The following is a 281,369-nucleotide window of genomic DNA, read 5'->3' as shown; positions in this document are numbered from 1 at the left end:
GGTGAAAATTAGGCAGATGTCAATGATGCAATAATAAAAAAGAGTTCTTTTGGGAGGATACGAGCGATCCTATCAACCACGAGCCACTCTCTTGAATCACCACCTTGTTTTGTGATTACTTCTGATTGGTGGATAAGCTTAACGTAAAACATCCGTGCGTGCATCGTTGAGCGCCGCTGTGCCAAAAAAGCCAAACTACGTTTCCTCGTTAATTTTAACAAAATTTTTTTGGTATTACAGATTTCTAACAACCCCATAAGAGAAGTGTTTTATTTAATTGGCTACAACTGTACATAACACATGTATCAATTTAAAATGAAAGAATGCAATGGCTACCTGCTTCCACAAACGCCGGAGATATTTTTATTTGTAGCCAAGTAACGCCATCACTTCTGCGACATAGTGAAAGACAAATAGTCGAACAGTATGACGGTTCGACGTATTAATGTTGTGCCTGTTTAACGAACATGTCACAAACACTTTGTGTCTTATGAGCGGTACCCCTAACTTTAAAATATTATTTCATCAGTGGTATTTTGTAATTAAAGGAAACAATTGAAATAAACGTTTCAAATTTTATCATAGAACTTTCAAGTCATTCTACCAGAAATAACACACGTAAAAAACGGTATTCGAGATACCATGCATCTCCTTTGGCAAAAGAAGCTTTCAGAATTAAATAAATGCAACAACGGGAGGTTGTTGCTAGCTACTTCAATTGGTTTGAATGCTATTTTCAGTCGAAGTGAATTAATGCCACCAGGGCCACACTACACAACAGAGATTCGACAGATTATTGTGCCTCCCGCAACTCCATGGGGGCACTGCATATTTGTTTTATTATACGAAGAAAATAATGGATCCTGGTGTTTTAATTTGATTTCTAAAAACATTGAATTATCTATTCCCATTGAAAATCAAAGTATGACATTAATCCTACCTCCACTACAATGTGTGACATTCCATACCACACCTTGCAATGAACTGACCTGCTGAACTCTCCAGGGAGTTATTAAGGAAGTTGACGAACGTCTGATATGGCTGGTATTTCCTCCCTCCATGGTAACAACACGATTGATACCAGTAGTGCACACACACATTGCAATCAATTACACTGATGTCGAGGGCGTTATGTACAGTACAATAAATATTGTTCCGATATTACCAGTTCGCTTGCCTTTCCTTTTGCAATCTATCCCTTTGCAATGCTCTTACTTGTTTTGTTTAGGAGTGGAGCAGCGTGGTGGAAGCCACTAAGGGGCCCGTGACGTCCATGCTGGACAAGATAAGCACACTAATCCTACCTGGCAATTGTCATTCTAATTAGTTTCTGGGGCAGGAACCATTCGGTCAATCTAGCCTTTCTGCTGTTGACTCATGAGGGCGTACAATTGAACATGAACTGTCTTTTTAGCAGAAATACTGTTGTAGTAATTGAAAATACAAAACACTGTAGAAGGGCAAATTAGGAAAGCAAGGCTGGTTAGCCACTCTGCTAACTCAATGGGAATTCTGAACATACTGCCATTTTCTAGAGAAACCCAAATAGCTTTCTGATGAGTTGTATAATGTCCTTCAGAGTGGAGTAGTCCAATATTTTGGCAGTATTGCCGTACATCAAAGCTCTGCTTGGCATTAGTTTGTGACGGGTTTGACCCTTTCACACATGAAACAATGCCAAAGGAAATTAAAGTTTGTTAAATAATAACTAAGGGGAAACACCTAATCAGTCATTTTGTGTGATGTTGGGGCAACGGTGTTTCTTCAAACTTACAGATAAGGTATTAGAAGAGCTGAGTTTTTTCCACTTCCTGCTCCATCCATATTTAACAAACAATTATGAAACTAAATTACGAAAAAAATCATACAGGAAAACTGACTAGGTGCTTATGAATGATTGTAAAGATGAACAAAGAAATTGTTTGGAGCGGGATTTGAACCTGCAGCCTCTGGAATCTGGCCTCTTATATTCAAGAGGATCGATTGACAAAAGTGACGAAGACACCCTTCCTAGTTCTGGATCGGTTTAGGATCCAGACAAAAACGTCTTCACGAAGAGAGAGCAACCACGCTAAAAATCCTTTTTCAGCCATAACCAATGTAAAAAGTTGCTTTTCTAATAAAGAATTTCTTAATTTTGAGAAAATTAGATGAAAAATAAGAATTCCGATAAATTCAAAAGTAGAATTTGCGTAAAGTTTGACTCGACTTTTCAACTGAGCTATCAATGGTACCCTTCCCGTGCTGCACAGTTGACGAACCCATTACGTCACATATTTCTGCTGCACCCATGTAGTTGAGTTCGCAACGAATTTACGTGGCAACGCCGCGCGATCCAAGAGTAGGGGGAAAAGCTTTCAGTTTTCGGTCAATTAACAAAAAACAGAAACTCTAAAAGGTCATTTTGATCAAGCAGACATTAGATGCAAAGTGTAGCGGCGTAAAACTGTTATAGCGCCCTCTTTCGGGTGATTAGTGAAATGCACCGTTCGCTTCTTCGACTCGATGATCCACTACGTACATGAGCGACATCTTTCCTTTCGATTAAGTAAACCCCCAGGAATGCAACTGTTGGTAAGACAAAGGAATTCTCCCATATTATGTGTCATAAAGGGATATTAGAATAAGCTTAAGGGTGATCTGGGGAATAAGGGTTAATTTGGGAGGAATAATTGGACGTTGTAACGCTAGTAAATTATGAAGGGCCGTTATTACTGGGTTTATGTATTACCCTACTGCTCGGATTTACATGTACATGTACTTATATTATAAGTCACTTGGTCATTTGGCATTTACACAGTAAGACAGTTTATGGGGGCACATAGTAAGGGTAAATTTATTCATAGGGATGTGTAGTCAACCGTTTCTTTATTTCATCACAATGGATTTGACTAAGGTTTATGTACATGTATTGCTACATAAGGTGTACTTCTATTTCTCTATCCATTGTAGCGAACCGCTGACTTCGGACTTGGAATGGGCTGCCATCATTAAAGACAGCGAATAAACAATACAAGTTCAAGTTCTGGAGAGAGCTGTTTCCACGGGCCAAGTTTTTCATCAGTGTGTTCACACTTGCGTTTCTTGTGTAATTTAAAAGGTTACACAAAGGTCAATATAACTGGTCAGTCTAAAGAAGTATTTCAAATCACACTTAGTGAGTGACCTGTCGCTCGTAAATTTTAGTGTTTTTTCGCTCTTTTGAACTGGGAAAATTCGGGAACTAGGAGTGGATAACAAAAGTAAATGAACTGAAGTTTCATGAATGACCGCAGGATCGGGTTCTCAGCGGCACGGTGGGTTTTCAGGAAGTCTTCTCTTTAGTGAAAAAAAAATCACAGATGTTTTACACATGAATGTTTATTCCTAATTTATATTATTTTATGGGTACCCGACCCGGAAAATGGAACCGGGTTTTGATATCGACGGCGGGTACCAGGGTACCCGGCACAGGCCTATTCCCGCTATTATCTTTATAATCATATACGAAACTAATTTGAGACTATGAGCGAATGTTAGGTTTGTATTTTCATTTTAAGTTTGATCAAATGAGAGTGAAAAAAGGGTTAACGAAAATGTTTTCACTTTCAGAGGCAGATCAGATATCGGGGACAGGACGAAAAAATGGTCTTGGCTCCGCTTTCACTTACTTTTCACTATGCCACCTCAATATTCGCTTCAGAGTCAGAATATGGGGGGGTATTTAATCGTGTAACATCTTGCTGGTATCAACGCAACCACAACACTTCCTCTAGATTAACGAACCAGCAAAATGTAGTTGATGGAAAATTGCGCCCTCCATGGGTCGGTCACATCCCTGGAAAAAGTCCATTGTCATGTAGAGAAGATTCTTTAAAATATGGAAATATACATTCTTCACCTCTTGCACTTCAGACAACGGGCAAATCAGATCTACATTCTACTCATTAAAACATTCTACCCATCATTTCGGTGTAAGGATGGTATTTAATTGTCGCCCTTTTGGGGCAAAATGCACAAAATTATAAATAAAATTTGGCATCTGCAAGAACCCCTTTTCAGCTGTTTTCAGCAGCATTTCTTCCCGGCAACATGTCCTAAACACGCTGCAGTCCAAGAATGAAATATACTCCCATGAAATAACCTAGGCATTGTGAAACTGTCGCCTTTATTCAGAGTGCCTATTTAACAGCACATTGTACGAGTTGCATTTCAAAACTTTATTAAGGATGTAAGTCGTAGCTGGATATCAAGCACGATTTAAATAAATGGCTTTGTACTCAGCTGATCCCAACAACTTCCAGCGACGTTTCTTACTAAGCTGATCTTTTGTGGAAAATCGTGAAGGAAGGGGAGGGCATGTTTCTGTGGACAATACATATGTTGTTAAAATTTGAAATGAAAACCACCAGAATTTCAGAATCGGTGCAATCGCCTCATCTTAGTGGGAATGAGGATTTCTTTACAGATAAAGAAAAGCTGGAAAATACGTTTTTAGAAATGATTGTCCACATACTCCACAGCATAGACCTGAACATGCCATTGCTTTCTAACCATATCTTGCACTCTTGCACAAATTAGAAGGTGAAAGCGCAGCCACTATCTGTGGTGAAATGTAATGAGGCAGATTGATGATTGCGTACAACATGTATTCGATAGTCAAGACGAAAATACAGATACGGAAGCAAAATGTTGTGATGATAAAAGTTGTGACAAGCTTAAAAATTGTTAATGGGATGTTCCTGGATTAACCTGAGTCGGGTCCAAAATTGATAGAGGACGGTAAGCTAGGCTGACTCGGGGTACTGCACTGAGAATTGCATAACGCCCTTGAAGCGGCACCTCTAAGATTGGAACTGTTCCTTTTTAAAGGGGATGGGCCATGTATAGTAAAATTGACGTTACATTATTACATGACTGTCTTAAATACAGTAGGTTAGATTAACACTTCTTTTATGTCATTAAATCAGCAAAAACTCCGTTTTGTGTTTGTGTTATTTCAGTGTTAGCCTTTCGTCAATCGGCCAATGTGGGCAGCATACAGATCTTTCCAAATTGTCACGTTATGGGGCGGACTTTCAGACCAGAATGCCTAATCTCGGCAAAAAAGTTGATTGGCCGCGCAAGAAGAATACCATAAGCTCTGGTGCGTAATAGGGTGCGTAAATCGTACGTGTCCAGTCAACCACATTTGGTCTTGTTTCCTATGCCTTTCTCTTAACACGCGGCAGAGCAATTGGACAATTAACTTGACGCGTCGTGTTCATTTTGTTTCGCACAGCGTCTTACACGTGTGATACTTTCAATTTTGAATTGCGAATTTCGAAAGAATGACGATAAACTGTGTTGTCGGTAGCTGTTGTCGAAATCAAAACAATTCCCAAGAGAGCAGTTTTTATAGATTCCCAAGCGAATTTTCAAACCAGCAGCTGTAGGTTAGATTTGTAGACAACACACAATCAGATTTTGTGAGGACTCGAATTCCAGGTTGTGTAATGCAAACTTTGGACACGACGATTTCGAGTACTCGATACTGCATCACGTACATGTCGACGCGTCCGTGCGTAACAATAAACAGTCGACAGATAAAGGACTCCGACCTATGACGTCACGATTCTTGGAAATTTCTTCTGACCGCTTTTGGTAACCGACAGCTGTTGTTTTGCTTTTGCTCCGAGAAGAGAGTGAAATTTTGAAATTATGCAATTGCGTTTTCTCGTCATAATATGTTGTGTTTATGTGTTGATGCATGTTTTACAAGAACTCTTCTTTTAGATAGCAGGGCTATGTTTGGAAATTTTGTCTGCAGTAGACTCGTTTAAGTAGGTGTTTCATTTAATTTGTGTTTCTGAGGAAGACCCTGTTTTTATCAGAAAATGATAATAAATAGCATATTTCAATACCTAAATTAATTGTTTGTTCTTTGTATTTTTTATTTTGAATATTAAATTATACTAGAAATTACAGATGCTTTTTTAGATATCGGTGTAAAAGTGTTCCTTCCATAACACCTTTTTCTTATATACTACAGAAACATTCCCGTCAGCTTTTAATATTGGCAGAACTTTCCTGTTGAAGGCAGGGGTAGTTATAAGATCACAAAGATGTCTAGATGAGTCTTGAGACTTGAACTGACTTTGAACCCAATTTGGGTGAGGAAGAGAAGGAGAAACATAGTTCAAGAGCTTCGAACAGGTCCAAGACTATAATTAATGATCTTCAGAGACCTTTCTCCCTGTGTTGTTAAGAGAGGGCGATTGTTACCTAGCAAAGACTTTCTTTTACCTTCTTATTAACTGGCCATTTGCAGCCATTTCCATTTCTTCAGGACTAGGTACACCAAGCAACATGGGGGTTGCTACCAGGCTGGAAGTATCCCCTTTCCCCATGATGCCAACGTCAGCAGATTAATCTGACTACTCCTTCTTGTCCATTGTCATTCTAACTCTGTATTGAATTTCACATGCGGATTTAATCCGAGGTAAATTCTAGTGAAACAACTAGGCCTTGATCTACCCCTTTTTTTCCCTTCGGTTTGTGATAAATCGATGTGAATTACCTTGTTTTGGTTTTATCAACTTACTGACATGGTGAAAAGTTCACGAACCTTTGTTCCTACTTTTAAAACTGCGCACTAAGAGGTGAGTTTTTGAGTTGAAGATAACTGCTTACCAGCTGTAATTTTCTGATTGATTGGTGCAACCAGCAGAGGTTGCCATTTTCAGCATGGTTCTTATCTGTTAATTGTGTACACTTTAACGGATACTGAACAGGGGTACTAGTCTCAACACGGGAGCCTCCATTTCTCAGTTCTGTTGAACTTACGAAAATGAAGTGTACTGTTCACTCATGCCCACATGTAAGTAGCGTCAAGGGGAGAAGTAAAAAAATTCTCCCTATTTTCATGAAGCAGACTTTGTGATATTACTTATTCTTGGAGGGATTTGGATGGCTGGGAAGCAGTAATTTCGAAGAAAACGATTGACCTGTTTCGAGAGAAGGGTAAACTTACTTTGCTAGTCTTACTTTACTGTCTGGATAGCCTAAACCCTTGGCTAGTACTACTTTAGACATTTTAGAAATAAGTATTATCAGGAGCCATCTGAAATGTTACTTGAAGATGCGTTTAATTAAAGCATAAAAGACAATTGCCATGGTCAGGGGCGGATCCAGGATTTTCCAACAACTTTAGGTTCATGGCCTAAAATTACGGAGGCATAGTAACCAGAAGTACTGTTGTCTTGCATACCTTTGCCACATTTATGGGGCTGGGTCCCCAATTTTCTTTCGCCTCTGTCTTTTTCTTTTCATTTCCCGAATTTTCCCCTGATGATTATTAGTAAGCCCAATGGTTTTTTCAAAACATTAACGTTTGGTGACATGAAAAGAGAAAGTTACAAGTGGCTCTACACATGCGATTACAATATGGTGTAACCAAAAAGTAGTCTCTTTTAGTCTTAGCAACAAGAATCTATCGAAAACCAATGCCCTAGTTGTTTTACCTTCCCGTTATAAAAATACTGAAAATATTTTGATGATGCTTGACGATGAGTGAAGAAGACACCAAGTGCTAGTCCTTATTCTCTTCATTTAGGCCGTGAAATTAGGAGTTGTAGATTTGCATCAAAAATTTAAAGACACATTTTTCATTACTCATTATTATTATTTTATTTCAAACTCCAAGTGCAGACACTTTTCAAATAGAATACTGCAAAACTACAACCAATAACCAGGCTGAGGGAGGGGCTACATGTAGGCCCTTCATCAGTTCATGGTTCAAGTTTATATGGATCTGAAGTATTAGTGTCCAACTCTTTTCTGAAAGAACTGTCTACATGTAGATTCTTTTTGGAATATGGCTCAGGGCAATTCTCTCACTCGCGAGTAGTGAACATAACACCTCAGGACATACGAACATGACAAGTACATTCTATACTGTACTATCATTGTAACCTCTTAAATTACAAAAGGAACGCAAGTGTGAACACACTGATGAAAAACTTGGCCCGTGGAAACAGCTCTCTCCAGAACTTGAACTTGAACTGTTTATTTGCTACCCTTAATGATGGCAGCCCATTCCAAGTCCCAAGTCAGCGGTTCGCTACAATGGATAGAGAAAATAGAAGTACACCCTTAATGTAGCAATATATGTACATAAACCTTAGTCAAATCCATTATGATGAAATAAAGAAACGGTTGACAACACATCCCTATGAATAAATTTACCCTTACTATGTGCCCCCATAAACTTTCTTACTGTGTAAATGCCAAATGACCAAGTGACTTATGATATAAGTACATGTACATGTAAATCCGAGCAGTAGGGTTATACATGAACCCAGTAATAACGGCCCTTCATAATTTACTAGCGTTACAACGTCCTATTATTTCTCCCAAATAACCATTTTTCTCCAGATGACCCTTAAGCTTATTCTAATATCCCTTTATGACACATAATATGGGAGAATTCCTTTGTCTTACCGACAGTTGCATTCCTGGGGGTTTACTTAATCGAAAGGAAAGATGTCGGTCATGTACGTAGCAGATCATCGAGTGGAAGAAGCGAACGGTGCATTTCACTAATCACCCGAAAGAGGGCGCTATAACAGTTTTACGCCGCTACAATCATGTAAGGATAAAATGCATAAAATCTGGGTTTTTTTTACAACTGCTAGAAGATTCGGAACTCGAGTCTTTTCCTTACTATAATGACAATTTTGCAAATTATGTTTTGGGGGTCGATGGATGTAAGCTTACACTGTAAATGTACAACCTCTATTCTCATGGCCTTTAAGGTTTTAGGAAGAGCCAAGTTTTGAAATATATACGGCAAATCAATATCAAATGCTGACCAAACAGTCCTCAGAGGCTGCCCAGCATCAAATAGGCCTATACATGTATCTTCATCTTTTCGATATAGAGTTCACCGACCAAGAGACACAGGATCACAGAAATGGGGGTCAGGACAGGGGAGGGGGGCTGGGTCTGTTAGACCTCTTTTTATACTGTCACAAAGGACACATTGGTAATGCATTTAATTAAATTGCCCTTGGAATTATCAACTCTAGTTTTAATTTCAACTGTAATTTTTTTTTGTTCGTGCACAGGGCCGACCCCCCGCCAAAAAAAAAAAACCCTCAATGTGCACCTGGCTGGTCTTGTCAACAATGACATCGTGTACATGAAATTTACTTAAGCAAGAACTCAAAAGAGAATACTCCAGAAAAAGGGGGGAAAAATGCGGATAAATGAGAAAGTACGTGAATGTCCAACCTCACTTGGCATAATGACTGGTACACTTTGCAATGTGGATAGAGTAACCAGCCTAATTGCAGCCTTTCGTGCGCACCTGGGAATTGGGAACATTTATATTCGGATTAAGTGGGTTGCTTTTGATAGAAACAGCCACATTACTGTAATTCCAAACCATGTATCATGTATACTTCAGTGGTTGTCCTCTAGCCGCTACAGCTGATAAAAACCCGCAAAAAGTACACCACAGTACCGCCAGGGGAATAGTTTCCGAGGCTATTGCAATTCGGGGGGGGGGTCTTGCCACGTCCAGGCCAAGCCACAACTCCCTTCCTACACCAAAATAACACTTCACAGACAACCGAAACAGGCCTCTGACAAGTTCCTGACAGCTGTCACTGATAAAAAAATTCCACTGCCTGGCCAAGGCGTAAAAAATAAACACATGGGGCTGACGACCGGCTGGATTTTGTCTTTTTTTCTGGCTAAGGGAGGCCTTGACTTTAAATTAACTAAACCAGGTTTTTCAGCATGAACTGGGGTAGGGTATGGTGGGTAGTTTTTGCATTTGGACGTAATGTTTAACACCCGAAATAGTTGCGGTGGCCTCTCCAAAAGGGGCCATTCGCAATGGTGTTCGTTACATTTTGGGCAAAAAGCACACAATCAAAATTAAAAACTGAAAGCTGTACAGAAAGCCCCCTTTTTAGAGGTTTTCAGCGTCTTTTTCTCTGCATTACTTCATAGATCCACGTCTTCTCATTACTAGAACTAACAAGGTACGCTTTTTAGTAATAATTAACAACAATGAGTTAAACTATTCGACTAAACTACTCGTTGAAACATCGGTCTTTTACGATCTGCTTTTGGAAAGCCAATTAAAGATGCAAGTCTTCAATTGGTATCAAGCGAGAACTGTACAAACGTCTTTTTACAGACGCAATTAAAAACGGAAAGTGTCCTCTTCTCATATACTTGAATTATCTTAGTGACAGAAAGGATCCCAGACAAAAACAGCTGGCCAGCCATTTTATGGAAATAAAATTCGCAATGTCCACAGCCTGGACCTGGATATTCCACTGTTTCCAAGCACATTTTGCAATAAACACATGCGAATCTAAAGTACGTCTTCTGGCAGTTAGGGTTCTGAATTCTCAAACAAACTGCCGCCATTGAAATTAGTCCTCTCATTTCAGTCGGTCAACCAATGATTTTTCGAGAAATTCTTGACCAAGGTAGACCACCCTTAAAATGGAACAAGCTTCACTTCCCGGGAAAAGTAACCATTTTAAAAATGCACCTCTCTCCAAAACAACCACTTTTGGAACCAAATTGCATCCAAATTGTTTAGAATTGGAGGCCCTGGCTCCGGGCCAGAGGTTCAGTGCCACATTTCTTCAATCCCCCAATTCCAAATTCTAAGGACCCTCTAATATAGACCATTTTTAGTGTGAGCTTTGTGAACATATTCCGGGCCTCTTTACCAGAGTCCACCCTTATTCATGGGGCCTGCCATATTGAAAGCGAGGTAAGTTCTTTGGTTTTGAATGTTGACAGTGCAAATGAAGCAGTAAAACTAAATTTCATGAAAAAATCGAGCCAGTCTACTCTGATGAATATTTTCGAACTCATGACTAAACACACATAATTGTTCCTTCCTTCAGATTTCCGAAAGCATTTAAATTTGGGCTTGGAACGAATGGAAGTATTATATTAAACAGTCTGGTTTATTAAATTATTATTTTCAAGATGTATTTTGGCGTTGAGGAGATGTTAATTTATATAACGGGTTTTGCCCTTACCCAACGTATATATTAATAAACACTGTATGCTCAGTACTTGTCCGAGAGCTTGCGAAAAAGTCACAAGCTTACTCGGGTGGGACTCGAACCCACGACCTCCTGCTTACTAGTGCAGACGTCTTAACCACCGAGCTTGCCGGGGTCGGTTGGCCGGTCCGAGTCAGGTGAAGCAGCGGGTACCTCGAGTCCCACCCGAGTAAGCTTACGACTTTTTTCGCAAGCTCTCGGACAAGCACTGAGCATACAGTGTTAATTAATATATACGTTTTTACAAAACCCGTTATGTAAATTAAATTTTTATTCCTATTATTATTATTCAATTTTAGTTTATTCTTATTCAGATCAAACATATTTGTATTTGTTTTTAGAAGGGGAGTCACCCCCTCCCCGAACATGTGTTAAATGGTAAGCAGAAGCAGTGGGAGAACATCTAATGTTGACGACCATTGTTTGCACGAATGTTAATGTTTGCTGCACGATGCACTCCACTAGCGTTTTAATCACTTTTCTTGACACAGTAATGCTCTGTGCAGTAAGTTGTTATCTCCTTATGTAAACAAAAAAACCGGAAAATCTCTGATTTAGCTCACGGTTATCGGATCACCAGATGGTGGGGTTTAAATCCCAGGGTGGCTTTTTAAAAATTTTCCTAACACTGACTCTCTGCCAACAGCTATGAGACTCTAATTGACCCCGTTAACTACCAACAGTACCTCAGCCGACCGTGTAAGCTCTTTTGCTGGGACTGTCCATGAAGTCCAGGTGAACGGCCAGGGTTTTAGGGGCTTGTCTCGCTTTCTCCCTTGCATGGTCGCTAGAACCCTTTTGGGGGTTTAATGGACGGGCAGGGAGGAAGTGTGGTTGGCTGGGAACCCCGAGACCCCAGAAGAGTCCTATATAGAAGGCGGTAACTGTGATTCTTTGCGAAGTTCAGGATTCCGTGCGCCAGAATGCCTGGTCAACACCGCATAACGTTTGGATTTTTCCTTCATCACGCTTTTTTTGGTCCCTAGGCGCAGAGCCCGCAAGGCAATTTTATAGGTTTGAATACATTGAGCTAGAGGATTTAAGTTGATTTATATTCATTTATAACCTTAATTTCACTTGTCATCTTAATTTCCTTAATTTTTTACAATGTTTATTATTGATAACTCGACCGTACGGTAAGAAATCCAGGGACAGCAGAGCAAGGCGGCAATTGTCTTCCTCTGTTATTAATCAAAATACGTTAAAACAAAGATCATTAAAAATATTCGCTTTCAACCAGTGATATTTTGATATTTTCAAATAGAAACTCTTACAAAAGACACGGCCAATATCTTCTCGGATCTAACCAACATGGCAACAAATAATGCGTTGCAATTTGCCGCTCTTTCTTATGATTGGTTGATCCATTACTGGCCTAACAGGTCTGCCTGAAAAATACAAGCAGGGAATAATGAAATTAACTCCAAAGAAACGAACAACCATAGTTGCTGGAACTTCAACAACAGAAAATGACCTCAAGAATGCAATGGATGTCAAATAAGTGGAGCTTTTGGTTTTACACCATTGTTGCTGCAAAAGTTGAATAGCCCATTCAGTTTCCCCAGGTGTACCCCTAGTTACACCTAATGTTGATCTGAATGAAATTTTATGTTGATATTTTATATAATCCCTGCCTCGTTGGCCATTAAATTAAAATCTGGAATAGGGGTAACAAATCTATCTATCTATCTATCTATCTATCTATCTATCTGTCTGTCTGTCTGCCTGTCTGTCTGTGTATATATATATCACATATCCAACGTTTGTAAAAATCGTCATAATCGACACTGTGAGTCGTTTCTGTACTAAAATGGGCCCTTCACGTTAACGAAACACATCAATTTTGTGTATTTATGAGCAGAAATGAAATGGTGCATCTGCCACAATGTACTCATGCAAAGTGGTTGTGATGGTACACCCATACAAACTGGACAATCATCTTGCTTTTTCTTGTACAATTCGCCCGAAATATATATTTTGTCTAGACTTACAAGTCGGCTGTCATTTTGTTTTCAATTAACAACCCCACAAAGCACACCCTACGGCACGGTAGACATAATGTTCGGTATATGCACGCGGTCTGCGTGTCGTGATGTTTTTTCTTTTCTGCAAATACGGTATTTAATTGTCCTGTGTAAACCCACCCCCGGGTTTGATAATGGAACAGCCATATTAAGATTTTTCTATGGACCTCAAAGTAGTTTATTATGCAAATTTGAAATGCAAACTTGGGTATGCTCCACTAATTCAGATGGGGAGTGCAGTGTGTACTGCATGTATGTATGTATTGCGGGGCAGACACTACCAAGCTTTCTGTGTGAATAGACATGCATGCACATACTGTGTGTGACAGGTAATGCTTATAAAATACAGTGCATTCCAGATGTACATTTTCCAAGAATGATAGTTGCCAGTTGTAACCTTATTGTTATCCTTCAAATTATCTGCATTATTCATAAAAGCAAGTAGTTTGGAGTATTTTTGGGCACCTTACTTTGCCAGATTTTAGCGTGAGATATAAAATCAAGCATAGTTTACACTCATCTTATGATATCCATTCCCTTGAAATTAGGTTAGAGGCCGGATTGCTGTTTACATGTTCTTTGAAGAATTTGTACATAGAATATCTTTTCCCCCCTTTATTTAACGAAAGGGTTACCTGGTAGGGCCTGCATAGTGGTAGACACTTGGCCCCGCCCACAGGGAATACTGCCTGTAGGGCCATCTAAATGTATGCCAAGACTTTTGGAGGACAATTTGGTATTGAGCCCGTCTGCTCTGGGTGGAGGCCCCGTTCTGTGTGAACGCCATGCTTGGGTAGGATGCTGCGTTCTGTGTGAACGACATGCTTTGATGGACCCCTTGTTCTGTGTGAACGCCCAGCGCTGTGTTGGACCTATTGTTCTGTATGAACACCAGACTCTGGTTGGATGGTCGCTCTGTGTGAACGCCCCGCTCTGAGTGGACCCCCTGTTCTGTGGGAACGCCCAGGTATGTGTGGACCCCTGTTCTCTGTGATCAGCCTGAGATTGTGAACAACCCCAACTCTTGGAGGACTCTGGTCCTGTGTGAACGTTCACTGCACTGGGGGCACCCTTTCTAGAAGGGCCAGCAACATTTATCACCTGAGGGAAGTATAGGGTGTCAGCTTGACCATTGTAATAGCTGATACCTGTTCAGTGACGTTTATGTAAATTTAAGATTGGAAGTAATTGTAAATATATACATGTATCATATTTTGGATTGAATTAAAATGTTATATTTTGTTATTGTATTTGCAAACTTTCGGTATTATTTTGTGGCTTGACTTGTCCTTGTCTTGTGGCACCCCAGTTTCAACTATTTACTGTGACCTCACCCACAGGAAGCACAGACCCATGATGTCACACTGCGCTCCAGCTGGACAGGACAGCATTGACCGGGTGAGTGGGGTTGGGGGCTGCAGAGCCTATTGCTATTGCCTTGTCCCAACAATTTTGTCCAGAATTGCAGGTCTTGTCGCTAAAAGTATGATATGAAATCATGATGCATTCAAAAATGAAACACGAAATATGACCACATGAACAAATGTTGGCATTTCGTGAGACGGTCTTCTTAACTCAGAGTTCAGTTTAATAGTATTTTTTAATATGAGCAAATACACTGTTTCTTGATACATATTTTACGAGTTCATGTTTGAAAAACCTACTATGGATGCAAGTCATTGATTGATGTCAAGCAGGAAGTACGCAAATGTGGGTTTAAATAAACAGTTACACAAACTGAAAGTTTTGAGATAAGATACCTTACACATTTCTACCATGGTTTGATTTTGACTGATGTCCAGTGGTCAATTGTGAAGGAAAGGGGGCACGTTCCCAAGATATATATTATGGGATTTTTAAATAACAACAAACGAATTTTATAAGAGTACTACCACCTAATCTTCCAGGGGCAAAGGATTCCCTATAAAAACAACTGGACAATATTTTGGAAACAAAAAGCAAAATCCTTCACTTTAGCACAGCTCAGAAGCAGCTTTTAAGTACATTTCCGGCATTTTAAGTTTATGTTTTGAAACAACTACATCCAGTTCTTTGAAAACAAGTTCTCAACTATAAGCACATTCTTACAGTTTCCTTTTAACAATGATGACTAATTACTAGCAACTATATAACTTCTTACAACACCAGTTACAACTTAATTGTGATACATGGATATAAGCGGTAAATGTTTATCAATCAGGCAGAACCTACTTTTGTCTCTGAATATACGATAGAAAATTCAACGTTTGCTGTTGCCATAGAAATAGATAATTTAACAAACTTTATCTCCTTTCACTGATGTATTATTACCTCTTTTGAAAAAAATTCATAGGGTATGTAAGAAAAAGTGGTAAAGGATATCAACGTGTTTTTTTTCGCCCAATGTTGTATTGTTCGTTTAGAACTTGAACAGGGAGATAGTTAAGGAAATCAAAATCAGTGGTGTGGTTGTCATTTTTTTGGACATCAATATTAAAATGCCAAATTTCCATTATTGTAACGCACTTTAGTAGAAGAAACCCTTCAGATTACCTTTTTAATGTAATTCCATACGCGAGTCCAATTGCCAAACCCCAAACTCTACTTTTCCTAGCAACTCTACTTTTCCTAGCATTTTGCCTTTCAGTCAATATCTTTATCAAGTAGGGAATTATGCAATTGCAATTGTTTGCAAAAACTCCACAAGACTCCTTCCTAAGGATACCTTTGGGGGGAAGTGATATCCATTTCACCCACGGTGAAAGTGATTTAAAGAGGAGTCGCGTTCTTGTCATATCATTACAGCAGTGTGGTATTGGCCAATGCGGACAGAGAGGAGAACGGACGAGACATGTACAGTGGTGACAGTCTAAATATTAATTGACCGTTTATGTCTCCTGGCCTTACTGTCAATTGTAAACTTCAAGCGTATGTATCATTAATAATAACTTATGGTAATAACACCAATGATTCCTCGAAAGTGCCATGGGCACTCTAGCTCGCAAATGTGTTTTGTGAAAATTAAATTGAAAAATAGTATCAGAGATTTTTCTGAAAAGCTCTTTTTGTAAGCGGTAGCTTGTTTACGTTGTGATGTGAGTTTTGAAGACTCGAAACAAAGAATTCAGTTTTTGTGAAGTTTTAAAAAGTCGGCTGTGGTGAAGAAAGATGTGAATGTTTTAGATTTGGTGACGGTTTTGGGCTAGATTTTTTCTCTTCCCGACCAGATGTGTTTGCATATTGACATAACTCGGCACCAATTCCATTCATCCCGCAAAATCTTACGGCCTTGGGAGAGTAAAAATTCAGTGACTCGGGAACGAAAGACGATCTCAAAAGTATAGTAAGTTAACGTGAAGTTAACTATTGAAACGGAGGTCTATCTGTCATTACAAAATTGCAAGGAAAATGTTGAAATTCACGGTATATATCCCCAGTTTTTCATGTATTATACATGTATACACCACATAAACATAAACACCGGCTCCAACAGTTGAGAATTTCCATGCACTTGTACATACACGTGTACGTATGCCATGTATAACAAGCCGCAGTGTACTGTAAACGGTTCGTGGCTGGATCGGTTTTGTGCATGTAAAACACGTATAGATCACTTTGTGCAGAAGTATCAAGTATAACTAATGAAAGTCGGAGAAAAAAATCCAGCTTCATAGAACTGATTGTTTTGTTTAGTTGAGATTCTGACCCGTCGTATACAGTGACTCACTGGTCAGGGAAAACTTCTAAAATTGAGAAATTTAGTGGAAAAAAGATTAAGTCTCAAGTGGGACCCTTAATCTCATATTACAAGTCTCTGAAATGATTTGAGTCGAGTCAAAAATGGATGGGGAGGATTAAGTTGATGCAAGGAGGGACTTAAGGACAATACGCGCTTCCTAACAACTTTCAGCTTCCATCTACCCAAAGCCGCCATAACTGGTGCACTAACATTTAAAACGGTTTATTGCATCAATATTTTTGTCCGAGTGACCCCAATGTTTCTCGATGAACAACCAAGCAGTCTATTACAAATGTCTATTGTTATAAATGCCGCAAAGGCGAGCAACTGGAAGATGTTTCTGTCTCACGTTAAAAAATTCAAACTGCTGTTTCGGCCGTTGTGAAACAAACAAAATACAAGATCTATTAGTAATGATCCTGCGAAAAAGGATCTCAGAAGTCTGGGACATTTCCATATTCGCATTTAGGGCGGTTACTTTCCCGGAAGTTCTTTCGTAGAGTTTACATAATGTATAATGGATCTCTGAGACAGAAAAATATTGGTATGACAGGCACGAAACGTGAACTCCGATACAACTAGAGTTTTGTCAATCACTGTTAAGGGCTTTTTTCAGGACGAAATTCATGGTTGAAGTACGCTTTCATATATGCTCAAGCTCCACGTCATGTAAAAGAACAGGTTAATATCTCTTCCAGTGATGTATTTTCGTGATGACAAACCTCACAAAAGAGGAAAAAACACACTGGAATAATTACTTCCTGCATTCCGTTACGGTGTTTCCCCCGACCTGTGCAGCGCGGCCATACGTGATTTTAGATTGCAGCTTTTAAGGGAGTAAACGTAATGACCTAATATTACCCTCTAAGTATTGATAACTATCAAAGAAAATTGTTCCAAACAGACCAGCATCAATCGTAGAGTGCAGGACAATAACACACAATACGATGAAAAAAAAATACCCAGCATTTGACATATTTGTGTTTAATTACAGAAATCAATTTTTGTTCTTCTCTGAAACTATGAAAAAATGTCTTAAATTAAATATTTAGTAAGTGCATAAATATGCCCACAATGGTCAATATTTTTGCAAGCATCTTGTTCACGTTGACATTTCTTTGCTGTTTTCTTTAATTGTCAAGCCTACTATTATGGTATCGTGTTTAAAAATATCTGTTTATTTTTGATTGACTGAAATATGCAAGAGCAGTCGTGTAACAATACTGTTGGCTAATCTGCAAGTGTTAATTGCCAGAGCGTGTAGTACATTTGTTCATGGCGTAGTGTGCATGATTTGTATCGCACAGAGCGAAAAAATAGGTTTGTCAACACACTTTCAAGGGTGATGAAGAGCCAAAGGAACATTCCTCACCCTGAGACTTGGTATTTCCTCGGGAAAACTAATTTTCTTTAGTTTGAGGCCCATAAGAATTACCTTAAATTCGATCACAAAGCGTACGAAATGAATAGTGTGCCGAACCTCTTCAGTAAGCCGCTCACACAACAGGAAGTGTTCACATTGTCAAATTGACAACCATAAACAGAGAAGTAACTGTGAATATTCATGTAACTTCTCTTAATTTTATGCATTCTTTGACAAAAAGCCCTCTTCTTTTCTAAACGTTTTAGTTGTTTAGTGCATCAACAAAGGGCCAGGTTCAACGAAGAAAATGTTTCGAACGTGCACAACCGTATATCGTTTTGGAAACAGCTGAGGATACTAGCTGTGCGTTTAGCCCTCGACCTTTTTTTTAATTAATTGTGCGCCTGATAGCAGATTGGGGCTTAGGCTTTTGATTCCTAGATTGGGGGCTCAGGTTGATTTTGGGCAAACCGTGATCCGCCTCACAGGTGAACATAATTGCCATCCACTATTATTTGTCTTCAGCTAATTTTGAAATTCTTATTTAAACAACATATCTCAGGCCTTGGCATTGCTCTTTAAAGGATAAACGCTGACAGAAAATGTATTCAACTGCCCAGCATAAACTAGAAATTATTGTGATCAGGGATCATTCGATGTAAATTTTGGGCAATAAGACTGACTTCACAAATTAAGTAGGTTTCACGACATTTGAGTGCAAACTGATAATACGTATTAATTTCAACAGTAAAAGATTGTCAGAAAGAGGAAAGAAAGGTCAAAGAAGAGAAACAAATCAAATTCATTATTTTGACCTCAGCCTTATTGGTTACCAATTCCAAATGAATATTGGCTTGATTTATGTTTCTAAAACATCGACACCGTTCCTCATCTACCAAAACAACTTTCCAAACTTCTCTAATTATATTTCTGAAATTATATTTCATTGCTTTCAGGATGTCGCATTGTGTTTTCGGGCACAGCATTACATGTATTATTTGATATTAAATCGTACAGTGCAGACCTTAATGAACAACTGTTCGGCGTCATGATGCATTTTTATGTCTCTTTGATGATTGCATAGTTCGTTGCTGTGTTAGGATACAGGGGGGAGGAGTTCTCTGGTCCCCTGGTTTTGGCTAGAGCTTCCCAAACAAACACTGTAAAAATAAAAGCAAAGGTGGAATATAGGACTCGAAGTAGCACAATGAAAGGCAATATCACTTGAAAAGGGTCTAGCCCCACCCAAAAGAATTGGATTTGGTACGGAGATTTACTTTAAACAGTTTAAACACAAACAACAAGGGTGGCAAGTGCATTGAGAGGAACGTGAGTATCTGTAAACACAGAAAATAACTGGGCAGGAAAGGATACCGACACTCCAGGACTGTTTCCGACTCACACAAACGCCATTTTAATTTTCTAAACTTGGTACAAAAACTAATGGAAAATCAGGACAAGTAGCAATTAGATTTGGTGCAATCGACTAAGGGTTAAAATTCTGTGAGAGAGGCAAAATCATTGAAATTTGAGGGGGTGAGCGCTGTGTGCAATAAAATCGAAATTGTAACAAAAACTTCAAACACATGATTGTGAATATTTCATCCTTGTTGGTTCAGTTGCGTGTAAAGGAGAAAGCCGCTGAATGAAGCAGTGTGTTCCCTAGTATAGCTATTTGTCCTACCGGACATGGTCAAATACACTGAGTCCCCTTGATGCAGAATCAGCACTGCACTTCCGGACACCTGCACATTAACACTTGAAACACTGCTAAAGCCAGTGACAACAAAGTATTCGTTTTTCCGAAGATGAACCCAAAGGTTACCGCTGTGGTTATATTTGCACACAGAAAACGTGAACACGTAGGTTCCTGGCACATTACATGTGAAAGTACCCGTTGCAAGATCGAAGCTGGTACCCGACACAAGCGTCTCGATCTGGTCGAAGGGCAAACGGGTGTTGTGGCTAGTAAAAGGATCAGAGTGACTTGTCCGTGTCACGGTAAATGCCACCTGATGAAGTGATATATCCGCAGTATCCCCTGGCTGGCCCTTTTGACCTTTGACCCCCACTTCCCCAACGGCTCCAACTGAGCCAGGTGGACCTCTGGGACCTACCTTACCAGGCAGACCCATTCCATTGTCCCCTTTTTTGCCAGGATTTCCAACATCGCCAACTGGGCCACTCTCACCCTTCTGACCCTTGACCCCAGCATCGCCCTTTGCCCCTGCTGGTCCATACTGACCCTGATTTCCTGGTAGGCCCGGAATTCCAGGTGTTCCAGCAGGTCCCTGGCAGCACATTGGACACGCCCGAGACAAAGAACCATCACTGTCCGCAGGAGCTGAACCAATGATTGCAGCTTCAAGATGGACAGAGTTACCAAGAAGGACGGCAATCGATAGTGTGATCGAAAAACAGAGTTCCATCTGTAAAACAAAGGTTGAATTTGAAAAACCTAAACAAAGAGAGAGAGAAGTAGCAGGGATAGGAAGTTCTAGACCACCTCCCCTTTACATTCCCTTTCACCCTCTTTCCACCACCCGCGCCGGGGCTTCCCACTTCACTCACCTTGACCTTTCCACCCCGGCGCACTTTTTTTGTCAACAACTTGCGACGTGCGCCGGCCTGCATAGACCTCGCATAAACAACCTAGACCTTTAACCCCGTGACTCTCAAAAAAGGGGGATTCCTTCGCTTTCCCGATTGCTACATGTCTTGACTTGCCCGGCCTGAACTCGTGGCTTAAGTGAACTCGTGAGTTAATAGACGCAGCCGAATAAAAATGAAAAAAATCTATACCAAAGCCGGAAAATCATAACCATGTCAACCCAAGTATATATCGTTTCAGACAACCACGAGCGTCTCAATACCGACAACTGTGACCCCAACGTCACCTGTGGTCCTTTTGACCTGAGCAAATTAATCATTTTAAAACCTGTGTTTAAAAAAGGCACCCACGTGAGTCAATGCAGTTCGCCCATTTTTTTACCATCACAACGGTCAAAATAAACGCCTGTTGATAATGACGATAGAGCCCTGCTACGGCATAAACCTGCTTTACAAATACGGCACTCGAGATAAAATGCCAGAAAATTTAGTGGGTCGGCAAATTTGTTATCAAATACCACAACCGACGACAAACATACTCGATCACATCAATTTGGCCGTTTATAGGTGTATCGAATCTCAAGAGTCTAATCTCCCGTCTAATACCATAAACACCTGCAAAGCCAGTCGCGATATCGATGAATTGAACAAGATCGAATATGTAGTTAAACCATCTTATACGGCTAAAAACCAAACGTACGTTAAAAAAGATCCCTGTGCCTCCCTATTTGATCACCAAAAAGACCCAGTGACTCGTCAAATATCGATAAATTTATCAATAAGAGATGCGACGCGCAATCATTTATTTGTCCATAAGACGTATACTACGGTACCCACGGTTCACTGTCTTGCGGCGCTAGCGTTAGGTATAGAATGACAGCGGCAATGTTGAAAAGTGGAAACGACGGACTAATTTCAAATCAGTCGGCGTTGCAAGCATTTAGCATATCTGAATCTCCCGTGAAATTAGAGACCACGGTGTGAATTTGAATTTCTCGTATAATTAAAAGTCGATTGAACCTCGGTTCTTCGGAATAACCGGGTTGTTTTTATGTCATTCGTTCCTTAAATAAACAACATATAAATAAAAATGACATACGTAGAAATTTGCCACCTACTCGGTTATGAACCTGAATGGCCAACCCGCCATCACGACCAGAAAAAACGTGCGAGCACCAAATACTTGAAATGGACGAAAGATATGTCTGTAAAAAATGTAGGGTAATTTTTGGTGGGTTTCTTCATATACCCCTGAAGCGATGGGAGATAGATACTACCATCATCACGTTTGGAAAAAAATCACCACCAAGAAAATCAGAGAAAACTTTGAGAGAACTTAACATTGAGTTACCCAGTGACCAATCAGGCGGCATAGAACATGTGTTAAATCGAATTTTAGATGGTAAGATATCCAGAGGAAGACCGTTGACGGCTTTAATCGCGGTATGTTATCATCAAATGGCAAACTCAAGCGAGTGGAGCGAGCATCCCCGCAGAAAGAGCTCCCAATGGAGTTAGACCATCAATACAGGCTGACTCACCGATATCTGTTATTAACACGTATATTATAGAAACACTCGAACTGATAGTACTATTTTCAGAATTGCAGATGGCTACTTTGGTTCTGTTTTACGACGTAATAAGAGACTACATTCGAGGCGGGTACTTTAGAAGAATATATTGTCTCAATTAGTCAAAAAATAAATGACATTGAGAATCAAATCTGAACGTTTACGAATAAACCTTCGGGATCAGACAAAGAGGCAGAAAACGCGTTAATTTTTTTCTTTTGGTCACGGCTACTGGTTCAAACGCTCTGGTGATGCATCGATTGCACAAAAGAGAAACACCCACGGATTTTGTACAAGGTGGTGAAAAGTGAAATATAATTATTCCACTCGGGTTTTTATAACGTGGATTGGTTTAATTTTATTTTAAACACCATTCTGGGTGTGAGTTTTCATGAAAAGTTTATTACGATCGTGGAATCTTTAATTAATTCAGGCCCCGATCTCAAACAGTCGATTGACCAATTTCAAGATTCGTTGCAATACGCAAAAAACGCCTTTAAACTGTTGTTACCCCCAGGGTTATATTCAGTGCCTTCGGCCATGGACTTGCGCATCGGCACTTTTGACGGTTACAAAAATAATTTACAAATCGCGACTAAAGACCTGAGGACCGGTTACGTACCGAGTTTAAATTTGGGACCAGAGCAAACCAAAGCAACCAGAACTTTTACCCACTCAACCAAAGCAACTGGTACCAGATAAAAAACTGTTAGACATCCATAACGAATAAAAATTGTCTTTAACCGTCGGAGCCATTGCCGTGGGGGTAATAGGTTTTATGTTTTTAAAGTTTTGACTTGGAATAGACGAAAAAGTAAAAGGCATTAAAAACGCTTGTTTTTCACGTGGAAAACAAACGTTTAAATTTTTTTTGCCTATTTATAAAACGGATTTACGTTTTTTGTACAAAGTCAAAACTACACAACCCACCGCAAAAACATAGTGCACACGTGATCTGCTGTCCGTCCAACCGCTTTACTCGCCACGTTGAACAGCCAGCTCAAAACGCCACCGATGATTCTGGGCAAAGCGCCTAAAGCTTTCAACTCGAGTTTCTTCAATACATTTGCCAAATTTCGCAATTACCTTTTGATCTAATCGGTTACGCCACCTTTACTCCGAAGTTGAGGAGGTTTGGGCGCGGTCGGGCGTGATAGTTGGCGTTTCGGCGGCTCTCACAGTGGCCACGATACTACTAACATTGGTACTTACGGCCAATCCAAAAGCCGTTAAAATGCTTACGACCGTGACGCCTTGCTCTTTAAATATCGTTCGAATCTTATCACCTAGCATATTATCCGACGGTAAGCGTAATTAATTAAATCTTTAATTTGCGATATTTGGCTTTTGAGTTGACCGTTTAATATATCTCTTTGAGCTTGTAGTCCTTCGAGTTGATCTTGCAAGTCACGTACAGGAGTCTCAAGACGACTTATTTCTTCTTGAATTTCTGTAATTTTAGCTTGGTTTAGTCGTATCTATCCTCTGATCGTTTGCAAAAGTTTGTATAATCCTAAAAGCTCTCTATAATTTAAACCCTCGGTTTGCACTGTTTGGTTTTCGGTAAGCGAGGCCACAATGTCGCTAACTTGGTCTGATATTTGGGGAAGCATTTCAATGTCTTCAGTTTGGATGGCGTTTAATTTTGTTTGTGCTTGTTTATTTCTTTTCTGGTAATCCCAGAACCCGAGTTAATAGCGTTTTGCTATTGTGTCTAGCGATACAAACTTTCTCGGGTTTCGTTCGTCTGTAAGTAATATCTTCCTTGCTCCCTGTACATTTTTGTAATATAGACCTTCTAATTTGTTCACTGGGTCTCTTTGGCTTTTTGTGATATATTCGAAATTCTCGAAAGCAGGCGTTTGTGTATCTGATCGACCTTTATCTTTGTAAAAATCAATTACTATGGGTTAATTGATAAACATCGTTTCACCTCTTTCTAACGCATCACCCGTCACCTCACCTTCTATAAAGGACGTTTCTGGTTGATCGGGAAATAAGTTATCGTCGTCAAATTCTTGGTCGCGTTCGCTTTGCTCGCTTATTTCTTGATTTTGATCTCCCAAGAGAGGTATTTCCTCTGGATCTAATCCTTCTGCCATTTTACTTTAACTTTAAAATAAACGATTTAAAAACAACTCTACGTTTTTTTAAGCGGTTGTCAAACTCGCGGGCAATATGCTTTGTGACACGAGCCAACCCTGGGTAGCTAACGCACCGCTAGATAGCCCGGTCAATTCTAACGCGTCTTCAATTGTAAATTTATTGAAATCTGGCGATTTGATTTCAAAAGGTTTACTCGATAGCATACCGTAACCCATAGAAATTCCTGAAACTACGGCAACGTGGTAAAGCGTGTTTGCAATGCCATTTACGTCGATTGATTTAGCGTTACTCATTTTTATTATATAGTATTTTTAGATTTACTTCTTGTTTACTCCTCTGACTCCTCTCACTTTATTCCATATCTAAAACTATCTAAAAAATTCGGGTCGCTCGTTTCTCGCTGCACTCGCTTCGCTTTTTGGTTGAACAGTCGGCTTTGGTTGAATCAGTTCTTGTAATTCGGCAGGTTTTCTTTTCAAATAAAATGCGAGTAAGATTCCTCGTATCACCAATCCACCTACAATTAAATATTGGTGTCTTTTAAGTTGGCATAAACTTTATTTTCTGAGCTACATTCACTCGGTTTGCCTAATTTCATTTTAGCTTATTGCTGCTTCACCTTTTGTTATGTTCAGCTAATGTTTTACCTTGTTCCACTCGTCTAGGAATTTTGACTTTAGTTACCGTCTTTACTTGAGTTTTCACCGGACAGTTCGTCGGCGTTGGGCTCACTTCTTCTTTTGTTGACATCTCCTTTTATAATAAGAGAGCTATTGTTAAAGTCTAGATGCTTAGTGGTAATCAGAGTCATAACTAGAGGTGATAAAGACTCCAAATTTCACTAAGCAGGTGTCCCATAGTTTGACTAATGATAGGGTCGTCGTTTAAATCTTTTGTCAAATCTTCTTCGGGTTTCAAGTTGACGTTGAAACCTAAAAATTCAACCGAGGTGGCTATTTCGAGTAAACGCGCATACAATCTTAGAATCAAGTGACGGAGAGTTTTTACGATTTCCTTACCGAATTTAATTTTGTACAGATTGAAAAGCTTTTCTTGGTCTTTGGGGCTAAGCAACTCAATGTCTTTTACAGAAAATTCTTTACCCAGGTACTTTTTTGATTCTCAGGAGGCTACGATTGAACAAGGTAATTAACAAAAGTAATTAATTACTAGCTTATAAGTACTTAATCAGCAAATATAGTTTTATTACACTTCCTTTTACAATTGCGACTGTAGCAGCACAATACGCAATTAGAATTAATACGGCCAATAGAATTATTTAGCCGCTCTATAGGACCTAAGTCATCTTTATTTTCTAAGAATTGCAACTGGACCTGGCAATCCTCGTATGGGCAAAGTGGATAATCCTCAATTAAACCTTGGCAAAAGTCCGTATCGATGAAATGGTTTGCGTCAAAACGGTTATATTTCTTATCTTTACGACGACAACTATAAATCCATCTTTTAATCGTTACTTTTATGGGATCTGAACAAATTTTGCATTTTCTCCTTTCTCTAGCATGCTTGCAAATAGAGGAACCGTCAAATTGGGTGCATTGAGATCCTCCATAGTCGATACACATATGTTTTTGCCTCCCGTGTAAACATCTATTCATATCCTGATAAAATTTTAATTTTTTTGATACAATTGTCACATGTAATATTAATCGTCCCATTTTGTCGCGTTTTAAAATTAGAGAAATCTTTTTCTTGTTTACACTTAACCAATTTTTGGCCCCAGACATTTTTAATTTTTTACTGTTAATAATTTTATTTTTAATTTTTCCCACAATAATTACAAAGATACAGGCGACTCAGTATTTAAACTTAGTTTACTATGTTTCACGTCACGTAAACGTTTCTTAATTTCCTCTCGTTTTTCATCTGGAATTATATAGTTTTCGTCAAGACACTGATCAAACGAATTCCTATTCTTGCAATGAAAGAAAGCTGATAGAGGCCGTGTTTTCTCTAAAATCTTTCAACACTGAATTATATTTCTGCGTAAGTAACCAGCAACTATGGTTATAATGACGTCCTGAAAATGCCATTCTAGACAACGCACACGTATTTATTCCGTTGAATAATTTCTGATTGATCGCTTCCTGTAATTCTAAACCCTCTCGATCTAAATCACAAAGATACATTTCGTCGTCTGTGTATATCCATAAACGTTCGAAATACGTTTTATTTTTAAATAGCGTGGGACAAATGGTCACGATCGCTTCAAATATAAATTTATACTCGGTTTCTAATAAATTCAAAATCCAACTTGTTTTCCGCTACCCGTTTTACCAATAATTGAAGCGCAATGCAGACTTTTAAACATCTGACTCATTTAATTGAAACTCGAATTATTAAGCCAGACTCTTAAAATTTCCGTCTTCTACCGTCAATTGAGCGTCCATTACCAAAAATGCGTACATTGTTAACAGACCTGCAGTTTCAGCATGTCGTTCCATCTGTATCGATATATCTCCTCCACCCCCGAGAGGCCTATCCGACCCGTGAGCACTATTATCGTCAGAGCTCCTGAAATCGAGCCACAAGCCATACATATCTTTTAAATAATCAGCCATATCAACCCCCGTTAAATTTAAATCTTTTACAAACGCTATTGCCGACTCGGTGTCCGACTCCAAAATACTTACTAATTCCATTCCAATGTTAATATTCAAAAAGTCCCTTCGAATAAAGTTGATTTGGTTTGCCTTCCACCGTTACTACCGTCTTTGTAACGTGCAGGTTGTAAAATCGTTGAGGATTTTTGACAATTTTTGAAATTGGTGGAATTTGAAGGATAAACTTAGGGGTAAATTTGTCTAAGTTTTCAACCCACTGAAACTCACCCACGGGTAACGATTGACTCATGGCCCAACCATATAAATTATTTGCGTCTAAATACATGATATAAGACTCTGGTTGATTTGGGTCATAGTCTGGTAAACTCGTATTGTTTGACTTTGCATAGCGCTAGGCACCCACGCTCGAGATGCCCCCTCTTTTAGCCCTTTCAAAGAACAGGTGCTTATCAATGTCTGTTAGCAGTTACAGTTTAAAACCTGTGTGCTTTAACAAAGCGTCCCAGGATAAGCCAGGTGACGTGTAATAGTTAGCTGGGTCAAGGCCGTAGTTCTGTTTACAGACTTTACGAAAGTTCTCAAATACACCCACTAGTAGTAACACGTCCGTTTCCACGTATAGATCGCGGTAGTCGCTTACGTTTTTACAGTTAAACGTTTGCCACACTTTTTGTGCCCTGAGGTGTTCTTGCTCGGTCACTGTGGACTGCCTTAGAGAACTATAAAAAGTGTCTAGTGGTGGTAGGCTCGTCTCTTGGAACCGATCAAAGGAGTCTATGTATTCGTAAGGATAGATTCCCTTTTCCAACAATAAATTTTTATTTTTTGGAAATCTCTCCTAAAGTAAGTTAAAATCACCGGGTGAACAGTTTTTAACCAACCGGTATAGCGAGGCTGCCATAAAATGAAAAGAGTCTAAAAACCTGAGTCGGCCAAATGAAAATGAAATGTAGTCCTCGGTGTTTTAGCGATTAATTTGATTTCTTTCCCGTTAAAACTCGTGGGCTCCTTGCATAATCAGATGGGCGTCGTATTTCTCGAGATTATGTAAAATCACCGGAACGGGTGTTTGATTTGGGGCGACTTTTAACTTTAGATTACAACTGGGGCCTCGGTACTTACCCGTCACGTGACAGTGATCTCTAACTTTACGAAATTTATAAATTGGCTTTTCGCACGTCATGCATTTCAAGTCTCTATAGTTGCTTTTCTTGTTGGCTAAACTAAAGGCAGCTTTTTCGTCTTTTGTGTTCGGTTCATTTGGAACGGGACACTGACACTGAGATTCTTTTGTCTTGCCGATAAGCTTTTCACAGATCCAGCAGCGGTTACAGTTTAGTTAGATCTTTTGTAACTCACGTGTCCCTTTTAAGGGCTCTTTGTGTCTAAACACCTCGTTTATCTTTTCTACTTCCTCAGAAATAGACCTAACAAAATCGTTAGCAACGTCTTGACCTCTGTAAGTCTTTTGGCTAGTGCATTTACTGTTGCATCTGACAACCGCATAAGAATAGCTGCAAGGCTTATGGATTTGTGTCTTAACAGTGTTTAATTCTTTTGGCGGTAATTTTTCTAAAACAGACTCAAAATCAGCGTAAATGACAAAAGGTGCATCTTGTTTGTTTGCAAATTATAGAATGCTTTAGCCCCCGGCGGATAATTCGACTTTACAGGCAGCCGCATCTAACCCTTGGCTATCTTCTTTGTGCCTGGTTAACCTTTTTTCTCTTTGAAAGTGTGACATGCAGTTAAAGCACAGGTGTTTTTGACCGTCGTGTTTATTGATATCACCCGTCAACCGAGAAAAGTTTTTAATCCAACAATAGTGGCTTTTTTCACCTTGCGTAAAATAAAGTAAATTGATCAGTTCACCCAAGTGCTTACTTTTGTGAAGAATGTCAAGCCGTCTTTTTGTCGTAACCAAACACATTGATTGCTAAAATGTGTTGTGATTCGATACGTGGAATTTGTGAAATTTAAGTTGTCTGCTTCTGTGTAAGTCGAGGTTCGTTCGTAGTTTTATTATAAATTTTAGTTTTGTTTTCAATTGACTTTTGACGTAGTCTGAATAAATTTTTAAAGCTGCTCTCAGTGCCCATCTGATACACTGCTGGTCGTTGTTTTGGACGTTTATGATTGCTTTTTTTGTGCCCCAATTGCGCAGGTAATGGATGTAAGTTGCACCCACCGGGTTGTATTTAACCACGTTGATGTAAAAAGCGACAACTTTATCAAAGATCCATCCCAACCCAAGTTGTGTATGAGCCTCCACGTCCTCTATCTGTTTTTGCCTCTGTTCGGCGAGTGCCTTTTTCACGTCGGCTTTACTTACGACCAATTTGTTTTCGCTCGGAAAGGTAAAAACGCCAAAGTCAGTTTGTTCGGGTTTTTCCAATCTAAACTGCACTTTTAGAGCCGTTTGCAGTTTGTATGAACCGATCTCCCTTAACTCCTCCAACGCTTTCTTCTCGATGAAAGTCTTGTAAAAATAAAAAAAGTGCACGAAGTCATATTCAAAGAAACTGGGTATCAACTCCCAATTGCGTTAGTTACCCTGAAAGCGCCTCACGTTTCTTATGTCGAGTGGAAGCTTTAATCGCTTCAATAAAGTCTGGTTTAACATATCTGTCTTTGAGTGCAAAAGGAATATTGTGTTCTTGAACCGTTTTTAACAGCTGCCGGTATGACTGACGCGGGAGGTACCTAAATTGATTCTGGTCTGCCCGTATGGCTTCAATGAGCTCAGGTTTGGTGTGAAATTTACGCTTGGGTGCCGGTAAAGGATTGTTATAATGCTTGACAAAATCTTCTAAAAACTCTTCTTCTAAAAACGCCTTCTTAAATCGATTAAAGGTCGATTGTAGAGGTCTGTGTCTTGGGTTGCTCATTTCTCTATTTATATATAGGTTTTAAAAAAATTTCTCATTCTTTTCTATCGACTTGACTTGACATGTTTTTAATGTATTGTTATTTTTATTTACAGTTCATTTATTTAAGGCAGTTGTAAACTGTGAGAAGTCACGAGTTCAGGTCGGGCAAGTCGAGACTTGTAGCGACCAGGAAAGCGAGGAAAATCCCCTTTTGCCTTGTGTGAGAGCCAAAGTGTTTGTGCAGCAGAAGCGCCGGGTTGTTTTTGCAAATGTAAGGTCAAAGGTCAAGGTGAGTGAATTGGGAAACTCCGGCGTGAGTGAGTGAAAAGGGAGAAACGGGGTGAAAGGGGAGGTGCGCTATAACTGTCCTAGACAACAATTCGGTTTCCAAATAAAAAATGTAGGTCAGTACACATATAAAAATCTCAAGCAGAACTTTGAATTGATTTTTTTTTCAAATCAGCCAAGAAAGGTTATCCAGTTGGACACTAAAAATATCTGTAACATTTGTGTCACGAGGCAAACGGCTACCCTTCCTCAGAAAAAAAACCCAGAAGATATTAAAATGGTCATTTCATCCTATCCTTTACAATATGTCATTCTCGACCTACTTTTCAAATCAACAGTAGAAGCCGCCACCCTAGGGGGGACATTTTTTGTCTACCCATGTCCTTGTCAACACAAAGTCCGACTGTTAATCGAGTGAAAATTATTTTTTTTTGAAAATCTGAAGAGAAAATCCACACACGGTTGTCATTATGAATTTTTAAACATGGGGGGTCCCCCATGTTTAAAAATTGGGACAAAACGAAGACGCGCTTTCGGGCAAATTCAACTATTTTTCCCAATGCCGACGAAACCCTGGTGAAGTCAAACAAAAAGAGGATATTTAATTCAAGAAATCATTACCGGGTCTCCGCTGTCTAGGGATAAAGGCCTTCGTGAAATACGCAAAGACCTGTACCAGATGGAAACGTTACGGTGGCAATAAAATTAGAATCAACAAAGCGCAAACTAGCTTTGATTACTGTAGTGTGTTTCCGATAACAGCCACCTGGGGTAAAGCTTTATATGTTAAAAAAAACCCCAAAACTTGGTTTATTGGAATAAGACCTGTGTGTGGGAACATGTTAATCATGCTTAATTCACCTTTATCCATTAGTATCCGAGGTGGATTGGAGGTACTTCGACGATGAGATATAAGGGTTTAACAAGATAAAGTTTGATGGTTGTTTGACTATCTTTCTCTTTCACTGCGTCTCTGGGTCCAGACTATGAGGCAAGATGTGCTCGCCATCGAGATTGGTGACACTTTCAGAAAAGGCGACAGCACTAATGTTGTCGTTATTTCTTGACTGAAGGGAATTCAGAAGGAAACTTACCCTGGTGGCTCTGTTATTCTATTGAAGTCCGAAAAGAGGGGAAGACTGTATAAACTGAAACTAAAACACAAAACACACTGTTTAAATCCCCTTTCTGAAGTAAATAAAAATATTATATATATGGATTTGAGCGAGGCATTGGAACTGAGGAAGTATTTTTCCACTATAGTATTTAACGTCCCCCGACTGTGTTGGTGCGATTCCAACTAGCCAAATGAATGCTGCAATAGCAACTATAGAAATGTACATTTATATTACGTTTTATTTTTCTGAACTGAGAGAAACAAGAAAGAAAATAATAATGCAACCAAAAGTTAGGTTTAGGGATTTCACGCATTGCAGTTCAGACAATGTCTGAAGCCATGGATCACCATCAAAAACGTTAACTTTCAAAATGTTTTGCATTCAAATTAAAATGAAAAAAGAGCAGACAATTTCAATGCCGACATATTTCAGGATTAAACAAACCGAAGCGCACTTGCAGTTCTGTTTCAATCGCATCGTGACTTTAGGTTTTCATATTAATGTAAACCCGAGAATAATTATATTTGATTATTGGAATGGTAATGGAGTTTAATGAAACAAACTTTTCTGAGGACTGTGAAGAACCCATTATTGCCTTACACTAGGAACACTTGTAGTATTTAAACTCACCTTGATATATTTATTCGCAATCTGCCATCACTATCAACTGCTCTCTCGGTCAGTCATCTAAAAGTGGAAATGAATGGCTGTCGGTCTGAGGAGCGACTCGGCTGCTGGTGTCTTTAACTGATCAGTCATTTCCTGAGCAGTGACTGCTAAATGATTTGTGATTGGGCCCTCCGCGTTGTCACTCACACACATCACCGACTTACCTCGCACCGGTGTGTTATGTTCATAAAATGTTTGCAAAAGCTTTGACGCGACGATGCAGGCATAATTGAAAATTTGATCACCGGCACTAAAAAAAATATCCAGGTCTCACAGGAGGACTTAAGACAGATGTCTGTAATGCATTAATAAAACTTTTTTTTTCTTCATCGGTCACGGACCACTTTCTTGGATCACCAATGTCTTTGGTGATGATGTCTGAATGGTAAATACAATATGGCATAAGCTATTTACGCGTGATTAATTAGTGTTGTGCCAAATGGGACATTTATTAGTCATCTTTTGTTAATTTAAGCGATTGGAATTTGTACTGTGCATAACACATGCATCAAAGCGTAAGGCACGAAGCTTCCATGGCTTGTATTTCAGTTGTCCTTGTTGCCTAGTAATACCCTCACGGCTACTGCAACATGTAGGTACATTAGTTTTCGTTGCTTCAAGAAAACATGGTGTGCTGAGTTTCTAACAAAAGACTCTAAATATCTATGTCATTTGAAAAACAATAGCCATCACCCAAACTCCACGAATGTTCCATACTACATATTGCAATGAACTGGCTGTGAACTTTACAGGAAACGATTGAGAAAGTTGATGCACGTATGGTATGTCTGTACTTCCTCCTCCATGGTAACACAGTTGTAATCGGCCATTCGCACACAACAAATTCTTTTACGCTGTTCATAGGAGGAATATGCTAACGTTAATATGTACTGCATTTGTGCATTGTAAAAGTCCGGTTTTCAAGCCAACATAAGGGAGACCGTGCACGTGATTGTCCTGTATTATTCCAGAAAGTTCTGCCCACTATTGAAATCTGTCATGGAACACTTAAAGGTTAGCAGCTTTGTCAGGTCCCTCAGTGTTCAACTTGCAATTTTTCTGATCGTCAATCTGGTGCACTTGTGTGCTCGATATTCAGTTTATGTAAGGATATGGACTTGTCCGACGGCATTGAAAGTTATGAATCCTGAATATTTCAGGTTTGTGAAGTAGCTAAGGTTTACACTTCCAGCGGCTTTCTTTGGAACCTGACTGTGTTTGTCTATGGATGTTGTTAGCCTTGCTGCAATCAGAAAGAGAGAGAGAGAGAGAGAGAGAGAGAGAGAGAGAGAGAGAGAGAGAGAGAGAGAGAGAGAGAGAGAGAGAGAGAGAGAGAGAGAGAGAGAGAGAGAGAGAGAGAGAGAGAGAGAGAGAGAGAGAGAGAGAGAGAGAGAGAGACTGAACACAGTCTTGCTGTTAACACCCAAAGGTGTCTTTGACACTAAATTTTTAGAAGCAACAAAACGAACTTGTTTGAAAAATTAACCCCACAACCTGTTTTACTTTGAACCACTCAGACCACAACACGTTCATAAAGTGCTAGGTGGAAGGCGATTAAGAGGCATTAAAAAATAATAACCACTTGGTTTTACGGTGTATGACAAACTTAGTATAAGCTATACACTGTTTTCAACTTTTTTCCGTTTTCTCCGATCTGACCCCTAAAAGCAAGTGTGCAGCTCCAAGACTGAGATCTTGCCTAAATATTCATCTGCAGTTCAGTTCAGTTTGTTTCAGGAATATTGCTTCCATGGGTATGTTTCCATAGACTACCCGGGTAAGGGGGGAAAGTCCATGTTCAAAACAGTCGTTTCTTAAAATAAATCCATGCATGATCCTGTAAGGCTAGACGACAGTGAGGTAGACCACTTTATGAGACATCAGCTGTTTAAGCAACTCATTAGGCTTATCATCCACTGCCTTAGTTAGAGCATGACGCACGCCCAGGCACTAGAGGGCGTCGACAAGTCATGTATAAATATTTTGTTATGGGAAATTGCATGAGAAAACTGTAAGACGTATCTCATTTCTTTATTATAAGGAAAAGACTCGGTGCAAACACAAAGGGGGTATTAAAAAGTCGTCAACCAAGGATTGTCAATCGAATTCCCTTTGTTTAGACCTGGTCCACTTTTGGAATGCAAGGGACGAGTGAATCCTGAATATTCAGTGAATATAACAAATGTGTTTATATTGATTGATTAAAGTGAGTGTGGGAGAGACTTGCTACTTGTTACGGTAGAGGGAATATCGTATTCGTTTTCATGCTGGCATTGCCATCACAGTTAGCTTGTGCCGTGTCTTGACCAGCAGCACAGATAATTACGGCTCTGTGGAATCTTGGACATGACATGAATAAGTGTACATGGAGGTCAGCTTGACGACTGAGAATGGAATTTGCGACCGACTAATGTTTAAACAGTGTGTTGAATGGTATGAAACTGTGCGTAACCTTCTTAATGGGCTTTGAGAGGGCCAAGAGAGAGCGTGATTTGGCTATCAACGACGCATTATTTGGAGAAACGATGTGTGTCGCTACTGGCCAGCGTAGCTCATTGAAACTGCGTTGGAATAACATTGTTCGGTTTTCCATGACAGGTAAAATTAGGAATTTCACCTGTTAGATACCTCTGCACCAGTTTTGTATAGTTACACGTCTTTGAATGCACAGTTTATTGATGGACTGGTTTCACTTTTTTTCTCAACAATTCTCTGGTAATATGGTGATATTATTTTGGGTTGATTTCTGAATTTGTTCTAACCTTGATTTGCCTGGATATTGTGGTTTGTTTGAATTTTGGCTTATATGCTGCAGTGTTTTGCAACTAACTGCAGAGTGAGAAGATTGCATGCTGAATTATTCAGTAATGATCTACAGATCCTACGAATTGGTGATATTGTCGCCTTTTACAGCAATGTAGGGTTGAAAAGAATTTCTTTCCCGTTGAGGAGAACCCTTTGACACCTGTGCCAGAAATAGCCTTTGTTTTGGCGTTTGTCATCATTATGACATTAGATGCTGTATACAACCTCTCTTGTTTACTAGTACGTTTGCCAAAAACAAAACAAAACAAAACAAAACAAAACAAAACAAAACAAAACACAGCACAGCACAGCACAGCACAGCACAGCACAGCACAGCACAGCACAGCACAGCACAGCACAGCACAGAACAGAACAGAACAGAACAGAACGAACAACGAACTCACTCCATCGGCATCACGTTAATAAGCTGCTTTACTCAGACAAATGTCTTGGTGAAACCGTTTCAAAACATTTAGGGGGGTGCATCTTACGTTAATAAGTCGTTTTTTCATAGACTTCTGCACGACCTTACATGGCCATGGTATGATCGTGCTTACATTTGTATATTTATCTATTTCTCCTTCACTGTGCTTTTTGTACTCTACTATTCCTTCCCTTTAGTGAACAAGCAAAGTGCAGTTGCCAGAGGTTTATGTGGAGGGAGTAGCGCCAACTTCAGACTTTGGAACCAAGTGCTGTACAGCATAAAGCTATTGTTTGCTAGTTGTCCGCGTAGAGTTAACTTGCGCTGCAAAGGCCCTATTTTCTAAAATGCTGGGCCCTATGACGTCAATCACTGATCAACCCATTATTCTTGTATTGTAGACCCCACAATCCCTTCTAATGACATTTAGATTATAAAATTCAGAGAAAGCCTTTGATAAAGATTCTGCCGGGATCGAAACGTCAGGTCCTCCACATTTTGAGATCTGTATCTTAGGTCATTGTAGTCAGCAAACAGTTTGCAGCTGTTTTGTGTAACGTATCTTTGACATTGAACTTGAAAAGTGGGTGTCCTGCAGTCCCTGCAAATAAAAAAGGCGCAAAAAAAGGTAAGAGTTGAGTCAGGATAAAACATTGTTTTCGTGATTATAGATTATGTTGCCTTTAAATGTATGGAAAAGAACTGCATGAACAATCTATTCATTTCTGAGATAATCTTGTTTTCTCAGAGGTATCTTTAACAACTATGACATATTATCACAGCGACAATACTGCCTCTTAAAACAACGTTCTTTTAAGAGTCAGCGTTTGACCAGCCCATTGACCGATATCAAGCAAAATGTTAGAGATTAATTGTAATTTGAACGTTTCACGTTGTCAGTAACTTGAACAATCTCACAAAGTTCTGGCACAGTATGTTTATTGCAAGTGATCTCCTGTGGTATATCTTGGAGGGTAGGATCCAAGATTTTCCATGAGACATGTTGCCATTTTCTCACCAATTGGACAATTTGGGCAATCTGGACAACTTGTCCCAAACCTCACACCTGAAAATGTCCCTGTTTTACAATGTTGTTGAGTCGAGTCGCTGATTCGGACTCGAGTCGCTATTTTTCAGACTTGAGACTTGACTTGACTTGAAAAGAAATTACTCGAAACTTGACTTGACAAAAATTACTCAAGACTTGACTTGACTTGGAAAAATGACTGGAGACTTGACTTGACAAAAATGACTGGAGACTTGACTTGACTTGGAAAAATGACTGGAGACTTGACTTGACTTGGAAAAATGACTGGAGACTTGACTTGACTTGGAAAAATGACTGGAGACTTGACTTGAAAAAACCTAAACTTGACATTTGACTTGAAAAAAAAAAGACTCGTTATATGAAATCATTTATTTAAAAATATGCTCAAAAATCCCGAACCTCTGTGACCTGTGCGTTCATCCCATTCACGAAAACATCGTTCGTATTCACGGTATTCCTCACATGTGTATCGGAACTCGTGTTCATAATACACGCGTATGTACAGTACTATGTACATGCAAGTTTGTACATTCGTGCTTGTGAACGTGAGGCGCACTGCAAAGTCTGATTACCATTCGTTATTAGAGAGCGTTATTCGTTATTAGAGCCCACAGGCTGCATACTGTTGCAGGCTGCGGGCAAATTCAAATCACCCTAAATTCAACACTCAGGAATAAATCGAGTGGAATACAACTACTACCAAAAATCCCCCATTAGCAAAAAGGAATTCACACTGCATCAAGCAGAAACACTCTGTCAATTGCCGTTGGTATAATCACTTTGAAGGAAACGTTCATAATATTTGGTAAAAAATGTAGTTTTTTAATATTTAAGTGCCAAAGAAGAAATTGTAGCAATTTGTGTCACTTTCCTTTTAAAGTACACTCTTTTCGAAATTTGATTTCAGACTTGACTAGACTTGAAATAAAAATGGACTCGAGATTTGACTTGAAAGAATTGACTCGAAACTTGACTTGACTTGGAAAAAATGACTTGAGACTCTGCCTGACTTGCTAAAATTTGACTTGGGACTTGACTTGGAAAAAGTGATTTGGATACAACTCTGCTGTTTTCAACCACACTACAAAACTGCAACTGAACTCTAACAGAAATCAAAAGGCAGCTTTAAATCTTTTAGTGCTTGAGGTTCAGACGTTGGGAAATTATAAATCTAGGTTTAAGAAAAACGATTACTATTTTTCTTTCAAAATTGGTACTCTGTAACAGTTTCAGTTAAACAATCATGATTAAATACGAGCGAATGTACAACCCCTTAAAACATGAGCTGCAAATGAATTAATGTCTTGTAAATATATAAGTGCTATTTCTAGATTAATGTTAAGCATCTTGAACATACATTTGTTTTTTAAAGATGCCTTAAACATCTTTAGTAACTTTACTTTAATGAACTTGGATAATATCACAAACTTTATTCCCTACTCCTTTTCAAACAAAGTTCATGGTGATGATATAGAAACAGAAATACAAAGTAGGAAGAGATACTAAAATGTAGTGTCAATATGTAAAATACTTTTTCCCACGAATTATATTGATAATATGAATCTGGACAACAAGAAAGTGAAGGGAATCCAAATCAATTGTCTGACGCGAGTTCCATGGGGATCGAGTGAAAAAAGGCACTGAGGATTTTTTTGCGGAATGTAGGCATACCAGGTAAAACTGTGGACTACGTATTTGAAGGCCAAGCAAAAATTCATCACATTTAAGGAGGTGCTGTTTTTATCAATGTACAAATGTCATATCGTATGTCTTTGGACATTTCAAGGCTGTCCAAAATTGGAAGGGAATACATTCATCCAAATTACCCTCAAATCCGTCCATTTCCACTTACAGGTGCACTACCTTTTTGTAATGGGTATTTAGCAAACACGCAGTTGTTGTTCTCTTAATATCAAAATTTACTCAAACCACCCGAAAGTCCATCACTGCGGATAAATACCTCAAAAGAAGAAAATGCGTAATTCTGTCCATGTTTTGGAGAGAATCTCTGATATATAAAAACAATTGCTTTATGCCAAAACAGCTAACTACGGTGAAGGAAAAGGCTGCTGTTGCATTCAGTCACTATCACTTCCAGTGCTTCTTCAACACAGATGAGTGGTAATTGAATTCAATGAGACATTTATATGCTCCTGAAACTTGTTTAATTTAAAGAAAGCGACACTTTTTAGTTTTAAGGAAAACAAATCTTGCATAAACAAAAACTGGTGTTTTTGTGTTTTTGCTTGATTTTATCGTTCTAATCTAGGATTTTGACGAGATCACAAATTGCTTGTCAACAATCGTGCCATATAGAGGTAAACCACAAACTATTTTAGGAAAAAAATGTATGCGTGAGGATAGACGTTGTTACTTGTGAATAGGGCACAAATGAAAAGCTGAATGCACTGCTTGCTTTTATCCCCAAAACCATAAAACAGAATGTGGTGTAGGTGAAATTTTCATTGGAATGCCCAAGGCACACAATGCCGCGTGAATTGTTAACACTTTGCGACTGAAATCAATATCAGATCACGCCATAGTGCTACAAACAGGGTAATTAGATTTGATGCAAATCATGCAACTGCGGTTGACAGGAAATTGATATATTAAAACAAGAGGACTGCGGTTTTCTAAAAATCTAATCAAGTGATAGCAAACATGCATCCACTTCTTTTAATTCAGGTGAATCTCACCATAGTATTATTGTAATAGAAATGTTTTAGAGTATTAGATAACATTCACAGCGTGTTGCGAATATATGATGATTACAACGCGCATGACCAGTCTTTCAAGACTGGTTGTTGTCTATTTATTCGACGTAAAGGAGAAATCCACTGAATGACGTGTAGTGTCTGGGTGAAGAACTCCACGCCTTACCGTTCATGGTCAAATACACCAAGTCTCCTTGCTGCAGAACCAGTACCGCGCTGGAAGACACCTGCTCAAATTGATCTGAATCATAGCTGTTGCCCGAGACAACCCAGTCTTCGTTTTTCCTGAGACTAACAGTGAGAGAGCTGGAGCCATATTTGCCTACAGAAAACGTGAAAACGTAGGTACCTGCCACATTACAAGTGAATGTCCCCGTCGCAAGATCGAAACTGGTACCCGGCAGAAGCGTCTCAAACCTCTCAAAAGACAAACGGCTGTCGTAGCTCCCAGACATTTCGGAGTCGGTTCTCCGGGTCACGGTGAATGCCACCGTTTGGGCGGAGTTACCTGGAGTCTCCCACGGCTCTCCCTTTTGACCTTTGACCCCTGCTTCTCCTTGGGCTCCAACTAAACCGGGTGGGCCTCTGGGACCTACCTTACCAGGCAGGCCGATTCCGTCACCCCCTTTGGGGCCAACAATTCCAACAGCACCAGTTGGACCAATGTCACCCTTTTGACCCTTTACCCCTACATCGCCCTTTGACCCCGCGGGTCCAAGCTGACCCTGATTTCCTGGTAGGCCTTGAATTCCGGGTGTTCCAGCAGGTCCCTGACAGCATATTGGACACACCTGAGAGCTAGGGCCTTCACCACCCGCAGGATCCGACCCGGTAAAAGTAGCTCGGAGCTTGACAGAGTTCCCCAGAAGGATGGCAATTGAAAAGGTAATTGCATACCAGCGTTGCATCTATAAAAATGTAATGGAATCGAAAAACTATTAAAAAGGAGACATAATTCGGTACGGTTTCTGAAAATAAAAGGAGAAGTCAATGAAATTGTAATTGTCACAAGTCAGTGATATTTTACGCCAAGTGTTTGATTAATTTAAAGACACAAACTGTATGTTGCCAAGTTGGCCAAATTTCCTTATATGCCCTTTTATGCAAAGTAAGGTGGGGTCCTGTATGGTTCACACCTGCATGGGTACACACCAGGCATGGGGACCTGAATAGTGTTTTATAGTGCCTGCTCACTGAGGCGTTGTCCAGCAGTGATAGCCTTAAATACTGGGGTGTGGTTCTGTGTGACACACACTGACAGGCCTGTGGTGCGATAGCACAAGTTTGAGCGATAGCTCTGAAGCCCAAATTGTATTAAGCTTTTTAACCTTGTTAATGTGGATTGAAAATCCAGTGTTGGCGGTAGCCATAAGTTGGGAGAGCGATTTGCTGCCCCAAATTTTCAGGAGAAAAGTTTAAAGAGGAAGGGCAGGCTGTGACAATTTTCAGTGTGCTGTAAGACCTCAGGAGCCAGTATATACTGTAAGTGTTCTTTTTAAGTATTTTCTAATATGCAGCCATTATGTTTTGTCTAGTATATGTAAGTGCTATTACTTTATATATCTGTGACAATGGGGAGGTCAAAAGCCAATTTTAGTGACCGATGGTCAAATGGTGCACAAATGTTTGCCGTAAGATGTACATGTGTATTAGCAAACATGGGTATGATTATTCAATATTTCAGGGCTCCTTATTACGGAGTCGGAGCTCCCGTAAGTGGACCTCATTGAGTACCGAGACACGACCAAGCCAGGTCCTCCATTGGCTGGATAGGAACAGCGAGTCTGCCGCAGGGGGACACGGCTACCTACCTGCCTGTTGGTCTGCTAAGTCCAGCCCTGACTCACCTGCATCATCCTCGCTGAGGATCGGCCGAGAGTCATGTAACAGCGGCGCATCGGACAAATGACCAACTCTCCCTTTGAACTGTCCGAATTTGGGCTAGTGGTAACTATTAACCAGCCCACCAGCCTTCTAGTTTCTATGAAACCCATTTTGTTTTTAAACTGTTGATTTTCTGCATTTTGCTCCCCCTTCAGTGTATTGTTTTTGTAGTTTGTATATTTATAAATAAATTAGTTTTCATTGAATTTTGAAGTTAAATTATCTGTTTGAGTGTACTGCATGTTATATATAATTAACATCTCCCCAACGCAAAAATACATCTTGAAAATAGTTCGTGGTACCCGCTGCTTCATTTGACTCGGACCGGCCAGCCGACCCCGGCAAGCTCGGTGGTCGAGTGGTTAAAACATCTGAACTAGTAAGCAGGAGGTCGTGGGTTCGAGTCCAACCCGAGTAAGCTTGTGAGGTTTTTTTTTCGCAAGCTCTCGGACAAGCACTGAGCATACAGTGCTTATTAATATACGTTGGGTAAGGCAAACCCGTTATATATAATCGAGATCTCCCCAACGCAAAAATACATCTTGAAAAGAGTTCGCGGTACCCGCTTCTTCATTTGGCTCGCACCGGCCAGCCGACCCCGGCAAGCTCGGTGGTCGAGTGGTTAAGACATCTGCACAAGTAAGCAGGTGGTCGTGCGTTCGAGTCCCACCCGAGTAAGCTTGTGAGGTTTTTTTCGCAAGCTCTCGGACAAGCACTGAGCATACAGTGCTTATTAATATACGTTGGGTAAGGGCAAACCCGTTATATATAATGATACAGATATTCTATTTTGTCCTCTCAATTTCATCTTGAAATCCAGAAATACTAGACGTGCTGTGGATAACAAACTGTTTATTAAATGTATTGTTAAGGGGCAATTACCACTTGGTTTAAGTTTCAGAAAATATGACGTGTTGGTTTTTATGGGTGTGTATGCCATGGTGGATAGACTAAAGAGAACAGATTGTCCAGCACTCTAGCATTATTTATGGGGCTAACAAGTAATGTTACTGTTTAAAAGACTTCTGTGAGCCAACCTGCAAATAAAGTCATGTCTATTTTGGAGTATACAGCAGATTTCATCATAGGTTTACCCGCCCTCAAAATAATGTTGAATCAGTTCGTCTCTTGTGAAAACTATTGGGAATCAAACATTGTAAATAATCTATTATTTACATTCCGTTCTGTGGGATATCGTGCATGGACAGACAGAAATATCATATAGGCTATAGACCTAAAGTCTGGCTGTTAACAAGTAAAGTTACGTTCAGAGTAACTAAGTTATCGAGAAAAACAATCTACCCTAACAAAAAGTTCATTTTGTAGATTTATTTATGTAACCAAAATGGTATTATTTCATATAAACGTTACTTATAGTCGATGTCGGGATATTATTTCTTCTTTCAATTGGAGTTTCGCGCAACTGCAAAAACGAATACATGTACATCTTCTAGTTCTATTGCTAAAATGAGAGTCAGGCATGGTGGATCGATCGAACAAGGACATGTACATGGAAACGATCAAGGGTCAAAGTTTAAAATACCACGGCGTAATCGTGACAAAAAAACCACGGCGACGGGCGACGCACGACGGACGACAGGCGACGCACGACGGACGACGGGCGACGCACGACGGGCAACGCACGACGGGCGACACACGACGGACGACGCACGACGGGCGACGCACGACGGCAGATATGGAATTCCATAGTTCTTCGGCCTCAGCAGAGCAAAATTTAATGAACATTATGTTTACCACGCGCGCTACATTGGTGAGCAGCTAAGTTAGACGACCAAATGGTGGCAGAAGAGATTATAAGTTATCGAATCTTGTTCCCTGGCTCAAATCCCTTGTACTCGTCAAGAACCGCCTAGAAAACTCCCATTAGTTCCTGCCTTGCACTTGGGACCATTTCCTCTGCCGTCGAGTTACATTATAAAGTGCCCTCGTTTGATCCTTGACTGCCTGCAGTTACTAGTGTTTAACAAATAAGTCATCATAATTTCTGCAATTCAAGCATTTATCTGTTTATTTAGTGTCACTTCCTGGTCACGTATTTAACCATTGGACCAGTCAGGTCAGAGATTTTGTCGCTTAATTCACAAATCACCCATTTGTCTCTTCCCAACCCTGAGAAGGAGTTTGCACTTGATCAGCTATCAACACCAGAAGAGGCGGAAAATTACAATCCTGATCCTTTGTGAGAACCTGAGAACTGTACAAGAGAGGTTCAATGAAGCTGTGATCGCTCTCTTTATAGAAATTTTAAATATTTATGTTTGTTACTAAAGCTGTATACAGAGTGAATCTTCTTCCATTAGACACGTTGTGACAAGGCTCGATGCGCTACTTCAGAAATGCGTACAAGTTAAAAACTGGGTCCGACATGAATGTTGTCTGAAAACAGCTTGTGAGGTGTGGCGTTACAAACTGGCAAACCTTTAATGTCTTCTAATGAAAATAATGTATGTTGTGGCTCTAGTGATATTTCGAAACATCTTTCAATATATTTTTTCATACATTTATGTTGATCCTATACATGGGCAGCTCCTTATCGGACAACTTCTTTGATGAAACAATGACATGTGACATGCTCATGTGATAGTTGTATACTGATTTGGAGAGTGAACGTGCTGGCCCAGGCCAGGCAGGCACAGCGGCGTTTTTATTTTTTGTAATTATTTTTCAAAAACTATAACGATTGGTCCTGTCGTTCGATAGATGCATTCCACCATTGTACGAAAGTCAAACCATCGAATTGGTATGTGTTCCAAACCATGTTCAAATTACATCTAGTTTTAGTCTGACCTGCATGTGTGTTGGGCGTACTCGTTCTATAAAGCGATTTGGTTTTGTAACAGAAATGCAAGATCTGCAATCGAATGATGATATTAAATTAAATTTGGTCAATGAAAGTGACGTCTGATGATATTCATACACGGTGTTGAAAGTCAAATGAGATTTGGTTGAGCTATAATAACCACTGTCTCTTTATATTCATACATTGAGTACAATTTGATTAAGTCTCACTAAATATAAGGTAAAATTGAAATAGATCCTCATCATCCTTGGGTACAAATATCTAGAGACGGAAATATCTCATTTTAGCTATTGGGACCTTCTTGCCAGTTATGTGTGTAGCCCACACAATCCAAACAACCAGGACAAGTATTTCTCAGATTAAACTTCACACTTTAATTCAACCTTGATTTCCTCTGGCAACAGTAAATCACTTATAATTATGCAGATTTGGAATTAACACTTGTAAATGTATAACAATACAAAGCAAAGGTCAAACAGTAGTAAAACCGATGACAATGATAACAATGACAACAAGATAACAATGAGCGCTCGATACACACACACAAGATATAGAATATGTAGATCTACACAGTTTTCCCCATGATCTTGGATTTCAACCACAAATGGTCAGTTCTCTTAAATTCAAAAGGATCCTGGCTGGTCCAACACCAGCACTGCAACTGTTCAGTTCCCTGATCAGGTAGGGCCAGTATGCAGAGCACAGATGTCTGAAGCCTACGTTCAGAGTTGAAGATGCAATAGACGTCTTTGGAGGAAGAAGTCCACACTGGGCTGATCACGGAACTCTCCAATCAGGTCAAAAACTCCCGAGTGCACAATCCCACGGTACTGTCTGGCACACCTGGGCTCAGGAAGAGGAGCTGAATGTGGGAGTTGTCCAATACTTCTCTCGGGTCAGCGCACTGGGCCTGAGAGTAAACAAATTTGAACCTAATATACATGTAACATTTATACATGTAACATTTTCTGCTGCCTCAATTACATATCCTGTCACATGCAACATGTGAAGCTTGTTCACAAACACTAGACACTTCTAGATTCCACTGGTAATCATATTTACTTTAATAGTAAATCAGCTTGGGAATTATTACCTCTTGGCATTTTCCACAAATTTCCAAAGAGATATGTTCCTCACAACATTCTTAATTTGAGAAACAAGTATTACGTTATGCAAATTATAGATCTTGCCGGTATGGTATCCCCTTTAATGCACAATATTCACCCATGAGTTACGTATGTCCCCATGTATATGCCAAAATATCCCCCACAAACATTATTGGTTTTCTCATCCAGATAGTTAAGTCCCATAAGTAGGCTTACAAATATTAAATTTCCCCCCTGTTACAGACCTATATTGTTCGCAAATATGATGGTTTTACTTTCAGATTTCAATTACAGGCTTATTGACAAAATCCCCCTAGGTTGAGTAATGTATGCATAGCACTGAACTGTTATGGTACAAGCACATGGCTCCCAAACGACTATTTTTCTATCATCAAAGTTTGGCCTTACCTGAGAGCCAGTAGCTACTTGCAGTATCCCTGGAAGCAATGATTATTAAACTCAGGAATGCGTAATATAGGAAGTGATTTTGGCCATTAAATTACAATTTTAGGCCCCTTTTGTTTTCCTGCCGGTCGCTTTCCGAAGGAAAAAGATGGCTGCATCCATGAGCTTTTTCTGCCTCTCTCTCAGTGGTCGCTTGAGGGCGCTATGTATATTTTGGCTGCGCCACACCCTCCCCTTCTAGACATGCTGGATCGTCCCGATCCTGTCCCTTCTCCCAGTTCCAAAAATAGTGTCATAAAGTGTTGGGACTAGATTCCCAAAGGTAGAAGATGTCACTACATAAGTTCGGGTAGGTTGACCCAGTGTATCATATGTGAACCTCTGTGGTGGTTTTCGCTCTCTAGATGGACGTGCACTTTCCATATTCTCACGACTCAAAGGATGTGTATCTGTGTTAGGGCTAGGCCCTGATACAACAGGCATATTGCCAACATCATTTTCGGTTGAGCCACTCTCTGTGTTGAGCAAAGAGAGCCATCCGCATTAGAGGCCACACCAGAGCCAACCACAGGTCTGAGAGAACAAAGATCATGCTCAGCAGGTTGAGCTGAGGCATCTGGTTTTGCACTACCATCGTCTGAGATGTCATCTTTGTTAGACAAGCTTTCCTCTACCACAGGACCTAACTGTTCTGACTCCTGACGTTGACCATCAGATGACAGCTCATTCTCCTGTGTAGCCTCCTTGTGGACTTCATCACAAGGGTTTTGTTCAGCTTCTGACATAGGACTCGTTCCTGGGAACGTGTCTGAAGGAACAACATTAACACATGGTTTGTCTCCACTCTCCTGGTCACAGGAAACCCCAGACTGCTCGACAAACTCTTGGTCAGATTTACCCTGCTGTTCACTTGGCTCTGCCTCAGACTCCGAGGACTCTCTCACTAGCGGAGCACTACAGGGTTGATCATCTGGTGATGGCAAGGCAGATCCCATCAAGTCACATGCATTCTCATTAAGGTCCAAAGAAAAGGTTTGAGGAACAAACTCCTCAGCATACGGACTCAGAGCTGAATCAGAAGTAGTCTCCTGAGTGCCTTGCTCTCTGGGTGTGTCTGGTTCAACACCTATCAGATCTTCTCCCAAGTTGGTAAGTGGCTGAGGCTGGTGAACAATTGTGGTTGCCTCATCCTCCTTTGGCCAAACAGTAATTACTTCAGGCTCGTCAGACTCAGAGTCAGACGGGTCGGCCCCCTGGAAGAAATCAGAGATGGTTCATTCATTCCCAACTGCCGTGTGCGTGGCCGGTCTGCCTTCCTTGGAACAGGGGTGGGACTCATCTCTCCCGTAAGCAGGCCAATAGGAAGAATCATGTTTCTGTGGAGTGTCTTGATTGGTCCAGAACCAATCTCTGGTTTAAGCTGATAGACTGGGATACTGTCATTGTGACGACCAACAACAACATAAACCTGCTTACCCCATTTGTCAGCAAGCTTGTGAGTGCCCTTAAGGCCAACATTCCGTATGAGAGCTCTATCTCCCTTGTGGAGCTCATTACCTCTCACTTTTGCATCATATCGACGCTTGTTGGCTGCTGCTGTCTTAGCAGACTCCTCGGATACTAGTCTATAGGCACTCTCCAAATTTTGTCGCAACTGTTGTACATACTTGGAGTGATCGCTATTAGCAACACCATCAGGGGATGTGCCAAAACAAAGGTCTATGGGGAGGCGAGCCTCCCTGCCAAACATAATGTAGTACGGGGAAAATCCTGTACTATAATTGCGGGTACAGTTATAGGCATGTACCAGAGAGCTTACATACCTACTCCAGTTTGGCTTGTCCTCAGTTGGCAGCAGTACCCAACATGCTAAGTAAGGTACGGTTAAATCTTTCTGGTTGGGGGTCCCCTTGCGGGTGGTAAGGTGTCGTTCTTGATTTCTGCACACCAAGGAGGCTTGTGAGCTCTTTAATGAGTCTATTATCGAACTCACGTCCTGGTCTGAATGAAGTCGTGTTGGCAGGCCATAATGTAGGAAGTACTTCTCCCACAGCAATTTTGCCACAGTTCGGGAAGACTTATCCCGAGTTGGGAATGCTTGCGCATAGCGCGAAAAGTGGTCAGTTATGACCAGGATGTATTCAGCTCCACTGCGATCCTTCTCAAGCTTGAGGAAATCCAAACACACCAACTCTAACGGGTAAGTAGTTGAGATATTCACAAGAGGAGCTGAAACCTTGGGAGCAGTTTTGTGCGCTACACACCTGGCACAACACCGAATCCACTCCTCTAGGTGGGATGCCATCCTGGGCCAATAGAATCTGGGTCTTGCCAGAGCAACTGCTCTCTCCATCCCCAAGTGACCTACATCATTGTGGACCCCTCTCATAGCCTGTTCTCGGAATTCTGCGGCACCACTAACTGAAACAATCTAGATCCAGATGGGCCAACACAGCTTCGGTACAATACACCATCTTTCAGCACAAACCTGCTGAACTGTCCACACATGGCTTTCAACTCTTTGGAAAAGTTGGTTGACACCTTGGGTTTGGATTTCTGCTTGACAAACTGGATGACTTGACTAATGTCCTCATCAGCTGTTTGTGCTTCTCTCCAGTCAACGGATTCCAACCCACACACTTTCAAGTCAGCGCCCGGGCTGGAATAGTCATTTGGGACTGCATCTGCACTCATTGCCATGCAATACACCAAAGACTCACCATTGGTAGGGTCAGAGATAGAAGACCGCTGTCTGGCCTCTGAGTTAGTCAGATGTTGGGCTGAAATGGCATTGATTTCCTCACGATTGCAGGTCTGATCAATGTCCTTGCTTTCTCCTCGCAGGCGTGCTTCAAGATCCCGAATTTTCTCCTGCTGATCAAATTCTTTGGTCCCACCACCACCTACAGCTGGTCTTCGAGACAAAGCATCAGCATCTTGGTTCGCACGTCCGGGTCTGTAGTGTATGGTGAAATCAAGGTAGTAAGGGCAGCTAACCACCTGTGACCTGTTGCGTCAAGTTTTGCTGAGGTCAATATGTATGTCAATGGGTTGTTATCTGTGAACACTTGGGTACCCCTCTGCCGCATATAAATAGTCTCGTAATTTTTCCGTTATAGACCACTTCAGGGCAAGGTACTCCAGCTTATGAGCTGGGTAGTTTTTCTCAGCCCGGCTCAGGCTCCGACTTGCATAAGCGATGGGACGAAGTCTTCCATCAGCCTCTTGGCAGAGCACGGCCCCCAGTCCTTCACGGCATGCGTCAACATGAAGAACAAAAGGGCGAGACATGTCGGCAAAGGCTAACACTGGAGCTGTGCAGAGTCTTACTTTCAATGTCTGAAATGCCTTTTCACAATCAGGCGTCCATCTGGTCTCAAAGGGGGTTCTGTGATCAACAAACCCATCGCCCTTCCCAGCCACTGCTGTTTTCTTTCGAGCACCTCCAGTCAGTTGGAACAGTGGTTTGGCTATGGCAGAAAACCCTTCAATAAATCTGCGATAATAGCTTGAAAATCCTAAAAAGGATCGAAGCTGACTGACGTTTTCGGGGCGGGGCCAAGTTTTCAGTGCCTCCAACTTGGCAGGGTCTGTCTGAACTCCCTCCTTCGAGACAATATGGCCAAGGTATTTTACGGATGTACAACAAAGTTGGCACTTCTCCGGGGATACCTTTAGGCCGTACTGGGCAAGACGGTCAAAAACTTTGCCAAGTCGTTCTTTCCATCTGGACCAAACTTGAGGAGAACACAATTATGTCGTCCATATAGACCAACACTTCCGCCATGTTGAGGCCAGCCATGCACCGCTCCATTAATCTCTGGAACGTCGCTGGTGCACCTTTTACACCCTGTGGCATCCTCTCGAATTGGTAAAAACCGACTGGGCAAGTGAAAGCCGTCTTGTCCTTGTCACTGGGATGCATGGGTATTTGATAGTATCCCGACTTAAGATCTATTACGGAAAACCAGCTGCATCCATGTAAGGAGTCAAGAGCCTCCTGTACCAACGGCACAGTATACTGGTCAGGTATGGTTCTGGCATTTAACGTGCGGTAGTCAATACAGAGTCTTATCTGGCCGTTCTTCTTTCTTACTATCACAATTGGTGAAGCGTATTTGCTCTTGGACTCTGTGATTACTCCGATGTCCATCAAGTGCTGAAGGTGTTCCCGTAGATCCCTCAGATCCCCAGGGGCAACTCGACGTGATCTTTCACGAAATGGCTCATCGTTTGTCAGGCGGATCTCATGGTAGATCTCTTTCGTAGAGCCAATGTCCCATTCATGCAGAGAAAAGATTTCTGATCTCTGGTAGGCAATTTTGAGGACTCGCTCTTTCTCTTCTGCGCTGACTGGGCCCCCAAACAAATGGCAATTTGTAAAATTCCTTCTCTGAAAGTGAAGGTCTCTGGTCTCCCCTCACCTCAGTGGAGCTTGTCGCTGCAACCCTTAGGAACTCAGCGGAGGTGCAAGGTTTGTCTTCCACTTTGCCAGTCCTTCCAGCCACCCATGAGGTAAGGTAGGCCCCTGCCAGAACGCATTTCTTGGGCAGGAATATGTCACGGTCAGTTTGATTCAAAAGACACACTTTGACCTTCCCAAAGCCTTGAGCGATGTTGATAAGGGTACATGAAACTGTTAACCCTCCTGGCAGTCGACTGGGGACAGTGGAGTCCAGTAACCCGTTCACGGCTCTTCCAAGCCTGTTCCTTATCTGCCCAACAACATACTGTGTAGATCCTGCTGGGACAATCATGCGTGCAGCAGCTCTGGATTTCACATAGCCTATCAACCCCTCCGATCCAATCCTCTGCAGACCACGGATTTCTTTATAAATACCTTCGCAGACTCTGTCTATTGGTACCCTTTGCGGCCCACCCTGAAGGGAGGAATAGCACTCGCGAAATACTCCACTGTTTGTCCCCACAATCAACTTGTAGTTGGCTGTATTCTTGCTATTTGGGACAACCAAGGCCAAGGTAGGGAAGGCCCGGTCCGTCCCACAAAAAGTGGCATCAATCCAAGGTTAATCTCTGTCCACCCAAGATAGGGCATTTTTTCCATCACCAGCATGCAGCAACACAAGATCCTGCAGTGGACGGAGTGGCAGACCAAGACTTTCAAAGAAGTCTCGATATATGAGGGTCACCTGTGAACCACTATCCAGTAGTGCCTCGGTCCTCATGCCATCCACGTAGCAGGGTCTTGTATGGAGATCCCCCACCAACCCCTCTGGGAATGTCTGTGTTGGGTTGATAGATGACGGGTCGACTGTTAGGTGGCCTCAATTTTTGGGCGCCGAATCGGCCTTCTTCTGACGCCCCCGTTCGTTTCCCTGCAGGTAGAAGCTAACAAACCTCTCGTTCACTTTCTCTGGGTCAGGTTGGTTATCACATCTGGTGCGATAGTGACCGTCCTGGCCACACTTAAAGCAGAAATTTGGGCGTTGGTGCGTTGATTCTTTGGTGTTTGTTCTTTTCGACTCTCCCTGACTCAGTTTTCCATGCTTGGCCGTCTTGATAGGCTGAGGCACCGGCTTAGGCTCTCGCCGGGACACCTTTTCTGCCTGCTCAGCCTCCTCTCGTCGGACCATCTTGAGTAGTGCCAGGTAAGTAGGTGGAGTCTCAATCTTGTCTTTCAGCTGAAGATTAACCAAGAGCATCTCGTTGTACAGTGTCCCCTTCATGAACTGGGTAAGTAGCATTTTATTTGTCTTGTCAGCCGGGGCACCACCTTTTCGTGTAAGTTTCCGAAGGATGCCCTGCAAACGTGTCAGAAACTCGGAGGGTTTCTCTCCCTGCTTCTGATGGAGAGAATGGAACTTGATACTCAACTCATCTGCAGTGTGAGTGTCTCCAAATGCTAGCTCAAGTGCCTGGAGATAATCCTCTGATGTGGCTTGGGGATTTTCACGCCTCAGGTCTGTGATGATGTTGGCCGCAGGGGCCCGGAGGGCCTCCCGGATACGCCTCTTCTTCTCAGCCTCCTCATCCTCTTCATCCAATTGTCCCTGTGCCACTTCCACCCAAGCATCAAAGGTTTCCCCTGTAGCAACACCTGAAAATGGAGCAAGTCTCCTTGAACTGGCTATCTTGCACTTGGAGAGAGCTGCTTGTAATGCCACAGTGGGTCCTTCCACTCCTGCAGGCTGTAAACTCTCATCCTTATCAGTAGACGACAGCAAACCTCTGGCCTTGAGGTCTGCTACTGTGACTTTGTCACTTCGAACTCTGGTAAGTCGATGAACAGCAAACACAACTTCTCGCCCAGACAATGCCACCTTCAATTCACCACTTGGCGGAAGAACCACATCTGACGTATTTTGGTCAAACTCAAGAAGAAGGAGAGTCTTACCCGATTCTTCGCGTCGGGAGACACCAGTTAGATGTTGGATGACATCACAGAGTGCAACCAATATGGAGTCAGTTGAGATAGCGATGGGATTTGAAACTAGCAGAAGGGAATGGGAGGGACGTACATCGTCTTTCTTGCACCATGCAAGTCCGATCGGTTGAAACTCCCTGCCGGCCGCCATCGCTGAACGCTTGTCCAAAGTTAATGAAAGTCGCGCTACCAACTATCTCAAATATCACATGGGAGAGGAAAATTTAGTACATGTTTGGTAGTGTGGATACGGCAATTACATAACTACTGGCTCTCAAGAAAAACTTTACGATGAATGACAAAAAGCAACTTCACTCCAAATTACATGGATCCAATTTGGAGGAATCTGATGTGTGAAATTGTGGGAAGAATCAAAGTCAAGTTCAATCTGCTAGTCTGAATTTGGAAATGTGGTTTGGTTTAATAGGTCCTGGCAAGGTCGCCAAAAATGTAGCCCACACAATCCAAACAACCAGGACAAGTATTTCTCAGATTAAACTTCACACTTTAATTCAACCTTGATTTCCTCTGGCAACAGTAAATCACTTATAATTATGCAGATTTGGAATTAACACTTGTAAATGTATAACAATACAAAGCAAAGGTCAAACAGTAGTAAAACCGATGACAATGATAACAATGACAACAAGATAACAATGAGCGCTCGATACACACACACAAGATATAGAATATGTAGATCTACACAGTTTTCACCAAGATCTTGGATTTCAACCACAAATGGTCAGTTCTCTTAAATTCAAAAGGATCCTGGCTGGTCCAACACCAGCACTGCAACTGTTCAGTTCCCTGATCAGGTAGGGCCAGTATGCAGAGCACAGATGTCTGAAGCCTACGTTCAGAGTTGAAGATGCAATAGACGTCTTTGGAGGAAGAAGTCCACACTGGGCTGATCACGGAACTCTCCAATCAGGTCAAAAACTCCCGAGTGCACAATCCCACGGTACTGTCTGGCACACCTGGGCTCAGGAAGAGGAGCTGAATGTGGGAGTTGTCCAATACTTCTCTCGGGTCAAATTTGAACCTAATATACATGTAACATTTATACATGTAACATTTTCTGGTGGCTCAATTACATATCCTGTCACATGCAACATGTGAAGCTTGTTCACAAACACTAGACACTTCTAGATTCCACTGGTAATCATATTTACTTTAATAGTAAATCAGCTTGGGAATTATTACCTCTTGGCATTTTCCACAAATTTCCAAAGAGATATGTTCCTCACAACATTCTTAATTTGAGAAACAAGTATTACGTTATGCAAATTATAGATCTTGCCGGTATGGTATCCCTTTAATGCACAATATTCACCCATGAGTTACGTATGTCCCCATGTATATGCAAAATATCCCCCACAAACATTATTGGTTTTCTCATCCAGATAGTTAAGTCCCATAAGTAGGCTTACAAATATTAAATTTCCCCCTGTTACAGGACCTATATTGTTGGCAAATATGCTCGTTTTACTTTGAGATTTCAATTACAGGCTTATTGACAAAATCCCCCTAGGTTGAGTAATGTATGCATATCACTGAACTGTACTGGTTCAAGCACATGGCTCCCAAACGACTATTTTTCTATCATCAAAGTTTGGCCTTACCTGAGAGCCAGTAGCTACTTGCAGTATCCCTGGAAGCAATGATTATTAAACTCAGGAATGCGTAATATAGGAAGTGATTTTGGCCATTAAATTACAATTTTAGGCCCCTTTTGTTTTCCTGCCGGTCGCTTTCCGAAGGAAAAAGATGGCTGCATCCATGAGCTTTTTCTGCCTCTCTCTCAGTGGTCGCTTGAGGGCGCTATGTATATTTTGGGCTGGGCTACACCTGGAACGAAACGCTATTCCACAAGGCCTCACAGACGTCGTGGCTAATTTTAACACGTTGTTACTTAGTTGGGAACACCAATTTGTTTGTGCATCACGTTGTTTTGTGAGCCACGCTTCCCAAGCTTTATTCAGCCGGCATTCCTTTAAGTGCTCAGTTCCGTTTCTGTGGGAGCTACACGTGTTGAGTGTGGGAACTCCGTACCGAATATCATGGATTTACTGTGTACAACCGTCTCTGAGAAAAGACACAAAGAAAATGGTTTTAATAAGCCGTTTGCCAGTTACATTTGAATAAAAGTGTAACAACACTGAGTCATTTGATTGCACATAAACATAAAGATTTGTATTCCCAAGACTGAAGACACCTCGTGATTTGGGGCAAGCTTTCACAAAGCGACCACCATCTTTGGAATGGACTGGTTCCTTTGTGCCCCTCTTATCCATTGAGAGCAGTGTATTGTTGCAAGGCGTCTCTTGTGTTACTAAGCACAAGTTTGCCCCAAATCACGATGTATTGCAATACTGTTATTAGTATCGAGAATTCAAATTGTTTTGTTCATGTGAATTTAAAGAACTCAGTGTACCAGATTTGTGCGTATCGTACAGATTACACCCTAGCATCGCAGTTGTTTACCTACTTTAATACCAAGGACCACAAATACGAATAGAAAAAGTGCTATGTGGAAAATGAAATGCTTAAAGAAAGCGTGTTGGGTTTATTTGCTGGTATGTTGAATTTAATTGTGACCCTCTTTTCTCAAGTCAATCATGTCTCCAAAATTCAATAAAATATTGCCCAGTGTTTCAGCAATGGAAACAAAGTGTTTCACCTATGGGAATCCAACACATCGTCCATCATACCATACTGAACGACCAATCAAAACAAAAACTTCAAAGTCTTCAATTTAGTACCTCTAATATAAAACTTGAGACTCACTGTTTTTTCAGAGTGGGGCACAATTATTACTTAAATTATTTCCACGTTTCCAACAAGTATTAATAGTTTACCATACAGCGCATCACCGAGAGATTACCTCAGACAGGCCACTTTTCTAAGTTTACGGTCGCCATTAAACGAACGTCACACGTCATATTTGACTGAGGCGTTCCCAGCACCACACAAAAACATTGTTTTGACAAGATAACATCCAGACTGTAAGTTCACCTGTGTTTTTTTCATGTTTGAGAAAAGGTACCCATAATTATTTGATATCACTGTGTATTCATTTACACCTTTTCTTATGTGACTTGGGAAACTTATTGCAATACTGTCGTGTATATTTCTTCGTAATTTGAGTCGATATTTGGAAAATATATCGTCGTAGTTTGCATGGGCGTATGCACCTTTACAAAATTGTATGTGTATATATACATGTACATGTATTTTCCAGTTGTGATATGTCATTTGCAACGTTAATTTTCTCATAGTTGCTCGGGTTATTTTGTTATTTTCAGCACCAGAATACCGCTGTAAACCCTGAAACCTCCTGCTGCGCGCTGGCCCGTTTATTACAGTAACCACCTTGAATACCCTTCACTGCGTGTATTCCAGAGGTGTCGATCCCGCATAAGATTTGTGTGTAATTGAAGCATACTGTAACAAACGCCTCCGGTGCCTGAGGACTCCGTTTGAGCATGCACCGCTGGAGCCCCCTATTGACTGTGAATCACGAACTCTGTGAACTCTATTGCATTTTGGGGTCGCGCTTTGGCTCCGCAAACACGCCGGTAATTGGACACCTATTTTGCGGTTGCGGCCGGGTGCAGAACAATAAGGATTGGCGCACCCGGGAAAAATCAATTGGGCCACTGCCAAAAATCGAGTGAATGTAATTGTGCTGATGACGAATGTACTGTACATATAGAGTAGTCTGGGAAAAGTCGTGAAGAAGGAAGGCCTAATAAATGTGTTGTGTTCTGAAAAGAAAAACCCACGAAGGTCTACGCTACAATACGTTGTTATGATACATGTAATGATGTGTGTGGACAACTGAAAGAGCGATTAATTTATTAGATATTAAAGATGTTGTAAATTCATTTGAAAGTACATCTGCTGGCGACAATATCCTGTTTTAGTAAAGCGTCAAAATCCCTGAATTTTTGATAGAAAAGTGTATGTGCGGTTAATGTTTATAGCTAATGCTTATTATTAACTTTTAATCTATTTAATTGTATTGATGTTTATTTATTTCAGTTTCAGCAATTCCTCATGGAAATGTGCCATTAAATTAAGAGATTGGCATCTTCTGTCACTGTATTCCGTTCTTTAGTGTTTTCGCGTGCACGGCAATGACAAATGTGTTGAACATTTTGGCGTAGAGCTCAGCAAACGCGACTTTGTTCATAATTATATCGCACAATGCACTGCAAACGGCCTCTTCATAGCAGCCTCTTGGCAAATATATTCATATTCAAATCAACACATTTCACGAGATCGAATCACACCGTTTTCCAATTGTATTTTCTAAGTTTGAATTCCTTAACAAGTCTTGAGGCTTTAGCTCGTTCTGCATCACATATTAAGCACCCATTGATGCCCTCTTACCCATTGATGCCCTCTTAACAATCAGAAAAGAAATCATGCTCGTCAAAGTTCTCAAATTGAGGATAACTCAGAGTTGTTCGCTAATGGGGCTGTATTTATAACGTAAATTTAAACAGTCTGTTGTGTTTTTATGAATAGGAATAAATGGGGAGATCACAAAGAATCTTACCATGATGTCTCTGTTAATCTGTGTAAATTTTGTTTATGATAAATTCTATTGAGAGAAATAAAGTTTAAATTCACGTAGATATTATTTTCAATCAAAATGTAAAGAATTGGGTAAAGGGACGCCTAGACAATAATAATGTGGTGGTAATATTTGAAACGTCTATTTTTCGGGGGGGTGGTGATAATACTAACGTTTCAATAATAACGTTTCATGTCTGCTTTTAATCATAAAGTGGGAGGGAAATTGTTTGGGTACCTACTAAACGTCTTAACGTGAGCTTTGTATTCGATTTATCATTTCAATATCAATACCGGAAATTGAAATACAATTTTATACAAGTTGGGTATGGTCTCAGTTTTGTAACCAAAATATTTCCTGTCAGCCACATTCGAGATATTTTCACATTCAGATTATTGATTTCTTCTGACTTACAGAGTGTTTTCTGATAAAAGTGTGATTAGGGAATAAGGTATAAAATAACGCCGACAAAGCAAAATACTCGGAAGAAAAGTTTGTGTTGAATGCAGTTAGGAAACGATAACATTGTCTAACTGTTAGTACAAACATTATAGAATTATAGCGAGAAAAGTAGGATGACAAGATTAAAATCTTATGGTTTACTATTTATGACACATTTCTCCCTCTCTTTAGCCTCCGCCAAGGCGACACAACTACACGACGCGACGGCGCAACGTTTCCTTTGCGTCGTGTGTTGTGTCGTGCTTTGGCCGATGTAATAGGCGACGCGCCGCACAAGACATGCAACACGACGAACCACAATGCAAAGTGACAGGAGACGGAACGTAGCAATGTTTAGGCAGAAAAAAATGTAACATGGTAAGGATGTAAGCACGACGCGACTGGTGAGGACACAACGCCACGCTACATGTGTGTACAAACTTAAAACGGCAAGAAGACGACGGTGCGACGCAGTGGCACAAGGGAGCTGTCGTGCCGTTGAGTCGTTGATTTGCGTCGCCTTGGAAGAGGCTAGCGAGAGGCGGAAATGTCTGCCGTAAATAATACACCATACAGTCCATCTGTCTTGATGAGACTCGAACTAATTTAAAGAAATAGTGTACATACAAAAGCTCTGGATAGGAATTTGACACCCTGCAGTTCAGAGAACCTTTGCCACTATAGATCAGGATCACAAACGTATAGTTTCAGGATGTTTCGCATTCGAGTTCAATGAGAAAATCTTAAAATACCCAAGAGACTGCTGTCGTTACCATATTTCAGAGCCACACAACAAACCTAACAGGAAACTTGCTTTCTCACTTGTTTTGGCAATATTCACACAGAATTTTAATCCAACGATGATTCCAACTCTCGGCTTAGATCATCCATTGAATTAACTTCAGTCTTTTGTAGATGTAACAGTAACAGAATAGATTAATTTGATCGAATCAATTCAAATTGTGTAGGTTCAAAGAACTCGTTCTTGCAATAATCTGAGCAACCCATTAACACTTACCTTGTGATGGCACTCTCCTTTCAAAGTTGTTTAAATCTGCTCTGTCAGTCAACCTTGAGAACTGGAGATAGAAGGTGGCCGTTCTGAGGAGCTAGGTGGCCGCTCTTGTCTTTAAACCGGCCTGCCATTTCCTGAGCAGTGACTGCTGAGCTTGGCCTGGTTTGTGATTGGCCCCTGCACGCTGTCATTCACACACATCGCCGACTCACAACATACTGATGAGTTGCGCTCACGCAATCTTGGGGAAGTCACCGTTGAAGCTGTGATCACTGACACTCTCGAATGACCAAGTCTCATTAGTGGATATTAGTTAAACGCCTGTTCATTAATTTAAAAAAAAAAGTGTTTAAGATGGACGCCAGCAAACCTTTGAGATCACAGACTACTCTTTTCGATCACCGACTTCTTTGTTGATTACATCTGATTGGTGGGGAAAAAACACGTATAGCACCCGTGTGCTATTCATTGAGTACGGTGCAAAGTGGAACATTCACGTTGTCTCAAGTATATTTGAGGATATAAGTATAAGTATATTCTCAAGTATATTCGTTTGCCAGATTACTGACATATACTTTGACATTTTGTTTTTTTAATTAATTGGCTACAAATGTACATACTGCATGCATAAACGGGAACTCCACTGCTTGCATGGGCGTGTTACATTTTTATTTGTTGCCAAGAAATGCCTTCACGACTAGATTATGCATTCTGAGGGAGAAAAAGAGAAATAGTACGACATTTTGACAAAGTAATTTAACCCCTGTAGTAACGAACACGATGCAAACGATTGGTTTCTTCTAAATTGTGCACTCACTCTCTATATTATTTTTCTTTAGATAAAAACGAAGTTATTATACTGTGTCGGTTTGAATCCTAAAAAAAGAATTTAAATTCTTGATTGAAACAAAATGGTAATGACCCCAACTACACTGTTAACATTCCATGTCACACACTGCAATGAACTGACCTATTGAATTTCCCAGGAAATGATTGAGGAAGTTGATGCACGTATTACATGGCTGGTACTTCCTCCCTCCATTATAACAGCACATTGGATATCAGTAGTGCACATGCAACGCAACATATCAGAAGGATTAATGTTGACTTTGGAGAACACAAAATGCATAGAACTGACGTATTGCCTATATATTAATACGGGGCTTGAGGTTGCCTCGGCGTCAATGTTACTCGATTTCTTCAGAAGTGGAGCAGAGTGAGTGTCAGCGAGAATGTTTCCCCTAGTGGGGGCATCTCATGACACCTTGGCCGGGCAAGGCCAGCATGCTACTCCTAACCCCTCACTTATTTCACTCTCTTTTTGAGGCAGGAACCAGGCTGTCGATCACGCATATCTGTACCTTGTTTACTCGCCCCTAATTTCTGCAGCCAGGAAATTTGGGGAGGCAGAGCAAGGGAACCTTAAGGTTGTCAACAAACTGAGAGGACTTGTGAGTTTGTGTGGTGGCAGGGGGCGTGTTTTTTTCTAACTGACAGCTACGATGCTGAAAGAACTTACCTGTCACTGTGTGTTGGAAAAAAGAAGACCAAAGGTCTGACAAATCTTTTCCCCCTATTAAACATTTAAACTTACAGAAATATAAAATATTCACAGTTTGGCATTATAGTCGGAACAGCAGCTTATAACATTTAGTTTACCAGCAATTCTCGATATAATAAAAAAAATCATTTAACATGAACAGAGACCATACAATTACAATCGTTTCCGGGGGTAAAATCAACAGCACACAGTGATATATGCGGATATGATTTGGGGCGTACGGGTGGTATTCTGGTGAGAAGGTGCTGTACGAACACGAACAAATAAAAACTGTACACAGCATGCAATAATGGTGTAGACTAAAGGACATTTCACAAAACACAATCCTGTAATAAACTGAAATCAAAGATATAGATGTACACTGTGAATTGATTCTTGAAAAAAAAATAGAACCAAACTTAAAATAAAAAGGTGGCTACAGAATTGTATAAAGAAGTGAGTCGGTCAGGAGCGTGAACACAACTGAGCACAAACCTCCTCGTATCAATGCTACACAGGGAGGGTAAGGGCGTTACGTAACTACATAACTGAAATGCAAATAATCGGATGGGATTTATGCAAATAATCGTTCGAACAATAGCTAAACACATAGCGGTGACGATAACACTGTTGTATGTACCCATTGTCAAATAGTATTATGTTAACAAAGAATGCTATAATTTCATCGATTATCCAACCAAATCCGTTGTGGACATGTTTATCAATTTATCTAAAGCTTCTGTTTTTGTTCTTCCAACTCGTTTTTAACATCTGATTCAAAATACACCGCTGTGGTGTTTGACCAAAAGTAAAAACAGCTTTAAAAAATCTTTTTGTTCTGGCCGTTCCTTTTTAAATCGGACTTTAATCGCCGTTTGTAATCTATAGCCCAAGTACCTATTTCAATTAATTGTTTCAATGCCAATTTTTCGACGTCTTTCTTGCGCGTTATAGAAACTGAACTGCATCGTCATTAAAAATGCGCGGTGTTAATTCCATATTTCGGTATTTGCCTTTTCATCTTTTATCGTTCTGTATGTCTTATTGTCGAAATAATTCTGGATTAATAAAAGCTGTAATTGCGGCAATGAAACTTTTTTCAAGATTCGCCCTTGCGTACCTGTGACAACTGGACGATATAAATTTTGAAATGTTTTGTATAATTTCTCACTGCTTGAATTAAGTCCTTGCGCTTGTTTAGCCGCAAAGGGCGGTGTGGTTGAGGCAACGTAATATTGTGATTAGCGATGTACTTCAATTATGATTTGTTCCATTTTAGAAATTTTAGAAAGGGGAATTTGGGAATTTTTCAGAATATTTCAAAATATTTCAGAATTTTTTACCCAGCGAAGGGCCTTGGGTAGGGAACCGACGGAAATTTTGTGTTAAACCGGCACTTATCTGTTACTCAATTAGCAGTAGTTCTCTTGCCCCAAATACACAAATTGCTGAGTATAAGTAAAGTGTTGATAGATGCACAAGCAGCAAAGCTTAAAACCCCTCTAGGTAAGTTGTAAATTAGTGATTTCCATGCATGGTCCAGTGATTGAAAGTATATTAGTTTGAGCAAGTTACCTTGCTGAACAAGGGGGCTGGTGTAATTACACCAAAATTTGAGTTGCTCGTCATAAAAGAAATTTTTAATCTCAGTCTTAATCCTTGACCATGTCGATTGCTCGAATCTGGAGGAGGCATCGGTGTAGATTTGGTGCAACTGCCTCGATCCAAATTTACCCATTTTTCAGGTCCACTGGGGTTCTTGTTCCAATTCCCAGGCTAGTACAATGGTGACCCAAGGATCTGCATTTACCAAGCACCTTGCATCGTGAATGAGTTTCTAGATAAATATCACACAGCCTGGGCAAGGAGTTTCTGGATAAATGTCACACAGCCTGGGCAAGGCAAGTCCATCTGGACTATGAATAAAGACAGGGGCAACACCTCGGGTTGCAAGGCCTAGCCAATGTTAATGGCGTTTATGTGAACCCAGTCAAGCATTTCAAGTTTTTATCTGATGAGTGACGTTGTGCTTAATCAAACATTGTTTCTAATTGATCTTGTTGTTTCTGGATTCTGACTAAGCAAGGAAGTGTACGCATCGTCACTGTTAGGCATAGCAAATAATGGGCTTGGTGAGCTTACAAATATTACATTGCCGTGAACAGCGATTTCAGTCTGTGAATCTATCAATCTGCGGGTTTTAATTAACATCTACCACTACAGAAAAATGCCTGAGAAAATCGGCGCCAATAATCGGCACAGGTACAGCTGCGAAAACAAAAAATCCATTTGAAATCGCGCCTTAATCCGATATTCAGTGTCATAGATATCTCCCTGTAAGTGGTTATGTGGGTCTTATTAACCGCTCACACTGGATACTGACCACCGCGCTTATCGTTATTAGCTGGTGGAATGACACTAACTTCAGCGCCAGTATCAATAAAAATGTAGTACCAGTAGTTCTGTCTGTAATAAAAAAATAAACAACTTTTCGTTTTGCCAGTCAAACCAGTTGTCCCTAGTTGCTTTCTTTCTAGTTTTCCTGGTTTGCCGCCTTCGCTTTAGTCTCTGTATAAGAACAAGATTTGACATATTTGGCTGCTTTGTCCACAAGTTGCCAATGGTACAATCAATCCCAGCCAGCATGCAGTACGTTTTTGGACTTGGAAGGACTTCTATGTTTTTCAGTAATCTTATTTTTAGTGCGTTCTCTACCACACCCACGGCTAAAGTCACGGTTACCTTTACTTGCATCATTTACGACCAGTTCACGATGTAAAGTCGTTAGTTTGCTAACCTGACTTTGCAGTTCATCTATGCGTTTTTCTAGTGATCTTGATGAAAAAATTGCATTTACTTCTGTAGATGTTGCTACTGTGGGTGGAGATGCAACTGCCAACATTTTATCGGGAATAATTGCCAACTGCTCTAGGTCTCCAGTTTCGCTTGAGGATGCCAAGATAAGTTGCACATTTTGAGGCAACCGCTGGAGAAATAATTGTCTTAAGATTCTCTCTTCAAGTTTATTTTCTCCTAACAGTTGCTTCATACGGCAAAGAAGCTGTTATGGCTTTCTATCACCAAGTTCCTCGGAGATTAACAGTTGGTGGAGCTGTTTTTGCTCTGCATCTGATGTTCTTTTAATTAGCTCTGATTTTAATGTGTCGTACTGATCTACTGTAGGAGGGCTAATTAACAGATCCCTAACCTTTTGAGCGATCACCGGTTGAAGTGAAGACACTACATAAGCAAATTCTGTTGCTTGATTTGTAATTTGGCGAGTTTGGAACTGCATCTCAACTTGTGCAAACCATATGGTAGGGTTATGCGGCCAAAGGGTGGCAATTTAAGACTCACGACCGACAAGGGCTAAACTACCTCAGGTTCTTTGGCCATCATGAGAAAAAAAAGGATAATGTACACAAAGTATTTACAAGTTGCAGAAGATTTCTCTAATTCCTTATACTGAAGAATAATTTCTAAGTATCTGGAGGTCAGAAGCAAAAGATCTATACAAAGAACCAACGCTGTTTTAGTTTTGAATCACCATGTAGACCGTCATAGGGATGAACAAAATGGTTTCTTACAACTCTTGTGGTTTTGCCACGACGAGTTCTGTTTGTAGTCTTCCGAACAGAATTATGCCAAGACAATGTTCTGAGAGTAACTCTGTGTTGTTCGATGAGATTGTGATGGATGATTCCACTATTTACATCATCCAAGGTTGCATCGAGGTTGCGTTGAAACAATAAAGCTCAGTTTCAGACAAAATTGGATTTGAGAGTTTCTTGCTATTCTGGAACTTTGCAAACCAGATGGGTGGAATAGTTGCAAACGCCACGTACGTATCAGGTCGTGCAGTTAAAAATTGCCTCAGCTATGAAAACAAACTTTCTGCACTATGATGCGACGGCTCGAGAACGCGATTTTCACGATTTTAGTCGTAAACAAAAGTTGTAAGGTCGTTTATACCTGCGGCTATACATACGTACGGTGACTAGGTTCTCGTGCGGTTAAGTGTGAAGCTTACGTATGACAGGGCCAGTAAGGTTGTTAATTTTAGCACCACAGTGAGTGACACAATCACCTAGAAATTTAAATTCAGCTGGTTTAGAATATTTACTAAAATTATGTCAATGCAAATCTGAAGCGAAAAAAGCAATGAATCATCATTAGCTACAATGAACTAAAGAAATGTCTATTTGTGTAGAAATGTCAGGGTCACCAGTTTTACAGGTTTGGTCGATAATTAAAAATAGAAATAGTTACCCGTAAATGAAAAGCTTGAGTCTCGGTCTTCACCAGCCGTTTCTTGACTCGTCAAAATTGTTGTAGATATTTATAAAAATAAACACTAAGAAAATGTGGCCTTCCGCGGGGATATTCATCGTAAGGAGCAAACACTGCCTAGCCGGATCCTACCCCCACATCCAATTAAAAAAGAAATAGAATCATCAGGACTACCACTACGAGTAGATATGGTCTTACATTTTACTGGTTTGAGAGTCAACTTCATGGACCTTGTTAATTCCAAAACCTTTACCATCATTTTTTAGGGGGGGGTTCCTTTTATCAGTCGTCAGTAGGCAAAATCGTCAGCAAATGGCAACATTATGGAACGCTTTCCCTTAAGGCAATCACCATTAGTTTCTTCTTTCAACATGAGGTGTTGCATGATGGGATTGGAAACTGCTAGAAATATTATGGGTGATAGTGAATCACCTTGGAAGACTCCTCGATGAAAATTGCAAGAATCTGACCACCATCCAGGTCCCTTTACCTCACCCCGAAGCCTTGAGTTAAGATTTTGAATGTACAGGCAAACAGGGTCAGGGGTTTTGTTGCGTTTTATCTTAGTAGATAAGACTATGTTCGACCAACCCGAATGCATCGGCTAAATCAAGGGATATAACATACATGGATTTTTTTGTGGTATTTATGGCATTTGCCTTAAGTTTGTTCATTACGAAAGTATGTTCCATGCATTCGTTACTTCCTTTGAGAAAAGCTTTTCGTGTCTTTGGGTCGATCAGCTTCTATTGAAGCAAATAGTCAGTGACGCAATTGGACAAACTTTGCCAAAAGGTTTCCCTACAAAATTAAGTTGAAGTCAGAAGATATTTGGAAAAATTAACCTTTAAATGTAAAGAGATGAATTATCTTAAGCTCATTACTTGTTTCTTCTGCCGGGATTGCGAGAGCGCATTTTAATTATGGATATTTGGTAAACTCCTTTCTTTAATCAAACTTAATGAGACCATGATAAATGTGGTTACTCCTGCGACTAGTAAAGATACATACTCCAATTCCCGTTCTGTGGCGTTCTAGCAAGGTTGCAGAGTCAAGCGTAGTCTCCTTTCAAGGACAGCTTGACCAGGTGTTTACAGGTTTTCCAGAACTATTTTACGTTCAAGTATGAGTGGATGCAAGTGAAATTCTCTAAAGCGACAGGCTGCAGCCAATAGATTAAATATTATCATGTGAAAGTTTCATAGCAATTATTTCATGCCGGAAATTACTCAAACGTTTCCATTTCCCAATTGCATAAGTTACAAAATTTCATATTTAGTTAAACTGCCTTGTGTTTGAAACAGTATATCTGATATATATACGTTCACAATTGTCGAGCATCAACAAACTATCATACTGATCTGCAAATCATATCATTGTATTGTCATTATGTGTCAAATAATTTACACAGGGCAATCTCTTAGAAGCCAAAATATTTAAATTACGGCTAGTTCACGTAACGTAATTTGACGGCGTCTTGACTGAGTGTTGCAAATATCCCTAAACCGGGTTCTAAAGGATCTTATTGGCTCTGTTTTCGCTATATCTCACTTTCCGATCTTGCCAGGACAGGATTGTCTCCGGCTAATTGGCATTTGCTACTTCAGAGACCTCAAACAAGTTCGTACCGGTCACTAGCAAAAACATCTCAGTTTGCACACTCAATGATACCGCTTTGAAGATCAAAATCGGTCTCCGACAAACACACACTCAAGATCTACTCTATCCAAAACCCATGCATATAAACAAAGTGAATCAGGAACTAAAACGGCAGATGCAAATACAAATAAAAGGCACATTTATTTTAACAATAGGCATGACCGGGTGGAAGTTACGTAATCCCCTGGCAACTTCAGGTTGCTAGGAAAGCGCACCCTCCCTTAGTCACTCAAGCGGGAAAGTTCACTGTTCAACTCTTGTATAAACGCAAAACACTTGCCCTAATGTATTTTATTTTTTGTAAATTCAGACAATGGTTGAATCAGAGCTAAGTTCTGCTCATGCAACATGCTCCATAGCATTGTTGTATACGAATGGTGTTTGGTTGTTTCCTTTTGGGGCAAACTGCCCAAAGAAAAAGTAAATTTTGGATTTGGCAAAAAGCACCCCTTTCAACAGTTTCAGCAGTTTCCACAGCTTTGTCTCTGCAACACCCCATACAGGTTTTGTCATTAAAAACACGATGCTAAATTCATGGATACAAAATTCAATTTTCTGAACAAATCTAGCGATTTATGAACATGTCGTCGTTTGCAGAGTTCACCTAAACAGTGGTATTTTAACAAAATCAGAAACAATTTATTCTTTTCATTAATAACACAATATGAATTATGTTGCACTCAAAGATATTAAATAGAACTGCATGAGCAATCTAAGCATTTTTGGGACAATATTCTGTGCCCAGAGTACTTTTTAACTCTAAAAGTTTAACGATATTGACTGATTGTCAGAGCCATTAAATTGGATCTATCTTTTGCGAGGTGATGTTTTAAGAGGCCCCTATTAATTAAGAGTTTACGAGATCAGGCAAAGATACTAAAGATATCATAAATTGAATATTCAAGTTGTCATAAACTTGAAACATATTACTAAGTTTATGGCAATTTGAATATTCAATTCATACTACCTCCTGATTTTGGTGGGTGAGGATTCCTATACAGATAGAAACGACCAGACAGACATTAAAAAGAAAACCCCAAATTGTCTCCACCCTAGAAATAAACACGCATTCGTTGTCAGCCACATCTTTCACTTAACACAAATTAAAAGGCAACTATAAAGTACATCCTGTGGCCTTTAAGATTTTGACATTTGGCAAAAAAATAACTCAGGTCAACAAAAGTGAATTTAAAAAAATACAGAAGCAATCGTATACACGTAGAAGCAGTACATTTCAACAATCGTGATTACTTAAGTGTGATTATACAACATTGCCGTCTGTTACGCGTTAATGTTGTAAATATATAGGCAGTAGATTAATGTCAAACACGAAGAACTTACATTTGTATGCAACGATACGGTTAGTTGTCATCGATATGAATAACATTTCAAACGTGTTGTCCCTTCACTGTTACATTCTTACTGCTTATAAAATAAATTTCATTCGTGATACTGCATAAAACAAGTGAAGTAGCAAGGAATGTCAATACATGTGTGAGTACTTGCATTTAAAGCACTTGTTAACTCGTGTCTCTGGACAACAAGATAATTAAGAGAATCCAGAGCATGGGTGTGGAAAGTTCATTTTTAGGGGATCAGTATGAATGTAGGGGGACGAAAAACGATTAATTACTTCGTGTATCTGACATCCAATTAAGTAGGGACTTAAGGGCAAAGCTTTCGTCCGAACTACCTACAGTTTCCACCTGCCCACAGCCACCATAACAGGGGCACTAGTTTTCATAATGGGCTATTGCAAAGGCTTGCATTTTCCGTCCTCTTCATCCCAAAATTTCCCTCAAAACAAAACTGCCCGCCGTACTTTGATGCTTAACGTCAAAGTGCCTTCTGAAGGAAGGAAAGTCCAACAAACTAACGCCCATGACAAATTCGCCATCTTAGTTTGTTCTACGGTATTACTGGCTTTCCGTGCCATTGGGTTCTTCCGTTTCTATAGTCATCCATCATACATCGTTTCGTCATCATTCGTGAACACTTGTTAGTCAACATCGTCGCTGTCTTTCTTTGTAATTGAACTGTAAACTTGCTGCACACTATGGAGTCGTAGGCGCTTTTCTGCACTGGCATCAACGCCACTGCAGATCCCAGATCGTCGCCCCAGCGGGTGCTTCAGGAACCAGACCAACAGCCTTTTTTATCCCAGTGGTGAGTCCTAATTGAGAACGTTAAGCTCCTAAACAGGTAACTAACAGTGGAAATAAGCAGTTGATGGTCCATCCAACTGTTGTTGCGCTTTTTGATTCAGAAGAACATGCATTGGGTTACACAACCCTTTTATTCAAATCAAAATCAATCGTTGTAAAAATGATTATGACGTCAATGCCCTTTTACCTGTTAATTCTATTTCCAGCAGAGATTGTATTAACCCTAACAGTCCCAAATCCTCCAATTTCAATACCATTTTACATACCCCATAGGGGGTCAGGGTTAATAAATAATTAAATAAATAAAAAGTCTTCACTGACACAGTTTCGGTTCATATATTTTGCGTAATGCTATAAAGTTTATGCACTGGATGCTAGGAAGCATGAACTCATGGTAACGTATTCAAATAGTACACACGTGAAAAAAGATCTGAGTGACATGAACTAGATGAGAACTAGTCTTATTATTTATTTTGAGGTGCAATCATTGTAAGGCATCGTTTTTAGAAATTACATTTCGATGTAATTCTTTTCATATTAAATTTCATGAAGATCTGCTACAAGTGAACACCTGTTTTAAACTTCACAGATATTGACCCCTTCGTCTGTCCATTGGAATTACGTCACAACGACTTAAACACATACCATCCTTAACATCATTATTATTATTGAGCTCCAGGTAGGACAGGCCAGTGCAGGCTGAAACTTTCAATACAAAAACTATATAAAAGTGCACGCAATTACTCAAGTGCTACATCGGAGAATGATTACGATTATTTCTAACGACAATTATTTGGTTTTGTGTACTTTGTTGTTCAGAAGAAATGGAAAGTAAACAGCAAAAAATCATATGTTACCAACACGAAGACAGCAGGAGAAATTGGCAGACGCTCGATGAACGAAGTCTGTGGTACCGTATCTCATAATGTATACAACGCTGCATAAATTTGAAACACATTGCGACTGAAAGCACCTCCCGTGGAAATTGCAATTCTTGGAAATTGGTTACGGTCATAAATGTGTGGGAAAGGCTAGATGTTTAAAAATATTGGGACTGTAGTTTTGGTATTGAAAATAACAAATGAAATAAACATATTGCCCCCAGTGACCTTGACTTGTTTATACTCAGTGAATACCTCCTTATGTTTATTGGGCGTAAAGGAGAAATCCACTGAATGAAGTGGCGGGAAAGGTTGGCTCGGTGTACGCCCTACCGTACATGGCCAAATACACCAAGTCTCCTTGCTGCAGAACAAGCACCGCGCTCCCAGACACCTGCTCATAACGATTTACGTCGCTGCTACCGCCATAGACAATCGGGTCGTGGTTTTTCCTAAGAGAAACCCAGATTTCGCTAATGGAGTAATATTTACACACAGAAAACGAGAACACGTAGGTGCCCGGCACATTACACGTGAATGTCCCAGTCGGAAGATCGAAGTTGGTGCCCGGCAGAAGTGTCTCCGCCTGCTCGAAGGACAAACGAGTGCTGTAACTCTCAGAGGTACCCGAGTGGGTTCTCCGTGTCACGGTGAATGCCACCTGCTGGACAGAGCTATCTGGAGTCTCCCCCGGCTCGCCCTTTTGACCTTTGATCCCCGATTCCCCGGTGACTCCAACTAAACCAGATGGACCTCTTGGACCTACCTTACCGGGCAGGCCCATTCCATCATCCCCTTTGGGGCCAGGGTTGCCAACAGCGCCAATTGGACCAATCTCACCCTTCTGACCCTTGACTCCAGTATCACCCTTTACCCCTGGCGGTCCATACTGACCCTGGTTTCCTGGCAGGCCCGGAATTCCAGGTGTCCCAGCAGGTCCCTGGCAGCACATCGGACACACCTGAGACCAAGGACCATCACCACCCGCAGGTGTCGGCCCAGCAATGGAAGCTTGTGGTGTGATGGAGATACCCAGAAGGATAACAAACGATAAGGTGATGGCAAAACAGACAGGCATCTGTGGGAAAGCAGAGGAATTAGGAACAAAACCTGCCTGTGAAAAATTTAGAAAAATAGGAAAAGAGACGGAGACAAATGATTATGTGGGGCCACAAATAATGGTAATACATTATGTAATAAGATCGAAAAACCTTGATGTGTCTAGGAGACCTGTATCCAATGAAATCAGGAATTATTTAGCACCCAGTTTTGTCAGGACACAACGTGCCCAAACAGCCTCTACCAAATGAAAAACAACCAGCAAATGGAGAGAGAACAAATAGTGATATAAACGTCCTTTATTCATATTCAAATTGTCATTGGACATCTATAAATTAATGTTAAGAATGCAGCACTGAGACGCCACCTAGTAAGAGATGGTGTCCTTTGTGCTTTCGAAATGTTAAGTTCCTTACTTGTTTCAATTTTTTTTGGATTAGAAAACGATTAAGTAAAAAGGTTGACCTGTGCATGCAAAGGAAATAGTTTTGCATCACCCATACGCAAGAATCATCATTAGCATCAAGTATGCTGTTAACCCCCTACGAACCTGCTTATTTTGAGCAGTCAGGCTGCTAGATTCCATACTTTGTGTGCACTCTGCTGCCCCATCTGCGATTGCTTTAATGAACTTGGCGTGTCTGTGTATAAAAATGTCTAAACGTGTGCCAACCGCCATGCATTGAACCAGGTTGTGGAAAGCTTAGAGCTCTGGCTGACCTGCCTTTGAAACATAAACCAAATCAGATTGCGATGAATGATCACATCGCGTAAGGCTAGTCCGTGCTTGGAACTCCAACTGCATTGAACGGGTATGCATGACGTTGCATATTTCGTTTATTTCTACGCCAAAAAATACCACGCCTAGCACAGTGGGGAAAACCATATTTGACACAGACATCAGTCGATATCGAGACAATGAAGGGTCAAAATTCCTTAAAACTATACCAAGCATGTTGGAACATCATCTCAAAATACAGAAAACTGGATTGAAAATATTTAAACCGGAGAATTCACCGAAATGGTCAAAAACGGGAGCAAAATCTGAAAGAGGGCACTACTTATACATAGCGCCCTCTTCGGATTTGTTTGCATAAATGTTTGCACTGTTTGTTCTGCTGTACCGGTGCGGTATCCAAACAATTTTTGTTGTTGATTTAATGTTAATTAAATAAAGAATATATGAATGTGTCAGTGACTTGTTCAAGTATTTTTATGGTTGCTTTTTATTTTATGTAAATTGGTTTCGTACCCAAATTTAAAAGCCAGTCAAATTCTGAAATAAATTGTTGAGTTTACAGTTTGCCAAATACGTCTTCATGAAATAAATGGAATACCTGCCGGAGTTCATTTTGCCTTATCGAGGGGAGTAATTAAAAGGCTAGGTTTGATTTGATTTATTCTCTATTCCACAAAATATTATTACAAAATATAAATTAAAGTGAAGCCAGCTCAAAGATTCCCAAAAGTAGTAGGGATATCGCCAAAAAAGTTAAATTAACTTATTTCCATTACAGAAATCATCTGCAGAAAGACTCATGCCAACATCGACAGTTTTTCTCTTTATGTCATATAAAACAAAGTAACTGAATTTGGGATACTCCATTTTCCTCGGCTTCTACTCGCATCTCATCTAATATCGCGTTCGTTTGCGAGGTCCCACTTCATCTAGGGGATTAAATCTCGGATGAGTGAGAACATCAGCTTTTCCCTTTTTGGACAAGCGTCTGCAACAATAATTGATGATGTGTCACTTGTTTTTGAGATGGCTCTGTCCAAAAAATTAAAAATGATTCATCAAAGAAAAATTCTGGAATGAAAATGGGGCAGTGATTTGTTTAATTTCATACATTTCTCCCTCTCACAAGCCTGGGTCCCCCTACCCTCTGACACGAAATATATGCACAGTAAATTACCCAATACACTCAAACAAATAAGTTAACTTCAAAATTCAATGGAAACTAATGTATTTACAAATACACAAGCCACAAAAACAATCTGATGATGGGAGAGCAAAATACAGACGGTTAACAGTAAAAAAAAAATGGTTTCATAGAAACTAGAAGGCTGATGGGCTGGTTAATTATTACCAGTAGCTCAAATTCTGACAGTTCAAAGGGAGAGTTGGTCTCTTGTCCGATGCGCCAATGTTACATGACTCTCAGCCGATCCTTCGAGGATTATGCACGTGAGTCGGGTCTTGATTAAGTAACTGAATTTGGGATACTCCATTTTCCTCGGCTTTTACTTGCATCTCATCTAATATCGCGTTCGTTTGCGAGGTCCCACTCATCTAGGGGATTAACTCTCGGATGAGTGAGAACATCAGCTTTTCCCTTTTTGGACAAGCGTCCGCAACAGTAATTGATAATGTGTCACTTGTTTTGGAGATGGCTCTGTCCAAAAAATTAAAAATGATTCATCAAAGAAAAATTCTGGGATGAAAAGGGGGCAGTGATTTGTTTAATTTCATACATTTCTCCCTCGCACAAGCCTGGGTCCCCCTACCCTCTGACACGAAATATATGCACAGTAAATTACCCAATACACTCAAACAAATAAGTTAACTTCAAAATTCAATGGAAACTAATGTATTTACAAATACACAAGCCACAAAAACAATCTGATGATGGGAGAGCAAAATACAGACGGTTAACAGTAAAAACAAATGGTTTCATAGAAACTAGAAGGCTGATGGGCTGGTTAATAATTACCAGTAGCTCAATTTCTGACAGTTCAAAGGGAGAGTTGGTCTCTTCTCCGATGCACCAATGTTACATGACTCTCAGCCGATCCTTCGAGGATTATGCACGTGAGTCGGGTCTTGATTAAGTAGCTGAATTTGGGATACTCCATTTTCCTCGGCTTTTACTTGCATCTCATCTAATATCGCGTTCGTTTGCGAGGTCCCACTCATCTAGGGGATTAACTCTCGGATGAGTGAGAACATCAGCTTTTCCCTTTTTGGACAAGCGTCTGCAACAAGAATTGATAATGTGTCACTTGTTTTGGAGATGGCTCTGTCCAAAAAATTAAAAATGATTCATCAAAGAAAAATTCTGGGATGAAAAGGGGGCAGTGATTTGTTTAATTTCATACATTTCTCCCTCGCACAAGCCTGGGTCCCCCTACCCTCTGACACGAAATATATGCACAGTAAATTACCCAATACACTCAAACAAATAAGTTAACTTCAAAATTCAATGGAAACTAATGTATTTACAAATACACAAGCCACAAAAACAATCTGATGATGGGAGAGCAAAATACAGACGGTTAACAGTAAAAACAAATGGTTTCATAGAAACTAGAAGGCTGATGGGCTGGTTAATAATTACCAGTAGCTCAATTTCTGACAGTTCAAAGGGAGAGTTGGTCTCTTCCCCTGCGCCAATGTTACATGACTCTCAGCCGATCCTTCGAGGATTATGCACGTGAGTCGGGTCTTGATTAAGTAGCTGAATTTGGGATACTCCATTTTCCTCGGCTTTTACTTGCATCTCATCTAATATCGCGTTCGTTTGCGAGGTCCCACTCATCTAGGGGATTAACTCTCGGATGAGTGAGAACATCAGCTTTTCCCTTTTTGGACAAGCGTCTGCAACAAGAATTGATAATGTGTCACTTGTTTTGGAGATGGCTCTGTCCAAAAAATTAAAAATGATTCATCAAAGAAAAATTCTGGGATGAAAAGGGGGGCAGTGATTTGTTTAATTTCATACATTTCTCCCTCGCACAAGCCTGGGTCCCCCCTACCCTCTGACACGAAATATATGCACAGTAAATTACCCAATACACTCAAACAAATAAGTTAACTTCAAAATTCAATGGAAACTAATGTATTTACAAATACACAAGCCACAAAAACAATCTGATGATGGGAGAGCAAAATACAGACGGTTAACAGTAAAAACAAATGGTTTCATAGAAACTAGAAGGCTGATGGGCTGGTTAATAATTACCAGTAGCTCAATTTCTGACAGTTCAAAGGGAGAGTTGGTCTCTTCTCCGATGCGCCAATGTTACATGACTCTCAGCCGATCCTTCGAGGATTATGCACGTGAGTCGGGTCTTGATTAAGTAGCTGAATTTGGGATACTCCATTTTCCTCGGCTTTTACTTGCATCTCATCTAATATCGCGTTCGTTTGCGAGGTCCCACTCATCTAGGGGATTAACTCTCGGATGAGTGAGAACATCAGCTTTTCCCTTTTTGGACAAGCGTCTGCAACAAGAATTGATAATGTGTCACTTGTTTTGGAGATGGCTCTGTCCAAAAAATTAAAAATGATTCATCAAAGAAAAATTCTGGGATGAAAAGGGGGCAGTGATTTGTTTAATTTCATACATTTCTCCCTCGCACAAGCCTGGGTCCCCCTACCCTCTGACACGAAATATATGCACAGTAAATTACCCAATACACTCAAACAAATAAGTTAACTTCAAAATTCAATGGAAACTAATGTATTTACAAATACACAAGCCACAAAAACAATCTGATGATGGGAGAGCAAAATACAGACGGTTAACAGTAAAAAAAAAATGGTTTCATAGAAACTAGAAGGCTGATGGGCTGGTTAATTATTACCAGTAGCTCAAATTCTGACAGTTCAAAGGGAGAGTTGGTCTCTTGTCCGATGCGCCAATGTTACATGACTCTCAGCCGATCCTTCGAGGATTATGCACGTGAGTCGGGTCTTGATTAAGTAGACCAAGAGGCAGGTAGGTAGCCGTGTCCCCCTCCAGCAGACTTGCTGTCCCTATCTGGCCAATATAGGACCTGGGTTGATCGTGTCACGGTACTCAACGAGGTCCAATTATGGGAGTTCCGACTCCGTAATTAGGAGCCCTGAAATATTTAATAATCATACATGTGTTCGCTAGTACACATGTGCATCTTACGGCAAACATTTGTGTACCATTCAACCATATTGCTAATTTTCATTCCCAAATGGAGAAACTTCATTATTAAAACGGTCACTAAAATTGGCTTTGGAACTCCGCATTGTCAAAGATATATAAAGTAACAGCACTAACATATACCAGACCAAAAACTAATGGATAAATATTAGAAAAAAAATTAAAAAGAACACTTTCAGTAGGTCTTACAGCACACTGCAAATTACCGCAGCCTGCCTGTTCTCTTCAAACTTTTCTCCTCAAACTTTGGGGTAGCAAATCAAGGCAACAAGGTTGAAGGCTTCATAAAATTCTGGCTTAAGAGCAATCGCTCAAACGTTTGCTATCTCACCACAGGCCTGTGTCACAGCGTGTGTCACACATAACCACACCCCAGTTTTTAAGGCTACCACTGCTGGACAATGCCTCAGTGAGCAGGCACAACAAAACACTACTCAAGTCCCCATGCCTGTTGTGTACCCATGTGGGTGTGCCCGAACCACCCTGTCTTTTAGGTATTTACTCCAGATGTCACCGTAAGAGAGTTCCGTCTTCCTGGTCATTGAAGACAGAAAAATGTGAAATATGTTGCTTTGCAGATTGAGGGGTTCTTATAAGGAGTCTGATGGATACCTTTGGCTTTGTTTTAGGTTGGAAAAGTTCCAGGAAATAAAGCTCTACTGTGTTTAGATAAAGGCCTTTAATGCCTGCTCTACACCACAATGACAGTTCAATAACCCTTTGTCTGTTTGTTTTTAGTTTTTTTTTTTACTGGATCAGTCCAAGTGATTTGTCAGGCTTCCTCTGAGAAAACACGTCTGGTTGGCTAAAACAGTGTTTACCATTTTCTCTCTGCTCGCATACTGTGCTCCATCCCGGTCAAGTTTACAAAACAATAACACTTTGTTCGTTTGTAATTTTTTGGGCATTGTTTTTCCTCAACAATGCATCTCACATCCCATGCACTTAGTGGCAAGATGATATTATTTCATCGTAGATGGGCGAATCAAGCACAACTAAAGAGATTTACCTTCGTCGAAAATGTAACTGGCTTCGGCACTTAGGTATTCAATGCAATGACATCGTACAAATCATGTGGGATCGGAGAGAAAAATGTACGGGCACATGTTGCTGAATTTCGTGGACTATTCATGTCAACAGAGGGCGTGGAAATTCGTCTGTTACAGGTATAAGGGGCATTTTACCTTGACAAGGGATATTAATTCCCTTGATATGTTACAAATTTATGGCATTCTACCAAGGGTACTAGAAGGTAGTCTTCAAAATGTCTTATAGTGAATATTTTTAAAAAGAGGTATTTTAGTTGACTTTTTTCAATTTTAGGTTACCGTATCACTGAAGAATCGACCCATATGATACTCTACACCATTCAAAGAGGTACATCTAGGCAACATAAAAAAGCAATATTTTATATTTAAACGAAGTTTTATTTACCTTGGCAGATGTTTTACATTGGAACAAAATTTGAATCTTTTTTTATTTTCTACTTGTGTTAGCCTATACATTAAAACTCTAATATCACAAAAACAGAACTTTTAAAACTTTTCACTTAAAATTTGATTTTCAGACTCTAATGAAAGGGTTTTTGTTCAAAATTGAAAAACATAAATCAGGCCGAATGTCTGGGTCTTAAACCACTGCGCCGTGTTCCATCAAGACCAATAATGTTAAAGTTAAAAAGGTGAACCACCATGCTTTGAGCCGGCCTGTGATAAGTGAACTGCTCTGGCTTATGGCGTTTTTTAGCCGTCAAAATTGCGTCGCGTCGTCCTATAGCCAAGACGTCACGACGTGACATCACATCGCAACAATACAACGGCTCCGTGGCGTCATTCCGTGGTGTCGCAGCAAGGCTTCCTTTCTCATTACTTTTTGTAGTCTTGAATACATTACGTCGTGTCATTGTGCCGTTGCAACTAGCTGTCGCCCTGTTTCGTTGCGACGTCAACCTGTGCCGTCCTGGCCTCCATCCGTCGCGTCGTGCACTCGCCTCGTTGAATTGTGCGGTTGCGTTGTGCCGTTGCATCTTGTTCTCGTCGTCACCTTAATACTTGTGCAAATAAAAGTGCCCTTACGGAGGGAGTTGAAGTTCCATCCCAATTATGTATAATCAAATCTTGTAGGACCTATGCACGCTTATCATTTGTTCCAGGACTTGTGACATACGCCCTCTATTAGCATTGGTAATCAGCAGCCATTTTGTAAACAGAATGGCATGACGGCACGATGCGACGCAGCTGCCTGACTGGAGGTGCAACGACACAAGCGACAGCAAGAAACCAGGACGCCACAGCATGACGGTAGGACACTGTTAAAAAACCGTACAATGACATTCATCGTAACAGCATGACGGTAGGACACTGTATAAAAACCAGACAATGACAGGCGACGCGATGGTGCGTCGGCACGACGTGACGCCACGATGGTACGATACGCACGATACGACCGCAAGACTAGCCGGCACGACGCAATAGCATCAAGCAACGGCAAGATACAACGCAAAAAAGCAATGAATTTTTCAGCTGCTAAAAGATAAATTTAATTGCTCAGATTGACAGCTTTTCGGTGCGAGATGACCAACTTATGTTTTCATTGAAGTAAGTTAACAGTTTAAAATAAAGGAAAAGTAATTGAATCTGATCAATGTTAATTTTAATCCACTGAAATGGATTTTCCTAACGCAAAAATAAAGCTATTTTACTGTCATCCTGAAAACATAATGCAATGGTACAATCCGTAAAATGGTGGCTGCTCCAACGCCCAGTGAACAGCAAGAGGATTACAAAAACATGATATCTAGTTTAAAACTCCAATATTTCCAGATATAATGCCACTTGCGAATAGGTCTTAGACATCCACTGGCGCACAGACTGACGCTAAAAGGGGCTCATGAAGCATTATTGTGCTCACATATATTATAGTATCCGCCCAAAGTTGTAAACCCAAGGGCAAAAGAACGATAGATACTGGTAAATTTCCAAGAGCGTTCTTGCATGTTCTTGAACATACATACCATCCATTCTGGAACAGGTTTGTTACGCATATTCAGCGTGCTTCGCGTCAAATGGACTTTTGCTCTCCATGATAAACGCGCGCCTCGGTGGTGAGTACCAACAAAGCTGCTGTCTTTTGTACCGCTCAGAGCAGATATGGTACTTAAACTCTGCATGTTGCGTCATAGACAAGAGTCAACTGCAAGAACCTACTCAGTTACGTTTAACATAATCGAAAAGGCATATTAAATCAATTTCAAATCATTAATTATTCATGCACCTGGAAAATGTTTTGAAAAGGAGAGAGCACCTCTCTCGTCCCTGCTCATACCCTGCGAGAACTTTGTTTGCTCATTTGAAACTTAGCATGCTAAAGAAACGCACTATCTCCAGAGTAACAGTTGGAAAAAAATTAAGGTGCTTTTTCTCGAATTGCTCAAAGTACTCAGTGCTAAGATGAAGAAGCCCAATTGAACGAAAACTACAGTTAATTTTATATCCCTAATTAGTAAAATTCATTATTCAATTACAATTACATTTGGCGCTAATAACATATTGCATTTGTAAACAACAGGAATGTGGATATCACAAAGACTCTTACCATGATATCGCAGTGAATCTTTTGAAGTCAAAAACGAAAAGGACCACTGTATGTTCTGAAATTAACACACAGTTAAACATGAAGAGAGATGGCTTCTTATTGATGAATCTTGCTCAGCAAATATAAAAGAATAACATTAAAGCCTTCCAATGAAAGGTGGAAGTACTAAGTGTAAAGGTGCATATTTACCCACTTTGGTCCATGTCACGGACGTAAATCCCAGTAGAGGATGGTTTATTGAATATCCCCTAATTTTTGAGGCGAGCAAAAGCTTAAGACGGATTGGAAAGAATATTTCAAACTCTCAATGACGAAAATGAACCCATTTTCTCTAAAAATGGATACGGCTATCATGAACATTGACCTCACGTTATGCGGTGTCACTCCCGATTTCACATATTCATGGCTGGGCAAGTCATTTTCCAACTTTCCCCTTAACTCTCCCCACCGTTTTGGACAAAAGAAGGGCAATGGTCCAAGCAAATGGATTTGCCTTTAATTTGTTTGGGAACATAATAGAAATTGGAGCCATAACATCTAATTAAATTAATGTGTATGGCAAACTAATAGAAGAAAAATGCCTATATAAGTCCAGGTAAAAAATTTTAAAGGGTTACACTCTTTTGTTATGAATGTGAAGTTGAAACAACCTTTTTAAGGTATTTATTCACCCTGCATACATGTATTACTGCGTGATTCTCTTATTTAACTTTATTTTCCCAAAATCAAACAAAAATCAAAAACACATTTAACTAAAATTTGAAACAAGATATTATTTCAAATATGAAAATGACTGGACCACTTACCGTGCAGCTGCTGCGGAACAGCCTAATTTTGTTATAAAATGGGTCTTACAGGAGTTTAGGAAGCGAAAGAATACAATTGATATCAGCAAATCAAAGTACTCAGGGGAATAGTTCGTGTTATACACAATGCAGTTCATAGAGACAATTTCCATGTTTTGATCGCTAAATTGGTTGAAATAATCCGTGAGCAGATTGGCATTATTCTCCCCTTCGGCGAAATTACTCCTCACGCTAATGCCTAAATGTTGGTGTGTTCTTCCAAAGTCGAAGCAAAGCACATTTGACTTTATTAGACACTTAATGAGATAAGGAACCTGTAGGTAATATGTTCATTTGTATGCCCTTGACTAAGCATGAGAAAAATAGTTTTAATACCTTGAGTGCAAAGCTATTCTGCTGACAAAAGTACAAGAACCAGACTAGTGTTTAGTTTAAGTGCAGAATGCTGTTGATGTGTTTCAACATTACTTTGCTAGATACATAAAAAAGTTAGACACACCATGCAGCCTTACTAAATCTCCATACTTTTGGGACTGAAACAAGCAATTGTACAAAGACAATGATCAGAATTTATCGAATTTCAGTTCAGAGACCTTCAGTAATTATATATCATGACAACAAAAGCCATATTTCAGAATGTTCGGCATTCATGTTCAACGGAATTTTAATCCGCGAAGCGTTACATAATCCCCTGATCAGAAAGAGACAACCAAACCAAGTGCACTGGTACGTTGCTGCTTGGTTTCAGCCATGTGTGTATTAACTAAGAGAATCACAATCACAAAGTGAATTCAACCAATGTCATCTAAGAGTTACAGATAGGATGTGTTGTACAGGGAACAGTAAAGCAATCGGATAATTTGAACAAATACCAGATTGCGGATATTCAAAGCACTGGTTATTGTATCGTCCTGAGCAAACTTGCGTTATTAAACACTCACCTTGCTATAGTAAAGGCACTCTACTCTCTCTCAGGCTACCATTCAGAACTAAAGATAGACGGCTGTTGTTCTAAGGAGCGACGCGGCCACTTGTGCCTTTAAACTGGCCAGCCATTTCCTGAGCAGTGACTGGTGAGCTTCGCCTGCTTTGTGATTGGCCCCTGTGCGTTGTCACTCACACATCACGCGTTTCTATTCTACTACTGATTTTTTAGTTGTATTGACACACACATCGGGCTTACAGGCACAATATAAGCTTTAATCACTGACACAGTGAAATGACCAATAACTTGGCCTGGTTTGTGATTGGCCCCTGCACGTTGTCACTTACAAACATCACCGACTCACATATACTGATGACTTATGTTTAGATGATGGTGGCACACACATTGACGTGAAAGTCAATGACAATGTCTCATTGGTGGGAAAAAGGCAGATGCCCGTGATGCATTGATAGAATATTTTCTTTTTGGATGAACATCAGCGGTCCTATCAGCTACGAGCCACTCTCTTGGATCACTGTTTTCTTTGACGATTACCTCTGATCGGTGAATGAAGTATGACAAAGACCAGCTGTGCATGGTTCGTTGAGCGCGGTGCAGAACGGTGTATATGGTCGTTTTTTTCTGTACATCTAGGAACATTTACACTGACGAAAAAATATTTTATTTTTTAATTGGCTACAACTGATCATAACACATGCATCAATTGGAAATGAAGGAAGCCAGTGGCCAACTGCTTCCACAGACACGCAAGTAATGTTTCTTCGTTGCCATGTGATGACATCAAGGCTGCAACACCGTGAAATATATCAGCAGTTCGACGAGTCCATAGATTACTGTGATGCGTGTATTAACAAAAAATGTAACAAACACCCAGTGTCCTGTAAACGGTACACTCACCCGAAAGTTTGCTTCACTGGTGTTTCTTTTGGTTTTGTTTTGTTTTTGTAATTTGATGAAAATTTGGACAAAAATACTTGCCTGTTATTACAGAGAATATTTTAATGAGCTTTCGTGCTATTCAGAATTGAATGACTGTAGCAACTGTAGGTTGTTGCTAGCTGCTTCCAAAGGCTCGTATATTATTTTCAGTGGTAGTGAAGTAGTCCTGTCATGGCTACTTCATGTATTAATTACTGAATTAGCACTAAACGAGGACACAGATTGATGTGACGCCTGCAACGCCATCGAAAGAACATTGTTGTCAATCGTTTTGCGCACACTACATGTTTGTTTCATTGTGCCAAGGAAGCAACGCAACATGGTGTGTTAATTGATTTTCTAAACAGTTGAAATATCCATTCCCATTGGAAATCAATGTGTGACAATAATCCTACCTCCCTCACAACGCATGACATTTCACACTACACACTGCAATGAACTAACCTGTTGAACTCTTCCGGAAGAGATTGAGGAAGTTGATACATGTCTGCAGTGCATACACACCGAATTCAATTACACTGGATCAGGATCAATGTAGACTGTCGAGGTTGTACAATTTATGTACTGCATTGGCATATTGTCCCAGTTTTATCAGGTGACTTGCATTTCACTTGGCAATGTTCTTACTTGTTTCCCTAATGAGTTGAGCAGCGTGGTGGTCACCGTGTAGGGAGAGTACCCTATGACGTCTTCGCAGGGTAGGACGTGCAGACTATAGTTACCTTGCTTAGTAATTGTAACTGTCATAGAGAGATTTCACATTAGCGCCGTCTGCACATATCCACATCGAAACATTTGCGGCCTGAAATGCCCAAATTAAAATACCTTTATGTATTTTGCGTCTTGACTCCTTACTTTCAATCGTCTGATCGTATTAAGAATGGAAGCGGACACATACAGCCACGTTTTCAAACGCAGTAGTGCGCAGATCAACGCTAAAAGCGTCATATTGAGATCCCCCGTTAGTTTCTCGGCCAACCTAGAATTTCGATTGTTCCCTCACAAGGATGTAAAGTTGAACACAAACTGGCGTGGTAGCAGAAATGCTGTTTGAGAAATTGCAGATTAAAGCACTATGAGAGGGTAAATTATGGAGCACGGGCGTTTCGCTGCTGTGCTAACCTAGTGGCAATCCTTACTATACTGTCATGTTCTAGAGTAACCACAAAGGCTTACCAATGTGTTGTCTGATGACCCTCGGAATGTAACAGTACAATATTGTGACAGGATTTCCACCCAAGGGAGGTTGAAGGTGGTTAACAAAGCAGGATACAAATCTAAGTAAGGATTGGTCAATTTGTGTGGTGATAGCATGGTAGTGCTTGTTCAAACTTATAGGTAGATTATTGTAAGTGGTCAGCTATTTCTTTTCTTTCGTTCCTGCTCCATCCAGACTTAACATATAGGCCTATGGCCCTAATATGACGAGTTTTGAAAATGTTAACTTTCACATGAACATTCCTGAAACCATCTCAGTTCCCTCGGGATAATATTAGCCTGACGCTGCCATTTTGGAGAAAACAGCTAAACATAACCGTGTCTACCCTCACAGGTACCCATTTACTCCTGGGTGGAGAGAGGCACATGATGTGGGTGAAGTGACTTGCCCATGATCACAACAGGCTGAATTCGGACCCGTGATTCCAAAACTCCAAAATTAATTTCGATCTCCCCAGCGCAAATCCATCCTTGAAAAATATTTTATTGCTTGAAATGCATGGGATGAAATGCATTATTAACCACAACCCACGTCATTCAGTCTTTAAAACACTCTGGGTCAGCTGACTTATGTCATGGTGAACAAGGCACTACTGTCTCACCCATCGCTGTCTTGCATATCTGGCTGAATGGGTTCTGCAAAGTGGCTTACATCAATCAGCACAGGCCTCACAGGGTCGAGAGAATGTAGTAATTCTCCCGGGCCCAGACACCTGAAAATGTCTCGAGGGGAACAATGTGTGACGCCATAAGGCCACAAGGAAATAACTGTTGAACCTCAGCAACACACAAATTAAAATTCTGCTGGTTTGATTGCTGCTTTTATACAACGGTTATTCCTTAACCGTCGAGCTGTTTCAGTCATTTTGGCCAAGGGAGTGGTTCCCTGGATCTTTGTCCGGCCTTTCCATCACACATGGAAGAGGCAACCCTAATGGATTGCTGAAGTTTACAATAGCTCTCCCCCCATCGGCGAGCTGTTTCGGTAGCAGTACGTTACCATTGGAATTTACAGGCGTTTGCTTGCAGATTGGTTTCATGGGACTGCATGCGACAAGTTTTCGACATTTCGTGTACACGGAAGAGCCGCTGAGATTGCAAACAACTTTTCCCAGCTGGGTTTGCCGAGCAGCGGTCACATCACAGTATGCCCTGACAACAATAGCAGCGGAAGCGCCGTGCCCAACGGTCGGCTCCCACGTATTCCCCCGTAGTTCCCGCAGTCGGCCCCGCAAGTCCTCAGCTGGTGAGTCCAGATCAGCACCTACGAGTTCTGCAGCCTTCACCATTATGGTCGACACGGATCAGGCCACCACATTAGTGGGCAGATCGATGGTGGAGGATACCGGCGTGGAGACGTCCCACGAGTGACGAGTGGGCAGGCCGGGAGTCTCAGCGCAAGTTTCGCCGGAAGCCGATTGCCAGGAATACTCACCTCTTAAAGGTGGTGAGTCTAGTTCAGTTTCCTTAGGACTGTAACCTCAGGCAACAACAAACCAGGACAATGCGGGGAATTCCCCAGCTTGGCTTGTTCTAGACACGGCATTAGGCCCAGGCCAATCTCATGCAGTAGGAACCAATAACGTGACAATTACTTATGGCCCAGGCTCATCTAATTTCTTCTAGTGCAGGTATAAGCAACACCCCCTTTTCAACTTGGGCGATTGGCACCAATTCTCTTAACTCATAAGGTCAAAACTCACTCGGTATTCCTCAAAGTCAAACCGGTCAAGTAAACGAAGCGGGACATCTCTAGTAGCCCCGCCTGCTTTGCCTAGCGAATTCGAGAGCAATGGGGCGGTCCCGCTGCTTGTCATGGGAGAAAGAGGATCCCTTGATACATGTATTCACATTCCGCCATCAACGAAAGAGAAGATTTGGAACGGTAAATATGTGGACATGGCGTTGCTGTGTCGTGACAACGCTACTAAAGCTTTGGGGTCTGCTGGACACGGTTTTGAACTGACCTTAGCTGTCGAACAAGGCCGTGTAGTTTTTAAGCAAGCGTAAACTTGATTCCGTTGAGAAATGGCCTATTGCCGTTCATGTGTTTATGGCTATTTACGCTGGGCGTCACCCTAGCCGTATCTTCGATTTATTGAAGTATGCCGAGATTATCAGCACTGCAGCAGCGAAAATGCCCTCCTAGGCTGTCGCAGTTATGAAGAACAGTTCCGTTTGTGTATGGAATTAAACCCCTTCTCATTTGCTTTGAGCCAGCAGGACAATAAACGGGTTTGTTTTCCTTTCAACCCCCCCGCAGGTTGCTGGTGGGCCTCATACCGGTACGTCCACAGCTGCACTCGCTGTGGCCGTTCGGGACACGAAACGTCCGATTGCAGGGTAGGCATGGGGCTCGGGCCCGCATTTCCAGGCACCCCTGCGCACCAGCCGACTGGTCCAGGTCGCGCAACACGTGTATATGGGCTTCACGAAGTCCTGTTGGCGGCGTCAGGCGCACTGCCGGTGGCTCGGTCGGCTTTACTCATTAGAGTCACAAAGGTGGACACGCACAATGTGAGCTATAACAGCCGACAATCGGTGGGTATTGCCAGAGAGGACAGAAATACCACTTTTCGTCCCCCCACACCCATTAATATCGTAGTACTCAAGCAATGGTTGTCGGGTTATGCAGATAAATCGGCGGCTAACTTGCTGTGTAATGGTCTTGCAAAAGAATTTTCACTGAGCTATCATGGTCCAAGGGTACGTAAAGATTCTGATTGTCGTAAGTCCGCAATGGATAGGTCGGAAATTGTCCTCCAGAAATTTTGCAGTGAAATTGAATCAGGCAGGACCCTTCCCACACCAGTCGTTCTCAAATCTTCCGCGTTCACCTATTGTTCTTGTGCCGAAGCAACGACAGGGCTCGTTTTGCCTTATTCACCACCTCTCATATCCACTAGGTGAGTGTGTGAATGACTTTATTGTTAAGGAAGAGTGTGTAGTTCATTATGCATCTTCGATACTGCCGTTGAATTAGCGAGGTCCGCAGATTCGGCCATATCTCTTGCAAAAACAGACATTAATTCGGCTTTTGGTTGCTTCCTGTCTCCCCTTCATATTATGAATTGCTTGGCTTCAAGTTTCAAAATTAGTTTTATTATGATAAATGCTTACCCTTGCGCTTTTTGAGGCATTTAGCACTTCTCTGGAATGTTGTTTTAGAAAAGTTTTGACCACTCAAACTGTCAACCATTATTTAGACGATTTTTGTGTTTACTGGGACGTCCATGAACCACTTTCGAGTACTGTTTAATACCTTCAAGGACACGTGTGCCCAGTTGCAAGCGCCGCTTACTGCAGAAAAGGACTGAGGGCACTAGCCAGGTGATTACTTATCTTGGTCGAGGGATTGATACGGTTAAGGGCGCAATCCGAGTACCACACAACAAAGTGCTTGCCTTGCGGGGGAGATTCAGTTGTTTGGGGGAATCATAAACTGTCCCTGAAGGAAATCCAGTCCATGGTAGGTTCCCTTAATTTTTTATGCCGCACAATTGCTCCTGGCCGGGCGTTTACTCGTCGGCTGATCAGTATGTCCCGCGGGCTGCGGAAGCCCCATCACGAAGTCCGCCTATCTCATGGCCTGGAACTTGACTAACCTTCGTGGTTAAACTTCCTCAAACACTTCAACAGGGTTTCCCCATTCCGAGATCAGAACTGGCTTTAGAGTTGTTTATAGACGCTGCTGCAAACATTGGGTTTGATGGGTATTTCAGCGGTCGATTGTTTCAAGGGCGTTGTTCCCCTGAGTTTATGGCGCTATCCCCGTCGATAGCACACTGCGAGTTTTATCCACTAGTGATCGCAGTGCATTGTTTTGGCTCGGTGCAAAGTGCGTTTCTGCACAGACAACGAAGCAGTAATGCACATCATCAACAAACAGTTATCTACTTGCGACCAGATTATGCATTCAGTGTGATCTTTTGTTTGTCACTGTCTGCGGTTCAATATCACATTTAAGGCCGTGTATATCAGAGCTAAATTTTTACTCATAAAGCATACAATAAGAAGAGCGGTGTTTAGTTGCATTTGTGGGCAAATAGTCCCAAAATTGCAAAAAATGTTGTTTTGAACATTAAGCCGTATTTCAGTAGTTTATTTCTAGGAACACTTTTTTTAAAGAGCAACAAAGTGTGTGACCCTGCATTTGAAGATTTCATGAAAAATATTGGCATTTTTGAAAATACTCAGAGTACTCTTAAACAGTAATATTTTATCAAATGACTTATTAATATACTGCTTCTAAAAACGTCTTTTACGAGTATATATTTTAAAACGCATTTTAATGAAAGATGTCAGTTGTAAACTGATATCAATTATAAAACGTTTTGTTTATAGATGAAGTAATAGTTTTGTCACCATTTTGAGAAATCAGAAGGAAAGAACATCTTTTTGTCGTTTAAGGCTCTAAATTGCAAAATATAAAACATAAAAAAATGAATCCAAGCCGAGGATAAAACAATGTTTTTACCATGATTACACTTTGAGAGTCTGCTTTGAACAATTACGACTATTTACTAACGGTTATACTTTATACATACCAGTATCAAGTTGTATATTAAAATGAAGCAGGCATTACAAGCCATTAATCGAATGTTCGGTTTCTGTAGACTTGGATAACATTACAAACGTGTTAGTACATGTTCACCACTTTTTTTCAAAAGCACTGATGTTAATGAAAGGTTTGGAAACTATAGTGTCCGTGTGAACGTTATTATATTTTCCCAAGGGCTAATGTTTGTTTCAATCTGGACAAACAATGTGGTGTAGCAAGGTCATTTTCTGTGTGATCACGACTTGTAAAAACAAATACCAGGAGGAAAAAAAGATACCACAAAAGGCTAAACAAGTTCCATGACAACTCGTTATTTTGATAAAATCCACAATGGTTATGGCTTCGACGGAGTATTTCTTGTCTGTCAAAATTTTATCTCTTTACTGTGCTGCCAATAAAAACAAAAATATTTCATTTTTTGAGGACGCTCACACAGAATTTTAGAGCAAAGGCGAGTTACTATTACATGTTTTGTAAATGAAATTGCCCAATATACGTCTTTGCAAACATCTACCTTGTAAAATGTTCCAAATCAATTTCTTATATCAACTTGATGTGTATTTTACTTCAAACGCTTTACCCTCGGTAGAGGGAGCGGCCTCCTTTGGCGAGTCCATTGGAGCTAATTAACGTTATTTTTTCCGTCCAAATTCAACAACTATTTATCATATGCTACCCCTGTACATGCTGAAAAACCTGGTTTAGTCACTTTACAGCCAGGGCCTCCCCTAGCCAGAAAAATAAAGAAATCTAGCCCGCCTTCAGCCAGCCTCCAGCCAATTCCCATAGGACTGTGTGCTAGGTGGTACCTTGTGTACAATCTAATGGGTTGTTTACAAAACGGTGCCTGGGGCAGACAGTGAAATATTTTTTTTATCAGCGACAGCTGTCTGGAACTTGTCAGAGGCCTCTTTCAGCTGTCTTTGAAGTGTTATTTTGGTTGGGGGGTGTTGTGGTGGTGGCGTGGCTTGGCTGGTGCATGGCAAGGGCCCCCTCAAATCAGGATAGCCTGGTAACCCCCCTCGGTACTGCAATTCACTTTTGATGGTTTTTGGTGGTTTGTTAGAGCTGTAGAGGCTAGGGGACAGCCACTGAAGCATTAATATACCTTTAGGACGGACGCACGCTCTGCAACCCTGAAAAATGAAATGGACTCAACGAATAGTCCGCTCCCGAGACCGTGTGGGTAAAAATTCATACAGCGTCGCAGGGCGGGTGTCAAAAGCAAGAATAATCAGCATGGTTTTATTTTGTGAAGGAGTTCAGGGAACATTTGAAAATCACATAGCAAAGACAGCAAAAAGAAACAGGCCTTTAAGTGACGAACAGGGATAGTGACAGTGCCAAAGGCAAACCAAGATTTTTTTAACATCTAGTGACGGAATCAACAGAAAGTCAAGACCGACACAATTCACCAATAGAGTAATTTGATATGATTAAATTTGATTCGTTAAAATTGGCATTAAATTAGAGAGTGAACACATTTTCAACACTTTAAAAAGACTGCAGGTTTCTGTGTAATCCCACCAGTAATAAAAATAAATAAAAATATACATGGTGTACATTTTACGTTTGGTTGCTGTTTATTTAATCGGCGTAAAGAAGAAAGCCACTGAATGAGGTGTAGTGATATGAGGTACTCCACGCCCTACCAAGCATGGTCAAATACACTAAGTCTCCTTGCTGCAGAAGCAGCACCGCGCTCCCAGACACCTGCTCATTCGGACCTGAGTCAGTGCTAAGGCCAGAGACAACCCAGTCGTCGTTTTTCCTGAGATGAACGTTCAGCGAGTTGCCGCCATATTTTCCAACAGAAAACGTGAAAACGTAGGTACCTGGCACATCACAAGTGAATGTCCCAGTTGCAAGATCAAAGCTGGTACCCGGCAGAATTACCTCTGCGAGCTCGAATGGCAATTGGGTGTTGTGATTCGTAGAGGAATGCGAGCGGCTCATTCGCGTCACTGTGAATGCCACGCGGTTGGTGGATTTATCTGGAGTCTCCCCCGGCTCGCCCTTTTGACCTTTTGAGCCTACTTCCCCGTTGGCTCCAATTAAACCAGGTGGACCTCTGGGACCTACCTTGCCGGGCAGGCCCACTCCATCGTCCCCTCTTGGGCCAGGGTTCCCAACAGCACCGACTGGACCTATCTCACCCTTCTGACCGTTGACCCCAGCATCGCCCTTGACCCCTGCAGGTCCAAACTGACCCTGATTTCCTGGTAGGCCCGGAATTCCGGGTGTTCCAGCAGGTCCCTGGCAGCACATTGGACAAACCTGAGACCCAGGACCATCCCTGCCAGCAGGAGCCGGCCCAGTAATTGTAGCTCGGAGCTTGATGGAGTTACCCAGAAGGACGGCAATCGAAAGGGTAATCGAGAAACAGAGTTGCATCTGTACAAAAAGTAGTGAAATTGAAAAACCTAAGGCAGAGAGAAAAAACCAGATACCTGTCAAAGCGTAAATAAAAAGCTCAATCAGAACCGCGAGCAAACACTTCGCAGATTAAATTACGAAGCAAGTATCCAGATGGACACCTTTTCGGTAAAAGAGAACAGACCGCCGCATCCTTTCTTCAAAAATTGAGGTGTGACTGTCTGATTTATTGCAACTCTGGGTCCGGAACTCAATAATAATAATAATTCAATAAGCCTTTTGCGAGTGACATTTGAATAAAATGTGCTGCGCTCTGTAATCTTATCGCACATTAATATAACAATTAGAATTACCCTGACTAAAGAAACTGTTGCTTTATCTTGCGATTCAGGTCAAGCTTTCGCATATTAAAGCCGCATCTTTCCATTTGAAACACTGTATTGGTGCAACGCGTCCCCTATATTAAAACCTTGCAAAACGCTCTTTAAACCTATGCATAACGTATATCGAACTTATCTCCAACGCATATTGACGTACGGAGACGTATTTGACGACCACAGAACTTATTGAACGTGTTAATAACTTATAGCTACCTTATAAAATATATATATATATGTTACTTTGTTTTATTTTGGCGACTTTGTTGACTTTATCTTAATCCTCTACAAAAACGGCCTCTCCATAACAAACATTATTCATAACATTCGTTATGAATACGCTATGTACGTGCCCAAAATAAAAAAAAAATCGATAGTTCAGAGTATTTTCCATATTTTTGTACGCTGGCTAAATGGTCCAGGTGTAACAGAGACACTGTTACGAATGAAAGAAATGCGTTGACGGCGAGACAAAATTGAATAAGAGTGTTGAAATATGCTGATATGTTGAGTGTGATCGTGATCTTCTCTGCAAGAGTGAGTCATATCATTCCACAACCACCTTTGAGTTAAAAGCCTTTGAAAACAAATTGTTTAAACAGTATTTAAGCAAAGAGAGTCCCACATATCGTTCATTTCTGTGGCATATTTCGATACCAAACTTAGCGACATATCAAAACAGAGCTAAATTCAGCCGATGCATCTAACAGACGAGTTTTTCCAGAGCGGGTCCAAATTACTGACTAAATTGTGTCCAAGTTGCTAAAAAGACTGGAGATTTACAACACAGTGCTCCACCAAGAGTTTGCCTCAGAAATACCTCTTTTCACGACTACCGTCGATACGTTACTGCCATTATGTGCCATTCGTACGTAACTGTAATAATTTAAACTAAATAACACCCATGTGCATTCAGCAATTTCGATTTCTTAACCAAAATCCAGTAAAGACAAACTACTTGAAAACTGAATACTTTAGGGCGTAAAGCACAGTTAGCGAGCGACTTTGTTGACTTTATCTTAATCCTCTACAAAAACGGCCTCTCCATAACAAACTCTTGGTGGCGCCCCGCCCATTGTGTATTGTCTGTATTGGAATTAGCAAAGGACTGGAGTGCAGGATCATTTCTTTGTATGTGAATCGCCCCATATCAGGAGGCCGAATGAAACCATGTTCGAACGGTACGTTTTTAAATGTTTAATTCTTTCAATGATTTCATATTCTTTTTTTGTATCAATCATATATTAACCCTTGGGTCTTTAGCAACGGAGCAGGGAGACGGATCGACAAATATCACCAAGTATGGTAACAATTTTTCCCCAATATACCAACTTGGCAATTGTTTTTGATAATCCTCACCCCACGTATACACCACAAGCCTGTAAACTCCCATTGGCTTGATCCTAACCACTGTCAAGTTCAAGTTCTTGAAAAATCAGTGACCACAAAAAGCCCATATGATCGCTATCAGAAACCATATCTGTTTGTTGACAGACACGTGCCGCCTGACGGCTGTTTGTGTTGTAACTTATAGTTCCACAACAGAATAATAGAATGTAGTTAGAGGGGACCTTAGCAGTGCATTAGTGACCCAAAACAGTCGCACAGGCTCAGAACTGACACGGAGACAAAAAATACTGTAATGGTGTGATTTTGTACGGAAGCATATATAAGAAATGACTAAAAAACCCCACAAAAACAACAAACAAACAAATGTGCCTGCTATTTCGCCCCGGCGGATTAGTATTTCGCCTGGAGCTAATTAGTATCCCGGGAAACTGGGTGTTTGTATTTTGCTCACTTTTTGCAGGGATGGGTCTTCCCCACTTTTTCGTAAACAGAGACAAGGGATTTTGTGTGCTTTTTAAAATTCAAAATCAGTTCAATGTCAAAGTTTTGAAGAGTTTTCTTTCATAAGGGTTGGGATAGAGTGGGCAAAAATGAATGTTTGTCTGAAAATCGCAGTCCATTTTTCTTTGGTCTGTCCCCGCCCTCAAAGTAAGGTTGGGGCGGCTTCCGCCCCCTTCCCATTTTTCTCTCTAGCCTCACAGAGCATTTTTCACGTCTTCCAGACTTTTTTCAATATTTCCTTGCAGTCATTTTGTCACCTTTTTTGTGAGAATCGGACATGCTGTTCTCCTGCAGTGTTCAGTGTCCCGAAGCAGCCAAAAACCCATACTTTTTCCACGTGCACAGATTACTAGCACAAGCTGGCAAATGCGTGGCCCTAAATTAGCAACTTCTTCAATTGAGCCGAAATTGAATTGATCTATTGATCATGATTTTCTTAACATGCATGCAGAGCTTCATTCAAAATGCATACGGGATATGGCCGAGTTCTGCAGGGGGCGGAATTCGCCCCCTGGCTGTAAGTGGGCCCCGTACTTCTGACTTTTTGGGTTAAGAGTGAAGTAATGTTTGCACGAATTCCCTTTTTAAATTAAAAGGGGGGAAAAAGGCTTTAAACATCGTTACAAAATAGTGTGAGTTTGTTTCTGCATTTAACTGGGGACCCTGAACAACAGAGGACAATAAGGTCCCCGATTGACAGAGGGTCCCCGATTGACAACTGTGTACAAAACATATGGGTGGTCTTCTAAAAAAGTTAAAGTACAAACAAAAGAGGAACAATAGGGGGTCCCCAGTTGCAGGCAAATACACACTTGTGTGTGTGTGGGGGGTTGAATCTGTTCCCATGTTCCCAAGAGGGGAAAAAGGGTTTCCAGGAGGGTATGTAGCACTAAAGTACAAACAGATCCTGAATATCACGGGAATACAGTTGCTCATTCAACTGCACACTATTGAGGAAAACGGCTAAAAGGGGATGGGGTGAGAACAAAGGAGAAAACAGGAAAAAATAGCTTTAGTTTTGACAGTTAGGAACAATGCTTTTTACTTCCTTTGACATATTTTGTCATATCTGTAGCATTTTTTTCTTTGGGGAAGGCAAGTGCCCTCTTCCCCTCCCCCTTACGGTGCACATAAATTTACCCACGCGTTACGATGCTCAGTCACCAGTCTGGATTTTAAACTTTCTCTCTGTCTCGAGTAATTTCCTCTTTTTAGGAGAAACAAAAGGCTGACCCATAAACAATATCGTTTAAAGACTTGAAATCCAATAAATAGAGTCGTGGAGCTTTCAGAATTTACTCAGAAAACATCAACGCATACTTTTATAAAGAAAGGTAAACTTTAAAACAAAGTGGGTTGATGCATGCCTATTTCCTGGGGGCGCCATAAACTAAACAAGTTCATTACAAACAACCAACAAAATACTTATCCACCCGGGCGAAATACTAATCTGCCCAGGCGAAATAGTAATCCCCCTGCGAAGTACTAATCCGCCCAGGCGAAACAGCAGACCCATTTTTTCTGTTATGTCGTATATACGCTTCCGTAATTTTGTGGGCTTAGCTGCTCCTTTGTTTACAGACATGTGCGGACTAGTCACGGCTGTTGGGTTTGTGACCTCGTATTACTTATGCTTCCACAGCAGAACAATGAAATGTAGTTAGAGGGGACCTCGGAATTTATTAGCTACCAGTCGCAAAGATTCAGGCAAGACCGGTAACTCACGGGTGATTAGAATCTCCATGCGGAAACAACACCCTTCGTTTTTTGGCCTTGCTCCCCCGAGGGTAAAGCGCTCACTGATGCCTGGGAAGGGGATATTACATCCACCCCCACGAAATAAGAACAAAAAGTCTACTTGTTAAAGCTCTCAAATTAAGGATAACCTAGGGTCATCTAAGAATGGGATTAGACTTAAAATGTTCATTTGTATTTAGGTGATTGTTACAGATCTCTGGAAGTGCCATCCAACTTGTTGAGATCCTGAAATATTTTTCTCGGGACGACGACATAATAAAGGTAACATGTCGACATCCTGAGATAATTTATCACGGGTTGACAATACCATTAAAGTTGTACGATGCCATCCTTAGATAATTTATCATGGCATGAAGACTAAAAGTGGAATAAGGATATCCTGAGATAACGTATCATGGTATGATGACATTTTAAAAATTGGATGATCACATCCTCAGATAATGACGATAATCTTTATCTCAGGATGTCATCATCAAGAGACATCAAGTAAGTGTGATGTTCACCCTTTTACAATGTCGGCACTGCGAGGCAAATCAACTGTAGGCTGTGAACATCTTGCCTGTATCCTGTCGTTACCCGAAAAACAATATGCCAGGATGTCACCATGTCGGATGGTACTTCCAGAGTTCCGTAGATTGTTAAAGCGTACCCATGATCATGATTACCTTCGGCTTGTGAACAGATTTTGTCTTTTCCAAATTGAATTAAGTACGGATATCACAAACAAACTTTACTCTAGTTTCTCTTTTAGTGTCTGTTAGACCAAAAGAAAAGGAAGACGGTATGAACTGGGCTTGATACAAAAGTTGCGTTCGTTAAACCCATCTTGAAGTCAAAAATAAAAAAGGTCGACAGGTTAAATAACATAAAAATAAAAGAAATTTAATTAATACGAAAAAGGTAGTAAGGGTTATTGAACAGCGATGAAAAAAATTATTGCAAAGACACGGAATGTAAAAGAATATAGCCGAACGACGCAAATTTGCCTCCTTTGTCCATGTAATATGCATTTTGAAGAAAATATCTTTAAACGCATTAAAAAATATAAAATACGAGGAAGGTACCTTTTACAATCAATGAGTTTGGAATATAAAGTAAAGCCTAAATAAGTTGAGGTAGCTTTTCAAAGTTGAATTCACTGTTTTTAATCGTTTTGTTAGGTTATCTGTTTGAATTTCTGGTTTGTTTTAAAATCCCCAAGTGGGGAAAATGTTGGAGTACCAACTAATTATCATTACGTGATCTTTGTGTTCAAATGATTCTTTCGATATATATTTTATCTCTAAGAAATTAAAATAAGACTACAATAAAGTTGGTACGGTTTCGTTTTTGAAACCACAGTATTTTCTCTCTGTTTGACTAAGGACATTTCACTTTCATCGTTTCAATCTGTTTTCGCTGCAAAATATTTCTGATAAGTGTTTCGCTCAGCGGTAAGGTTAAAACTGACACTGAGAGATCAAATGACTTAGAGTAGAAGATTTGTGTTTAACCCAAGTATAAAGCAATAAAATTACCAAACTTGCAACAAGAATGGTGTACCAGTGGGTTGCATTTGGTGCATATATCAAGACTAATATCTTTCCTTTGAAATGCACAATGTAAGCAAAACCCTCCTGATGTGACTCAGAGGATTAGTTTTTAGCGTACGCAGTTATTAAACAAAAGGATTACTGGAAATCCACGGAAAACGCAGTGGCTTAAAAAAATCGTCTGTGGCTATTGCCCCAATAAAAGTACTCGCCGATCCGCAATTACGGATTTTTATTTTAGCCAAACGCCAAACCAAAGCAAATTTGATGTTTCCAAACATTTACAGCCTAACTTGCAGCACAAATATCTGATCTGTTGTCACAATTTGAAGTTTGTGTTCGCTTGGCTGTGCATGGGCAAAATTGCTTGAATGTATAAGCCTCAAGCAAATTGGAGAATTTTTCCTGATGAATTGAAGACAAAAAAGTACAATAATAACTCTAATCTTTTTGTGAATTCAACTGCACTATGTCAGACGAATATTCTTGCTGTGATTCATCCAAAACGCATAAAATTTTAGAGACATTACAAATCGTTCTGGGAATTTTTGAAATGCTCAAGGGAGTGGATACTTGACCATAATCTGAATCACAGAGAGAGACAAACCTACAAGAAACTAACTGCTTAGATTTGTTTTCAGCAATATTCAGGAGAATTGTAATTGCATGAGTCTGCCCGGGGACTAGCTGAAGTGTTTTGAAATGATATTATAACAATTACATGTATGATCAACTGATTTCCAGGATAGAATTCGTTCTTGCATTACACTGAGCGCACTACCAAGCACTCACCTTGTAATGTTGATAGCAGTCAGCTAACTCGTTTAATTAAATCTGCTCCGTCTTTCAACCATTTACAGCTAAAGATATTCGTCAGTCGTTCCCAGAAGCTGCTCGTGCCTTAAAATAAAGGGATGTGTAACAATGAGGAAGTGCAACTTCTGAATAACTCCAGATAACATTACAAAAATGACTCTTTTTTGAATCAACACCGAAATGTAATTTAAAACCACCAAGTGAATCGTTAACGTTTTCACGAAGAGGCAACAGTGCCAAAGATTTTTTTTAAATTTGTGTGGGTGGTTTTTTCTTCGTCCAATGTCAAACCTATTGTCTTAATGTGAACCAAACTATACGAACAATGAGAATAAGAGACATCACACAGTTTTAAAAACAAAGAAAAAAGTGCAAACAAAAGTTTTGGCGCAAGGAGTTCAGCGAAAGAATTTTGCTCACTGAGGATGAGCCGGCTTCTCTAAATATTTATAGATTACTATCTCAAATGTTCAGTTAACTGTATTTTAAAATACATTTGTGTGGTTGTCTACCTGAAGATTTCTGAATCACAAAAAGACAAAAAGTAGAACAATACTTGCTGTTCTAACTTATTCTCGACAATAAGCAACAGGCTTAAAATTGCAGGCGGACCCAAAGTCTTGACTGAAATCATCTCCAAAATTAGTTGGTTTTTGCAGGAGTAACAATACAGAGTAGAATAATTCTCATTGATAAGTGCTAGATTGTGTTTATTGTCCTATCCTTGCATACGCCTAAGTGATCTATGTAACACTTACCCAGCAATATAGGAGTGGTCTACTCCCTCAATTAAATCTGCTCTTTCTCGGTCAACCATTCATAACTGAAGATACACGGCTGTCGTTCTGAGGAGCAACGCGGTCGCTGGTGCCATTAAACCAGCCAGCCATTTCCTGAGAAGTGACTAGTGAGCTTGGCTTGGTTCCTGATTGGCCCGTGCGCGCTGTCACTCACCAACATCACCGACTCATTCCATATTGATGAGTCATGTTCATACGATGTTGACACACACAGTGGGGATAGAGGCACAATTGAGGCTTTGATCACCGACATTGTTAAATGGCCAGGTTTCATTGGTGGATTTCTGGCAGATGCAAATGAGGCAATAAAAATGTTCTTTTTGGATGGACGCAAGCAATCCTATCAGTCACCAGCCACTATCTTGAATCACCAACTTATTTGATAATTACTTTTGAGTGGTGGATGAAGGTCGACGTAGTCCATCCGTTCGTTGGTTCGCCTGGTTTGTTGCGAACTGTGCAAAAAAGCGGACTTGGCGGTTGTTGGTGTAGATCCTAACAACATTTTTTAGAGATATGTCTAACAACTACACTGTCAAAGAGTTATTTTTATTGGATATCAAAGTGTGCCATTAACCCTACCTCCATCACGATGTATGACATCCCACACTACACAATGCAATGAACTGACCTGTTGAACTATCCGGGAAGTGATTGAGGAAATTGATGTACGTATGGAATAACTGGTACCTCCCTCCATGGTAACAGCACGGTAATAGCAGATCGCCTGCATTTCTTCTTGCAGTGTTCTTACTTGTTGAGCAGCATGTTGGTCGACTTGAAGGGGCCCTTGACGCCTATGGCAAGATCAGCAGACTGCTGCTTGCCCGGCAATTGTCATTCTAATTAGTTTCTGAGGCGCGAACCATTTGGTCAATCTAGCTTGTCTATTGTTCATTTATGAGGGCATACAATTGAACACCAACTGTCTTTATAGAGGAAATACTTTTTGAATAACTGCAGATTCGAAGAACTGTGAAGGGCACTGTAGGGAAGCATGAGTTCTTAGGCACTGTGCTAACCTACTGGAAATTATAAACATAGCGCCATTTTTTAGAGCTTTCTAGTGAGTTATTTCATTGCTCTGAGAATAGAGCAGTCCGATATCTTGGCATTATTGATGTCCACTTCGTCCTAGGCTGTGCCCATGCATAGGTTTTGGACAGGTTAAAGCTGAGCCTTTAACACGTGCAGCCGTCCCAAGGAAACTTGAAGGTTGTTAGAACATAACTTATGGGAAAGTGTAACTGAGGATCGTCAATTTGTGTGATGATGGTGTGACAATTGTTTAAACTTACAGATAAGGTATTGGAGGAGCTCAGATGTTTCTTTTCCTTTTCAAGTCCCACTCAATGCAAATTTAGCATATGATAAAATAATTTGATACTATGAGTGAATGTTAATTCTATGTTTTCATTTAAAGTTACGTTTAGGTTAACAAAAATTTTTCACTCTCAAAGGCAGATCAGAGATCGGGGACTGGACGAAAAAAGTGGTGCTGGCTCCGCCTTGCTCACTTTTCACTGTACTACTTCATAACCTGCTTTGAGCAAAAGCACCCCCATCATCGGTTGAAGAAAACCAGAATAAGAAGTGGTTTATCTACCAAAACATCTTGTTGCTATCGACGCAACCACAACACCTGCTCTTAATTAGCGACTCAGCACAGTTGTTATAAAATGGCGCCCTCCATTGGTCAGTTCCGGTTAAAAAGTCCAAAAACAGGTAGAGTAGATTCCTCTCCCACTTGTATGTATTCCACGCCTTTTTCACTTTAGACAACGGTTTAGAAAGAGCTACATTCTACCCATAAAGCATTTGACACATCATTTCGGTATAAGGATGTAGTTAATCGTCGCCCTTCGGGGCAAAAATGCACAAAGTGAGAAGTAAAATATCGAGTCCGTAAGAGCCCCCTTTTCAGCAGTTTTCAGCAGCATTTTTTCCATCATCACTTCTTAAGCACCTTGCATTCAAAGATATGAAATAAACATTCACGAAAGAATCAAAGCATTGTGAAACTGCCCTCTTTACTCAGAGTGCCTTTCAGCAGTACCTTTTTACAACACATTGTTCGAGTAGTTATATCAGAACTTCACTAAAGATCAATTACAATTTAATGATGGAAAATTGTCATTGCAGAGGGAATTGTCATACCTTTGCCGTTTAATTACAGAGCCCAAACGTGACATCATCAAAACCAGAATCTCTGGGTTGCTACCGACGATTTTTTGCAGTGTGCATGATATGAAAGCGTATTTAAACTCCTGATTTTGATGCCACCATCATTCTTTACTTACTTTTTATAAATATTTTTTAACACAACGTAATTTCATGAAAAGAGAAAGAATGAATTCGTATAATGGTTGATCCTTAAGGCTGTGCGATTTATGTATATATAAATATATATTATAAACACAGTTAAATGTTAAGGCTGTCACAATGTTAAAAAATCACGACAACTGTAGACCTTATCTATTATCATTCAAAATTTGGCCTCCTTCTGGTAGTTGGAGCATTAGAGAGACATTGAAATGTCTCCCTAAGGTTGGAAAATTTACCACAAAGTGTCTCCCCAGTGACCTATTTGGAAGAATACTAATAAACATGAAGGAGGCTTTCGTTTCCTTTTATTTTTGCACTACTATCCTCAGTATTCTTTGAAAATGACTTCAATAAATTGCAAACAAATTGACATGAGAGAGGGCACTTGGCAGCACAACATTCTGGTGACGAGTGGCGCTCTGTTTAATGTGTTGTGTTTAAATTACAGATATACATGTTGACTGATAAAACACATTTGTAGCTGAACAGTCATCAAACTTTTCATGATTCATGCATTCAGATCTATTTCTGTTTGGTCATTTGTGGCGTCACGTCATTCAATACAAGGCCACTCAGTTTACAGCATGTGTTGCGGTATCATAGCCAAAGAACTTCTCACCCCTCTTGATTTGTCCCTGGTCATTATGGACCATTCCATACCGACGTCAGCGCCCTCAATAAGAACACTGCCATCCGAGTGGCTTGACCTCACAAAACGAAGAAAGGCACTTGCAGTTTACTTATTCATTATTAGTTAAATCGATCTATTTGACTTTTAAACTCTTCACGACAAGAACATGAGTGGCACTGTGGCTCAAAGTCAATTTTTCATTTTGAATTGTTTGATTACCAGGGTAGGGGAGCAACGTTTGCTCGTTATAGAAGTATCGATATACTTCTAAAAAAAACAATCTAAAGCCTACTCGTCAAAGGTTTGTGTTTTGAGGCAAAATTACATTTAGTTAATTTTTATACTTTGCAAGTAAACAAACATTTGGTTCAATATGTTCAATGTAAAAGGTGTATGTTTTAACAGGGAAAACGAGAGAAATAACCAAAGCCTATCCCAAGGATAATAAAAACATCCTATTGTTTTATCATCTCTAGGAGTCAAGAATGAATAAAGTACACGAGCTAAAAACATACTGTTTTACTAGAGTTACAAAGTATCTCTTAAGTTACATCTAAAAAAATGAAGTCTAAGAATGCAAATTTGATAACTTTTCGTTCGTGTAACATTTGTTCCTGTTTTATTGTTATTGAATTGATTGATCAGTATTGAAAATGTCTCACTACTTCCTGTCAGGCTGACAGTTCGGATATTTTCACTGCAGATTTTTAATATAATTTCACTGTTACAGGTTTCTGGCAAAACGTCATCCAAATAATGAGGATTGCATTGACGCCAGAAAATCAGAATCTTACAAAGTCCATGGATAACTCAAATGCTCCAATCATTGGTTTCTGCAGATTGCTAAAGCATCCCGCTTTATATTGACTCGCCAATACTTCAACCAAGGGCGAAAGTCAAGCAAATTTAAAAGACTTGCAGTCAAAGTCTTACAACAGAAATCTGACCTGTGGTCACAATTTGGCGTTTATGTTTGCTTGACTGTGCAAACACGAACAGATTCGAGTAATTTGAATGATACCTTTGGGGGATTGTCTACAGTCAAAGAACTCGTTCTTACATTTTTTCTTTAACGCACTGGTATTATTCAGCACTTACCTTGTAATGTTGATCACAGTTGTCTCCCGGTGTGTATTAAATCTGCTCCCTTGGTCAACCACCTAGAAATGAAAATGAGCGACGTTCGTACTGAGAAGCAACGCGGCCGCTGGTGCGTTTAAACTAGCTGGCAAGTTCCTGAAGGTGACTGCTGGACTTGACGTGGTTTGTGATTGACCAGTGTGCGCTGTCACTCACACACATCACTCACCTTTCCGTAATAAGTTATGTTCACGCAATATCGGTACACATTTGCGAGTACAGGCAAAAGTAAACTTAGATCACCGACACTGACAAACGACCAAGCCTTATTGGTGAATATGAAGCAGATGTACGTGATGCATCCACAAAGCATGTTCTTTAGGGTTTGACCAAGGGAGACATGTCAGTAACGGCAACTCTATTGGTCACTGATCCGATATGCATGATTCATTGGGGGCTTTGCAAAGTGAAACACTTACTAGTTCCCGTTTGGTAATGTGAATAATAAAAAAATTGGATTTCAGATTTTTAACATCTCCTTCGACAAAGTAGTTTTTTGGGTTATCTACGATTGTACATAATGTCTACATCATATGGAAGTCACAAAACCAGTTGCTAGGTGATTTTTAAGAGTCTTGTGTTTTACTTTAGTGCTGTCCCGGCTAGGTATTGTAGGCATAATGTAGGCATTTTAAGGAGTAGCACAGCAACAGTACGACGACTCAACAGATTAATATGACGCCTGTAGTATCAAACATGTGACGAACTATCGGCATCTTAAATTGCATAAAGTGCTCACTATGAATATTACATTTCGTTGCATCAAGCAGACGACGTAATCATGCCGTCTTGATTTTATTTCAAAAAAGACTAAACAACCTGTTTTAATTTGTAACTAAATTATGACATCGGTTTGAACTCCATGACTTTTAACAATCCAAACGACACTGCAATGAACTGACCAATTGAACTTCCAGGAAGTGATTGAGGAATTTGATGCACGTATGCTATGGCTGGTATTTCCTTCTTCCTTTGTAACAACACAATTGATACAGGTAGTGCATACGCAATGCATTCAGTTATCATGATCAGTTAGAACAATGTAGACTTTGGAGAGTGTACATGTTTTGTATAGTAATGTTTGGATACTAACCCGTCGCTGGCGTTTTTCTCTGCGTTGCTGTTACTCGGTTTCTATAGAGTTGGAGCAGCGTAGGGAATACCAAGATTTTTTTCCTGGGGGGAAGCACCCATGGCGGTCAAACAAACCTCCCGTTGTTCAATCATCCCTGTTTGTTGTGTAATAGGAAATTGGAGTAGTTGCGCAATGGAAGCCAAAGGTACCCAACAACCCAAGGTAACAATTCAAGTGGGTATCGTTCAGCCTGTGTGGTGGTGAGGTGATATTGTTTATTCAAAACTACAGGTATTTTTCGAAGAATATACCTGTTCCTTTTTGCTTTTCATTTTCTACTCCATACTAGTTCAACATACGTGGCACCTGTATTTGTGGTGCGAATATTTATCTCAGTTCAGCTTTAGGTAGGGGAAAATGGGGTTACACCATTTTTTCCCTGCTCGCTTTTCATTGCTAGCTCCTTATAGCCATTGAGTAGAAGCACCTCATGATCGGTCAAACAGAGTCAGGTACGGGGAGGATTAGAGTTTGGGGTGACACGACCACAATATTTGCCTTCCTTCATAGTTCATGAATCAGCTAAGTGTAGTTACTTGAAAGTTCATTAAAAGTTGGGGAAAAGTTCATTGTTACATATAGAAAACTCCAGTCTTGCTTAAAATTTCAGCAAGTTTTTTTCTTTACGTTTTGAACTTCAGACAAAGATTTAATCAAAGCTAAAACGTACTTGTACAACATTCTGCACGCAAGAATGGCGTTCATTTTTGTTGCTCATTTTGGAAGGAAGGCACAAAGTGAAAATTAATTATTAGGATCGGGCAGAAAACCTCTTTTCACAAGCTACTAGAGGTTCTTTCTCTGCAATACTCCATAGATTGTAGTCTAGTCAAAAATAGCATGCTATGTATGAGGAGCCAACAAAAAGATATAACATATAAACCCTACTTAAAATTGTATTTTCGAAAAGTATTTCTGTAAGTCGTCCCAGACATCCAGCTGTTATTTACATCCGTAATATTTGTTTACTGAATATTAACTCATGAAAGATGATGTAGGATTTAGTACTTTGACTCGTAACAAGTTCCCGTTCAAGGCATTCGTAGGAAAGCAGACAGTTTCACAATGCCTAAATTCATTCATGAAGTTATATTTCATGTATCTTATTGCTCCGTAGCTTTCACTCGTGACGTAGTGCAGACAAACAGTGCTGAAGATCAGGGACTCTCGCTGATTTGAATTTTATCTCTTCACTTGGGTACATATGCCCAAAAGAGCGAGTTAAAAATCATCCTTATTTTACAATATGTACCATGTTTAATGAATAGAATTTCACCCAAGACCCGACGCAGATTTTTAAAGTAGATACTGTCATGACTGACTTAATCGAAAGTTTGCTAATCCCACGGTTTGATAAATTGTGAAATATTGAGTAATATTTTATTATTTTATTTAATATTAGCGACCATAATATACAAATAATGAATATTAATGGTTACAGTAGTACGAACGAGAGCTTCGACATCTGTTTGCAACAGAACACAGGGCTCTTCTGCAATTTTAAGTTTGAGGAAAAACAATCAGCAAATATGCATGCTTACTGGTGGAGAGCTAAACGATATAAAAACGATGAGATATGCAGGAAAAATGTAAAATTCACATGATGATATCTTCATGGCGTCTTTATCAGTTTTACCTAGGCCTATGATACATTCCAGTCTACCTACATACAAAAACTAATGGAATGGGATTTACCTTTTATACAAACTTAACAATGTTCACCTTGAAGATGGCACTTTTAAAATGACGCCATATACTCCAATAACTATGACGTGACCTTTAATTCAAACCAAGAGAAATCATCATTACTACAAACATACCAAGTTTAGATCTTTTAGTTTTAGGACAATTAAAAGTATGCCCCTTTCAGATGATATCTATCGACCCATGGTGACCCTATCCAATCATTTCTTGAGTTTTCATCTATAACACACCCCAAGCTCATGTGCCTACACAAATTAATTTACATAAGCTCTATGGGGTTGGGGTTAAATCAAATCTGATTTACAATTCTCTAGTAATGTGACAAGAAGTTGTGTCCCTCTAAGATGTTACGGAAATTTGACTCAAACGTCCAGTACTTGAAACATCAGAAATATCAACAGTAAGATTACGCCTGTGGACTTGTGATGATGTCATTGTGACTGTTTTATAAATAGTGTAGTTTAATAATACATACGTGACGTAATGAATTCGCCATGATATCACTTCCCAGTCATCTAAACTGAAAGTTGAATCAACTTTATGAAATCCATTGTGACTGTTTGACGTTCAGATAATCTTCTTTGCTCAGAATATGTTTGAAAGAAAGGTTACACGTGACAGATTTATCTCGTGACATCAACTAAAATTTCATACAACACAGCGCTCGTTTAGTCCATTTGGAGATTGATTGTTTTGTAGATGCCGAACATTTATGTCAGAGGTACCTCAGATGACGTCTCAACTCATCCCTCTCAAATTCTCGTCTCTCAAGTTAAGACCTGGAAAACGCACTAAATGCCAGGCTGATCGAGTTGGTATACGGGTAGCCAATTCCCCGTCCAACAGTGATTGATATCAAATTATGGCTCTTGAATTGGGGTAATGGCTCTTAATCCCAGCATCAGATCAATTTGCAGGAGAGTGAACATTACACAACAGAAATTTATCTGAATGCCGTACCATACAACCCCTGTTCTTTGTTGGTGAGCCTCTGGATGTGACTGCAAACATTCTGCATTGCAAGTAATCACTCCCATGTACAGTTTATTCCTCAACAAGCTCTTTTTATAAGAAATAAAAAGAAAAAGGAGCAATGCAAAAACATCCCCATTTTTATGGCAAATATCTTCCAAACACTGCAGAAAAAAAGAGCAATTTAGAATTCAAGTAACACTTATTTTCTGTCATCACCCGCATAACATTGGAATTTCTGTACTCAACATAAAATGCACATAATTACTTTAAGTCACTTTAGTTATAATAACGGGATAAGAACAATTTATCTTTTGTCTTGGTTACTTGTGTAAAGAAAACACAGATCTCTGACATAAACATGATCAGTTACATATCAAAAAGAAGTGAACTTGTTTTTTGACAGAAATATTTTATATACATTATGTATATATTGGCTGTACTTTATGTTTGAATAGAGTGTTCCATATTGATCAAGCTCTTCCTAAATTGAATAGAAATTTGTACGCAAGTGAAAGTCCCTTCTGAAAAGTCCTGAAAAGAAGGGTAACATCAAATTCACAAGATGGAGCTTTCAGTTCCACAAACGTGACACTGGAATTACCAACATTCTGAAAACAACTCGAATGAAAGTTGACCACTGAGAATGTATAAAGAAACCTTTCTGGGAATATTTGTTGAGAACTTTTAAACGTTCCTGAACTCAAAGATGAAACCGTGCGATTGTTTTCATGCTGAAGTCGAACAAACAAGACTAAATTCAATTACAACCTTAAAAATGGAATGCGGTTGTCTTTCGCAAGCATCTTGAGGTTATTTAAGGTTATTTATTAAAATACCTAAATTAGTCGAGCAGGAAGGCATGCTTACAGTCATGGTAACTTTCGTTAGGGATCTATTGTATTTAATTCTTTTCTAACACACTCATTAAAACGCATGACCTACATTAGCTTCTCTGAATCACAGTGTAGGCTTTCAAATTCTATATTTCTTGCATTTATGTGTATTTTTGCCAACACAGTGTAAATAACAGTGTAATGCCACATTTTAAATACGATGGTGTTCCGTCATGCATGACAGGAGGGATTTTATCAAGGTATCATTAAAAAGAATACAGCTTCTACTTTTTCGCGATTCTCATTCATTTTAATCACATCTCATGGTTTGGGCATATTAACCCCTTTCCTCAGGGTTTGTTTTTTGGGACACCCTGTACAAGAACATATATACCAATGGCCAAATGAAACAAGGAGCACTGCACTTTCCACTTCCAACCGGAGTGGGGTCATCTGGAATGCTACAAAAAATGAAGGACAGGGAAGGAAAGCAGGAAAGCTTGCCGTTGTGGGCTCAGCATGCTTGCAATACATTTAACAAGGAGCCTAGAGATACCGACCTGGATTTTTAATTACCAAAATGGCACGTAATGCTGTTAGCCTTTTGAGAAAACACACGTACTCGTTTTTGACATACATAGATGGCCATTGAATTCATCCAAGCGTGTTCCTTTTAGTTACCAAAGCGATTTTAATACTTGGTAAAACTAAGTCCTTTGTCAGCTTTCAACGTACAGCAGACACCATGCCATACATTTTGCGAAACTCTGCTAAAAACGTGCCCAGCTATGCGTGAGTACATCACTTGTGGCTAGCTGCCGGGCCGATTACAACGACATGCATAGCGCGCAGTTGGTTTAGGGTAAAGGTCACCGTGCACAAACTCTCCAGCAAAATTATACAAATTCAAAACTAATAAGAAATCAATTGATTAAGCGTCGGCAACGTAACCTTTAGAGTTAAAATTAAACTTAAGAGCAAGATGTTTGTCTCTGTGCATAAGTAGTTTCCACGGGCCTATTCTCAAACTGCATCGTACAGACGAAACAAATCTGCCCACATTTCTCACCCCAAGTAATTATTTAACCACGCAATCTGCTCAATATGCCATGCAACGGTGCTTTTTCTTTCGACATGTTTGTTTCCTTTGATATTATTTTGCCACTTTCTGCCCACCAGATTTCTGAATAGAGGTCATACAATCTCCTCTTTGTGGGTGTTCCGTGCACTCACAATTCCCAGTACCAGCAGATTTCCCAACGGTTTCGATTATAACCATTTCTGAGTGTGTGTGTTTCAGAAGGGTTCGTAAAAATGTAAGCTAAAAAAATAGATGATATGTACACTGCACTTCTGGAACCATATTCGAGACTATCCATCCCTGGGATTTTGGGGCACCATTAACGAATGTTAACTATGAAGATTGATTAATAAAGTCATCAAAGGCGGTAGTTGTCCTTTTTCTAGCCAGTTTCTGCAGGTATGGCATAACGACTGTGTTAATTATTACCCTGCCTCAACTTTTATAGCGTCGTCTGTCTGTCTGTCTGTCTTTTCAAGTGTTGTTCATGGCTAAGCAGTGAAGACTACATCAGCGTTTTCCTGCAGTCTAAAAAAACCCTGTAACATCAACTAAAATAGAATATTTTTTTGTTTGTTTTAGTTCTGCTATTGAACCAGTCTTACTGTAAAAACAGTCAGAAAGTTTCTAAGGTTTGTAAGGTATATAAAGTCACTCTACAACGAGTTTTTCATTCACAGTGATTTTCTCTTCCGAGTACACCTGGCCATTTTTTCAATTTCCAGTCAGAGACTTCACTTCAAAGATTTGAGAATGACTACCATGTGGAAGCTGGTGGCTCTTGCAGCCGCGTTGGTGACGGTTTCATCTTCGGCCATAATGGTGAGTACCGACTTACAAAGCGTCTTAAACCACTGCTACATCTTTAAAATGGGTGGTGATGTTCTTACTTTGTTTCTAAGCATTGGTCCATTACTTCATAACTGCTGTTAGTGATATTCTACATCAGGTTGTCAATCATCTGTTTTCTCCGACAAATTGGAAGATGTGCACATGAATACTCTCAATCCAGTTAGGTACCTTTGCCATTACCCATTTGTTTAAAACTGGAATCAACCTATTACGCTAAATGTGCAGGGAATTTCGAGCCATAGTGTGTTTTAAAGGTACGGCAGGTCAAGCATAAGTATTCGTATGAGTATTAACAAAAGTTAACTTCTTTGAAAAATTCAATTAAATTGATATATGTTTCAATATTCATGATTATTTAGCTGAACCGGTACGTGTAGTCTTTTAAAGCATTGGTGAGGTGACAACTGGAAAAAAGAAAAAAAGAGAGAAAGAGAAAACAAGAGGTCATCTGTTTGTTGCCAACAGAACAGAGGGCTTTTGACACCCCTTTGTTAAGTTGAACAATCAATCTACTACACAAACCTGATGGCGCAGTTTTGAAAAGAGAGTGTGGATGAGTTTGTTTCTGCATTCAATTGGGGACCCTGAACAATAGCGGACAATAAAGTCCCCGATTGACACAGGGTCCCCGATTGACAACTGCGTACAAAACATATGGGTGGTCTTCTAAAAAAGTTATAGTACAAGCAAAAGAGGAACAATAGGGGGTCCCCAGTTGCAGGCAAATACACACTTGTTTGTGTGTGTGTGTGTTGTCCACGCTAGGCCTTTTATGGACGAGCTAAGCTTCAAGTGTTAAGGAGAATATGACAATGCTCTGCCTACTGTAGTCTTGCTTTTACTTACAACCATCTGGCTGCATTTTTGGGCCAAAGAAACTAGTTGAAGGAATTCCCTTCAATGTTCGACCTTGCATCGCAACAAATGAAACTGAAAACAAAAACACCAAAGAATAAACAGTTAAAGACGAATTTTTACCTTGTAAGATTGCACATTTGTTACAAGTCGCAAAAAAAGGTCAAACTGAAATCCCCATAAAGATTTTGTAATCCCTTAATTAAATGATGAATGACTGCAATGCACGATGCAAAAGACAGGCGGTGTTACTGCGAAAAAATATCACCCGGTTATGCGTCGTTTTCAAAATGTTCGCCAAATTCAATTTTTATTTTGCAAATTCAAAAGCACATTTTCTGAGAAAATCATTTACCGTTTTATTGGCCTGGTCTGTCTCACTTTAACGAATGCTTGATCAGTCAGCTACAAATTATTTTTCCCAATACACATTATGCCTTGTTTTGGTACTAGAGCGGGGTCAGAAGATCCATTATCCCGACTAGTCGACAGTTGCAAGACGGTATTAAAAAATTAACTATCCCCTGACGACAAAGTATTCCCCTCCCCCGTACTATGACATACATTTATTTCATGTGGCGACGGAAGACGTCCCAAATATATGAATTGCTTACATACAAGAAAATGTGTTATTACAATGAATGAGAACTGACGTATTATCAAATTCGGTAATTGTACATAGTTTGATTTATTATCAACAGTAAGGGGAAAAATGAAACAGTGTGCTTTTGGATTTCCCCATTACACCAACAGTAATTAAGACTAGACCAGAAACCTGCGATAGGAGATATGGGACAATACAATACGATACACTGCAAGGACGGACAACAGTAAGACAGATATGTTATCAGTTGAAACCAGACCACTTGAAGCATTGAAGCAGACTGACATGATTACATGTCAACATAGTTGTAAGTTTTATCAAACAACTATGTAGGTTTTTGGTTTCTGATGCATTTAGGGTTGAGAGACTGTCGTTTCCGTATTAAGGTTGGTCTAAAAGGACACAAATCTTGGGATAAGACTGTTTTATGGAAAACAAAATACAGTTATAATTAAAACTATAGTCATCCAAGGTCACTTCTAGTTGCAAAGGAATGCAACAAGGGGACGGTTATAAAACAGTCATTTAAATCGCGCACTTAAAGACCATGTTTGTATATACAAAAACATTTACCGAAGTTCAAGTTAAAAAAAAAAGTTAGTTTACAATTTGCATCCCTTACTCAACAAATGATGGAGTTGTGTGAGTAATCTGTTTTTTGATATTATTCGGAAAACTTTCTTCAGCAAAGTAAAACAGCTTTTGCACTGAGAGGCCGATTTAAGTAAGAAAGAACGGTATAATTTAAGGGAAGAACATTTATTTCATATCAGTTTATTCATTTACCGGGGAAAACAGGTTACGAAGACAATAACGTTTTAGTAAACAGCTCCAGAAGTATCGCCAAAAAGAAATAAATTCTGTCAAAGAGGCTATCCAGACTAATTGAAATACAAAACACATACTAACTGATACAATTAAAAATTTAAAGTTAAATTGGACAAAGTGTCCTAAATAAAGTATAGTTTTCATCGGAACATTTTGTTTCAGATAACCCCGGTACACGAGACGTCAGTACTTTTACTCAAAGAGAGGCACTGATCCAGCTAAACACCCAGGACCCTTTACCTAGTTTTAATGTAGTACTACGCCAACTGATAAAAAAGAATTTCGTGTTTAAGTGTGTAATTATTTTGAAGAGAGCTAACAAATATGCAATTTGTTTTGAGTAATTTAACTGAGCGTTCTTTTCAACAAGAGCCATTCATTCCCCGTACAAGTTCTGAATTCAGATTGCCAGTGGTTGTATTTACAATTTGATGGTTATGTGAAAGACTCATTTCATCAACATAAAGACGACAGGAAATTTCATTCAAATATATGGCAATAAGGGACCCTAAACAGAGTCCTATGGAACACCATCGGCAATAGTGTGTGGTTGAAATAGCAGAGTTAACTGAAACAGAACTGCTTCCTATTCTAAAAGTAATTAGGACGGATTTTGACTGACACTTGTTTCACCAAGCAAAGAATCGATAATCTTCTTTGTGCCATTGAAATATTTCCCCTATTTTCTTTACCATAAGCACAATATGTTAACATGTTTTTTCTAACTTTATGTAGACAAATTTACCATTAACTGTTTGATTGTGAAGATATTTTTGTACAGATTATGTTCTCTGATTGAATCATAGATTCATTTCTCTATCCACGATGATTTTGATATTGTACAACTGTAAGGTCGCAGGCGACGCCCGGTGCGTTCCGTGTGTAGGAAGAAACCGTACGGTTCCATCAGGGTGGAGGACGTGCATCCTCCGGTAAGGAGATCCACAAAATCAAGAACAGACACCAACGTCTAGCTTCCCTGTTTCTATGTTGGCCGGTTACAAAAATCCCAAGATGAAATTAAATCCCTGTAAATTAATTGCACATAACACTACATAAATAAATGAGAACATTTCACGTGTATACTGTTATACACATGTCAAAGTGTGTTTCCCAACTATTGGACATCACACCAACTGGGTATCACTCAAAAGTACGCATGGGCTTGACTCCAGACTCACCCAACATCCGTGGGCTTGGTGCCTCAATATTCTTGTTGCATCAGATATTAGAGGCCTGAATCATCCTGTACAAAATAAGACAAATTTTTGAAAAAAATAATGTACGAGCATGAAACCCATACTACACTCGTGCTCTCATAAAGTTTATACAAGTATGTTATAGTAACCACTGCAAAAGCAAGTATGAATCAGTGTACACCATGCACACGTGCACGAAACTCGGTTGCTATGGATGTGTGTCAAAGGTCACTGAAAATTGCCACACGTTCACCCGCGCACACCGCACGCGTGATGCATGTCCCCGTGTACAAATACGTTGTGCACAAAGCTGTCGCTCGTGAGTCCAGAGAAACCCAGCCAAAACGGGAAGATATACTCCGCCAAAGCCTCATGATCCATTCGATTTAGCGGATGTCATATATCCCAGCCAACTCTCTGATTATTCACGATGCCGATAAACAACTAATTCTACCAGATTACGGTTCCAAAGTTAGAAGAAAAGAGCTGATAACCCGATAATTTCGGCCAGGGTGCGCCTCGTCTCCGTGGCAATGCAAAGAGGCTGATTGACAAAGGGCACCGTCTAGGGCGCAACATTTGGAAATTACTCTTGTGAAAAATTAGGATCCCCACAGAAATGTTGAGCTCACACTGTGGAAAACCTCTATCAAAACGATGCCGCAGACGATTTAAGAAATTCTCACAGGTCTCATCAACATTGTCTTGCGCAAGTAATTTTTGCAAACACGCTTAACGGTTTTGAAGTTTTCCAATTTTTCATTGTACGTTTGTCTATTGCTTTGAAGGCAAATAAATGATCACTCATATCAGTCATGGGTATACCATTAGGAAAACATTTGTAAAAATCTCATCTGTCCAAGTATAATTCTTACACTGGATGAGAAGAGTGCTCTGAAAGCGTGTTTGCAAAAACTTGAAAATTTATCCGTGCCATATTGTAGCAATAAAACCACTCATAAATAACACAGTTTGTTCTCATCATCCACTCTCCTTGAACTAATTATAACAATAGAAGTATTTTTTATGCAGTGGTTTTATAAATCACATGCCTAGGTGTAAATCGCCATTATAGGGGTATATCCGCCCTCAAGCTCTTTGACACAGGGGTTGGCTATTGAATCAATTCCGCCTTAGTTTTTCGAGCTACACTAAAGTTAATAGCCGAATGTAAACATTTTTGTGAGAATTTTGAGAACCAAAGTACATTGAATAGCACTCAAAACATTTTTAAATGTCTAAAACATCATACTGACATAAGGATCTGCAGTGTGAAACACAACTTCAACTGTACATCGGTTTAATCAAGATTGCTTTTCAGCGATTTTAATTAAAAGGGTATCCCGCAAACGTCTCAGATTTTCATCGCTGGGCAAGTCATAACCTTACTATATTTCACCCCATCCTTATTCTCCCTGTTCCCATTACAAATATGTTATGACCATGTGCACTTTTTGTGAATCAGGAGTCCGATCTCGAAGTCCTGCCATCGAAGGAGGAGCAGCTGCTGCAACTGTACAGTGCGGACTTGGCTGACATGACCCCAGAAGAAATCGCCAAGACTCTCCTTGTCGGCTTTAATTCCGGTGAAGTTATTTTGACCTAGTTCCCTTTTTTAATCCTGAATGATTTGAGACTCTTCTAGCTACAGAAGCTAGTTTCTGTTACGCTCCAAGAATGCCCAGTTCCACCTAGAGTCACCTACTGTTGCTCAGTACCCGCACTTTGAACTTTGCAAACGAAGCTTAATTTTATTGCAGTCTCTATCAACAATAATTGCCTGTAAACAATCTTTTAGCTGAACACGCCTCTTTCACAATGATCCGTGTCGAAAGACGGACCCGTAACGGTTGTCGCACACTGTACCTAATAATACATTTCACAAGGGCTTGACTGACTGCCAGTAAAACTTTCATTTCTCTAATAAATCATGGTTACAAGGGGTTATGATTTCTGGAGGTATTATGCAAAAAAGTTCAAGAGTGCAGATTCCGAAGCAGAGGTGTATAACCCAGGAGAAGGGTTGAACATTTTTCATTTAACTGGTTAAAGGCAGGATATACGTAGTGGGGTCTACAGTTCAACTCCAGTTACGGGTGCAATGCATTTATACATGCTTCGTAGCCGTCCCTTTCAGTCCATGGGCCAGCCAATTTGTCGGCACCATCTTGAGGGTCTAATTCTCATATGAGTTTGATGAAAAAAATACAAAACAATATAAGGACAAAACAATATGATAGACCTTCTAAACTGGTAGCCTATTACCAGTTTTTGACAGGTTTTAGCGGTAAATTTCAAAGCTTTCAGAGTCCTCTTCAGCGTACGCAACAGGCGGCTGTTTAAAGAATTCATCAAAATTTGCATCTCAATTTCATATACGATAAGGAAATGTGTTCAGCTGACAGGAAACAGCCGAAGTTCATCACGTGGAAGACTACCCGTGCTGTGCCCATGTTTACATTAAGCAGATTCACAATATTTATTGGTTTTCATGAAAGAGTGACTTGCTAACAGTAGCAGGTCAGTTTATGTGTTTAGAATTATTCAGGGCTTAATTTAATCGGCTTTTAGTGCAAGAAAATAGGATATATACCGGCTAGCTCTACTAGGTGGAGCGTAAGTATTCCTCTTTTACATAGAGTAAGGCGAAAACGGTTCTCAAAATTTCTTGCTAATAGTGGCCTGCGCGTGCAACGCATTTGACACCACGAAATAGTCGTTGGAAAGGACCACAAAGATCACGATCAACAAGTCTTGTGTTCAGACCACGTAAAGCACATTGACACGTACACCTTTGAGGGGTCATGTTCGCTTGTAGAGTTTTTGGCCGGAAAAAAATACACGCCCCTATTTGAATGCAAGGAGGCAGAGAAAAGTGTAAGTGTTGTGCATTAGTATGACAATCCTGTGCAATATCGTTAAAAGAAGAATACAATCAGCTAAATGACCATCACTTGAAGTTTAGCATTGTCATGGCCCCTGTGGCTTCACTTGCTTACGAGGTCGCTATAAGCACAAAATTCTGATACTGTCAGTTTTCCCCCGGTTGAAAGCAACTTGGCTTGTAGCCTTCATGAATTGTACCTTGCCGATCTTGCACTGATTGTGAGTCTCTGGTGAGTGTGATTTACCATTAAGTTACCATGCCGTTGTAGTGTACATGTTAAGCCCATTGCACCACCCTGTTGTGTAAACGGTCTGGACTACTGATGGAGTGATTAGGCCTACATGTGCAGGATTAGGTATTACATGCTCTCCTTAATCCATACTCTAGGCTATTCTATTGCTGCTTGATACATTTTTCATGTTTAAACTGTCATTCCTGCTTTATCATGCTGTCAATTTTGCATAAACTATAAAGCCTAGTTTTTGATGCGTTCTTGAGGCAATCTTCCTACCTACCCTTAGCTTGCTGTCTTTGGGGGCAATTATTATTTCTTTCTGACATTCTGAAATATTTTCTCAGAGTGTCCCAAATAGAATGTGACAACGAAAAACATAGGCCATAATGCCCTGTACCCTCGAAGAAACCTCGAGCATGTCATTCCCAATCCAAAGGTACACAGATTTGTATTATATGTTTGACAGAAGACAACATTGCATATCTTATATGCCCCAAAGATCCGTCTTCGAGGGTGACCCTGCTCAATGCGGCAAAATTTCGTGCCTTTGAGCTTATACTACAAGTTTCTTCATCAGCTATCAGCGACAGCTATTCCAGACATATATTACCACAGAAATTGTTGGAGTACATTTGGACATTATAAAAAGTCTTTGCGCTGCTCTGTCCAAAGTGGAGAGCGATGATGGTTTCACGGGTGCAGGTTGTAGTACATACCAGAGGAGGTCACCAAGGGAACAACGTACTACCAAATCACGTGTTTATCAGAAGGTGTTCATTTTTGTGACAAAAGCAACAAATACATGAGGCGTAGCCGGACAAAAGAACCTCTTTTTCAAGCACGTGAAATTTGCGCTGACAATAAAGTTCGTCAAGTGGCCACTTTGAAGGTAGATTATAAGATTTTAGCCACCACCTCACCTGAATTGGTAGCTGTCAAAGCACATTACAATAAGACCTGTTGTCGTGATTACACAAGAGATTACAAGTGTGATGATACAGGAAATCTTTGTCCTGATGACAAAAATACTTGTGCGATTACTGTTAAACCTTTGCCATATGGAAATGCTGAAGATGCTGCCTACAAAAAGTTATTCCAGCATATCAGGTCAGAACTGTTCCCCAAATCTCATGTTCTTTCCATGATAGAAATGACTGAACAACTTGTTGCGTTCATGAAATCACTAAGAATTGAAGAAATTGAAACACACACAAAGAACCCACCCGTCGTGAGGGAGAGTTCTTAAAATATTATTATATTATATATCCCCAATAAGCAGGGCGAACCGCTTGTCACTCCTGACAATTTATCAATTACCGAACTGGCAAATGATTTAATTGAGGTAAAACAGGAGTTACGGTCATGTCTATTCTTCAGATCGTGGCCAAGTTGTCAGTAAAGTAGCAGTGTATCTGAGAGCTGGCATACAGACATCACAGAAACATATAAACCAAGGATTGCTGCCACAACATGATGAGCTGAATACCGAGTACGTGTCTCTCCCCTTGTCACTTTCTTCTTTCTTTCACATTCTTTTGTCTGTTGAGAAGGTCAGCACACCAACATTACGGGAAAAGGGACTCGTACATTCACTTGCACAGGATTGTGTGTTCGCAGTCGGTAGGGGCTCTTTTTTAACAGCTAAGCATATTCTGCTCCCTTGGGCTATCAAAACATTGACTGGAAATGTTAAGTTAATACTCTGAATCGTCTAGGGCATGCAATATCTTATTCCAAGCTAGAATAAATTGAGACACAGCTCTTTGCCTTCAAAAACTAGAGAGGGGAGAAGATTTCAGTTTCTCTGTTCCTTCAAACATTTACCAAGACGTCCCAGTCACATTAGCCTACGACAATATTGATCGTTTTGAAGAGACCCTAACCGGTGGTGGAACATCTCATCGCGTCAATGGTATAGTAGTTAAACCCAAAGTATACACAGCTGACTTCCCATAGAGGCATCGTCTGCACCAATGTGAAAAAAGCGCAGTATCTTACTCCCACCCAGCGATATTATGCTACAATCTTACATAGCTGGAGAACGTCCGAATGCTGCCGAACCCACAGCGTTGTTGAAAGATTTGGTTTGGTCTTTGATCCGCCAAATCAGTGGGTGGAATGGTTTCAATGTTTTGACTAGGGATAAGGTCACTATTGCTCAAGACACAATAAGTTACCTTCCAACAATAAATGCTACAGCAAGTGACCTGCCCACAGTCTATGAACTCCTAAGCCAGACAAAAACGATCAAAGATGCTGTTGGTTTGCAGTATGTATCTGTGTCTTTGATGAAGCGCTGTACGCAAAGGCAGCTGAAATCAAATGGAAACACCCATAAGCTCTTGGCCAAATGCTGCTAATTTCAACGGGTAGAACTCTTCGGATGGAAAAAGCACTAGAGCATCCACTAGGGCCAATACCATCGTCTTCAGCCAACTTTGATGGAACCCTGAAGAAGACTAACAGGACAGCGTTGGCAAGAAATCTTGAGAAGAAAGCAACACCAGCAAAATCAATACCTCGTCCATCAACTTGCATTATTGATGAAATGAGCCTGTTCAGCAATATTGCTGATGGTCACAAGATCAAACGGTGGAGACCTCTTTTGTCCTCTTCCAAAGGCAAGACAAATCTCATCAACTATCGTGTAAGGGACTGGCAAAACCTCCAATTAAGGGGAAAACTTGGCTAAAAAACACTGTATGTCGCATGTAAAAGCAAATACTATAAGCTCATATCCGAAGTATCAACTGAAGTTGCAGACAGGAGGAAGCAGACACCTGCATGTTCTTAGGTGCTTAGCATGCTGCTGCAGAATCTGTTTCTTTGATCACGGTTGCAGAAGATACTGGTGTTCTTGTCATGACCCTTGCTTTGGAAAGTAACATACAGTCTCATTTGTATATCAAATGTGGAATAAGAAATGGCCAAAGATTAACTGATGTCTCCAGAGCTGCTCTCACTCTGGGTCAAAGTGCCTGTAGGTCAATGCCAGGTACACATCCTTCACTGGCTGTGGCACAGTGAGTGCCTTTGGAGGCAAGGGGAAATTGAATGCCCTGAAACTAATTGTGAAAAACACAAACTATCCAGAGGCCTTCACTCAGCTACGAGCAGAATGGGAACTGTCCAAAAGCTTATTTAGTGTTCTTCAAGATGTCACCTGTGACGTATGTTCCTGGGTGTAACACAACTGATGTTAACCAAATGAGACATAAGTTGTTCGGGGCAAAGAAAGGGAAAATTGACTCTAGTCAGCTTCCTCCCTGTGCAGATTTTTTACACAAGCACGCTTCAAGGGCAAACTACCAGTCGGCAATATGGCGTTGTAGCTTGGAATCTTCTCCCAGCATTCCAAGTCCCACCGATGGCCATGGTTGGAGTGACAAAAATGAAAGCCTTGCAATCTGCTTGATGATGGGATCCCCATCCCCTGACGTTGTCCTTGAAGGCGTTTCTTGCAACTGCAAACGAGTCTGTAAACTTACAGACTGCGAGTGTCTTGTCAACGGGCTGAGATGCACTGCAATGTGCAGGCTCCAAACTTGTGACAACATACAATATGATACTGAGAAAGACTATGACGATAACACATTAGACACAGAATCCAATTTGGAATAATCAGTCAATAAAAATACCAAAAAAATAATGGTAGCCAATAGTACAGGGAAAGATCCACTAGGTCGCCATCAAATATAGCCCCCTTGGCCTTTTAGCCTCTAACCCTGAGTGGCTTCTTAGTTTGTTACAGGGAAGCCTAAATGAATCAAAAATAATATATATTGTTAATCAAGATTACTAATTTGACAGCTTCATGGAATTGAATCTACATGTATTTTATGTTCATGCATTGGCCAATACAATGTATCGTGTAGCCTTTGACAATTTAATTTAAAGGCATATCGAGCAACTGCACCAGGTATTTGATGTAAGAAGACCAGCCCTAACTCAATCAGTGACGTCATAGAAAACGTCCCAAATTCCGCATTAAGCTACTTACAAAAGTCCCTCACACTTTTCTGACATTTATACATATCTAGCAAAGAAAAATTACAATGAGAATTAGTCCCACGAGATGGTACCGATTTGTGAAATTTCAGCCCTTGGCTCAAGGACTATTTTTGTATGCATGATCTGACTCTGCATGATGAATTGCATGGAAGCGCCAACAGACGTGTTATAAACAATGCCAGGCATTGTTATTATCTTTAAGTTTCCGTTCCCACATCACATATTTGACAGCAGTCCAACTTTCACCGGTATTTTCCCTTTTTATGATTTCTAGTTAGTGCATCAGAAGTCACAGGTGAAGGGGTTTCAGGTAAATGCACAACATCTAGTCAAGATCTCTCAGCTGAGTGCTGTGCCACATTGTCTTTCAAGATCATCAAACGCCGTAGCTTCTCAGGTAAGGATCGGTTTGAATATTCTACCCAATTTACCAAGGTAACTTGGTGGTATACATAAAACATCACGTTTGAAGACCAGGTGTTTCCGTGCTAAGCAATCCGTCTCAGATGTCGAAAAGCCCTTTCCGTGGAAATGAACATCGTGGTGCACATTTGGCTTGGTTTGCTGTTTTACATACAAAAATGCTCGGCCAATTCCAATTCTTACACTACGAATGTCAATCGCGTCAATTTGAGCAGATTTCGTTGGAAGCGATACTTATTTCTATTGGTCAAAAGTTGATGTGCATTATTCTTTATAAATTTAGTGCTTCACATTCTGTGGTGTATGTATTTCGTTACGATTACTACTCTTATATTGCAAAGACATGTAACATGAAACTGCTGCAAACTGCTTGCTGACTACATACAATGACCTAAAATACAAATCTCAAAATATGGATGTTTAGATCCTAGTAGAATCTTAATCCGACGCCAAAAAAGAACCAAAATCCCCACCCTTTTTGGGTGGGGGGCTTTGAAGAAAGATTCTGCTCTGATCGAAACGTCAGCCACTCCATATTTAGAGATTCATATTGAAAAATTTGACCTATTCAGTAGTACGAGCATGTTTCCATTTTAGCTCTAGTCAAAGTTTAGCCCCTTTTATAATACTGTACGATTGTGAATAAAATTTGTCCCCCTGAGTTGTTCATGTCTTGTTTTGTGGTTCATGGGGTGAAGATTTCTCTTTTATCTTTAATTTCATTGAAGCATGTGCTTCCGTCAAGGTTCTTAAGGAAGCATTCGGCGTTCACATCAAAATAACCGCCGTGGGTAAAACAATTTTCAACAAAGAGATATCAGGTAAGACATAGATAAAGCTTGAATTGTTAAATATCTTGTGCTGGATTTTTGTCCATGAAACAAAGTTTACGATTTAATGTCAGAGACGTCATTGATGTAGCTCTCACTATCAACACACACCCCAGAGTTCGAGCATGGGCTTATCAATGTAAAGTCATAACACTGACATTATTTCGTCAAAGTTAAGTGACAAGATTGCTAGAAGTTGCACATTTAGCTGGGAAAGTAACAGTTGTCATTCTTTGTCCAAAGCAATCAGTGCTCCTAAAATATACACATACATATTTTTCCCCGGGTTGCATTCATACCAGTGCTGGAAAGAATAGCCCCTTTCAAAAAAGTGAGACACATACAAAAGCATCAGAAGGCGAGTTTTTGACATTCTTATTTTCGTTATATAGTCACCAAACAATGTTTATGCAAACGAAAATGTATTTTTTATTCAAATTTGCTCATCTATTAACGAATAGCTGATTTTAGGTTTTGACAAACATATCTGGATTTCTTCCAGTTTTTATCATAAATATGTTTACCGGGTTCACTGATTTCTGGTTAAACTATACCATTTTGTCTTCAAATTGCAGCCCGTCAACCACCAGCGATTTGTGTAGGCATCCCGAAAATAAAACTGGCTAAAGTCTGCCTGGACTTCCGTAATGTCCAATGGACAAACGGCTTCCATGCATGTGTTGCATTTCAAATTCATGCCTTTTTCAAGACTTTGTTGGATAAACAAATTGGATGCATTAACATCTAAAATGGTTGGCCTAACTCACATCAAAACACTTTGATCGTAATTATGCTATCAAAATAATGTAAGACTAACCTGCATGTTTTGCTTCTCAAGGTTATTAGAGTATAACTGACACAAAGCGTGTATGCTGTATGATTAAAGTATTTTATGATTAAAGTATTTTCCGAAACGTTGCACAAAGCTAAATCTTTCAGAAGAAAACGGTCGGTATAGGCTGCCGTCTAGATGAATATTATCTTTATTGATTTTTAAAATTAATGATTCACAGCACAGCAAATAATATCTGGAGCAACTTTGCACATTGATGACAATTTAATTTTCAGCAAGGCTTTCCCGTTAAGGGTTCCCAAAAAACCTTTTATAGTTTCTTTAGTTAAGCTGCCTTGCAGCGACTAAGTATCAAAGAAACTACGTACAGATAAACCACCCCGTTACAAATTCACATCAGTGGCTGTTAAACAACAAAACATTTGGTAAATAAACCTTTTTTTGTCAAAGCAATATCTTCCAGTATGTATGGATGGTCAAAGTCATGAATGTCTCACCACTTTTTTTGGTCAAGAATGAAAAGTAAACATGAGCAGCAGCCGCATTTCAAAGGAGAAAATGCACAGATTTCTAATGGTGGAACTGGGGGTACATGCGTCTGCCCCCGGTAGCTGCACCACCGATTAAAGTCAGAGGATTAGACATTTTAATTGATGTTTAACGGCATTGGTTCTTTAGTGTAACGAATCTGACCTTAATTGGTTGACATATTACCACCATTACTATTTATTTTGAAGAAGACGGCGAGTAACAGTTTTTCAAGCAACTGGTAGGCACATATATCAAACTGGCAAGAAAGTCTCCAAGTCTATCCTAGTGTAACAGCAGTTAAAATTTTAATTTCTTTGCACTTCTTTAATTTTAATTCCTTTGCACTTTATCCCTTATCTCATTGCTAGAATCTCTACAAAAAGTGAACGAAAAAGGCATTTTGGACCCTTTTCGTGTGTTTTCATCATATCGCAAGTCAAAGATTGTTAACAGAAAAACAGGCTTATGTTTTGTTGTGGGAAATGAGCAATATTAGCTTGAAGTTAGTACAAACAAAACAAAGTATAACTTTAAGGTGTGCCTCATTGGCTGATTTAGTATACAAATACTGTTGAACTAGGTAAGATCATCAACTGCAAGAGTACAAGAAATTGTCAGGTGCAATATAAGAGACATCTTAGATCCTTTTGGGAGTAGATAAAGAATACAAATTATGAAATAAATAAAACGAGCTATCAAATGTCTTTGTTCCATATTGCTCCCATTTGGAATTCATCCACAATTGTTTTGCTGACTCTAGAGCAACACATCGCCGCGGTTTATTGGGGGGGACAGGAGAAATAGGTGTTGTGAAGGCTTGGATGACTATACCTCAAACTGTACATGGTCGAAACGCGAAGTCCCCTCGCTGTAGGACCAGAACTGCACTCCAAGATACCTGTTCAGTGTGGTCTGATGAATGAGAGCTACCAGAACAGACAATTTGGTTGTTTATTGTTGAGATGAACATAGAGTGCATGCATCCTGCAAAGGCGTCTCCGCTGTGAATGCTACCCAGATGCCCAAATGCGAAGAATCATCTGGAGTCGCACCTGGCTTGCCCTTTTGACCTGTCAATCATTTTTTTTTTCCTGTTATGATAGCGTCACAGACATTTTGACTTTCTTTATTTCAATGGAATTAAACACCCTCAGGTCCTCAGCTCGAGACCTAAACAGCACAACACGACCTTGACCATGTTAGCAAGCAACACTTTCACACGCCAACTGCATTTCCCCTGTGAACGGCTGTTGACTACTGTTAGCCTTGCACATCTTTTGCGAAGCCAACGCAAATCAAAGAAGTATGTTACAAGTAAAACAAATGTTCCCTCTGCTTTTCAGTGTTGGACGATCCCTTCACTTGGGCTACGTGTAGTGTTAAATGCCCCATTTCCTTTCTCTCGCTAGGGGAGAGTTAAGAAGTGTACATCTGTTTTAACGTTCAGAGAACTCCAAACTCTTGTGACGGTCGTGTGGATACAACCCCCAGGTCGTCCACGGCCGACATCAGCAAGCGGTCTAGTCTGAGGCAGCCAAGGGGGCAGGCCTGTTTTGGGGTAGTCTACCACCAGGTACAACAGGAGAGCAGCACAGGTGCGCACTGGGGTACAGGACAGGGTGGGACAATGGGGCACAACAGACACAAACGAAAGCGTCAGCCTAAGTTGACTCTGGTTTAATAATAGCTCACACCTCTCTAGGCACTACTAATGATGCGACCTCCATTGCCCCTGGCAATCTCCTAGACAGGTCTTGGCCCCTATACAGGTCGTGGTCCCTATAGAGTTGTAGGCTACGGGCACAGCTTGTTTTACCTCCACCAGATTCCCCGTAAGACTTCCGTCCCGTGGATGGAATTCCCCCGTGTAAACTCGTTCCCAGATGATGCATGTTATGTCTAAACATCCCCCGGTCCCTTTAGCACGGGTGCAGCTTAGTAGCTCTCCGCCACAGACTGTGTGGGAGCAGTACAAGAAAACTGTACAGCAACTGAAACTAACCAGGACAGCGCTGAAACTGCTATGGCACATGGGACTAACCGCGAAGGAACTGACCTGCTTGGTGTACCATCGCACTTATATATCTTGGGGACCACCAGCCTGGCGCCACCAGCCAGAGCGCACGACAGGACCCGCCAAGGCCAGGGGATAAGCCCTGCTTCTGACTACGATGGCTCCGAATAAACACGGGAACTGCTATTTCGCCACACTATTTATGAATAGTAATTATTCCAAGGCTTGAATTTTCTCCAATGCAACCAAGAAATCAAAAGGATTATACTGATATAAGGAACGACTACCAAGTGCCATTCAAAATGCCCAAACACAGCATAAGCTGTTTCCATTGCAACAGGATGGATTGGAAACGTCTATTTTGTGCCGAAGTCCTTTCATCATACGAAGTAAAAAACAAGAACAAAAAAACATGATTTTTGACCGTGGATACACATGTCTGGTGTTCATGTTAAGTGACTCTTAACATCCTGAGTCCAGCGTTATCTTTCAAAAATGTCTTATGGACCTCTTCCGTCCTTGAGTGAAAGACTCCTGATTTATAGATTAATTATTTCAAAAAATTTACTGATATCACATTTTACAGAAGTAACACTTTGTGACAATGCTTCCAATTCCAATCCTTCTGGGCAACTCTCAAGATCAGAGCTACCATTCTCGTACTTACTCCGTTGGTTGTTGATGATCTGCATTCGCACCTGGTGATCCCAAAAGATAGAATATCCAAATGGTTAGGTTGGCCCAATCGTGGAAGATGGCGTCAAATGCCAGAAGGTGTGATGTTAGTGAGCCAGGAGTGCCTGCGAACCCTGGACTTAAAGCAGACGACAGAATTAGTCTGATGGGTCAGAAGGGTCTTGCATGTTCGGCTTTTAATGGTTTACTTTTCCTCACTGGACAAGTGGGACTCAAGAGGCCAAAATATTAAGTAATAGTGGGAAAGTGCCGGTTCTGAATCATCTATCTTAAACTCACCCATAGCGCCTCCCTTTGCGCAGTCTCTACTTGTTGATGTGGTTGGTCTCTTGGCAAGGTCAAAGGTCGGGGAGTCCAAACTTGGGATATCACTAGACAAGCCCAAATTCACGCGCCCAGACTACATAAGGGCTATACCAGGAAATCAAAGTGAACTCGAACATTTAGCTCAAAAACATATGACAATTTATTAAAAATCACTCGACCCACTTGTGGGTCAACTTATGACCGGTTGCTACGGGAATAGACAAGGTTGGTATCTTAGGCAAGACTTCATTGACGTGACCAATGCCTACACGTCACTAAAAAATTGTAGAAGCTGACTTTCGAGAAGTCAGACAGTTTAAGGGAACTTCGGAAATAGGGAACTACGTACTTGACTCTTTAACACGAAAATGGGGAGGAATCAAACTACAAACCACAAGAAAATTCCACTTTATCAACGAAAGGCCGTCACAGAAACCTTTACGTTTCTTAGGGAAACTATCGTTGTGTTAAATAATCTAGAGGCAAAACAGACGTTCAGAGAGCAACGAGAAGAATTGTTGTAGAAACTCGACGAGTTGATATCGACCGATGAGAATGAGTTACAGCTTAAAAAAACCGATCGTGAACGTACAAAACAAAGATCCACAATGTATCGGCTGGTCTTTGAAAGCAGCCCTTAAAAAACTACAAACATAAGGTAACTCAATGTCAATTTTTTTAGGCCTGTATTTTATTTTTACAATGTCTTTGTGTTTCGTTATTTTACCTCGCACGGAGGCCAACAAATTTTTGCATTCTATTCGAGTCGTTACGTAACAGCTTCGGCGCCACGCCGTTCCCTTTAGCAAATCCTGTAGTTTCTTTTATCTGTCCATTTGACAATAAAATGTCTTTTGTATACAATGGTTATGGTAATTCACTCTTTTTTCGTGGTCATCGTTTGTTGGTTCCTTTTTGTGGTTGTAATGGAAGGTAAGTAATGCTCAAGTGTAAATACTTTTGGTTTCATTATAAATTGATCGTGTGGAGTGTAGAGTGTGTGAGAGGGGGAGCGAGTTAGCGTAGCTGTTCTTTCCTCGCTTTGCAACAATGAGGCCCGGGTTCGAGTCCCTGGTTGGCCCAGGCTTTTAGTGCATTTGGTTTCCAGTCCATACTCGCTCTCGCAGGTTTTCTCCGGGTACTCCGGTTCCTCCTGCCTCTAAAACTGGACCTTCTTCCTAACTCCGTAATGTGATGCAGATTAGTAAAGTGTATGAATAGACGTACAGTTATTTGCGCAAATAGTCTGAGTTGCTGAACGCGCCATTAAGAAAAAAACAACAACTAGAGTGTGTGGGAACCATTTGAGCGTTGAGAGTCGTCGTATGTCAGTGTGACAGAAGTCTTTGGGTCGCCGTTACCCTAGCCTCCAGGCGAGTAGAAGCAGCCACCGCAGGCAAGAGGCCGGCCATACGCAAGTTGTCGATCCCGCGAGCCACCGCAGTAGGGGTTAATTTAGGGTACAGTTGTACCGAACCCCTTTGTTTCATAATGCTCTCCTAATCTGACGAGAAATCACGAGCAGTTGGTCGATTGCCCGACTCCACGGTTTCCCCGAATCACTGTAAGCTTCATTTTGTCACGTTTAAAGCAAAACTGTTTGCCTTTAGCAATTAGTTTTAAGTGATTGTGTTACTTTACTTGAATTTTGAAGATAATGAAATTGTTTGTAATATTTATTGTCGGGAAACTTTCCATAGCATATGCCTCATAGAATAGAGATTTGTAGTTTGCCGGTTACTGTTAAATTTAACAGATAACCATTTTCCAAAGCCCATCTAACACCGTCAAAACACAAGCATATAGACCGTCTGGTTATCTTGTGCCATAGTGCGACGTGATGGTGCCTGCACTAACCAAGAGACCTATTGAGGCCCAGACGCTTCTTACAGATTCATAGAGTCTTTAATCTGAGAAAAAGACAAAATAAACCTCCGCTGTATTGGACTCCATAAGTAAAACAAACTATTTTATCAGGCCACTTCTTGTTGGATCTGTGAGAATCTCTTGTATTCCAACGATCCCTACAACTGTCAAATGATACGCGGAGTACCTTTGCATGTATTGTAAAAATCGCACAAACAAGTTACAAAAAGTCAAAGATCACTGTCACGTGACGAGCAGGTTCAGAGGTGCTGCCCACACCTTCTACAATTTTAAACTCTGAGACCCAAACAGACCCCTATTCCAGTCGTGTTACACAGTCTAGAAAACCCCCACGCCCTCCTAATAATGTAAGGCGCCTTTAGCTTTAATCCAGGTTCACTGTCTTGTATAGATAAAAACTTTGAAAAGTATATTAGTTTCTCTTTGGGCCAAAGTAAACAGCACGAGATATGGCAGAAGGTTTATTTTATCCCAATGAATTTGAATTAGTTGATGTTGGTCTATAGTCGTCAAAATCAGCAAGATCAAAACGATAAAAACCTTGCAGATAACCTTGAAACAACTTTACTACTCCAGCAGGAAACAACGACACATACAGATGGTGAAATACCAACCACGACAGACCCACACAACGACACTTTAGAAACAAGAAAAAAGTATTTATACATGATTCTAAAGTAGACGATTTTTAAAATATATCAAACCTGCCGGTAAAACTGACATACCAAGGCTATGAAATTTTGAATACATAAAAGGTAAAGGTCTATTTACAAAGCTCGTGGTAGTTACAGAGAAGTATTGGTAACCAGAAAAAAACGAATTATTTGTTGGTTTAAATACGATAACAAAGATTGCTAAATAAGCTGGTTACTCAAATGGAGCAGATTTTATGAGAAATGAACTGGGTTTCCGTGATTATCCCCACATGCACAGGACCAGAGAACTGAACTCAGGGACAGGTGGACACTCACATTCCAACTTTTGTGTCGATTGACCTGAGCAGCCGTTTGTTAAACTTGACACAGTTCAGGTTGTTCCCGCCCGAAGCTGGTGACGCGAAACTGCAAGCATATCTTACACTGCGTTTCAAGCAAAGTGTAGCTATTCAGCAAAAATTACAGAGATTGTTCCCGCCCGAGCCTGGTGACGCGGAACAGCAGCACATATCAGCAAAAGTACCAGTACTATGGCAATCAGCAAATGTCAGCAATTGTTCCCGCCCGAGCCTGGTGACGCGGAACAGCAACTCATATCAGCAAATACATATAGCTATCAGCAAAATGTATGAAAAGCAATTATCATATCAGCATTTGTTTCCGCCCAAAGCACATGGAGCGGTAAATTAATATTGGAATGTACCTGCTCGGTACAAAGCCTTCGATATGCAAATTCAAACAGAAATTACAACTGGCAGAATGCAAAAATACCCAACTTTCATGAACAAATTAGCAAGGATTTACTCCAGCATACAATAACTTTGGGCCAGCCATCAAACGCTGGGATCGGACACCAATTTCCAAGAGATGCGGCCCTACTTGGGCTTACACTGGGTTGCTGGAATAATGGGCAACTAATGAGCATTTTCAACAACCAGTTACAGCTATTTATGTCAAACGGCCCTTAATAATCTAGTGACTCCCCCGACAAAAGAAGGGATCAGGCCTTTCTTTTCGGCACATTCCCATAAGTGTCGTAAATAAGAATACAGTGCCTTCAAACCGAAGTCAATTTGCGGTCCCTGAATGAAATTCACGCCAAACGGGCTTGTTGCTGAATGATGTCGGCAACATGACCGCCGCCAAATAGACCTCAGGTGGTAGTATTAAGGGGAGATGCAACAGACAAACAATATGGCGCCAGGGCTTGGTAGAAGTTGTCGAGAATGAACGAACAACTATTATCAGTCAAATGAAATTCGTCCGCATGAAATAACGCCGTGGACGACCACTGGATCTGGGGGTGCCAAATAACACCCCCATGAGAGTTTCGAAATATTGAATGAACGTACGCGTTCAGCGAACGTCGTGTACGCTCGAGGAAACTTTGCTTTAGGGCGTGAGGGTAAGTTTGGCGGGGCAGTAACTCGGAATAAAAAATGACAGTATGCGGCAGTGCTTCTCTGGTCAAATTGATGCACTGCCGCGCTAAATGTTTGTGTACAAGCCCCAGGTCGTTGGCGCCAAACTGCAGGATGATGACGTCAGGTAAGATCGGAACTGCCGACCACGCTTCCAACAGGAAATCGGAGAACTGGAACATCTGGAGTCTTCGCCGTCCCATCCAGTGGATATAGGCCAGCCGATTAAGACGCTCTCCCCAAGGCGATGACCCCGCCATCCGAGCACACCAGTACACAGAGCCGTCCCCAATGACCCACAGAGTTGGCTTGGCAGGGGCCAATTCTCGCAAGAAAAATGAAAAGAAAATCGGAACAAAACACGAGCAAAGTACGTAAGCTAATACAACGTGTAGCGTTCAATGGAAAATAGCTGGGGGAATCCGAATCTAACGTCGGTGAGCCCCAGACTTCCAACGCCCCAAAATTTTAACATCATCCTCAGACACACCTGCCATAGCTGCAGACGTAGCTGCCCCTATGCGAAAAGAATGAGAGGTAAATTTGGCGACATAAAGCCCTATAAACTCAAGGGCACGACGGAGGACCGCGACAAACTGGTAACGCGTTACAGGACGCCCATCGAAATGTGACAAAAACGGGCCACGGGTGGATGTAGAGCAGTCAAGATGGGAAAAAGTCGCCCGGACGGGCACATAATGTTTTGCCAGCTATGCGCTGCTGGGATGGAAACTACATAACCATGGCCATATTAATCTGTTTTCGAATGACGTAGGATAAGTTCGACCCTTAAAGGGGAGTACGGTAACATCAGACCGACAGTAAATTCCCCAATGCGAAGGAACCCAAAAAACGCAAGTAAGAAAGCCACTCGGAAAAGCCGAGCCTCGAAATTACTCGAGGAAACGGCCTGCAAGGCTGGGACCATACGATATAAAATATCATAAGTGATAGGGCGCCGTCGCTAGCGACGAATACTACGCCTACGACATCCCTCCAGTAAACGTTTGACCAGAAAATGCCTAGTTAAATCAGGACAACTCATTAACTGCAAATTGGAGGAAACCCCCAAGACGTAAGAGGTAATCATTGTGGGGGCATACCCAAATACCGACAAAAATGCAATAAATCGAACTATCTGAAGCAGGGAGGGGGAGTGCGCGGCGTCGAAACCATGGGTTTGACTAAACCATTGAAAAAGATACCAAGCCCTCTGATAAGACAAGTTCGTGCGGGGGGCCACCGCGTCATGCAAAAGACTCTGGACCTCTAACTCAAGACACTCCACAGGGTGTCGGGCAAGGGGGTCATATCGCGTTCTGCAGCGGGTACAAAATGACGAAATCTGGTCATCTGAAAACGCGAAAGAGCATCAGCAATGCCATTATCCAGGCCTGGAACGTGCTGAGATCGAAACTGGATATTGTATGTGAGACATGTCACAACGAGGCGGCGCACCAGACGCATCATTAAGTGACATTTAGACGTTTGTCTGTTGATGACACTAACTACAGCCTGATTGTCACACCAAAATATCACACGTTTATTATGCAATGGGACAGCCCACTGCTGGACCGCTAGCACAATAGGGAATAACTCCAAGCAGGCAATAGAAAGGGACTGACTTTTTACATGTTCGGGCCACTTCCCTTGACACCGGTGCGCAGCAAAGTAAGCCCCAAAACCAATTTCAGCAGAAGCATCAGTGTACATGTGCAATTGGTCACTATTGTACCATACCGAATCCGGAAACATTATCGTTCCGCTGAAATGTAACAAAAACTGCTGCCACGCCAGCAAGTCTCCTCGTGCACCTGAAGTGATGCGAATTTTGTGATGAGGTTTGGAGATGCCCCTAGCTATATCATGCAAACGACGGAGAAAGGCCCTACCAGGTCTTACCGCCTTACAAACAAAAGTGAGACGACCTAGCAGGGACTGAAGATTGCGCAGCGTGATTTTCTTCTGATCGAGCACACTCACAATCGTATTTTGTAAAGCAACTTGCTTATCAGTCGGGATTTGGATCTGTCGTGCAACCGTATCGATCGCTAAACCCAGGAAAGTGAGGTTCGTAGCTGGACCTTCGGTTTTTTCTTCCGCGATAGGAACCCCAAATCACTGACAAACTACTCTGAAAGATGGGAGGGAACGTGCGCACTCGGCATAACTAGCCCCAACGAACAGGAAATCATCCAGATAATGCACAAAGTTAGGAGATTCGACCACCTTACGAGTACAGTACTCAAAGAAAGTACTGAACCGCTCGAACTTAACACAGGATATAGCACAACCCATAGGCATGCATTTATCAAAATAAAATTGGCCGTTATGGGAAAAACCAAGCAAATCGAAATCGCTTGGATGGACAGGAAGTAAACGAAAGGCCGATTTAATATCCGACGTAGCCATCAGGGCACGCGTGGTAAACCTGCGATCATAGTTATCGCCTCATCAAAACTCGTGTATGAAACGGTGGTGTCTGCGGGATCAATGAAATCATTCACCGATTTGCCGATAGGGGACGACAAATTATGGATTAACCGAAATTCACCAGGAGTCTGTTTGGGCACCAGGCCCATAGGCGAACAACGGAAATGAGGATGAGGCTGGGACAAAAACGGGCCAGCAACGCGAACCAAAGCAACTTCACTATCAATTTTTGACTGCAGAATGTTGGGATGTTTGCGAGCAAATGCTGAATTACGAGCAGAGGTACTAACCCTGGGACCTGAATAGCCTAACCGGAAACCGCACAAAAAAACCTTCTTGCAAAAAGTGGGAGTCCTGAGTATTAGGGTAAGCCCGTAAAACAGGAAGCATACTACTTATTTTTACTGGGGTTGATGCCAGCTGCCGGCACCCGTGCTGAGACGTGAGACTGTGAGTTTCCCCGACAACGGGTTGCGGGGTGGCCAAATGCCCTGCAGGTGGAGCAGCGATGCGCGAAGCGACACAACGGGCGATTGCACTGACCGTGGTTGAAGTCGTTACATGTAGGTTGACCAACCCCGGCGACTGGGCGCCGACCAGGCCCGAAACCAGACCAGGGGTTGGTGGCAATGGAGGGGGCACGCTCGCGTTGCTGGTACGGACGAAAATTATGCTGGTGCGAAACGGGCGCACCAAGCATCACCAGCCAAAGTTCGACATCAATAGCGAATAGTGTCTGCGTACCTCAGTAACGAACGCGCATGGGTAGGATGGCGCAACAAATACACAGATGCAAAAACTAGAAACGCTGACGTCCACTGCTCGATAGACGTAATACGCGGAGCCTGCTTATGGGGACGAATCTGCCAAAGTGGGGACTCATTGGACCCAAGTGTAAAAAGTGTCTCGTCAAAGGAATTATCCAAGCCGGTGCCGCGCGACGACTTCAACAAGGTTCCGAATTCTACGTACTCCCCCCTCCAAATTTTGTCTTTTAGATGTTGAGGAATCGCGGCCCCGAGATCGTCACAGACGCTAGTTAATGGCATATTCGAATCGGAAAAGGAGGTAATTGACAATGTGCTTGGAGCTGAAGTTCCCGACACCACGGGCGTGAAAATGGAAGGTTGCAGGGCTAATTCAAAAGGAGTAGCAACAGGGGACTTACCCGGCTCCAAAGTTTGCGCCGAGCTCCCCCTCCAGGCCGACTGATGGTAGCGGGCGCTGGCGTTGCATGGGTAGCCTCAACACTCGCACTGTCTGGAATCATTCCGACCGTAGCCAACGGTATAATAGTGGTATCCGGACCGGGCGATGCAAGCTGCGGTGCACTAGACCCTGCAAGGGCCGCAACCACCGACGCATCGTGACGGGAAGACTTGCGAGGCCACCCCCCAAGCACGCTTCGCTCCACTCGTCGGCCCAGAAGGAGCCCGCCGCTCGGATTTGGCGCGGGGCATAACTAACAAAATTGCTTTTGCAAAACAGACAGATTTTCTCTTTTCCAACCAAACGCCACGGCTGCTCAAGCAAAAATGACGAGGAGTAACTCTCTCCAGTGCTACTACCATTGTAAGGTCACGCCAGTAACTAGTTCGAGGCATTAAATCACCTTGCCAGCAACCGCAAGTAAACACTACTGACCCACTTAGTGACAAGAGCCTCCAATGTTCCGCGGTGATAAATTATTTGAAGCTGCAATTTATTTTGCCTCAAATTGATTATAAAAGAAACATTTTACAACATAAGTGACCATCTAAATCATTTTAATCGAAAACATCGAATTACAATAACTTCCCCTTTCGGCGATCAAACCAAGAAACGACACCGTTAAATCAATCGAGTGAACGAGGCGGTAGAAGATGTCATACAGTCCCAAGATGTGCAAACAGAAGGGTTGAACTACAGAGAATTCGTTCAATTAGACAAGAATCTGGCAAAATCCGGAATTGGCCAAACTGAGTAAACTAGACAAAGATAACAGAAACCCAGGGAGAAGAAGAAAGACAAAATCTAACCGAAAAAAATAAAAAAAATGAATGATGAAAGATCGGGGAGATTAATGACGGTAAACATTAACAATAGAGAAAACCAGAAGACAGTTTATACTTATCAAAGATACAATAAATAAAATACTGAGGGACGACACCGTTGACAGCACGTTGAAAGAAAAAAGTGGGAAACTGACAAAAGAAACAGTTGTCTTTGTTAACAACGATAGCTAAATGACTTAAGTTGGTCCCCATGATTCTTTGCTGTTTTTTTTAAATATAACCAATTTTAACGGGTTTTCACTTCAGCAATTTTGTCTCACTTTTTGTTCACTTTCTTCATATGTAGGAGTTGGGTGTTTCTTTCGCTTAAACAGTAGTTAACAGTCTTACTATAACTTAGTGTTAGCTCTTTCTTTTGGATTTTTCAAACTCACTCATTATTGCCTTATCTTTTTCTTTTACTTGACGGTCAAATTCAGCCATACCCATTGTTTTGGCATCTTGTAGTTTGGTACTAGATTTTGCCCAGATATTTTCTTTGAGATGTTTAAACTCGAGAGCCTTGAGATAAACAATACAATTTTACTAAAAACCCTTGAATTTTTTTCACAAGCCTTTGGGCATACACTGGGTATAGAGTGTTAGAATACACGTCGGGCAGGGCAAAAAATCCAAAGCTAACGGAACCATGTCGGACTGGTTTGTGCCCAAAAATTTCTAGATTTTTTTATCACTGGCATGGCAGATTTCATTTTCTTTGGCAATTTAAGTTTGTAAGTATTTGAACATGAAAACATGCAAACTGACCCATGTCTTCCTGGATTTACATTAAGGCAACAGCGCCCTCACCTATCCGGAAATGCTTGGTTAATTGTATCCTGGTTAAGGCGCACATCGTATAGGACTTACAACTAAAAACTTTTAGTTCAATCAAAACGTTGTTCACGAGGTTTCCCCTCTGGTCTCTAAAAGAAAAGGTCACCTCCCTAATGCGTTTGTCCTCTAGCGTTTTAAAAACCTTGCACAGAGCGCCCTCCGTCACATACTGAAGGCCCTTTTCGAAGTTTCGTAATTTATTTATGTTTTTTACGCCCAAATGCGAAGACCTTTCACCTAATCCTATCTCTCCCAATGCTAAATAACCTAGTTCAGTCAACTTAAAGGCAGGGACTTCCCCTTGGCTGGTGTCAGTTTCACAAGAGCCAGCCTCTTGCAAAGTCCCATGGGAATACGTACTAATCTCGCTGCCACGTGGCCCTTGTGGGATTATTTACACAAAGGCTGCCTTGGCCAGCCAGAGCCTGCCATATACATGTATATCAATTGTCTATCTCTGTGATAGGTCTCTATGCTGTCTAGACAGCTGTCTGGGTTGTTTCATGTTAGGAGTTGTCACATTTTTTTTGACTTGGTGGGCCCCTGCCTTTACTGGATAAAAGGTACTAGGACCCTATTACATTAAAGCACATTATTCTGACCTTTTGTTCTCGTTTTGTTATTGGTTGGCATTGGTAGACACCAAGGGACACCCTCAAATCAATTTAAATGCAATCAAAGGGTCTTTGGGGCTGGGGCATGATTTTAAGTGGCTTTCACTAATCGAAGGACTTGGGCCCATGATCAGTTATATATCAGGTCGGTGCATCAGATTAATTAAAAATGTTTCAGTTCTAGAAGAATTGTTTGTTGTAATGTTACAGCTTCGCACACTCCCTTCCCCCATAAGCTAAATCTTTTCTTTAATTCTTTCTTCCTAACCTCCTAACCAAGTACTAATGGAATTGTATTATGCCACCCAGTTCCCACTGTTGCATTCAAGGGATTGGTCAAGACAACGTCTGCTGTAGACTAGCCGAAATTGATTGGTTTAGCCGGTTAAAATGGGATTTTTGTTTTCATTAAGAAGAAAGTTTTGAAAGAATTTTAGTAACCTATATAGGAGTATTGGTTGATTATTAAATTGGGACCGGACTTCTTAGGTACGTGCTCTATCTGGTTAAGTATCAAGGTATTTCCCAAAAAGGTTCCATGTGAATGATACCCGTCTCCAATTGCGTCAGCCTGGTGGACTTCCTCCTGATGGAGCTAATACACAGCCAATCGCCGTCGGTCGAGGGTATATATTCCATGTGTTTGTCGACTTATGCCGCTACGTTGTTGTTGCCTTTGAGAAGCTATCGTATGAAAGCGTTGCGATTTTGTTTTATCAACGTTCAACTTTTACTTGTAATGCCAACCGTCCCGTTACTATGGGCAACTCCTCAACGTTTCTATATTTCAACACAAAGCACAAACACCATTGGCATGTGGTACTAATCATACTCAGCCTTTGCGGTACACAGGAGCAGTAATTATCGGTTGATGGCCCCTTTTCCGTGTCAAATGCTCAATATTTCAGGATGAATGTTTTCTCTTTAAAATTTTGAGGCTTTACATCCAGGCACAAAACCGGTGGAATATCAATACGACTATATTTTTTGCGCCAATAAAATTTGAAAAATTGTTATTTGTTATGGGTTTTCCGATTTGCTAAATTGGTTTTACTCATTATTCATTACTTTTTATCATGGCAAAAATAATACACAATGTGTACCTTTTCACATGCATAATACGTATTAGGCTCCGTCACTCGTGGTTGTGTGCCGGTCTGATGTTTGACTGTTGACTGTGGCCCACGGGGTTGTTGCGTCGGCTGAGGTGAAGTCTTGTTGCAAGACGCAGATTGTGACCGGATGGACAGGCACAGTTCGGACGTGGGCTTAAATTTGGCGGTGCCCGTTGGGAATGTTTTTACTTTCATTGACTATTGACTTAGTGTACCCGGCGAGGCTGACATAGTGCCCACGAGCATTTGGGCTCCAGATTAGTTGTGTTCAGATGACTGCGATTGCCGGAACGTAACGTTCGATGTTGGGAATTGTATGCTCTGTCAAGTTTCGTCATTTTTGTTCAGTTCAAAGATAATAAATACTGTGATGGATGCAAGTGCACCCTCACGTGTCAAGCGCATTTTCCCGCGCACATTAGCTACTCACACAGCCTAGCTGAACGGTTCCATTGTTCCATCATTTTATCTTGCATAATTAGAGCATTGTCAGAAAGACTTCGAAGAGCTTGTTAAGTGCCAGCTAGTGTAACTACCAGGACTTGGTGAGTGTAATTTAGTGTTTTTAATTTTTTTTTGCATGATGTTTTTGGGCCAAAAGCCTGACTCTGTTTGTTTGAAATTGAGGTCAACGTGCATTAAGCGCACACAGGCAATGTACATGTATTTTATATATGAACCGTATGTGTGAACCCAAGTGCACATGTTGGATTTTATCATACAGGGTGTTTATTTATAAATGATGAGTGAATAAACCGGATTGCTGTTTGCTGGTCAAGTTCGAGTTGTGTCTCATATTAGAAGTCGTCCAAACCGGGACCCACTTCCCATCTGTTGGGGTTTACACTCCAACAAAACCCTGGGGCTACGCAAGTAGCAACCATCACATACTAAAACCTTTCGATGCAGGACCCAAATCACATGTGGCCGCTGACGAGAAACTTTGAGTCTAATTTGATTAGCCTTGTATTCCTGACCTGAGGCACTGCAAAGTTCAAACAACAGTAAGAGAGTTAATCCGACACTCAATTCAGCGAGTAAAGAAACACCCTAAAGTAGAGAATGTCTCCAGTTTCTGGTCAGGAAAAGTCTACTCCAAAAGTAGAAAAAGTGTACTCCAAAAGTAGCGAGGTGACTAGTTTGTCCCCGTTTGCCTTAGAACACGTGTAGAAACTAGACTTGCCTTTATTGCTAATTGTAGGCCATTTTCCAATACTCAACTTCGGCTCTGTCTCAGGCTTCAACTTTAACTAGCTGACGTTGAAGCTGTAAGCGCAGTTATTAGTTTAATAGTGCCACTAAATATCAAAAAGATGCAAGAGAGCCTGAAATTACAGTAATCCAATTTCATTTAAACGCTTCAGGCCCACAATCGGGAATTGGTTTCGGGAACGAAGCCTGAGACGGAGCCCAAGTCAACTATTGGAAGAGGGCCAAAGTGTTTTCAGCTTGCAGATGTACATAGGACATGAGACCATTGTTTTATTTGGTTCCATAAATGACAAGGCCATTTTATAAGATGCCTCGTTAAATATATCACAATCTGTATGAGAACCAAAGGGCCTCTTCGTATTTTATTTAAGCGTACTTGCTCCAATTTAAAACAGATTAATAAAAATAATGAAGCAGCCAGTCAAGCACGTTGGGCACCTTTGGGGCATTGTACCGAATAACAAACATTTTCATATTGCCCATTCCTAACTCTGCGGCAGTACAATAATTGGAGAATTTTTTGCGTTTAAAATTAGAATTTTGTTCGCATTTTATATGAAGAATAGAAACTGACAGCAGGAAACAACCGAAAAACATTACATTTCAGCAAACAGCAGCACTGGCTTAGCGGATAGTTTCCAGTCTTAGCCCCGTTTGTTAGGCATATCTGTCAACAGAGGTCGCCTGGCTACGCAGACCCCGATACCTCTATGCAAAAACAAGCAACTTTCCATAGGGATCGACTTCTATTTAATTTATGCCACATAGTTTCCGTCGTATCATTTCGTCCCTGCCAGTTAGGTAGGCACCTTGGCCTGATGGTGTTGGTGTAAGATTCCTCGGTAATACTGTGAATTTGATCTCTCCAGTCTTGAGCAGAAACTTCGCCACGTCCGTCAGATCCGGTCGCCTTTCCCTGGCCTGGAAAACTGTCAATATAACTCCTATCTTAAAACCAGGGGATCATTATTAATTATCAGTCTGCTGCCTTAACGTCTACTCTATGTAAAATCATGGAAGAGTCATCTTTGATGATATTCTTGGGCAACTGGGTGATTATTGTTTAATTTCTGCCAATTAACATGGCTTTATGCCTAGTAGGTTCTGTGTAACTCAACTAACTACTGTGTTTACCATACGTGGGCAGCAGACTTGTATACCACCCTAGAATTGATGCTGCGTTTTTAGACATGAGCAAAGCCTTTTACCGTGCCGCATGACATACTACTCCATATGCTGCCTTCTGGGTGCAACATCAAAGGTGCTTTCTGGAGTTGGATAGAAGATTCCCTTGTTGGCGGTCTGTAAAGAGTGACTTTTCTCAGACAAGCCTCGGAGTAGTCTGTGGTGAAATCAAGTTTTCCTTAGGGTAGGGTTGTTGGGCCCCTACTATTTGATATCTTCATTAATGATATCTCTCATGATGTTAATTTCCAGTGCCTTATTTGATGATGATTGTGTTACTATGTTGCCCCATTTTATACACAACTTGATGTTTGTATTCTTCAGAAGGATCTTAAGGTAAACTCTGAATAACGAGGACAGTCTCCCAAAATGGCCGGGTTGATGCAGTTAAATTCCACACTTTCTTGTCAGAGCATCATTACATACGTAATTACTGCTTGGTATTGCAGAAACCAAAACTCTAGAGGCTGCTGAAAAGGAAATTCCTGTTCGTCCATCTAGTGTATTCTTGCAAGTGGTATGTTTTATGAGTAAACTTTAATTCGGATTGATCTTTGTCTCAAGTGCCGAAAATGCATGCAAAATTGCTTTAGTTTCATGTGAGACAGGTATTTGCTCTATGTTGCAATCAGCTTTCTAAGGACCTTTCAAAGGAGGGCATACTTTTACTAACCTGGTTAACAAACGATGAGGTAATGTGAATATTGCAGTGGCGTCACTACCAACAAGATGGCGCTTGATAGCTCTCGGCACCGTTCGACCAATTACAGAGTGTTTCTACTCGGTATGTTCAAGGACGTGGTCTCTGTTCTGAAAAGTTAGCAAAGGTTGCGCCAGAACCACTTTGTCCCTACCTAATCCCCCATCAGCCTTTAAAAGAGAAACAACTTTGTAGACTCATTTTCACCTACTTAAACCTGAACCGAAATAAATTTATGGCAAAAAAATATTGGTATCACATATTTTAAATTAGGATGGACGGGAAATGAAAAACAAAAAGCAATAAATGAGTTCTTCCAATACTCTACCTGTAGTTTTGAATTATTAATACCAACCTAACACTGTACAAATCGACCGATACCTACTTAGATTTGTCACGTGGGTTTGCGTAGCACTTTCAGGTTCCCTTGCGCTTCCTCTCAGCATTTTTCTTCATAGCACAAACTGGGATGAGTGAACAACAGCGGCTTGTTCGACCGCCTGGTTCCTGCCTCAAAAACTACTCGGAGTTAAAACGACAGATGGTGGTAAGGAACCTCGCCAGGCATAGGCCTCATTAATCCTCCCTCCCCTTCAGGGGAAAATCCGGGCATCGCCACGCTGCTCCACCTCTGAAGAGAACTGCTAACAAAAGTTGGTCATTTTGTGCTCAAAATTACTAGTATTGGTAGGTCAAGTCTTAATGACTTATTAAATCAAGACAGGACTAATATTTAGTCAACAGTGACTCACTTCGGTCAAATTTGACTAATATTTGACTTGTCTTTGACGAATAAATGTTAGTAATTGGCCTTTCTGGCTTAAGTAAAAATAGCCACGGGCCGGTCTCACCAATTTAAATTGCCAATTTTAGACATAGAGCTGGACTAAATTCTATTGGTCAAAATGACTAATGTTTGTTTACAGTGAAGGACAAATGCCAGCAACCGGTTAGGGCCTAATATCTCCACATACAATGCTATACATAACTTGTGCACTTTTCTAAGCCTATATTGTTCTAACATCGCAATATGTGAATGCATTGTGTATGCACTACCAACGTCAGCTGTGTTGTAACCATGCATCAATTTCCTCAATCACTTCCGGGAGAGTTCAACGGGTCAGTTCAATGCAGTGCCGTGTGGAATGCTAAGAGTCACGGAATTCGGGTTAGTGTCACAATATAGTTCCAAATGAGCATAGATTTATGCAGTTAAAGATAGTTTGTCAAATGTTTGTTACCCGAGGCGTCACATCAATCTGTTAAGTCATTGTCTACTCATTATAGCTGTGACAGCATTAAAATAAAACACAAGCCTGTTAAGAATTTGGCTTAGTAACTGGCCTTGTGCACTTCCCATTGATGCATGTATTATATACAATCGTTTAAGAAAACAAACCCTGGTTGTCAAAGGAGATGTTAAAAATCTAAAATTCAGAGCTTTTATTATTGAAATTTACAAACGGGAACCACTTTGTTCCACTTTGTTCCACTTTGTACAGCACTCAATGAATCATTCAAAGTTGGTCTGCGTCATGTTTTATTCACCAGTCAGACGTCAACACCAAACAAGTCAGTGATTCGATAGAGTTGCCGTTACTGATACTTCTCCCTTGGTCCATCAACAAAGAACATGTTTTATTATAAATGCATCACAGACATCTATTTTGTATCTACTAATAAGACCTGGTCATTTCAAAGTGTCGGTGATCCAAGTTTCAATGAGATCACTACCCGCAAAGTGCGTAACAACATTGCATGAACGTAACTCACCAGTGTAAGATGAGTCAGTGATGCGTGTGAGTGACAGTGCGCCGGGGCCAATCACAAACTAGGCCAATTTCAGCAGTCACTGCTCAGGAAATGGCCGGTCAGTTTAAAGGCACAAGCGGCTGCATTGCTCCCCAGAACAACCACCCTCAGCTTACGTTCGAAATGGCTGACTGAGGGAGCAGATTTAATTCCCCGAGGGAGACGATTGTGATCAACATAACAAGGTGAGTGTTGAATAATACAAGTGCGTTTGGAGAAATGTAAGAATGAGTTCTTTGGCAATAAACAATCCAGAAAAAAAAATCATTCAAATTATGTGATAGTGTTCGCGTGCCCCTTAGCAAAGGCTGAAGCTGACCTCTCTGCTAACATTAGTAAGAGTTGGAATAACCATGTGAAAGTGATTTTGGTGAATATTGCCAAAAGCAAGTCTGAACAGCATATGTTCGTGTACGTTTGTCTCTTTGTGATTGGGAAGAATGTTCACGTAGCCCATTACTTGAGCTTTTCAAAATATTGAGTTCAATTTGCAACGAAACATTCTGAAACTGAACGTTTGTGATCATGACCCATAATTACAGACGCCGTCTGGACTTCAGTGGGCCAAATTCCACTACCAAACTTTTGCTTGTCTTTTTTTCAAGCTGTGTGATGTCTCTGATATGTTTGTACGTTGGTTTGAGTCACGCCAAGACTGTCTGGCTGACATTGCGCGTTTACACAGTCAAGCGAAGACAAACACCAAATTTATTGTGACCACAGATCAGATATTAATGCTGGGAGTTGGGCTGAAAGACTTTCCTGACGTCAAATATGCTTGCTTTTCGGCTTAAAAGTAAAAAGGCGTCTCTGCGTATTGGCTAGTCATTACAGAGCGAGTGTGCAAAGTGTTCTGCAGACTCTAATGTCTTTAACATTTGAGTTATCAATGGACATCTAAATACTCTGCTTTTTGTAGTGTCAATCTATCCTCGTTATTTTAAGAAACTTTTGTAAAAAACCTCTTATAGTGAAATCATATCGAAAATCTAAAGTGAGAATGTCCCACATGTCAGCCTAACAGGAATTAGTTTGACAATTTCAATATAAAAACCATATCAAGCTTGTTTATCATTTATTCTATTTTATTGATGCTAATATGGATATTCGACAAATAATTTGAATAAGATGACGCTATACCCCAACAATTTCCCTTCGACATTAGATTAAAACCAAAAGAATACACCCTCTCATGTAATCTTAGACGGACGTATTAAAACATTTCTGTACAATTAATCTATTTCACAACCCTTTATTTAATATAGTATCTGTATCTAACTTAAACTTTTGTTTTCCCAACCAAGTAAATAACAATAAATCATTAATATATGTAACATGAACGAAAAGTTGTCAAATCTTCATCCTTACACTTCATTCATCTATAGTTCAGGCTTTGCAGTTATTCCTTCACCAATGTTCGGTAGCACTCGTAAAACAGTATAATGTTGATGTTGAGTTTTTGACTTTTTTTTCTTCAAATGACATTAATTTAATATGATTTTTTTATTAATTTCAGTTTTATAGTTTTTCTCGTCATTGCTGGCTTCGAGAAAGTAAGAAGGACATAAGAGTAAGCTGTTTCGATTTTTTTCTAGCTGTCCCCTTAAGACAAGACTAGATTTGTTTCTATTGAGCTACCTGTAATTTTGTTTATATGCAGATATAAATATTATATTTTGTTTATAAAAATCACCCAAATATAGTTTTAATTCCTAAATTGAACCTCTTAACGCATAGCGTTAACAACCAGGATTTTGACTAAATTTTTGGAGTTGCTTGGGGTGCAATAAAAGAAAGTGTAATTTACCCACCAGAAATCAATCTGTTCTTAAAAAACCTCGCAAATGCCAGGCGAGTCAGTAAATTAAAAATTACCGTTTGGACACTGCCACTCACTTTCGTGTCGTTGAGAGTCTTTAGTCATATACATTGATTGAAATGATAATAAATTAGTAACTAAACTCAACACAACTTTTTTTAATTTGTCTCTTTGGAATTGCAACCGCCCTTATTCGTGTTGTTGCGTAACGCCACTGCGATGGCAGTGCTCTGAACGAGGGTTCCCTCTTTCTCAGGATATTGCGGGGACATCAGTATGGGAGGGTCAAACACAAATACATTACGTAGAGCGCAACCCATCGCCCAAATGCTGTGCTGCTAAGGGCCCTCTCTCATGTCAATTTCTTTGCAATGTATTGAAGTCATTTTTTAACACAGAACGGAGGATAGAATGGAAAACAAAAAGGAAAGAAAAACCTTCATATAAGTTTGAAACCTTTCTTTTAATGCCGTTGGTTACCTTGATGCTTTTTCAAACTCCAAAATGGTCCCTTGGTAATAACAATTCTGTTACAAATTGGATACAAGCAAGGATGGTAAAAATTTGAAAAGCGAAAAGACACGGCCTGACAGTCTGTGGCGTCTTGGTGCAGCCATTTCAACTGTTCTTTTTTAAGTACACAGAGGCCTTTCAAGCTTTGGGTGTCTGGCGGGGGTTAATCCAAAATTGATTGGTGTTTTGGGCTTACCTAACATTAAGGTGGCATAGAATAAAGTCAAAAGCCCTACTCGCGGTGTTGTTGCCTTTATTTGCTGGTGTTATCTTATGCTTTTGTTGCTAATATTTAATAAAGAAATATACTAACAACTTTCTTTCCTACTCAGCTAAGTATCACTTGCAAGAAATCTGTGGGGGGGGGGCATTTTGCCCCTGCATCCCGCAGCATACGCCACCGGAAGTAGATTTCCATATCGTTATTGATATGGTTGGATGATCTTAGGATTTTAATTTTTTTTCATGGCTGTTTGGCGAGGGGGTTTTTAATTAAGCGGCCAGTTCCATTGTCATCAATATGGGAGGTCAATATTTTCAATGTTCAACTGGATACTTACCTCCTGGCCACCTGATGTACTGATAAATATTTTTTCAGCCCCAAAGAGTCATGTTTCTCTTTGTCATGTTCGTTCTTTTTAACCTTTTTTATTCTTCTCTAATTATATTCAAATTTCAATACATTTGTTTAGATGCAACTCTGTTTTGCAACCACCCTTACAATCGCCATCCTCCTGGGTAACTCTATCAAGCTCCGAGCTGCCATTACCGGGCCGGCTACCGCCGAGAGTGATGGTCCTGGGTCTCAGGTGTGTCCTATGTGCTGCCAGGGACCTGCTGGAACACCCGGAATTCCGGGCCTACCAGGAAATCAGGGTCAATTTGGACCGGCAGGGGCAAAGGGCGATGCTGGGGTCAAGGGTCAGAAGGGTGAGATAGGTCCAACTGGCGCTGTTGGGAACCCTGGCCCCAAAGGGGACGATGGACTGGGCCTGCCCGGTAAGGTAGGTCCTAGAGGTCCACCTGGTGTAGTTGGTGCCATTGGGGAGTTAGGGGCCAAAGGTCAAAAGGGCGAGCCAGGGGAGACTCCAGATACCTCAGTCCACCAGGTAGCATTTACCGTGATCCGGACAAGTCCCTCGGATATATCTACGAGTCATGCCACCCTTTTGCCCTTCCAGCAGGCTAAGAGGCTTTTGCCAGGTACCAGCTTTGATCTTGGGACCGGAACATTCACTTGTAACGTGCCGGGCACCTACGTATTTACGTTTTCTGTATACAAATATTCATCTAACCAACTCTTCGTTCATCTTAGGAAAAACGATGAATGGGTTGTCTCTGGCGGTAGCTATGATTCCAGACACAGTGAGCAGGTGTCTGCGAGCGCGGTGCTGGTTCTGCAGCGAGGGGACTCGGTGTATTTGACCATGTATGGTAGGGCAACAAGTGCTTCAACCTATGCCTACACCTCATTCACTGGCTTTCTACTTTACTCCCAGTGAACAAGAGAAAGTATGGACTAAAATACGCACGATTGCGTGAATGTGCTTTTGTGCTTTTTTGGATGCGAATGTTTGTACGAAAGCTTCAGTCTCTGCAGATCAATGTATTTGGAAACACGTAGCTTTTCCTGCAAAATTATTATCCTGAGCTAATCTTTATCAAATTCAATATTCATTGTTTGGGTACCTGGGACCTGATTTTGCTTTTGTTAAAGTTGAAACGTGTTTAAAATGAATGCAGCATTGTCTTTATTGAGGAAAAATGAACTAAATCATCTAAATTAACATGAAATTAATCAATCAAAAAATTCTCTAACGTAAAAGATGCCGCCATCATGACGACATCTCAGATATAAACAGGAGTAGTTCCGAGCTAATCCATGCCGACCAGAACTTGTTTAGTTGTGTATCAAAAAACGTGGTTTTGAAGATGTCATCGCAAGGTCATTATTTCCTAACTTCAATTGCACTTTTTTTACACATGTTTAAGATATTGTGCATGCAATTCCGAACAAAATTCGTGTCGGAAAATGTATCGCAAATAATGTCAAATGGCAGACTGTTATGTGTTTAATTAAAGATACATTGCAGTCATGTCAGCAAGGAAAACAGGAAAACCCAAGTTGATGGTAACAATGGACTTTTGTTTAAAGAAAAGCCTTAGCGAACCTTTGATGTCTCACGGATCAGGAACTCAAATGATATTCTTTTGTTTACACTGAAACGTTTTCCATGTTGATGAATTTGGTTACCTGAGGTGGGCCACGCTCCATTCTTGTCAAGTTCAACCTAATCCCTAATCTTGGACTCCAACCCATCCTAACTGTCAGACACACGACGAATCCAGACATGTTTAGGACGTGCTGAGTGCAGCAGCCGCTGAATGCAACTACAGCAAGCTGTTTATTTTCACCATAGTTAACTGTGTTGGATTAAAGTAATTATTTTATTTCTATCATATGAGCCTCTGAGATATCACATACTTTCTTCGATACAAGAACAGAGACACAACATAATACTTTTCATGGCAACATCTACAGCGATCAACTGCGATAGACTGCATGGTTTATTATCTTTATTCCTGATATTAACTGATAATAAATATATCTACTCTACCTGTTTGTAGCATCACGTGTGAACCCTATTGTAATGGAAGTAAAAATACAATGAAGGGACTTAATATTTGTAGAGTTATCCAAGACAACACAACATTTACATTGTGACTGTACGGTTAAAAATATATGTTTGTTATGTATTTATATTAATCTACCACTTACATCCTTACAACATACTCACTTGTAACTAATGCTATAAGAGGTTGCATAGTTGCCCGTACGTAGTCATGATTGTTAAAATGATACTGTAAGAATGTACCCATATTACAGAACCTGTTTCAAACACCTGGATGTAGTCGATTGGAGACAGAATTTTAAAATGTCATGATGTGTACTTTAAAGCCGCTTTCTGAGTGTGTGGTTTTTTAAAAATACTGTTCAGTTTTTATATACGGTAAATCCTTGTCCCAGGAAGATTAGGTGGTAGTACTTTTAGACATTTTTTTGTTTATATTCACAAATTCCACAAGTGTCCCCTTTCCTTCACAGTGGGCCACTGGACATCAGTTAAAATTAAAATATGGCAAAAATGTGTAAAGTATCTTGTGTGTGTATTAACACGAAACTTTCAATTTGTAACTTTTTTTTAGACCAAAACTTGTGTCATTACCTCTTATTATCTATAAGAGATTCTCATTCACCACTGTCAAAATACCAACAGTACCTTAGCCGACCGGGTAAGGTCTTCTGCTGGGACTGTCGGCGAAGTCCAGGTGAGCGCCTTAGTACAGGCTCGAGACGTATGGCCGACTTGACGACCAGGGCTTAGGGGCTTGTCTAGTTTTCTCCCTTGCGTGGTCGCTCGAACCCTTAAAGGATGGGCAAGGAGGGGGTGCGGTGGGCTGGAAACCCCAATACCCCAGATTAGTCCGATATGGATATGGAAGCCAGAAACCGCGATTCCTTGCGAATGTCAAGAGGCCGTGCGCCTGAATACTCTGTCACCACCATATAGGCTCTTTGAATGGGCAGAGGAAGCGGTGCTTGGTCCAATCAGTTTCTCCTTTTGGCAGGATTTCCTCGGGCGGCGTATTGCATATCTCTGGCTTGTTGATCTTGAAGCCTACAGTTTGATAACATTAGTGTTATACAGTAGGTTTTTCAACCCACCCCTCCACAGAGAGCCTATAAGGCCATTGAAATCGGAATGACACTTCTTTGCTGCTTTTAGCCCAAATGTGATGTCCTGCATGCATCATTTCTGAATTGTTAATTTACACATAGGACAGTTTTTACCTCAATATATATCTGAGAATAACATCTCTCACTCGCCGTCTCTGCTGCGTTCGCGTCCGAGTCATATAATGTTTATAAAGTGGATCGTTATCAGCATTTTGCATGACATACTGAAGAACACGTCCTGCGTTATTTCCGTGTGACTGATATCCTACCAAGATGAGGTGACGCTCCTCTACAGTAACACGAACTGCAGCACCCGTATGTTGCACGATTCCGCACAAGGGAAGGTTTCAAGCATATGTACATCAAATAAGTACGCTCTGATAGTTTATCTCAGTAAAGGCAAGTATCAGTGCGCATCGACAAGTATTTTGCATTTGAAAATACTGAACAAAGAGAACGGTCGCCTCTAAATAACAATGAACATCGACGGTTCACGAATTAAAAGGAATGGCGAGGAGAACGGTTGCATTTAATTAATTAAAACCCTGGGACGCGGTATGATTTTTTACACGGTCTCAGGATCGGCCTCGCCAGGCGAGTCTTTATCATTTCTCGGGGTGGCAGAGCCCTGAGTCCGTCCTAAAGGTATATAAATGCTTCAATGGTTATCCCCTAGCCTCTACAGCTCTTAAACACCACCAAAAGTACATCACAGTACCGTGGGGCCGTTTTCCGAGGCTATACCGATTGGGGGAGGGGGCTCGCCACGCGCCAGCCAAGTCACAACACCACCACAACACCCCCAACCAAAATAACACTTCAAAGTCAGTCGACAGAGACTTCTGATAAGTTCCAGACAGCTGTCACTGATAAGAAACACTCCACTCTCTGCGCCAGGCACTGTTTTGTAAATAATCCATTAGGTTGTACACAAGGGGCCACTTAGCACACACAATTGGCTGGAGGCCGCCTGGGTTTTAAATTTTTTTCCTGGCTATGGGAGGCTTTGGCTGTAAAGTGACCAAACCAGGTTTTTCAGCATGTACAGGGGTAGCATATGATAAATAGTTGTTGCATTTGGACGAAAAAAAAATGTTAAATAGCTCCAATGGACTCTGGACAATGGACAGTGCCGAAAGAGGCCATTCACTCTGCCCAGGGTTTTGAATATCAGTAAACATCGACGGTTCACAAACAAAGGGAAGACGAGGAGAACGGTCGTATCTAAATATCAATTGACATCGACGGTTTTAAAGTCTTTTGCATTCAAAAATATTGAACCATGAAAAGGAATTCACAACTTGAAAAAAGGGAAACAGACGATGCAATTGGCAAATTTTAAAACCTTTGAAAATGAGCCTCTCATTTTATTCTGCCAAATTTGAGGGATTTTTAAATGGCCTGAAATTAAACCAATAAAGTAAAATAGTGTTTCTTTGCATGTATAAATAGTTGGTGGTATGGTTACAACGGGTAGGAATGTATCATGATCAATGCCCTAGCGGTTTTTAGAGGGGGGTATGTTGCATTTTAGGGACAAAGGTTGACTAATATAACAGGAGGAAACATTTCCTGAGGCCCAAAAAACATGGAGGACAAGTCACTAATATGTGCTCCCTTCCCAATACATTTATTTATGAAGATTCATTATTTTGTTGGTATTTTCTCGAAAGCGGTTTCGTCACTGAGAATACAAGCAACATTAACACAAACACCAGCACGTCTAACTTCTGGTTATAAAGTCATAATAATTTACATAGAGAAGCTCAGAGTATTTCAGATTATCATCTTTATTTAACGGATTTCCTGAGGCAAAGTAATATGTCTTTTTGCCAAGAAGGCACAGAGTTCAGATAAATTACGCATCATCCAACGGGACGTCGGTACACATCCTTCACAGTTCAATATGATTTGAAGTATGCCATGACATGTTCAAAGTAAATTATACACCTGACGTGTTCCTCGTTAAATATGCGCATATGGCAACGCGTTCATCCTTAATGGGAACCTGCTGTACTTGCTCTGCTCAGAATTTCCTCCTAATGAGATAGCGATTATCACCAAGAAGATACGTTTCATGTGGAAACGGTAGATGCATCCCTGGCCCTATGTCAGGTGTGAACATGAACTGGCTGGCATCATTCAAATGACCAAGAATGCCACTCTGCACGAACCGTATTCCTTTCTCTGTGTCAATCACAACCTGTAGTTATTAAAACAAAGAAAATAAAGTAGAATATTGTTATAAGGCAAGAGATTTCATTCATGCTGGATAATGTATTGAAGGGGAATAAGGTGGGTAAATGCAACGCTGCAAAACCTGCATACCTTTAACGATGACAAAGAATCTAAGCTGCGATTTGTTAGGTGTTCAGGGAGGGTGTTCAGGTCTTCAGAATCAAATTCATTTTTTACCCGAGAAGGTGATTCAACAAACAACTGCAAATTACCTAGGATTTTTTTACCTGGATGCTCATACAGTGAAAACGAGAATATCCACTATAAAATTATTGTTGTGGCGCTGTTAATGGTCTCTGAATTTCGTGAAGAGTACCGTCGATTGCATCGACTGCTTCTGGAAAACTTTGCCACCGACCTCTAAATGACAGCCATTCCTCCAGCGTTACCCGGGCGATTTCTGAATTTAAAATGTACCAAAGTAAAGTTACAATAACGTTAATGTCTCTTGAAATTGCTGCCGTTGAAAGGTTGAAAAGATGTTAGGACGCCATAGGTCGGATATTGTCTTATCCAAATCAGAGTCATCAGGATTCTGTTACGTGATGAAAGGCACTGTTTATATCTCGGGCCTTGATTTGTGATAAATGGTTGAAGGTGTGTTGTGAGTTCCATAAGAGAGCTGGGTGTTTTGCCACTCACTCTGAAAAACCTTGCCGGATTTCTTTTCAGCTCGGAGAACACTTCTCTTTGTTGGGTATTGGCGTGCCCAGCAAAATCAGGGAAAAGAAGATTTTAGAGCCTGGGAACTGGCAAAGGATAAAATTGCAGCTGCACAGAAATACCTGGAACAAATCACCAAGCTTAATTAATGCGAATGCTAAAATGGGATTCATTACTGAAGGCCTACACTGAAAATCTACACCACTGTGAGCTGCAATATTCAACATCGATTGTTCAAGTCGCATGCTTTTGCCTTTCTCTTTTAAATATCCCGCGTCCTACGAACGATGACTTCAGTGACGCCCCTCTTAGCTCCTTCTACATTACTGTATGCTTCATTCCCTAATACTGAAGTTGCACGGAACACTCTGGACCGTTAGTCTAGGCTGCGACCTGAAAATGCTCAAGACTGGGTTGCACTACTATGAGGCTAAAATGTTATGCACTCTTGCGTAATTTCATCCTGGGATCAGGACTTTCTCAGTTCTAAAGAAATTCATTAAGTATTCAACATTCCAATTCGTGAATATTTACACCTGGTCAGTCGTAACGCATATACATGATTGGACACGTTCTGAATGGGAGGTCTCTGTCTTTCCTGAATTCTGCTTGGATAGTGATCGTCAACGATATAACACATAGTAACGGTATAAAACGAAATAACACTAATAGGACAAAGGTGCTTCATAATGCAGTAAGGAGACAGGAGGGGTAGGAGGTTACGTGAGCTCAAATACTCAAGTTGCATACTTAAGTATTACAAACTTAAACAAATACCAACAAGCGTTATTTATGTATAAGTTTAAACATAATTTGATGTCCGTAACAGATCCAAACATGTTTGTATTTAACTTCAGCTTGCATAAATATAACACTCGTTCGTCAACCAACCTTCATTTTCAGATACTGCAACACAGAACTTCTGCCTATAAATTTAACATTAAATACTCTGCTCCCAATTTTTGGAATACTCGACCCTCCTCAATAAGATTTTCAAGATCATATACCATCTTTAAGCGGCAACGTAAGATCTTTCTCATGTAAAGCAATATATTTTTCATTGTCAGAATTGCTAGTTCTTATTATATTTGCAGCCATGAAAATTAACTTAACGTTTTCATAGTCCATCTTCAATAATTACTCTATAAATGCTTAGAGCTGCAATTATTTGTTGTTTCTTATAGTAATATGTATGTATGTTTTGTTTAAGGGCATGCGTAACACAAGCTTTACTTTTAAGGTGTTGCCACCTCTACTGGCATATATATATGTCTTTTTGACTTGTCTTATTATTTCTGCTGGGGAGGAAATGATGTGTGTGTGAGAGGGTCCCGTTTTCTGGTACACTGTAACTAATGGGAATTCCTAGTCGGTTCTCTCGTGGCCCATCTCTATTTAACCCTGGTGTGAGCCTAGGTCCAAGATTCATCAATCCTCAAATCCCTACAGGAATAACTACCCCCCAGCGTCTCACATTTGCAGCGAACATCGAACGTTTTGTTGCTGCTCAATGCTTATATTTGCAAAAAGAGGTCTATGCGTTTATATATCTGTAATTTAAACAACAAATTACACAGAGCGCCAGCCATCATGCAAATGCTTCCACCCCCCCCTCGTGTTAATTCCTTTGCAATTTATTGAAGTCATTTTGGAAACATAACGGAGAATAGGAATGGAAGAATAAAAGAAGAAAAAAATACTTTACTATAAGTTTAAAACGTTTCCGTTTTTAAGCCGTTGGTTCCCTTTGGCTGATACTTCCTAAAAATATTTTTGTGTCAATACAATATAGACAGACTTTAGGAAACTTTACTGTACCTCTACTCACAGCCACACCAACAAATATATTGTATTGATTCGTTTTGAAATCACCAGTTTAGACTATATTGTACAAGCAACAGGATCATTATAATCGAACTTCCCAGATAAGCAGCTGGCTACAGAACAATCAGGCTGCTCCGTAAAAAATCCACACCTGCTCAAATAAGCCGACTAACATCTTAATTGAACACGCAAATTTTGAATAATGGTAGATGTTATCAAAAATGAAAAATCCACATAAATCATCCTGTTCTTTGGCATTTAAAAATATGATGCTAATGGTGACAACTGGGTATGAATACTGTTGAGCTGTCTTATTTCCCTTGCAATATGATAAAAATTTTTAAAACTATTACAAATTTGATACAAACAAGGAAAGTCAAAAAGCGGGAAGACGCAGTCTGACATTTTGCAGCTCCTTGTTCTGCCGTTCATTCTTTTTAAAGTAGACTCTGGATACCCAGCTTTTGTTGTCAGGCGGGGGTAAATTCAACAGTGAATGCAGCTTGGGGCTTAAAATCAGCAGGATATTGGGGCAGAAAAGAAAGTCAAAGCCTTACTCAAGGAGCCAAAACCCTGGCTTTTATTTGCCGGTGTTGTGTTTTGATGGCTTTGTTGCTAACATACATAACAAAATACCGATTTCTTCTAATCACCTGTGAAGTATCATTTGCCAAAAAAAAAAAAAAAAAAAAAAAAATGATGCAGATATACCATAACTATATCAATACGCGTCAAGAAGGTTGGGATTTCTTATTTTCTCTTTTTCATTGCCGTTTTAAGAGGGGCTGTTACGGCAAGTTTCACTGTCACCGAATATGTGTGGTAAATATTTTCAGTGTTGAACTGGATTCTCACCTTTTATGTTGACCCCCTTGTTTCTAGCACGTGTTCTGTTGAGCTTTTTATATGTATGTAATAACGTATATTTTTGTTTGTCTCACAGAGCCATATCTCTGTCTTTTTAATTTCGATACTCTTTTTATTTCTGATTTTCTAAAATTTATTCTCCAATTCCACTGCTTTTTTAGATGCAACTCCGTTTTGCTACCATCCTTTCAATCACCATCCTCTTGGATCACTCTACCAAGCTACAAGCTACCATTACCGGGACGGCTCCCGCAGGCAGTGAGGGTCCTGGGTCTCAGGTGTGTCCTATGTGCTGCCAGGGGCCTGCTGGAACACCCGGAATTCCGGGCCTACCAGGAAGTCAAGGTCAGTATGGACCGGCAGGGGCAAAGGGCATTGCTGGGGTCAAGGGTCAGAAGGGTGAGAGTGGTCCAATTGGTGCTGTTGGGAACCCTGGCCCCAAAGGGGACAACGGAATTGGCTTGCCTGGTAAGGTAGGTCCAAGGGGTCCACCTGGCGTAGTTGGAGCCATTGGGAAATTGGGGCTCAAGGGTCAAAAGGGTGAGCCAGCAGAGACTCTAGTTGATTCAGCTCACCGAGTAGCGTTCACTGTGACGCGGACAAGCTTCTCGGATATCTTTACGAGTGACAACACCCGTTTGCCCTTCGAGCAGGCCAAGACGCTTCTACCGGGTACCAACTTCGATCTTTCCACCGGAACATTCACATGTAATTTTCCTGGTACCTACGTGTTCACGTTCTCTGTATGCAAATTTTCCTCGGGCAGTCTCAACGTTCATCTTAGGAAGAACGATGACTGGGTTGTCTCTAGCCGTAGCAGTGATCAAAATAACTTAGAACAGGTGTCTGGAAGCGCAGTGCTGGTTCTGCAGGGAGGAGACTCAGTGTATCTGACCATGTATGGTAGGGCAGTCAGTTTTTCAACTATTCCCTACACCTCGTTCAGTGGCTTTCTAATTTACCCCCAATAAACAAGAGTATAGACTAACAATACACAACTTGCATGTTGTGTGTTAGTGTGGAAATGTTTGGAAATTGCAATCTTTGCAGATTTTGGAAACGTCTTTCTTTCGCTACAAAATTTATTAGCTTAGGCATTTTTTATTGAATACAATAACTTTAATACTTTGGGTCTGATTTTTCATTTGTCCCTGTCGCAATCTGTTTGAAATTTGTGCGTTGTTTTGCTTAGTTAAAACAAACAAAATAAGATATTTGAATAAACAGTTAATCAATCAATCAATCAATCAAGGAAAACCAATACATAAATGATGCTGCAACCACGAATGAGCCTCAAACAAGAGTAGTTCTGAGCTAATTCATGTCAGTAAGAAGTTGTTTGTTTAGCGTGTGTAATAAAAATTGTAATTGTACACCGTTTCGTCATTTTTTCCTTATTTAAATGCATTGCTGTCATAAAGGCAAAGGAAACAGAAAACCCAAATTGTTGGCAAATGGTTTTATTTTGAAGAGAAAAATTGAGCTACCCTATGTCTGTTTAAAGGAATCAAAATGACACTATGTTGTGTACACTGAATCCTTTACCATTTCTTAGCGACGTTTACATTGATCAGCACTAATAGGCAGCCGGATTGTTTTTGAGGAACCTTTGGGATTAATGAAACAATAAATGCAAAGTTGCGCTATTGTCAGCGAAAAATTGAGGTTCATTGGAATAAATGCATTGTCCTTTCTCCCCTGTTCACTTCAACTTCAAATCGCTACCCATCCACCTAGGACACAACTCCAGTCAAATCAAAGACTTCCATTGGCATTGCACTTCCCATTGAGCTACATCACGATTGATTTTTACATTGATGTGTAAAATATGAGGCACTTTTGTCTCGGCTATGAAAGGCAAGAGGTATTTAAATCATATACCAACCCTAACTACATCCCACCAAAGACACTAAGCGCCCTTTTTACAATCATCCCCCAAGAATTACCTGATTCGAATTATTTTAACGACCTTGTGGTCAGATTCAAAAGAACAATGGCATTTTTTGATAAAAATACTTCGATATACTGACATTACATTTTCTCCTCTCTTGCAAGTTTACATATTATGTGGTATTACCGATGAACTGTAGATTAACCGTAGGAAGAATGTAACGAAACGGGACAAGGACGTTAATTAGCCTCCTGATTTATGAAAATGCTGAAAGTTTTAATTTCTAATTGGATCTTTTAAAATAAATGTATGTTTTTCGCGCTTGATATTAATGTACCGCTTGTGTACTTCAACTTGTAACCGATCATTTAAGATTGATTGTTTAAAAATTGATTGCCTATATTATAACAATAAATTGCATTCCAAAGACGTAATAAGACTTGGGGGGGTTCTCTTCACAAGTCAGAATTTATACTGCTGGAAGACATACTTTAGAGCTCCATGCATAGGGTGAAAAATGTGGTTTTGAACATTGCAAATTTTATTCCACAAAGTGCCAGTTAGTTGTTTGTGTCTTAAAAACCGAGCCAATAATGCCCTCTATCTTTTATATGGTGATTTTACTAATTCATTGAGGAAATTTATCACCAAGATACTTCAAGTATGTGGACAAATTTAGTAAAATCTTTATAATTCTTGTATGATGCGATTGAATGCTTACATCCATAATAGCTTTTCCAAAAAGTAGCTCGTAAAAGATCTTCCTTTTTTAAAAGGGGCAATAATTAAAAGCTTTTTAAATAAGAAAGTATAGTTAAATGCTACTTTGAGTAACAGGAATGTCTCACGAATGTCTTTATAATAAATTATATTGCACCAAGTCGTGTAATAAACGATAAGACTTAGATCTTTGAAGTACTGCACAGGAAAAGCTGCCTAAATGGGCCTTTTGTTCAATCTTTAGTACTAATTTGATTTTGTGTATCATTTTCCCAAACTCTAACAAAACCATTCGTTTACATGGAAATGATGTATAGCATGTGGTATGAGTGGAATTCACCTCTATTTAACCCATATGTGATAACTGAAAGCTTACAAAACTCATGTGAGACAGAAGTGTTTTGTTGTGTTTGGTTTTTCCTTGCACAAGCAAGGTCCTTGGTATGCCTATGCCTATTTATCATGACACACAGGGATGGCTGTAGGTGTGAAAGGGACGAACCAGTCATAGTCCTAGGCAAGGCCGAGTTGAGAGAAACAAGATGGAAGAGAATAGTTCTGCATATTAAACTGTTGCAACTCATTAAAGAGCTCTTTTGATTTGCTCAGAAACATCCAGAATGTGAACAATACCCAAGTAGGTTAGCACAAGCGTTTTGCACTATTCAAGCGCCTTGTATCTTCCTTCCAGCAGTATTTCAGTTACTAAGACTGTCCCATATAATGCACGATATTGCACGAGGGAGACCCACTCTCTTTTGTGTTTTATTTTGTGTTGATGGAATCGTTGCAATTCCTTTTAGATTTTGGAGGGGTGCAGTTGGCACAATAGCCTCAGGGTATACAGCTTGTTCATCACATTGTATATTGTGCGGGGTTTGAGACAGTCCGTGATAACGTGTACGCCCCGTGAGTGAACATTGGAAAGCTTGGTCAACGGTCATGGTTCTTGCCAGGAACCACGTCGAATAACAACGGACGACGGTGATCAGTCTGCTTAATATGCTGACACAGGGAAAGGGGGTACATTCAGCTGCGGTTGTAGTGACCTCCAACGTTGATTGCCTTACCCCGTCTACAGTGCCAACAGTCCACAAAGTAGTGCTAGTTGCCATAAAAAAGTCTTTGCTAGGTAACAACTGCTCTCACTTGACAATGAAGGAAGGCCATAGTGGAGTCTATGAAGAAAACTAGTAACATTTTTGAATCCACTGCTCGAAGGTCGTGAAATGTCTCTCCTCCTTTATTTTAATCAAATTGAGTTCAGATGCAGGTCAACCCTTTAGGACTCCTCTACACATCGTGTGATCTTTAAACTACCCCTACCTTCAATAAGAAAAACCAGCCAATGGAAGGTGACGGCGATTTTGGTTTTTTCTTTTTTTGGGGGGGGTTAACAAATAAAAACAGTTTATTAAAGGAAGGATCTATTGGATAGAATTCTGAAATTGAACTGTAATTTCGGAATTAGTCTCAATGAAAAAAATAAATTAAATACGAAGAATTATCTGAGTTGTTCGAAACATTTTACTGTTTTTTCATCATTTTCTGTTTTAAAATACAAATTAACACCCGACTTGCTTGAACGATTCCACCGAAGACAGAAATTCTAAAATAAGCCTTGGTATTAAATGACACCAAAGACATGTTCTATGACCCTCGGTGAAGCGGCAACGGCCGTGTGGTCGGAAGTTTTATACAACGTATTATATAACCGGAACTGGGGCTGCGGAACGCGCGCTCAATTTAGCTCGATTGCAACTGATTCATTTTTGACCTAGCTTCGCTGAGTCAGTCGATGGCCTTCCTCCCTCCCCGGTGCGGCCACCTTTGCACTTGGCTTAGGATTGAGGCTGAGTAGCTGTGAGTGATGGAGAACATTTGTCGGGCTGCTTTATTCGGCAACTTGGATGACCCAGCCCCTCGAGGAGTGGTGGAATTGCTCATCTTGAGTGGATAAGTCCGGCACAAACGGACAAGCGATCTATCGCTTGGGGTGCTGATTCACGCCGACATTCGTGCTTTGTGGTTTAGATCAGAGCCATTCTCTCCTCCAGGGGCTCTTGTATTGTTCTTGTTGATCCAGTTGCGGCTAAATACATGTACAGCAGTTGTCATTATTTATTCAATCGTGTTGCTAGCATTACAGAAAGATGGTATCTTGCTAAAGCAAATTGAGAATAATTACATTACATAGTGTGACGGCACATAACTGGTTTTGGTGTCTATTTGTCATTGCATTTGTAAGCATGTGAACTATACATAGCATGACATTTGTTGGACCATGCTTGTCAGACTGACTCAAGCGAATAAATGCTCGCTAGTTGTAAACAACTACTTTCTCTCGGCTACGGCTCTTTTCACAATGCAGCCTTGCAGGGCACTTAAAAGACACAACTTACAGCTCTGAACTCGCAAGACATTAATGGCAATTGTCTGTCTAAGTCGAGGCAAATACCCACAGTTTTACTGTAACGCATGCACTGGGAAGTATAGAATCTTGTTATTTTCCAAGTGATTTTTTTCCTGAGTTTACCTTCCTAGCTCTAAGTAAGGGAAATTGATGAGCCAAAAAAAAAAAAAAAAAAAAAAAAAAGCAATCAGCCAGTGCTTACGTCTGCATACCCCCCTTGGCAGTCCCTTTTCTGGCGCCCGGGCGTGATGACGGCACGGAAGAGGCTGGAAAAAAGGTGCATTGAGGCCTATGCAAGCAAAATACCTGATCTATTCTGTCTCTTAAACTAGTCCTTGCAAAAGGTCTGTGCAATATTTATCCATTAAACTGTCCAAACGTGGGCTAATGAGAGCCACCATTACCCCCCCAAGCGACTACAGTCTGTCTTTTGCCCTCCCTCAGTTGCAGTTGATTCCGGAATCGATAGTGCACAAGCTGGAGGAAAATTAGAGCCTCAAAAAAGGTACATCTCGAGGAAAACGTCACTGGGAGCCCAACCCTTGCCCGTTTACCAGGGGAGCCCAACCCTTGCCCGTTTATCAGGGCGTTCAAAACCGGCCAGTGTCATCCTACGGTTATGTTTAAAGTTTTGTTTTGAAAAAACGGGACAATTTACGGGAGAATCAAGTGTAGTACCACCCAAATTATGACAAGGACCCCAGTCCATATTTGTGACTATCATTACTGCACACTGCTATAAAATGTAGTTTGAACACAGCGCATTCAAGTATCAGGTTAAGTAGGAACAATAGGCCCAGGAGAAAACCCGATTTTTTATACAATAGCACCGGTGTATCGTAGAAGCTGGTTGTACAACCTTAATAGGTTAAATAGGTACCACAACGGTGGTAAAAAATGGGAATACAGCTTCATACACTTACATAGTTTCTTAGTAATTAAGTTATATATTTGAAATGGAAATGTGACTTCTCAATAAAAATTAATAGTGCAATAAAAACATGGAACAATTCAGCGGGTTTTTCAAAAACTTTTCACTCACTTTACATTTAAGTTAACGTTTTATGATGGAGTACACGTAGGCGAGATGTGCAAATGCTTATAATAGAGAACCGCTTTTGGTTTAACCCCTGCCAGTAGACACACTTTAGAGCTGTATCTGTTAGGGTGCAAAGTGCGGCTGGAAACAGTGACATGTCCAGGACAGGTTGAATCAAACAACCAATTACCGACCAATTACGTTTAATTACGATCAAAGATGCTGTTGGTTTGCAGTATTTATCCGTGTCTTTGACGAAGCACTGTACGCGAAGGGCAGCTGAAATCAAATGAAAACACCCTGGAAAGTTCAGCAGTATTGTAATGAGAATGGGTGCATGTCATTCTATCTGCAACTTCCTTGGAATAATTGGTGAGAGATTCAAAGATGCAGGCCTACGTGATGTTGTGTTTGAGGTTGGTAGTTGCTGAGGGATCCATTGACAGTGTCTTAGACGGCCACAAATACAATCGATGTATTCAAATGCACAAATAGGTGTATAAAGCTCTTCTCAGGTTGATTTGGAAGGGATTTCAAGAATTCAATCTTGAAGGGCCAGCACTGTTGGGAGACACAAGGATAATGTTGGAGAAAATTTAGATGAGCCTTTGCACAATCTCTCGTTTGATCATTTGCTTCAACACCTCTGTGTATATCTTGACCACTTAACGTCTAATGCTGGTAAACTTGCACAGTTCTGGATGTCGTATGTTGACATGATACAACTATTTCTCAACCTTGTCAGAGTATCTCGAGAGGGTGACTAGACTCGCCATCTGTCCTCTGTCCGTGCATTACTCTCACGGTACTTTGCACCATGGGAGTAAAAAGTACAGCCAATATTTGTCTGTGTACTATACTGACATGTCTAGACTGCCAGAAGGTAATCCAGAAGTTCACACTCAGCTTGTAAATGGGGCATTATCTGTGCAGATAGCAGACAAGAACCCCTTTGGTAATGTTCCTGTTGATCAGGATTGAGAAAACTGCGAATAAAGACACACAAACTGCAGGAAAGACAAAAGGTTCCAATCTCAAGCCAGCTACTGTGAGCAGGTATTACCTCACAGCTGAGTTTAGAGTAACATGCTTGAAACAACTGCGTTTGATAATAGATACACAGGCATCAAGGTTTGGTCATCACGACCAAGAGAAAAACACGCATCCGCCAAGATGAATCTGATGTACAATGCCTTACTAACCTGATGGAAACTGGGTGGAATAATCCATTTGACACCAACCCTTCAGACCTGATCAATATTACCACGGGCACAACTGCTTCATCTCAGGTATCAAAAGATCTACAACGAGCCAGTGAAGTTAGAGAAATTGCATACCAACAGTTCCACGCAGAACGCACTTTGAAGCAGTAACAAAACTTCCACGACTGGCTCAAGAAGCAGCAATTAAAAACATTCAGTTATTTGAAGAAACAGAACAAGTAACAGCCTAAGACAAGGAGACTTTCCTCAAGGCAGACCACAAGCTCTTTGGCCAAATGCTGCTAATTTCAACGGGTAGAGGTCTTTGGATGGAAAAAGCATTGGGAGCATCCACTGGCGCCAATACCATGGTCTTCAGCCAACTGTGATGGAACCCTGAAGAAGACTAACAGGGCAGCGTTGGCAAGGAATCTTGAGAAGAATGCAACATCAGCAGAATCAATACCTCGTCCATTAACTTGCATTATTGGTGACATGAGCCTGTTCAGCAATATTGATCACAAGATCAAACAGTGGAGACCTCTTCTGTCCTCTTCCAAAGGCAAGACAAATCTCATCAACTATCTTGTAAGAGACTGGCAAAAACTCCAATTAAGGGGAAAACTTGGCAATAAAACACTGTATGTCGCATGTGAAAGCAAATAATATAAGCTCACATCCGAAGTATCGACTGAAGTTGCAGACAGGAGGAAGCAGACACCTGCATGTTCTTAGGTGCTTAGCATGCTGCTGCAGAATCTGTTTCTTTGATCACGGTTGTAGAAGATACTGGTGTTCTTGTCATGGCCCTTGCTTTGGAAAGTACGGTCCAAAAATAAACCCAATGGGTTGCGAATGCTGAGTAGCTGGGTGCGTGAATACTCCACTCTTGAAACACATACATCTGTCAAAGGGTAGTCGCCAACAGAAACTGATAAATTGCAGTCCAAAATCTCGAAGTGCACCTAATTAAGATGTCCATGCAGATGGTCAAGTCGACGGGTGGATCATGACTGGGCACGGTGTCACATCCCCGGTTACCCCCAACCCCGTGCAAATAACCTTTGGCAGTTATTTGCACTCTCACGTACAATAAGACAGCAGATACGAGATCTTCTGTTTACAGAAACTTTTTAACAAATTTATTATTGTTAGTTTAAAAAGATATTTACATTTTTGTTGATCTGACACGATATGAAATACGCCCAGGACTTTTGGGGTTTTGAACGCTGTAGATGCGCAATTTAAATTGAACGTAGAATTTCTAAAGGATCCTTTCTGTCACTGCAGCGATGACTGGCTTACGTTTTGGCCTGGAACTCTCGTACAGCGGTCTTGAGTTGACTGCTAGTCCAATTCCCCCAGTAAAACCCTACGTAAATGAAATGCAAACCTTTTCTGAACACCCATCTAGGACAAATGTTCGACCACGTCGAAGGGTGTAATTATACAGGATATTATTATAGCAGTTGCAATCATTATCACAACTATTTACAAAATAGTGACCACTCCATATCTTAAAACAGCTAATCTTTAAAGAGATCAATGCAACCATAAACCCAAGTTCTCTAATACATCTTCGTTACTCCAGTAATCACTTATCTTAATGTAAATACATGTAACCGCAAAATTTACTCTATTTCAAAATAAACTTACAGGTTGGGTAGACACCTGGTTCTTGGGAAATCTTGCGTCTCAAGTAGTTTTATTTTTCTGCTTTGCGTATCGGTCGGAGTTTATCTTCACTGACACACTAGCTCAAATCATTAAGTTCTTTAGCCCAACTGGCTGGATTCTAGCAATTTCAGACTCAATTACAGCAAAATCATCGAGGCTGGCTGGACTCTCCAACGCCAGTCCCCTTTACAGTCCTACTTTTTTTTTAAACCCGGCCAAATTTCTACCTGGGATTCCCTCAATCCTTTTGTTGTGTGACCCTGGTGACCTCATAAGAAAGGACTCACTTAAGCAAGAGTCAAGGTATCCAATGGAGTTTGCCCGGTCTTCCCACGAAACTATCTAATTTAAATAAAAATACCAAATGGAAACACTGACCACTGGCAACGCACACTCATGTTATTTCATATGTTTGGCCCCCATGCGTAAATAAAATAAGAGTTATTTCTCTTGAACAAATTAATCTCACTTTGTGACCAACGGCAATGCAGAAATGACCATGCCTGTTCGAAAGTACACCAGGTCTTCTAATTGGTCGGGCACTGAAAAAAGTTGATGCAAATATATCTCGCTGCTGAATATGACACGCTGTTAAAACTGTACCACCATGTATAATTAAATGGAAACAGGGGCAGTAGATAGATGACGATTCTTCCGTCCAACATGAAAACACTGTGTCATGTATAAGTCGTAAGCCTAGTACAGCGTACATATGTAATATCAATGTTCAGTATTGCCCAAAGTCACAACAGCAAATAATTGCAAGTCCATATTTCACAGCCACTCGCAAAAAAAACTATAAATGTTGATTAGAAATTGAGCTGAAATAAACAATCACAATGACGACGTCACGACAACACATGCACGGAGCACATACAATAAGTCACAAGGTAAAATGAAATTTCCACACGCCGATTTTCATTCAAAACGCGCAAATAAATTGTAAATCTTCAAGAATCACAGAAGCATCAGACAATACAAAGAACGATATAGTAGACACGGATGAAGCACCTGGAAATGGCGGAAAATCTGTACGGCAAAAACGTCAAATTAAAAACACAAAATAAACAAGGAAGACGTGAAAAACACCAAAAATATATATGTTCCCAGGTAATTGATAAAATGTAGCAGCAACCAGTCCGTAGATTAAGCAAAAAAAGAGGTATTAAAATAAGCTCCAGTTGACAGGTGGTAGCACTGAACGGGGTGGAGGAGGGTTGCTTTTGCGAAAACAGACAGATTTATCTCTTTTCATACCGATCGCCACGGCTGCTCAAGCAAAAGTGACCAGGAATTCTCTCCAGAGCTACAAACATCTTAAGGTCACGCCAGTATAAGATGTTTTCTGATCAAATATACTTAATTATATTCTACAATCCAGATTACACATCAGATTTAAGTATGTTTGAAGACTTGGAGGTGGACAAATCCCTGTAAATGGGTTTTTTGCGAAAAAGTTGAATCTTTTGGTTTTCTTCAGAACCTCTCCCGCTCAGTTTGCCGCCTCATCCCCTCTCTCATACACTCAACCACTCACGCGCCACCTCATTCACTCACTCACTCACAAGCACGTGTGCACTGCATGATTACAACTGGCAAACAGTTTATGACACTGTACACTCTAACGCCAAGATATTTTGTGCAAGGGCAAACACCATGCTAGTGTCGATGGATTTTCTGTTTTACGAGTAAAATTTGTTAATTATTTCGTCAATGAGCAATTTTATGAGTGAGACGGGGGCTATTCATGTTTATAAAAAAATAATCCGTTTAGTCTCAAAACCACTGCTTAGAATATAATTTGTAGAATATAATTAAGTATACTTGATCGGAAAACATCTACTTTTTATAGGGTATCTGATATTGTACCTTCTTTGCATATTTTACATGTTATTCGGCGTAATATTTAATATGAGACGTAGTTTTATTCGGAACATAACTTACGTTTGAATATTTAATTTCTAAATTTCAGATTTCGAATCCTGTTTTGAAGGCTGATCTTTCCATGAGACTTTTATGAAATAATGAACAAAACGTACTCCATGTGGCAAAAACAGCTGCAGAGCTTTTTAGTGATGTATCCATTCATAAGCAGTGCTGTCTGAACATCACAGAGTCACGATAATCAATTTGAGGCAAAATAAATTGCAGCTTCAAAAGATTTATCACTGTGGGACATTGAGGGATCCTTGTCACTAAGTGGGTCAGTAGTGGTCACTCGCAGTTGTGTGCACGGTGATTCAATGCCTTGAACAAGTTATGCTGGCGTGACCTTAAGAGGTTTGTAGCCCTGGAGAGAATTTTTGGTCATTTTTGCTTGAGCATTCGTGGCGTTTAACTGGAGAAGAGATAAATCTGTCCGTTTTCGCAAAAGCAACCCTCCTCCACCCCGTTCTGTGCCACCACTTGTCAGCTGTAGCTTATTTTAATGCCTCTTTTTTGCTTAAAAAAAGATGCGCATTCCGTTGGTAGTCCACTTTGCCGATTCCAGAGTAGTCGACAACGATCTGTTAATTACTGTACTCGGTTGCAAAATTTTAAGGAGCCAAAAGGATCCTCCCTTTTTTCCTTTATGGTTTTAGAGGGGTTTTGCCCCTCGTAAAATTGGCAAAGTCGGTGGATATTGGCGCCAATTTCATCCAGGGACTGCAAACTGATCTCAGTTTTTAAGTCACTATGTAATTGTTGTTTGAAGGGGCATATCGAAGGCTTTACACAGCACAGGTACATTCCAAATAGATTTAACTCTCCATCTGCTTTGGGCGGAAACAAATGCCGGTAATTGCTTTTTCATACATTTTGCTGATATTAGTTGCTGTTCCGCGTCACCACCTTTAGACAGGAACTGTCTTTGTAATTTTTGCTGAAAAGCTATACTTTCCCTGAATGCAACTTAAGATATTTGCAGTTCCACGTCACCAGCTTAAAAGATATGTACAGTTAAAGATATGTCTTAATTAAAGTAATTAATTAATATACCATCTTCATTTGCTACATTCCACTAGGAAATTCAGGCTGTTAACCCGTACGTTGTCGGAGGTTATAAAAAATATTTGAAGCCTTGTGGTCCTCGATAGAATTGCTAAAATACTATAAATTAAGTGCGTGGCAAATTAAAATAGTTTTGACTGTTAAGAATTTGTATTCTTTTTATTCATACATCATTACCAAGGCATACCAAATACATTCCAACAGCTTTTGATATCTGTAATTCTCTCTATATGCCAAAAAGGATGCTTTTTCGATTTAAGATGTTGTCTTGAGGATATCAGTTTTCCTAGTTGAATGAAAAGTGAAAAAAATCATTGACCCGCGTTTGGATGTGCGCCTGTTTTCCATTCATGTGCTTAAAATCCAGGGGGGCGGGGTATAACTCCACTTTTTGAGGGGGGTGGGTTATGAAATCGTTCCCCACTTTTTGCCAGGTGCACTTTAAAGAATTTTCCAGACTTCCAACGACTAAAATGCATTAAGTATCCCTAAAAAGTGGCAAAAACAATTTTAAAAGCAGTAAATTGCCATCGGCAATACATCATTACAGATGTGCATCATTATCATGGTGCTTTCAAATTTTCATGGCTGGCCAAGTCATCCTCCCACCTTTGCCCATCCTCCATCCTCCCAAATTTCAAGCACAAATTTTCACCACTGGTTGTTGGTTTACAAATGCTTAAACATGTATGAAACGATATTATTTTTGGATGGGTGGACATAATTGTAATATTTGTAGAATTTGAATTTTTCCAATATTTGAAAATTGTAGTTGCGGTAACTTTAAAAGACAATGAATACTATCACTCTTGTGTTTACCTTTCTGGAAAAAGGCAGCAACCAAGAAGTCCAGGAACCCTGAACGAATTTAATTTTTTTTATTGAAATACTGTAGCACGTATTTTGATCAACAGTTTATAAAAGCGTTCCTGTGCGCTGCCAGTGTGGGGAGGGGGCAAATAATCCCAGGAATCTCGCCCTCTCGGAGAAGAGCTTGGCTAATCAACCACAGTATTCCAACCCGAAACCATTTTTAATTGCATTGAACATTATAATTTAATCTGTTATTTGGTTATTGATGCTTTTAGCATCAGGATGAATACGAGGGGCAAACATTGTCATAGTTTTGAACGTAGATGACCTGCATTTCCGGATTTTTTTTTATGAAACTCATAAATATTTGCGCCGGCAGCAGTCGTGACATTTAAAAATAACTTGTAATCGTCACAGATGTTTGTTATTTTACGAACACTGTCCCTTTGTGTTTCATTTTTGTCTCTTTTGGCTGTTTTGGCTGATTGCATGAATATCTGATTGTGTCGATATCGATCTGCAATTGGATTTTTCTGGGCATCCGTTTCGCAGAATGTGGTTAAGCTTTTCCCTGTTTCACAATCCTAAGACATTATAATATGTATTTCTGCTGTTAAACGGCCATCTTCAATATGCACAATTAGCCTTATTCACAAATCGGCCATATTGATTTGAAAGCGGGGTTACCGTTTTGTTTGAGAATAGAAATGAGAACAATGAAGTGAAAGTTCATTAAAAATATTTTCATTTTGGCTTATGAATACATTAAAAATTCTGAATAACTACCTGCACATGCTGTACGCCACGTAAAAATGAGGCATGGAACCCAAGGGACTGGCACCACCCAATGTAATATGAATGCGCTATCACAGGATGAACATAGAATAGTATTATGCTTTACCGGTACTGTAAATAAATGGAGTGTATTTACTCAGTCCAAAATGGACACTGTAATCGGGAATCTGTACATAGATGCAATAATTATATTGAATGACTTAAAGAGAGATACAAGAATTGGCTATATGAACATTAACAAATTTGCATTATCTGCTTCATGTTTTATGGCCAACAAGGGTACGGGAGGGTATGCACTTTTTTCTGACAACCGAATAACCGTTAAATGGATATATAAGTACATAAAAACCTATTATGAAAACATGCTTTTTCAAAAAACAAGTTTCAGTGTTTATCAAAGTTGTCCCATGTACAAAGTGATTAACTACAAGTGAACTCAATAATTAAAAGACTTTGTATTTTACATTTATGCAGTGCTAGTTTTTGTTATGTAGATTTCAGTTTCAGAACAAAGCCGTATTGTTTCAGTGTACTGATTAACCAAGCATGGAAGTTTAATTAATATCTGTCCGTGTTTTTAATGTTTGTAATCGTGATGTAATACGAATGCAAATAACTTTTATGAGTAAGTTTTGCCACCTTACTAACGTTTTAGAACTTTAACTTACATTAGCTTCTAGCTTTTATCCAGGGGGCGCAATCCCTATTTTTCCGGGTTGGAGGGGATTTCCAGGGAGAAAGCACTCATCCGCAACAAACGTATAAACCATTAAAAGTTTAAAGGTTTAAAGGGCTGATTTCAATTTTTCCCCTAATCTGAGATATTTATACCTGTTCATCTCTTTTTCTCCTTTCTTCCATTGCTTTATTTTTTGGTGTAGTTGTTACAATAGCTTCCTGTGCATTCATCCATTAAACAAATATGTATTGTCGAATGCTTAGCAAATAAAAACATCTGATAATTAAAATGGTGTGAGTTGAAGTTTCTGCTATTGCTTTGCGAGTTAATTAAGCAATGTTACAAACATTCAAGTGGCATATATAGACAAAAATCTGGGTTTTCAGATTACGAAATTAATTTTATAGAGTTTTTGGTCCAAATTGTAAAATGTTTCAATATTAATGTGCAAATTCAACAAGAACGTTGACTATTTCCCAAACATGTTTTATTTTATCTTGCAATGTGGAAGGGTAATGACTGTATCACGATATCATACTCAAACTTTCGAAAGAATAGGCACACCAACAAGTCAGTTTTACTGTGTGTGTATGTGTCTCTCGCCAAAGCTTCAATTTTAATCAATGTTTAACTGTTCATCCGAAATACCAATACCACAGATTAAGGGCAAACCGAATTAAAAAGTCAAGCAATCTCAACAAAGATCACTATAGGCGGTACCCATGACCACCAACATATCAACAGTGGTTGTGATACCCAAGACAACAACTCAGGCATAGTGATACCCAATGACCACTATTCACCAGCACACCAATAGCCGTTGTGTAATCATATCAGAGCAAACAATAACAATGTAATAGAACTATTAAGGTGCAAAGCACATGCAACCTGTTAGGCACCTGTCTAAACTAATGAAGCTTTACAAAATCACATTGCAAATGTGGTAAACTCTAGTTCCCTCCATTGTCACATGTAGAGGGGAATAGCCCTTGTGGTACATCACTGGCCATGAATCTACGGAAAAATATATGGACTATATTAAAAATAAAAAAAACTGAATCAGCCCGTGTGGCACATCACAGGGAACAAAACGATTGAGCGGCACAAAGTACAGAATAATGGAGCTTGACCTCTTCTGGGGCAGTAAATTACCACTTGCAAGTAACACGACCCACAGAACAACGAGCCTTGCCCCCAAATGCGAAAGTTACAGCAAGGAAAAAATGCAGCAACTGAGATTCTGGAGAAAAAGGGCATTCCTTCCGGAGAGAGGTGCAATCTCTCTGTGCGATAACGATTTGCTGCTGACCAATGAAATTTGGGGTGTTCCAACACACTAATCCCTAGCTTGAGACATTGCGACCGTGCCCAGCGGTTCGTTCGTTGAATGCCGTACATGTTCCATCGAATGCCGTACATGTTCCATGAAAAGGGGTATACAATTGTCCGTTACAATATGCATGACCAAACCAAATTCGCATTCCGAAACTGCTGCCCATCGGCTACCCATCGAACCAGCCAGTCTCTCACAATAAAGGCACACTCTATCACGTGTGGCGCCAGACCTAAAAACCAAACACATGGACGAAGCTTAACATGCTCAACACGCACTGAAGTTTGCCGGTGGAAAGGGGCAGAGGTAGGTGGCCAGTGCGTCCGAACGCCATTGACCCATGCGCCGTATATCGGCGAAGGGAACGCCCATTTCAAAGGCCGTTGAAGCACCCCCCCATGCGGAATGAGTGGGATTGATAGTGCACATTGGTAATACCGCTGCCTACTAACGCCATTTGCAACACCCTATTAAATTGATAGCGTATGAGGGACAGGCTGTCCACATGACCAAAAAAATGGACCTAGTGTTCGCGGGCGACACTGTAGGTACGCGTGGCGCGCTTGAACCGAAGAAAGAGAAGCATCAGTCCATCTGCCAACATAAACAAGTTGAGGGGGGCCATGCTGGTTTGTCTTTGCCTGACACAAGGAGAGAATCACTCCCTCCTCACCCTGTAGGAAGCAAAGATCTGAGACGTGCAAAACCGAGTCCTGCACATTGGACCTTGAATGCGCTGCAAACTCACTAAGAAACCGAAGAACGCCAGCAGCATTGCTGAGCGGAATAGCGTCGCCTCATATTGGGATGAGTAAACTGCGGGCTATATCCGCGTAATGCTCGAGAGTAACGCCAGTGATATGGGGATTTCTGCGGTCACGACTCGAGCCCCTGCGTCTACAACCTTCCAGCAATTTTGCGACTAAGAAAGAATCTGTGGGGTTTGCTCCCCCATTGAGCTTGTACCGACAACAGACACCCGCAACGTATGTCGTTACTGTCGCTGGGGAATATTGCTGGACGGACAGTCACGCAATGAACTCACCTATGCACTGTGGGTCATTGACTGGAGTATGGTGTACTATTTACGACACACATTTCTCTCTCTCCCTAGCCTCCCTCCAGGCAACGCGACGGCACGGCGGCTTCCTTGAAGCGTGCCGTCGGGTCGCACCGTTGCCTTCATGCCAGTACTTTTGTACACACACTACACGTCGCGTCTTGCCGTCGCCCGTCACGTCGTGCTGTCTTAGGTCCTTTTCTTGCTGCATTTGTTTCTGCCTAAACGTCGCCCCTTCCGTCGCCCGTCACACTGTGCTGTCGTGCGTCACGTCGTACGTCGTGTCATGCATCGCGTCGCCTGAAACACGATGCGACGCACGACACGACGCGACGCGTTGTGTGCTGTCGCCCTTTGCTTAATGCTATTTATAGAGGGCACCTTTTCTGTTTTCTTTCATTTCCTTCCCCCGGCCCGTGCTTTCAAAGTACATCCCATCGGTACCAGGCCCTGATTCTGTTGTTCTTTCTCGTGGACTCTTTCTAACTTTGTGTTTTCATTAAGAGTGAGTTGTTGAAGAAAACTCTTTTCCTTTCTTAAATATCAAATCAGAAAGAGCTTCGCGACTAATCAGCATTGTTTTCAGGAAATATATCACATTAACGTCAGCCACAAGAATGTTTTAGCTTTTCCTGATATAATTGTGATTTTTCTAATAATTATTGTAAATCCATTCTAAGATACAGTACGTCAATCATTATTACGTGCTTGCAAAAAAGGTAGCAAGCTGATCTGATGAAAAATTAAGTGCAAGGCCAAAGAGAGGAAGAAAAGACACCGTCAAAATGAGAGTAGGATCTACTGTGTTTTATCTCGAAACACGCCGGCGGACTAATATCATTGAAAGTGTGGTGCTGATGAAATTAACGAGGAAGACTAAACTGAAAGAAGACTGAATATGTCGGCATTATATCCGACTTTGCTAACCAAGTGCCCTTTCCCACCCGAAGAACTAACCCTACTGCTGTATCGAACGAGGCGTACCTAACCCTACATTGCTCCTCATTAATAAAATCGTTAATCGAAGCAGTAGAACGGAAGGAAAGATGGGAATCAATCTATAAGTACCAGGGTCTTTCGTCGGCACTAACCCTGTGGGCGCACATTGCCAGTTCTCGAACGGCGGGGAGGTAAAGAGCCCGGCGATTCGGCCAATTTGAATCTCCTTTTGTAGTTTCGCTTAGACTATTGCGGGTTGTGATGAGATTTACTGGAGGCAGCCCGTGTCCCTACGAATCCGGGGACCCGTGTACCCCAAAGGAAATCCCTTGAAAAACCCCTGAATCAAAACTTCCTTTTCAACACTATTTTCAACTGGAATCGGGAGAACGAAAGGTATGCTTTGGTTGTGTGGGCCAGGGAACCCCTCGGGATCCGTCTAGGTTGCCCAGTGATTGATAGCCCAGACCCGCGTCGGTGTGTGACTTACCGTTACTCAACTTTGACCACATTATTTGGGAGGTTTTGTGGCTGCCTTGAACTCGGCATTCTTGAGCACCGTGTCCTAAACGAGCACATTTTGCGCATTTTGTTGATGTTTACAACCAAAAAACTTGCAAGCATTCGGACCGTTGAACGCAAAGCACAAACCAGTAAGGGTCCCCGGGCGCAACGGGAGTCGACCTGCGGTCCTAGCAGGTGCCAACGCATAAGATGCAACTGTTAGCCACAAATCGACATCACTTTCACCCAATGATCGAGTAGGCTGACCTTCGAGCCAAGCCGAAATTGCTTATCGTATAAACGCCAGTCACAACCGGGAAACTGGACTGAAGCTGTGCATACAATTTCGGTGTACTTGAGCAATTCAAAAACACGGGTAGGAAACTTCACCAAATAGATTGACATGAACTTATGGAATGCTGCAACCCATTTGTCCCACGAATCGAGCGTATGTCGACGGCTGGACTTGAGCTGATGCGGGCGCAAGAACATTTTATCATTTTCAATGACCCGTGCGAATTCAGCAGCCTTACCCGACTTCGCCAGTACAGATTGGATGCGCCATCTACGAACAAAGTGACATATTGACATACTCGTGCCGCTATATCTTTTCCTTTAGATTCTAAGAAGCGCCCCCCCCCATAAGCGTGGTGGCCCCAACATCATGCGTAATACCTGGTGCGCTACTGAATGGGAAAACTGAAAGCCTCATCTGGCTGTCTGAACCACCACTTCCGAGACCGGTCACCGGCGCCGTAATGGTACTTAGTGATAACTGAGGGTATGGATGGGAAGCCGAATATATAGGGAGGCTATTGCCTAATGTGTGTTTATGACTCGTGAAACTTAGGCTCTGAGCATTAAGATTCCCACCTGAAATCATGGATGTCAACATCGAGCTTGGGGAAAAGACAAAATTGCTCTGTCTGAGTACCCCATAAGCATTACTACGCGCTACAGAACCCATGGCGAGACTACACTCACCCGGTCCTTGGGGGCCGACTGTCACTGTCCCTGGTGGAATCTCTCGAGTAGGTGGCAGGACAACCAATGATCCATGGTGGGTGGCTGTCGCAGGGGCGGCTACACTGGCTGAAATTGGCCCGGATGGGTATACCATCTGGCTCGTCTGCTGCAGCGGGATGCCATCTCCGTCAACGTCGGCGTCGCGAATGGATCCCCAATTGCAGGCGGTATGAGAACAGGCTCACTCACGTCCCCGCCGCAGTCGACAAGGCTGCACGGGGTCGCTTCCGTGGTGCCAAAGCCTTCCGAGGGTGCGTTACGGTTGCTGGCGCACGGCGTTTGCGCCTTCCCCGCGGCATGTCCTGGGTTTGCTCCCGCGTCCTGGTCTTCTTGCCAAAAGCTCCCAGCAGCAACGCCAATATGTTCCTGCACTGCCAGACGCACGACGCTGATTTTGCTGAGCAGTGACAATGCCTCCTTCAAGGTGAACACCAGCAACTGGAGGAGTCGATCCCAACGCAAGTCGTCGGCAGACAACACAGCGTGAATGAAGAAGCACAGATATCAAACAACTCTGATATAATGCAATAAAAATACATGTAATGCAAAATTGGTTGAAATGAAAAAATTGCATTGTTTACGATGCATTCTCGCAAATCTGTACGCACACAATACAAAAGGGATAATTATCTCTTTGCTTTCTCCAGTACAATTTGCCCGAAATATGCATTTTGTCTATACTTACCAGTAGGCTGCCACTTTTTTCTTTTGTTTTCAACTAATAACACTAGAGAACACGCCAAACAGCTCGGTAGACACAATGTTGGGTCTACGCGTGCGCTCTTTGCTCTGGCTGGACAAGACAACATTAACTGTGTTGTCCTGTCAGTGGGGTTTAGCTATTGTCCAAGATTGCAGGTCTTCCCACTAAAACCATGATACGTGATGACAATTCATTCAAAAATATGAAATTCAACAATAAATTCAAATCTAGGCATTTTGTGAGACAATCGTCTTTATTCAGAGTTCACTTTGACAGTAATATTTCAACAATAATGAAGCATTATGAGAAAATACACTGCCTCTTAAAACATCCTTTACGAGTTGATTTTTGACCTACAAGAATGTAAGTCCTTGATTAATATCAAGAAGGAAGTACGTAAAATGGAGTTTAAAGAAACAGTTACAAATTGAAAATCTCGTTTGGCTATAGACATGAATTATCGCACACATTTCTACCACAGATTACCACGGAAGGATTCTCGCTGATGTCCAGTGGCCCATTCTAAAGGAAAAGCGTCAATTTTCTTCAGAGATACGTTGTGTCTTTAAATGAAAGCACGATAATTAGGAATGAGTTTTCCTTTGCAGATAAAAAAGATAATTGGACAATCTTTAGGAAGAAATCGAAATCTTGCACTTTAACACAACTCGGAAGGCAGCTTTTAATAAAGTACCTTTCATGGTATTTTAAGTATGTGTCTTGAAACGAATACATCAAGGTCTTTTAAAAACCAGTTCTCTACTACAAGTACATTCCTACAGTTTCAATTTAACAATTGTGACTACTTACAATTATACAACCTTTCTGAGCACCAGTTTCAAATTTATGTGTTGTAAGGATATAAACGGTTGATTAACACACACACAAAGAACATACACACACTTTTAACTATACGGTCAAAAATTACAAGTTCCGTTGCGGACATAAATGTGAGTAACTTTTCACATATTTTTTTCCCTCTTCATTGGTACATTCTTACTTACGCAGTCAGAGATATAAAAACGTAGTATCACCATGTACAGGTATTTTTGCCCAAATCTGTTTTGCTCGTTTGGAGCCTGTGCAGCCAGATAATAAGGGAATCCAAATCACTGGTGTAGAGAGGTCATCTCTGTAGACCAATGTTAAAAAACTCTGCAGTCTATCACCTCTGATCGTTATAATTGTCGAGAGAAAAACATATATGTATGTGGTGTTCCGTTTCATATATAAGGGGAAGTGCCTCTGATATTACAGAATCGACAATGAAAGAAAACTATTGTTTTTGCCGAAGAAGCTGACTACGGAGAAAGTAAGCAGTTGTTGTATTTGGCAGCTGCTACATTCATTAATTGCTAAAGCGTACATGGGTTACACAGGTGCCATGTGTTGCGATGGGTTGGAATTCTGGAATGGGGTATAGGGGTGATTTTGACAAGACCAAAGCGTTACCAGTCTCAGTTAACCGATGGAACAGCATGAAAATATTGCTATGTACAAAACTAAGTGTTCTTTGGATTGAGTGAGATGTACGTAAGTCATTGATAACAGGTGCAGTCAGGTCAATTCACAAAATAATTTTGTCAAAATACAAGTAAGCCACAAAACTTATTTGTCAAAATGCAAGTCAAGTCGCGCATTATGTAAATGGGTCCTGGCGTTAATTTAAGACTTACAAGCTTTAGACAAATGACCTTCACTCGCTCAATTAGTTAGATGTATACTTACAGTTAATAATTTGATAACAACTTCCATGTGTGCTGCTAAACTTTTACAGCACGTGTTCAGTAAGATTTTAACAACTAAGTGATACAAAAATGGCCTTCTACTTTTTTCAACCTAGTTAGATTATCAACACTGCTATATGAACGTCAGCAATTAGACAAAGGCAAAGTTTCTGCTCATTAAATGCTCTTTGTAAAGTATGGTTAATCATTACATTTAACAATATTTCCCCAAGAAATTGCACTAGGTTAAGGCCTTAAATTACGTACAAGTATATTGTATCGGCCTGCCGCTGCCTCAGATTGAGTCAATATTAACGAGTGACTTCAAGCAACAGGCAAGTGATTCATACGTGGCCTCAGGCAGGCCAGGCTGAAGCAAAAATTATATATAATTAACATCTCCCCAACGCAAAAATACATCTTGATAATAGTTCGCGGTACCCGCTGCTTCATTTGACTCGGACCGGCCAGCCGACCCCGGCAAGCTCGGTGGTCGAGTGGTTAAGACATCTGAACTAGTAAGCAGGAGGTCGTGGGTTCGAGTCCCACCCGAGTAAGCTTGTGAGGTTTTTTTTTCGCAAGCTCTTGGACAAGCACTGAGCATACAGTGCTTATAAATATACGTTGGGTAAGGGCAAACCCGTTATATATAATTAACATCTCCCCAACGCAAAAATACATCTTGGTAATAGTTCGCGGTACCCGCTGCTTCATTTGACTCGGACCGGCCAGCCGACCCCGGCAAGCTCGGTGGTCGAGTGGTTAAGACATCTGCACTAGCAAGCAGGAGGTCGTGGGTTCGAGTCCCACCCGAGTAAGCTTGTGAGGTTTTTTTGCAAGCTCTCGGACAAGCATTGAGCATACAGTGCTTATAAATATACGTTGGGTAAGGGCAAACCCGTTATATATAATTAACATCTCCCCAACGCAAAAATACATCTTGATAAAAGATCACCTTCATTTATATAGAGGCAAATCTGTCATTCCCTTAAGTTACATAATACTGTATTATATTTAAGCGTTACTTTGAATAGTTATAATTGCAGCTGAGAACAACTTGCTCATCATAGAAAACAGTGAAGATGCAAACTTGATAAAAGCACTAAAAGAATATTAAATTTAATTCCTTATAAGCTGGTTACACAGAGTCTTTACCTTTGTGTTTGTTTTCTCCTCTGGATTACTTTGCATTTCTACCTTGTCCGTTTTTTACTTATTTGATTCATCAAATGTTCGACTGCACAAGTCAAACCAACACTAAGCAATACACAGAACATTTAGTTTGAGGTTTTTACCATTCTCCTTAGAACTAGCGGCCCTAGACCAGCAGCTGGGTTTCTGTCTGGCGACGATATGAAATGGAAAGAACAAAACAGTTTCTTATAATGATGCTACTACTTGGAAGAACAACAAATCGAGGAAAGACCTCAGGAAACAGCTACAAGGTAAGTTTTTGTGACTCGAGGATTTTCTTGAAGAAAACATTTATTGGATTTACATGATTTTTCCCCATTAACATGGGCTATGGAAGTTATTTTACTAAAACTTAACAACTAGCCCATTCTATATTCTGAGTGTATACAGTGTTACTCAAAATAAACGTCAAATTCCTTACATTTGATGAATAATGATGATTTCTTGTATATTCATAATGACTATACTTATAGAGTATTATATTATTCATTTAGAAACATATCTCTCCGTTTATGTGGAAACAAATGGGTGTACATGTCTTCTTTTATTCAAATCACTGAACACAAACAGCCAATTCAAGCCAGTGTAAAGACTGTGAAATAAATGCCATATAGTTGTATTGCCTAGGAATATTTGTCATACAAAATCTTTACATGAACGCAAGATATTTTATGAATAATTAGTTAATCAACTCTACTCAAGTTCCATTTGTTTAACACAATGGTATGGGAAGAAGCCTCACCCACAGTATGATGAATAGCTCGTCAGTTTTTTCATTGACTGACCAAATTTCCAATTTAAAAAAATGTGGATTTTCAATGACTTCCGTCCACAGCATAAAGTATAGGCATGCATGTGTTTAACTTCGTCGTCACCCTCGCTGTATTTTTTACACCCCACCCACAAACTTCCCTAGGTTAGGGCTTCCCCGTCTATGCTATTCGAACACACCATAGACCTCTTCACAAATGAATTCATAATTTATAAGCACGCATGCACACAAATGGCCTTGGCGGCAAGAAGTGTGAGCAGCCATTGATAATGTAGATGGCCGCGACTTTGATGACCATTTTCTCTCTGGTATTTTGGCTTTGTTCGGGTTTTTTCTTCAAAACATACTATTAAGTCGTTGTTACTGTTAGTTAATGATTTAGGTGGACTATTTTGTGCTCTTGAAAACTATTTTATGATTGTAACTTTTCATGATCGTCGTTAGCGTTCTTGGAGCCAACCAGTGAAATGTGTATGCGTAGGCCTACATTTACATAGCATACCACTGAAGTTGGTTATATTTTTGAGTATTACCGAAAGAAATGTTATCCAGTTGTTGTGTTTGGAGTTGTACAAATAAAAATGGATCTGACCCTTCAGATTTCTCGGTTATGTCCGAGTACTGGTAAGCCTAGATTGTACTTGTTCATCATTAAAATCGGATACAATTAAAAACATTTCTTGCATTAGCCTAATGTGACATGTTAACTTTACTTGTCAAAGCAAGTCAGAACCCTCAATTTCAAGAGGCCATTATGTACAAGTTACTGGTATTAACAGATGCAAATTTTGATACATGCCTTTGAAACCTGACTTAATTTCTCTAACCAATGGAAAAAACCTGAATAACACTGAGACATTCTCAGTAAAATCTTATATGATATACATGCAGACAATTACATGTACAGACATTTACAATCTCCAAAACTCATGTACTTGTCTGCACATCAGCAATGATTAAGACATTCAATAATCCACAGATTAGTGTAACTTCTGTAGGTATTGCATTCGTATTCCTTGCTCCAGATGGTCATCCAACAGCGATCGAAATCAAAGAAGGTCTTAGGATATACGACAATACTATTGGTTTTTGCACTTTCAGACCAACTCTGCTCAGTGTTTATCGTACGCCTTCTTTGGGCGTGGTCGTGATTTTATTGAGTATCCAACTGCTCATTCAGAAGCAGTTTTCTTATTCGTTATCATCAAAACTTCAGCACACTTTGCGCATTTTGTTCGGCATTACATTCATATGGCACGACATCAGCGACTTGTAAAAACGACTATGTAACTGTTTCTTTAGTTTCCTGCAGAGAAGTGGTTCACTTATTTCGAAATCTGAGAAAGTTTACAATATTCCGTAATTTAAATTAGTATGACTTGACGTGTTTTTACTTCATGGAGATGTTTTACAAGTCATGAAGTGCAAAGCGTGAAAAAATGTGCTGATATCAACCTTGCCCCTTCGATTTACCTTTGAAACCAGACCCATTTAGAAAAATAACCATTCGGAAAAACTAAAACACGAACAAAAATGTCAGTGACATATTATTCTAAAGCAGTATAAATGCAATAAGTGATCTTTTCATAGGATAAGCCCACAATCTTCCAGCATTCCCCATTTACCACCATAGAAACATTGGGTACAGCCTCAATTCTCAAAAATCTGCGGATATGTCTAAAGTGTTTTCTGTTGAGGGATGAATACTGCATGAATACTATAAAATCTTCCGTCCATCCCACTCATTATGTTGAGACAGAGTGTTTGGTATCCAGGAGCCGTATGAAGAATATCACATAATGTATCCGTGGGCATAGACAATACAATGTCTAAGCCCATAACCTTGAGACAATCCATTTTTCGCAATTTGCAATGCAATTTTGTCATGCAGCGTCAATCCTCCCAAACCGCCAGAGGGATTTTGAAAGATTTGGGATTATTATAGATAATGTTCAGCCACAGAATCCTCAGATTGAAACTTGTGTAGCTATCATACTCATATCCAAATCGTGCTGCAAATCGTCATCCAATCAAGAGCTAAATCAAAGCAGGTCCTGGGATGAAGGACAGTGTTCTCAAAAAAGTAAAAACAAAAAAAATGTGTATTGCCCTTTTCACAATGAGATCTAATCCGCTCAATTTGACGTCACTGTGGACCAGAAAGTGCAGTGTGAATGAATGGATTAAGCGCACGTGTGTTGGTTCAAGCGCCAATGTCTTTTATACATGCAATTGAGTATGTGGCGTATTCACTTCGATCCTCTATTCCAAGCCTACAATGGGCGTGGTGGCAATTTTCTTGAGTTTCCAAATTCTCACCAGTTGTAGGTTTGTCACTCTGATTCCATCTGTCCCATGCAACACGCTTGATCATTTATTAAAACATTTCTTAATACGCCAAACCAATAACACGTTAAAGTGAAAGACCTTCCTGGCACTTTTTTTCTCAAAGGGGATTATGGATATCAGTAGCTGGTGACATTGTTTATTTTTTTTAAACACAACACACAAACAAAAGTGATCTTGTTTAGTTTAACACCGATGAAACTGGTGCGGCATATTTAACCTTCAAGCATCCTATGACTGAACGAAATTCACGATTACGTAACATACTATGAAGCCACGATTGCTAAAATCAATGCTCCACTTCAGCCAGTGGGTCATTTGACTCTTAACCATTCGTAACCTGTCGTAATCCGACAGAAGGCTTCCTCTCAAGGAAACCTTTTAAAGATTTGTCGACTTTGTCAAGAAAAAATATGAGTCAACTGAACCAACAAGGGTGTAATTACCGGTCAGATCCAACTCAGCATGGTTGCTTGTACTACTCAATGTTTCAGTCACATGCTCATGGTCATTCCCAATCAAGGTGCTGTTCTGCAAAATTATTTTCTGGATTTGTTAGATTTTTGCCAAATGAGACGATATGCAGCATGAGCAAACAAAGGTTTGAGTGTTATATATATCCAATTTAACGACACTGGGCATTACTCATAACATCAATAAAAAGTATGCGGAATGTCAATTTGCAGTTTCTCAAATCTACTTTCTTGATAATTTTTATTTTCACCAAGTCAGACTATGCATCTCCTGTCAATTAGATCCAATTCAAAAAGTTTTGGCATATTACTCAGTGCATCAGTAATGAGGAATGTCATCCCCGTCAAGTTGCAGTCACAAGAAACAGTGTCTAAATGTGTGAATAAGTCCTATACGGCTAGGTTGAGGTTACTCATCAGTCTAATGCTAAGTTATGTTTGCAGCTACAAGTCTACCCTGTGTCTTTGTCTTTCACCAAGCTAGACCATGCCTCACCTGAGCCACCAAAGATCAAACACGGTGACAAATCTATTCGTACAAGTGCTGACTCTCTACTCATAGCATTGGCAATATACTTCATGTCATCCCGTGTAACGTTGCAGTCTCTCAAGCGTATTTTCTGGATATGTTTTAGTTTCGCCATGGTAGACAATGCCTCACCTGAGCCTCCAAGCTCCACATTTGATGACACATCTAATTCAACAAGCTTCGGCATAGTACCCAGTGCCTCGGCAATATAGGGGACGTCATCCCCGGTCAAGTTGCAGCTCATCAAGTTTACTTTCTGAATCTGTTTGATTTTTGCTAAGTGAGACCATGCCCCACCAGAGCCACCAAGGGTTGGGTTCCAAAGCAGGTTCAACTCAACAAGATTTGTCATATTACTCAGTGCGTCGGCAATATGCGGAATGTCATCCCCCGTCAATCTGCAGCTCCTCCAGTCTATTTTCTGGATGGGTTTAATTTTCGCAAAATGAGACCATGCACTACCTGAGCCACCGAGGGTGTCATTGCCCGTCAGACCCAATTCAACAAGTTTGGGCATATTACTCAGTGCGTCAGCAATATGAGGAACGTCATCCCCTTTCAGGTTGCACTTCACAAAGTCTATTTTTTCTATATGTTCAACTTTCCCTAAGTGAGATAATGCAGCACCCGAGTCACCTAGGGTTGGATTATAGCCCAAATCTAATTTGATAACTGGCATTTTACTCAGTGCGTCAGAAATGTTGACAATGTCATCCCCTTTCAGATCACAGTCCCTGAACGCCACTTTCTTGACTTGTTTAATTTTTGCCAACTGTAACCATGCCCCACCTGAGCCACTGAGGGTTGGATTGTTAGACAGATCCAAGTCAGCAAGTTTTTGCATACTACTAAGTGCATCGGCAATGTGTGGAATTTCTTCCCTCGTCAGATTGCAGCCCATAAAGCATGCCGCCTGGATGTGCTGCATTTTCGCCAAGTGAGACCATGGACTACTAGAGCCGAGGGTCCTGTTGCCAGACAAATTCAATTTAGCAAGATGGGACGGTCTAACCTTGCGTTCCCTTCTAAAGTTGTACTGACGGCGATCTGTAACACTGATCGTGAAATCACGTTCATCAGTTTTACGCTCAATTGTTAACTGTGTCAACTGCATTTTGTTATTAAGACATGTTTGAATCTGTGTCTCACTAACTGTGCTTAGACTGAAAGAGATTATGGAAAGACGTTGCATTTCTTTGACGTAACGTGCAAACGTTTCACCGTATTCCTTCAGGTGACAACCTGATACATCCAAGTCAAGTACCCTATGAAGGCAAGTGTTCCCTCCACCCTTTGCTTGGTCAGTAACACAGTCTAGAAAATACACGATTGATTTCAAGACATCACTGCTGATATTTTGAAGACTTAAGTCGTTTGATAAAACACATTCAATGAATTGTTCGGGTGGAAGTTCGTCACACTGACTCTCTAAGAAGCAGTTAAGGGCCAAACATAAGGTTTTGTCGATATCCAGCCTTCCCCGACAACGAACTTTATCTGATAAAATACGTAAAATTGATGAAGCATTTTGCCCGTGATTGTCGCCACAGCAAAAGCGCAATAAGTACTCAAAACTCGGTGGAAAGGGGACTCCACGAAGAAACGTTTCAAATTTCAGGGCAGCTTCTCCAGCGCCTAGACTTTGGTAGTATTTACCAGCACAAAACTCCTGAAATGTCTTGTGGATAAAGTAAACATTTTTACAAGTATGAAGACCTTTGAGGACTCGTTCGCTGGTGAGAATACCGGCTGCTAATGCCTGATCAAGCACATCTTGATTAAAATCTCCTTCCCCAAAAGAGAGTTTTTGATTCAATGAAAGCAGACCATCAAAAGCAATTTTTCCGAGTGCTGTAACAAGGCTTGGTATCTGTTCTGTTGATATGCTCGTTTTGCGCTTGAATATGTATTCTACTGATTCGTTGTAAAGCCGTGACATAGTTTCAGGGAGGCTAGAGTTTTCTTTCCATAGAAGACACATTAATAATAGCAGCATTGGACTTTTGGCTAAATCCAAGAGAACAGTAGAAGATCTAATCCTTTCAATGAGGCCTTTGGCTTTAGAAAGATCATCATGATAAAATCTCTCCATATATGTCTTTATGTCTTCATCACCAAACCCCATGACATTAACATGAGCAAATGGCCTCTGTATTAAACATTTTTGTACCAGTTTGTCATAATGGGAGGGGCGGGTTGTTACAAATGCACAGCAATCTTTGTATTTCCCCTTTTGATTGAGAGTCTTTAGAATCGACCCGAAGTTTTTCTCCTCTGGGTTATCCATCATGAATTCATCAAAGCCATCCAAAAGAAATAACACTTCGTCTGCCCGGGTTGCAATGAATGCCGCCAAGTCTACTTTACTTATTTCTGTTGAATCTAATAACTGATCAAAAAGTGCGTCAATCAGATTCGATTCCTGTTTCAGGGAACGCATTTTCAAAACAAAGACGAGTTTGAACTGTTTCAGGACTGCAGCACCTTTAGCCCAATCGTACGCAAGTTTGTCAAAGAAAGTCGTTTTTCCTATCCCCGGTGTTCCTTTAAAAATCGCCCGATTTATTGGATGACCATCTTTTGACCTAAGTTTGAAAACATCACTGCACGATTCAACTTTTCCCTTCAAATCACATTCATGATCTTTTTCTAATTGCAACTTTGTATAGATATCCATAATGTGCTTTTGGTCATCATCGACCCATGGGAGCATCTGTACATAGCTACCTGTAGTTGTGTATGTTTTCTCCAGTACCTCCTTACACTTATCCGCAGCGCGTTGAGCTGCGTTACTATTTCTAGTTTTGCGTCTTTCACCACTTCCTGTCTGCTCTCCTGTGTTTCCTGTACATTGCAAGAAAGCAATAACCAAATCATGTTGAGGATATTAATGTTGTAAATTCGATGATTCCTCGAGTGATTAAACAATTTCTAACTACTGCAGACTATAAAAACAACCGACCAAGCAGAAATCCACGCCCTTAGTTCCAAATATTTCCTTGATGTCACACGAGGGCACGGATTTTAAGAAGGGAAAGGACACAAAGCAGAGTGTGTACGAAGGGAATAAGTTTCGACAAATTGACGATCCCAGGACTTTTATTGAACTGCAGCATACCCCATTATCGCCATTACAGTGCTACCACTTAGAACGCTGATTATGTTTAATAATACATTCCCACCTAAAACCTTTGCTAATCATCCCTCCGAATGGAATTGATGTAAATATCCAATTGAAACATAATTTTGAGACATAATGACGACTCTTTTTTGAAGGGAATCCCTAATGTAACTCGTCACATTGTAAGAAAACAAATCCCTCAGATGTGGGATGTCACAATGACTAGACGTATAAAAGGATAGCAAAAACTTGAATTCATCTTAACTCAAAGAGATTGTATACATTAATCGTAAGAGCTGAACTGCAATCTATCCCCTCGATGTTGTTGCAGTTTACTTTTCACGAGCTAAGCCTTCAGGAGTTTTTTATTTTTTTTAGAATAAATCTTTCCTGTCTTTTTGACAATTATTTTGTGAAAAAACCGTTCTTGCGCAGCGGCACTTGTTCATTGACTGCTCAACCTAAATGTATGCCATTTTTCCACATTTTTCCGCGATGCAGGCGGGCTAGCAGCTTGTGGCCTCAAACTTCAAGTGACTTTAATAACAAAACCGTATGTGATTGTGTAAAAGTGTTTCTACATGCACACAAAGTTTCAACAACTAGAACGCAATACAACCGGGGGAGCAGAAATCTGCCCCACCCTGGCAAAATAGCCTCGCTCTTTAAGGGTTAAAGGCACGACTAAAGAAATCTTACCCATTTTTTGTACCACTTCCTGAAGCTCGACTCCGACCAAAGCTCGCTTCAATTTCTCAGTTGCCTTTTCTTCGTCGCTGTGCTTCCTGCGCCAAGCAACCAACATTTCCCAGCACTGCGCAGTGGTATCATTCTTGTTATCAGCCTGAAAGATCTTGATCTCACTATGTGTATAACCAAGACGCAGAGCAAGGTCTATCCACTTTGTTGATATCTGTCTTGATAATTCACGCAGTTTCAAGTCGGTCAGCTCGAATCCTGAAAAAAAAGGCAAGAATATCGTCACTGATTTTCTTTCCTAATTGAGATGATAACTTTGAAGGAACAGTATTATCTTCTTGATACATGAATTATTTTCACAATAGAATTATCTTTGACGGCCTCAGCCTTCAACAAATGACCACAAAACAATTTTTGTGCCGTGTTTTTGGCTACGATCCAGGCATGGCCAGTTTTAGCTGCTTATCTAACGGCAACTCTGTTCAGACTTCATTGCAAAAAATTAATCATTTCTGACTGCTTGAATTACAAATTTAGAATAAAGTTCAATATTTCAGTGTCAAATTCATTACTTCTTACACCTGCTGTAAGTCTCACGTATGCTTCAGAGGGAAATTATTAACTGCATAAGGTCCCACTGTTAGAGAAATTTGCATACGTAATGAAGGCAATGAGAATTCGCACTAGGCAAGCAGCTCCTTCACCTCATGAAAGTTGCGTCTCTCTTTTTGGAAATACAGATATCTGCAGAAAACATTTTTATGGTACGATGAGGCCTTTTTCTAGCATGTTTCGTAAAAGAAAATGCAAAATATTACACAGTGGTCAAAACAAGTGATTTGCGAAAACCTCATATAAATAAGCGGTGGTTTGTTTACGTTTTGATGCGAGTTTTGAAGGCTCGAAAAAGTAAGTCCCAAATTCCCGGAAGTTTTCAAAAGTGGAATGTGGCGGAGGATGTGTTCTAGATTTGCTGGTAGTTTTCGCAATTTTTTTCTCTTCCCGACTGGACATGTTTGCATCTCAAACTTGCCATACAGCTTTATTACGTAACTCAACACTAATTCCGTTTATCCTGCATAATCCTATGACATTGTGAGCAATAATTCAGTGACTTGGAAAAAAGACGAACACAATTGGAGACTTTGACATATAAACATTTCACGTATGATCACGCCCCCTCACTTAGTTTATGCGCATGTGTACCGAATCCCACTGTAGCCAAAAGCCTGTAAAAAAGGGCTCTTGACTCGGACAGGTGGACCCCAAAAGTAATCGATCAACATCGAGCTCAGAAAAAGTTTTTTGCCCCTTATTTTCATACCGATTAGTATTTCAACACTTAAAGTCCCTTTGGATAACTTGCACACGATAAAAATCCATTGTCTGCCAGATTTTTGGCCGTCTTTGTCACGTACCTCCAAAAGTAACAGAATCAGGAGTTCGAAGTGAAGCCAACATTTTAGAGTTTTTTCAGTTTTGCCGAGTTTTCACTGCCATTTTTCTACTTGTGAGTATTGGGGGAACATCATAAATTCTTTAATTGAGAGAGTATCATGCAAAGAGGAAACCGTATGGATGAAAACGGAAAGTTTTTGTTTGTGCCTGATAGTAGGGCAATTTACCCAAACGCACCGGCATCAAGGTGTTTTTACATACCATGCCACAAATCCGGGTTCTTTGATTTTTTTGACGATCTTTTTTCACCAAAAGCTATTATATATCACCATTTGATAGACTCTTGGTAATTTATTCACACACAAGGTCTTCAAGGGAAACGGCAAAACAATCCCCACATGGGTCACCGCCGATGTACGTCGTCTATACATCGTAAATGCATACACAGTCTATAGGGGAAGGAACATACGTGATTTAGACAGGCAGCTCTTGTTGAAAACAATGGCGGGGTACCGTAACCGAGATGGCACCTGACTGAATCCAAACGCGTGGGCAAATTCACCCGGAAAGGGAATTTAAGTAAACATGAAAAATTCCAGTCGTAAATTCAATGAAACCATTTTTCGATAGTGAAACAGCTATAGAAATAAGTTATTTGAACTTTTAGCGTTATCCCAACTATTACCACTTTTGGGAATGTTTGAGTTTCCTTTTTTAAATTGATTATTTTTTATTTGTAATAATATTTATGGGAAATACTGAATAAATGAAATCATGAACAAATTAAATCCTATGTTTCCATGCACCTCTGAATCTTTCATTAAAAGTACGGTAAATTCAATTCAATTCAATTCACACGTATTTCCATACTCTTACGGGAGCAAGATAAAGCACAGGAAAGTCATGAAATCCGTAATATCATTGTATAACACTGTACATGATTGATTAATAAAAACATTAGTCACACAAATCAGAGTAATGAAAAAAAAAACTTACAAAAGAGAAAACAATAGCAGAAGCATCACGGAATTAATGAGTATGGAGGCTGCTCAGGGAAGCCAGGGCTTATGGGGAACAGCCTTTGGACAGACATGACAGACTGAACAAAAACAAGACAGACATGGCAGACAAGACAAAACAAGATAGGCATGGCAGACAGGACAGAGACAAGACAGAAATGGCAGACAGGACAGAAACAAGACAGATGACGAACAGACAAGACAAAAGACAAGACAAAACAATAATTAATGGACGAAAATCTGATCAGCTAATTTGAAATCCAAAGAAGGCAATGATGATCCACGAAGTAACATAATAAAATAAATACAAATAAGACAATTAAAGAGCAAGCTGTGCCGTGTAATGGGATAGGAGGGCTCTTTTATACGAAGTTTTGAAACAACCCACAGAAGATTGACCTTTAATTTGATTGTCGATGGTGTTCCAAAGTCGGGCTCCATAAAAGCAAAGTGTGTGCATTGAATAAGAGGTACGAGTGAAAGGAATATAAAAATTACACCGGGATCTAGTAGAATAGCTGTGAACAGTTTCAATAGATCTAAAGTAAGAGGCAAAAGTGGAAGGGAGGAGGTTACGATAGAATTTGTACATGAAGATACCAGTTTGAAGTTTATGTATGTCAAAGACAGGGTGCGAAGTTGTGCAAACAAGGGTGCACTGTGAGCACGAGGGTGTGAGAGAGTGCGTATTCTAATGGCACGTTTTTGAGAGACAAATAAAGAATGCAATTTGCGACTACTTGAATTCGCCCAGACGATATTGCAGTAGGAGAGATACGGAAGAATAATTGTGTTATATAATAAGACCAAAGAGAAAGAGTTAAGAAAGTGACGAAGCTTAGAAAGGACACCAGTATTACGAGAAATAATTTTTGTAATAGAGGAGATATGCTCAGACCAAGAAAGATTATAATCAACAACAACCCCTAGAAATTTGGCAGATGAGACCCTTTGGATGGGAATATTGTCAATCATGACAGGACACAAATTGAAATGGACGGGGGAAGGAGATTTGCTGAAGAAGATGAAGCTAGTCTTTGTGTGGTTTAAAGAGAGTTTGTTTGATCGAAACCTTAGCGAGACTTGAAAGAGTTCAGAGTTAAGAGAGTTGACGAGATCATCGTAGTTTGGATGAGTATGCAAAATAGTCGTGTCGTCAGCAAATAGAGTAAAGGAGAGAAGAGAAGAGGAACGATGAAGATCATTGATGTAGAACAGGAAAAGGAGTGGACCAAGGATCGAACCTTGGGGAACACCATGCAGAATTGAAAGCCGGTCGGAGTCACACTTCAATAAAGATGTATATTGTTGTCTTCTATGAAGGTAGTTTTTGAACCACTGAAGTGCGACTCCTCTGATACCACAGTGTTCTAATTTGCCAAGGAGAATAGAGTGGTTAATGGTGTCGAATGCTTTCGAGAGATCAATGAACACACCTATGGCATAGAGTTTCTTACAGAGAGCATCTGTAACAGTGTCAATGAATTGAATGAGGGCCATGTCAGTGGAGTGTTTACTGCGAAAGCCGTATTGATTATCATAAAGAAGGTGAAAGTTAGAAGCAAAATCAAAGAGGCGATTGTAGACTAGTTTCTCGAGGATTTTGGAGAAACATGGGAGTAAAGAAATAGGCCGGTAGTTTCCGATGGTACAAGCATCTCCATATTTGTAAATAGAAATAAATTTAGCTATTTTGAGATTAGAAGGAACCGCACCTGAAGATAAGGATAGATTACAGGTGTAAGTGAGAGGTTCAGCTATAAAACAAATGGCCGATTTGATTACAGTAGAGCAGATGCCGTCAAACCCGAAACTAGCACTGGATTTTAGTTGCCTTCCAATACGGATAATTTCTAAGGAATCTGTTGGAGTAAAAAAGAAAGAGGAGGGATTCGAGTTGTGGAGATAATCGGAGAAGTGAACGTTTGTGGCTGGGATTTTGTTAGCAAGGAAAGAACCTAAGTTTAAGTAAAAAAAGAGTTGAAAGAATTGGCAATGTCGAGAGGGCTTGAAATAGTGTGGTCCCCATCCACAAAACTGTCAGGGAAAGGTTTCTGTTTACCCTCACCAAGAACATTGTTGATTTCCCGCCAAAGGCTTTTTAAATTGGATTTGCGAGAGTCAAGCTTGCGGGCAAAGTGATCTTTTTTAACCTTTCGAATGGTGGCCGTGAGGCGATTTCGGAAATTCTTGTACTCACGCTCATTTTCCTCGGTAGGGCTACGCAGAAAACGCCTGTACAGTCTATTTTTTAAATTACAAGAATCAATAATAGACTGACTGATCCACGGTTTACTGTTATTGGGAGAGTTAGTGAATTTGACAGTAAGAGGAGAGTGTTTGTTGCAGTAGGAAGAGAAGATACGAAAAAACGAATCATATGCCGCATCGACGTCGTTACACTGGTAGACGTCACCCCAATCAGCACCTGCAAGGTCTACATTAAATGAAATTAAAGACGTTACATTTATATTCCTTATTATAGAAACCGAGGTGTTTCTGTACATGTCCAGATTTTCACTCAAGCTTTTAGGAAATGGTTTCTTGACTTAGCTGGAGGAGCCTTCATACAAAGAGAAAATTCATTTGCCTAATGCTTTGCTATAAAGTTATGGATAACAGTACTTACGTCATCGTTATTCCAGCTTCACGAATTGGCCAAAATGGTCTTACATTGAAATTAACGATTAATTTTACTAAACCTGTTTGCTTCAAGTATTCTTATTTTTTTTTCAGACAGGTAGGGAATGGAATGACATGTTTCATACGGTCATTGTGAGTCCCGCATTGCGTAGTTTTTAATCATGGCTCCAGACTTACGGTGTAATTGTGTAATTGTTTATCTCTTTTGTCTGCATTTCATAGTGTAATATGTTCAAGTGCTTTCTTACTTTTTCAGTTTTGTGCTTACTTGTAGCGGGTTTCAAACACATTGCGTATTTGTACATTTAGTTACTTTTTTTTCTGCTCAGAGAATTGATTCCTATCTGACAATCATGCATCGTTAGTGTTGGTAATGTTTTGTTTATTTAACTGGTGTGTATTTTACTCCTTTCATGTGACTATGTTATTTTTCTTTTTTTCCGAGGTGCAACCAACATTTTTCTTCCTGTTTTGCATAATTTTTGTTTTTAGTTTTATTATTTTCTTTTGTATATGTACACCGTTTCTTAATTTATCTATAGTCTCATCATTTTACCAGGAGGGGGATTTCAGAAGGAATTTAGGGTCTTATTGACAACCGTTGACATGGTCAATACTAATAATAGCTAGAGTAAAGTGTTTGTGAACAATCACGGAGCCGCTTTGAATTCAGGGCTTTTTCTAAGCATCATTTATATATTTTGTGAACTTTAATTCCGAGAAAAAAGTCTTTTAGAAAGGGTGATTCTCACAGTCCCATTCATCTAACCAGTCCTTGCTTTTTTCGGACCGCAGAAGCTGGAACGAGCACGAACTGTGCTGCACAAGGTATTTCCTCACTTGTGCCCCGGTAGCAGCTGCAAATATTTGTACATGGGTATTATGTACCGAATTGAGGGCAAGGGCCACTGTGTACACAAATTCAATCAGACAATTTTACGAGTTAATAACGGAATTACTTCATACTTGGCTCTTAATAAAGATAGTTCTAATCTGCAAATACATCTGAAATTGGTGAATCGAATTTTACGGTTTTTCTGCAGATTTTGGTAATAATTGGACTTGATAGAGTTACAGAAATTGTGACTAGAGGATAGTAGCGATATACTCGCAAATTCGTACACAATTAACTCTTGAAATGACTAGTAAAAATAAACGAATGAGGTAATGATGACGTCACTTCAGAAATGCAGTTGAAGATTAACTGTTAACGTACTGGAGAATTTTACAAAGATAAAACTTTGCCTAATATGTGCTTGGTGACGTCATCATGACATCAAAAGATTTTGGATATCTAATAAACATATTGGAGGTCTAGCAAAATGAATTATGGAAAAAACTGTTTGGGTCAGGAGATATCTGAAAACAATGTTAAAATGACAAGAATTTTAAAAACTTTAAAAATTCAGATAGGACGTCATCATGACCTAAACCAAATTTGCACATATTACATATTTGGACTTGTTTTTGTGCAAAATTTAAAAACACTTGGACAAGATACAAGATACAAGCCTGAAAAGTATTTAACTTTGAGGGTTTGTCACGTGCAAGTGATCACGTCGTCATGACAAGTATGTTTTAGGACCATTCTCGGGTGGTGGTCAAAGTATATGCAAAGTTTCAAGGCAAACATTCTTACTAAAGTGCCAAAGTGTTATGGAGAAAGGATTACTGAAACGAAAAACTAGTTATTTTGAAAAGCTGGATATTTTCTCAGTCATCTTCGGCAGTGTGGCCGAGGCAGCTAATAATAATGTTTACCAAAAATGGGTCACTTGGGAGACATTCCTATAAGAACGGCCACAAACTTAAATATTTAATATTTAATTCCCTAATCTGATCTGAACCACACTTTGTCTGTTTTCAATTTAGATCTTAATATATGTTCTCTAAAAATTAATTCAGCCTCCTTCTGGTAGTTGGAGTATTATGGAGAGAATGAAAGTCTCCCTAATGACCAATGTCTCCCTAAGGTTGAAAAATTAACCACAAAATGTCTCCCTAATGACCCATTTGTAAGAATAATAAATAATAACATTGCCGGGTAATGTTGAACGCACCCCCATGTACACATTCACATGTACAACACATGTTTGAACTGCATGAACATGTACCACAGCTAGGACGCATAATTTCCAAGTACATGCAAATGCACAACCATATGTAGGTCCGTATCCATGTAATAGGTTGTTAAACGCAGTGTACGATGTTCAGTACGTCGCTGGATTGCTTTTTTTCATTCAAACACGCTGATCGAACATAACTCATGAAAGTAGAGCTAAAAATCGAGCTAAATAAAACTTAACGCATTGTTTAGTCGAGATTCTCGAGTGTAATATACAGTGTCTCACTGTTAAAAAAACAAAATCCAGAATTGAGAATGTTAGTGGGGGAAAAAGACCTAGAGATTGTTTGAAAATGGACATAGCGTATTATCTTAGCAACAACGACCAGGCTCATCAGGGTATTTGCAAGTTACTGAGGACAATTCGGCGTGGTTCCGGAGGGTCTGACCAAGTAACTGTCACGCACGGTCGAAGTTGTTAATATCCAAGCGTCGGGTTGCAGTGAAACACGATGATAGCGCCGAAAGCTGGCATATTACGTTATAAACACATCTTTGCATTAAATGCATTAAATATGCATGAAATTACTTTGAATTGGTTCTCACATGGATTCAACTATTTTTTTTCAACCTGTTATTTTATGAAAACTGCTTAAACCTAGTCCAGAATGTCTGCAATCATCACTTTTGCTTACCTCCAGACTCCTCGTCACTGCTTTCTTGACTTCCATGCTTCAACATGAACAGCCCTGTAAAAAGTTTAATTTTAATTATTTTAAAATTAAATATATTTATATTATATTTTTAATTTTAATGCTGTGGTAACAAATTAATCTTTTTTTAACACGATCAACACAGTCCCTGTTAAAACGTTGGTATGGGTGGCATTGATGCAGAAATCAAAAACAATGGGGGCGCTGTTCAACTTGAATTGGATAGCACAACATCACAGTGGATGGCATATGTCATGATGCTTCTACAAAATGAAGTGCCGACACCCCTCTCAAAAAATAAACAGGATTGGTTAGTCATTACAGTGTTGCATTCCTTCACCATTTGGCACTCGTGTACTGTTTCAATATAGATAAGTCCACATCAAATTTTAGTTTACAATTACTCACAGGACAGAAGAATAAGACCACCAGCACATAAAGCCAGGACAACGATACCAGCCAGTTCATCAGGACTCGTTATAGGCGCCATGCTTCTAAAAAGTAATTTTTCACAAAAACTACAGTATGAGACATCGGTTTTCTGTGAAAGAAGACCCAATTAGATTTTGTTTTGTATTATGCAGGTTGTGCAGCATAAGAATTCATTACGTGTAGGGGTATGCATGACAATTATGTAAAAACAATGTCGTATTTCATGTCTCAAGGAAGAAACAGTCAATTTCTACAGACGTTGATGCGAAAGGAAAATTTCAAAAATCAGTTAAGGTCTTAAATTATTTCTTTCTGTAATAATATCAACGCAATTTATCCTGATGTACGTTTACTTTCACTCAGATCAATAGTAATAACCAAATCAATGAGCGCATGCTCACTCCTACTTTTAGCCTTTCCCTGGAGTTTGATTAAGTGTGATTAAATTAATTCGTGTTTTTGCTGCCAGGTGCGACCCACGCACAGAATTATTTGTTTTCCTCTTGGATATTTGTAAAGAAAATTCTCATCATATGATTTGACCTCGTTTGAAACTTGATATTCCCAGTTCACTTTCCACAAGAGTCATATTGGGATTATGACTAACAATGAAGGTAAAAAAGCGCCGTCAGATTTTTGGTCAGTGCAAATTCACTCAACATACACTTTGAACCCCCAAAGAGATCGTGTAGCATACTATTTAATATTCATATCGAAACTTTTGGCACATCCAGTTTTGAGTCCCTTTAACGGTATGCATGGCCACCTTCCTCGTAAGCCAGTGGATCTTTGGCAATTCCTAAGCAACGTGGGTTCCTTTGGTTGGGCAAATGCACTTCTCTGATTCGCAAACAATAATTGTTTGCGAATCAAAAAAATGTATGCGTTGCGGTCGGGTCGTTACCAACAAACATCCTCGCCCATATTGTCTCGTTTTGACCGAATAGGGGCTGCTTCTGCGCATTGTAGATAGTGCGTGGAAAACTATTTAGCTAAATATTAGCACTTTGTAAACTGTTCCAGTACCTTGAAATTATGGCTTGAAAACCCTGGGTTCAAACGTATATAATTAAATTGACAATAAACTCATATGAAAATCACTGACTAGCGAGGAAGGCGAAAGAACAATGGTTAATGTTAAGACAATTTAGAGCGAATTCAATGATCAATATTCATATATACCTCAGACAGTCTCTCTAGTTAACAACATGCAACTTCACTGTGTATTAATACTTGATAATGCCTTCTGCATAAATCACGCACTGGCACGTGTATACAAAAGAGCTTAATTGGGTATGATTGACCAGAAGTGTGTGTGTGCACGTGACGCACCATGCACATGCCGAGTTTAAGGGGATTCTATTGGACAACTTTCAAACGGGGTATTCAATAAAATGGACGTGGTTCTTTGGAAAACGAAGTCAAAGTTTTGAAACCAAATCGTGGGAAATCCATAATTTATTGACTTTTTTTTACTCTCTGCATGTACTGGGCCTGTCTTAGACCTTACTCAGGAGAATGAACGCCTATAAGTCCCTCACTTCTAACTTGGGCATTTAAGACGTTTGCACTAGCAAGCAGGAGTACCAGGCTCGAGTTCCACGTGAATAAGATGGTAAATGAGTACTGAGTGTATAGTGTTGATTAATAATATGCGTCAGTGGTAGGACAAAACCCGTACTTCAAATTAACACCTCCCCGACACTAAGTAGATTTTTTTCTTTGTATTGAAGAAAAGTATCAGTGTGTTATAATGCTTGCCGCTCGCCCACACAAACGAATAGCGCATACTCTATGTAATAGTCCAAGTAAGATACGTACACCAGAAAAACTCTTTCATATTTCAATTTAAGAATTTAGACTTATTTTCAGGCTATAAGCTACCCACATCAACAGATCCATTATGACGCACGTTAGCCTTCCAGTGGAATTTCAACTGCTGTTCCCAGTCAGGTGTGCCAGACCTGATCTGAAAACGAATGGATTAGAGCTGAACCTTTGTACCTTGGGAAAGGGTTTTCTTTGGGGGGGGGGTTGGAAAATGTATCTAGTCAGTAAATACTGTAGTATCTCTTAATAATACTTCTTATCAACACAATAATTGATTTCGTTTTTTCCTGATAACAAACGTGTGCCTGTATTTAACAGTTCACTTCCATTTCTGTGGAGTGTATTCTTTCCGTTTGCCAAGTTGAAAGGAAAGAATGGTAATTATTGCAAGGGCCGAGAGAGAACTCAGACAATCTTTTAGACTTTTCAGCGGTTCACTTTTATTTCCCATGAAAACTGATTGCAAAAGTTAAAGAAACTGCTGTATTTGAAGACCCCAATCCCTGAACCTGACGTCTGTTAAACATTATATACAATCGGGGAAAACATAAAATAATCTGAACTTTTTAAAGGTGGTACCATTGTTTGGCATAAAATTTATTCAAAGCAAAAGTAAAACCACGGAGCCAAAGTCTATACGTTTGACGAGTGTTTGCTACGTGTATAAAAACTCCTTGCTGAATAGTGGTGCGTAATGCCACATAGAGGTACCGTAAGCATTAGTTGTGATATCTTACTGGAGGTTTCTTCCTGAATGAAATCTACACTACCAATGATTTGCCTTCATAATGTCAAACGTACACAGGTATGAACTTTACCCACCGTTCTGTAGAATTAAACTTACCTTGAATTCGTTGCAGTTATGAACCACTTAACGGTAAAGATTTGTACTTTGAAAAAGTAAAGATCATGGACGAAGTTTCCTTCTCAGTTATTTGGAGTCGTTATTTGCAAACTGTGCAGCCAACTGTTAAGTCCACACGGTAACAAATTTAAGCCATGCATTTCCGTGTTTGAAAGCGAGGTTCCCTTTGGCTCTGGTGACGCCCTGAAAATAGGCCCCAAAATGCTTACGCTGACCAAAACCCAATTAGACTGAATCCTGAAAATTTTGCGGCCAATAGAGCATGGCATTTATCGGAATTGTCGTGGGATGCAATGGAAAGAAATTTAACTTACATTTCTTTTGAAATTTTGATAAAAATGGGCCCTAAATGCGCACTATTTCCTAAGAAGGTGTAGCTATCCGTTGTGAATTACGTGTTGTTAGTCCGGAATACATGTTTGGGGATCAACTTTGTACTGAATGCCTGAACTCTCAATATCCTCGTGATTCCCGAAGTAGGACCTATGAATAGTTTGGAGCGGTGCTAACTATGCCCTTCTGGAATGAGTTTATGTGGTATACGTTTTAGCATAGTCCCCTTATCCCAGTATAGGTTGCCTTGGGGCACACTCTTTCAAATCGCGTTAGTTGCTAAAAATTGTCTTTTGTGCTGAAAATGGCACTGGTGAATTTAAAGTCTAGTTACAGTCACAAAAGCGTGGATAGACAGGCTTGGCCTACCTACTCATTTTAAGAATTCAGTCGACATGTCTGCTGAGTTTGGTCGCTCATCGGTAATCCGTCATCATAATTAAGCTCAAACCGCTCTATTCTAACAACGTATATCGGCAGGGGACTGCATGCTTACGATAAGAGCTCTTTCCGTGTCTAATTCGCAGGGTTTGGGAAAAAATGAAGTATTCATTGCTTTAGATTCCAGACTATTGAAAAGAAAAGCACCCCCAGTGACCCGACACGTACCAGAGCTGTCGCAGGTAAACACCGCGCGCAGCCGGATTTCACAAAGGAAGCAAAGAGTTCAAAGCTTTGTGAATGGAATAGAGACAGCTCCATGTACCTGCTAGTGAGATGATTGCGTATCAAACAATGTCAGCTTTTTTGCTGAACTGTGCAATACACAGTTATAAATAGCAGTTGAACTACCGTATATATCGTGTATATTATGTTGATTGTTCCATCTATCAAGTTTAAGTGCACGATTTGTTGTATTTTAGTTAAGAAATAAAACATACTCCGTTCTTGTGCAGTTTGTAGTTTCGGAAAGGAAGCTCGCACAATGAGACTTGGTGTCGACGTTTCCGTGCAAAACCGTGTTGAGTCGATCATTCTTGGACAGTGCATTTGTAAGGGTAGATTTTAACTTTACCGGTTCCCGCAAATGAAAAATATTGCGCCAATAATTATTGAGGACTGCTTCGACAAATATCACGTGTCTGCAAGAGAAAAGCGACGCACAAGTGTTGCCGACGGCTTCTGTCGTGTTTCAGTCCAATAACCCAGTTTATTGTTGTTTATTTTTTCCCCTCTGAGCCCTTACCTGCTTGGATTGTGACTGGTTTTTCACTTCCACGGGCAAAATTCCTGTTTATAATTTATTTAATTAAACGACAAGAGGTTGTGCAATGGAAGTTGCTTGTACAAGAGAACATTTCTGTCTCACATAGGAACAAAGCCTTATCGTACGCTTTTTGCATTTCGCCCTTAGGTTTAATCCCAGGTAATTTATACAACATGCTACACATCATTATAGTATACGAGTGGTGTTTATTACATATTGAACAAAATGCATACGATTGAAATTGAATAATAGGCAGATATCCCTTTTCAGAAGTTTGCAGCAGATTTTTCTTCTTGCCAGTACTTCAAAGATTATAGTCTAGTCGTTAATAAAACGAAATGTTTTTGCATGTAATAACACGGTAAATAATGAACGAATTTATGCATTTCAGAGACAGTCTTCTTTACTCAAGTGAGACTGGGAAAGTAATATTTCAACACTTTTGACTTGTTACACGAGATTACCACGCTCATTAATTAAAACATTGATCCTCTACGAACTGCTTTTCTGGGAAGCCTATTAAGGTTGTATGCTGTCAATCTGTATATCTCAAGAACATCTTGGTGAGAGTTGGGATACCTTTAAAAATGGAAGCAAAATGGATAGCCTTTTTGTGGAAATAAAGTATGCATTGCCAACGAGCTTAGACCTGAATTTGTTACTTTTTTCAACCACATAAAGTACGTCTTCTGGCAGTTAATTAAGGTTCTGACTTGAAATAAAAATTTGTATCACGTCATTAAAATTCAGTTCTGTTATAATTAAAAAAATTATTTTAAATACCTGTACCGATGGATGTTGAGAGATTTGAAGCTGGAGCGAAGAAGGACGTAGGGGCAATGAATTTATACCGACTACCTTCAATTTCCCCAATTTCCGCCGACCATTGACCTTGACAGGTGTACAGACGTTAGTAGCTGTGTACTGTACAATCAAGCGTTTGTTGTCCTTCAAATCCCAAAATTCCGTCAAAAAGAGAAGTTAGAATAATAGGAAAATAATTGCTTTATTCCCACACAGCTATCTATGGTAAAAAATGAAACTTGCTGTAGTTGCATTCAACTTCTGCTGCAATAAGTACTTCCTAAACATGTCTGGATTCCTCGTGTGCCTGACAGTTAGGATGAGTCCAAGACTAAAGGATTTGTTGAACTTGGAAAGACCAGAACGTGGCCGCCTCAGGCAGGTAACAGGTAAAATGTATAAACATGGAAAATATTTCAAAATGCACAAAAGAGTGTCATTTGAACAGTGAACCAGGGTTTTCTTATTTTTCCTTGCTTTCGTGACGGGAATGCATTTGCTTTTAATAAAAGCAAAACCAGTCTCTGTTTTAGCATTGTTTGCAGCAAATCTTCCAAAGCGGCATAATTATTGATCCAAGCTCTACATACAAAATGCCTTGAGTGGTAACAGAATATGTATTTGATATTAGGAATATGACCTTAAGGTTACGTGATCAAAAGTACCAGTTTTTATAAAACCAAGATCAAATGAACAAGTTCTTAACACCATGAATTAGCTTGGAACTACTCTTGTTTATTATTTTGAGGTGCCATCATGCTGCATGATCTACTTTTTATACGTATTCAATTGATTAATTTTCACGTGAATTTAGATGATGTCTTTCAGTTTCTTTCAATAGATACAGTATTTAAACCGCAGAATTTTTAAACATTTGGCGACTGGGACAAATGAATATCAGGCCCAACTTACCAAAACAAAGGATAACTGTATTTATTAAAATTGGCTAAGCAAATACATTTGTAGGGAAAGCAAGCGTTTCAAAAATCTGCCGAGACTGTTTTTCGATGCTAGACATTTGCATCCGAAAAGGCAAGACACGCAACAGTGTAAATTTATTTCTTTCAATTTTTTTCAATAGATACAGTATTTTAAATCGTATAGTATTTTGAACCGTACAGAACACATCTCAAAACCTACATCGAACAGAATTAACGCCAATAACTACATAGATAGAACAGTACACATAGATAGGAACAGCACGTCACCTATACAGGACAGCATGGAGGGCTAAGGAAATAAGAAGTGCAGCAAGGACTGATGAGCAACCACAAGTCGTGGAGGACTCGTCAGTAGCTTTGGATTACGCAAAGAGGAAGCAGCGACTTGAGGCAGAGCTCCAGTTAAGAATAAGTCACTTGCAATGGGAACTGGACTCGTTAAGAGGTTTCAACTCAGGACTGAAAGATAAGCAGTTGCGTGCTGAAAGGGTAATGAAGGAGGAGTCGCTGCCGATGGGACCTCGGCGCTTCGAGACAGTAGGAGTTATTGGGAGTTTGGGCCTGGCATCGTCGACCCTTGCGAAGGGGTACAGGTGGACGCCAGAATCAAGGACAGAGTTCTCTGCGGGGACTTGGCTAGTGGCACCTACCAATACTCCCGCAAGCACTTCAGTGTCTATGCACACGGTCGACGCAACAAAAGGCTGGTCTGTGGGGATAAATTTCACATTGGGGAGCGCTGAGAAGTCTCAAGGTGGAGAGAGGTCAACTGGTAGCAGAACTGACCTAAATAGGCGAAATGCGAGGATTGAATCAAAGGAGAGTTGCAGGCAGGTGGACAGACAAGACGACCAAAAATCACACCCGATCGGTACAATGGGAAGTCTTCTTGGAGAGACTACATTCAGTATTTTGAAGCGTGAAATCTGGCCAACTATTGGACAGACAAGCAGGCTGAAGTCTTCTTAGCAGCGGGTTTTCAGGGGGCAGCCGTCAAGGTGTTGTCGTCTAGGAGAGATATGACCTACCAGGATTTAAGGGAGAAAATTGAGGCCAGATTTTGGCCGGGTCAGCTTGCAGAAAACCACAAGATGGAGCTTCGTTACAGGCGACAGGGACCTAAAGAGGTTTTGAGTGAATTGAGCGAGTCAATCAGGGAATTGACAGCGTTGGTAAACCCGAACTTTGGGGACGACGACAGAGACCGCCTAGCGAAGGGCCACTTCTCAGATGCGATTGAGGATCCAGCAATAAGAGAGGGGACATTCCGTGCTCGTCCAGAAACTCTCGACGAAGCAGCAAGGGTGACAATGGCCACAGAAGGATTCCTGAAGGTGGAGCAACAGAGGAGTGGCCAGAATTCAAAATTCAATAGGATGGTAGAATCGGGCAATGCTGTGGAGGAATTGCAGAAACAAGTGGGACCCCTCCAGAAATCTCATGCGAAAACTAATGACACAGCGGCCGGTTTGGTGCGAGATGGTGCCAGAGGTAAAGGAGACACCCAACTGCGGAAGGTTGAAGGTCCCATAGGCGCCAGTTATAGGAGACGACCTAGGGAGGACGTTGTTTGCTTCAGATGCGAGAGGACACTTTGCGCGTGACTGCACATACCCTCCTGCTAAGAGGAACTGGACGGGAAACGACCGGTAGCCTACCCTGAGGCCCAAGGGGGGTTGGAACCAGCGAAGGGCCGAGAGACAAGCAGCCATTAGATGACAAAGGGAACGGAGAACCCAGAATGCCAATAGAGAGAGCGAATAGGGGCATGTTTGTGCCAGCAGAAAATACGGGGACAACAGGTGAGGCTTCTGGTGGACACCGGGGTGATGGATACCTTTCTGTCGTCAACATTGTTCCACAAAATACCGGCAGAGAGAAGGCCAAATCTCTCCTCGGGGGGTTCGTGTATCAAGAACGCAGATGGTTCACATATCAAGATGTTGGGTAGCGCTTGGATCGACCTTCAGGTGGGGAGGACGACGTATTCGATGTATGCGACATTTGGGCATTTGCTGTCGGTGGATGGAATCCTGGGCATGGATTCCTTGTATCCAACATGTGGCAGTTTGAATTTCAAGATGTTTGAGCTTACCATCAACGGGGAGAATGTAAAGTGCAGTGAAGACCGTGGGGCGAATATTTGCGTCAGGGTTGTCGTCGGGAGGACGACTCGGGTGCCGGCTGGCCACAAGGCGATTCTGCCAGGACATGTAGCGGGGAGGAACACGGTGAATGGACCAGGGATAATGGAGCCAGTGGATCGTAGTGAGATCGCAAGTAAAGGGATGATTGCGGCTCGGGTGGTGGTGTCAGGCGACCAAGAGGTTTTACCGATTCGTGTGTACAATCCCGGGAAGCGGGAGTGTGTGATACAAAGTGGAACAATGGCAGGTTATTTAACACCTATAGGTGAAAAGGAGGTTGAGTGTGTTCCAGGCAAGCGGCCACAGCTCAATTCAATTCACTTTATTCTCCACACAATTATTGTAGTAAAGGAAGTACAAAGAAAACAATGTGGATGGGGGTCCCCAAAAAGCAGCGCTTGTGGAGTAGGGACTCCCGTATACACTAACATACAGTCAAGATACAAACATGTAAAACACACAAGAGCAAATATACATGTAATATTAACATAATGAAAAAACAAATCTGTAGCCCAGTGGAATAATCAATTACAAATATGTAGTTAGTAGAAAAGTCTTAAATTTTACTTTTAAATAGTGCAGCAAATAAACCGGTCCCTTACCATCGTTTACTCCACGTCTCAGCTTAAGTGCGCATGTTCAATGTGACTGAAAATGAAAAGGGACTTTTCTGCCACCAACTGTCTCTAAATCGAGTGGCCAATACTGCAGATACATGTGCACAGTTTAGTCTCAACATAATATAAATTAGATTTGTTGACGCTGATTGTATTTGCCATTATTGTTGACGCTGAAGTATGGGCACTGTGGTTAGCCCAGGTGGTCCTTACTGCACTACGACTGAGAGTCTACGTACGACTACGAATAATGTCTGTAGTCCACCCATGGAGGTAGGAAACAACCGTGGCCAACCTGGTCGACTGTTGAGGATTAAAATTATTGCGTTTAAGCCTGACCTCTGCTTTACCAACAACGCCCATAGGTGGCAAACTACATTTCATAAGCACTTACCTTTTAAATAAGGGCCAAACCTGTCCTCTTCGTTTAACGGACAAGCTGCTTGCAGCGATACTCGTACTCGGACTCACTTCAATTCAAAGCATTGACGAAAGTAAGAAGTAGTCTGGTTCCCTGACCTGAAGGTCTTTACTCCATTGGAAATACGTGTAGACGCCAAAGTCCACAGACCTAACCGTAGTTCTGGAAGCCCGTTTTGATTTTTGGACATGACCTCAGTCTGTGCCATCGCTGGTTCCAGTCGGCATGCTCAGAGTCTCCTCGAAAGGCTTGGAACCAGCTAAGACTAAGCCAGAGCCACTATAGTAACGCAGTGCGCACGCTTTAAGCCATCCGTTGCTTGCGACCATGCAGGCAATGAATGCAAATAGCCTCGCTCATTCTAAATGTAGGGGTATTTTAATGTCCTGTTGTTTTAAATCAAAGGAGAAGGTTAAGGGTCAGTTCCAATGCAAACAATCATAATGACAAGCATGTGTACTGTTGCACATCCGCGATTCCTCTTGTGTTACAATTTCCCTGTAAAATGGACATTCGCACTATTGCTATCTCACACATCCCTCATGACGAATAGATGAGGCAAACAGAGCAGTCACCTGCGGCCGCTGGCGGGATTTGGCAATACATTTTATGCTATTGTTCTGGCGGAACTTGACCTTTCGCAGTAAAACCGAGTGAGAACCAGCACTCAATCCAAGACAAACTAAAAGCCACCGTGCAAAATCTTTATAAGGTTATCTAGATGTTTTTTTTTTCTTTTTCTGCTGTACGTTGACGATTTGATAACAACTCTAAAATGACGTCGTTAAGACGTCGTGTGTTTCACGTATTGCTTGTTGAAGACAATATTTCAGATACTAGAGGAAAAAAGACGTCGTTAAGACGTCGTTTTCTCCTTTCACTGTATGTGTGGTACCGACGATTTGATAACGACTGCAAAACGAGGTCATAAAGAGGTCATGTTTTTTTGTGGTCATGGTTGCTGAAGCAATGTTTCTAACGGTGGATAAAAGACGTCTTTAAGACGTCGTTTTTTTGGTTTTTTTTTTGTCACGATCACTTTACGACACACGACCACATAACGACCACAAAAAGTCGTGTGCCCACTGGGTTATGACCATATTTGGTGATATCTGTCCATTTCAATCCCCGCGCCGTTGATACCAGGGTTTCATTAAGCAATTAACTTGCACGTACGTTTAATGAAAATTCTTAAGTCAAGTCTAACATCTAATGAGAAGATCTGCATGTGTCAGACTGAAGCACACCCTCGATTGTTGCAAAGGGCTATGCTGGTCGGAAGAGTTCAATTTGCTGGTAGCAACGCGACCGTAACGCGTGCATTTCATAGTCATTTGTGAACCAGCTAAGTACAGTCCTGGCCAGAGGAGCCCTACTTAAGAAACTTGCACCCTCTAGCCTGGCTCTCATGCAATCTTTTTCTCACGTTAGTGCATGAAATGAAAACAAATGTTCACAAACAAGGATACTTAGGAACGACATTGCCGGAAGTGAAAGGTTGTTGATCAAATTCGTTTTGAACCCATATCCATGTGACCTTCTTGCGATATTTGCTTGAAGAACGCAAAGATGAAATTCTGACTTGAGTGTTTCGTGAAATAGATTCAGTTAGGAATCATCCTTCCAAAATTTCTTGGACGTGACAAGCTGGCTCCGTATAAATTCTCCATTCGGCAGGCCGCACAACGTGAAGGGTTTCAAAAGCTCTGTTATTACGTTTTCCATCGAAAGCTCGTTCTACCCACTCTGGATTAATTCATTACAGAACTCGACATCATTGAAAGGTTTAGTTACGTGGGCAAGGAACAAAACCGCACAACATTTGGCATATACACAGACACATCTCTTCCATTACAAACATCGTTACAGAGATGAGATAATAGGGGTTGAATCAACATGTAAATATACGTGTAGTTATTCTACACAAGGAAGCACTGTGAATAAAAATGTCTGTAAAAATCTTCGGGTTTTCCGGGTCTAAGTTTTACCACATGATGTATGCCCGTTGTTCGAGTCACGTGCGGTTGTTCATTCAATTTATCCACGGATGCGAGAAGGCAAGGTCGTCCAAGGTTAGGAACAGACACTAGCCGTTGCATGTATATTAACCCATGTATAGTTAAACACAGCTATTGAATGCTGGAAAATTTCTCCTTCATTTTCTCAGGAATGATATCAACGAAACTCATTTATCACACTTAGTACGACCGAGCAATGGTGTTCTGGGATCATCTGGGCCTGTCAATGGTCCTGTTTGTCGTCTCCATTCTGCAAATGGGTAAGGTAACAGTAATAAGTAATGTTGAAATAAAACCAGGAACTACAGGCGAGGCTGGCACGACCAATTTGTGTTTCAGGTTCCGTGTTCGTGGCTTTTGCTCCTTTTTGCTGAATACACACACGGCCTATTTCTTAAACTGTTTAAAGTGTTAGCAGTACATTTATTGCATGTTGGCAACAAATGGAATCCCAGGTACACGTACATCAAAATCATACGTGCATAGTGAATTTTGTTACAACAATATTGGGAACTGCTGTATTTTAATTTTAACAATTATACATAGTCTAAATTATTACCAACATGTAGGGGGAAAAAGAAGCACTGTGCTTTTGGCTTTCCCTATTTTCACGAACAATGGTTCAGACTGGACGAGAAACATAAGACAGAAGACATGCGACATATAATATAATCCACTGACAGGACAGACTACAGTTAAGGACAGATGTGCTAGCTGTTGAGACAAGACCTTTAAAGAATGGAAGTAGGTTGGCTAGATTACATGATCTGATTGTCTTTATACAAGCTAATAATATAAGTTTTGAGTTTCCTAGTAAATGCATTTAGCGTTGAGAGTCTTGTCACATCTGTGATAAGGTTGTTCCAAAAGGACAGACAACGTGAGATAAGACTGGTTTTGGAAACAGACGTACAGTTGTAACTGACACAAAAGTTGCCCTTATAAGGCCTTGGATACACTTCTAGTTACATGAGAATGTACAGAAGAAAGAGTTATAAAACAGTCACTGAAATAGCGAGGTTACAAACCATGTTTGTACTTAACATGAATTTACCAAAGTTCAAATTGAAAAGGTCTGATATTTTAAGTATTCCATGTTTCCTGAATAACGACCCTGAGTGTGTTAGATAATCTGTTTTTGATATTGTTCGGACGACTTTCTTCTGAAAAAGAAACAGCCTGTTGCATTGAGAGGTCGAATACCCCAGGAAAGAATGGCATACTTTAAATAAGAAGAAAAGAATGAGGGTATTATACAAAGTCAAGCGTACAATTTCCGGTAAAAAAAGTGTTAATCCATTCTTAACGCCAATATTTTTGGAGATTTTTGTACATAAAACGTGGATATGTTTGCTCCAGGTTAGATTCTCATCAATATAAACAACCAAGAATTTAGTACTTTTGACCTGGTTCAGTTTAGTCATGAAGTAATACCCTATTCCCCGAGCTGTTTGCTTTGGACTGCAGTGCATAATAGCATGCCTGTTATAAAGTTTCTCCAGAAGACACTTGTTGAACCATTTTGTCGAGGTGTAGGTTTTTTTTTTCTTGTTTGGAGATCTGCCCATGTTATGAATGTTTTTAAACACACTTTTTGTGTAAATTTTCGAAGACGCACTTTCTGTGAAGATTTTCTACACTTTTTAATCCACCCGTAATGACGTGTACATGTGTATCGAAATGTGTACTTGAAAAACATTTATCGTAGCCACACTTTTCCAGGGTTGTGAGGGCGCTGTTGCAATGATGTTATTCTGGGAAAACAATGTTCAGTCTAAAGATTCGCTGTTCAAATTGTAAACCTGGAGCTGCCAACTGGTAATACGGTCTAAAGAGTGTGTTTCAGTTTTAAACACAATTTCGTTATTTTTGGGCCGACATGTTTGGATGCTAAACAATAATATTCAGTGGCTCTATACAACCCATTAAAGTTTACCATGCTTAGCATTTAAATACATGTATGTTTATAAACTGATAGCACAAAAAATGTGTTTATTAGCTAAATATAATGTTTTTGCATAATACCATCAACTACACAAGCTGTGCATTTTTTGTCGACGGTCGAATTTCGCGTTTTCATACGAGTTCCAAAACATAATAACTCTCTACACTTTAAAATACGGGCATGCAGATTTCCCTTAAAACTTGCTAAGACTAAAATGAATTACTTTAAACTAGTCACCTGCGACTAGCATAGTGTTATCAGTACATCCATGCGCGTCGCACAACGTTCTGCGCAGCTGCAGAATGACATACTCGTCTTTTGGATTAAATTGGAGACCTTCAAGTGAGGAAAGTATTGCAACGAATTCAAGATAGAGGTGAAACAAAATAATCTGTGACTGCTTAATATGGGACATGGTGTTTTAACACCCCAGAAATCCATGCCATGGCACTGTCATATTTTAGGTCCTGGCTATTTCTCTTACGGGATTCTTTTTCATTTGTCCAGATACGATGCACTTTAGTAAAACCTTTTGTTCGTGGGCATTTTTCTATCTGCCCTCAGAAACTTTACACACTATTGGAATCGATTTTAAATTCATTGAACCACAGATAACTGAAATTTTGAGCGTGTAAGTTTTGCATCTTAAGTTAATCTGTGTCAAACTTAAAGCCTTGTGGAACTATGTAATTAAGTAGGTGTTGCGCACCTTACTCTAACCTCAATAATGTCTGAGAAAAATCTTTTTAATATGTGAAAATGCCTTTACGTTTGTTATTTTATTTTTCGTTGTATACTATTTATAGCCACAATATATACAAAGAAAGTCGCTTAGCTATATTTTTGCACATGCAAACCAGAAAACATATGCCTAAGACAACGGCAGGTTGTCGTTTTATCGTGAAAACAAAGTTTGTCCATGTTACCTTGTACATTTGTTCATGTGTCTCTTCTACTTCTCTTGCCTGGAAAGTCTGCATTGATTTACATATGTAAACACCACTCAGGAGTACATACCAATGATAAGTAACAGCTGTAATCGTAATAAAAATTTGTCCTTGTTTCCTAATGGATTCAGTCACTGGTCTTTTCGTTTTCCGCCCGAAATATGTAGTTTCGCAAATTCAAATCAGGAAGAATTATATGCCCAAACCCCTAACAGCTTCAAAGAAAGCAACAAGTTGGAAATGTTGGCTGGTTGAATGGAGTTGTTTCTGCGTTTGAGTACATTGAGTTTTTATTCAGTCCCTTCCCAAGAATTGAGACCTGCATTTGAATTGATTCAACACATTAGTACTTAAAAACCTAAATCGATTAGCCTTTTCATTAATAAATGCGGACAAAAAGTTCTGTTTACAGGAATGTGGTTGGACATTGCCTTAATTTGGACAACTTAAAAAAATGGTCGGGAAAACTGTGATGTCAATCCATTCTAATGACCACTGCATATAATGTGGTGCACAAGCAGTAGAGGTTAGTTTTAAGCACCTGAATAACCATAGTTGGCCAAATATTTTGTACAATACCTTGCACGATACTTCCGTTGCCAAAGGATGAGGAGGTACTCATTGGTAGGGTACAGTGTTGATGAAGTGAAGACCTTTTCAACCGTACATTTCTATATCAAACCATATCTTAATACACAGGATTATCTCTCGATTTGCGGGGCAGTGAAGTCAGACCGACACAGAGTTCTGTCCATAATGTTAACCCCCTGTATGCCGGGTTTGCCGTGGACCGAGACCTCGGTACCATATCACACACTGGTAAGTGTTAAGCGGATCCTACTTTAGCTAACTTGAAGTCATAATCATCTCAGTTTAAATGATCCATTGGCTTAAATCTGTGCTTGAAATGGGGGATGGGTGGGGAAAGTGCAGGGGGACGACTTGCCTTACCATGAAAATATGAAAGGGGGGGTGCTACACCATATAAGGGGCGATGTTTATGATAGAGATGTACATCCGTAGTGCATCGTGTGCCCGGAAGAAGGTCGTAAGCGCTTACGACCTTCTCCCGGGCACACAACGAACATGTGTCAAATGTATACAGAATCTTACGTCAGAATGGCAGATTAATGGCTTTACGAAATAATTTTCCCTTTTTAATGATATTGCAAAAGCTTTAGTCGTTAGGAAATCCTAAAAATGCTTCAAAATCCGCTTTAAATTTTTTGCTCATCACAAAATAGGGGGGATGATTCAATACCCCCACCCCCCAAAAAAAAAGTGGAGAGTGGGATATATACCCGCCCCCCTGGGATTTACGGCCATGGTTTAATCTAAAGCTCTTCAATTATTCGAATGGTCAGACTGTAAATACAAAATAAAAATACATTTCATAAAGCAAATACTAATAAGTAATTATCATGTACAAGCATGGAATTTTTCTGCAAGCTTATTCTGGAGGAGTTTTACAATTATTGAAGCACATATGAAATTATGATGCAGTCCACACCAATTCCCGCTGAGTGAGTAAATGACTACTGGCCTTTGTGGTGGTGAGTCTGTCGTTGTAAGGCTCAGATGACAACCAATTATTACTGAAGATGATATTTCAGAAAAATCCCGTTTTGAGACTACCAATTTGACTAGTCGTTCCCGCGTAAATTATTTTGTGCTTTCGAATAGCTAAGGATTCTAGATGTGGACCTAGCGCTGTTACTGAACTGTCGAGTAGACCTTGGTGTATCTTCTTACTATCTACTGAGTTCATCCTTGTCTATGACATGATTCCTATTCATTAAAACAGGTTACGACACTCTAGCGAAACGCACGAATCCTTGGTGGAAAGTGGACCTCGGTGGTGTTTATTGCTTGAGGAAAATCACCCTTGTTAATTCAGAGGATTTTGGCAAGTATTTAGGGAGCTCAGTATGAATTATATCTGGGTAGATAGGTGGGCTTGGTTGATATAGTCGTGAGCTGACAGGCTGACTTGCTGGGTGAGTTTAACATCAGATCATACAATACATTCTGATGTTAGTCTACAGTGCATAAGCAGACGTTGCACGTTTAGATTCGGATTATGGCAGCGGGGTAGCAAAAATCGAAAACATAAAGAAAAAGATAAGAAATTCCTGACAAGTTGGACAGGGCCTCGTGGCTGCGCTATCGTGCATGTGGTCTCCGGTCCAGACGCTTTGCAGTTACACGTAAACACAGCCGCAAGACCTTGACGAAAAGCATTGACTTTCGCCTCACAGTACTGCCAAATCGTTGGAATTTTTCGTGCCCTGTGAATACCATCCAAGTTATAAGCAGTGTCGGAAAATACAATTTCTGTCATGGGATTCTTCTCGAACATCGAAAGGAACACAGAAATGAATCTGCACACTTCCTCATGGCGTTCCAACAACAAATCCTATTCGCTGAACAAATGTTTAACAAATCTGCTGATGATACACAGAGCCTCCCCCAGCTGTGGACTGCATGGGTTGCCGCATGGACTTCGGCAGTGCAAGTCGATCTGACATCGTGACATTCCCTAGACTTAAGACGCATACCTTGTGATACAGGGTAAGCTTTTGCATAGCGACCGTCTCTGGAATGGACCAGTGCCTGAGTGCCCTTTTTTATTCAAAGAGTATGTTGGTGCAAGTCGTCTCTTTTGTAATTAAAAAGTAGGAAAAAACTTTCCCCAATCAGGAGTAATTAAAACTTTTCCTGTGATGTCAGGCTCGTGCTTGACCTATGATGTAATGTAATGGTAATGACCGCATAGTGATTTGACGATAATTTACCTATTCGAGCTAAACTAGTCAGGCATGCAGCGTTAGCACGTACGCTTACACGTGGTTGAAGCTGCCCGTAGGAATATGTGCGATCACTGTGGCCAAGATGTGGTGGTATTGTTTACATTTAGTCCCGTTTGTGAAAAAGGTCTATAGCAACATTGCTATTGGTATGGAGAATTCAAATAATTGTGTTCACGTGAAGTTGAAGAACTTTGTATTCATGTTAAACTCGCGAAAGGCTTATTACCTGGAGGCTGAGCCCTATGCCGCCAAGGAGGATGTGCCAATCGCCGTAGTCGCACATCTTATACTAATTTGCCGCGGAAACAGAAAACTGTGTTGAGCCTGAGATCGTTGAGCTGGACTCGCGTCCTCCATGACTTGCACGCCCGCTTAACTGTTAAACGCTGAAAGATGGAGGTACGACCTGACAGGTCGGGAATGCCATGACGAGCAGTTGTTCCGTCGATAGTAGGCGCTATTGGTTAAGGTCCCTTGTCGGGCCTACACATTGCAGGACCCCTGAAAGTCTAGCACCGCCCGTATTGGGACCACCTGAGCGTTTGATTGCCTTACTGAACAAAGATGGTCTCCGCTGTTTGATTCCAAAGTTGCGTCTTCTTTGTCAACTGTTTCCATTTCAACCTGGCGGATGTCTTAGTACACACGTCGAGAACAACAATTGGACGATATCGTCTTATTTGATTAGAGCAAAGCTGTTAACAATGTAAACGCTGGTGTAACAGGAAAAGTGAAGAGTTTGCCTCGCAAGGAAAATGCATGCTGTGTTTCCTGTTGTGATTGGGTGAATCCAAATGTGCTGCGTCGATTGGCCGCTGTTGGAATACCCAGTACTTACCTTTACAGACGGAAATTTCATTCTGGAGACTACTACCAGAAAATTGCGGTACAACAGGCAAGTTTTACTGCAGGGAACTCCAAAGATGGTTTCCCCAATAACATATAAGGCTGCACTTTATCGTCTCATTAATTTTGTTGTTTTTCCACAGTCGTGCAAGCTTCGTACGCCAAACCCCTCTCAGTTAACCCTTCTCGTTCAAACCTTTCCTCCTTTCTTGGCCACGGCTCAACAACTAACAAAGAACAGACGATAACAGTTTCCCCTTATAATATTTCGCAGCCTCGTGATGTAAAATACATGTTCTTTTTATAAATTAAACTTGAAAGGAAAAGTACGGTTACACAAAGCTAAGTGAAAGTAAACAGAAACAAAAAACAATTATGCCTACTATTAGGCAAATTTAGGCATCATCCCCGAGACACCTTGTAATTTCACAAGAATGTTTGCTTTGTGAATTACCTGTCGGTCATGCCGGCTCCATGATTAAAGGTGCCATTCCACATGCTCGTCAACACTTGCGCCAAACGTTGCATACCTGTCAGACTCGCTCCCAGGGCGATTTTGACGACCAAATGCGACGCACACGTGTGCTATGTTAACAGAGTGATGTCGATTTTTATGTTGAGGGAGAGTAAAACGTATGAACTCATCGTATGCACAACTCACCCGATGCGTATTGATGTGTATTACTGTTAACATTGTTGCAGCTAATCGATTAAAAACTGGTGTGGTACGCGCTGGTTTGAACTCCAACCATCTGTTAAACCCGGTGATAGGACAAGTTACAGAGGATCAAGCTATTGACGGAGCGGTTGTAGATTTCACACCTGAGCCATACGTCACTGCACGATACGTCAGTGTCAATATCATTCGAATAGGTTACCAGGCCATAGTCCAGTTGACTGAGGTTATGGTGGAAGAAGCGACGACGAATCAGTTGAAGGACACCATGCCATCAGGTGGGTACAGATAATACTTGTTCAGTACGAAGAGGAAATTTAATCATTTTTAAGGATAAATATTTAAGGGCAAACTTGTTCATTGCAGCCCTGGATAAATATTTACTTGATGGAATATTCCACTGTGTTTCCCCTTTTTGATGTCTGGTTTCTAATTTCGATGGGTTACAACATAAGAAAGCCATGCCTATTAGTGCCACGTGCTCTCGTTGAATTTAATTTTTAATCTTGAAGAGAGTTGTGGAGGGTTAGTCTCAGGAAAAGATAATAAGATTTGTTTTATTCGAACGCAAAGTTAATAAACTTTGTTCAGTTTTGATAATTTATATGAGATGAAGGCTTGCGGGTACACCATAGGATCAATCTCTTTTGGAAGAGGTGTGGTTCTTAGAAGAACAGATGAGTGCCAACTTGACGTTTCGCCCAGGATACTCTGGCTGTCCTCAGAAGTCGGGTTCCAGTGGAGAGCTGGGTTATAAAGGTAATCCCGAGGCGGTGGAGCGTGGAACGGATTCGCTGGTTGTATGGCTTGCCGTGCGTGCACTGGAGCGTGACGGTGTTGGATCCTGTGTTGGTATAGGAATACAGAAATTGGCAGGAAACCTTGGGTTCGGGTATAAGGGACCCTTATGCCGAGGGGGGTGGAGTATGGCTTCAGGTAGAGAAAACCCAAACACCTGGGGTGGTTGGTGTGGGTTTTGGGTGTAGGGGACCCTACTGCTCAGGTTTGGGGAATGTCTTGAGTGGTAGTAGTGGGTGCCAGACGTCGCTGAGCTTGAATTTGATGTCTTAGTGACGGTGTCGTGCCGGAAAATTTCGATGGCTTCCTGGATTCTCATTGGAAGCCAGATATGGGTGGGGGTGATAAGCTCTACGTTGTCCCATTTGATGTGGTGGTCCAAGGAGTGTGAATTTTTGACGATGGCCGACTTGTCGTATTCTCCTCGTCGGCCGTGCGCACAGTGTTCTTGGAGCCTGGTGGGGAGGTTGCTGCCTGTTTCTCCGATGCGTACTTGGCCGTATTTACATGGAATGCGGTGTACATCGGGCGACTGCTGGGTGGATGCTTGTCATTGTGGGTGTGGAGTACCGACTCCAGCCTAATGGGTGCGGAGTAATAGATTCAGATGTTGGGCGATTGTAGGATATTCTGGAGTTGGTGGGAAATGGGGCCCAGGTACGATAGACATACTGTGGCGATGGGGGAGTTGGGGGGTTCGGGTATAGGCGACCCTAATGCCGTAGGGAGAGGGCATTTCGGTTATAGGAGACCCAAGCGTCCTGGGAAGTGGCCTGGAAACGCAAATGCACTTGTGGTTGATTGCATGGTGTACCTGCAAACCTATATAACAGATATAATTTCCACCATGTAAATCTTCAAATCTTACTGATCATTTCATAAAAACGTGCATTCATACAACTACAAAAAGTTATCTTAGGTACCTCCCTCTCTTTAAATTTACCTTTTTCATTTTTTTTTCTTCAGAGAGTTTTAAGTTCTTCACTTCTAGTTTGAAGTTCATCTCAGTCCAATCGCTCATTTTTAGTTTTTTTTGTCTGCACTACTCGTCTTTCCTGTATGATCTGTTTAATACAAGTCCCATCTGTTAAATTTTCATCTTATTAAGGCATTTTACCTCCGTTTCTTTACTTTCGTATTTGCTCCAGCTGTCATTTGTGTATGGCATACTCGTTTCCTCGAATCTAGTCAAGTTTCTTTCATATTATTGACCTTCCTGCAATAAAATGTGCATTGCAATATGTCAACAAAAAATCAGCATTACAACCGCCGACATAAAATGTTGCTTTTTGCCCGTGAGGGTGCGTTCTTCTGTGCATGGAGGTAAACTTGATAACAATAATCACAGTCGTTTCAAACTACTTTTCACAATGGCAAAAAAGTCGACTGTATTGCTTAGAATCAGGCCACAGCACAGAAATTGCTTTTATCCCCACTTACCACCTTCATTGTAGTCCACCTGTTAATGTTACGAGGGTCACATCTACCTGCAGGCGCTTGACATGCTTAGGCAAAGTCGATCAGCGACAACTTGTTAACTACTGGTCGATTTTGCCTGGCGCCCCATATTTATTTCATGCACAGGCTACAGGTCAAAATCGACCATTTGCGAACAGTTTGTCGACGATCGAACTTAACCCCTGTTAAAAGGATGTTGGCGTGAATAACCCGTTCTACGTTCACCATAATTTAAGACACGCTCCTGTATGTCGTCAACCTCGGAAATATAGCCCAACGGTATATGTATGCTACAAAAAGAGCTCAACAAGGAGACTTTTAAGTCCAACAACTTTATTTTTCTCTCTTTTGTACGGCATGTTCCATGAAGCCTTAACTTTAATTGGCCTCCCAAGTAGTCAGATTTCAAGCTTTAGTGACCAAAACGGTACCTGGGACGCAGACCGAGCTGTGGATGGAGCGCTACAGTATGTAAGCCCATACTGCAGCCGAACAGGTAAGGCTGAACTTTTTACTCCAAAGAAATGTGCAATTAAAATAAATCAATAAAATGTGCTGGCAAAAAAATACCACATTCGTTACCTTGCAAGGGCGATTTAGTTTGTTGAGTAACTAATGGCCAAATTGTTTAATGTTACATTAGCGTCCTTATCAAAGCCGTAAAGCGTGTTGAAAGAATATTGTGGTTAGTGGTATTCAACTCCGCATTAGGTGTACCGCAAATGAAAGTGTCATGGGTCACCTTTTTTTCCAAATTTTGCGAAAGAGTCGCCCCAAGGTTGATGGGTTTTCTTTTCACACAGCAATAAAAATTCACACACAAAAGTTTACTATTGGCAGTTTACTCTGAAATCGCTACCTTGAGCTGTGGAAGAATATTTTGCTATTTTTCATTATTAGTAAAGATTCTCACTTATTCCCTTTTCAAGATCCCCGTCGAAAGCTAAAGCTGGTATTGATGTGGAAATTTATGTTGAATTGTTGCTAGGCTGATTTTAATTCATTGACATTTCTCGCTATCACACACGCTATGAACTACTTTTCATTACGGAGCGCCCCTCTGGCGCTCAGTAACGAGATCGTGTAACATGATTTCCCACCCAGAAACGATGTGGAATCCTTGGTGGAGGATAGACCTGAAAGCTCCTCACTGCATCAGTAAAATCGCCATCAGGAATATAGATGACCTCAGACGTAAGTTGCCCAGTAGGCCTATTCATAATTGCTTGTGATTGTGATGTAATGACCAATTGACGGGAGCAAAAAAAAAAAAAAAAAAAAAAAACGACCAGATTTTGTCTACTCAGACACGTACTGCGGTTTAATTAATTTAGTATTTTTTTAATTACATGGCCTCCAGACTTATAAAGTTGCTAAAATAAATACAATGCAAAAGAAGGAAATCCTCGCATAGCTGATAAATGTACGATTTGTTTTAGCCTTTTTGAACTGAGCTAGACTTTCCAAAATTCAACATGAATGCTATTTCCAAGGTCAAACGAATGCCTGGCAAAAGGTTTGAACGCAAATCTAATCTACGAAGGCATATAAACATATCCATGCTGCAGAGGAATCTGACATGAATGAAATTGACAACGATTTGGAATCCGTGAAGGAGGTAGAAGAAGACGAACCCTCTAGTTAAAATGAGCCAAAGTCAAAATTGCACACGAATTCCTTTAGGAACTTTAATGCAACAGTTTCCGTCGCCTGATCTGGAATGGGTATGCCTCCATCCATTTTCTCTTGGCGTGCACATGCCAACCCAGTAGAATCTCTCCCAGACTTTGGCGATGGGTTTCCTGACACCCACGCTTCCCATTAACTTCCCTCCGTGCAACTCTTTCACTACTTCCAGGCGATATTTCTCGGGTAGCACCGTGTGCCACTTTACCTAACGACGCCCATCTAATTTCCGTCGCCTGCAGAGGACTCCTCTAATCGCCAGTAGTTCCCATAGTCACCAGTATACCTTTGCTACTAAGGATCTCGAAGACATTTCTGCCCATTCAGGTCTTTCTACAGACTCTTCTTTTGCTGTAAGCACCCATCCAATAGATACATCTTGCAGCTTCAGCTCCGTACAACAGTGACGTTTCTCACCCCTGCGACAGGAGCTGCTGGCCTTTTTTCCACCCAACATTTTCACCAATCGGTATTGTCTGCTGTGGTGCCTCCACTCTCTCGTCTCGCTCAGACTGGCTGCATAGCTTACGAGACAGTCCGTTTGCATAGCCGTGCGCTGCTACTGTCCCCAAGAACACCTTTCCTTGGCGTTCATTCCAACTGCTAGCCAACTGACAAGCTTGAAAATGCTTGCCTGTAGTTGCGCCACGGGGTCTTTCGACTAAATCTATCTAAGATGATGTTTCGACGTCTGGCTGATGCGTCAATTTCACTCTTTGTCCGAACTTTTTTTCTGCACGGCCTCTTTACTTTGAAAGTCAAGGGATTTTCGCTCTCCCTGCGGCTTGTGTCTTCCACAGACTCCCCCTTGAATTTCCCGCTTTCGGCTTGCGGTCTAATGACCAGCTAGCGTCAACTCTGTTTGACTGCTATCCTCGCCGCAGTTTGTCGACTCGTTCCCCGTGCGGGATGGGTCGCCTATCGAAGTCACTGGTGTAGGTGATTTCTAGTACAATCAACGGCGCCTATTCCACTTCTGAAACCAGTTCGTAGCGGAATTGTCTTTCACAACTGCCCGGGTGGGTCTCGAACCTGCATCGCTGAACGGTCTAAACCAAAAGAACACCCTACCACGCTCTCTCAACAACAAAATCCCTGGAAAGAATGGGGGGAGCTGGAGAGAAGTTTTGCGCCTACTCTTGTCTTACTGATTTACATACCTTAGGTGAACATCAATGTCTGACCTACGTGATGCTTTATTAAGTTACGCAATTATGATACAAATCAATACATAATTACAATTGATTATCGGTATGTGATAGGCGATTATAGGTATTGAGGTTGGTTGGTGATCGGAGAGTGAATTGTGCTTACAGTCAACCTCACAGAGACGGCACTCTGGTTGCGAGCCGCAGCATAAAAGAGAGCGAGACTGAGCGCATAGTCACTTATATACACTGGCGTTGTAGTTTAGCGCCCCAAAATAAACCTCTACCGGCATGGACACGACGGCGAGGTACTACCCGGGAAATGTTGCCCAGCAACCAACACCCGAATGCACACTAATCGAAACTGTAGGTTATGCTTTGCGTTACAATAGTTATAGCCTGTATGACATGGAACACGGCAAAAAGTGTGACATCAAATTTGTGTACCTTTAGCGACCGCATAGGTCTAAATGGACACCGAGGAGGTTAAATTAGCATCGTTTTAACACTACAGTTTTTGCAGCTAGCAGGGCCTGATCTCGTTAAATCTCTAGATTACATACATAGATCAGCGAGATATTTCAGGCAGCACAGAGCAGTATGCATGGAACTACACGCTTGAACATCGACCGAAATCTACAGCTTGGCTACTGTATAGGTTGCCAATATAAATGTTTATCGCATTACAATTAAAAGTTTCTGAGTTTTAATTGAGCATTAGTGCATTCAATCGTCGCTCAACATCCACACAGGGCGTCAGGAAGGGCAAACGCATTTATACATGTGTTATTGCAGGGTCCTATCTGCAGATTTTTGAAGCACCGTGGGCTGCTTATGACTGCACTGCACTATTAAGTAAGCGCCCATAAAAAAGGTACAAAATCGGACAAAATAACGTCTGGTGAACGAACCTAAGGACTACGTTGGTCTTGCGTTTTAATTAAATGCAAGATTATGGTTAAAAGTTCTGTTTTCTTTTATTTCACAAAGGTTTGCCAGGCAGTATCTTTATTCGAGAATATACCCCCAAAATAGTATTCAAACTGTGCTCTCAGGTCTTAACCTTCAAAGAAACGTTTTTTTTTTCCTTGTTACGGCCGGGGGGGGAATCTGCCCTCCCCCCAAATCTCATACAATGATGTATTTCAATGAAATTTGGCAGTGTAATAGAGGCACACATGCTTATCACCAGTATATGTGTAAATTAATTAAGCTTTTGCCTAATTGTAACTCATTAATTATTCATGATACCAAGTTTTTTATCTTCTTTCGGTTGTCGGGCGACTTTATTGCTTTTTTCACATCAAAGATGCTGTATGGATTGTATATTCAGTGGAAATGAAACCAGAGATGCTATGAGCTGTATACAGTAATGTGCATAAGTTATTTATATAATTAATAGACCTCCCCCAAAGCAAGAGACCCCCTGACACCTCTAGAACATCGCTTGTTCAGTAACGTTTGATATTTAATGGGATTTTGTTTTCACTTTGTTACCAAGAGGATTGGTACGCTGAAAAAGAGTTCAGAAGTGATACTATGGACAACGGATTCAAAAGTTATTCAAGTTCTTGTTAAATCTCATTCCCTGAAATTACACCATTTTGACATAAAGTCGCGCTCCTGTTCTTACCTTATACACTTTAGACACAACGCGACTATATTTAAAGAGTGCCGTTGCACGTGCTGGTCTGGGAACCACGCCTACTAATAACCCGACGTGTGGATCTCCAGTGACCCAGTACCAAGCCTTGATTAATGACTGGATTGAATTCACCTGCGATTCACTTAGAGTCGCCCGTTACATCAGCATCGACATTCCCGAACAGACAGCCCTTGTCCTTTGTGAGGTTATGGTATGGCAGTGTGATCTTCAGTCAGCAGGTAAGAATTGATTAACAGAGATATTTTTTTCTGATTTTTAAAATTATTTTCGGATTCCCAAAAGTTTCAACTAACTTTGCTGCATGTACACATATATCCCACCTTGTCCCCTGTAGGTGCACCCGATCCGAATACCCACCGCTACGTTTAAGTAGGGTTGCACACCAAATACGGCATGCTATAAGCAGGTTGATATCATAAGATCGTAGCAGGACTACGTTTGCCACACTGACAAGCATGGCATGAAAAGCATTCCCACTTGTCACACAACAGAGAGCCACTGCTGCGGTGTACAAGCTAAAACTGGTAAGGTGGCCCATGCTACACTCCTATGATACCGACCTACTCATAGTATGCCGTATTTAGTGTGCAACCCTACTTAAAAGTACCGGTGGAGAGTCGGATCGGGTGGTAGATGTTGTGTCCTACAGGGAAACCAAAATTGGGCTTAATAAGACAACTGTGAACAAAATCTCCTTTTTTTCTATTTTTGTTATTGTAGCTTTAACTTTGGTAGATGAATCCAGTAATCAAAGCTCAACGGTGGCAAATTCTTTTGCTGGACGAGCTTTGGATGGTCTTACAATAGATGGGCATACATATTGCAGCTTAACAAGTGAGTCTTATCAGCTTACTTTCATGGTGTACACTGTACTTTTTTAATTCACGTAATTTACGTATTGAGGTAAATCTACAAAAGCATATTATGGGCAACTTGCAAAAATATTTTTTCGAGTTATTATCTTGCCACCGCGAGAAACTAAATCACTGAATGTGTATCTCTCCGCGGCGAGCAATGCGATCGTGCGTGGGGTTAAATTGAAATCTCGCCGCTTCAAGCTATTCAGCAGTTTCATAAATCTTATTCAGCATGTCATCGTACTCAGATGTATAATCTGAGATGAAATTGTGTTTTGAGATTGCTGGAAACAAGCTTGATTCAACCAAGCTTGATTTCCAACACAAAACAAAACAATCTCTTTTGGGGTATGATCTCCCATATCCAGAAGTGGGGTAGACAACTCTGACTCCCAGGTTCATTGCTTGTCGAAACGATTACGGTGCCTTTTCATTTTTACTTTAAATAATCCCAATTACCTCAGTGCTGCGATGAGGAACCCTGAAAGACTGAAAACGAAAAAGAAAACGGCCGAAGAAATGAAAATTAGAAATCACATATAACATAATTGTGAGCTTGAGAAAAAAAAAGAAAATCGACCCTCTTCCCACGGTTAAACGTTTTTGTTTTAACTAGACGGTTTGCCCGCCCTCTACGAGAAAAAAATTCTGGCGGCGCCCATGTATAGGTTTAGCTAATGTGTGTTGCCTTTTCGGACCAACCCTCGATGTTGATATCATTCTAACATCTGCTATGGTGGTATGCCTTAATTTAAATTTCAACAGGCAAAGAGAAACATGACGTGAAGGTGACAGGGAAACTAGCACACACTTTTCCATCAACTGGATTGAAATCCCTAGGATCTCTGACCTCACATGCATGCAATCACTGGTCGCAAATCACCCATATAGTGTAGGGCGCCGGGAAAATCAAATGAACAACGTAACTTTTTTTTGTCGAAAACTTATCGGACGGAGTTTGTTCTAATATTTGAACACGGGTCGACACTTCCAGCCCGGTGCCCATGACACGTGTGCACTTATACTATATTTGAAGATGAGCGAACTAAGTAACCTAAAATGATTTGAATGTCCAAAGCTGTGAGGTGTTTCATGCGTTGCGTAGGTAAAAGTACTGTTTTTGATCTCCATTTTAGGTACTATAAATTGATATATTTCGACTGATTACAGTTCAATTGTAACTTTGAAGTCTGCTTGCTTTTATTTAGCACTTGGGAAATGTAGTGACGAATCAAAAACAGTCTACTCCTCATCTGAGAATTACTGGGCTCTGGATGTGCCATCCGACTTGTTGAGATTCTCGGGATGACGGCATAATAGAGGCAAGATGTTGACATTGTTACATGCTGGCACCCATTGACAAATAATGCTATCATATTACTTTTAGGATATAAGTATCCCATGGTAAATTGTCTCGGGATGCTGTAATCTCCATTCTAGGATGACTTCAACCGGCGATAAAGCATCTCATGATGTTGCCATATTGCCCGTAATATGTCGTTATCCTGAGAAAACATTTGCTACTTTCTCGACAAGTAGAAAGGCACTTCCAGATCTCCGTAGAATGTGGAAATTCACACCACAAAAGGATTTGTTTTGTTTTCTGTTGTGTTGGAAAACAAGTTTTGTTGAAATGTAACATTCCCCTTTGTTCCTATCAGCAATATAAAACCAAATCTCACTGCACTTCAGCCTGATGATAAATTGAAAGCAGTATGTTGAACAGGGCTCATGAAACTACTGAAATTTTCGCTGTGGCGGGATATCAATTCGAAGCTGCGGCAAGATCTTATAACTTGCAGCGGTAACACATTGAACGATTTAACTCGGCGCGGTGAAATGGTAACACGAATATGTTTTTTTCCTTTCTGCGTAATTTTCTTTCCTAGAAGGGGATATCAAGACCCCAGAGAATGCTTGCTACTCAGAGAGATCATCATTCGTGATATAGACGTCATTGAAGCCACAAGTAGTAGAGTGGCGACTTTTTTACTGTGCCCAAAAGTTTGTGAATAAAATGCTCACCTATGGAAGACTGCCACTATCTCTTTTTTTTTTGTAAAAAAATATTCAATAATTTCAGTGCACCACATTTGATTACTGCCCAAGAGTTACGGTAGTGATTAGTAGGAACAAACTCTAGTAGACGATGTTTGTGTCCCATGTTATCACATAGGAAAGCGTTAATTGTGGCCCACTACTTTCACAATTCTCTGAAGAATGGCCCAACTGAAGAAAGGCTGTGTACTTGGACAAGGCTTATAGTCGATTTTAGCACTAACAAAGCTGATGACATTGTATCAAAGAAAGGTTTCTATCCCAGTACTGGCCTCGTGCTTTGTAAACAAATTTTCGAATTGAATATTCTTTGGCTTGCTTTGTATCAATTTGGAATTGCCTACTGGATTTTATTTTACTTTTCTGTAACAAAATGTAGGCCCACAATAATTACTGGAATTATTTCTTTCATGCAGGCCACCTGTCAGTATGGCAAAATAAAGAAAGACTTTCTATAGTGTTCTACTTCGTGCACTTCATGCCCTGTCAACTTGATCTTTTTAGGGGGGTCAAGAATGTCTAAAAACACCCTTCTACATGAAAGGTAATCGTTAGAATCTACCAGTCAATGTAAAGCACAGTCCTTCCTGGCATACGTGAGGACGGCGGAGTTATAGTATATTCGAATGGTTTGCGCACTGTAGCATCACAGAGCAGCATATCCGTCTCGATTTTTACTTCCTGTAAAAGAAAATGCATAGTCTAAAAAATCTATAAAACATACAAAAAAAAAAAGATTTCGTCTTTTTCTTTTTTCGTTGAATTTGGTTCTACAAACAATATTGTTCCAGAGGAACGCGCATAAAGCGACCGTGCAAGCACTTGCTGAACGCAAATACTTGGCCTTCGCTGAATTTAGGACTGAAAACTCACGCTTTCCTAGGTGCTTACATGGGACACAAACATCATAATAATGCCAGAGGTTGTTCCTTAGGACCATTACCGGAACCCTCGGGCAGTCATCGACCGTGTTGCCTGAAATTATTGAAGGTTATCAAAGAGCGTAGCAGTCTTCCATAGCATTATGTTCACAACATTTCGGCACGGTAAAAAGCCGCAAATATACTACTGGTAGCTTCAACGACGTCCGAATCACGAATGGTGATCTCTATGAGAAAGCCGCATGCGCGGGGTCTTGGTATTATAATTACCCCTAACCCGCTGAAAAAAATATTAAGCACCCTTCCTCCGTTATAATGGTGTTTTCAAAAGAAAATGACAGATGTTTTTAACGACAGAGCTTTCTAATTATATTTATATCCATGGAACGTTTTCCTGTAACGTGGAAATTCATTTCTGGATTTTTTCAACATTAATGTCTCCCGATCATGTGTAACCAACGTTATGAAAATCATCCACATTTCCGAGTAAAATGTCAACTTCTATAACTGATGTGTTCAAATGACACACTTGAAGTTATGAATTACCTGACCATAAGAAAACAAGACTACGACGAAATTGAATTGAAATTTCACAGAGTATTCTCAAAATGATAATTTTCACATGCACACCAAATTTCACAAAGATCAGACACGGAGCAGTGTATATCTTCAGGTTAAAAAATACGTTTGCATATTCCCCTTTTCAACAGCATCGGAAATGAGCCCATGGTGGAAAGTGGATCTTGGAAGAAGTTACTGCGTTGGAAAAATCCGAGTCTGGCCTTTTTCACAGGGTAAGAATATGTTAAAATCTGTCAGTACTCTAGTTTTAATCAGTGCACACATTGACTTCAGCTCGTTTCTGCAACTTAGTTTGGACACTGGTCCATTCTTGGCACAAAAGTAAACAGTGAAGCAAGATTTAATTATCAAATAGTCGTTATATGTATTCGCCCCTGTTGAATATTTGTGGTGATCTACAAAACCGGGTAAGCAAACGTCGTTCTTTCAAACGTGTCGTTCAACTCGCAAACGTTGCAGTCAAACATCCAAACGTTGTGCATGGTTAAACTTTCAACTTCATGGTTTAATATTCAACCGTCGTGGTTAAACTTTCAAACTTCGTGGTTAAACATTCAGAATGACTTGGTTGAACTTGCAAAACGTTATTGTTAAAGTTTTCAAATCAATTATTCAAGTTTTTCGACACGTCCTGGCTTGACCAAAACGTCGTCTATGTATACCGTGGTTGTAATTTACACATTAGAGAACAATGCCACCTTGTCTCTAAGTCAGTGCTGATGATCAGATTCAGCGTAGATTGTTGCTCGTAGATTGTTGTCACTTCAATTAAGTTTGATAAGGCTTCTGAAATAGTTCAAGCTATCGACCTGGCAGCCAAAAAATGCCAAGGATTTCCAGCGACATGTAAGCAACGGGAGGCCCCATCATTCTCCTACAATACTGGCAGTGTAAAGCTCCCGGATAAAGGAATTGAAGGGCCTTCCCTGCGCACATGGGAAGTCTAGTTGACCTAGCAAATTCTATTTCTAGCACAAGCAGACCGCTCTCCAAATAGAGATGTCAAGCTTGTTTATACAAATGTAATAATTGTGAGAAACAAAACCATTTTGGCAAAGGTGAGAGGAGCACTCCAATGTTACAGACGACAACATTTGATGAAAATTATGATGTGGATAAGTACATGAGACAAAGTCTGGGCTGTAAATGACTATGTCAATCAACAATATTGCCTTGGTATCCATCCTCAATAAAAAATAAGTCGGTACAACAAAACGATCCTGTCCAAGAACACAGACACAGAACTGCGTATTGCATTTGTACTTGATAGAAAATTGTCTCAGTTGCTCAGTGAGGCTTTTCATTATGTCACGAAGGGACCAAATCTCATTGTCTGGGAATGGTTACTTACTACGGTAAGAATGGCACATTATCCGTCAGATGAACCACACCAGTCGGCTTTGCCATATTGGCATCACTTGACAGCACGAGTTGTTTCTATAAACACGTAAAGGACAGCATGTACACATAGGCATAAAAGACACGAAGCCAATATTATGCAAAAACCAGACCAGTGCCCTTTGCCATGTAACCAAAGGTGGAAGTTGAACTTGATGGACTCAAGTGAGACTGAGTTTCCGAGCATCCCCTAAAGTAACTGTGATTAAAAAGTTGGGTAAACTACGAATCATAGGTGACTATCAATAAGCTCCAATCTTACCTGTTGACTTGCATCAAGAAACTGTTAGCATGTCGGGCTTGAAAACGTTCAGCAAGCAGGGTCCCAGTCATGCCTGTCTCCAGCTTGAACTCGGCGAGGAGTCAAGTGAACTCTTTATAATTAACCGAAAAGACTGTTTCGGTACACACCGGATCCTTTGTTAGGCACAATGTATCTGCAGCACCTGCAACATTCCAATGGACAAATGGAAGTCTTTTGCTAGACATTCGTGCAGTTGCCTTCATCGACGCTGCACTCGTGACTGGGAAACACGTGCAGATTTTAACAAGGTTCGGAGTCGAGTTAAGAGTTCAGGACTTCGTCTTCAGCATGAAGAAAAAGAGTGTGTATGGGGCATCGTTTTAATGCAGCAGGCTTGTATTCTCAAACATAGAAGGTTTATAAAGCACCCAGGGGTGCACCGGTGCCACATGACATGATAGAGTTGAATTCCTTAATGGGAGTTTTCAACTGTCAAAGTTGATTCCTGCCGAATTTGTCATCAGTTCTGGGACCACTCAGCCAGAGTGCTTGTGCAGTCTGGCAGTGCTCTGCGGAATGACGACATATCACTTGTACGTGTACAACTGAGTTGGAATCAAAGTGACTGTCTTTTAACTACCACTTAGTGTACAAACTGGAAACCTGCTTGGTAGTGTTGAAGCCTAGACGTGGAAAATATAGCATAGACCAATGCAAAAAAGAAGTCCACTTAGGGTGTAATGGCGTTGTGTGGACTCGCACACGTCCACACACCTCCAACCCACCCCGAGAAAGGCTATAGGTCAGGGTTATTTGTGGCAAAATGAAGAGGAACAGTACAGAAACTCATCATCAAAATTTCAGTTCGAAGGCTTTATCTTAGTGGGAGAAAAGGAAACAGTTTTCCCGAGTTACCTCAACCACAGGAAAACTTAAAGCAGTGTCCATATTTTGTATGGGACACATGTAGGCGTACTTCAGGAAATTGTTATTACCGTTCACCATCAACCGTACCCTTGTTCCATCAGACTGTGTCATGATCACAGGTCGTTTGGAATCCGCCCCTGCAAGTCTAAACAAGATTTGACTCTAGAGCTTGTTTGGCCACATGGCTGACAGTTCATTCATTCCCATATATTTCCTGGTAAGAGAAATGCAGGATGGCTGTATTTAGTGGGTTTACGAGTTTTCACTCCCAACAAGGCTGCCCACAGATCATCAAAGAACTAAATGAATCACATCCTAGAATCTCGCATGAAATCATCCCTTCTTAGTTATTGGTGGCCAAGTATTGAAAAAAGGTCTAGGAGAAAAGATCAATCAATGCGGACTATGTGAAGTCTTGCGGAACTTGAAATTACCTCCAGATGTTACACCTTATCCTTGGAAGTAGCCAAGTTGTCAATGGTTGCACTTTCACTTGCACTCTGTGGAAGACTCAATATCCCATTGACAGAAAGGAGGCAGCACAGATGTATTGTAATGTATGTATTGTATTGTAGACAAGTAGTGTCTTTCAACATTCATGTGACAGTCTATGCTAAAAAAAACGCATGACGTCCGGGTTGATTTGCTGGTTTCATCGCTGCTGAAATCGGCACTTGAATATTCGTTTGATTTAGTTTGAGGATTGTAATGTCCGGAGACGACATTATAGACCAAATCTGACCCTGTCAGATACAAAGGTACCTGTGAAGCCAGTCATCGATCCATTCATACTGTCACAACGGTTTTCTGTACCACATCACTTGTTTCTATGGGTCTTCTCTATGCGAAATGTTTTGGTTGCCGCATCGGTGGCCAAGGGACAAATAAAATACTATTTATTTTCCCGCTCTACGAGCCCAGTGTCCTCCGTAATTTCCCGGGCAGTGCGTTTCACGGTGATTGCAAGACGCGCTGTCAGTTGGTAAGGTGATTAAGTAAGTCTACGGCCATATAATTTGTACAGAACTTAAAATTTTCATAATTTTATATTTTTGTATACGTCAACACGCAGTCAATTGCAAATAGCCTGCATAAAAGACCAACTCATGAAGTGTTATTTGTCCGAACTTTGCCAGAAATGTTGACAAAACCCAGTTCTATATACTGCCTTTGAAAATTCCACTCTGGGGCATCGCGGACATCCGGGATTCTCGCAAAATGACAGGTACTGCGCCGGGGAAAAAAGCAAACTTGGCGACATACACACGCACTAGCCAGTCCGAGGATCGGGTTATACAATCTTTTCTTTGATCTGTACGTACGAGTGCTCTCGTTGCATTTGTTTTCACCGGCCGCTGTGTGGTTGCTACCCGTATGTTTGTGAAACTCCAGGACATCCGCGCTACCCCATAGGGGGCAGTGATATGCCCATCTCAAGAAACTGAAACTAAACAATTCGCTGAGTTTCAAGGCCACTTTTCGTAGAAATGGCCATTGAGCTGTAATTTTGCAAAGATCGTGTCAATTAAGGGCGACATTTCAAAGTTTACATGGAGCTTAAGGTTTTTAAGATGGCAACGGACGTCATGTAAATCCATGGGTCAAAGTTTTTGCATCGAGATTTGGCAATGTGTTGACTATATATTGCATGTATGAAAATCATATTAGAGCAGTATTTAGAGGACTGGATATTTGTGTATGGTTTTTGCAGTGTTGAGCCTTCTGAATTCACTTGAACTGCTTGATTTGAGGTTAATCATGTTGCTACTATAGTCAGAAAAGAAGAGGCATGTTTCTCATGCAGTGCGGCCGCTTAGTTCACGCCCAGCTACGCAGTAATGTATACAGCACGTGCGCGTAACCACGTACAAATTAAAGTTGTGGGCATATTTTATAAATTTATACTAATGTACCATTGTTTGTTAGGTTCAGTAAATCTTTTGTTTGTGTTCGTTTGTAAATTAATTGGGAAATACCGTGGGTTGAGAGTGTGTGAGTTCAAAAGTTTTAGAATTATTTGTGTGTTTGGTGTTGAGTTTACCAGTTCCAAATTTGCCTGAGATCGCCGCTAACGGTAGTTGATGATAGCAGTCAACCGGTGAGATTGGGACAAGATTGGGTTGAATCAGAGCCAGGTGGTCCGGTTTGTTTGTGATATTTGCAACATTCCACCCAGACAAACCTCCGCAAAGAACCACACAAATCACGTTGTACATACCCTTATAAATTCGATTTCTAAAAGTGGCGCATTATTAGAACTTACGATAGAATGTTGTATAGGGGCCTAAGTGTTTTTTAAGAGCGAAAGTATCAAAACCTGTTTGCAAACTGACATGGAAATCAAGAGGATACTAGTAAGAAAACGAATAACAACCGAGAAAATTTATCTTTTGTTGAAGAAACAAGGAGAATGTTCAATATGTTGTTAATGTGGCATGCAACTTGCAAGGGTTTTTGGTTATTTTATTTCGCTTTAGATGGCCGTCATACCTCAGGTTATTTTGAAGTTTTGAATAGTTATTTGAGGTACACTTAACCAGGCAAGGTCCAGTACCCTCTATGTACCCACTGGAGGGAAGACTACCCGAGATCAACCTCATGCCGAGTTGCAACTAAACGTGCTTTCATGTGGGGAACGTGAATTAACTGAATAATTAATTTCACTGTTTCGTTGTTAGTCATGTATGGCTTGTAAGAACCTATGGTCACCATATTATATATTTTTTTAATAGCTGTTTATGTTGACACATACCTCCGTCTTCACTAAGGATGGAGGAGTTGGGAAAAATGGGAGCCTTTTTTACAATGGCAAAAAAGGCCTTTATATTTATCGTGGTAAAATGCCAGCCGGTCAGTCGATTTCTTAGTTCGACTTCCGTGGTGCATGTCCATGCGTGAAGCACTGATTTTACACTCGATCCCGAGGAGGGTATGTATATTGATTAGCTATTGTTTAATTTAACGTTCTTTTTAAACACTGCATCCTGGGAACCTACTATTTAATGTTGGTATTGTTTGCTTACCAAAAAGATCCAGACTTTGTGTGGTTCCCTGACCCGACGTTTCCTCAAACTCTTGATAAATCTTAGATCGAATATCGCCGGCGGTTGAAAAAGTAGTCCAAGACACAACAGACCAGGGTAACAAGGGAAACCCACGTCTGACGGAAGTCATATGTTAGATATAAAAAAAAAAATGGCGTCCAAAGCTATTTCATTGCATTTATTTTATTTTTGAATTGTACTTAACACAATACACAATGGAACGAAAACAGTAAAATACCCTAACACCCACCTTCCCCAAACTGAATAGCCCAAACGATACATTTTTAGATGTAGGCGTTGTTGGTGACGGATGACAAAGTAACCGTGCACATTTCTTTGAATACAAAACTAGGACAGGAGAGCCTCGACTCAAGCGGTAACTCGTGAATTCCACAATCCACAGCCGTTAATTTTGTAATGTCTGTCTTGGATGTAAAGCATTTCTTGGCACATTGGTTCAGTGTGCAGCGTTTGTCTCTAACTATGTCAATCAGGCAACGATAAATTTGACTAAGCTGAACCATCCACGGGCACAGGTTTTCAGCCAGTGATATGTCGGGTAACACTTGCTGCAGGTTTTTGGCCAAAGTGGGTCGAATTCGTCGTTACGATGCGTACCTGGAATTAGTTCGGAATATCGGAAAAGTATGGGGGAAAATGTCTAAGGTGCAACTTAGCTGTATATTTATGGTTCAGGGGCATGTTGCCCCACACTGCAACACCTGTGTACGCATTGCTCACCGCACAGTGCACGCTGTGGGGTATATTGTGCACTTGCTTTGAGGCCTGAATGCGTCACAGTTAGCAGATCATTTTTTATCAGAACGTAACAAGACGTCCATTATGACTACATACGGTATAAAACCCGCTGTTCAGGGCACTTACAGGGTGGACAGTGAATCAACGATACTATCCGCATGTTGACGACAATAAGTTCGGAATATTATTGTTTATTTTCGGGAGAAGGAAGGAATTTCTCTATTTTAGTCACGTAATAGTTGGTAATACTGGACATTTGAATTTAAAGAGGTTGGTTGGATTCCGCTGGTTTGGGTCGGAGAACCAGACTAAATCTGATCGTGTGTAGCGCTCAAATGCAGCAAGGTACGAGACGGAGAGAACCCCCCCCTGCTTTATGCTGGCCATTGTCTCGCAGGAATCTGGGGAATTCCTTTCAGACATCTGGGGGGGGGGTGTGTTAAGTAACAAAAGTCTGGAATGTGCATAGGGATTGGACATGTTGGGGTTAGGGGTACCCCTCGGTCTCATTTCTTGCTGGGTATAGTAGCGCTGCGCCAGTTAAGGAATCGGTTATCATTGGTGCATTAAAAGAATTGTAGTGTTGAGACGACGGACTCAAGATCTCAAATCACGAACAGAAACGGCCTGGAAATTGGAGTTTGGGCAGAATAATATTTTTTGTTGTTAACTAAAGCCGTGTGGGGCTCGTTGTAGAAAGTATTTCGTGTTTTTTTTTTCCTTTGGCAAAGTAGGATAATTCCTGGTGTTTTGGCAGAGAAGGTTGGGAGTAGCGTGGTAAGGATACGGAAGGATGCCAACAGACTGGCCCTAGTACGGTCTAAGCCACGACATTTGAAGATTGAAATTTGAATCAATAAATTTGAAAGTTAAACCATAGTGTTTGAAAGTTGATCTTTGGAGAAAGGAAAATGTGTTTGCTTGTATGTTTTAAAACCTCACTCGTTTCATCTTGTTTGAGCAAACATTGCTTTATTATGATGTTTTGTGACGTTCAACTGCTTGGCGTTCGCGTTCGCCCAAAGTATGAACTGGCTTTTTATGACTAGAATACGTTTATTACTGAAAGCCAGCTGCAACATCCATACTGCTGTTAAAAATAAAAGCATATTTCGTCATTCCAGATGCATACCTCAGTTTGTTTGGTTACTTAAGGGGTTTTGATATGCTTCATATATTATTACCGTTTGTGGTGCGAGTCGACTACTTTGGAGTTATTAATGTGGCAGATTTACCTGCCACTACGTCGAAACTGCAAACTAACTGTATGATATGATCATAAAAATATAGATTTCCAAATTCATTTTGTACAATGTAGGGTCGAATTTTCAGCAAGCGTTTGTACGTGCAGGTCTAAGCTATAATCACACCAGTAATGCGGTGTGTGGAAAAAGCCCCGCTCCATCCAACCTTCACGTGGATTTTACCTGTGATCCGCCTGTATTTGCCCGCTATGTCAGCGTCGATATACCCCTAATGGCGAGCCTTGGACTGTGCGAAGTGTCGGTAGCTGCGTGTGATTTCCAACATCCAGGTTGGCTGTTAGATGTTGTATTTCATTTCAGTATTTAAAAATATTTGATTCATGAAAAAAAAAAACAGTCTTGGGATTTATTGAATGACACTGGAATCAAGTTCCGTTCAGTAACTTTTTCGGATTTTCAGGGTGTAATAAAATATTATTAACTGTTCACAGTTATTTTTACAGAGGACAAACTTACTTTTCAATCTGGTTGGTTGAAAGTACGCTGCTGTTTAAAAGCATTTTGCCCTAATGGGTGGAAAATCAAAACTGATGGTTTGAAAAATGAAACTTTGATCACTCCGTATTAAGTCAAACACCTACGATCTGAGTTGTTCACCAAATGAAAGGCTCAATATTTTGGTTTACAGTACAAAGTCTCAATTTAGCCTTGGTTATCAACCCTGCTCTCCTTGGTCCAACTGGAGACAATGATTCAGTCATCGCAGTGTACAGAGAACCTGACGATATCGCATCCAAGGTTTCATTCGGTCGCCAAGTCACAACTGGAGGTGTATCCGGACTTCCATCAGGTTCAGGCGAGATAGTGGATCCATCGTTGGGATGTACCGTGAGATTGCTTCAATTGCCAGAGGAAGGAGGACTGGACAGGACGGGTGTCTTTTACACAGAGGCGACCAAGGATGACATGAAAACCAGGATACAGAGCATTATTTTACAAAACGATGGTAAAACAAATCTTCAGGCATCGTGATACTGCCACTTTCTACCAATTTGGTTGATCATTTAAAGTCTTCTTTTAGTTACTCAAATCACATGTTCTTTCTTGAATAAATAAAGCAGACTAGACTCACACGTCTATGAGCTCAACACGAAATTCCACCATTGCATTTGACTTCAGGATTGCTGGCAATAAATGTATCCCTTCAGACTGTAAAAATAAATCTCATTTAGTCTCTTTTGATTCATTCAAAAAGGTGAACATTTGCCGAGAGGTGGTACTTTGCTCAGTTCGGTTAATTTTCTACATACTGCAAGTTTTTTTTACTAAAAGTGTCTACTTTACCATCCCCGATTTCACACAAAGAGAGTAATGTGCACATACGTCCGGCTCAGCGCACACTGACAGCAAGTACAGGAGACTCAGTAATGCTGCAAATGCACAATGTCAGCTCACCAAACAACCACTACAGATGGCGGCACAATGGAGGTGACGTCATGGAATCTTGGAACGACCGTCTGAATCTATCACTCTCTAATGTAACAAAAAGTGACGAAGGAATTTACAGCAGCTTTGTTGAAGACCATGAGGCCATGCTTCTCCATGGTAACATGAGGCTCATAGTGAGAGGTTCGTTGCCAGACATTTTTTCACTCATACCATTGATATCACCAAACTGGGTTCAAAACTGTTTTCACAATGACGCACAATTTGCCATCGAAACGCAGCCAACTGTTAAAAATGCAACATCATTTCAACAACTAAATATTTTAAAATTATTTACACAGAAGTCACAACAGGCATATTCAAATTTTTTCATGTTATTCCTGCACCCAAAACAGCTTGTCCTTTTAGACTTTGGGATCCTCCCTCGTGTCTGAAAACCTGTCGTCGATGCTACAATGGCGGTGTATGTGATGACAAGTCTGGTACCTGTGTGTGTGCTCCAGGGTTCAGTGGAGACAGTTGCGAGCAAGGTAAACAGATGAGAGTCCGAATTAAAAGACGCTTGACAGGAGGCTTGGAAGCTTTAGACTGGCGTCAATAGGTAGCATTTTGTTACAATTACAAGGGTCCTTACACATGCGGATCAATTATATGTTGGTTATGCTTGCATTTATTGGATGAGGAGAGCAAATTTGCGAATGAAACAAGTTTGATTTTTCACATTACATATACGATTCATGTAAATCGTGAATCATGAAATAAATAATTTCTCCTGCAAATGTATAATAATACCGAATAACACCTGTATAATTTCGGCACATGGTTGTTTTGCAAGTTATAATTCGATTTTGGGCACTATTTTCAGTTCACGGTCGTCATGTGTTTGGTACAGCTGCCAATCGGCGATGTTCCAACAGCAATGATCCACACAACGACGCTTGCCGGGGGCGTTTGTTCTGTCTACCAGACCCTTATGGGTGCTCCTGTGCTGCAGGTTACCAGCGATTAGACTGTATGCAAGGTACAGATCCTGGTAATATACTGTACAATACACTGCAATTTAGAGTAACAAACTAACAGGTATAATCCCGCTTAAAAGGTGACCGGATATCCCTATGTTCTAATGACGCATCACAGTGTTTATGTCCTTGCAGTGTTGGAAATAATAGAGCTTATCGGTGTATACACTGTCATAAGCCTATGAGTTCAGCTATCTCCGTTTCTATAAGGCAGTTGTTTTGTGTAACCATCGTTTGGTAAATCCCAAGAAAAATACCCTCAACAACTAAGGAAGGTGCCGTTCATGTTCATGTTATCAATGTAACTTGTAGCCTACGTGATCTGTTTCTGTTCGTGGCATACGACGACCCCTATCCGATCAGTGAAGACTGTGATACGTCATCAACTGCATATTGGGTTATTTTAAAGACTTTGAATTCATGCTTTTTCTGAAACAATTTATTCCCCAAACCACACCTTGGGGCCAGACTCATTGGCTATTGCCTTTTCATTTGTTTTTTTTTATATCTATGACGTTTATCAGAATGCAACGAAGGGACGTTTGGTGCAGATTGCCAGCAGACTTGTCACTGTGTATCAGGAGGAACGTGCAGTAAAGATACAGGAGAATGTAGCATGGGTGAGAGGAGTTATTCCGCAAGAACTTATAATGAAAAAGTAGTAGTTTTATGTTCATTCAGAGGATGACCGATGAATGGAAACCAGATTCACTCTAAAAATTGCTTTCTCACTCCTGGCACCGCAGTTGCTCTACGAATTACATGCATATAGGCCTAGGTCGTAAAAACTAAATCTTGCCTTGGTTTTTTTTCGGCAGGTTGTGAGGCATCATATTTTGGTACGAACTGTCAGTGCTCAAGTAAGTCAAATTTGGACAAGAATCAGTAAATAAAATAAGGAATTTGGCATTACTTGTCGTGACAATTTGTCAGTATAAAGTTAGTTTGTAAAAAGTTGTAAAAAAGTTTGATGCAATGGATAGCTATTTTCAATCAAAATTGCATTTTAAGCTTTTCCGAACGATGTTGTTTGTTATAGTTCTAGATTTGGATAAAAATTTAAAAACTTCTTCCAAGTTTTCAGGGTCGGCACAGTAGCAAGGATCTCAACAGTACAAAGACTCTGTTGATTTGAATTTCTGTTATGATCCCATAATGACAGTAAAGCCTAAATTTGTTCCAGTTCAGAATGGCGTGCTTGGGCTTGAAGTGACGTCAGGCGACCCCCATCAATTGTTCGTTACTTGGCAACCAGATCCATGCGTTTCTGGCTACGAATTGACAACTCGGGACGAGTGTGAAGACATTGTATATCAGGAAATGGCACTGGAAAATGCTTACCATTTCATCACTGGTCTAGAGTCACCATTAAGCCATAGAGTTTACATGCGACCAGTCTACCCGGGTAATGAACGTGGACCTGAGGTGACATTTCCACAAATAACGAGTAAGACCACAGGTTTATGAAGTTGGAATCAATGTTGCAATCTGCTTTTTTGTCCTTTTTTCAAAATGTCAGTCATTAAACTCAATTCAGAAAGCCAAATGTTTGCCTTTTGGCGAATAGCTGTTCGATTTTCAGTAGGAAATATGTTCAAAATACTTGTATATTTTTGTATAATTAGAGCCAACTATGGCCCCAGTTGACGTGAATTTCACCTCAGCAACACCATACAGTCTGAGTGTCTCCTGGAGTAAGCCACCTTGTGGAAGCCGAGGTGGCATCATCACAGGCTACACGTACAAACTGACTGAAGTAAGCCCGGAATCCCAAGCAGTCATTCAGTCAGTGACATCGGACGAATCGGTGACCATCGAAGGTTTAACGCCGCTGACTGAGTACAGTTTTCAGGTTGCTGCCAATACCACTGTAGGGGCTGGACCATATAGTCAGGCTTCAAACAAGACCACCTCAAAAGGCTAGTTACAAAACCCTTCAGTTTACTGACATGTTTCCTGTCTGTTTTCGCCAGATTAGTGCTTGCTGTTGATTGATGATCATCGTTTCTTCTGCATTTCTATACAAAAGAAAACTGTTCTAAATGATGTCTTTGGTGAATAGCTCTATATTTTTCAGCTCAGCAGTCAATTTGTTTAAAATGTCAGTCAAATCTTGCGGTTTTTTTTTTCATTAACTAAAGCAGCGCCAGCAGTGGATGACACACCAGTTCCTGACTCGTCATCAGCTGTCGCTGGGGCAGTAGTAGCTACCATTGTGATCCTGATCTTGTTAGTAATAGTCCCCATTGTACTCTATAAAAGGTAAATTTTCAAATTAAAGTTTATTCTCTTTTGGCTCAAAGGAAACCTTTGGCTAATACCGTTGGTCAAGTCTTTGTATCAACTGTGTTCCTGTCCAAAGAAATATGAAAAGGTGTCTTACAGTAATTATCACTTGGAAACTGTATGCGTTTGCTTCTGATAGTAAAAATTATTTTGAAGGATATGTCTTTCCTCGAGCAGTAAAAACGAAAAAAACCCCCCTTTTTTTCCCTTTAAAATACAGACGGACTCGTCAAACAAAGCAGCCACTTGATATCGATGGAGACGTTCCACTGAAAGGAAGAGATGCACATTTCCTACCAGGTATATCAGTACATTTAGGACTGTTTTTTGACGACTGTCAAAAATGATAAAACGCATGGGTGTCTTTAGCAACCACTAAAATAATCCGCTTTTGTAATTATTAGATCAGAAACCGGAGAATCCACCAAGCGCTTACGCTACTGTTAATCCTGTGGAGATATATCCTGAGCCACCACCCACTCCAAAGCCCAAGCCTGACCTTAAACCCCGCTGGGTCTCAACCAACTCACCAAAAGAGACCCTGGAGCAGCCTGTGGTGGACGAAGATGAGGAAGAATTGCCCTACGCTGAATTGCCCTCGGTACGAGAAGAGAACCTGGCAGAGTACATCCGAAGCAAAGACAAGGCAGGCAAGAAAGGATTCCCCACGGACTTCCAAGTAAGAAAAGCACGAAATGCGAGCCCCAAGATTAATGTATCTGAAGTCATTTTTAATTGTTTATTGCTGTATCTGATTTCGCTAAATATAGGAGCTGCGATTCAGTGCCCCGGGAGGTTTTGACGATAGTAGGCCTGCTGTAAATCTTCCCTAATAAAATGCAGTGGTGGTAAAACATCCACATCAAAAAAACCTTAATTTATCTCGGCATTATGGGCTTACTCCAAAAAGACATCACTGTAAACAATTTGATAACTATTGGCAGGGCGTTAGGACAGTTCTATCACGTCTTTCCAATGATGAGGCATCTCTCCAATAATAGATGCAGTGCTGAATATTCATGAGTAGTAAACACGTGTTTACATGCGCTGTATCTCCGTTGTGTTTATTCTCATGAATTTATTTGATTAGAAAAACTGATTATGGCGTGGATTGATTCTTGACTTACTATTACATGCTTGACTTTCTTTGTTGTAGACTTTGCCTAGAGGTTTGCTTCATCCGGCAACCGTGGCAGAGAAACCCGAGAACAAGACCAAAAATCGCTACGCTAACGTCCTTGCCTGTATGTCTACACTCATGCACTCTCTAATACGGATAGATCTATATATATTTTCGGAATTGTCTGACTTTAAGACAGTCATCTTCCCTTTGCTGTCAAGTGTAGAGATTTTTCTTGTAGTAAATTAACAAAATGTGACTTAATGTGTTCACGTTACAGTGTTATATTTTTGCTTTTTTAGCAAGTATTTGAAAACAAAATTTGATTTTCGCAACATAGATGACCATTCACGTGTAGTGTTGGAGCCGTTGGAGAATGACCCTCATTCGGATTATATCAATGCTTGCTTCATGGATGTAAGTTGAGGACGTTTTCTGACATTCTTACGGCTTTACTTGATAAGTTAAATGGATTTTAACGCCGACGCAAAGACTTCCAAAGAGCATAATGCCAATAATGTACTTTGTAAAACAAAAGACTCAATTCACTGATCAGTGTAAAGCCTTAGTGTAGTGATAATTTGAAGCAGACTCTTGCCAAAAAGTGTCCGTCAACCTTGCATTATTTTCTGGTGTAAGCCATTGTCATTCACGTGCATGTGCAATTTCGAAACAAAATGAGTTTTAAACCGCTCTTACATCGCATCTGGGAATAGGCTTATCTGTTCGTTGTTGGATACAGATTTTCAACGAAAATTTCCATGTTCTTCCTGGATTTGTTTTGAGACGTATGTTTCCGAATATCCTTACCAATTATTTTGACGATGAAACCTCCAGAAACGTTATTATTGAAATATTGTATCATTTCAATGTATTTCCCACACAAGTTAAAATGCTTACAAACATGTTTCTAAGCGACTTCTGGATCTGCTTTTCTTCTACAGGGGTTCACAAAGGCAGACAAGTTTATTGCCAGTCAAGGTATTACATTTCACATTCTCTTTATCGGGTCAAGTTTTGAAGGCATTGTAGTATTTGATCAGGATGATGGAAATGCTAAGTAGTTCGATTATAAATCGTATAAAAATGTTTAGAATACGTGTGCTTTAAAATTATCAGTCCAATTTATATTTTTAGGACCAAACAAAGGCTCACTGGCGGACATGTGGAGAATGGTGTGGCAGTATGACGTGGATAAGATTATAATGCTTACCAACCCAGTAGAGAATGGAAAGGTATGTACATTTTCTGTTGTCGAAGAGACAAAGATTTAAAGTAAAACTTATTATATCTTTGTGAGGGGAGTGTTGAAAAAACTAAAGGGTGTTTTAAGAAAGCAAGTTGTCAAAGGAGAATACAAGAGTACCGTTAGTTTGCCTTCTGCTTGGTATGAAATAGATTTTTGTTTATTAATTTTCCATTTTTACTTTTCATTTAGTGCGGTAGAAAGATTAAAAAAACAACTTAGTGACTTGATTAAATCGGGATGACTGACTGTTGGTAAAATGAGGACAAAATTAACTTCAAATAATTGTCAAAAGAGTTGTGGTTCTTGTAATTCCCTCCCTATGAAGAGAGAAAATCTACTCCTTTGAGCTCTTTAATTCTACAATAGAATATTCTCACTTGAAACCATCCTGTTTGAGTAGATCAAGTGTCAGCAGTATTGGCCGGATACTGGGTCAAAAATCTACTCCAACATCACAGTATCAGTTGCAAAAGAAAAGACATTCGTGGACTACACAATTCGAGTTTTCCACATCCACCAGGTAATTTACTTAAAAGTTGCTTAATTAATTGACCCAATTCCAAGCATTATCAATTCGAGCCAAAAAATTACGTGTTCCGGGAATATCGGCATACAAATGATTCTTCATTTAATGAAGTCTTGGTACGTTGGTACAGTGTGTCAGGTTAATTATGGAGATCTCACCGTTGATGATTTAGAATTGAACCCCCCCCCCATTTTTTAATTCATATTAATTAATAAGGAGCTAGGGTAAAGGTTTTATGTTTCTAGTCAGCATAGAACTTCAATATAGGGGTTTTGTCGGATCATTTATGATAACGTTTCAGACTTCTCCACTGGTTCTGGTTACCTCAAACCATTTTCAAGGTGTCAAAATTCTTGCAGGTTGTCAGTGAGGAAGGAAGCCGTACAGTGAAGCAGTTTCACTTTAAAACCTGGCCGGACATGGAACCCCCTGAGTACCCGACTACTTTGCTCAACTTCAGGCGCATTGTGAACAAAGAACATAACAAGGGCCGAACTGTCATACACTGCAGGTAGGAAGACAACTTCGGCTAGGCACATAGCTGCTGTTGTTTTTGCACAATGATGAAATAAAAAATTCGTTTAATAATCGTTAAGTATACCGCTTCATAATGACAATCATTGTCCCAGAAAGTCCGGATTGTGCTTGGAGATCTCTACTCCATTACAGGTTGCCGTTCTTTGGTGATAGAACGTTTCAACTGTATGGAACGTTTTCTCTAGGCTTAGAATATGATTATAGAATTATTCTAATTGTTAAAGAAGTATTTCTGAACAGGTTTTGAGCAAATGCCACATTTTGTCTTGACCAGCGCTGGTATCGGCCGCACAGGGACATACATCGCTCTGGACTCCATGCTAGATCAGATGCAGATGCAACGTCGAGTTGATGTGCTTGGCTTCGTCTATCGAATGAGACAAAAACGAACCAAGATGGTGCAAACCCCGGTAAGCAGAGGAGATTAAATTCGCTTTGAAATGTGCATTTTAATTTGAAATTTTCAACTTTTAAAATTGAACAGTTGTAACGAAAATGCACTTAAATTTGCAAATTTGTCTTAACGATTACGATTCTCTTTAATCTTATTGATTTTGTGTTTGATATTCAGGAGCAGTACCGATTCGTTTTTGATGCCCTTCTAGCTGCCTCCATGACTGGTAACACAGCATATGAAATTGTTGACTTTCGTCGTCAGCTGACAGGTCTGAAAAACAAGGAAAAGGGTGCAAAGAAAACGGGCCTGGAAAAACAATTTGAGGTAACCAAAAGTGAAATAGAACCTTGCAAACGAAACAGAATATTGTTTACGTATGACCAAAAATTTAATGGTGGAACTAATGCAAACTGCGAAGAGTGATGTAGGTTTCCGCAGCCAATTTTATATATAAAAGATGAAGTTTCACGAAGAACTTTAAACTCATTTTTAATTAAATGCTAGTCGTGTAGCACGGCGGTGGGGGAGGGAAGAACTCCACTATTTAAACAAACTTCAAAACGTGTATTGCTGAAAGTGGTCGGAAAAGCCTACAGTGACAGTTTTTTGACGGTCGTACCCTTCTTAAACGAGCATGAATATCTGACGCCGTGTAACCTTTTTGATAATGCCATTGCTTATAATAACCCACAGGGGGTCTGCACCCAAAATGTACTTGTAGAGAATACAAAAAAGGTTACTTAGACTACGAGAGCACAATAAATACCGGTAAAGGGAAAGGCGGTGATTTGCAAGAAAGAAGCAGAAAACAAAGTGTGCAAAGAGGAAGAGATGACAATGGAAACAGGATATCTCTTTTCATATGTTACTTTTGTTGGTATGGCAGTTTTTATCGATTAATGTACAATTAAAAAGCAGGCCGTCTTTTTCAATTGAAATTACAACTGCTTAATTCCTCTGGTGAGCATATGGGAAAAAATTCGACCCTAGTAAAGTAGAAATCACACTTCGCCCATCATGTTGTCCGAGATAATTAGGTTGCAGTCGAAAATGGGAAAGAAGATCACATTGAAACAATTGTACCTCGATATTAAAAGAGCTTCTTTACCCTTGATTATAGGCCTTGAGCAAACTGCTGGCAATGAAGCGCAGTGTGGAGAGAGAAACTGCGCAGACTGGACTGCACCCTGAGAACGTCAACAAGAATCGATTTTCTGATTTCCCCGCAAGTGAGTGCGCAGATTGGAATTAATACTTTCGATGGGTCTCTGTAGCTTGTTAGTTTTGACGCTGTTTGCATCATATTTGTACCCTTTGGACAGTATTTTTTTCTGTAACTTTTCCATTGTACGGGCCTTCAACGTTTTGCCATCGAAACCTCTGATTATCAAAATGTTGCTATCAAGAAGAAATTTTGGTGTAATTCAAGTGCAGGGACTGAAAGAGGTCACTTCCTTTAAGAAATACTAATAATGTTTATTGATGCTTATTTGTCAATTCTCAAAATTAAATAGGGGCAACCTAAAACACTACTTTTTGTCGTCCCTACTGCGGATTCTTTATTGTAGCATAATGAATTAATGATACATTTGTCCAGTAAGTCAGATTTGCACAGCTGAATTTGAGGCGAGAAATGTAAATGAGCAATGGTTGATGTTTGTCCTGAGGTTAAATGCATTCTGTTGTGAGGGGAAAGAATCCTCTTTCGCTTAAACATAGTTTTACATACCTTGTGGTATATATGTTTAGGAAGGAGACACCGTGTTGTTTCAATAAAATACTTAATACGTGCATTTACTTCGCAAACTATGCTTCCACTTTACCATCGTATCTCATTTTAAGTCAAGAGCTATTTACGTGAGCTAGAACAAAGACAATTTTTATTATTGTTAACCATCTTGTTCGATAATTAGTTGTAAAAAAAATCTTAGACTGCTTGGGGTAACTAGTGAAACATATTCAAGAAGTACTACAACGAGGATATAATGACGACCGCTTGGGCTTGTTTCCACAGAGCAACGTTCCCGGGCAGTGTTAATGACGAGCGTGTGTGAAAATGACACCGATTACATCAACGCACATTTCCTACCGGTAAGTTAGACGATTACTTCAGCTGCAAATACATGTCAGCCAATTGTCGTCCAGAGCTCCGGGATGTTATCAGCATTTTTACCCTTTTACTGCACAAACTTCGTCATAAAGAATGAATTTGTAGGCAGTTTCGATGAGGTATTAGAGGTTTCCACAGTGTCAAAACAATCCCACTCTACAAGGCATCAGTTGTACTGTGGCTAAAACGTTAGCCCTAGAATGCTGACATCAATTAGCTCCCCAAACTTCAAATTGAAATCCGAGTTTGCATGAAAGAAGTGATAGGACAAAGGATCTACCATTAACCTTGCCATAATTGAAGCCGGGCTAATGTAAGTTCTTCCACAAGTCTGTTATGATTTCGGTTTTACACCTTTAAGAGTTCCTTTACAGAAGCAGTCACTATAAAGAAGCAGGAAGAACGATGAAAAAGAAATACCTGCAGGAACTTGTGGTGGGCTCGGCTTTTATTTATATAAATCTTCATTCTTAAACAGGGCTACCGCAAGAAGAGCATGTATATCAGTACGCAGATGCCTATGCCAAACACCGTAGCAGATATTTGGCGATTGGTGTATGACTACAAAGTGGGTTGCATTGTCATGTTGAACCCGCTGGATCCAGCCAATGAGGTAAAGTCATATTGCAGATACACGTGTTTGTATTTGTGTTTGACAAGTGCGTCAATATAAAAGCGAAAACAGTGCTTGATTGAGCTGTTAACTTCGATCCAGATGTATTTGTGAGAAGTAAACTATAAAAGATTCTGCCTATTTGTTCTTGGAATGTACACTTTCCTGTGAATGGTAAGCAAGGTCGAAAGATTCAAAACTTTTTGAAGTGTAAGCGAGATGACATCAAGACACTGGGAGATTTCAAACAACCTTTTGTTTCTCTTCGCCTAAAGTTTTTCTGGTATTCATTCCTGCTTTTCATAGTTAAGTCCTTTTTGTTTCGCTTTACAGACTATGTGCCAGTACTGGCCAGAGAAAAAGGGTTCGACAATAGAATTTGGTCCACTTCTTGTCAAGCTAACAGAGACAAAAATGTACGACAGTGTAACACGACGGGTGTTTACTCTGAGAAACAAGGACCTCAAGGTAATCAAAATGCAAGGCATTGTCCAATTCTTTTCCAGAAACCCAGTAGTTTATTATGATGGCCGAATACTGTTTTACTAGACACTCGAAAAAAGCAATGAGACGGAAACGTTGAGAGAGTAAGTCATGCAGGCTCAGACCGAAGGCCGACATTATGGTGGTTGGTTTAGATTGAAACCCACACCCCCCGGCCACCTTCCACAATACCGTTGTACTGTGCAGAAAGTATTTTGAATAAAAAAATCTACAGGATACGAATGTTTTCTATTCATTGCAAATCAAACGTTTATTAAAATAAAGTTCTATGAGAGATTTTTCCATGCCAACAAACAAGTGTAAACTGCATGTCATTTGAAACGATTCAAAAGGCCAATGGTGTCGCCACAGAAAAATGAATCACGTGCACTTTCAACCTTAGCTTGGCAACCAATCGTCTTCACTTCTCACAATAATTGCAGACTGAAGAGGAACCCCGCACTGTCTGCCAGTTTGAGTGTTTAGACTGGCCCTCCGATGAGGACACGCCCACCTCCTTACAAGGAATGCTGACTCTCATGGGACTTACGCAAGAGTGGCTTGACAAGGACACACCCATCGTGGCTCACTGCATGTGAGTAAAGTTGATTTAACAAGAGATTCTTGTGGGAACATGAGACATAGTACGAAATTTGTGTAGGAGTTTGCAGCAAGTTTGCATGTTTTTATGTTGTAACGTTGACCGCTTCTGCTGGGTCTGCCCACACTGACAATTGAGACACAATCAGGCCTTTTTGTAGGTTTCTTTGGCTCTCGTCCGTTCATTTCAGCAGACGTTTTCTGACATTCACTCCAGAAGAAAAAAAAAACTCTACCAAACAATGTGCTTCTAACAACGCTATTACGCCGGTGCCGCGGTAACGGGTCTCCCAGGCTTACCGGTAGGGGCCAACCACACGGCTGTACCGCTACAATATATATACTTTTTTCTATCAGGGTTAACTGAAAGCAACGGCTTTGAGGAAAGTCTGTGGAAGAATATCTATGACAATTTATTACTTGCAGTTGATGACAAAGCTAATAGCGTGGGTAGTGAATTTTAAACTCTTTTATTTACAATCAATACATTTTTTCCCAGCAGCGATGGCATGGGTCGCAGTGCAGTCTACTTCGCTCTGATGTCACTTCTGGAACAGTCTAAAGAGGAGAAGGTTGTAGACGTGTTTCAAGCCGTGTTCCGCCTCCGGATGGCACACCAAAACATGATGTACTCAGTGGTAAGTCTGCTGTGTAGATACTGTATCTCAAGAGTATTTATTTTATACTATCCATTTCATATTTCAGCCTGATGTAACTTTTTCACCTTATCAAAAAATTACTCACTGCGTGTCTTCCAAGAACTCTAATGGCATCCGTCCAAATGACTCATGAATACGCATGCCTTTGTAAAGTTGGATGGAATTCAATTCGAACACCTGTTGCTCAAATAAAAAAGGGAAAAAGCTGTCAAACATGCCTCAAGCATATAGAAGGGAACCAGTTTTGATAGCATTCATTCCCAAGAATACCATTTTGTTGTCGCAACTGGGACCACAATACTGTGCAGTTTGGTGCAGTGATATTCACTGGTTTTCAGGATTCGACAAAATATTTTCTCGCGTAACCAAGAATCCTGAGCAGTTCCATATTCAGCTGTTAAACAAATGTTTTCAATGATGTTTAACCACTTGTATATTATGCGATTGGAATGGGATATTTTTTTTTACAGGAGCACTACGCACTGTGCTATGAAGTTCTTCAGTTGTACTTGGATTCCAATGTCACCTATGCCAACCTGTAGAACGCTGACTTGCAGCAACACCTTCACCTCAAATACCATTGGTAACCTGGTGAAAAGGGTTCCAACTTTGTGAAATCCAAAGCTCCGCTTACCGCACAATTTAAAGTAATATTTTCCTATTTCAGTGACTTGGGTCCATTGTGACTCAACCATTCATTCACTGAATCCAGGTCGTTGCGACAGTAGAACATCTACCGCTGTAAATACCTGTTTTAGCAAAGTTCGCGGTTTTTGCTATTTGGAATTAAATTACAGATTGTTTAAATACGCACGTTAGTATAGTATAACAATTCATTCGGTGACATAATTCATTACACCATCAACCTTATTAGCAAAGTTCGTGCCTTGGGAATTTTGATAATCCTGAGGTTCAATTTTTTTAGTTACGTCACAAAGACAGGTGTTAATAAATGTCTTTATGATATGTTCGACTTAAAAACTATCCAATGCGCATTAGTTTAGCGCACACGTGAACCTTACATGAACCTTTTGAAAATGCGAGTTTGACTTTTCACTTCCCCCTACTTAATAACTCGTTAGATCACTAATGTTAGCAACAGAAGGGACAAAGTTCGATTGTAAGACTATTTTTGGATGTTCTTTCTCTGGAGACCTAGGAAAATCTCCAAGCCTAAGAACAAGGTCAAGTTGGTTACTATTTACCCGGAATGGCAGGGATTTTTCGACGCGAGCCGTTGAATCTTTTGGCCACATGTAAAAAAGAAACAATATCGGGATAGTGGTTTCCCCTTTTAAATTACTCATCTCTAAGCTGTGCAGAGCACATTGTAATGCTTACTCAGAGGTCAGTGTTTCTTAAGACTTAAATACTTTTTCAGTTGGTAATGCACAAGGCTTGGAAGTAAATGTTTTACGTAAACGTAACAAAAGTAACCATTTATGCTGGGTGATTTTTTTCTCTCCCACGATATTTTATGGTTTTGTGGGAAAAGAATCAAATTGCCAACAGATATTCAGAAGGTTTAGAGTGGCATAACAGTAGAGCTGTCTAGTTTGCATTTTCAATTACATTACCAAATGGCAATGATATACTATATTCAAGTTGTTTCCTTCTTTTTTTCTGTTTTGATTTAATGCATTTTCCAATGAAAAGCACCAACGCAGTGAAAAGTCTGTAGTTAGAGATTTAAAAATTCAAATGCAAGCAACTGATGTTCATAACGTATTAAAGACGTAGCTTTAAGTCCACCAAGCTTTTGTGCATAGGTAAATATTAAATTTATAAAGTTCTGCTTGTTTTGGGTAGTATTGCCACTTCACCGAATGAATTTATTTTATTCTCACAGTCAAATATTTACCACCGTAAAGTAGTGCTTATGATCGTGGTTTGGCATGTTGATTTTCGCACGGTTCCAAATATCAAAGTTTTTTAATTATATTGCAGGTTTAGTTAGTAATAACCGCTTGAATGTGTGTGAAATATAAAAAAAACGCATTGCTTATAACCTAGTACGATATAAAAGCGACTCAACGTAGCAGTGTTCTGCTATCTATGTTTATAGGATCATTGTTGTTGGCAAGGTATGCAGAAACTTCAGAAAGCGTGAATTTAAACACTATGGATGGATTCAGATGTGTGTGTTTTTCAAAAGCAACGAAAATTTTAACAAACCTATAAACAAGATTATCATAAGTTGGTGTTTACATGAAATGACTAGCGTTTTGAATGTGTGGTAAAAAGTCTATCGAAAGAAGCGATCTCTTGTGCGTATTTGTAAGAACATGCTTTTGAAATTAGGCGTTTGTGCAGGGCACAGTAGTGGTGTTCATATTAATCAGTTCAATATATACAGATGCTAATAAAAAAAAAGCTTGTCTCGTGTAAAAATTGTGTGATTTTCTGTAAAAATTCAGAAAGTTGGGAGTTAGATAACGGTAATCGGGCATATTCTGCGACTTTCAAATCCAGTACCTCGATAATATGTGTTTTCTACACGTAGCGTTCGTGGAAATTACTGGTAGTTTTTTCCCATGTTGTTTCACGAGCCCCCCCCCCCGTGCCGTCATGATAAATGTACCCTAGTTACGCCACTGAGGCACGACCATTTGCTCTTTGCACGCTGCCGCTATAATCATGCACAGTCTCGATCTGGCAGCTTTACACAATCAGTCAGTGATGCACTGATTTTGGGCGTGCTGCGTTAGTCAGTACCATGCGATTGGGCAAAGCGTTTGTGACGCGATTGTACAACCTGCCAGTTCGATGACAGTAAAGTTACTTTGGTATTGGAAATTGGACACTCCCATAGGTTTCGACATGGAATATCAGATTTGTCTTGACATTCCTTGTACAATCCTATGGAAATGTTCACTTGTGTTGAGAAAAATCAGACATTCGCTGTGCAAACCTTCAGGAATGTCCAATATCAAACTGACACTACTGCCATGCCAATTCGAGGCTTGTGGATGCTTCCATGTTTATTTGAACAGATAAAATCAGAGAAAACATGTTTTCCTTTGAGATACTCTTTAATATCGATTCAATTTTCAATACTGAAGTCCATTCAGATAGCTTGAGCAAGGGTAGAAACATGATTACTTGAAATGCTTTGATGTGAAGTTGTATTTTGTTTTAATGTGCACAGGGATTTTTTTAAACTTTCAATATTCATGTTTTAACCTATACATTAGCGCTATGTCAAATCTCTCTGATCTTGAAAATGAAGACTGCAACAAACATAAAACAACCAAAATATTCAATTCATATTCTTTTATTTACAAGTACTTCCAGATGTAAAAACAGGAACATACAATTAAATAGCAAGATGATGTCTTCTTGTTGCAAAATCAAACAAAGTTACTACCTTATCAGTAAAGATAAGGCAACGCAAACAAACGGATATAAACGCTCACCCCTAAGAAATGTACATATTTCAACATTACAAACCTCGCAAAAGTAACAATATTCATTGTTGGTATCATAAAATATAGACACAAAAATTGTCCTGTGATTGAAACAAGCCTATTTTTGTCTAAGTTACATCTTAAATTTTGAAGTTGCAGAAACAACGGCAATAATAGTGATCACAAACCATAAATCGTAACCAAGCTCGCAGGATGATGCATAAAATTCGCAATACGGTAATGGAAATAGTTTGGTGGGGACGAACCTCACGAATAAGAAGTCCTTCGGACTTTCGAGATTACCTTATTTATAAACTTAGAACCTAAACATCAATGAAAAATAATGCATTGGGACCTAAATAATCTTTGTTATAAGCAAAATCTATTAAACAGTGCTTCTATTTTGGAGGTTTGACTGTTTTGAAAGGTAGGTTATTTTACGCCGAACCACCTCTTTTTATCTCAGCTCGAAGATGTTAGTGCTCATGTCGGCTACAGCCGAGTCATGAGTAAGAAAATGCCAGCATATGGAACAGATCGGGAAAGCCATCCCTTCCATTTATTACCGGTGTGTGGCTGTACAGAGTTTTGAATGGAAAAAGTCAATAAAAATGCGTTATCGACGTTACACTTCACTTATAAGTGTGGCACATCTATTACATAATACGGTGACATTTTACTTCCACGGTTCGAATGTCGCCATGTTGGTGGGAAAGCCTGGTTTACAGTGGTGGGTAGTAAGATAGGGTTGCTACGCTGACAGGGCCGGGTGCCCTGCACACGTACTGGCATCCTTTAAAGAAAGAAAACAATTTTCATTCTGAATTTTATTGCGCTCTTGAATATCAAAATTAAAATTGTAATTTTGTGCAAAAATCATTCTGGAATGAAAAGAATGCTGTGGCGTTTAACTGCGTTTCTTGCCACATCCGGAGCAAGATTTAGCTTCAAGAAAATAATCGTTATGTAAAACTGGAAACGTCTAAACAAACAAGCAATGAAACCACAAAAATTACAACGTGGCACAAAAACAGAACTCGCTGAATGAAATGCTGAGAACGAATGATAACCCGCACATAATGACCTATTTAAACACTGTGTAAGTATGTGTTCCTCTTGGTAGTGTAAGGAGTTCTGCTTTTCTGAATATAGCGACATCCGCTAAGATGGCAACATGTTTTTCTAACTCACTGTCACTGTCTTTGGCAGAGGGCCATGGGGTAAGAATCAATTTCAAACAGCCAAATTCTGCCTTACTCTAAGCAATAAAAATACACATATATAAATAATGGCACACTATTTCAAACAAGCCGATTTAATTAGTTGGTCTGAGGTATGGACATTAAACAAAAAATGTCCAACACGCATTTTACTCATACAACGATGCTACTGTAGCATCGGACAATGGAGACTATTTGGCATGAAGCATGATACGATGGACGGCATAAACATTGAAAGTCTGTTTTTTTCAACATGTCTTTCTTCACTGTGCAGTGTGTATCATTGGCAGATTCTGTCATGGCGAGCGATGGCAAGTGATGGCTTTACAAAACGCTGTTGATTTACGTCAGTCATCGTTTTTGCTACCCAATTTCTGGCAAAGCATGGCTGGCCCTCGGTACATTTACAACGATTAAAAAATACTAAAAACTGCCGACACCTATTACTTTAAAAACGTTTAAGCACCAAACTAATACCATGGCAACAGTTGTTTAATACCTAGCTTAAGATGAAGTTTCTGCAAACTCGGACGGTCCGTATTTATAACATGAAGAAGATAGGTCTATTTCCAGGGTTTTAATAACTAATCTAAAAGAGAGCAGCACCGTTGTCGATACAATCACAGAACCACCAGGAAACAAGACTCCTAACAACGTGACAAAGGATCAAACGATTTTGATGCAGCTCATTTGAATGGATTGTAACTTGATTTAAGACTGGAGGTCTGGTGATGGTCTTAACATGGCTTTGCAGGGTGTAACTAGAGCACATACAAGGAAATCCACTACTGAAGTCACCAAAGTGATGGTACATGTATCTCATCGGATTGGTATACATTTCTGTAGAAAACTGAGCTATATACACTTGGACGTCAAGCTCTGCCACGCTTGAACGATCAAGTTTGATCCTGTAATCCCATCAGATAGATGGGCAGGCTTACAGTCTTCATTAATGATATGACAGACAACGCCAGGTGCAAGTGTGAATGGCCATTCTTAGAGTAACTAAAGAATAGTTTCAGTTACTCCTGCTTTCTTCATTTTATTTTCTGTGGTATCAAGATAAATCCTTCGAAGTGTTAATTTATTGCATATAATTTCTAACATCAAAGTTTTGCTTACACAAGTCATGGAGAGCAAATCTCACTCCAATTTATCATTTCTTACCTTTGGTATTTAAACTTTTAAAATATTAAAATAAGTGTACTGCACAAAATCAGCCTCTTGCGTTGCTGTCAAACTATCTTCAAATAAAATCATGATACGGTCATTTTGTACCTCTGGTGCAGCAGTATTGTGGAATGGAAGTCACCATGATGTAGGTCAATAAAGCGAAAAAAGACAGCCTTTCTGATAAAAACTTCTCCAAACATATACAATGTTTTGTACTTTATTTACAGCATAGTTACTTTCAGATGATGTTTTGTCACTTTTTCAGCCTCTGAAGATTAATTCCCATCTTATCCCTGATGATGTTTCCCATATATAATAAATTGCTATTAATTTGACCGGCACTCTGCCTTGTCCTGAATCAAGTCCCAATAAACCCCCCATTTTTTAGATATGTAATAAATGTTGAGTTATTCTCATAACTCTGTCTTTGCCGCCCCTCAACTCTTCTTCATGGCTTCCTGCTCCTCCCAAGTTTCCCTGAACAAGACGGCAGCCTTGTTGAACTCCTGCTCCTGGTAACGCGGGTCCTCGGTGAACCAGAGAGCAAGAGCACACCGACGGCTAGACAGGACTGCCTTGGCACCGTGGACGTTCTCCTCACCAGCAGAGAAGACCACCAGCCGGCCACACTTGGGCTTTAAATGGGCCTACGGGGGTAGGGGTAGGAGGTAAGGGTGGTTGGTGAGAGGGTGGGGGGTAAAGGAGGACGGGGAAACGAGGTAGAGCTAAGGTGAGAGTAAGGGAAGGGCGAGGGGAAAAAACCAGAAGTACATGTGGGTGTGGGGTGCAAACATGGGGGAATGAAGTAGGGGCAGGAGTAGGCTCAGGGGTAAGGGTAAGGTATGGTAGAGCTAGATTAGGGGTAGAGGTAAAAGAAAGAAGACATTTGTTTACTTCCAAGAAGTATTTCTATTTTGCTCTTTGCTCACCTCAGTCTGAAACTCTCACGGCTTGGTGCAGCAAATGTATTGAGTCTAGTCTCTGGCCAATCTATGCAGATGCCATTCTATTGCTACGCTGAGCTTTAATAGGGGCGATTCACAATAGAGTGCACCATCAAGAGGTTGCCAGAGACAGGCCAACTCTTAAGTTTACGGTCAATAAAAGCAGGACGCCTTGCCACAATTCATATTTCAGTATGAGATTGGGTTATCCCATTCTATACGATAGAAAGAAAGGATGAATTGGAACTGCTGATCGAAATACATGTACAAATCTTCCCTTACAAAGCAGTTCCTGGCGCATAGCCAGCTATGGTAAGTGGGTCATTTCCAGCATAGCGAAAAATGGTCTTTCCTTGACAGCCTCTTGGTGGCTCTGCATTATGAATTAATAGTATTCTAGAGAGCGTGGAAAAAGTATGGCAATATTCAGCAATACAGGCGTTTCACAATAGAGCACCTCCAAGAGTTTGCAACGCGTTGGCCAATCACAATGCACACAATCTGTCGACCCAATGTGCATTTAAATCCCCTGTATTGCTCAGAATGTCAAATTGGAGGCTGCAATTATGTATTTGCAGAATAACGGTATCTTTGGAGATGTTTGGTCATGGTTGAGAGTCTTGAACCAACAAACGTTGAACGCTTTCACATGTTATGTTCACTACAGCTATGCCACTACCATTTAGAACAGTGACAGCACAGCAGACTGTCAAACCACACTCACAAGATGATTTCAATTTTCAGACAGGGCCGAATTCGGTAAGGCTGCACCCACTGGCTATAGAGTACTGAAGAGTGATGTCATTTGAGCCAGGAAGTGCAGTCAAAACGAATGCCGAACACACGCATATTGGTTCACACGCTGGTTCTCCGGCTAATGTATTTTACACACATAACTACGCATGACGTATTCACATCAGTACTCTGTCATGGCTGCAGTTATTTCACGCAACCGCAGCCAATTAGATGCAACCCCTTTTGTCCTGGAACACCCTCCTAACACATTTCAACACGTACCTGATAGGTCATGTTGGGGTGTGCAAACACGAATTCCCCTCCTTCAAAGTCTTCATTGAGGTAGAGTATGGCGCTCCAGTCCCGCCATGTGTAGGCGGGTGGGGTCTTGTGGCACACGTGGGCATCGTCTAAGCTACAGTTATCTGCATGGATTGGGTGGCTGAGGTCTGTTCTGGAAGGTGTAAAGAATCTGGTCACCAAAGAACAAATGGGGAAGAGTCTTAAGTTCATTTCCTTAAAGAGAGAGTTTCTTTGATATAACATTGCTCTGAAGTACGTGTACCATATGTAACCATAAACTTCAGTTAAAAGGGCCCTCGCTGCACTGAAAACTTCAAAGTTGTGAAGAAAAATGTTTAAGTGAAGCTAGCATAGTAGTCACTGCAGTGGTAAGTAACCACCGATTAACTACATGCCATGTTGTCTTGTAACATGAGTTACATGTCCTCAAATAATCCATGCCAAAGGCATTCCCCTAGCTTTGGCAAAATTTACCCTTTTACATGTAGACAGACAGCTGATTTGACTTGCAAATTGCCAGCTAATGACCAGATAAGTGTGAAAATCACTTTTGAATAACCTGCACAGGTACCCTTCCTTACGTTTTTAAAGCACAACTCCTCAAGTGTTTACGATGTTTTGTGGCAGAGAAGTGTTGCAACCAATCTTCAGAAAAACCTTTAATTTACTTAAATGCCCCCCCCCCCCAAAAAAAATGAGAGAGGTAGACAGAGCTATTTTGGGGAGGGAAAACAGCCAATCCAAATTCCTGACTCTACCCTAATCATTCCCTGAACAGTAACTGTGTATAATCCACCATGTAAAGCTTCAGATGTTACATGAGTGCATAGCTAATCATGTTACTCAAAACCCATCTCCATTGTCAGAGTTGCTACTGTTTGCTCATTGAGGTAAGACCAGTGTCTAATGGACAGGTGTATAATGTTCATGTTTACTGCATGTACATTTATATTAGGAAACAGTAGAGGAGGACTTGTGTTCACTAGCATCTCCCTGAAATGATCTTAAACCCATCTGTACTTTGATGCTGAATCGTACATATACCTGGTTCAGCTGTCCGGCAGACGAGATGCGAGAAGGAAAAGTAGAGCTCCCCCTTCACCGTGAAGTACCTCTTCAAGAAGATGCGACTCTTTTCCGCCAAGTGCATGTACGTGGCGGGTAGAACCAATATTACTCGGCCAACTTTGGCAGCCTTCAGAAAAACCGTCAAACATTTAAAACAAATTCAGTAAATTTATAGTAAGGATTGCGGTAACACCATGTATTTATCTCTTCTTTGAGTATGTGTGGTTCTGAGAAGAACCGGGGAATAACTCGACGTTTCGAACAATGTTCTATGTCCGTCTTCAGGAAACTGCAGGATTCTAACTGGGAGTGGAGCTTATATGGTGTAGAGAGGGATCCAGATGTAGGGATTAGCTCGGTGAAGCGTTAAGGCGGGAACAGTGATGGCGGGAACAATGGATGCTGCACTGGATCCTGGGGCTGCATGCCCTGTGTGTGTGTTTACCAGAGCGTGTCAGTTGGAGTTGGCAGTGGGAGAGTGAATAGTTGGGAGTCCTAGGGTATAGGAGACCCATTGGACTGGGATGTGAGGATGGGGCGCCAGATATCGCTGATGTTGAAGCCGATGTCTCGGGGAACTGTGTCGTGCTTGGTGATTTCCATGGCTTCTCTAATGCGGCGGGGTACCATCGTTCGATGCTGGTGATAAGTTCAGCTTGGCTCCAGTTGATTTGATGGTCTTCAGTGTGGGAGTGCTTAATTGTTGACGACTTTTCCAGCTCTACCTTCCCACCATGGGCTTTGTGCTCGTTGATTCGGGTAGGGAGGTCCCTGCCCATCTCGCCGATGTACACTTTGCCGCGTTGGCAAGGAATTCTGTACACCTCCGGTCTGCGATGGGGGTCCTGTCGGTCCTTGTGCGAAGTGAGCAGGTAATGCAACTGTAGTGGGGCTGTGTGAAAAACTTGAATACCGTGCTTGTGGAGAATCCGCTGGATGTGGTGGGAGGTATTGCCTAAGTAGGGGAGGGTAATGGAACTAGGGGCCCTAACTAGTTGGCTTTGGGTATAGGAGACCCTTCGGTCGGGGGTGGATCTGGGATCTTGGGTCTTGACTTGGCTTGGCTTCTACCCGTTACGTTGCAGCGCTGCAGTGATGTGGTGGAGTTCTTGACCGAGGAATTCTTTGTCGCAGAAGTTGTATGCCCTGGGGACACGAGTTCTTGACAAAAAAGTGCGCCGGGGTCAAGAGTTCAAGGTGAGTGAAGTGGGAATCCCCGGCGCGAGTGGTGGGTGAAAGGGAGAAACTGGGTGGAAAAGGGAGGTGCTCCAGAACTGTCCTATCCCTACTACTCCCATATCATTGGCGTTACTCTCGAGCATCATGCAGATATAGCCCGCAGTATGCTCATCCCAATATGAGGCGACGCTATTCCGCTCAGCTATGCTGCTGGCGTTCTTCGGTTTCTTAGTGAGTTTGCAGCGCATTCTAGGTCAAATGTGCAGGACTCGGTTTTGCACATCTCAGATCTTCGCTTCCTACAGGGCGGGGAGGGAGTAATTCTCTCCTTGTGTCAGACAAAGACAAACCAGCATGGCCCCCCGCAACTTGTTCATGTGGGCAGATGGACTGATGCTTCTCTTTGTTCAGTTCAAGCGCGCCACGCGTACCTAAAGTGTCGCCCGCGAACACTTGGTCCACTTTCTTGTCATGTGGAAAGCCAGTCCCTCACACGCTATCAATTTAATAGGGTGTTGCAAATAGCGTTAGTAGACTACGATTTTACCAATGCGCACAATCCATTCCACTCATTCCGCGTGGGGGCAGCTTTAACGGCCTTTGAAATGGGCGTTCCCTTCGCCGATATACGGTGCATGGGTCAATGGCGTTCGGACGCACTGGCCACCTACCTCTACTCCTTTCCACCGGCAAACTTCAATGCGTGTTGAGCATGTTAAGCTTCGTCCATGTATTTGGTTTTTCAGGTCTGGCGCCACACGTGCGAGAGTGCACGTGCGAGAGTGTGCCTTTATTGTCGGAGACTGGCTGGTGCGATGGGCAGCCGATGGGCAGCGGTTTCCGAATGCGAATTTGGTTTGGTCATGCGTATTGCTGCGGCTCTTTTATTATGGTGCTCAGTCCCCAAAATCGATGGGACATGTACGGCGGGCAACAAACCGCTGGGCACGGTCTCAATGCCACAAGCTAGGGATTAGTGTGTTGGAGCACCCCCAATTTCATTGGTCAGCAGCAAATCTTTACCGCAGGGACGGATTGCACCTCTCTCCCGAGGGAAAGCCCTTTTTCTCCAGAATCTCCGCTGTTTCATTTCTGGGGCAAGGCTCGTTCTTCTGTGGGTCGTGTTACTTGCGAGTGGTAATTTACGGCCCCAGAAGAGGTCAAGTTCCATTATTCCGTACTTTGTGCCGCTCAATCGTTTTGTTCCCTGTGATGTGCCACACAGGCAGATTCATTTTTTTTTTAAAATATAGTCGATATATTTTGCCATAGATTCATGGCCAGTGATGTACCACACGGGCTATTCCCCTCTACACGTGCCAGTGGAGGGAACTAGAGTTTACCACATTTGCAATGTGATTTTGTAAAGCTTCGTTAGTTTAGACAGGTGCCTAACAGGTTGCATGTGCTTTGCACCTTAATAGTTCTATTACATTGTTATTGTTTGCTCTAATATGATTACACAACGGCCGTTGGTGTGTTGGTGAAAAGTAGTCATTGGGTATCACTATACCTGAGTTGTGTTCTTTGGTATCACAACCACTGTTGATATGTTGGTGGTCTGGGTACCGCTTAAAGTAATCTTTGTTGAGATGGCATGACTTCCTAATTCGGTTTGCCCATAATCTGTGGTATTGGTATTTCGGATGAACAGTTAAACGTTGATTAAAATTGAAGCTGTGTCGAGAGACACAAGCACACACAATAAAACTGCCTTGTTGGTGTGCTTATTCTTTCAGGGGTTTGAGTATAATATTGTGGTACTGTCATTACCCTTACACATTGCAAGATAAAATAAAACATGTTTGGGAAATAGTCAACGTTCTAGTTGAATTTGCACATTAATATTGAACATTTTACAATTTTGATCAAAAACTCCATTAAATTAATTCCGTATTCTGAAAACCCAAATGTTTTCTATATATGCCAGTTGAATTTTTGTACCATTGCTTAATTAACTCGCAAAGCAATAACAGAAACTTCAATTTACATCATTTTAATTATCAGATGCCTTTATTTGCTAAGCATTCAACAATACATATTTGTTTACTGGATTAATGCACGGGAAGCTATTGTAATAACTGCACCAAAAATAAAACAATGGAAGAAAGGAGAAAAAGAGATAAACAGGTATAAATATCTCAGATTAAGGGAAAACATTGAAATCAGCCCTTTAAACCTTTAAACTTTTAATGGTTTATACGTTTGTTGCGGATGAGTGCGTTCTCCTTGGAAATCCCCTCCCACCCGGAAAAAAGTGATCGCACCCCCTGGATAAATGCTAGAAGCTAATGTAACTTAAAGTTCTAAAACGTTAGTAAGGTGGCAAAACTTACTCTTAAAAGTTATTTGCATTCTTATTACATCATGATTACAAACATTAAAAACACGGACAGATATTAAACTTCCATTCTTGGTTAATCAGTACACTGAAACAATACGGTTTTGTTCTGAAAATGAAATTTGCGTAACAAAAACTAGCACTGAATTAATGTAAAATACAAAGTCTTGTAATTAATCAGCTCACTTGTAGTTAATCCCTTTGTACATGGAACACCTTTGATAAACACTGAAACTTGTTTGTGTGAAAAAGCATGTTTTCATAATAGGTTTTTATGTACTTATATATCCATTTAACCATCCATTTTGTCAGAAAAAAAGTACACACCCTCCCGTACCCTTGTGGGCCATAAAACATGAAGCAGATAATGCAAATTTGTTAATGTTCATGTAGCCAATTCTTGTATCTCTCTTTAAGTCATTCAATATAATTATTGCATCTATGTACAGATTCCTGATTACAGTATCCATTTTGATAGTTCTTGGACTGGACTGAGTAAATACACACTATTTATTTACAATACCAGTAAAGCATAATACCATTCTATGTTCATCCTATGATAGCACATCCATATTACATTGGGTGGTGCCAGTCTCTTGGGTTCCATGCCTCATTCGTTTGTTTTTTGTTACGTGGCTTAGAGCATGTGCACGTAGTTATATAAGCCAGAATGAAAACATTTTAATGAACTTTCATTCCATTGCTCTCATTTCTATTCTCTCCCAAACAAAACAGTAACCCCGCTTTCAAATCAATATGGCCTATTTGTGAATAAGGCTAATTGTGCATATTAAGGATGGCCGTTTAACAGCAGAAATACATATTATGATTAGATTGTGAAACTGGGAAAAGCTTAACCACATTCTGCGAAACAAATGCCCAGAAAAATCCAATTGCAGATCGATATCGACACAATCACATATTGACGCAATCAGCCAAAATAGCCGAAAGAGACAAAAATGAAACACAAAGGGACAGTGTTCGTAAAATAACAAATATCTGTGACGATTACACGTTATTTTTAAATCTTGCGACTGCTGCCGGTGCAAATAATTTTGAGTTTCACTAAAAAACCCGGGAATGCAGGTCATCTATGTTCAAAACTATAAAACTGTTCGCCCCTCGAATTCATCCTGATGCTAAAAGCATCAATAACCAAAAAAGTGCTTAAATTATAATGTTCAATGCAATTAAAAATGGTTTCTGGTTGGAATACCAATATTACAATTATGTCCACCCATCCAACAATAATATCGTTTCATACATGTTTAAGCATTTGTAAACCAACAGCCGGTGGTGAAAATTTGTGCTTGAAAATGGGAGGATGGGCAAAGGTGGGAGGATGTCTTGTCTACCCATGAAAATTTGAAAGCGCGGGTTGTGGCACCATATGACTCTATGTGGTCGATGTTCATGATAATGATGTACATCTGTAATGATGTATTCCCCACGGCAATGTACTGCTTATTATTTTTAATTATTAATTATTTTTGCCTCTTTTTAGGGATACTGAATGCATTTTAGTCGTTGGAAGTCTGGAAAATTCGTAAAATTGCTCCTGGCAAAAAGTGGGGAACGGTTTCATAACCCATCCACTCTCGAAAAGTGGAGATATACCCCGACCCCCCACCCCCAGATTTTAAGCACATGAATGGAAAACAGACGCACATCCAAACGCCGGTCAACGATATTTTCAACTTTGCATTCCACTAGGAAAACTGATATAATCAAGACAACATCTTAAATCGAAAAAGCATCCTTTTTGGCATATAAAGGGGAAGTCCAAATATCAAAAGCTGTTGGAATGTATTTGGTATGTCGTGGTAATGATGTATGAATAAAAAACAATACAAATTCTAAACAGTCAAAACAATTTTAATTTGTCATGCACTTAATTTATAGTATTTTACCAATTCAATCAAAGACCACAAGGCTTCAATTTTTTTATCACCTCCGACAACTTACGGGTTAACAGCCGGAATGTCCTAGTGGAATGTAGCAAGTGAAGATGGTATATTAATTAATTACTTTAATTAAGACATATCTTTAACTGTACATATCTTTTAAGCTGGGGACATGGAACTGCAAATATCTTACATTGCATTCAGGGAAAGTATATCTTTTCAGCAAAAATTACAAAGATAGTTCATGCCTGAAGTTGGTGACGCGGAACAGCGACTAATATCTGGAAAATGTATGAAAAAGCAATTACCGGCATTTGTTTCCGCCCAAAGCAGATGGAGAGTTAAATCTATTTGGAATGTACCTGCGCTGTGTAAAGCCTTCGATATGCCCCTTCAAACAGCAATTACATATGACAGAATGCAAAATTACAAAATATTCAGGTACAAATCAACAAGGATGTACTCCAGCATATATTATCTTTGGGCAAACCATCCTTAGTTTTCAATATCAAACGCTGTGACTGGACAGCTTTTTCCATGAAGTGCGGCCCGACTTGGGCCTTCATTGTCTTGCTGGAATATTGGTCATTTAATGAGCATTTAGTCAAACAATAGAAATTGGTGAGTACAAAATGGCTAATGTCGAGGGATTTTCAGTTTTACGAGTAAAATTTGTTAATTATTGCATCAATGAGCAATTTTATGAGCAAGACGGGGCTGTTCATGTTCATAAAAAAATAATCCGTTTAGTCTCGAAACCACTGCTTAAAAACTTTGCAAAACTGAAGGTTGAGGCTTATCACTTGCTCTCATTTACAGCATAAAACATTAGCCAAAGATTAGGATTTGGTTAGAACATTTGATCACATTCATAGAACACAGAATTGTCGACTTAGAATGCTGAAACCCACAAAACGTAGTCTATTGGTCATAATATTTCGAGCCATCAGAAAGAAAGGTTTGGATTACGTTCAACATCTTTAGGTTACTTCCCGACCAGTTTCACATCCAACGGTTTCCCCTTTTTCTTAGTACGTTTCTTTATGTTCACATATTCAGCCTCTCCAGCCTCTCCAGCCCTGGAAGCCTCAAGCAAAGCATCGAAGATGAATCGGTATTGCCCCTAAAAAAAGAAATTTGTCAACACAAATTGCGGGTGACCGACTTTTATAAGCACAGAATTGTAAGCAGGTTTGCCTGTCCGTCCATCTGTCTTTACTGTTTGTGTCTCCAGCGCAGGGGGCAAGTTACTGCCCGCCAGTCCCTGCTTTGCCCACGTGCAAATTATTTTTGGCTTTTTCTCAATTTTCAGGATTTCAGGATGGGAAGGGGGTTCAGATTTTGGGCCCAAAGCCCGCAGACTTTGCACGCGTTTTTTTCTGTGCAGGACTTTTGGCATTAATCTTTGTTGCACTGCATTCAAAGTTCGCATAGGCATAGCCATTATTGCATAGATGTATGCCAAAGCATGACGTTATGATGACGTCATGAAGTGATTTGTTATTGGTTTTTAAATATTCATTTCAGCACATTCAATTTTTACACGTTTTCGAGGCACTATTTCGTTACCTTAATAATCTTTGGTCGTCGTCAGAATTACAGCATGCACTGACTATAAAACGAATATAATACTGATTTATTTATGCCATGATGACGTCATCAAGTGTTTTATTTTTAATTAAATATTGAATATTAAAAAAATCCGGTAAATTTATAAAAATCCATATAAAATCAACTGTGGCCTCCCGCAGCATTCTGTTTGCAGCAAGTGGAAGGATAAAAATGTGGTCTTGAGTTTATCTCGTGTGGGTCAAATCACGTGACCCTTCCTTCCGGTCGAAACAGGAAGAGGTCTATTGTTTAAAAATGGTAATAGGTAGTTAGTCTGTCAGGGTATTGTATCCTTCAAATCATCTACTGGAGACATCACCTAATTATCAAGCGCCCTCTAGCAACGGGTTAAAAATTCCTGAAATAATTTTTTAATAAATGTTTGTAGTGACGTTTGTCCGAATTGCCTGAAATGGGTGTAGATGATCATTTTTACCCTGTTAACACGTGTGTGAAGATTGGGGCTGATGACGTCATCAGACCTGAAGTTACAATAAAAACTTCTTTTATTCTTCAAAATCTGGTAACAAAATCAACCGTACCAGATATAAGTGAATTGTGCACGAGATAAAAGGTAAAACATTGGAGTCAGCTGCATGAAGTGCATAACTGGTGTACTTTTTCACACACGTAAAGCACCGCCGACAAAACCGCTTAAAATATAAATTGCCAACTCGGAAATCCCATTTCGCACAGTTCTGTGCAGATGTACAAAACTTCCACACAACATGCCGATAATTTCAAATCACTCCAATTTAAACCAAATTTACTTTCCTGGGTTAAAATTTCGACCGTATGTCCCTTATATAAAACACTTTAGTTTGCGTCGGATTTTTACCCATCACAAATTTCCCCTTTTTGAGTTATTTCCAAATATCAGTTTCGTGAAATTACTGTGGGGTACCAATTTTGGTAAAAACCGGCCTTGTGGGGTACTTCCCATTGTTCCGGTACCTCACAAGGCCCCATGTGTAAATGGTAGCGCGAGAACAAAGGAAATACCCCACAAGTATTGCTGTGTAAGGGCAAGTAGTGTGTCTGTGAGCGGACGCCCAATACCTGCCTGCAACATATACGGCGCAGAGCGCGTAGGGTATAAACTACATTTGGGACTTGGCAAAATGCCGACCACGTGCTGCCGAGAGCAGATCGCATGGTATGCAAAGCCAAAGCAAGGGACAGATGTTTAAAAATCTAATCTGTGCCTTTTCCGCGGTATGTATAAGGTTTTGTATTATTTATTGCATTGTACATGTGCCATTGGGTTGAAACCCTGCAGAGAGTTAGGAAGGGGAAGGTTTAGAAACGGAAACTGACCTCACGTGATGGCTATGCCATCAGTAGACGAATCACGTGATATTAAACGTGCACTCTTTAAGGCCCCATATCTCCTGCAGTACATGTCTGATCGGGTTTAAATCTTACAGATATTTTGAAAAGGGAGTACTTTAGAGACACATGGACCTTATGTGATGATGACGTTAGCAGGAGACAAGTCACCTGACATTAAAGGCGCACACTTCAAGGCCCTATATCCTCTGAAGTTTATGTCTGATTGGCTTCAAATCTTGCAGATAACTTGAAAAGGGAGCGCTTTAGAGGTATATTGACTTTGCCTGATGACGTCATCAGGAGACAAGTCACGTGACATTAAAGGTGCACTATTTAAGGCCCCATATCTCCTGGAGTACATGGAACTGCGTGTTGAAAGTTAGCAGATATCTAGGAGGGGATCTGTGATTGACCTCATGGGATGACGACGTCGTCAGTAGACAAGTCATGTGACATTAAAGGTGTATCCATCAAGGCCTTATATCTCCAAAAGCCTATGTCCCAGCGGAATGAAACTTTGCAGATATGCAATCACAACGATGGCCTTTTCAATGATAAGCAAAAAAGCTCAATGTTCTGTTGCAAACAGACACAGAACCTCTCGTATTTTTTTTCAACTCGGGATACTAATATTTCATAAGCCTTGTGTGTCACTCATCGCTAAAAGGTTCATATCTGGAGTTCTATTCGAGCCCATGGCAAATCCTTGCAACTCTCTAAAACGCAATCACAATATATACCAGGCACAAAATGGGACAGAGGTGTACCCCCAACAAGTCCAATCCCTATACACACTTCAGCTTATTGTCACACCAACACCCCCCATGTCTGAAAGGATTTCCCGAGATACCAGTATAGCAATGACCAACACAAAGGCGATGGGGAAGCGTGTCTCTCTCTGCCCCGTAGTTTGCTTCATTCGTCACAATATGTAAAGTCCTGGTCAAGTCAAAAGCCAATCAAATGAACCTGGACAAAAAAACTCAAGTCCTTTTCAAAGACATGTTGCTGTACTGGCTCAATACATAAATATTGTCTTTTGTCATAAAAATAAATACAAAGCGCGGAAACTGTGTCGCTTTCAGTCTAAATTCTAGATTTTTTAGGCAATATGCGCTTCTAATTGTTGTTGCATCAAGCTCAAAGCACTTTGTTTCTTACCAGAGTTTGCACCATATTAATTCGTTTTTGTCGCATTCGATAGATGAAGCTGAGGACATCAACTTTTCTCTCCTCCAGCAACTGATCTAGCATGGAGTCCAGAGCAATGTAAGTCCCTGTGCGGCCAATGCCGTTACTATGTGGAAGATAAAAAACAAATTATGGTTGAAGAACATTTTGTTGTGAAAATATTTAAGACGCTGTCCCTCCTTGTGACTTACATACGGTTATTTGTCAAGTACTGTCGAGAGTCAAGATCAACTTTAATACCTGCATTAAACACTGCCTTTAAATAAAACGGCAATTTAAAAAGAAATAGTTTACAGACTAAAAAACCTCACAAAATCAAACCATGGGGCTAGAAAAAGTTCTCGTTTAAAGTGTCATTCTGGCTTTTTCCTAATGACAGCAAATCCTACACATTCCATACCTGCAGTGTACAACAATATGTCCCTGGTGCGGCTCTTTGTTTACTACGCTAATGAAGTCCACCAAAGCACCCGGGTGCTCTGGTGGCTCCGTGTCTGGCCAAGCGTTGAAGTGAAACTGCTTCACCTGTCTATTCTTTCCTGTACTGAAAAACTGGGTAAAAGAACAATTTGAAAAGAGTGCGTTCTTTTACTATGGAATTCCTTATTTTAACTTATGAATACAAAAGAAAAGGTGTTAAAACCTCATCAAAATTTCATTGAAGTGTTTTATATGATGCCTGGAAATTTTAATTGCCGTAGTTTTATTTATCTGATTGCAGACAAAATTATTTCTCAAGAGGATACAAATGAGTAGCTATGTGGGTAAAATTGAGACTATCCAGAAAGTATCTCCCTGCGCATAAAATAACAAATACTGCTATCAAACTGGAGGTCAAACTATGAATAAGACTGGGTAACCAACAAATTAAAAATAATGTTATATTTATTGTATTACTTTATTATAAATGGTGATATCTTACCTTATTTATCTGAAGAGCTCGAATTGTATAATCAGCAAACTTTTCTTCTTTGATAATGCATACGGTGATGTCAGAGTAGTTAGTAAATTCGGAATCAGGCCAATACTGCTGGTAATCAAGCTGAATACATTGTTTCCAAATGAGAAACACCGATCTTAAGTTACGTCCAAGCTTGAGCAACAAGTCGTTTTGCTTTGACACCCATCTAAACCGATTAAAAGACTTCAAGTTTACCAAACCATGTGAAAAAAGTGCAGCCTCTTTGAACATTTCTGAGGCTGTCGGTATAAAAACAATTACAAGCCCAGAAAGTGCTATTGTTGAGAAAGCCTCTTGATATAGTGGTCTGTTGCGCTGTCGAGCCAGAGTTAATGATACTTTTTTTCATTTTACACACCTTTTTTGAAAAGTTTCAGAGGGAGGACTACAACCGTAAATGTAGTTAGAAACTTCATATCTTTCGAATTGCCTTTTGTGAAAGACTCACTGTCCAACTTCGATTGATGCACCTAATGTTACAGTTTAGAATTCAAACGTGTTACGACAAAAAATAATCACGGCGATATCCTTAACGTACCTTGTTATTTCCCGTTGTGTTGGCTAGCATAACAATCTTATCCACATTCAACTGCCACACCATACGCCAGAAATCTCCAGTGGTTGGCTCTGTAGGTTCTTTAAGAAAACATTGTTTTGAATAGACAATTTTTTTCTTCTAAATAAATGTGCCCTGTCATGTCTCCCTCACTCACAGAGGTGAGTGAGTTTTGTGACAGGTTGTCGACAGAACCAGTTGCAGATTTTGATTCTTCCAGGACTGACACTAACACAAAGTAATCAAAGCTGTTATCAAGTTTAAACACTAAAAAGTAACTTGTCACACAAATTACCTTGACTGGCTAGATACTTGTCCTTCTCTCGAAATCCCTGAAATAAAAATGTACATTTACGTTCAAATCGTTATGTGTGGACTCTAAATTACCTATCTAAATGCAGGTACAATCATTCAAACATACTTATTCCACAAAGATTTATTAAAATAAGATAGAACGTAGGCAATGTTGGATCCAGGCCAGAGGATCATAACACATGGCATTAATGCGATTATTTCCGACAGATATGTTTAAGTCACCCAAGTACTGTATACAAGTCTCTTTTAACTCACATCGATGTAGTTAGCGTTGACGTAATCCGAATGAGGGTCATCCTTCAGTGGCTCCAACACGACTCGGGAATGGTCATCTATAAACGAAAACATGACAAACAGCAGTGATATCACACCCTGCCCATCCTAGATTTATGTGCAGTTTAATCACATTTCCCATGGTGCATATTTTTATAAGCTTGTGATGTAACTAGAACTTGACACAAAGATATCTAGAAGAAGTACAATTTCAAAAACAGAGTCCAAAATAGCGCAGGAATATGACTTCACGTATACTTAGTAAGGTCAATTTTGTTCGTTTTCGCGCAATGACTGTTAAGAAACTGGCCGGCACTTACAGGCAAGGAGGTTTGCATCTCGATTCTTTGTTTTATTCTGCGGTTTCACTGCCACAGTTGCTGGGTGTAATTGGCCATCTGGAAGAGTCTGGAGTAAGAAATATCAAACGTTGTCTCATTGGTTAGATTTCTGTTGAGCTTTGTTGGGTCGGCTTGATTGGGTTTTGATTTGGTTGTTTTAAGCTGATTGCTTAAATCTATTACTCGTACCATCAAACCTCTGCAAGAAATTCAAGAACAACTGTTTCAACCCCCCCGAAGATAATGGAGTACTGCATTTGAACACAAATCCAATGACCATAAAGACGCACTTTAAGACAAATCGTCATTCTTTAAACAAACAACTTAGACCTACCCATGATAGGAATTTCTTTTCACCAAGAGGCATTATTTCTTCGCCAATTCTTTCCTTTTTCGTGACACTTATTTTTGTATGTTTCCGGGCTTTTTTTTTGCTTGGACTAAATTTTCCGACCTTTTGTACTGGAATTAACTTAAGACAGTTTCGATGTATGCACGCAGTGTCAATCTCGTGCAGGCATTTGTGTGGTTTTAGATCTATCACCGAGGCAACAGAACCGTCCTACGCTTTGCTTGTTCGTGCCTCTCCCTGGTCAATGTTCCATTTCATTTCCAATTTGTCTGTTCTGACAGTCAAAAAATAATAAATACCAACCCCCTTGTCTTAAAACAGGCGTTAACAAAATTTGCCAGGCTTAAGAAAAACTAACTATTATTCGTGATCACGAACGTTCGCACCCCTCTCTATAAACTACGTGACCCTGACCTATTATTCCCTCTAAGGCTAAGTGTTGCTGAACCACACGAGACTTCATTTTAATGATTACATTTCCACCTACTTTAAAGTCGGCGGGGAAACCATTCTGACCAGCTTTCTCTTTCTTGTCAATGTATTCCGCAAGCTTGTCCACACGAACCAACGAAATTCGGCTGAACAGCTTCTGCACAAGCTGTTCGTTTATATCCCCTCCATTCACTGGTTGTGATCTAGCAAGGAGTGAGTCTGGTTTCGATGTTTGTTTTGGAGTGCGTTCGACGGACTGCGCAGGTTTTTCCGGTCCATTGTCGTCTATAGACGCATACGTTGCGCTTTGTGGAACTTCGTAAGTATCAGTGTCAGAGGCGGCCACATGAGAGGTGGGTGGTTTAGGAAGAAGTTTGGACTTTAGTTTCCGTTCATGTGGTCCTGTTGAGGACTCGATTGCTGATTCATCGTTGGTGGATGCATACGCGGAAGGTTCCACAGTAGGCTCAGGAACCTCATAAGCTGTTTCAATCTTTGATGTTTGAGAAGTGTGAGGTTTTGCTCTGGGTGTATTAACTGGGGTTTCTATGCTCACTACACCATCGTCTAGAGACATGTAGGGTGCTGGTTCTGGGACGGGCTGTGGAACCTCATAGGGCATATCTAAAAAGAAGATTGCGTTAAACATTTTACAATTTGATACCCGGCCTATTTGGAGAATTTGCGATTGAGACAGCACTCCAAATATGCCGCTACGAAAAATCTTGTAGAAGAGCTTTGAGCCATTCGTCATATTTAAATTCTTTCAACCAAACAACTGACTGTATCACCATAAAAAGACACCTAAAGTCTGAGTGTCTTTTCTTTTTACGGCCCTGTTAGACTCATTCTCCTTTAAAATTGATAAGAAGCCTACCTGGTTCAAAAGTTTGATCTGTCTTTTGCGGCGAAGCATCACTACGAACGTCATGAAGCCCGTTCTCTAGACGTCTTTTTCTATAAAAAAAATCAAAAGGAATTAGTCATTATCTGTTATTGTCAATGAAAGGCGATTTATAAAGGAGAAGAATCCCATGCAGGTCTTTCCTAAAAGGTCTTTAATCGAAAGGTTAAATCAGTTGAGGCTACTTCGATGAAAATTCTTCTATATGTCAATATAGCTGTACGTGCAATGAATTTCTTAAAGTATTTTCCGCTTTTAATCAACTGTCACTTTTCTGCTAGATTAAGCCCCTTTGGAACTACTTCCTGGAGAAAGATTTAAACAAATCTAGATGCATGTACTTTCTGAAAGAGGCTGATCCTCGATTTCTTAAGTTCAAAGCCGCAAACTGGTACCCATTGTCTTTGTGATTGTATTGATGCTAATGGGCGTGCAGCCTTTGTTATTGACCGTGTGCTTTTCCTACTAGTGGGAAAACCAATGACCCTCACAAAACGTTCTCAGTTTTCACGTACATTTGAAGTAAAAGCTTTTCGTATAAACAACTGGACAGGATTTCAGAGATTTTATGAACTGATTTAATCACAAAGCTCCCTGTCCCACAAGAAACATCAAAATAAACAATTTGGCTTTATGTTTCACCTATTTCTTTTACTTAACAGTGGGCGTTTATAATTCAACGAGTTTAAAACCCTTGGAACCAAAAGGGGGAACATTTCTGCACGCGGAGACAATCATCACCACCTCAATTTCTGGAGTCCCCGGTCAGGCCTGAACCTGTGCGACTATTTCATGGCAGTCAATAAATCCCCCAGGTTCATTATGCTACTGTGGAAGTACATTTGTAGCCACGCCCCCAAAATAACTCCAATCTGCGAGGCAGGTATGTTTTACTACCAGGTCATTTCCCGGTCATATGCGCGTCTCTGGGATACTGATCGTTCAAACGTTCTTACTTTGCAGTGGTTGGGGTCTAGCCAATGGGAGTCTACAGGCTTGTGGTGTATGCCTGCCATGATGATTACATGAAATCATTGGAAAAAGTTATAAACATATCGTCACAGTTTTCACGAAGAGACAATTTAACCCCCAAATCATGATTTTTTTAAAAGTTTCTGGTTTTTTGGCAAAATCAACTAGGATTTGCACTGCGTACAACTTTAATGTAATCATTTTTTACCAAATCTGCTTGAATCACCCAAATCACGTTTATCTTAACTAAACTACTTTCTTAGTTTTCACGAAGATTTAATTTTTCTTCCATAAATATAACGTTTGCAAAAAGATCAAAACCATGGGCCCAACTGGTTTTGCAGTTTTCACGAAGAGACAATTTGACTCCGGCCAATGTAAACAAATGTAACAATGTTGCACCTGGCACACGCGCTATAGCGAGAGCGTGTACTGTGTGTTGAGTTTTCACGAAGACACAATTTTAAGTACAAATCTTAGGATTTTACGAACAGACAATCTTGTTTGTTTACAAAATAAACAACTTTAATTAATTAACCTCTACAAAAATTTGTTTTGTAGTTTCGTCATGTAACTCCCCTCTTTCATGGAGTAGCATTGGTGAATTTAAAGGAACACTAAAGTCTACGAAATTCAGTGTTTGAAAAAGAGACCAACTTCAAATGCGCTTTTCTCAAAACCTATGTTTTGCAATGCAATGGGAAATTGTCTCTTCGTGAAAACTGTGACGATATTTGGGGATATGTGGATCCTTTTATCTCTGCGGATTTTTTAAATGTCGCAGAGATTAGGCCTACCATATTGTGTAATCTCTTCTTCTTGTTAAAATGAGCCTCGTTATCCCATTCGTAAGCTGTTTCAGCAACGACAATAACTCCAGCAAAAGTGTGTAGTTGGGATGAATGAATTTCAGTATTAGTCATTTCGATGTCTTTGCATTTCAGAACTTTAGAACTGTGTTTAGAAATGCCTTGGTATCCAAGAGTAGCCATATTTTCAAGCGTACCATATTTGTCGCAATTCGTGGTTGTCAGTCCCGCCTTATGAATTTTATTCAATAGACCTACCTTTTATAAAGCACAATAGCGGTTAGTACCAAGAGGATCAGGATCACAACAGCTCCAATTCCCCCAGCGACTGCTGCTGATGAGGCAGGAACCACTGTGCAATCCACTGAAGGCACTGGTTTAATTAATGAAAGATCATGAAATTTTACTTGACCTAAATGTCACAGAAATAATGTCACAGGATGAAAAATGCAAATCATATATGTATTTTGAAAATGTCACGAACTGAGAATTGATTAGCTATTCGTCAGAAGATAAACATTCAGCCATGTAAATTGAATAATGTCTTGTAATTTTTGTAATAGCGGATTAATAAACAGCCTATGATATTGATTCCTACTTCATAAACCTGTGGTCTTACTGGTTGCTTGTGGAAATGTCACCTCAGGTCCACGTTTATCTTCTGGGTAGACTGGTAGAATGTAAAGTCTATGGCTCAATGGTAACTCTAGACCAGTGACGAAATGGTAAGTGTTTTCCGATATCAATTCCTGAGATACAATGTCTTCACCCTCGTTCCTGGTTGTCACTTCGTAGCCGGAAGCGCATGGATCTGGTTGCCACTTAACGAACAGTTGATGGGGGTCGCCTGACCTCACTTCAAGCCCAAGCACGCCATTCTGAGCTGAGAGTGCAAAAGGTGGCTTCAAGGCGTCATGAAAACAATGCAGTTATTAGAGAATTTGTATCAATCAAATTGACGGAGCCTTTGCAACTTTCAGATACTTAGGGGTTTCAAAGCTGCAAAGGCTCTGTCATTTTGATAAAATGTTTCAGTCACAAAAGCCTTGAATACTTTATAAACGAAAATGAAACGTCCGCTCCAATGGCAAAACTACGGGGGGCGTAGTCTCATTCCAACTACTTTCCTTCCAATGACTTTTCGGATAAATACAGCTGTAAAATCGTTTTGTTGACTGATTGTAGATTCAACTTACTTGAACACTGACAGTTACTTCCAAAAAAGGATGCCGTACAACCTGACAGAACAAACACCAACACAAAGTTCAATTTGTCCAAACAAATAAATCTGACATGAGCTGTAACAGTAACATCACAATTTTTCCCACAATAGATTTAATTGCTATTCATTAATCATGCAAACATATGAATTAAAATAATATAAATTAACATTTGAATGTAAATTAATGTGGAGTATCTCCACTAACCATTGCTGCATTCTCCTGTATCTTTACTGCACGTCCCTCCTGGAGCACAGTGACAAGTCTGCTTGCAATCTGCACCAAACGTCCCATCATCACAGTCTAACAATTGACATTGATAAGGGACATAACAAAAAAAGATAAGGAATTCAATCCTGAACTATTATAAAACATTTTTCCCCGGGGTCATTGTGTCTAAAAACTGATTGCTATTCTCACAAACGTTTTATGCTTAGGAAATGTTATCGTGTTCCTGATCTTCATTCAGATACATAAACGCAGACTTAAGAACCAAAGACAAACAGCATAGAGAGTATTTAAACAAGTGGTTTTATAATTCAATTAACTTCCAACCCCAAACTTGCATTCCTGTCACACACAGATTAAATCCCCTTGTTTTTAGAAAATGACATAAGTACATCTATTAACTAGATACCTTCCATACAGTCTAACCCTTTGTAACCTGCAGCACAGGAGCATCCATAAGGGTCTGGTAGACAGAACAAACGCCCCCGGCAAGTGTCGTGGTGTGGATCAGTGCTGCTAGAACATCGCTGATCAGCAGTCTTGCCAAACATATGACGACCATGACCTGCGATATCCATACAATATCACATCACGATGAAGACAGTCACAGTAAATTTACAATGGGCCTTTCATTTCTTTCCACTTTATTGGTTACAAATTCGCTCAACTTTCTTGCATTGCCTCAAAGTAAAAGGTCACGCAGCAAGTTTACAGAACCCTTCTGCGGTCCGCCTATGGCGAATTTACTGGTACATTGGGGCCATCCTATCACGTTCGATAATATTGGGAAGAATGATTTCTAACCAAATCCACCTCATGAAGCACTCATGTTGAAATTTTCCCTTAGTCCTCTTCGAGTAATATTTTGCAAAGGTCACCTGGAGATAGGTAAATAACGAATTTCATTGACAACCTTTCAATTCTGACAAATATCTCAGGCCTCCTTGTTCATATAGGCCCTTATTTTCATGTCCTGCGCCTGCATGAAAACGAGGTTGTACAACGTTACAAAGATTTATATATCTGCAGTCGATGGGTTCTTAATTCAGTTGAGTTGACATGAAGAAGTTTTTTTTTAAGTATATGTTAGATTTAATATCTTTCGTAAAAGTAGATTGTTGTTTTAACTTCATTTCCTTATTATTCACAAAATCTTTAAAATATATCGGTCTGTTTCCACTTTTGTTTTGTGCCGAAAGCCTACCACAAACTGCAGTTCGTATCATGTTCATCTGCATACTAGACCCCCGCATTGCACTCATCTGTATGTAGTTTGGATTTTGGAGAGAAATAGGTCAATATTTGGCAGAATATTTCTCTTTTAAGCCAAGCAATTTTCAAGTTTCCATAAAATCAAAGGGTTGAAAAACAAAATGCCATTTTATGAGTTTAGTTGTAGAGTTCAGAGGCAACTGAACGACGAAAGTTGACAAATCCCCTGTTTGTGCACATTGGTTTTCCTAAACAAGGGTTTTGGAAGCGCTCCATCAAGGGTTAACGTTTCAGGCTTTGATAAGAATAGCTTTGCATGGTGGAAGTACTGAAAAGGTTAGGCTTGCGGTTGCACTATGTAGAAAAAATCTCTTAAATGGGTGTGGGGTTCTGAGAAGAACTGATGGTGAACACTCTTTGTTCCGACAGTATGCTCTACTCGTCTTCAGGAGGGTGACTGGTTTCCTGCCTCTGAAGATGCTAGTTACAACTGCTGGGGAGGATGATATGAGTCTACTGTAGCAGGGAGGCTTGCTGATGGTGGATCCGCTGGGCTGAAAAGCTACTGAGTGTGGTCACTGATGCGTGGCAGTGTGGTGTAAGGTTTTGTGGTAGGAGGCACTAGTGACCATGGGTATAGATGACACGTTGGCCTGGGAGGATAATATCGAGTGCCAGATGCTGTTGATGTTAAATCCAACGTCTTGAGGTACTGTGTCGTGCTTGTATATCTCGATTGCTTCCCTGACTCAAAGAACACATCCCGCATGGACGCAGAGGGGACTACGACTAATCTGCGATTGTCAAGCACTCACGTATCAAGGATCACGTCATCAACAGTCAACAGATGGTACCCAATACGCATCAGGGAAGTAATCGAGATATACAAGCACGACACAGTACCTCAAGACGCTGCATCCAACACCAAAATTATCTGGCACTCCATATTACCCTCCCAGACCAGTGGGTCTTCTATACCCACGGTCACTAGTTCCTCCTTCCACTAAACCTTAAACCAAACTGAAACGCATCAGTGACCACATTCAGTAGCCTTTCAGTCCAGCAGATCCACCATCAGCACGCTTTTCTGCTCCAGTGCGTCTTCAGAGCCAGGCAATCAGTCACCCACCTGAAGACGAACAGAGCATACTGTTCGGAACGTCGAGTGTCCAGCATCAGTTCTTTTGGGAACCACACACTCATTTCAGGAATATTTTTCTACATGGTGCAACCATAAGCCTGACCTATTCAGTTTTAGACTTTATAAGAGGCTAACATGAGAAAAAAATGCGATGACAACAGTGACAACAGCAATGAGAGGAATTCTCCCTCTACAGCCGTGTAAAAAGCTATATACTGATCCTAGCAATGAATACTACGTAGGTGTTGTTGCCATAAAACACTATAGATAATTGACGTCTTCTACTACCAAGTACCTTTTTACTGACCTCGCTCACAACTGTCTCCATTGAATCCCGGAGGACATACACAAGTACCAGACTTGTCATCACATACACCGCCATTGTAGCATCGACGACAGGTTTTTAGACACGAAGGTGGATCCCAAAAACCAAATGGGCAACCTAATAATTATGTAAATAACCACATAATAACGTACTGCATGATCCTTAAACCTTAGGCGAAGAGAAATCTATAAAACAGTTTTAAACATTCGGCAGAAAAGCAGAACGGCATGTTAAGATGACACATATTTTGTTCATACAGGGCAAAGAAAAAATTCAAAACGTTTGGTGATAAATTGTCGTTGGAATCCACACCTCTGTCTCATAATTAGAAATCTTCTGGCTAGATAATCTGACAATATATGTCCACGACCAAATCATTACCATGAGTTGCTGACAACGAAGACATGACGTGTCTAATAAAGACATCTTCACTTTTGACAAAACGACGATATTGGCCAATCAAATACGTTATCTAACGCCAGCGCAATCATTGTGACTAAACACATGCACATGAGCCCAACTTTTCCTAACCCGACTGAGATAAATTCAACAAAGCTACAGAGGCGTATTCAGCTTTTGGTGTCGGGTAGGGGGCGAATTCAAAACGAATGGAGGTTCGAGATCATTGAATATAATATTGGGGAATAAAAAATCAAAATCCTTACTCACGGTCCCAACATCCTTGCTTTTATTTGCTGGTGTTGTTTTCATAGGGTGAAAAGTAAATAAATATTTGTAAAAATCCGTTGGGGGGGGTTACTGGATACGCCACTACCAAACAGTATTTTTGGTTTTCACGAAGGTAAAAGATGTGTGCTTTCTTTGTTATTACTGTTTGCAATGAAGGGGAAAAAGTGCTATACGATTCCTAATTCAAATAACTTTGAGCCACGTAAGGGCAGAACTGGGTTTTCAATTTTTGCAAAAAGGAGAATTTAACACTTATATTCAATACTTTCAGATGCAATGGTAGTAGCTCGCGCGTTACCGATACAGTTTTCTTGTTTTTTGACTTCACACGTACGGTCTTTTCTTTAATTTGATAAGGAGCAGGTAAATGAACGATTCTGAATTAAAGCTAGTTTAAGAATTCAAGGGTTTACTATAAGGTATGTAGGAAAGGATAGTATAATGGGTTACAAAGATCCCTTCGCAGAATGTATTACCTTAGCATACTCTTAAAGTATACTTATTCTCTACTTAGACAGTGACCAACTGCAAACGTAATTTCTGTATTGTTTACTGGTTCTCTGCACAGAGGATTAGCACTTATTCATGATGAAAATGTTATCCTAGTACAATTTATGACACAGCTGATAAATAGGGTACAACCTACAGAAACATACCTCTAACTATGAGTCTCGTGATGCCATGCAGTTGTTTGTTTTCCTGATCTAAAGCAAAGCAGGCGTATATTCCCTCACTCTCCACAGTTACGTTTGGAATTGTGACGTTCAGAAGGTTGTTCCAAGATTCAATGATGACACCTCCATTATGCCTCCACCTGTAGTCGGTGCTTGGCGAGTTAACATCGCGCATTTGTAGCATTACGGATTCTCCGATATTTGCTGTCTGTGTTCGTTGAATGGGACGCACGTGAACGTTATTTCCTGACATTTGGAGAAGACATGAATAAGTGTGTCATGTATCATCTAGTATATAGGTACAGGAAACTATGGGAAGGCAAATTCAAAGTGTATTCATAAATTACCCAACAGCCATCGGTACCCGAGGACGACACGAATATATTACTTCTCATAACTATGCTACTGACTTCTTTAATACCGAATGTCTTGAGATAATTCCCCACCTATGGCTAAGATGACGATATGTATCCTGGTACTGGTGTTATTCTTGATCATCTCAGAGAAGAAGACACCAGTTCTGTCGATTCCACTCTCCTCTGGTAATCGTAAGACCAATTTGTCTGCACATCCCGTTGACGGATCAGCCAGTACCACTGATCCAGAGGGGAGGTCATTGCTCTTCCCTCCCGTTGGCAGCTGGCGGCCGAATGACACGCCAACAGAGATGTTTTCTGCACCTTTGTAGGCTGTGATGGAGGAATCGCTGTCTCCAGCGTTACTGAGGAGTGCAGGATTTGCAGCCACAGTAAAATCCACAACGTTCGCTGCTATAAAAACCGAAACAATGAGTTTTCTTAACCCAGGGTCAGTTCGCACTACGGTAAATTCGAAAGTAGAGTGAATTTCACGCCATAACATTTGCTCGGAAATTTGCTCCTTTTGAAATGTGTTCAGCTTCTGCAAATTTTCTGGAATATCTGAATTTGCTTTGGATTGCGTAATAGCGGCAAATAGGAGTAGGAAGTGGCCCTTTAATTGGAATGTTTTGTTTTTATATCTGCTACCAAAACTCATGTGAACATGGTAATAACAGTCTTCACCAAATAACAACCGAATAACGGCAGTCCTACCGGGTATTTTGGTGCTTCTATTATTATTATGCTAATGCGAATTTGCATTTTTGTGATCAAATTGTGGGGTTATCTTAGGTAAAATGCACTATTTTCCCAAAAACTCACTAAAATTTACAAGACTTTTAGGCATTTTGCTGTTATAGGTTTCAGTTAATTTAGTATTTTGTTGTTTCAGTAAATTATGACATTACAAAGACCAAGGAGAAAAACCTATTTTCCTAAAGGAATTCTGGAGTTCACAATCTGGACTATAAACATCACCAACGAACAGTATCTACCCATATTTTTCATGGAAAGCATCGGACCTTTTCGTACCAAAAAGTGACATTTCCATAACCCCAAAACAAAGATTTTGAGTTGATGTCCTACAGTTAACCTTACAAACATGCCGAGAGCAAATGTTTTAAATATCAAAAATATCATGGCTGAAATATTCGTCGAATGAAATTCATGTTAATTAAAAGCTATGATTCTTCAGAAACATTCTTCATTTAGTTCATAGCCACCTATTAAATAAGAATTGATTTACCTGTCTGTTGAAAATCATATGTGGATACCGTCACCTCACATAGTTTAAGGCTCGCAGGTCCCGGTATGTCCACGCTAACATACCGGGAAAGTACCGGCGGGTCACACGCAAACTCTATCCAGTCATTGATAACAGACTGATCACTGGTCACTGGTGTACCACACATGATGTTGTTGGTGTGAACTTCGCTTAGGCCTGCCCTTACAACAGCATCCTGCAAGTTTGGTTCTGTGATGAAAAAGTACATTCATTTTCACTACTGATTTTTAATGGCATTAAAATTGCTTTGAATACCATCTCTTTGTTAATTTTGTATCTAGCTCTGTTTTTACAGCGAATCCTCGATTTTAGATCGTTTATTCCGTGTTACTTTGAAATGAACCCATCAGAGAATAAACACAAACGAATCTCACCTGTTGGACTGCCTGTATTCCTGACTCGGATTATTCCAAGACAGTAACTTGACTCCAGGTCCACCCTCCACCACGGGTTCTCTTCATTATCTGTTTAAAAGTACAACAGCAACATCGAGCATCAAAGATGCCAGCATGGCACAACACCTACCACAAACACTTGACCAACTTGAGTGTGGGAGACTTGTCGCCAGAAGACGGCCAAGGCAGACAAGTAAAGCTCAACATCAGCACTCCCAACTATAGAAACCCCCAAATGAACAAAGCTGATGAAGGCTATGTGATGTTTTACAGCTCTTCTATCCCGCCATTAATTCTCAGTTCAAGGTGCAAAGTTTGTCTGCAGAAATCTTGGTACACTTACACTGTTATGGGCAGTAAAAAGTGTGGATAGTGCATTGTTCCTGCAACGAGGTTAGAAACATTTCCTTGTTATTAAAAATGAACAGATTGCCTTATTTCCTTTGAATTGGAACACAGACGTTTTGATTTTGACAGTTGTTACTGGTGGAAAAACGTTTTTCTTAATTTTATCAATCCTACTGTCATGAAATACAATCTGTTTGCGTAAACTTATTTAATTTCAATGGGTTATTGATTTTAACAAAACCTACCCAAAAACTCTTTTGAAAAGTCAAAGTACATCCCGATTCAAAAACAGGTTTCCAAAATGATTCAGTTATCTTGAAATATTAAAACATAAGTTTTGTTGCCAACGGCACTGTATATTCACTGGTGCACTGTAGGATATGGGTGTACTATATTATTTCAAACTGATTACACTGAACGATAAAAATGAGCAAGCCTAGGTCATCCATTGGCTTCGTTTAATACCCTATGTATAGCAACCTGTAAGGTATCGTACTTTACAACACAGGCTAGCTGGAAACGATTTGCTGGTTGGCGTCTCCTGCATCATGCCGAGCATACTGTATAACGTATTTAGTACATCAGAGGCCCTTACAACATATACATGTAGGTATTCCTCAATAGTAAACTGTACATTAGGCCAACCTCTTAGGTAGGCAAATTGATATCCCATACAGCGTGATTGTATATAAACTGTGTTGATACACAGGCATACTGTAGCTAGACGTACTGGTCTTTTCAAAGTTCATGACGAAAAGTATTACTTTTTGATAGGTTAACTTCGGTACAAGCCAAACCCCCTGATTGTAGTCGCCGTATCTTCGCAGTGCGCTATATAAATGATATAAGGTTCTCTGAAATGATTCTATGGAAGCTATGTTTGTCATAAAAATACACCTGGAGACTTTACCTGAAGGGTTTTTATGTGTAAAATTTCGCTATAATGATCTTCGATGTTTTTCATTAAATTCCAGCAAACTGCCAAAGTTGCCCCAAACCACGGGATAACTTTGGCAGCGCTTAATTAAACTCTAACTCACAATTAAGATTAAATTCACTCACAAGTGGATGGATGGTTGCTATTACTACCTTCGACTAAAGGCTTCATCTGACAAACATATCCAATCAGCAATAAAAATGTGTTCTGTTTTTTTATCCTCTTTTGAAGACAAGCAACCATATTATAAGGGTCTGATGTCATATTTCCACCACTTTCGCGTGTTATGACACCAAAGGGATGGTACCGAATAACTTGTTCAAATCAGTAGAAAACAAGTGTGTGTTTACCCATTTAACTAGGAAATGTTGTTGAGAGCTTCCTCTGTGTTAGGACTTGGAGCGTGTGGGGGCGCTCTCCCCAGTGTTCACTACTCTCAATGAAGACTAGTAGCAGTTGGGGAAGGTTATTCCCCCGTAAGGGATGCCGGACCAAACAAATTGAAGGACACCAGGACACAGGGCTGGAAGGTGACTGGCGATTTCATTTAATTAAGCTTAGATCAAAGAAGATTGTCCCTTAGGAAGCCCTCAACAAATAAATACTCCGAATTCCCGGGGTGTCTTTTGAATATAATTGTGTTTCGGAGGATTTTAGAGTGACAAGTGATAGACGAAGACTCGTCAGCCAGCGTCCATTGAAACAGCGCGAGGGTTGTCCGTGAAACGCTACATGTGTAACTTCAGTCCGCTGAATCAACAATCAGAATATCCCCAAGACTAACGACTTTCAGTGGAATGTACTTTTTGTAAAAATGTTATAAGCCTACAATAATGTTACTCTAAACAACTCGATAACAAAACAATGATCCAGCTAATTTTATCGCAAAAAATAGGGATCACGCCACCTGCGCGTCATTAGTGTGTTCAGCCGCCACGATTAAAAATAGATCAATATATCAGGAGTGCGTGAGCTGCATTATTATGCGTCCCGTGACGCAATTATCGATACAAAGGGGAACAACATAAAACCACGGTCCAACTTTTGGAAGTTAATAACTGAACACTTCAGCCTTTTTAGGAGGAGGGAACAAAAACAAAATTAAAACAGTCAAAGAAAAGCAGTCATTCAGTCTGAAAAACTGAAAAGTAAATTAAAAGAAAAGTTTGTTTTCAATAATTTTACGGAAAGTTGTTTGAAATCCTTGATTCCAATGAAATGAAAGCATTCCTTTGATGTTGTGTGAAGACTGATGTCATTTTTCAGGTAAAAGTGTAACGTGTCTCGTAGGGCAGGGAGCCGTTTTTAAAAAGAATGATAGAGAGTCATTGGATCGGTTTACACACTAATTACATATTCGGAAGAATCATTTACATCGTCTCCACATTATTTACAATGATCAACCTCTGTTAAGATATTTCTGTATGGGATGTTCATCATAGGAACACTAATCAGAGGACAACTCGTCCAAATCTGAAGCTGTTTACTTGGGAGTGACACTCACAAACGGTCAAGTGAGTTGTTACTCCGGAGCTGCTCGCTCGGAATGATTGATGCTGACCATGGAGCTGGAACTTACCGGTGACGCTACAGAACGGTTCCTCAGGGAGCCCATCAAAGGCTTTAAAAGCATCCTGTCCACTTATCGTTGAGCTTTGATTCCGTGGTTTCTCGGTTAAGTTGAGTGCTGAGTATAAAATTATAAGCAAAATAATGGAACAAAATGACTAACAATATGATATGCCATAGTTTTGAAATAAGTGAAGAGAACAAAAAAAAATTCCAAACAGCTCTGAAAAATTCCTTCATAATTACCATACAAATTTTCTTGATTCTATACTTCTCAATTGATAACGCAACATCATTCAGTGATACGAATGACGTTATGGGCACACAGACATATACACATGAATCTGATTTCCTGTGAAACATTAAGATACATGTAGAGTAAGGGAGTCAAACGATTTACCTGGAGGTTGGAGATCACACGGTAGAACAATCACCTCGCACAATATAAGATCAGCTATGGCGGGGATATCGATGCTAACGTAGCGAGCGAGTCTGGATGGATTACAGGTGAATTCAATCCAGTCATTGATTAAGGCTTGGTACTGGGTCACTGGAGATCCACACATCGCGTTTTCAGTAGGCGTGTTGCTCAGGCCAGCACGTGCAACTGCATGCTCTAATTTCAGCCTCGTTGTGTCTAAAAAGCAAGACGCGATTACTTGCACCGTGAGAATCGCAGTAATAAAGGTCGAGCCCTGATTTCTAATTTCAACGAAAAGTTTAATTTAGTCAAAAATTCCTCCATTCCTTTATCATGTTGTGTTGGCAGTTCTACACCTGAAGGCCACTGTAACATAAAAATCTCAGTCTATTTGTGATGGAAAAAAAATTACCCTTTCTGTTTCGCTGGCTTTAAAGGTGTTGTACACCATTGGGTTTTTTCGTCGTAATTTCATAAGATAAGCTGATTACGGTGTGTAATATTCAATGCAACTTACATTCCACTGACTTGTTTCATGTTTGAGTCAATTGCTTTGTGAAAAATCGAGAAAAATAGTGCGGCATTTTCAACGCTTAAATCTTGTAGTTTATCTTGCTTGAAATCTCTGGATTAATTAAACGGCGTTCGTAGTACAAGCAAACAAAATGCGCAGGGTCAAGGTGGGAAACAGACATACCAGGTTCTCATTCCCTTAAAAAAGGAGCAGTTTACCATGGCTAGGAGTAACCAGTGAATCTACCTTGGAGTAATGCGCCTCCTCGACAATGTAGCATTGCGGATTCATGGCAAAAACGTCATCTAGGAACACAGCTGTCGACTTGTATCCGTGACATCGAAACGAGTGGGCCTATTATGATAATTCACGTGCGCGCGATCGTGTTTATAACGGCACTTTCATGTCAGTTCACACGTCGATGAAAGTCTAAAACTCCATTCATAGTTGAGTCATTAATTATTATAAGTAAAAAGAATTATGTCTTAAAATAGGGGGATTAAAGTATGGAAACTTTGTGTTGACGAAAATTATCATGCTCGGAAACAGCCGCCATATTGAATCATACCATTATTCTCTCGTGGTGATTTTAATTAGCAAAGTTTTCCAGTTTAAAAACTTTCCATAAATTTCAACTTCACACGGATCCAATTTACTTTCTACTTTACGCCTATACCACTCAGGTTTCTATAATTTCAGTTCACAGCGGTTTTGGTGAAAGACTGTCAATATATTTTTAGCTGCTTTTAGGTTTATCTGTTCATCAATGGAGACTCACACAACACCTCAAACACTACATACAAGTATACGAAAATTGGCGCCTGATAAAGGATGTGCGAAGTGAAAGTAACTGTATTACGATGGTCGGCACACCATCGTAGCAAAGGAAAACAAATTTTTGTTTTTTCGAAAACTACAGCATTGTGGGTGGAAATATTTTACAGACTGATTGAGACTGTTATGTACTATCTTTCATGTAAGATATTTCCGGATTATAATGCAGTCTGATTTTCAGGCTTTTACCAACACCACCTTTTCACACCACCTTTAACAGGTCATCACAATCATTGTAGACAAATTAATATGCCTACTGTGCAACTTACGACTCAGATCATCTATATTCCTGATGGCGATTTTACTGATGCAGTGATGAGATCTCAGATCTATCTTCCACCAAGGATTCTGCTGTGTACCTGGGAAAAACCATTTCACAAGATCCCAATACCGAACGTAAGAAACCTCGTAATGAAAGTAGTTCACAGCGAAGCAAAGGCGTTCAACGTCGAGTGTGATACCCAGAACAAATATCAGTAAATTGAAATCAATCTGGCAATCAGTTCATATCCATATCCACATCGTTACCAATGATAGGTATCGACATGGATTTCAAAAATTGATAATCGAGAATATTTCCTAATTGGAGCAAAATATGTTTCAGAGCTTAGCCAGTTATTAGAGGCATACAGCTGATACTTCGACAGTTAACTTACATTTTCATGTAAAAATTTTATTGTTACACAAAAAGAGCTTAATATATAAATACCTTACGTCCAGTACATCAGAAAGTTAATGTAAAAAGTGAATATTTTAGCCTCTCCTAGGTTTGATAAGCTAAGCCATCCTAAGTTTATCCTTTGAATGATTTCTATTTACATTTCTTTGGAGAAATAAGTTCAGCCTTACTCGTTTGGCTGCAGTATGGGCTCACATACTGTGCGACTCCATCCACTGCTCTTTCTGCGTCCCAGCTACTGAAGCTTGAACTCTGACTACTTGGACGGCCAGATAGATTCAAGACTTTTGTACCTTAGGAAATATGAAAAACCTTAGTTGTCGGACTTCGAGACCTGCTTGTTGAACTATTTTTTTAACTATTAGGGTTGGAGTATTTACAAGATGATTTTTTGTAAACATGAATATGAATCATAACAATTATGTCTCTGGGTATTTTTATGCGACGCATAGACCTTGTACACTAAGCAGAGACCCATCTTGCTTGTCCCCGTGGAATGACAAGTTAGTAGGAATGAGTGAAGTTGTGAAATTCAAGGAAAACTGTTATTGTTCCACCAGGTGTATGTACACCTATCACCACAACTGTATAGAGAAATGCTTCACAGAGAAATGGCTTTACGAAAACCTGACAAACCAGACTAACATCACATCATATAGGAAGCACAAGGAAGGACAAATACAGACAAAACGATAAAAAATGGGCTAAGATATACTATAAACTGGAAATGAACTACTTCGAATTCTCAGAAGAAAAATATAAACAAATGGAACGACATAAGAGAAGGAGCTACCTCTGATAACTTTTAAAGATGAACGTTTTCAATAGGATTTGAATATAGGACCGATCCTTGCGATTGTCCATTTGTGTAAGAAAAAACTTTCAAGACCTCTTACGTAGACCAGCCTTCGACCACTTTCCGCAAGACTGCAAAATAAATTTCACGGCAGAAAACACTATAAATAAATGTACATGTTAGTGCAGACCGTGTTAGTACAGACGGCCTGTAAGTGCTTAACTAATCACAAATAAGGAACCATACATCAAAGGGAAACACAGTGGGGCAAACCATTAGGTAGATATTTAGAATGTTAGTATCTTTTCATTTAAGTTACTCCTACACTAGGTAATCTTGCCCTGGAATCTTTATAATTGATCAAAAATTACAAATCCCTCTTGGTACTGCAAATCTTTACCAACCTGATGGTATTGCGTCCTTCAACTTCGTCGTTGCTTCCTCCACCATAACTTCAGTCAACTGGGCAATGGCCTGTCCACCCATACGAATAATATTCACACTGATGTATTGTGCAGTAACGTACGGCTTGAGAGTGAAATCCACCACTGCTCTGCCAGTAGCTTGAGCGCTACTCACTCGTCCTATCTCGCGGTTTAAGGTGTGATTAAAGTTCAAACCAGCGCGTACTACACCATTTTCTAACTGGTGGGCTGCAAAGAAATGCAAAAAAAAAGCATTCATTCAAATTACTAGGAAAATACACATGGGACTTAATTATGGATCCAGAATGATTGGGTGTGAATTCAGAAATCAAACATTCTTTTTCATGTGGGTCTTAGGGACTTATCTTTAAGCAAACATGAATTATCAATGCTGATTTGTCGAGATATGGCAACAGAGTGACTTATATTAAACTGTACAGTTATTGCACAGTTCATATCAAACCCCGCGTGCTGCGAGGAGGTATTGTAATTAGATGTCATTACTCCAGTCCAGGCAACAAAATAAACCAGTGGGTCGTAACAACCAAAAACAAGGAAGCTTGGAATCCCCATGGACATTGATGACAAAGAGATCCTACAGGCCTGCAAGAAACACGGAGTTCTGGAGGGCTCCTCGCCCAATCTGCAGAAGACAGCCAATGGGAAAAGTCTTATGTATTCCTAACCTTTAATACACCCATGCACCCAACCCAAAACATTTCAACTAGGGAATGAAACCGTCTGAGTTTAACCCTTCATCCTAGACGTATCAAGTGACATATCCAGTGGATGTGGGGGCAACAAAACATTGAAGTATCGTACAAACGTACCATACACTGACACAGCAAGGGCTATCCAATGATTTTGCACCATTATGATAGATTCATTCATTTCACAAAGACTTGCACAATCCCCGTAGCTCACAGGAGGGAACTAAACGACGCACTGCATTCTTACCTCACGAAACGAGACATAGTTTGCGTACAAGAAGGTGGTTGAAAGATGATACAATAAAAGAAAAAACAGTGGTTGATGCATATTTGTAACAAAATTATATTTTGTGACTCGAACCGAGTCATTGTAACGTGGTGATATGAGCCATTATAGGTGACAAAGTCGGGGTGAGTCAAGTGTTTAGTCAATGCTAGTCTCTAATATTTGGAATGTTTAAATTCACTTCATCCCAGGTGAGATCGTGGAGCCGGCACGTCTGTGACTATATAGTGATATATTCCCCCATCACGCTGAATTTTTACCTGATGCCGATTTCCGCATGGTCGTAGAAACACATTACAAGAACATTATAAACTTGCTCTGTAAGTCATTCTTGCAAAGAAGTGTGCTTTCATTTTGTCACAATACCGGATTTGAGGGTTAATACATCATACAGTTTGCTCTAGTTTCCCCTGGCATAGCTTCCAAAAGTAACTGAACTGAGCAGGGAGCGACCACTGTCCAATTACCATTGACAAATACCGCATCTGCGAAGCACAAATAAATCTACACAAAGATTCTGTTACTAAATTCCATGCCATAACGGCCTCCAGTCAAAAAATGTAAAGTTGGGTCGAATTCGAAAACGGCTCCGGTGGAATGATCAGTAGGACGACGAAGAATGTGACCAAGCCACCTAAATCTGCTGGGCAAGGACACGGAACACGTTTATCTGACCAGTGCTGAGGTGTAGTTCGTCGTTTGACACATGGTCTTGCCGAAAGACAACCTCGATGCTCCTAAGGGCGCGAGACTCAAAGCCAAGTACAGACGCAGTTTGGTTCGGCGAGAGATGTCACGTCGTCTCCACACAGAGGTCTCCACAGGTTCCTCATGACACCAGCGGCAAGTCTTCGTTGTCTGTTGATCTCCTACTCGGGGTTGCCGTCGTTGGTGAACTCAGATCTCAGGTGGACGAAATGTCTGGACAAATCCAACTTTCTCAGCTCCAGTGACGACGGATGGTTGGATGGATGGCCGTCGTATACATGCATCAGTTTGGTTTTCAAGTAGTTGACTCGTTGACCAAGCTTAGTTGCCTCCTCGCCAAACACGTGTAGCGCGCCCACCGTCTCGGCGCGGGAATGACAGAAGGGCCTCGTCGGCATAGTCAAGGTCTGTCACGTAGTACCGACCTAGCTACTGTTACGATCCCAGTTGATCCGAATCCTTTTGTGTCTCCCTGAAAAGGTACGTGTGGAAAAAGACTCCGTAGTCATTGATTTCGCTCTCAGTCAGTGCCTATATGCTTTTAGCATGTGCGTTTCGAAATAGCTGGCGTTGGGTCAGCACCTCCTTGTCGTCTACGCCTCGATTACTGCCGCACCGTGGCCAAGGCTGACACCGCTGAGGGACCGTGGACCCTGGAGTGTCGTGGCTCCATGTGGAAGCCGAATCTCGGGGATCGACACTGACCTGCCTGTCTGAACTGGGCTGTTCTGGCGCGGAGTGCGGAGGTGCTTGGCCCGACGACCGCGCCCTTTGAGCCATGGCACTGACTGGGCGGGGCCTAATTTTCTTCTGTTCTTGTGTTGGCTCCTTAAGGTAATCATACTCGGCCGAATATAATTTGCCTCTTCGCATATTAACTTGTTTTGCCGGCTTGCTAATTTTCAGTGTAATTAATTCTGCTTGGCTGTGCTAATGTAAATAATTTCCTTTTATGCTTTTGACTGTTCAAATTCACGATGTTCTCGCATGAGAAGTTTCAGTTGCAGCAAACCACTAGATATACTTTGTTTTAATTTACTGCTTTGCTCATTTAAGTTAATAATTAAATGTTATTCCAAATTAGTTCCTTTATTGTCCTTTGCTCGTATGTTTTAGTGTCCTGATTCCCGTCTTTTGATTTTTCTTCTGCCGTGCATTCTCCGCACGTAACAGAATTGAGGGCCCGTCCGGGAATGAAGCCATCAGACACTGTAGCAACAATTGAGTGTGTTTAGAGTTAGGATTTGTGTTTCATGTTATTTAGTGATTGCGTAGTCCTAACTTGGAAACGAAATCATGGCAAGTAAATTTGATATTAGCAAGTTCGTAGCCAGCTTTGAAGCCTCTCCTTCGGAGACTAAATTGAATACATTGAAGCGCACTGAATTGTTTGACGTGGCTAAACATTACAATGTTTCTGTGCTTGCTAGTATGAAAAAAGCAGACTTGAAGGCTGTTCTTGTAGAGTTCTTTGCCGATGAAGGCATATTAGAAACTCAAATTGTAGAGCCTAGTCATTACTCAGAGGACGCTGCCATTAGGTTAAAAGAACTTGAGCTTCAAATTCAAATTGAGCAAAGGAAAAAGGCAGAGGTGGAATTAGGATTAGCGAAGTTGAAGCAGTCTACGCCTACTTCACATACTACAGCGTTTGATCCAAGTAAGAACATCCGTTTAGTTCCACCCTTTCAGGATAAGGAAATTGATAAATATTTCGGTCAGTTTGAAAAGGTAGCAGATAGGCTCCAGTGGCCATCAGATATGCGTACTCTAATGCTGCAGAGTGTCTTAACTGGCAAGGCACAAGAGGTGTATTCAGCTCTTCCAGTCGAACAAAGTAAAGACTATGCAATGGTTAAGTCAGCAATTCTAAAAGCTTATGAGCAAGTGCCTGAGGCGTATCGGCAAAAATTTAGGAATGCAAAAAGCAGGATAGGCAGAGTTATGTTGAATTCTCACGTGAGAAAGAGATTCTTTTTGATAGATGGTGCAATTCTTGCAGTGTAGGCAGTGATTTTGCTAAGTTGCGGCAGGTCATGCTTTTGGAGGACTTTAAAGG

The 281,369-nt window shown here is 40.5% G+C and overlaps 11 protein-coding genes, 4 long non-coding RNA genes and 2 pseudogenes across 23 annotated transcripts; 6 read left to right on the top strand and 11 right to left on the bottom strand.

Moving 5' to 3' along the window:
• Positions 1-14,659: 14,659 nt before the first annotated feature.
• LOC110989740 (uncharacterized) lies at positions 14,660-32,342 on the bottom strand. Of its 3 annotated transcripts, XM_087131329.1 has the most exons (5): positions 31,941-32,342; positions 31,287-31,346; positions 26,890-26,984; positions 20,411-20,594; positions 14,660-19,325 (listed from the first exon to the last, which is right to left on the bottom strand). In XM_087131329.1, exons 3-5 carry the CDS (start codon positions 26,902-26,904, stop codon positions 19,225-19,227), a joined length of 300 nt encoding a protein of 99 aa, XP_086987455.1. In that variant the 5' UTR covers positions 26,905-26,984; positions 31,287-31,346; positions 31,941-32,342; the 3' UTR covers positions 14,660-19,224. The 3 variants fall into 3 exon arrangements, with proteins under 3 accessions (XP_086987455.1, XP_086987453.1, XP_086987454.1); XM_087131327.1 differs by having other exon boundaries at positions 14,660-20,594; XM_087131328.1 differs by lacking the exon at positions 26,890-26,984 and having other exon boundaries at positions 14,660-20,594.
• A 3,501-nt stretch (positions 32,343-35,843) lies between these two features.
• On the bottom strand, positions 35,844-57,885 carry LOC110989735 (complement C1q tumor necrosis factor-related protein 4-like). The gene is made up of 2 exons (XM_022254318.2): positions 57,613-57,885; positions 35,844-39,878 (listed from the first exon to the last, which is right to left on the bottom strand). The coding sequence occupies exon 2, from the start codon at positions 39,876-39,878 to the stop codon at positions 39,069-39,071; it is 810 nt and encodes a 269-aa protein (XP_022110010.2). The 5' UTR covers positions 57,613-57,885; the 3' UTR covers positions 35,844-39,068.
• On the bottom strand, positions 44,026-45,397 carry LOC147795689 (uncharacterized). The gene is made up of 2 exons (XR_015423685.1): positions 45,190-45,397; positions 44,026-44,585 (listed from the first exon to the last, which is right to left on the bottom strand). It is a non-coding gene; the product is annotated as an uncharacterized LOC147795689 (long non-coding RNA).
• On the bottom strand, positions 50,429-52,609 carry LOC147795688 (paraneoplastic antigen Ma2 homolog). Its single transcript, XM_087131416.1, has one exon. It carries the CDS (start codon positions 51,720-51,722, stop codon positions 50,472-50,474), a length of 1,251 nt encoding a protein of 416 aa, XP_086987542.1. The 5' UTR covers positions 51,723-52,609; the 3' UTR covers positions 50,429-50,471.
• A 426-nt stretch (positions 57,886-58,311) lies between the features above and the next one.
• On the bottom strand, positions 58,312-62,711 carry LOC147795687 (uncharacterized; annotated as a pseudogene).
• Positions 62,712-65,209: 2,498 nt separating this feature from the next.
• On the bottom strand, positions 65,210-79,548 carry LOC110989734 (uncharacterized). 2 transcript variants are annotated; one of them, XM_087131331.1, is made up of 3 exons: positions 79,464-79,548; positions 77,717-77,771; positions 65,210-69,222 (listed from the first exon to the last, which is right to left on the bottom strand). In XM_087131331.1, exons 2-3 carry the CDS (start codon positions 77,717-77,719, stop codon positions 68,410-68,412), a joined length of 816 nt encoding a protein of 271 aa, XP_086987457.1. In that variant the 5' UTR covers positions 77,720-77,771; positions 79,464-79,548; the 3' UTR covers positions 65,210-68,409. The 2 variants fall into 2 exon arrangements, with proteins under 2 accessions (XP_086987457.1, XP_022110009.2); XM_022254317.2 differs by lacking the exon at positions 77,717-77,771 and having other exon boundaries at positions 79,464-79,543.
• A 6,146-nt stretch (positions 79,549-85,694) lies between these two features.
• Positions 85,695-95,736, bottom strand: LOC110989738 (uncharacterized). Its single transcript, XM_087131363.1, has 3 exons — positions 95,655-95,736; positions 94,873-94,980; positions 85,695-88,580 (listed from the first exon to the last, which is right to left on the bottom strand). Exon 3 carries the CDS (start codon positions 88,578-88,580, stop codon positions 87,774-87,776), a length of 807 nt encoding a protein of 268 aa, XP_086987489.1. The 5' UTR covers positions 94,873-94,980; positions 95,655-95,736; the 3' UTR covers positions 85,695-87,773.
• A 10,456-nt stretch (positions 95,737-106,192) lies between these two features.
• On the top strand, positions 106,193-111,464 carry LOC110990330 (uncharacterized). The gene is made up of 2 exons (XR_015423688.1): positions 106,193-106,342; positions 111,324-111,464. It is a non-coding gene; the product is annotated as an uncharacterized LOC110990330 (long non-coding RNA).
• On the bottom strand, positions 107,956-110,395 carry LOC110989741 (uncharacterized). Its single transcript, XR_002599678.2, has 3 exons — positions 110,353-110,395; positions 109,841-109,905; positions 107,956-109,687 (listed from the first exon to the last, which is right to left on the bottom strand). It is a non-coding gene; the product is annotated as an uncharacterized LOC110989741 (long non-coding RNA).
• A 25,654-nt stretch (positions 111,465-137,118) lies between the features above and the next one.
• On the top strand, positions 137,119-138,016 carry LOC147795686 (uncharacterized). Its single transcript, XR_015423676.1, has 2 exons — positions 137,119-137,224; positions 137,787-138,016. It is a non-coding gene; the product is annotated as an uncharacterized LOC147795686 (long non-coding RNA).
• A 370-nt stretch (positions 138,017-138,386) lies between these two features.
• LOC110989737 (uncharacterized) lies at positions 138,387-143,979 on the top strand. Of its 2 annotated transcripts, XM_022254320.2 has the most exons (3): positions 138,387-138,674; positions 140,006-140,059; positions 141,514-143,979. In XM_022254320.2, exon 3 carries the CDS (start codon positions 141,514-141,516, stop codon positions 142,321-142,323), a length of 810 nt encoding a protein of 269 aa, XP_022110012.2. In that variant the 5' UTR covers positions 138,387-138,674; positions 140,006-140,059; the 3' UTR covers positions 142,324-143,979. The 2 variants fall into 2 exon arrangements, with proteins under 2 accessions (XP_022110012.2, XP_022110013.2); XM_022254321.2 differs by lacking the exon at positions 140,006-140,059.
• Positions 143,980-150,312: 6,333 nt separating this feature from the next.
• Positions 150,313-153,159, top strand: LOC147795685 (uncharacterized). Its single transcript, XM_087131362.1, has one exon. The coding sequence runs from the start codon at positions 150,314-150,316 to the stop codon at positions 151,121-151,123; it is 810 nt and encodes a 269-aa protein (XP_086987488.1). The 5' UTR covers position 150,313; the 3' UTR covers positions 151,124-153,159.
• A 14,916-nt stretch (positions 153,160-168,075) lies between these two features.
• LOC147795684 (uncharacterized) lies at positions 168,076-172,855 on the bottom strand (annotated as a pseudogene).
• Positions 172,856-176,132: 3,277 nt separating this feature from the next.
• LOC110990563 (NACHT, LRR and PYD domains-containing protein 3-like) lies at positions 176,133-198,308 on the bottom strand. 5 transcript variants are annotated; one of them, XM_022255614.2, is made up of 6 exons: positions 198,207-198,287; positions 190,957-191,037; positions 189,045-189,130; positions 188,619-188,672; positions 180,799-181,056; positions 176,133-179,822 (listed from the first exon to the last, which is right to left on the bottom strand). In XM_022255614.2, exons 2-6 carry the CDS (start codon positions 190,968-190,970, stop codon positions 176,902-176,904), a joined length of 3,333 nt encoding a protein of 1,110 aa, XP_022111306.2. In that variant the 5' UTR covers positions 190,971-191,037; positions 198,207-198,287; the 3' UTR covers positions 176,133-176,901. The 5 variants fall into 5 exon arrangements, with proteins under 5 accessions (XP_022111306.2, XP_022111305.2, XP_022111309.2 ...); XM_022255613.2 differs by lacking the exon at positions 198,207-198,287 and adding an exon at positions 191,743-191,923; XM_087130976.1 differs by lacking the exons at positions 176,133-179,822; positions 198,207-198,287 and adding exons at positions 185,416-185,459; positions 191,743-191,923 and having other exon boundaries at positions 180,905-181,056.
• Positions 191,214-205,239, top strand: LOC147795683 (fucolectin-4-like). The gene is made up of 4 exons (XM_087130981.1): positions 191,214-191,703; positions 200,401-200,511; positions 203,843-203,962; positions 204,948-205,239. Exons 2-4 carry the CDS (start codon positions 200,448-200,450, stop codon positions 205,073-205,075), a joined length of 312 nt encoding a protein of 103 aa, XP_086987107.1. The 5' UTR covers positions 191,214-191,703; positions 200,401-200,447; the 3' UTR covers positions 205,076-205,239.
• A 2,093-nt stretch (positions 205,240-207,332) lies between these two features.
• On the top strand, positions 207,333-241,375 carry LOC110990560 (uncharacterized). The gene is made up of 33 exons (XM_087130970.1): positions 207,333-207,753; positions 210,102-210,227; positions 210,836-210,925; positions 214,213-214,449; positions 214,952-215,065; positions 218,738-218,821; positions 226,300-226,515; positions 226,875-227,192; positions 227,552-227,815; positions 228,028-228,162; positions 228,498-228,653; positions 229,176-229,271; positions 229,470-229,511; positions 229,835-230,098; positions 230,277-230,570; positions 230,796-230,913; positions 231,158-231,237; positions 231,342-231,616; positions 232,094-232,181; positions 232,398-232,474; positions 233,002-233,038; positions 233,195-233,292; positions 233,707-233,826; positions 234,192-234,343; positions 234,644-234,779; positions 234,941-235,090; positions 235,887-235,995; positions 236,781-236,857; positions 237,355-237,489; positions 237,823-237,957; positions 238,416-238,567; positions 239,075-239,210; positions 239,702-241,375. Exons 1-33 carry the CDS (start codon positions 207,435-207,437, stop codon positions 239,771-239,773), a joined length of 4,902 nt encoding a protein of 1,633 aa, XP_086987096.1. The 5' UTR covers positions 207,333-207,434; the 3' UTR covers positions 239,774-241,375.
• Positions 241,376-254,136: 12,761 nt separating this feature from the next.
• LOC147795682 (uncharacterized) lies at positions 254,137-279,708 on the bottom strand. The gene is made up of 24 exons (XM_087131453.1): positions 279,476-279,708; positions 278,206-278,249; positions 277,586-277,834; positions 276,556-276,669; positions 275,976-276,065; positions 274,338-274,574; positions 273,948-274,055; positions 271,072-271,152; positions 270,650-270,877; positions 269,491-269,811; positions 269,027-269,290; positions 267,663-267,797; positions 265,412-265,567; positions 264,982-265,077; positions 264,751-264,792; positions 264,174-264,437; positions 260,925-261,493; positions 260,065-260,152; positions 259,727-259,803; positions 259,452-259,488; positions 259,139-259,236; positions 258,040-258,191; positions 257,610-257,745; positions 254,137-254,628 (listed from the first exon to the last, which is right to left on the bottom strand). The coding sequence occupies exons 1-24, from the start codon at positions 279,706-279,708 to the stop codon at positions 254,491-254,493; spliced, it is 3,957 nt and encodes a 1,318-aa protein (XP_086987579.1). The 3' UTR covers positions 254,137-254,490.
• Positions 279,709-281,369: the final 1,661 nt, after the last annotated feature.

This window comes from Acanthaster planci, linkage group LG21 (assembly GCF_054643075.1).
Source record: "Acanthaster planci isolate LZ-2023a linkage group LG21, COTS_SCS, whole genome shotgun sequence".
In the NCBI taxonomy this organism is placed as follows: domain Eukaryota; kingdom Metazoa; phylum Echinodermata; class Asteroidea; order Valvatida; family Acanthasteridae; genus Acanthaster; species Acanthaster planci.
This window is presented reverse-complemented; position numbering and strand designations above follow the sequence as displayed.

Bases quoted from the DNA above. Each gene is read 5' to 3' on its own strand.
- LOC110989735 (XM_022254318.2), bottom strand. From the start codon at position 39,878: ATGCAACGCTGGTATGCAATTACCTTTTCAATTGCCATCCTTCTGGGG.
- LOC147795688 (XM_087131416.1), bottom strand. From the start codon at position 51,722: ATGGCGGCCGGCAGGGAGTTTCAACCGATCGGACTTGCATGGTGCAAG.
- LOC110989738 (XM_087131363.1), bottom strand. From the start codon at position 88,580: ATGCAACTCTGTTTCTCGATTACCCTTTCGATTGCCGTCCTTCTGGGT.
- LOC110989737 (XM_022254321.2), top strand. From the start codon at position 141,514: ATGCAACTCTGTTTTGCAACCACCCTTACAATCGCCATCCTCCTGGGT.
- LOC147795685 (XM_087131362.1), top strand. From the start codon at position 150,314: ATGCAACTCCGTTTTGCTACCATCCTTTCAATCACCATCCTCTTGGAT.
- LOC110990563 (XM_022255614.2), bottom strand. The intron at 181,057-188,618 runs GTAAGCAAAAGT...CTTTTTTTTCAG, and splicing joins CAGTGACGAGGAGTCTGGAG to GATTCGAGCTGACCGACTTG. The intron at 179,823-180,798 runs GTAAGATTTCTT...TGCAATGTACAG, and splicing joins GGAAGTGGTACAAAAAATGG to GAAACACAGGAGAGCAGACA.
- LOC147795683 (XM_087130981.1), top strand. From the start codon at position 200,448: ATGGTGTTCTGGGATCATCTGGGCCTGTCAATGGTCCTGTTTGTCGTC. The intron at 200,512-203,842 runs GTAAGGTAACAG...CTTAATACACAG, and splicing joins CGTCTCCATTCTGCAAATGG to GATTATCTCTCGATTTGCGG. The intron at 203,963-204,947 runs GTAAGTGTTAAG...TCATTAAAACAG, and splicing joins CGGTACCATATCACACACTG to GTTACGACACTCTAGCGAAA.
- LOC110990560 (XM_087130970.1), top strand. From the start codon at position 207,435: ATGAACTCATCGTATGCACAACTCACCCGATGCGTATTGATGTGTATT. The intron at 218,822-226,299 runs GTAAGAATATGT...TGTACAATGTAG, and splicing joins AGTCTGGCCTTTTTCACAGG to GGTCGAATTTTCAGCAAGCG. The intron at 237,958-238,415 runs GTAATCAAAATG...CAATAATTGCAG, and splicing joins TGAGAAACAAGGACCTCAAG to ACTGAAGAGGAACCCCGCAC.
- LOC147795682 (XM_087131453.1), bottom strand. From the start codon at position 279,708: ATGCCGACGAGGCCCTTCTGTCATTCCCGCGCCGAGACGGTGGGCGCG. The intron at 269,812-270,649 runs GTAAATCAATTC...TTTTTATAGCAG, and splicing joins ATATGATTTTCAACAGACAG to CGAACGTTGTGGATTTTACT. The intron at 259,804-260,064 runs GTAAGTGCCGGC...TTTCGTTTATAG, and splicing joins AGATGCAAACCTCCTTGCCT to ATGACCATTCCCGAGTCGTG.